The sequence below is a fragment of the Corvus moneduloides genome, chromosome 7, assembly GCF_009650955.1.
Source record: "Corvus moneduloides isolate bCorMon1 chromosome 7, bCorMon1.pri, whole genome shotgun sequence".
NCBI lineage: Eukaryota > Metazoa > Chordata > Aves > Passeriformes > Corvidae > Corvus > Corvus moneduloides.
Window position 1 is genome coordinate 6143399 of NC_045482.1, and position 222119 is coordinate 6365517.

The 222119-nt window shown below is 40.0% G+C and overlaps 1 protein-coding gene and 1 long non-coding RNA gene across 4 annotated transcripts; one reads left to right on the plus strand and one right to left on the minus strand.

The window, feature by feature from the left end:
• Window positions 1-38575: 38575 nt before the first annotated feature.
• On the minus strand, window positions 38576-54255 carry LOC116446828. Its single transcript, XR_004241399.1, has 4 exons — window positions 54005-54255; window positions 53092-53135; window positions 50629-50701; window positions 38576-41711 (listed from the first exon to the last, which is right to left on the minus strand). It is a non-coding gene; the product is annotated as an uncharacterized LOC116446828 (long non-coding RNA).
• Window positions 54256-54303: 48 nt separating this feature from the next.
• ZNF804A (zinc finger protein 804A) lies at window positions 54304-216681 on the plus strand. Of its 3 annotated transcripts, none has more exons than XM_032114795.1 (4): window positions 54304-54470; window positions 176903-177046; window positions 207063-207193; window positions 209538-216681. In XM_032114795.1, exons 1-4 carry the CDS (start codon window positions 54360-54362, stop codon window positions 212824-212826), a joined length of 3675 nt encoding a protein of 1224 aa, XP_031970686.1. In that variant the 5' UTR covers window positions 54304-54359; the 3' UTR covers window positions 212827-216681. The 3 variants fall into 3 exon arrangements, with proteins under 3 accessions (XP_031970686.1, XP_031970687.1, XP_031970685.1); XM_032114794.1 differs by lacking the exon at window positions 54304-54470 and adding an exon at window positions 144906-146131; XM_032114796.1 differs by lacking the exon at window positions 176903-177046.
• The last annotated feature ends 5438 nt before the right edge of the window (window positions 216682-222119 follow it).

Genomic DNA, 222119 nt, shown 5'->3' on the forward strand with positions numbered 1-222119 from the left:
CAGACCAATAATAAAAAATAATTAATGTCAGAGTTATAGCAGGGAATGAGGAATGATCTTGCCTTTATAGAGTTTTATGTACATGTTGATAGAATGTGGGTCTTTATAAATCACTACTTTTGCAAGTTTGCCGTATTTATATATACACATGTATATGTATCTGGTTTTTAAATTGGGTGATCTTATTCCCCCAATAAACATAAAAATCAAAGACTTCTTTGCCATTCTTTCAACATTATTTTTTACATGCAATTTTTCATAGCCCAAACCAAAGTGAAAATGCAGATTTAAACTGTGAATTTAGTACAAATTATGATTTTTTCACATTATTTTTCCATTCTAATTCTGCCCCAGAACACACATCTTTGTACTTGTTAAAGAAGAGCTACAGTTTGAGCCCTAAATAGCCTCAAAAAGGTCCAAAGAACTTAAAAGAACATGTTCTTTACAATTCCAAATTAAAACCTGGACTTCTGTGCACTACCCTGTGAAATGTTCCTCGCAGTTCTCTACAAAAATATCTAAAATGGAGCTACTGAGCATGGAACAATTCTAAAAAAGCTGTTGCAGCCACGTAGAAGCATGAAGAATTAGGTTAATATGGATAGGGACATTAAAAAAGCCATTGGTTAATGTATATTTCTGAGTATTAAAAACTTGGCTAGCTTAGTATAAAAAAGAAGCGTTAGATGAAAAACGTGTTTTAAAATTGCTGTTTTAACAGAGGGTTTTAAATTGCTCTATCTTTAACAAACATCTTTCTCTTTATAGAGATGGCTTCAAAATAACAGCAGAGTGATTGGTTTTGACATCCCGAAGTCAGACAAGTTAAAAGTGCTGCAACTTTCAAACTCTCTGTAACTCAAATGCAACCAAGAGCTTTTAGGGAAAGTTATGCCTTTAAATGCAGGGAATCTGTAATGGGTGGTTAGCATTAGCCAGACTGTAGTGATATAAAAAGATTCCTGTAAAACAATTTGTCATCCCACTTGGAAATACAGTTTAGGGGCAAAAAGAAGATTCTCATTTGTGTCTGGATTGTAGCTACGGAAACTTCATATATTCCCTTTAGAAAGATCAGGAAAGTCCTGCGTCATGTGGGCTTAGGGCAGGTGATCCACTGAACTAATAGGATGGGAATTTTCTCAATCAATCAGTAGGGTAGTTGTGGTCCCAGAAACAAACACCAATATAAGAAATTAAAACCAATTGGATGTAATTACTCTCCTTAAAGAATCATGTATGTAGCTTGTGTTTGAGTGCTCCTGAAAAGAGGACATTTGAAATGGCATGGATGATATTTACAGAACTGCCCAATAAAATTTTAAATTTCCTAGGTAGAAAGTACAGCTTTGGTAAATATATGTCTCTGGATCTTGCCAAGCTGTTTAAAATGGGTTATAGGTTCTTAAACACACACACATTATATATACACATATATGTGTGTATCTATGGAATATGCTTGTGGAAGTGTTTTAGCTTCTGGGTTTAGAGAGATTTGCTGCTAGTGATGGAAATTGTCCTCTTCCTCTTGTTTCTCATCAATTCAAAGAACACTTTCAAGCTGTAGTTATAATTTCCAGATCTGTCTTAATATTCAGGGCAAAACTGGGTCATTTTAATGCCATTGGGTTACAAACATGCCAAGTAAAGTGCTGTATAAGTAGAAAGGGCATATCAAAATGTGGTCTGGAGTAAAATGCATGCAGAGACACTACTTGGTAATCTTGGAGGTCTTTTCCACCCTTATGTTTCTATGTTAATCATCCAGGGCTTTACTCACTCGTTCCAGGTGAGTGCACTATTCTATCTGTCCATGTAGAACTTCTTTCTTCAGTAAATCTACATGACACATAAACTGTATGAAGGTCCTGAGACTTAGTATAACAAAACACAGCAGGTAGGTATGAAAACCTTCTTGGTCATAATGCATATGGATATTTTATTGGTCTATGAATGTCTAAAAATCTTATTTTAAGCCTTCATCTATGTTTTTAAATGTCAAAATTAAGTGCTGATTAAATTGCAATATCTAATGGGTGCCTTGGTTATTTGCAAAGTTCTTTTCAAATAGATTAATTAAAATAACTATATATATATATAATCTAGAAATTGATTTAATTATAAAATTTCATGTCCCTTTTAAAAACAAGCAGTATATGATTTAATGCAATTATTATATCTATTTGCCTGCAAGCATTTCATTTCAAATTAATCTTTAGACCTGATAGCTTTTATTTTCCCTGTTGTTTCAGAAAACCAGAAAGATATGAACTAGTGTATTTTATTGAATTTCTTGTTATTCCATCTGGCTTTCAAGGTCCCTGAAGCACTAATGAAGGTCAAGGAGTTTTAGAGTGAAATGCAATCCCTTCACCTGGAGTACAGGACCTGCTAGTACAATAGTAACAGAAAATATCACTTTCTTTCTAGACAATATTAGATTGCTTCATAGCTCAAGATCAGAACAAGGATGCTGAAAATAGAAATGCCTCTTGGAGTGGGTTCTGGTACTTGAGATTCTAGTGGCTGGTACCTGATGGCTAAAGCTTATTGTTATTTTACTCAGGAGGAACAAAATGATCATAGCAATAGTTAAATGCTGACAGTAAAAATAAAAATAGTTAAATGTCTTTCTGTTGTGGTCCAAGTCTAGCACAGGGAGCTTAAAAGTACCTCTGGTACAATAAAAACCAGATGTAACACGAATTCAAGATGAATATTTATACACGTCCTAACTTTAGACTTGCATAAGCATTCAGTGGGATTGCTCGAGTGCCTGAAGAACAGGAATATGTTTGCTTTAATGACCTGCTGGAGCAAAAAAGCATTGCCATCTCTTTTATAGGATTCATTCTCAGGATTCTGCCCAGTAGGTCAGGTGTTGCAACTGTGCAGTTCAGGTTGTGGTTAGTTCTTCAGTTTCCTGCATCTAGGAAAACAAAGTTTCTGTGGAATACTCAAACCTACACAATTGTCCCTCAGATTTACAGTAATGAATATTAGTTCAATTTCTTTGCAAGAAAGCTTATAGTCATGGATGAGTTAAAGTTCTTTAAAGCAGAAGTTTTTCACTTATTTTTTATTGGACAATGTCGTGAAGACACCCTCAAATTTAGAATGTTGCTCCATCAGGGTTCATAGTTTTCATGTTTATTTACTTCACTACTTCCACTGGCTGCAGTTGTTTCACAGCGCAATAACACTTTCCCGTTGGGGGAGCATATATGTATAAGTAAAGGGGGAATAAAGAAAACTACAATTGAGTCAAAAGATAATTATTTAGAGAAAAGAAAGAATGTAATTACAAGAAGTCTCAGAGGTCTGCCTCATGTTAAGACTCAAATTCTGTAATGGCTAGAGAATAAAATACCTTATTTTGGTGCTTATCTACTCTGTGTTGTGCTTCCCTACACAGTGCCCATCACTAATGACCTTGCATGTGTTTTATAATTGTGATGATCCTTTTAGGTGTGAAGTGAAATCTCCTTCGGGGAGATGGAATGTCTTGCCCATGCTCTGAAATGCATGTTTCTCACAGTAAAGAGAAAGGACTGATAAACTTTGGAGTGAAGTGTCTGAGTCCTCCTTTTCCGACAGCGTACAGAGGCTGGGCGTACTGTGCTTGCTGGCTACGAGCTCATTTCTCTGTGCTTAGCAAAACCTTAACCAAATCTTCAAATTTTGAAGTTGTACAATAGGCAGATGCTATTATACTACTTGAGGAGGAAGTTTTCAGTCTTTGTTTTAAAGGCTGTTCCTGTAGTTCCCCTAAATTACATAGAACTACACAAGAATTAAAAGTGTATTTATATTGCACTGATACTATTCTGTCATGTTCATTTATAAGAAAATATCTAAAAACCAGGAAATAAGGGCTTTGAACAGCATCATTATAAGAAATGCTGTTCTGTTCTTCTTTCTTTGTTGCCTTTCCCTTTGTGGCATTTGCTCTGTACATCCTGGGAACACAATTGTATGATGTCGGAGCACAGATCCATTTCTCTCAGTAATACCCTGTTTCTTGCACTCTCCAGTAATGGATGCCAGGGAAAGATGGAAGCTGGAGGTAAGTAGTGCTGTTCTGTCAGAGGAACCTGGCCTGCAGCACGCCCTGGGCTCAGAGCTTTCCTGCGCTAATGGTGGCTCTTTAAGATTTAATAGTGTTTAATGGGAGGTATATCCCTGACTCTGGTGGATCCTGGTGCTCACAGCTATAAGGATAAGCACCTTCCCAATAGTACAAGCTCCCCCTCCATGTCCTTCCTTCCTTACCTCTGCTTTCCTGTACTCCTGCTTTTTAGAAAGCATTATAGTATTTTAGGAAGTTTCCACATCTTTGGATGTTTATCTTTGGTTCTTCTTACTTTAAGTCATGAAATTACTCCCTGGCACCTCATGTTGATGAAATCTGTTGTCCCAGGGAAGAGGGCCCAGGGGGAAGGCTGTGAAAAATCAAGCCTTTATATCCCCACTGAGTGCTTATAAAAGTGAGTGGATAGGATCTCAGTAGCTTTTATATACTGACCATCTGGTATGCAGCCTTTGCTTTTACCTTCTGAGCTGGAGAGCTGATGGCAAGAAATATAGTTCTGATTTACTATATTTAATTCAGAAAAAGTTATGAAGAAGTTTTCAGAGGGTAAAGCGTTTACAGAAAAGCTACTGCTTCAGAAGTGTGGGTGCTTATCTATACTAATTAGATACAGAGATGGAGGTGTAAATCTGAAGGGATCAGGATTTGTTCCAGTGGTGTATTGCCCATTTCCATACAACCCAGAAATTGCACTTACACATTTCCCTCAGGCAAATTTTCTACCCTGAGCACACTCATATAATGTAATAAACTGTAGATAAACTTCTGTGATACTGGGTTCAAAAGGAAAGAGGAGATATCAGGTCAGATACTGGGAAGAAATTCTTCTCTGTGAGCGTGCTGAGGCCCTGGTACAGGATGCCCAGAGAAGCTGTGGCTGCCCTGTCCGTGGAAGTGTCCAAGGCCAGGTTGGACGGGGCTTGGAACAACCTGGGATAATGGAAGGTGACCCTGCCTATGGCAGGGGGCAGAACAAGATGATCTTTAACACGTCTTCCAACCCAAACCATTCTGTGATTCTAATGAGGTGTAATTTTAATGTCTTGTGTAAAATTAAATATCACCTTTGTTTTAGAAATGCTTACATTTGTATGTTGCCACTTGTATCCTCAAAACTGAAAACACAGAAAAACATTTTTATAAAGATCTTTTTCACACACTAGTGAAAAACCTAAAACTCCAATCCAACTGACTTACCTGAACATAAACTTGCAGGTTTTAATCAGACCAAATTTATATTTTCATCTGCTGAAGAATTTTGAACTTGGATTACTCTATTTTTGCAGAAGGATAATATTGATTTCCCATTACTTTATTCCCTATATTTTTATCAACACAAACACTACTGCTCCTAATGTTTTTGTGGAATTCAGTGAAATGTGCAAGTCTTCTCTATACCGGAGTAAAAAACAATGCAGGGTTCATCCCTGAGCTTAGGGAAAGAAAAATGTTGCTCAGTGCATACACTTCAGTCCTGATCTTAACAATTTTCAGAAGAATCTAGTTCAATTTTTTACTGTTCTTAGTGGTTCTTTAGTAGTGATGGTCTAATTTCAGTATTGTGAGATTTTAGGATTTATTTTTCAAGCAAGCTGGAACTTGCAGCTCCCATTAGACTTATGATAATATTCCCACACTGAAATGCTTCTGTTTCGGACTGGGGGGTGAAGAGGAAGAGGAGGAAGCTGCTCAAAAGGGTTGGTCAAGAACCCCGAGTAACTAGTTAGATGTATTTATATTGATGTGTTTTGGTTAATCCACTCTTTTTCAGATGAGAGGATGAATATCCTGCTGTCCTCAGCCAGCACACTCCGGTAGGGTTGAGTGTCCAATTTACCTAGCTGAGGTGATGAGCAGAACTTGAAGGAACTGACATTGTAAATCTTGAGGATCTGTAATTGCTAATAAAAAGGTAAACCACAATTTTGCCATAGGTAAGTTTTTTATACTTTGTCTCAAAGGATTTTCTGGATGTTGTTTGTTTGTGCTTTTTGTTGTTGTCTGTTTTTTAAGGTTAAGTAGAACTAAAAGACCAGCAAGTTGTGATTTTTATTTTTTTTTCTAAATATACTTTTCCCAAATCAGTATTTAAGTGCCGGGTGCCACATACTCCTTAAGCAGATCTTCTAGAATAGAAACTGTGTGCCATGAAGGACTTTTAACTTTCCAGAAGCTTTTGGAGTGGTCCCTATAGTTGCCCCAAAAAATCCATCCACCTTCCTTCTCCCCAGAAGACAACTATATTTCACTGTTTGGATTATTGGGAAACAACACAGGAAAGCTGTACGCCTTATAAAGAGACAGAGAAGCTGTGCATTAAAAAAATCTCCTCTCTGGATTTTACAGTAGTTCTCAAATAACTTCACACAAGCTGATCTGTAAAATAAAGAAAGAGGAAGAATTGTGCAATGCTTCCAGAGGTCAGCTTTGTTATGCTGGTGTTACCATGCCTTTGGCTGTAGTTTCACTAAAAATGGCCGTTCAGTCTGTCCTTGTTCCTAAAGGAAATGGCAAAGATAAAATGGGTGGGAGGAGAGTCACAGCAGTGTGATACTGGCAATGGAATCAGCTGCCTCTGCTAAAACACAGGACATTTGTGTATTGCTCACCAGGATTAAAGTATCATTTTTTAGTGTTAAAACTCATATCTCATTTTTTAGTGTTAAAACTCATATCTAAATTTATGCATGATAGTAAAAATAAATAAAAAATAAATAATATCCTAAACTACACACAGCATTGTACAAAGCATCTCAATCCCAATAACAGCTTTAAAATGCCCCTATTAATCCCGTAATTGCAAATGGCTTCTATTGGAATTTAGTATAAAAACTATCAAAAAGTTAGTGAAGCAAACAAGCTGGTGAAGTAGTTGGTTCATGGAGAAGGTGCAAGGTAAGGATGGATTCGCTCCAACTCTGCCCCTGAGAATCTCTGCCCAGTAAAGGAGGTTAACAGCTCCCTGTTGTACCTTGGCCCGATGGCATAGTGCTTGTGCAAAACACAGTGTGGGGGATGTGGCTTTTTGATAGTCTGAGTGTGTCTGACTCTACAGCTGTTCCTTGTGGTGATGCTCTATTGGTGTGCAGACTGTAGAGCCACACCCAAGGGAAATTCCCTCCATCCTTCTTGTTGAATGTATGTATTTCAGGAATGCAAGACCTGTGAGACTAAAAAAAAAGAGCAAACAGGAAAGTATCTATTTTGTGGATTAACTGGTAGAAAATACTCCTCAAAGAAAGGTGGAAGTTTTGGGAAATTTCTCTTGTTAATATGGTTTTATTCCACTGGGTGTAATGGTTTTGAGGACATCAGGTTACTCATTTTTTAGGCTTATTGGGCTTTTTTCCCCTCAAATAAAATGAAAATAGCTGATCACTGTGATCTTCAGCCTTGTCTCACAAATCATTGTTCAGGGTGTGGATTCCAGTGGTGAATTCCTGGATTTATTTGGGCAAATGCCATACTTGGCATTGTAGTCACTACTAGAGTAGGGATTTAAGCACTGGGTGCTTCTCAGGTGAGATACCTGTGATAATGTGAATATCTCTGTTGGGTATGGCAGGAAAGGTTTCCTCAATAAGTGGATCTCTGGCAATGTGGTGTAAACTTTAGTCTCTTTGGTGTACTAACAGCAAATAGTAACAGCAGCTTTTAAAACCTTTTAGTAGTTTCCCAAGGAATAAATGAAATGTTTGATTTCTGTGGTTAAATTAAGACTGATAGAGACAGAATTTCTTCATTCCTTCATTATCTTATATGTTTGATATTAAAGCACTTTGTTTGAAAAATCTGTTTTTATTCATGCGTAGATTCAAAAAACTTTGAAACTGAAACATTATTCTCCCTTGGAGAAAATTACTCTTATTGTCATTAGTCTCCTATTGTAAGAATAATAGGGAACATTTTTAGAAAAAGAAAGCAGAGAAAATATACATTCCAGAAAGCACTTTGAAAAAGACCATTGTCTTTTCAGATCAGAGTACTTAATATTACTGTTGTGTTTTCAACACCGGACCCTGAATTTATCACTTTCTGCCTCATCCCAGAGGACCTAGCTTCATTCAGTGAGCAGGACAGATGTTTCTGAGGTTGGCATATCTTTTATTCTTGAAAACTCAGTTTGTGTATGTCTACTTTCTCTAATTATGGATAGAAAGTGAAATTTAATATTTAAACAATTTAATATACAAATGTCAACATTGCTACTTCAAAAAATATTAGGAAATAAGGAGTAAATTAATAGCTGTAGGAGGACCTCCAAGAAGGCTAGAAGTGCCAGCATACACTCTCAGGGTGTCTTGAATTCTTCTCTGCAGTTTGTGCAGGTATTTAAAGTGCAGTGGTATTTAAATTAGCAACATCAAGTTCTCTTTTAAGGAATCAAGTAATGCAATTAACATTATCAACAGATTGCTCTTATATACAGGAAACCATCTTGCTGGGGAAGATGAAACAGGAAAGCCTTATAAATATGATTGCCTGACAAAAGATTTTGGGAATATGAAAACTACAGGCGACATCGAAATGAAAGCCACTTTTGAAATACCAAATCTTAGTTACTGAACAACTGGAAAACAATGGTATGGCCGACTGAAGGTAATCCCCTCTTGATTGAACAATACCCTCTGCTTGCAAGCAGGTCCAAGGGTCAGAGCAGACCCTACTAGCTCAGCAGAAGGGGTCCAAAGAGTAGTTTTTAGAAGTTAAGATGTAACACTCTATGGTAATATAAGAACTCTTATAGGCTGTATGTAAATACTATAGAATTTGTATCTTGTATTAGATTGGTTAGTGACAATTAGAATATTCAGTACAGAAGATGATTTATTGTATTGTAACCAGGACTTCAGACACTCTTCGCACACTCTTACTCTCTCTTACTCTTACTACACTCTCTCTCACTTCTTCACTCTCATTCCTCTCGCTCTCTCTCTCTCTTTACTTACCCGCTTACTCTCTTGCTCTCTTGGGCCTGCTCCGAGCTGAGTCTGGCAGCTCTAAGCAGTGCCCCAATACCCATGCCTTTTGCAATAAACCGCATGTTCCAAGATCAGACTATAGAGATCTCTCGTCACCGTCCGTCTATGCCCAGTCCAGACTGAACCTCAGCTCCCACAGTCTGACGCCCAACGTGATCGAAGGCACGGTTCAGCTTGCTCCATCTGTGGGAGACTTCTCCATGGACGGTAACTAAAAGACCAGTTATAGCCACCTAGAACGTGTCGTGAGCACGGCATACCATTGCTGCGCATCGTAGTAGCTGGAGCTCTATAATTCTGCTGAGGCAGCCCTCGAGCACGGGGATTACCTGGAGCTCTTGGAGGGAATTGCCTGGCAGTCCTCGAGCACAGGCGGCCACTGCTGCGCAGCGGCTCCCTGGAGCTCTTTGAGGAAGTTTGCCGTGGCACCCCTCGAGCACGGACACGCTGCTGAGCAGTGCCGACCGGAGCTCTAAGGAGGGACCCTGCCGCGCGCCCCAAGCACAGGCGAGTAGTGCTCAGCACCGCCCGCACTGGAGCTCTCACTGCAGACCCACCTGCGAGGTCCTGAGCGCGGAAAGCTGTTGCCAAGCGACGCCTAAAACCGGAGCTCTGAGAAAGGACCCAAAAGCAGCGTCCTGAGCGCCGAGTGGAGTGCCTGGCCAGCCCCCCACGACGGACCTCTGACTAAGGACACTGCTCCTGCGACATCATCTAAGTGAGTATCATACTGGTCTAATAATGGGACAAATTCACTCTGCCCATGACAGAGATCTCTATAAGCGACTTAAGAATTTACTTATAAGCTCTGGTTCAAGACAGTTACCTAAACAGGAGCTAAAAAACCTCTTAGAATGGACTCTGATTAATTTCCCAAATGCTGACTGTTCAGCAGTCTACACCAGAGACTTTTGGGACTCAGTGGGAATCAAATTATTTAATGCCATATCACGCTGGGACAAGAGTACCACAGAACTCATCCCGGCTTGTGCAGCGTTAATGGAACTATTCGCCGCGCCCCCCCCACCGCCGCGCAGCTCCGCCCCGCCTCCTCGCCCGCCGCCGCCTCCTCAATCGGCCGTGCCAGAGTCACGGAGCCAGTCCCCCGCGGCCCCACCGCCTCCTCGCCCGCCGCCACCGAGATCGGCTGCGCCACTCCCGAGCTCTGCCGTGCCATCACCGCCCCCGCCGGGCCCCATCCCCGCGCCGCAGCCGCCCCCGCTGGGGTCCCCCGACACTGCGCAGCCATATCCCTCTGCCGCCCAGCAACATCCCTCTGCGCAGCGCAGCCTTGCCTCACAAGCCGCGAGCAGGGAGGGAATGGGGAGCAATGATGCAGCTCCAGTGGCAGGGGAGACGGAGAGCCCCTCTGCCGGAGCTGATGCTTTAAATCCAGCACAAGTAAACCCTGAAAAGCAGCCAGATTTGTTTGCAATGAGCCCCAGAGTCCCGCCAGCGAGCGACGGGAATCTTGCAACCCAGAAAGAGAAAACGAGTTCTGAGAGTTTGTCAGCACTACCTTCTGAATCAAAAAATCCTCCAAAGTGCTCAGATTATTCTCAATTAACAGATTGCCATGAAATAAGACCCCAAATCTATAAAGATGAAAGTCTTAGTCTATTAGCTAAGCCTATGATAGCTAGCCAACAGCCTGACAGTCCTAAAACGTGGGCTCCCATCCCCACTCTCGAAATTAAAAAACTAAAAAGTGCTGTAAGGTACAGTGGCATTTGCTCACCGTATCTTAAACAACTGCTAAAAAATACCCTAAAAGGAGCACATCAAACTTTAAGACGCATTTTAAATCAACAGAAAGGGGGGAAAGCCCAGGCTACACCTTAAAGAAGGTTGAATAAAGCCTTGTATGTTTATAATTTCTTGAACAGCTCTGCAGAAGAGCCTGACCCCCTCATTTTCAGACATTTCTTAAACAACAAAAAAGCAAAATTGAAAGAACACCCTCCAGTTTTTAAGAATTTAGAATCAGGAAAAATAGAAAGACCATATGATCTTATAATGTAGGGAAAGGGATTTGCATGTCTCTCCACAGGTGAAGGAACCAAATGGATTCCAGCAAAAAACGTGAAGCCATACCACACATCAAAGCCTGCCGACGCCTCCACACCAGCCAGTGACCCTGCAAGTGGAAGCCAGGAAGCAAGCACCCAGACCTGAAGTGCACAGAATCACCAGAAGAAAGCGATCTGCCAAAAACAGCCCAAGAAAATAATGGAGTTTTCTCATTTGCGCGCATGCATGTTGCTTTTATTCTTATGTTTTTGTTTTTGCAGTGAAGCTTTACCTGTAAATCAACCAAAGACAAATGTTTGGGTTGTTTTAGCCAAGTCCGCAGGCTCCGACACCATCTGTCTATCTAACAAAAGCCCTGACAAACCTTTCTCAACTTATTGAGTGCCTTTCCCAGAAGGTTTTGGTAATGTTACTTTTGATAAATATTGGCCATATGATAATCATCACATTTCTCCAACTCCCAGCCATAGACACCAAACTTCCATTGATTATCTTTTATTAGCACATGGGCATGGATATGAAGATTTTGAAGGATTATGCTGTATGAACTTATCCGATCATTCTGTTTCCATTCACAAACAGTTACAAAACCTAAGGGACCTAGCTAACCAAATTACAACAGATGACCCGTCTTGGCTAGACAGTTTGTTTGATGGTTGGAGCTTTGCACCTTGGCTAAGGGAACTCTGTAAAATAGGCTTGATTATTCTAGTAGTAATAATTATAGTTTTAGTAGCAGTACCTTGTATACTTCAGTGTGTGCAAAAAATGACAAGTAGGACTGTGTCTAATATCTTAATTGTTCATCAGAACGGGGGAGATGTTGGGGAAGATGAAACAGGAAAGCCTTATAAATATGATTGCCTGACAAAAGATTTTGGGAATATGAAAACTACAGGCGACATCGAAATGAAAGCCACTTTTGAAATACCAAATCTTAGTTACTGAACAACTGGAAAACAATGGTATGGCCGACTGAAGGTAATCCCCTCTTGATGGAACAATACCCTCTGCTTGCAAGCAGGTCCAAGGGTCAGAGCAGACCCTACTAGCTCAGCAGAAGGGGTCCAAAGAGTAGTTTTTAGAAGTTAAGATGTAACACTCTATGGTAATATAAGAACTCTTATAGGCTGTATGTAAATGCTATAGGATTTGTATCTTGTATTAGATTGGTTAGTGACAATTAGAATATTCAGTACAGAAGATGATTTATTGTATTGTAACCAGGACTTCAGACACTCTTCGCACACTCTTACTCTCTCTTACTCTTACTACACTCTCTCTCACTTCTTCACTCTCATTCCTCTCGCTCTCTCTCTCTCTTTACTTACCCGCTTACTCTCTTGCTCTCTTGGGCCTGCTCCGAGCTGAGTCTGGCAGCTCTAAGCAGTGCCCCAATACCCACGCCCTTTGCAATAAACCGCATGTTCCAAGATCAGACTATAGAGATCTCTCGTCACTGTCCGTCTACGCCCAGTCCAGACTGAACCTCAGCTCCCACACCATCTGTAAGAGCATTTTTGCCGCAGTGTATCGGTATTTAAAATGCTATGAAATTTAAGTGTGAGACTTGCACATTATACCTATAAATGACATCTGTCAGTGTCCCTCTGTCTCAGCTCTGTCTCCGCACAGAAGTATGAGTGCATTTAAAAGGACCCAGAAATTCTGAATTTCCTTACCTTTTATTATTTTAGATGAAGAAGATGGTAATTGTGCTTGCAGTTCACACCTTTGCCTATCTTGATTCTTTGAGTGGCATTGAGCGCAAAGAGGGAATATAAGCATCCTACCTTTTCATAAACATGTGAAAGGAAAGAGTAACCTAAAATGGTGTTTTACAAACATAAAAATCTGCAATAACTGCAAATAAAAATTGTATCTCTCACTAAAAATGTCAGAGAAAGGTTACCCTGAAACAGCAACAGCTGATAGGTTGCCATTGGCATTTGATAGCTTAATGAAGGAAAAGGAAACAGAGTAGTTTGAACCACTGGCATCCTCCATTGTATCTTTCTTGCTGAACTTGAGGCAATGAGCAATTTCTAGATCCTCTATTTTGACACCTTTTCATGCTGGGGTGTGTTCTAGGAGAGACAGCCTCTGTTGGAGGCTGTGGTGGTAGGCTGGGCTTTCCTTCTCTCTTGGTAAAGCTCTGCTCTGCTCACCCAAAGGGATGCTGATGGTTGGGTGTAACCCTGCCTTGTGCCTTGCAGACCCACTATGGGAGCTCCTAGGACAATAGTTGGCACTGGAAATACTTTCCTGGCTTGTCACAAGAGTAGCGAAGAGGATAAAGTAGATTTGGGCTCCTTTTAGGCATACTGGATCATTTCAAGTTTGATGGCCTTGGGAAATAATTAACCCAAAGTATCTCTTCACCACATTTAGAACAAGATTCTTGGACACTACTGCAATGATCATTTAGAAAGGAAGCTTCTTTTTTACCTGCTAGGAGTGAGCCAGCCTACTGCAGTCACTGCTTGCCTACTCTAACCCAAGAGCCACTCAAGTGCTCTGTGGGACTGTTCTTCATTTCAGTGGTCATGTTGTGCTGAAATTTAGAAAACTGTTCAAATGAAGTGTCTGCTTTCAAACACTCCCACTGCTGATTGCACCATTTGATATCACCATTACTTTTGGAACCAGAGTTCCAAGCAGGGCTGAGATGTAACCTGCGATGTACAATCGTGTCTAAGCCTGGAGTGCATCAGAGTAAATTCCCATAAAGCATGGGAATTGGGAGCCTAGGTGTGTTAGCATCCCCAGTCTTGTCTTACTGAAGAGTCTTGCCTCTCTACAAATTGCTTTAAAGTTTTTGGAATTGCTGCTGTTATACTTGAGAGGACAGGGCGTTCCTTTCTTAAAAGACCTTAGTTTTCTAAAAGCCTCTGTTTAGTTATAAATATAGTAATAGTAAAGTATTTTTTAAGATAGAAGAAAGATAGTTGAACATTTTCCGCACTTTAGCTGCTTGCTCCCCTCTTCCCTTGCTTTTCCTTGTAGTGAGGCTCATCAGCTTTCTGGCTGTATGGTAGCAGTATATAGATTTAGGGTTTATTCCGTATTTTTTCTCTTTTTTGCTTTTTCTCCAGAGACACCTGGAAAGTACCTGTTAATAGTGTTGGGCTGAACTTTGCTGTCATGGTATTTGCAGTTAGACTCTTGGGGCAAGGGAATGGAGCGGAGTGAGCCACTGCCCAGGGCATGTTCTCTGCAGGCGTGTTTTACAGCTGGCTTAAGTCTTTTGGCAAGAGACTAGAAAAGAATAAGTAAAGAACAACCAGCTACTGCAGCAGTAAATTTTAAGACAAGTTGGCTTAACAGATCTGTCGTGAGTCAAGGCAGTGCAGCAGCACTGGCAGCCGAGTGCCTGTTCTGCAGGACCTGTGTGGTCTGAACAGAAATACAACTCAGAATCTGGATCTATCAAGGTCAGTGGAGCTGGGAAGCAGTGATTTAAGTAGGAGACACTCTTGTGCCTGAACACCAAAGACAGCAGCAAAGCCAAACCTCCTGGGGACAATTGGGTCGGAAAAGCACAGGAGCCAGAAAAGAGCAGTGTCATCATGCCAGGGATGGCTGACCTGTTTCAGGGTCAGCTGCAGTAGTCTGGCAGTGAGACAGAAGAGATGCTGTGTGTGAGTGACGCTGTTGGGAATGCTGTGCAGGCAGCAGGGCCAGCCCAGGGACGGTGCTGATGGAGGGGACGGGGAGCGGGTTCAGGGGCACAGCAGAGGACGAGAAGAGGTGGTGGGAGCACTCCTGTGCACTGAGGGCTGAACTCTGAGCTGTCAGAGCCATTAGGTCACAGAAAACAGGGCAGGCTTTGCGGGTCTGGGGGGCTTATGTGTTTATTTCCTTGTAGTGAAATTAGGAACTGCTCTGAGGGATTTGATCCAGGTAGGCATTGCAACGGTAGCAATGTTCATGGTGATGGATCAGGTGTGGGTTAGATCTGGCAAATCCACTCAGATCCAGTGCAGCTTCTGCCCTCCAGAATCATTGAGACGCTCCTGAAAAGCACCAAAACAAGTGGCAAAACTTCTGAAGTGCTAGACAATCTTAAGGCTCCGAAGTTTTGTAAGAAATCTTGCAAGGATCTTCTTCAGTCTATTCTGCTTCCAGCTGTGCCCACAAATACCCCAAGCTGTCCCTCTCCAGGATATTCTACATCCCATAGCTCCAGTCCCCATCAGAGCTGAAATACAGAAGTATTTGTTTGTGTGCTATAAAAATTCAATGTACACATTCAGCAAACAACACTCACCCAGTTTTTTAAAGACTATAAAATCTGTTTAAAATAATGAAGAAAACTTCTTTTATTTTCCTTTTCCACAGATGACCATTTAGTACAAAATTATTTTTTCAGTATATCAACTGAAACCTGACACATTTTACTCAGTTATTTAAGAGAATACAAATATTTAACTGTTTAACGATGTGTGGCTTTTGTCTTTTAAAACATAACTTCTATTTATAACTTTTTTTAAAAGAAAATTATATGCAGAATTAGTTCTGGACCTCATTTTTTACTTTGAGGAATGTAAAATGACTCCTAATTTTACATTTTAAAATTTGCCAATAGGTTACATATTTTTGATCCAGTTAATTATTTGCTGATAATATATTTTGCAGTAGGATATTAAAGCATAAATGATAAAGGAAAATATCACTGGAACATAATGCAAAATGTTGATGTAAAAAATGGTTATCAAGTTCTATCTTTAATTAAAAAGTTACTTTATTTTCTCATTTCTGGAAGGTTAAAACATTCAATGATCTTTTAACTTCTAATGTGGAAGCTCATCATTGTATTATGGAGTTTAGGAAGGTATTAGAGAGGTCAGCTGATAAAAATAAATGCAGCACATAAATTTTCTTAGGAACGTTTATTATTCTTTTGAGTAAAATGGCTTTTTTTTCTGCTCAAATTTTTCAGACCCAATCCCTTTGGTTTAGGATATAGATTCAAAATCAGTTAGTTGTTTTTTTGGTTTTTTGGTTTTTTTGGCAGGTATACATTGACATTCATTTTGTTATGGTGCACTGCATTTTATTGTGATATATTTTCATCAGATAACCCCTTAAAAGTCCGAGTACAATAGTTACAGTCTTGCCTTTTACAACTTAACTGGTATTTTCAAAACTTCCATATACTGTGTTTTCCTGCAAAGCCAAATGTAAGTCTGATAATCCTCACTTATCTGCACTTCAGTGTTTTGCATGAGAACAACAGTTGATCTTTTATCTCTGCGTTTTCTCATAGGAACTTCAAAAGGAAGTTGATGCAAATATGACAGCAACATGAAAATGCTGCAGAAATCTCTTGTGCTTGCTTAGTGAGATCTGAAAATTTAATGTGTCTAGGTATAGAATTTTTTTCCAGTTCTTGAGATAACATGACACAAGCTGGCACAGAGTTTGATTTTGTGTTTGTGTATACCTGGCAATTGTGGCAGTGGATTTGGTTGCTTTTTGCTTGCTGTTTGGAGGGGGTTTTTTTGTTTGTTGGTTTCTTTTGGTGGCACTGCTATAATTAAAAATCTAATGGAAAGAAGTTGAAGTAATAATAATGAATATTAAATATTTTTTTATTTTCTTGGCAAAGTGGTCTCTGTTTCCGATGATCTGCTCCCCTGGTGGTATTTCCTCTGCCTGAAGCAGGCCCCATGTTATGCATACAGCTGCTGTCAGGGCATTGTCCCTCACTTCCCTGGCAGGAGTGGGAATGTTTCACCAGCCCAGAGCTGCCCTTAAATCCAGAGTTGTGCAGAAAGTTGTCCAGTGTTGGGCACAGAGAAGCTGTTCTCTAGTGAATACTGGTAGTGGATCAATCCTTGGCTTGCCCAGACACAAGGGCTGCTGAGTTACCAGTGGAAAGGTTCTGGATGAGTGCCCTTGCTCCTTCAGGAGTGGGAATACAGCAGCAATAATTCTTGCAGGGCCAAGGTGGGGGGTGGTGCTGAAAGGGGTCAGCATCCCAAAGGCTTCACATTTCTGTGCATAGGCATTAAATAAGGAGTGAACAGGACAAAAAAAAAAGTCTATAAAGAAAGTGATTTATCAGTTTTGAGGAGAGGTGCCCTTGAAAATACTACACTTGGTACATTGCTTGGAGTCTGTTTGTCTTCTAACTGCCTGCTTCTCTTGACTTTTCCTTGAGTTTAGCCAGCTGTTTTTCTTTCTGGCACTAATTTTGGCTGGATGTTCAGATGCCTTAGTAACTTTGCCATTTCAAATATTCGTCCCTGTACCACTTGTGCTTCATCTCATGCTGTGTAAAAAGCTTTCAGGATGGCTTCCTACAGGTGTTGAATAATTTAGCTGAAGAATGAAACTTGCTGAATGCCACAATCAGTTTTAAGTATATAGAAGAGTTGCTGATAAGAATGACCTTTTCAGAGAAGGACTTTTGAGGAAGGTTCTCTTCATCCCTACAGCTCATTAGAGATTTCATTATCCCTTTAAAATTAATAATAAACATTAAGATTATCTTATTGCTGCAGTAATAATAAGGCTTTATAAAGATTGATAATGTTATTAACAACAAGATTAATAAAAGAATGAGCACTTGATCATCAAATAAAGAAGTATTTAAAAATAGTTTGGACACCAGCACAACTAAAGTTGTCCTGAATTCCATTTTCTCGGGATCTGACAACTCAGGTTAATAAAACTGTAGAATATACTGCAGGAAATTCAGCATTTCTCCTTAGGCTCTGTGTTTCAGGAGGTTTATGATACTCTATGGCAAAAGTTCACTGTGAGTTAAAGACACAGTTTCTCTGTTCTAATTATTAAAATATTAATTTTAAGGAGGAGGGGGTAAATAGTCTCTTAAAATACAGTTTATAAAGCATGATGTAGCAATTTTATTATGTTTTGAAAGTTTTAGCCAAATATGACTTGAAACCAACCTTCATTAAAAAAAAAATTAAAATACTTGGGACTACAAATATAAGTTCACAACCTGACATAATTTCTTCTGTTATTTCAGTTTGGAAACAGGGGTGCCACCCACCTGTTTTTAATTGCATATAGTATTTATTCTTCATAAATGTTCCTGATATGTTGCGGGTTTTGTTTTGGGTTTTTTTTAATGTCTGACTCATCCATATTTAGAAAGCAGACTTACAGTTTCTTCAGAGCTGTGCATGACAACAACGCTCATTTTAAAAGCATCTACTTTTAACTCACTTTGGTAAAAAGCTTGCTGCTGTGTGCTTCACTGAGGGAATAAAACAGAAATTAATCTGGAGGAGAAGCTATTCATCGTGAACCTGTCAGCTTCCATAGTATCTTGTGGATTTTAAAGAGGTATTTTGAGCTACATTATAAAACAAATAATACCCTTCTTCTGAAGGAGGGCAAAGAAAAAAATGTTCTTTAAATAGTGCTGTGTTGTCATGAAATATGTGCTTAGTCTCAGACAAATCCACTTACTTTTAATAACACCCATGTTTTTATAATATGCTGCCTTCATAAAATTTCTCTGCAGTTGATGAAGCTCCACTGAGGCCTGTTCTCATGGATGGCATTGTGAGGCCAGATCCAGTTTTACCGAATTTATCTGCCAGATTCCCACAGCATCCATGCAATGTGGTGAAAGGGGCACCTGGAAAATCCCCTGCTACCTTTCTTTGTTGAAAGGTGGGTAGAGCATCATGTAACCAACTCAGCCTTTAAACTGTTGAATGGGTAATTCCCTGTCTGGGCGACAGCTTTTCTGTCAATAGAACAGGGGGGAAAAATGTCAGTGATAGTCTTCCCTGTGGATGCTTTGGATCTAGGGATGAAAATCAGAACTGGAAGTGATAGGCGTGGAGACATCCTTCTGTATGTCAGCCTCCCACAGAGAATATACAAATTCTGGCTTTTGCCAGCATCCATGGAAAGTGAATACCCTTAACTAGAAAGCTGAACATGCTCTCTTTAGTCTGGGGTAGGAGCTTGTGTGGAGACAGCTGGGACAGCGATATCTTACACTGCCACAGCCATGTGGTGGCTTTGGGGAGCACACAGCTTTACCTCTCCCCAAGCTGAGACAGCCACATGGTGGTATTGTGAGGGCATGTAGTGCCAGTGGGGGCAGATCAGCTGGTGTTTAGATTAATGTTAAATTAAAGATGGTGTGAAATCAGTCAACTGACCCTTGAGTCAGGAAAGGGCAAAGGAGAGCAGATGAGTTTGTTGCCTTGCCGGAGGGAAGGAAGTTGCTGTAAATACAGATGTAATTATTGGTATTTAAAATTTTCATTTCTACCCTATTTTTTTTTTCTTAAAGGTTTTATTTTCGTACCTTTGATTTAGGACTGAGTATGAGCAAATAGTAACACCTGGAGACAAGTGCACGTAGGAGCAGCCTTGGCTGAGGGTGCCATTCTAGCAGCTGGATGTGGGTTAAATATTTGCCAGGCCATTTTTATGATGTCTTATCTTCATCTATCAGTATAAAGAATGGATAAATGCCCTTGCTGGCTTCATTCTCCTGGGCCACCTAATTTTATTTTGTGACAGATAGTTATGAGATGAAGAAAGGGAGGTCCTGCTTGTAGCTGTGCTCTTCTCCTGGCAGATGCTCGGAGAGCTCAGGGACAGCATTGCCAGCTGTGCTGGGTGCTGGGAAGAGATCTTTGCTCAAGCACCATAATGCACAAGAAAATCTCATTTGTCAGAGTCATTCTGGGTTATTAACTGGGTAATTAATTAATTGGTATGTGTTGTCTCCTCTCATTTGCAACCAGAGCTTCTTTCAATGAAGAGCTGTGGTGTTAACCCCGTGGCTCGATCAGGCTGTTTGTAACCACTGAAGTAAACTATTAACTGCAGTCAAAACAAAGTCTAAATCTCTGCTGAAGCTACACAAGGCAGTGATATTTCCATGTGCAGTGCATGAGTTACACTGCAGATCTCTGTAGGTAGTTAGGGAGGAAGATGTTAAGAAGTAAGAAGAATGTGGTATTTCTTACAACTTTTAAAAACTTTTAGTGCCTCTTCTATTGGCAATTGTGTGATTAACATGAACACAGTCCTGCAATTCATTTGAAAACTATAACGGTGTCCTGGGTTCAGGAGGGATAGAGTTAATTTTCTTCCTAGTAGCCAATACAGTGTGTGCTTTGGATTTAGGATGAGAACAGTGTTGATAACAAATGGATGTTTTAGTTGTTACTGATCAGTGCTTACACTAAGTCAAGGATTTTTCAGCTTTTCACCCCACCCCACCAGTGCAGAGGCTGGGGGGTACATGAAGCTGGGAGAGGACAGAGCTGAGGAAGCTGACCCCAGCTGACCCAAGGGATATCCCAAACCATGCTGAGTCATGCTGAGCATATAAATTAGTGGGAAAGCTGTCCATGGGCTGCTGCTCAGAGACTGAGCATCAGTAAACTATATAAAATAAAATATAAAATATAAAATATAAAATATAAAATATAAAATAGAAAATAGAAAATAGAAAATAGAAAATATAATATATGCATCATTTTCTTTGCACTGTAGCTGCATAAAAGGTTTATGAAATTGCCTGTGACAGTTCCTTGACAGGAAAAAACAGAGATATTACTATAATAACATTCAAAGGTGATTGCAACAAAAATAAAATAATTCAAACTAGGGCAATATTTGCTCACATGGTGAGTGATTGTTTTTGTTTGCATCACTTGTTTTTCTTGGAATTTTTTGATTTTTTTGCTATTTTTTTCATTGCAATTATGATTATTTTTATTAATAATAATAATTTTATGTAAGTTATCAAGCCGTTTTTAATTCGATCCACAAGTTTTCTTTATTTTGCCTTTCCAAGTCTCTTCCCAGCCCAATGGGGGAAGTGAGTGATTGGCTGTGTGGGGATTTGCTGTCTTGGATTAAACCATGACAAGTGGGAGCATTGGCCAGTGGTCAAGTGTAAAAGGATGGTTGAATCTGCACTGAAATGGATGAGAGCACTCACCTGTGGCTACCAGACATACAGACACTGCTCTTCTTGAACGTTTTCCTCTGAGCTTTGGGCAGTGAATCCTCTCGTGCCAGGGACTGCTCTCGCTCGGTCGTGGAGTCCAGTGGAAGCATTAATGGGATTGGGCCCCTGGTGAAATCTGGCTGGCTCACAGGGGTGAGCTGCCAAGTGCCAGTACAGGTTCGGGGGGCAGGTGGAACAAAGCTAGACTGGGAAAAAGAGGTGGAAAACATGGAAAAAGTCCTTGGTACTCCCAGCTCCAGGAGTACACCTGCTGCCTTTGGCTGCAGTGTCACATGTGGATACCTGTGTATGCCTTGAGAATGCTCAGGTGCGACACTGGCCAGCAGTGCTTGTCTCCATTTGAATCTGGGTGTAAGGACAAACAATTTTCCTTCCAGTCTGGAGCCTGTTGTCACTACTGGGTGCTTGTGCTGGCGTTAAACCCTGATTCTATAACATGGGATGTGGCTCAGAGGGTTTGCACATAAGGCACGTGGCTTGGGAACTAATTCCTACACTGTTGCATCCCTTTCTTGAAATCAAGATGTATCTTTCTTAAGAGAGCTCCAAAGCCTGGATGTGGCTGACCTTCCAGTGACAGCATCTGAGAAGTAAAAGGTTTCTTGGCGTTTCCTTTTGCAGAAACTTCCCCTCCAGCAGTTTCTCTCCTTTCAGCACTCGCTGTGCTGAAGTCCAGTCCCTTTCCACCCTGACCTTCCTTGTGAGCCTGGAGCTACTGCTCTGGAGAGCCCCATGTGCCCGCATGATGGGAAGTTCTTTTTCTCTCTTATCTTAAATGGTCATAAGACCAAACTTCATCTGGTATTAAAGAGGTGATGTCAAATAAATTAAGACTAATATTGAAAGACAGTGGCTTTGTCCATGTGCCTGCTATTTTTATTGCTTCCTTTAGTACAGCAGATGAAGCTAGTAACTAAAGAATCTATTGCTTGTATTTTAGCTCTAAGACTTTGGCTGTAAAATGTCTCATAGAAATTTTACAACACAGTTGAAAAAGGATACAGTTCTCTTAATAAGAATTTTAGAGACAGTTGCATCTCTAATGTGTCTGTCTTTCAACTGCTGCTTAATATCACATAAATCAAGTAGCATTATGAGAGTGACAGTAATATCATGGGAGGGACTATGTGCCCAAGTTGTTAGCATACAGTATTAGAAATAGATTAATTTGATTAAATTTTAATATAAAATAAATTGCATTTGCAATTTATTAAGATTCTCTTTCTGGGCTAATACTCTTCATCTGTAGCATCCTTCGTAACTGATCTTTATGCACAGCTTTATTGAATCAACAACGTGGCCAACTGGAAGAAAAGAAAGGGAAAGATATTAGTAACTGTGTATCTCTGAATATTATTTTCATAGATTTATTTGCTCTTTTTTTTTTCTGCTTCTAATGCCCTTGACCTCCTGAATTCACAGTTTTCACAATATACGCAATCTTTGAATCATCGATGTGAGTAACAGAGCATCACCTTGAGCTAGGAAAATGCAAATCAAGTAAAAAGGCATCAGCTGGTCCCAATCTGGCCATCCTGCGCTACACATTGTCCCACACTTGGGACATGGGGGTTTGTAAAGAAGATGCTTTTTAGAAGCAGCTTTTCAACCAAAACTCCTCAAGTGTGGCAACAACAGCCCCAGTAAAAAGAACTTCCCAAGTGATTCTCATGTGAAGACTTTTAACCTGGAAATGGTAGTCAATAATTTCTAACCTGTGATCCTTTTGACTGAGGTTCCTGCTGTCTTAACAGGAATTTGGTGGAATACAAGTTTTAAGGTAGGCAAAATCCAGGAACTGTCTACTCAGCATGTGGCTAATGCTGAAACAGAGCTGATGTGCCCTGTGGACTTCCTGCTTTTTGCCCTGACAAAAACAGGTTCCTTCATAACTGGTAGGGCCATGTAAATGGATCCTCTGGAAATCCCCCTGCCTACACTGATCAATGCAACGGAAAATTTTACCATCTCAGCAGCATTGAGGTAAGTGGTAAAAGTGAACCAGGCACCACTTCTTTTCCTAGCTGTAATTAGAAAGACTTTGCACTGTGAGGAAGCAGAGTTTATCTGTTACGGGAATTTTCAGGCAGTTGAGACTATTTAAAAAATGTACTTTTGACTTTTAGTTATAGACTGTACAGAGGAAACATTGGTAGGGATAGCTGGATTCAGAAAGTTCCAGTCAGAGCTAAATCTAATTATAAATATTGAAACTCTGTTTCAATACCAGTAAATTACTTTAGCCAGTAAAGCTAAAATCTATCAATACATGTTTCTTGAAAAACAGTCTTTGAAGGTTTGTATCGGTTAATAGCCTCTTCTTTTTATCATCATCATAGTGGTTTTTTTCCAGATGCCCATTTTGTCAACTCCATCATACCCTGTTTATTTTAACTTATCATATCTCAGGTTAAATCTACCACATCAGCTGCAGAGATCACAAACTGTAGTGCCTGAAGCCAGTTGTGAATGCCACTGCAGCAGAGCTGTCACCACTGCTTATACAGACTGGGGGGACGGAAAACTTGCTTGAGATGTGCAGCTCAGACTGTCTAAGTTGTCTTTTTGGCTTTAATCTATTTAATTTTTCACAGTAAAAATATACAGTAGTCATGATCTCGTATTTGAGTAGAAGAAACACGTGAGTGTGTTTTCAGTCCATTAAAGTAAAGGTATGCATGAAGTACAGCAGTTGAATATCAATGTGTAGATCAGACATATTTTTTGTGAACTTTAGGTAACAGTTTATGTTCAAGACAAAAAGAAGCCCGTGGCTGCTTATGTCACCCATCTACACTGAAATGTCATACCTTAAGCATTCTCTTGCAGAGCTTAAAAAAAATACTTAATTGCAAAAGTATAACAGCTACTAAAATTGCCTTCTTGATGTGACTGCAAAAATCCCTGTTTATTTACTACTGGATCATCTATCCATCCAAAACCAGCTTATGCCAGTAAAATTTGATGTGGATACACACTCCTGTTGCTAAGTGCCTTTCAGTTGGGATGGTGGAAGGCAGCAGCTCTGTGAATGCCAGCAACCACATCAATTTTACTTTGCTTAAATTGGAAAACAAGAAAAAAAAGATCTGAGTAACCAAGCAATTCAGAGAAACCTTAATGTTGTCTTCAAATACAGTATTGGTTGATAACTGCATACTTTCCTGGTTTTCTTCAGCATTTTGGTTTGGTTTTCTTTATAGAAATGACCTCCTACAATGAAAGTTGCCCGGCATAAAAATATGAGCCCTGCTTTTATTAGAGTAACACTTGTTTTGGCCTGGTGCTTAACACCTTATTTTAAAAAAAGATAAAACTCTCAAAGAACAACAACAAGAAGAAGAAAAAGGATTCTCCTGGTTTACTTGCAGGAAACAGAACAGCCTGACTTGACAACATGATATCTGACTTCCTTCCTAAAACCAGTGATCAGTGTTTTCAGTACAGCTATAAATGTTTGCTAGTGCTGCCTCAATATCTACTTTTGGCAGTTTACTTTTTACATCTCAGTTTCATTGACTCATGCAAGAAAACAATATCATCTGACAATGTAAAATTATTTTTGGATATTAGCACCTGGTGACAGAATATAAACACAGAGTACTTGGTCCAGTGTTTATCAGAGTAAAGTTCTCCTTAGAATGGAAACCTACAGCTTTTTCTCTTGAGAGAAGAAAACTGTTCTGACATACTAAAGCAATCAGTTGAACAGCCATGTAGAAATTGTCCAGATCATTCTCCTCACCTTCTTCCCAGCTAATTGTAAGTGCTAACATTGTACGTCTCTACACATGAAGCTATCCATGATTTTGATAATTAAAAAGGAAGAAAAAGGCAGCCAAATCACTACTGGATCTGTAATTTTATGCCTAGATTCTTGGATTTAATGTGCTCTGCTTTTTTTTTTCATTCTTCAATTGTAAAAATACCCTCTCCTCCTTTGTCATCTATTTCCATTATTTCATCTGCTTTTTTTTTTCCTGAGGTCAACATTGTCTTCCTATTGATATTTGAAGCAAATTATTTGTCTTATTTTCACAATGTGATTTATCCTATGTCTAACAGGGAAAAAAAATGATTCTTTCTTCGATGTCTGCCTTGCCGAAGTATTCAGCTGAAGAACCTTTCCCCCCTCTTCTTCTATAAACCACCCATCTCAGTGTGACTCTGTGCTTTTGTTATCTCTGCAAGGCATAACTTATGTGGCTTCATTCTACTTCTGGTGACTAATGGTTTCTATTACTAGCTGTTCCTTATTGGTCCCTTATTTCTTTCTTGGCGTAGTTATTCAGTTCTATCTGAAACATCTTTCCCTACCATAAATGACGATCTTTTGAGAAGGTGAGGGATGGGAAAGCAGATACCTCCTTCTTCTTTATCTCTTCCACAGTCTGAATTCCCAAGTCTGGTTGCCTTTTGTTGACTAAGGTAACTAGCTAAAGACCTACTTTGCTTTCAATGTAGCATCCTAAGCCTTAGTTGTCTTGGACAGAACGTGCTGCCTCCTGCCCCAGTCCATGCTGCCACTCTATCCCTCAGCAGCTCAGGTCTGGGAGCCTCATGTCTGGTTTCAGTTGCAGTGCACCAAATCCAATCAGTTGCAGCAGATCTAATTAGTTTGCACAAGATTACTGCATGATGTGGTTATATCTTCTTCCCTGGTCCCAGGCTGATTAGACCACATGTAGATTTTGTTGTCTTGGAGTTCAGGGCACTCTCTGCACTAGTTCTTAATAAACAGAAGTATTTAAGGATTAAGTGCTGCTGTTTAAATTCCTGTCAGTATTTCATTTTTATTGTAAGTCTGTCTAACAAAGACACTCATTACTTCTGCAAATGGAAGCAGCCATGAATTTGTCTGAGGCATCTGTGCAGATCCATCCAGTGCAGCCTGTAACTGTAGCAGAAGCCCAGCCTTGACAGCGAGGCGTGAATGCTTGAATAAGAATAGGAAGTCTGTGGGGAAGGATCAGTAAAATATTGATTTAATTGGTACTGCTAATTTCTTAAACAAGCATGCAAACTTTTTAATGAAAAAGCGTACAGCTTTTCAGACTGCTCTTGGTATAGTCTGAATAAGACCAAGCTACTGGCATTCCCAGCTTTACAATTTATCTGCAGAACACATGAACTAATGGTTTGAAAGCAAACAAGGTGTTGGGTACTACTGAAAAAGAGTGGTCTGATGATGAGCTTTGTAAAATCAAAAAATCTAAAGAATATTCACAAAGTCTATTAATTATAAGTTATGAAGTGTGCTTTCAAGAAATGATTTACTGTATTAGGTGATGCTGTGGTTATTGACAGCCTTGGTAATGCAATTAGGCAGCCAGTGAAACACTGAAACTGAACAATCAAGTGAAGTCACATTAAAAACCAGAATAAACAGCCCACATGGTTTTCACCCATGGTTCATTCTGTGGACTGTGGTAATGCTAAGCAGATATGGGTCATTATTGAAGAGCTGAAGAGAAAATAGTCCACCTTTAAATTTGCAGGTCAGCTCAATTATGACTGTGAAACCAACAGGAACTCTTAAGCCCTGCTTAAGCCAAAAGGGTGACATGAAATCCTAACAGGGATAAAAGTAGGACTGTATAGGAGTTGGTTGACAGGTGTATCTTTGTCCTCCCTCGTTTGGTAGTTTAGATTGTTCACATATTTTTGTTAAACTTAATATTTGACATTAATCAGGTTTCTTGCATTCAAAATTAATATATGATTTTTGAGGGTTGATTGTAATGTGACCCCAGAAAATTTATGTGGGAAGTTAACATAGCTCAGGAGAAATTTATTTTTAAACTTGAATGAATACTCCCTTCCATTTCCCTCCATTCCCTATTAAAATGATTTCTGTCAATTCTTCAGCTGTATTCATGCATTAATCAGAGTATCCAAAGAATTTGTTATTATACAAGACCATGGAGACCATGTGAAAAGTACTCCATAAATTTCACTGTTACATTACACAGATGCACTCTAGCTACTCAGGGGATTTTTTTTGCTAGTGTTCTTGATTTGCCAATGTCTTTATTGGTTATTTTGTGAACAGGAAAAAGGATATTGTCATCTGAAAAATTTCACTCATTTTATTTCTTTACAGTGTACCACATTAGACAAAATGCTTTCCATCTAAAAATGACCAAACATAATTAGAAACTGAGAAAGCTTTATTTTTTTTCCAGGAAATAAAAGCTTGCCATTTTTTAGTGTTATATCTTTAAAAACCATCTGCTCTATCTGCATAGCTGTGTTCTTCAGTTTAGGTACAATTGATGTGTTCTCATTCATTTTTCAAAGTTTGCAAATATCAGGCGGTCTCCTTGAAGTATCTGGCTTAGTGGAGACAGATATTTATCACCTGACATGGCACATGAAAAACCCCATGGAAGTACATTGACTGAGGCTGCTTTGCAAAGTAGCTTGCTGGCTCTTCCATCGAAAGTGCAGGAAGGAGATGTTATCAAGTTTTTCTGTGGAATAACTCATTAATAAAATATGTTTAAAATGGAATGAGCCCTTCAGTGTTTTTGTAAAGGAACAACTGTAACTATTTGGGAAAGGGGTGCGACAGTATTATTGCTTCTAAGGTATCTTACTTGCTAAGGATGTTGACAATTCTAATTTATTTCTGTTCTCTGGAGCATATTCCTTGAGCCAGCAAGACAAGCAGGGGAAGCTCTGGTTTCCTGCAGGATGAATGATTACTTTAAAACATTTTGATTCTTTGTCACTTGTCACCCACATATCACATTCTGCAGATGTATGGGAACAAGCTAGGGAAGAATTAGGCAATCTTTCATCATTTACAAGCAATGTGATGCTACTGTTTGCTGTAAGTGCTGGCAGAGAACTGACAGCTTTGAATTGAAGCACTACCCAGGGAGACCTTAGTGCTCTCTTCACTGTTATTAAAACAGGAATATCAAATGCAGTCCTTGATTTCCTGACCTTGAGGGGCTTGGGGCTTAGCCCAGCAGTGATGGGACAGCAGCTGGTGATCTCCTAGGCTGCTGCAGAAGTGATATTCCAGATGTATAGTGCTGAGGAGGGTCCTAATGTACAGACTGGAGCAGGCTGACACAGCCTGAATGTTCAGAGCATTCACCAGAGTTGTTGGGTATTGCTCGTCTTGGAGTGCAAAATCACCATTTCAACATGAAAAATATGTAAGGAGGTGTTGTCCTTGACTGAGTTATTTAGAAGGGACTGTTGTCTTAGTGGGAGGCCAGACTTTTTCCTTGTTTTCCTTTTTCCTGTTCTGTGACTATTTTTTTCTTAGTCTTAGCTCAAAGGGAAGTTGGGAGATAAAGGCAGCTCTTAAGTATTGAAGAAGTGGGTTTTTTTCCCTTACATATTACTGTAATTTTCTTCTGCTGAAGCCAGAGGAGATTTCTTGGAGTTATTCCCATGCTGAGCACCTTTCCCGTATGTCCTATGCCATCTCTAGCTTCTAAGTAAGAAAAAAAGAAAACAATCTATATTTCTCCTCAGAATGTTTTACTGCCCATTTTCTTTCTTTTAATGTTCCCACTTTAAACCTTTATTGGCTGAGCAGTATGACCTTAGTTTTTCAGTGAATTTAAACTACGTGATCCCATTAGATTTTGTGATGGTAATGTGAATTTTTATTTTACAGTGTAGATAATCTAAATGTTAAAGGTGGTGTGGGTTTTTTTAAAAGTAGGAATGTAAAATGAGTCGAACTGAAGGGTTTTCCTTAAGAAGAAGGTCTGCCTAGGTGCAAACCACATAAATATACAACTGCAAGAGGACTGAAATCTATTATAGAGGATGTCAGAGTGATTAAAGTAATCTTGGAAGTTATTAGCAAAATCATCATTACAAATATATTTTAATTTTAATTTGACCTGTTTAAGTCTTGCATTAAAAAAGGTTACACAATGCAAAAATAGCAAGATGTGTCTGTTTGTATAGTGTGATTATTGCCGTCTGCCTTTAAACTCTCCTTCTTCACCAAAACTATAAGATAAAGAAATAAGGCCATTCAGATGATCACTCAGTGTTTTGTTGTATTTTGTGAAGCACAGAGGATAGACACCCTCTTCTGTTGGTATCAGAAACTGTTGGGTGTTTCTGGTGCAGCAGACCAAGCACTGAAATTAGAGTAGAATTCTGAAAAACATTGCAAATTTTGTCCTTGTGGATAATGTGTAAACTGCTGTCACTGTTAGTGTCAGCTAGTCTGTAACATTGGAATTGTTGCATCCAAGAGTGCTTTTCCCTGTTTCTGTTCACATTTTCCTTTTGAATTCCTGATCATGAAAGGCCTTAGAGACATGCATGAAGTATTCAATTTTGGACACACATCTCCAAGCCATAGGAAAAAAAAGGAAATTATTGAATAAAAAAAGCAGTTGAAGATTTTTACATCAATGCATAGGAAAAAGAATGTGGGCATATGACAGGGAGAGGGGATTAATAATCTCTTGTTTCTGCAACTCTTGTGTACTTTGTTCTCTGTTAAAAATTATTCCTTGTTTGTTAGCAGGGAGAATACCCTCTCACAGACACAATGCCCAAAAATCTGTGGAAGTATCACACTAGGTGCTGTTCTACCAGCAATTTTGGGAGGAGATGGATCATAAAGCATCCTATTTTAAAATATAAGGTACTTAGATTCTCAATGGAGTGCAATATTATAGATAAATGTGAATTTTTCCCTGGCATAAATTTTAATTTCTGAATGTGCTGGGATACTACATAGGAGAGCTTTCATATCTGGAAATGCAATGACATTTAACTCTGCAAGGGGTGGGGGACGTGAACTAACTAGTAAAGGGCACTTAATGTTCAGAGGAATGGGGAATAAATACTTTTGTAGATTTATAGTAACTTTTCTGGGTATTTTTAGTATAAAAATTATTTGGCTGGGTTTTCATCAGGACGGTGAAATTTCATAAAGTTATTGAATAGAACATTTCACAATAAGGAATTACTCTCTTTGTTGACCAATACATTAATATAAAACCATCACAGGGAAGCTGCCCACTGCTGGAACTACTCCCATTATCTCTGTAAAAATGGTGCATAATGTTATTCTCCCTTCATATCAGGATTCAAAACACTGAATAAGCTATGGGAAAAGAATTCAAATATATATATTTTTGTCAGTATAGGAGAAAAGGAGGATACTCAGAAAACATTCTCAGGGAAAGTGATAAGGATGACAGCTATTATTACAAGTGCAATTGAATTTGCATCAGTATAGTTGGATGCTGCATTTTCCCCTCCCCTGACTTTGACAGAAGAAGAAGCTGGGATGTGCTCAGTACTGTACCAAAGATGTCTGGAAAAGCAACAACAGCCAGCAGTGTTACTGCTTATAAAACTGCTCCAGCCGCAGTGGTTTTAACTCTTAGTGGTCTATCCTGAGCATTGAACCGACTTTGTGAAGTGGAAGACACGGAAATACTTCAGTAAAATTGTTATGTTCTCAGTAACAGCACTACAGAGGCAGAGAGACTAAAGGCTTTTGGAAAAAAACCCTGGCTCCCTCAGAAGGGACGGATGCTGCAGAAGGTGCTCTGGCCTGTGAGCTGCTGCTCTGGAGCAGTGGTGGGGCTCAGATTTAGTTACGTTTTCAGAACTCTGCATGGGAGGTCGTGTTGTGCTGGGGCTCTGCTGTGTTTGTGCTCTCTGTCCTTGGTTTATGATGATAATATTGACTAAACTCCAGTGCTTCTCCTCTGCTTCAGCTGCCACTTAGAGAACTCACTCCAAAGTGCCCTGTAGATCTTGACTAGCATCCTCAAATCTGGGAACTGAGGCTGAGAATTGAGTACTTGTCTCTTTTTTATTGCTTTGTGACTGTAAGGATATTCCAAGCCAGGATGAATGTATCCTTATGAAATGCTTCCTAAGATATGGAAATCTCAGGTTCTTTGACGTTGTTTTTCCTTGTGCGAAACGACAGTGAAAGATGCCTGGTGGCCCCAGATGTTGGTGTAGCTCTGTTGATGGCAAACTTTCAGGGACGGGAAGAAGCCAAAATTTTATTTAACTTCTGTGGTAATGGTGCAGGAACCTTGTGTGTCTGTGTTGGCTGGACCTCCTCACCATGTGAAACCACATCAAACAGAAATTTTATTTCTCCAGTTTTACTGTTTTTGAGGAGGAAATAGTCATCTTTTGGGTACAGTTCATGCTGTATGGCTTCTACTGCTTTTTTTCCTTTACCATGTATTTGTTTGTCTCATAGTCAAAATTCATGGAAGGTTGTCCTCGTACAATATGTAAATCTTCCCAAAATTTCAGAGGTAATTCTCATTTTCTAACAAAGTTCTTCAAGGACATAGCTGAACTTAATCTGCTGTTGGCTTGTCATCCTTTAATCATGAAAATAAAAAACTGCTTTCACTGCTGCAAAAATTACCTGTTGTGTATAGAGACATAAGCAAATACCTCAGCACAGAACAAATGCTACAATTTCGGTCATCTTTCCTACTTGCTAAAGTACAAACATTTTTAAAGTAGGTATGTGCATCTATCCCCAGACAATGAATTGACTTAACAATTTTGTTGCTGAAGTATCTCGAGTTTACAGCATGAGATAATTATGTTTGAGTCTCTAGGAAAATGGATTTATAGTAATATGGGAAAATTTGGTTATCAGGCAGAAGATTAGAAGACTTTTGGTAACACAGAAGAAAGTCACTGACTGCTTGGCAATGTCTCGGAGTAGCAAACTGGGAGAAACATAAATACTGGACTAAAAGAAAAATTTTGAAAATGTTTATGAATAATATAGTTTCTGAAATTTCCTGAAATATTCTTGCAAGTGAAGAAGCAGGTTCTGTAATGCATTGAGTTACTCCTGGTTTTATTTTTCCATTTCTGAGTCTATAGGCACAGGCAGGACTCTGTCAGTGGGAATAACAAGAGGGAAAGAGGTGCAAGTAATTTCACATCCTAAGATTGAGGAGGTGCATTGTCTATCCGGTATGCTGGTATCAAGTGAGATTACCCTGCTCCTAGACCATTCCAGAGAGATGGCTGTCTTCTCCAATTTAGAAATCTAATAGAAGGGATTATTTCATAACCTCCGAGTAACCTTTTCCAGAGTATGTCAATGGATGCAAAGGGGTACACAGCACACGTTTTCATCACTGTAAAGGTCTATCTGTTATTTTCTGGTGTTCTCTGAATTAAAAAGTTGCAGGCATTTAGATATTCCCTTTCTCCCTCTTATCTTACATACTTGATGTGTGTCATTGTCTCATATTCCTTGTTGGTGGTAACAAAGTTGCCATGGGAATATTGACTTGAAAAAATTAGCACTTGCCTTTGGTGATAGAATATATGGATGTTAACATTTCTGTGCTTATCTTATGCTATGAAATTTAAATGTCTACAGTAATTAATTCAATTATCAGTTTAAAAATGTGATCACTGCTATTACAGCTCAGCACTGCATTTCTCTGGCTAGGAAATGCTTCAGAGAAGTTAATTGGTTGAATGTTTTACAGTCTGATCACTTAAACTGACATTGGTTAAGTATGGCATCAGTGGAGAAAATTTTGGTATATGCATCTTCAGGTAAAGCATTAAAGTTTTTCTCTGTATCATCTTAATCTGATTGTAGTTTTACCTTAGCCTGAGACTTTACATCTACAGCAACTCCACTTTCATTATAAATTGCTTTCCCCAAAATATTCCATGTCTTTTCATCTTTTTACATTGTACCAGTCCTTGTTTTCTTCCTGGGTTTAATGACAAGCCTCATTTATAGAAGACAGTAATAAAATGGCAGCATCTGTCTTCTCCCAGGCTCGTGGAGCATTTGTGCTGGCAGCGCTCGAGTTGCCACAGAGCAGTCGCTTGTTTGGTCTGCTGAAGGCTGCCCAGACCACCATAGCAATCTGGACTCTTCATTTTCTGTGTCAGACTCATTAAAGGTCTAAGAGAAAAAGAGAAATTAATCACTCTGAAGATGAGAGAGCAAAAAAACCTCGGACCTTAAAAGAGCACAATGATAAACTGTGACATTGTTGCATGGAAAACTCTTGAGAAAGGGACAAAAAAAAGGTAAATATTTAATTCTTGAGTCTGATTGAAATCAGACCTTTTGGAAAACACCATCTCTTCTGAGGAATGGGTGAAATCTAGGGAATGTTCAGGGAACAGAGGCATTTTGTTCTGTTGAACTCTTTCTTAAATCTGGACTGGTGTCTGTGATAGTTCTCTATTTTGTTTTCTGATCCCCAAACTTCACTGAAAGAAAAGATTAATGATTTGTTTAAAACAAGCTGCCTACATTAAAAAAAACCCAATTGTGGACCATATTTGCTGCTGAAGGCTAAAGAAATCTTTCAGACACCTTTGGGAGTAGTTTCCCACTTCAGTCCACAAATACAATTTCTTTCCGCTTGCATGGCTTGCTCTGAAAGCCTGGGCTACAGGATCTCAAGCGGAAAACCTCGGTGGTGTGGACTAGCATTCGGCTGTGATCAGAACTGAGGCTAAATTGCTTTAATTAAAGGCTAGTCCAGACTAAGCTGCCATTAGTATCCATTACTGCAAGATTAAAGTCCGTTTATTAGGTTGTTATTGATGGAATTAAGCTGACTGATCGGGAGCAATTCAGAGCTGAAATGACTGTCATGCAAAGAATGAAACCATTTACTGGTAATACCAGAAAACCTATGGATTGGAATACTAAGATAATTCCACTTTTAGTTAAAGTGGACAGCAAAGATCTATTGCAAAGCTCAAACTTTTAATCTGATGTAGTCTTACAGCCCCTGGGGATGGACAGCTGCTCTTGTAAGGTCAGCTGTGGCCATGGGATGCTCCAGAATCTTACCAGCTCTGCTGGTGCATTGGGGATTGTTTCTGGGTCAGCTGTGGCATGCACTTTTCAAGCCACTGCCTTTGCACCAAAATCATTTCCGTGGTCATAGTGGAGGATGATGTGGAGTCCAGTGAGTTGCTGAAGCAAATGCCAAAACTTTAGAACATAAGTGCCAGCTGGAGCCCTGAGCTGGCTCAGTGAGGGTGTGGGAGATGCTTTTCCTCGGATGGAAGATGCCATAGGACACAAAGGAGATGCCAGGAGAATGAGATCTGGGCTCGGTGCCAGCACCACCCAGGCCAGAAGAACAACTTTAATTGGCCTGTCATATGGTCTGTTCCCTGCTCCTGTTTCCCACTGTGCCATCTGAAGAGACAGAAAATTAGAAACCAGCCTATCCTTTTTTCTTTAATTGTTCTCCCATATTCTTCAGAGGGGCTGCTCCTGGTCTAACTGCAGGTGATCTATAATTAAAATGTCATATTCCACACATTTTTTAAGCCATCTGGCTATGTCTCCAGGACAGAGAAAGGTGGGGCTGGGGGTGGGGAATGAGTGGATATGTTGCCTTGAAGGGCTGTTTTCTGCCTGAGCCTAAATCGGGATGTTTGTTACCTCTGGTGATGCAGGGATGCTGTGTGCTTATAAAGATTTCTGAAAAGCCTTTGCTTTGACTGCACTGTGCTGACTTTGGTCAGCAGGCCTTCTGGTATGCTTTAGAAAGATAAAATGGGAAAAAAAAACCCACCCCAAGAAGTATACTTCCTTTTTACTGTTCACGGTGATTAATGTGAGTGGCTTTTCACAATCCATTTCCAATTAATTTTAGTGAAGAGGGCTCTGCTGGCCTGTATATGAACTAAACTTCATATTAAAAGATTACTGAAGGGATTGCAAGCTAAGGATTGAACACAGGGTTTAAGCTCTAAACTAGCCATCATGTGAGTCACCAAAAACCACAGTTCTTCCTCAGTATGAGTCATCCTAATGACACACTTGGAGCCAGTGGAGCTCAGAGCCTAATCCCCTCTGCCACCAGCCTCAGCCGTGCCTGGAAGAAAACAAGGAGAGATCACAGAGTGTAACATGCTTCCAGCTCCCAGGTGATGTAGCTGGAAGGGAAATAAATGGGTATTTCAGTGCTTTCCACTTCAGGGTTGGGACTGGGTGAACAGCAGTCATGCTGCAATCCACCTCAATCGCCTAAAATCAGAGGCACATATTTTCTTTTTGGGAGAAAGAGAAGAAATATTTTGCTCCTCCTTTTTTCAAGCTCCTTTGAATACCTATAGTACAACTATATCTCATTGTTAGCATGGCAAATAAAACTCTTAACTGCTTATGACTATGCAGTTATTTGCTTTCCTTGCTGTTACAGATTTATTATTATTTTCCCTTTTCCCTGAGCTATAATGTCCTCTCCAAATATAGTTGATGGTGAAGAGCAAGAAAACATTTTTTGAATTGCATTTTGATAATTATATCATAGGAAACCCCATGGATGCTGGGAAGAACAGGAGTTGACAGACAAGCCTTTGCAAGATTAACTGAGAAGCAGAAAGAGGAGGAATGCATTAATCAGCACTGTCTCCTGTAGTTTTTTCTGCTAATGGCCAAGATATGCTATAACTCTAAAACAGCTGATTCATTCTTCCTCTTTTATTCTCAGGATGTGCTAAGAACTGCAGGATGTGATGCCAAGCGCTGGCTGCTGCCTGTCCTGGAGCCGGAGTGGCTGTGGGGAGCTGTTAGGATGGTGCTGACTTTAATCCAGAAAGCAGTGGCAGAAGGGGAAAAGCAGAAAACTTTGGCTTCTGAGGGTGTGTGTGGGCACATGCGGTAGACGAAACCCTTGGGATGGAAAGAATCTGATCTGAGAAGGATTTCTGTTGGTTGGTTGGGGTTTTTTTCTTTAACCTAAGTGTAGCTTGATTTATGATGCTCTCAGGCCCTTAGTCTCTTCTCCCTAGTGCCTTATCCCTGGCAAGTGGTGATGGACACTTCTTCCTTCCTGCATTACCCGTATCACATTTGAGAGTCTTTTATGCAGAGAGATGACTATAGGGTAAAAAAGTGGGAAAACATTATAAGTGGTGTAAAAGTTATATTTGTCCAAGGGAAAATGAATGCTGTTGTTATTTGTTCTGAAGCAGCCGGTACCACTTTGTTTTCAAGATTTGTGGGAGACAGGGGGAGAACAGGTTGTACTTTCATGGCCCTCAGATACAGCTCAATGGGAGAGAAAGCACATTTGCGTCTGCTGGCTGTAGAGGTTTACAGATGATGTGTCATGATCCATTCACTGACTGGAAGGAAAAACTGTCACTTTCAACACAAAATATGGTATATGTGCTTTTGATGCAAATAAAATGCAGAAGCTGTTGGTTATCACTAAAGATTTGAGTTGAGTCTTTAGGTGCTTTGCAGCAGGGCAGCACTTCCACATGATATTAGCCCAGCACTGCATAAACATGGATTTAAGGTATTGGGTTACTGTGGGCATCTGCGTTACTTGAAAGTCTTCTTTGGGCTAAGAAAGAGTGAAAAGATAACACATATTATTGTCTTGTATAACATAGGGTACTTGTGACAGCAGTAGAAATGAGATGTCACAGAGGTTGGGCAACAGTAAGCCTCAGATGTTGGAGAAAACTCTCTGCTGAGAATTTCTTCCCTGATAATTCTGAAGGTGACTCTCTCTTTGTAAAACATGTAAATTTGGACTACTGTAGTGAGAAGAAAGGGAATAGGAAGAGGAAATTGTAACTTCTGGTGTTAGACATTGTATAGTCAAAGCGATCACTATGTAAGCCTTGCTTTGTAGATTATTACTGAATATTATTCTATTGGAAGTCAAAGAGAGGGTGCCTGTATTAGCAAAGAGAGCCGTGATCAGATGGAGAAAATGAAGACAAAAAGCCAGAGAGTAACTATACTGAAATATATAATCCCACAAGTGGAAAAGCATGTTTCACTGAAATTCGCCTGCCCGCCAGTCATGTAGTAGCTTAGCTGCTTTGTGGGCCTGGGCCATCATGAGTTGAAGAGTTTAGGCTCAGCCTGCCAATCTGGCCTCTGTCTTGTTAGGATAGGCAAAAACTGCACATACTGATCCAATTCACCAGCTGATTCCAGAAACGCTATACAGGGATTAACGTATATGGACCTTTATAGCAGCTTTCTGTATTCCAAACCTCTTAAACCATATTTTGGTCTTGCTCAGATTTCCCTGTTTGAGAGAAGGGCTGCAAATCTGTCAGTAATCTGTCCATGTTTCACTAGTTCCTTTTACACTGAAAGGAGGAGGAAGATTTGAGTTGGAAGTTTACAAGTCAGAAATTGGGGCTTGGATTGTTTCTGCAGCTCCTTTATGTGGCATTAATTCTTGTAAAAAAGCGTGTCATCTGACTCCATGTCCTATTTGTAACCTTGGATTATTCATTCTGGATGCACGTGAATTTTTCAGTGAAATTACTGGAAAAGAATGAAGGCAGATATGAAAATGAATTGCCTGCAAAAATTGTATGTAAGGCTTTGGCTTTTACAGCTGCCATTTTTTAAGAGTATTCACCTGGATATGGAACAAAACCAAAAAAGCATTTAACGTCTCCCCACACTTCTTGTTTCTCATCCTTGCCATCAGGTGGCATTTCTCCACTCTAACAATAGATAGTACATTCTCTTCTGTAGTAATTCCATCCAGAGTGTATGAAATTGGTGCAGATACATTTGCCCCTCCAGCTATCTCTGTTCTCCCCCTAAATACCTCTTGCATGAAAGAATTGTGATGCAGACTTAGTGTGCACAAGTGCTAAACTCTTTGCAATGTGTGGACCAGCAAGGGGTGAAAACAGAGATGCTGTGAGATTGGGAAATAGGTTGGTATGTCCAAAGGAAGAGAGAAGGGAATTACATTAATAGGACATAATGGCATTGTTTATTTCGGCTTTAGTGTTGTACAACTTTTTAGGCACGTGGCAAATTGGCTTTGATTTTTAGCTTTCTTTATATGTTGTGTTACTCCAACAGCACCGTGTATTGCAAATGTTGGGAATATGTTTGCTTGTAAATACATTTATAAGTCTTATTGTAATGGCAATTATTGCAATAACACTGAGCTGAATGAAGTGTCGTGTTTAGATGCCCACTGGGATATTGTTCATCCATTCTCCATTAAGTCTAACTGTTTACTATTAGCAAACTTTCTATACTTGAACATCAGGAGATAATCTTGGAGGGGCTTTCTTTGTTTCTAGGTACCATGAAGGAGAACAGTGCAAGTTATCACTGTGGACCACAGAATTCAGAACAGTACCTTCCTCTTTACAGTTGTTCTGCAATTCTAAGTATTGACTGGCCAGCCAGTTTAATTTTAAATGGAAAGTAGCCTTGTGATAACTAAGAAGGCTCTTCATTAAAATAACAAAGTACAGAGAAGTGGTAGCTAGAAACAGCTTATTCAGAGGGACCAGGACCATTTACGAATAGGCAAAAGGCAGCCCTGAGCAAGATGTGAACAATAAACTGTCAGAAAGTGGTGAAAGGAAAAGGAGTGGTGAATGTCACCCATTAAATTTCCTTTCAGATGTTTGTAACCTATTTGCCTTTCCTTTTCCCTTTCATTTAATTTCAATAGTGCACAAAAAAGCACTTTTCTGTCACTCAGACCTATTGTTCCAGAACCTTTGGGGAGGGGGGTTAAGTTGGTACAGCATTAACTTATGTCATTAGGCTGTACCAGCACTCCCAGCCTGGCACTATTTGCCATTAAAACCACATTTTGTCAGCAGTAACTGCTTTTCTTTAAGAATGAGGTTCCTGAGTAGATTCTCCTGCTCTTTGGCAAGGTGACCTAAGGTGTTTTGTGGTCCTGATGATATTGCTGTTTGACTCATTTTGTCAGCTGAATTCAAAGATTTATTTTCTAGGCAGTGTCCCAGCTTGCATGATTCTGTTTTACTCCTACTTGTGAAAATCAATCACAGGGAACATGGCAGAGGAAATTACCAGCATGAGCAGGGAGTTCCTTGAGCAGCAACTTATCCCTGTGCCAGTCAAAAGGTTTTGCTCTTTTCCTGCCTGTGTTTGCAGGGGTCCATGTATTCTTTTGGGTATTTTATACTGTGTGGTATAAAACAAGAGCTCACCCATAAGAGCTTGACTATGCTTTTTATATGCCTCAGATTCTCTTGTCTATAAATTATTAGTATGATAATCATAATAAGATCCTTTATAAGATTATACATTGCAATCCACCAATACATAATGAAAGTATGAATATTTCATGCATTCCCTGGAGGTGAGAGTGCTGCAAAAGTTACAGATATCTATATATCTGTCCTGTATGGATAAAATATATAGGTGTGTATCTATGTTTCTCAGCAGAACAATGAAGACTCCTCTCTTGTGGAAACATGTTGTAGTCCTGATTAACTCCAAGAGCAGGAGGCACCAACAAATGTGCTGCCGTGTGCTTGAGCAAGAGGCTTTTTGTGGGTTGTAGGATGCCAGCACAAACTGTAAGAAATGTTATGTCTTTGTGTGTGGCCTGCAGGAATATCTGAGCTGGAGGGAGATGGAATAGCAGAAGTGGTGCTTTCAAGCATGTCAAGAGCTTGAATGGAGCTTATCTACATCTAAAGGCTCTAGTTAGAGAGAAGCGAGGATGCTGCACACTGTTCCAGAGCCACAAGTCAGTCCCTGTAAGGTCAGTGTTTAGCAGGGCTTGGAGGAATCCTGTAGTAATTAAGCTGAAATCTTTAGTGGAGTTTGCAGCTGTTGCATTACTGTTGGCAGAAAGCTCATTTCTGAAAATACAGCAGAGAGAGTTGTTATTGTTGTGGGCAGCAGGCACGACTGAATCCCTAAATAACTGATGCCTGTGCCTAGCTGTCTTCCTACTGCAGTGTATTTCCTAATCTTTGCTGGTTCATTTTTCTTGCCCAACAGTGACACTGCTTGCTTGCTATTTAAATACTGTTATTGGTCAATGGCTGGTACTGTCTGCAGCTCAAACAAAAACAAATGCTAAGGCTGCTGATTTAATTGCTTTCTGATGTACCACACTCTGTCTGTGAAGCAGGTAGCCTTGTTTGTAGACAACCTCTGGTTTAATCTTGATTTTAAAGCAGTCAGCAAAGCCATCCAGCTCTCCAGTTTCTGATTCTGTTTATTACCAACAGATTTGCATTTATATATCTTGGTTTCACTAAACTGCTTTTTGAGGTTTTAAGGCTTACTCTCCTCAGCTGCTGTAGATCGGTGCTCACTGGCTTCATTAGGGCCCCCCAGTGGCCCGCATTTAAGGATGTGAGTGTCCTTTCCAGTAGTATGGCCTCACCATTTTCATGGATCCCTAAATTGCAATGTTGTTGAAGGCAAAACCAGCAACAGCAAAACTATCCCTAGTGTAATATTCAACATGTTGTGGATCTTTAAAGGAAATGGGGAAAAGAATTGGTTTCTGTTAGACCTTACAGGATAAAATGACCCAAAAAACCAACACCACTCATATCTTCATCAAAACTATGGTGAAACTAAGTTGGCAGAGGGAAAGTAAAGGCTGTAGCCAAATCACTGTAATCTTTCCAGTGGAAAGATATCTTCTGTTGCTGAGTTGTATCTTATGTTTTGGGTGGTGATATAGAATACTTACGGACATCAGTAAATGCTGCATGTTGCTTACATTAGGTTTTAAATATAATTTAAAGCACTTGAGAGAATACATGGCTACCAAATGGAAGAGGACTGTTCACTGATAGGATTTGAAAGTGAATTTAAAATCCATGACAAAAATTAACGTATATGCTCTTTATGCTTTGTTTTCTACACTGGTTGTGAATGCTCTTGTAAAGCTGCGCAAGGACCTCACTATATAAGTTAGGGATTAAATAACTTTCTTATTATTGTTAATCTAATTTCCATTTGAATTTAAGCCCTTTCACCTGCCCATTCCTGGGGGAATTAAATTTATTTACCATAGTTGAACTGTGGCTTGGTTTCTTTAGGTACACAGTAAGCCAATGATCTCTGGAGAATGTGCTTCTATTCTAAGAGGCTTATGAACAGAGGAAAGCATTAAATAATAACGCAGTTTCCAGATATTTATGACTGCAGTGAGATCACCTGACATTTCAGGCTTTATTTTTTTAATCTGAAATTGAATTAATTCCGGGTCTTTGGTGGTTCTTAAAGTATTCCATGCTTTTTAAAATTATCTATTATCTTTTCTCACCTTGTAGCAAAGACACTTATATAGTGCTCCACCAAATAAAAGCTATTAGTAAAGTACCTAAAGTGTATGTGATTTTCTAGAACTGATAAGATTTTGGATAGTAAAGGATTTTACATAACACATACTGGAATTGTTTTTATTGTACCCACATCAGCATAAGTTACCCTTCTTTACATATAAATCTACATCTGCCCCTTCCTGATGTAGTCACTGGTGTTTCTGATGGTCACTGGTTTTTACATGTTTATATGTCAGAAGGCAGCTGAGGAGCTTTTTTGAGATGTTGTGTGCTCATTGTCAGGCTGTGGCAGCCATGGAAGAGCTAGCTAGGGCCCAAGGGCAGCCCAGACATCTGAGTGGTTGATTTTCAGCTGGGCCTTGAGGAGCGGGACAGACCTTGGCTGTGTGATGGAAACGCTTGTGCTGTCCACTGGATGCAACCTGTGGCACTGTCCCAGCACGACTTGTCCCAGGGATGTTGCTTCTCCCACCACCCAGCAAGGGCTGGGAACACAAACACCTCCTGCAGCCTTCCCAGTCGCTTTGCACCACCTCAGGCAACTCTTCACCTGTGAAATGGGGAAAAGTGGTTGTATATAGATCCTGCATATGTAATAATCTGCCTTGTCATGAGATTGCTCCCATGACATTGCACCTTGGTGTGATGCCATAGAACATCTATGTTCTTGCCTCATCAGAGCATCCTTTTGAGCTCATGGTCTGGCCGAAGCTTTATCAGTGTGTTGCAGACAGAGAAGTGCAGGCATTGAGGACAGGAGCTGGAGCAGCTGAAGCAGAGGGTGCTTGAGCTCAGCCAGTTGTCTTTGTGGAGTTTTTTGACCTTGTGTTTGTGATGTGATGGTGACGGGAATCCTACTCCTCATCCTATGAAGGTCTGTGCAGAGCATGTTTGCTCTGAAATGGCTGGAGGGATTGTGAAAACCAGGGGTGCCACCTTGTATGTATCAGCACGTACTGCAGAGACGTGTGGGTGAAGACAGGGCTGTCCTATTCAAGGGCCCAGAATTCCCCCTGCTGTGTAGGGCTGTGCTCCAGGGACCTCTTCCTGAGGCATCAGATGTATAGGTGTGTCATGTAAACATGACTCAGACAAGCAAAAGCTGGGCTTGCTGCTCATTAAGCATCTTTATTACCGTGTGTCTTAGTAGTGATAAAATCCAAGTGCTCTGTACAGGACTGTATGTCAGAACAAGGACTGTATGAAAAAAGAAATGCTTTTTAATTCTGGTCATCTTAAAAGCCAAATAAATAAGGTGATTAAAAAAATGGCTTTTACTGTCTACTCTCAGAAAAAGGGGAAGCAACATATATAATGTACCCCAAAAGAAAGGAAGACTACATATAAAGTTGTTTAGGAATAATTTTCACAAAACCTTTTCTGGAAAGGTTTTTGCAAAACCTTTCCCAGGAAAAAACAAATCACAGCTATATTCATAGCTGGATTTTATTTAGTTCCTCACTATCCCAGCATGACTATAGTTCTGGCTGCTCTTAGTAAAGTTAGGAAATGAGGTAGCTTCAATATTAATATAGTGAGTTACATTTGCAAAGGCAATCAGGAGCTTTACATGGTGTTCCGAGATACCGGAATTCAATTCACAGGATTTGCCAAAGCTCTATTTTTATTTTGTCTTCATCTGATGTTATCAAGGTTGTTCATGTTCCAAAAATGGATGATTTTAGTAATAGTTAGCAGTTGGTAATAGGAGTCAAGAAGACCGAGGCTTTTAACACATTCAGAATGTTTAATTTCCCCTCCATCTGATGATAATAACTTAATATGTAAAAAGAAAATAACACAAAATTATGTGGATTTAAAATGCCTCCCACGCACCTTATGGAATTAAAATACTGTGTGGGCTTGGAACCACGAGTATGTTCACTAAGTATGATCTCCAGAAGCATGTTATATTTGAGAAAAAAAATTAAATGAAAAATTAATCATTGCTGTTTTATCCAAACACTTCATTTTCCTAACATTTTGGTATGCCCATTAGGTAATCATGCCATTTATGTTTAACTAAAATTTTTCCTTAGGGTGGTATCTGTAAAATTTAAATATTTTCTTATTCATTTGGGGCGTTTCTATAACTGGAATATAACATTGCAGTAAGTGTTGAAGCATGTCCAAGGAAAGGTCAGGCTTTGCTGAAATTTTTACTTATCTGAAGCTTTTTCACGCCAAAATGTATTTAAGAATATAGTCAGCTGTGTATTTCTGTAAGGTGTATTTCTGGGTGATTTTGGTTGTGGCATGAGGAGCTGGTTGAAAGTCTGGCTTCCCAGGCAGACTTGGCACAGCACCAAGATGTGCAGTGCTTTGCAGAGTCACAGAACAGCCTGACGCAGGAGACATACTGGAGATAAGTGTGGGAAATCCTATCTGCTTCATCATCCCAATAGATGTGGAGTGGGGAAGAATGAGCCAAACCCTTCTCAGAGATGCTTCTAGGAAGAAGTGTCATAAATATATACTATAAATACTTCCTGTGAGCTTTTTTTTTTTGAGCATAGGGGATGGGACTCAGAAATTGTTAAAACAAGCTAGGATGGCCACAGCCGTAGTCTGTTCAGGGGTACATATGTTAGTGTGTTTTATTAATAATTAGCCTTTTCTAATTTACCTAACAAAAATTCAAGATGGCCATGGAAAACTATTCCTTTTAATGGCACTAGTAGTGCTGTAAAATGAGAGCAGCACATGTTATGGTATAGCATAGCCACAGTAGCAAATAATCCTGTTCTGACTGTTATGACAGGTATTTTAGGTTCTAAGAATTAGATTAAGTTAGAAACATGAGGAGGAGAAAGTGCAAAACCTGCAGAGCAGAAAAAAGATGAAGCTGAGGGAGGGAGCCCTCATTTCCTACAGCCACTTGCCTTAAAATGCTGCCCATTACCCAGCAGAGCAAGTACTCCCAAATCCGGAGAACTGCTTGTCTCTGCCCAGAGGCCCTACATGGATGCTGAACATGCCTGCATTGTTTGTAAATGCTCTTTTTAGTGCCCCTGCTGTAAATATATCACAATATGAAAAGTATAACATTTGTGTTAAAATGTACTCATTTTCTTGATCAAAAGGGCAACATTGCTCACAGTGAATCCTTTGGAAATTTGAGTTTATATGGAAATAACATTGTAGTTAGCAGAGATTAGAAATAGAATAGAATGGGGGGGATTCAGTAAATATCATTTAGGATACAAGAGTCAGTAAGGGGATGCAGAATGACATGGCAAAGATGTATGTACAAAATACAAATACATACAAACCATATTTTTCACGTAGTGGTGGTGGCTTGCAGTATAGAACATTTAGACTGTAGCTAAGAATTAAATTTCAAAGGAATTTAGCAATCATTTTTGTGCTACATATACTTTGACAGGTTTCATTCATAAACTTCATATACTAAGAGCATTTTACAAGGTATTATTACAGAAGCACTAAAAAGATACAGTAACTGTGAGGAGGTTTTTGCCAGAAAACATTCCCTGAAGAAGACAGTCATGCACAGCAAACCAGAAAGATGCTATTTTTAAAAGGATTTGTATATAGAAAGCATCTTCAGGAAGAAGTGATGGAATGTAATCTTCCTTAGGTATATGCCCGTTAAGATATTTTTATCATATACTGCAATCTAGTGCTAGATCATGTAAGAGGGGCTTTGCACATTCCTTTCTCATTTCTGTTAGGAAATTAAATCCTGATAAGGTTCTATATGATGTCTCTTATCACTCTGTAGAGTAGCAATTTAAAGACCAGAAACACATATGGTTTTTCATCTTTATGATCCAATTTTGACCACTGGAGTTTGTTTCCTGCTGCTGTTTTCATGAGGGCAGAAAATGCTTTGTCCAAAATCCACTTACTTCTCTGCTGGTCTTCAGTTTGAGGAATGTTCTGTTAAATCCAAAATACAAGGTTGCAATATTGAGCAAAAATTGGCTTCCTTCTAATAAATTAATACAAATAGTATTTGGGTTTCTTTCGGCTTTCTCATTAGTTCCTCATGTGAAGGGTGAGTAAACTGAAGATGAGAAATTATAATAAAACATACTTTGCAAAATGAAGCATCAGTTACAGTTGAAGAATTGACTGTGCTGGAATTTAAGCAATGAGAAGAGCAAATTGTGGGTGTGAGGAGTCTGTGGTAACTATAGAAAGACAGGATGGGCTTGCCAGCCATGAGAGGAGAGTGCAAGGACAGCCTGGAGTGCCAAGGTCAGCCCACACCAGAGAACCTCCATGAGTGGAAAGCCAGAAAGATGAAGGAGCAACATCATAGAGGTAGACGTGTGCCCTGCATCCTTATATTCAATCTCATTTTGCAGTGGCACTCCCTGAACATTATTTTTATTCTCAAAGTCCCTCCGTGAGACAATTTTGTTACAGCTCCTGATTTTCAACATTTATGGTGTTATTCCAAAACTAATCCATGTTTTGCTTTCTGAAAATAACATGGAGGACATAATGGAGATGAATATCCAATCAAAAAACTTAAATTGCTTTCTTTAAGGGTTGATCTTTAAATATAATCTGCCTACAAGATTACACTCATGGTCATTTGGATACAAATACACTTTTATAAGAGAATTACTTGCTCTGGAAAGTAAGCAGAGGGAATTTAGAGAAGATGTACAAAAATAACTAGGAAGCTCAAGGAATCAATTTATGTTTGAGCATGAAAGTAATGACAATAAAGCTTTACCAGCAGAAGCTATAGAGACTTCAGTGTCTTGCAGTAAAGCATGAGTATTTATGAAAAAGGGAGAGGAAAGCTTGAAGATTATTTTATTTCAGTGTTAGGTCAAATAATTGATGGTAATTTGCAGCTGAAAAAAGGGTAGCAGCAAAGACATTTGAAAGTGGCAAGTTTAGGTGTCATGAGGGGGCAAGGGACCGTCCTGGCAGTGGCTGAGTCTACCAGGCTCAGGCTTAATAAATACAAGGTACAAATTCCAAGATGGGCTTCAAAACAAGTAGGGTGGAGGTATTTTTGTTGGTTTAGGCAATGGGTTGTTTGGTTGGTTGTTGTTTTGTTGGGTTTTTTTTCTTGTTATCAAACTAACTCAAGATCAGCGAGTTTAAACATAATCTTATTTCTTCCAGAGTGGTGAGAATTTGAGTACAGGTATTTTTTTTCTTTCTGCATGTTTTTTTGGTTTGGCTGTTCTTTTACAGTAAATGCATTTTCCTGTAAAGACTGCAGCACATGGGTTCCCAGGGAATAGTTCAGAGTTGTGTTTTGACTTTTAAAACATTTTATACTTTCTTTTCCTCTTAACTTCAGGCTTTTAGAATGCATTAGGGTCACTGGTTCTAGTGGGAATGCTTATGTTAAGGTTAGTTCAAGGGTAATTTAATATATTTAGGAGGTGTCAGTATTGAAATTCTGTAAAAGAAAATATGCATTGTTTTGAGTGTAGGTCAAGATAATAGATATCTTGTATTAAATTTAGGTTTGGATGGAGAAAAGGTAAGGTGCAGTTACAGAAGTATGTCAAGTGACACTGGAATGTACATAGCAATAATGAAAGTAGAAAATTAAGCTCCTATCTAAATATACATTATATATATATATATATATATATGCATGCATACATTGTATCATGATTATGCAAAGAAGGAAGTGGAAGATAGTCTTTTAAGAGAAGGTTTTTGAGGAAGGTTTATCTTTGATGACCCTTCCCATGTAACTATCATGAGGAACTGTTCATCGAAAAGACCATGCGAACATAGCTGTAGAGCAGAAAAATCACGGAACTAGCTTTTTCCACTCTACTAATAAATAAACGATGTCAGACTGCTCATTATTTTAATTAAATTAATGTGTAGTCATTAATAGTTATGATACTTCATCCCTCCCTCTTGTAGACAAGAAAGATTGTTACTTCAGGGCTCACCAATACAAGAGCAAGATAGCTCCAAGGCATCTCAGAAATTGGATGAAGAAACAACTGCTCTTGTTGCTGTTTGGACACAGATTTGTAGCTTACCCATGGCAGTTGTCCTGATATTGCTGTTAATAGCATGCCTTGTCTTCTGATCACACAGGTCTTACAGATAATCAAGGAAATGTACATTTGGTAAAACTTGGGATGATTTATATAGCTTGGGGTAATGAGTAAGTTCTTACTTAATTAAATGAATTATGTAGACATTTTTTAATTGTCCAATTGCCAAACCAGATATACTGGGCTTTGGAAATCCTCCCTATTTTTAGAGCAATACTGACCTTTTTTCTTACCATGATTTTTTTTCAGGCTAGTAATCTATAATGTACTCAAGCTATTTTGATATGGTTATCTTTAACTGAGCACATAACTTAATATTTTGAAAGTTGGATTAAATTCTTTTGATAGCATTTTAACATGCCTATTTATAATTATATTCTTTTGCTACAGCAGACAGATTGCTAAGTCATTAGTTATTAAGGAAAAAGAATTGTTCCAATGAATAAACAGGGCTTTCAGACAGTAAGCTGCTAGTGTCAAACATCACTCAGGAGGGCCAAAATAAGCACTTCAAGACTGTTACTGGACTGCATGTATCTACCACTATTTAAATTGTAATTCATAAAATCTGTGTAGTTTTAAAAGTATGGCAGTGTGTCATATTATATAATATTAGAAATATCCTTCCCTAGCATGTGCTTAATACTGTAGCGTGTTTTGGTACTGTTACAACAAGTGCCCTGTGAAAGTGAACCAGTTAATGCCTGATGTGATTTATGGTGTCTTAAGCTGGGAGGTCGTAACCATAAATATTGTAAAGGGCTTTGATTTTCAGATGATGCCAAACATTCCCATTTTGAAAAATGGATCTCACTGAAATGTGTAAGATTGGGAACGTAAACACAACAATTTTAATTTAGTTTCCATTCTTTTCTGTGACAATTACAGATCACATGAAAAAGGAAGCCATCATAGCATGTCATATATTGAACTCGATGAAATGTATTACAATATGAATCTCTGGAGGGTTTTTTTCTCCAGTGGGTCTCTAATTTATACTTGCTCATTCAGGAATAAATAGTGCTATTTTCTGACCTGTCATCTGTCTCACCTCAACTCTCTTCAGCTTTTACATGGAGAAAATGATGTTGTTCAACTGAATGCTAACGCAGGGAACTGTGTTAAGATTAATTGTACAGTCCAGCCCTCAAAAATTTTAGAAACTGTTCTGTTCATCCTGTCATTACTGTGACACTAGATTTCCAGTGTGGCATATGTATACATAGGGTAGGTATGTGTGTACAGAGGGAGAGACGGAATGATTGAATGAATACATAAATGAGTGAATACTGGTGCTGTTGTGAGTTCTGCTACCAGTTCTCCTGAACTTCTTGATCTCATTACCACCACCCAGTGGAAAAGCTTGGAGCTAATGCCAATTCCTGGTGTGAACTTCAGGACTTCTTGCCATGGAAATACCTACTGCTTCAGTAAATGAGCCCAAGCTCACTGACGTGAACAAAACCATTCCTAACTGACTGTGGAATACTTTTGATCAATTTTTTAGACTCCAGATTTTTAATTCTGGAAAAAAATTGTGTGGACATTGGCAGGGAAAATAATCTGTTTGTAATAAATGACCACAAATCATCCGCTATGCTAGATCATAAAATTTATTATTTTCCTATTTATTTGTGAATTTCATTTTATCAGGTTTTCCCTTTGTGCCTCGTTTATTTTCATTAAAAGCTTTTCACTTCTTAAGCATCTTGGAAGTATTGTATTTTTTAACATAGCAAGTTTTAACTGGATAAAATTAATTTTAAAAATTTAATTCGCAAAAATGAAAACTTGGTGCTCGTTTTGTAGTCATCTCCATCTCCAGAAAAGTACCAGACACAGAATGGCTGCTTGAAATCTCTCTGGATATTGTTTATGATGTCAATGTGTTGTTTGCTTTAATGTAGTGCTAGTTACGTACCTTGCCTGCTGGATTTTAGCGAGCTTTGGCTGGTGGCTTGGTGGAACTGCACCCATTCTGTGGTCTTTCAACTTTTCATTTTTGATTTATGAAAGAGTATTTTTTTAATTGAGTTTTTTTTGTGTTGTCACAAAAACAAGAAAGATTGTTCCTTGCACTGTTGTGCTAGATTGTTAGAAAAGTGAAACTGAAACTGGATTTTCTATAGCAGTCAGTTGGGAAAAGTCATGGAATGGTTTGGGTTGGAAGGGACCTTAAAGACCATTTGAAAAAGACCATCTAAAAAAAAAAACCCACCTAAAGACTCCCCTGCTCATGCAGGTACACCTTCCACTGGAGATGGAATCATTGCCTTTGAGATAAATCCAATTTTTTTCTTATGATTTTTGATAATTTAATTTCATTTATTCTGTTTGGGTTTGACTTGGATGTTTGGTTTGAATGGATATTGGGAAACTATAATTCCATGACAGACTGCTTTGGGGATTCATTTTCCAGTTGCTGGCTCCATTTACTCTTCACATAGAGACATTCTATTTGATAGAGGATTTGCTTCTAAGGCAATGTTTAATATAGCAGAATGCATTGCATCTTCAGTGTTTGAAATGGGCAAGAGTGGCTTTTGCAGAGGGTTCTTTCATCTTGGCTTGGGCCATCAGGTGTTTTCTGGCCTTTGCAAAAATATCCTGCTGTTTAATACTATTACAGTACATCAGTTACTTGTTGGTGTCACCTCATATTCAGTGCATCATTTGCAATTTTATTGTAAATTTTTAATTGTCTGGTTTGGCTTTTTTGCTAGGAAGGGATTAGGGAAGAAAACAAAAAGATGCAGTGTGAACCTGCTGTTAGGGAAATTCTGCAGCATAAATATTAAGAAGGGAAGATACAGAGAATGGTGTATTATATCCAGTAACAACAAAGATTTTTCCAATAGTATCCTAAAGCAGGCAGTGGTAACAGTGGTAACTGGGGAGAGCAGGGGCAGAAAAATGTTTGCATTTCTGAGCACAGACTGTGCTCAGAATGTGGTGCTAGATACAGATGCTACGTGGATACGTGAGAAGAGGGAGGGGGTAATTCTTGCTGGACAAGGTTCTTCCTGAAGCTGTCCTGAATAAGCAGTGTTATGAAATTATGTGCTTTGGAGGACTGAAGGAGCAAAGAAAAGAAAACAGAGTATGTTTTAATAAATCTTTGCTGTACTTTCAAGATTGAGCAGAAATACTAGTTTAAGCCTTCACAGTCCTCTTACTGTGACAAAACTTTGGGGGCTGCAGGCTACAGCCCATTATTTGACTGCATGCTGCAGGGCTTTAAGGCACTACTGCCTTTCCTTAGCTTTGTGATACCAGCACTCCACTCAGCTCAAGTGTTGGAATAGGGAACCCACTCTGATACTCTCCACACATCATGAAGGATGTGCTGGGAACTAGGCTACCAGAGTGTCCCAGTTTCCTCTTTTTCCTGCTGTACCACCCCCACAGCTGATGAATGAATGCAGTTGTAATACAGTGTATAATGTGCATTACCCCATAATGGCCTTTAAAAGGTACACGGGATACTCCTGGTTTTCCTTCCGCTTAATGCAAGGATGATGGACATCTGAAATAGGGAGAAACATCCAACGCTAAGTGAAAAGGGAAAAAAAAAAAAGGACCAATACAAGAACACTGAAGGTGCAGGAGATGGTAAAAAGGTGTGTCTCAGACAGAAGATTACTTACAGGGAGATATTCTTAGGATAAAGTGAATTTTGTTGAATTCAATAAGAATTGCTATGGGAGCTTAATTGAGTTTCTTGAGACTTGAACACAGATATTCCTTTCTATCCTTGATGGATATGTTTTGGGAGAGAGTGAATGATTTCTCAGGATATGTTAGTAACACATACGCTGTGCCATGCTTTAAAAACTGTTAACCAAAAGAGGATTGTTTACACTCTTGAATATTTTGTTCTAGGTTATGCCGGGACTATTTCCTGAATAATGAATATTATTAAATATTTGAATGCAGAATATTGAGTATTCTCACAGGCAGAAAAACAGTAGAATGCACATGAATTAGTTTAATTTGTTCACTGGCTTCTAGTTCAGAAGTGTTCCAGAAAGTCTCTCAAATCCATAGCCTCTTTCTTGAGTTGATATTTGCCATTTTATACAGGAACAATTCCTTGGAGATTTTTCCCAAATAGAAGAATAAGAGAATGAGTAAATAAGCAGCACTGGTTATTATTATATGGCAGAGATTTGAATAAATAGCAATATAAACATCTGAAACCCCAGATACTTACCCAGGAGAACAGGACAGAGATGGAAATATGGAAGACTGATCGTAGGTAGGAGCCATAGGGTTAGGGATTTATGAAATTAGCAACTTATTAAAAATAAAAAATTTGGTAAGGAAGCAGCATCTTGAGCCTGTGTGATCATAATAAACAGAATGAGGCAAGAAAACTTAGGTGAAGGGTTAAGATAACAAAGTATCAGAGATCATCCAGAAAGAAAAAAAAAAGAGACGAACCAGAGTAAGTAGGACTAGAAAATGTATATTTTGCTTGTTAGGTGTTATTTAGTACTACTTGTCCTTTGTTTATTGAGTGCCTTGGAGGAATCAAGTAATCTTTAATTGTTTGTTGGTTTTTTCCCTCCCTTATCAGAGGAGGACAGTGATCTTCATGAGCAGAAGCTACAGCAGCTTTAATGCTGTTGGTCACTCCTGTTTGGTACAAAGCAGGTTGAGCCTTTGAAACTTGAGCTGTGACAATAGATTATTTCTCTGTTACTACAAGAAGATGTTCCCAAGTCCTTGGACTCTTAACAAGAGCATGCAAGCAGTGCCTGCACATCTCTGAAAGGCCTGAGAGCAGCTGTACAACCCTGAAAGGACCCAGGTATGGCTGTAGCAGCTGTGAGCAAACATGTCAGCAATGTGTCTGTGCAAGGATTTCAGAGAAAAAGATTCCAATTCTTTGAGATGGTGGATGTGTGGAGTTTCACTCCCAGGCAGAAGGGTTCTCACGTATCAGTAACGCTCTATTTAGAAGGTGGAAAAAGTAGTTCTAGTCCAAGTTGGAATATAGTTATTCCCAGGAAAGAGTTGCCTCATTTTATTTCTTGCATAATTTTATGTCTTTTCATTGCTCTATCCTACCTAAACTTCTGACATTTTTGAGAGACAACCACACCTGTGATTGTGTCTGAAGTGGGAACCAGGCCTTAAGTGTGCTGTGTTGTTAAATTTATCAGGTATTTATAATATTGACTTGATTTTCACATGGCAACGAACTTGCTGGTTATTTCTAGATGTACACATACATCCTCATAACCAGAAAAATTGTGTTACTGTGTGTGTACATTATCACACTCTTTTTTGGCTGTAACAAGAAGCAGCAAATTCTGATCTCTCACCTGTGTTTCAGCTGTCAAAACTTTCCACTTCTGCCATTTCCGTAATTCCTTCCTAAGTATTGAAAATGCTAAGAATGAGTGACAGCTGTCAAAATTTACTATTCACCGTGTACGAATTGAGGTAATGATAGAAAATGCTTATCTGAAGGAGGCACATCTCAAAAACTGGGGCTTCCTTCACCAAGGATGCAAACACCTGACACAATAATTTCTGCCAGGGAAGTGTTTGTATGTGTCCCCATCCTGAATCTTCTGGTGGCAGCTCATCTATTTTGGAGGACAAGATGATAGGACAGTGGTATTGTGTTGCCAGCAGTAAATGCTGACTAAGAGACATGTTCAGCTGTTACATCATGTTTCTGGGCTTCTTTTCTAAGGTGTTCCCTCTTTTGGCACTGGAATTTCACCCCATCAATCTTGATTTTTACAATCCAGAATAAAGGTAAAGCAGGTTGGAAGATGAGCCAGCTAAGAGTGTTCACACCTCACATGAGAAATCTGCAAATCACAGATATCTTATGGGGGGAAAAAAAACCCCAACAAAACAACAAACCACACTTAAGCATCTTTCTTGTGCACGTCTTACACTGTGACAAATTCTGGTCCTGGAAGCCAGCTCCGATTTGTGTGCTGCAAAAAGAAAGGAACATTTATGCTGGTGAAGGAGCAGGGTATGCTATAGCTACCTCATGCTGATGTACATAATGGTTTTTAGTCCAGTTTGCTGGGGGCTTTGTAGAACTGATCGAGTGCATTATACGGGCGTTGAGGTTGAGGATCGCAGAGGCTGCACCAGAGCCTGCAAGAAGCCATGGTTGTTGTCCATTTCTTTGCAGACGCCCAAGCCCTGCGAGGCCGGGTGGGCAGAGCCGCCTCCGCCGGCGGCCCCGGGCCGGGAGAACCGTGAGTAACCGCGGGGGAGAGGCGGGGGCCCCGGGAAGGGAGGATGCGGCCCCAGCGCTTCCCGACACCGTGACCCAGAAGTTTTGCCAGCCCGCTCCTGATCCTGCAGGTTGCCGGGCGGGATGCGGCGGGGATGGGCTGCGGCGGCCGCAGTCCAGCAAAGGGCAGAATGGAGCTTATCCCGAGCGGGGATGAGAAATGACCGATTTCCCCCAATTACGCCGTCACGGGCCAGAGGAGCCGAGAGCGGCGGGCGGGGGCGGCGACCGATGGAGGCCGGGGAGCGGGGGGCTGCTCCGCCCCGGGCAGGTGGAGGTGCCTGTGAGTTGGGTGTTAGAGAAATATGTAACAAAAAAGAAAAGGGCGCGGAGGAGGGCGCGGAGGCTGCTCGGAGGAGGGGGAGGGCGGGAGCGTTGGGCTGGGGGCGTCGCACCCCGGGCATCTCTCCATGCCCACCCCTCGCCCCCCCAGAATCCCGGAGGAACCACACTCGTCGTCGTCCCCACCCCCGGAAAAAGGAGGGCACACCCCACCTGCAGGGCTCGCTGCGGTTGGGGTGCCGGCTCTGCCCTCTCCCCCCGCCCGTCCCCCTGTACCTGCCGCCGGCCCGTCCGCGGCGGGGGCAGCGGGGCGTGGGGCGGTGGGTGGCGGTGGAGGCGGCGTGTGACAGATGTCCTCCTCTGACAGCGCTCGGTACCAGCCCAGTGGCTCCCTGCCATTGGCTCAGTGCAGCCGACCGGCAAGGCTGCTCGCTATAATAGCACTATGCCTGCCAGCGGCAGCGGCAGCTCGCTCGGCTCCGCCGCGGCCGCCCTGCCGCGCATCCTCCTCCCGCGGCCGCGCCGCGCCTGAGGGGCCGCACCCCCGGCCCCCGCCGGCCCCGGCGCCGCCAGCCCCGGCCCTCCCCGCCCAGCCCCGCCGAGCCCGGCCTGAGGAGGCGGCCCCGGCCCCATGGAGTGCTACTACATTGTCATCAGCTCCGCGCACCTCAGCAACGGGCACTTTCGCAACATCAAGGGAGTTTTCCGCGGCCCCCTCAGCAAGAACGGGAACAAAACTCTGGTAATGGCTTCTTCCCTTGCCTCCCCCTTCTTCCTTCTCCTCCTCCGGCTCACAGCGGCGGCTCTGGGCTGCGGGAGCCGGGGGCCGCCCGCCCCTCCTTTGCCGCCGCGGAGACGAGGTGCCCTCGGCTCCCTCCCGGGGCAGGCGCTGCTGTGTCCCCGCAGAGATGCTGGCGCAGCGGCTGCGGGCGGAGGGGCAGCCCAGGGACCCTTCTGGGCGGGGAGCTGCAGGGCCGGGGCTCCGCAGCCCGGGGGAGGTCGATGAGAGGCGGCCGCCGTTCGGTTGTGCGCGTCCCCCGGCGCGGGGGCTCCCCGGTGACCGCCTGCCCTGTCCTCCCGTGCGGGGACAGCCGCAGGTCCTGCCTGGGGAGGTGCAGGAAGGGACCCGAAACTTGTTTTATGCTTGTCCGAACCATTTGGGTAGAGAGATGCATTTGTTCGAGCACAGCTTGAGAAACGATCCGCGTTTTGGTTTGTTGGCTGCCAAGTTCTTTTTAAAAGCAAAACTCAGGGTTTGACAGGACTTAGTGGGTTTAGGCAATTTGGCTCAGATGGACCGGAAAGTGTGCACAGGCTATCCGGACTGTTTCTGAATTCATCCTCCATACTTAGATGTCTTTACATCTATTGGTTTTCCTTTGGTTTTTCTGACTTGCTTGAACTCACTTCGTGCTGTTACTGAACTTTAATGGAAGAGTGACGACGCAATAGCCTTGGCAATACATGTGCTCTCCTGCCTGCTCAGATAAAAGGGATGTAGGATAACAGCAGGCTGGGTGAGCTGCATCACGTAACATCTCAATCACGGCACAACACAGTGTGGACAGATGTCTGGAGAGGAGGATGGAGCTGAAAGAGGGGCTTAGCCATTTGTTTATCTCTCTCTCCCATCACTGCCTTATTCTGAAATCCCCTTTGGAGGAGATGGAGCAGAACTTACTCACCACATTCTTGTTCCCTCGAATGCACGACCTATATTGATGGGGAATTTACTGAAGTACTTAACATTTGCTGAAGTTGGCAAGCTTGCAATTTCTCCCTAAATAAAGAGATTAAAGCAAGTCTGAGCCAAGTCATAAAAATAGTAACTACTACGAGAGAATCTGAGGCAGATTTTTGGACTGTTTCAAACTGCTTTCATGTTGTAAATCTTTACGATTTTATTTGCTGTGGATTCTGCATATTTTTCTGTTAGGGATTGCGTTCTTGGAATTTTAAAGAAGTATTTGTAGTATCCATGAGATGGCAATATGTGTGTAATATTTCACTGGTACAGTTGTAAACCCAAGACCTACTGCAGAATTATTTGATACCTTTCAAAGAGTGGCATGATACATCACCTTCTTCCTACTAAACAATTTCAGAAAAGCTGCATTTGGCAGGAGTGAGAATACTCTGATGTAACTCTTGGACTGTGTATTATCTTGCAGTTCATAATGGATTGTGCTTCAACAGCATTTTATAATTTTTAAATTTTTTTTCCCTTGGCAAAAAAAGGCAGCCCTGTATTCCCAATATTCCTGATTATTTACTGATAAAATTATTAATGACCAAAATATTTTGGGGAAGACTGGTGCTAACTTCAAATTCAAATGAAAAAGAATTGTGTGGGCTTTGAAGTGGTCATACTCTGGAAACAAAAAGTACTCTGAGAAGAAATTTAACTCAACTCTGCTCTTCAGTGAGGTAGAATAGATGTGAGGGGAGACAAGGCAGTGTTGGCTGTGGCACTGCCATGAGAGCCCTTAGTTTAACAGCTTCCATGTGGGCAGTGAGCACTGACAAAGTTTTTGCTGGGTTGAAAAGGAAGAGCTCTTGATGTTGGCCCCGTGGACAGCAAAATGAAGTCCTTCCTTATGAAGAAATGGTATAGATGCAGGCATCAAGACTTGTGTTTCTGTTTGGGCTATTTTTTAATTTATAGGAGGTAAAGATGCCGTTGGGTTGCGATACAGGACATTCCTAGCTCAGACTAATAGTTCTGAGGTGCTGAAGTACATTTAATTCTGCTTCAGTGGGAAAATCAGATGTTTCATTGTTTCAGAGGATTGTTCACTTTCACTGTAAACAAGCTTTTCAGACTTAGAAGGATGAAAATATTTATTAGTGTAAGCTAGAATAAGTTTTTAGAAATTCCAATAAGAACACAGCCTTTCAGTATGCTCTTGGTGTCTTCCATCATAGAATAAGACTAGGAGAAACAGCAATCTGTAAAGCTAAAAATCAGAAATTTTGAAGCTGCTCTGACTCAGACGTATCTTCCTATTTTTCTGTAAAGCATTCCCTGTCTCTTCATCTGAGCTCCAAGCTTTCTAAAATCACTGCTTCCTTGTGAACCAAGGGAAACCTGAAAACAACCTCTCTTCGTACAGCATAGAACTGCTTCTGTGCAAAACTTGAATTTGTTAAGTTTTGATTCTCCTTTAGAGTTCTGCCACCACACTCTCTCTAGAAATAAAGATGACTGTACGTGTTTCAGTAGAATTTCACAGCAAGTAAAAAAGTGCTGGATTTAGTCAGATGATGAAGTAGTGGTTTCAAGATGATTTTATGTGGTGTATCTTCAAACCTGAGCTGGTTAGGTTTCAGGAGAGAAAGCTCCTTGGACCTTTAGGCTACTGTCCCATTCTGGAGTGACCTGGTTTTCCCCTGAAACTCTTTTTCTTTTTGCCCTGCTCTCCAGGAGAGGACACTGAGAGATTTTTTTCCCTGATTGTTTGTCTCTCTGGGTGATCGTTACATGTTTGTCCTCTGCCTGCATCCTGTTTCACACAGAATTAGTCATTTAAAGCTTTATGAAGTTTTGGTTCAAAACTCCCAGGATGTAGCAGGAAGAAAGAGCTACAAACCTTTGGTCAGCTGGTAGGGAACATGAAGCACAAAGCTTTGTCCTTCTATAAAAACCTTTCGGTGGAGAACATCAGAGAATTACTTTTTGGTAGAAAAGATAGAATGCCAGTGTTTCTATTGCCTTGGCCTTTCTAAGGCACACTTATCTGTAAAGCCTGCTGAGTGCAGGGCTTTGAGATGGGGTTATTTGGTAGGGGGAGAGAAGATACAAAGTAGGAGAAGGGTGGGGAAGGACACAGTTCTATTCCTCAAGAGAAGGCATCAGAAAAACCCGAGCTCAGAGAGAAGTGAAAGGCACAAGAGGGAACAAAGGAAAGGGTGTATGTAGGTAACTGAGAAAACAGGTTACTGTAAAAACTCTCTTAATTAAATAAAATAAGAAAAAAATGCATGTGAATGAACCTTTAGTCAGGTGGTGGTGGGAAATGGAGGAATGTGTATCTGCATGGAGTTTTGGGTATCTGATAGCACAGCTTTGCCCAGTACTATTGTCAGGAAAATAAATCTGAATAATGAATTGATGGGAAATGGGCTCCTGTGGAAGAATAGCCTCCAAACTCTTATTAAAAAGTAACTTCAGAAAATGGAGCAATGTGATTAAAAGCAATTGGTGTTTGGGCTGTTGGATAAGGCTTTATCCTCTCCCACTGCAGTTTCTATTGTCTGAAATCCCCTTCAAATATGCAGTCTGCTAACAACAGCTCATCTGCCACTGGAATGCTCCATGGCAGCTCTTTGGAAGTGTTTGTTTTTTGTTGCTGGAGTACTGTCTAAATGAACCAACTGCTATCTGGTCTTTGTGTGGCAGATGGTTTCTGAACAAGAAACTCAAAACTTACCATGTGGGTCAGTACTATGCAATAATGTTTCAAATTTCTAGTGCACTTTCTGCATTTTCATGCTTTTTTGTGTTTTAATTGATGAATATTGGCCTGACTGCTTGGCCATTTCAAGTCAGAGTTCATACTTAGTGACTACGAAGTTTTCCCAAGGCTGTTCTTTTTAGGTGTAGCATAGCTGTAGCTGTAGTATATAAAAATTTGTATATAAAAACTCTTTGTTTTGCCTATGATCCTGAACTTTTAATGCACTTACTCTGTTGTTTTTTTAGGCCTTATCTTATTGATGCCAAATTACAGTACTCTGTCTTTGTAATTCATCTTCCTTGCTGTGGCTGCTGTCTTGCAGTTTATAATCTCAGCAAGTATTGAAACTTGTATGAAGAAAATAGTTCTCTGGAGAGAGAAATCAGTTATTTGAAGTTGCAACCACAGGTGATTTTTTAAATCCTTAAAATGTCTTTCAGGATGTGAACCCCAAACCATTTTAAGGGCTTTATACTAGTTAATATATACAATTTTTGGTTGGTCAGAAAGAGAACTGATCCTTTGTTTGGTCTTCTGAGTAGCTGGTATGTGGCTGGTGACCGAATATCTGCTATTTCACCTTAAGATATTGCTCTGGTGTAAATGGCTCTGTTTCTTTGAGATTTACAGTGGTGGAGGACTGGACGTGTAGGGCTCCTTCACTTCTTTTAATTGGACAAATACATTTTCTGTGATGGTAATCAGAATGAGCAAGGTGCTGTCACTTGTCTGAGGAGGTCAGGGAAAAGTTTAGACCTCTGCGTGGTATAAATTGCTACTGTAATTCTAATTTCAGGTGTCTTGTTGATACAGATGGAAAGTAGGTAAGATTAGAAATGTCCTGATTGGAGCAAATACACCAAACACAAGAATTTGTTATTGTGGCTGACAGTGACCTCTATGTATGTACATTTATACTTTGGTTAAAAGTGTGTACACAGAGGGTTCCAGGGGTAGAATGGAAACAGTGGTCCCCAGGTCCAAGGAAGGCAGTCACAAATTATTTAGAACTGGAATCAAACTCTGAGCTCTGTGCCATAAGCCTTGTGGAGAAGATGATCTCATGAACTTCAGGTCGCTACCATGTAGCACAGCTTTGTGCCTCCCAGACAGCTTGGTTATGGCTGCAGGGATATTAATTAATTAATAAATTAATTCATTTGTTTAGAACTCCTTTTAGAAGTCCTAGGGCATGCTTCTACTTTTATGAAAACTCCATGGAGTTCATGTACTGTCACACTAATGCCCTCCGAAAGTGCCATCTGTTGCTCAGGCTGTCTGTTGTCTTTAGCCCTTTTACACTTTGTAGAATATCTTTGTATTCCCACATCAACTAAAGTAAATAGGTTGTGGTGGACATAAAAATGTATTTTATGAGAATTTCTGTTACAAATATCCATTCTCTACTACAGGAAGAAAGTATTAAACGAAAACATTTCCTGATGAATTACAGCTGCAGTTGTAATTCTGCATGATCAGGGTAAATGTCCATTGATTTCAACCTATCTAGTACACATATAAAATAAACAATTCTTACCACAGGTTTATTTTAAATACTGGTAAAAAGACATCCTGCAGTTCTGTTTGCCATATTGTATGTTACCAGTAGCTGGAGGGTAACTTTTCAGTTCTATCTTATACATGCAGAATTTAATAGAACTATTGCAATACATTGTTTTTCATTTTTAATGTTGCAGAGTTTGTAGGGTTGACTTGCATTAGTTAAGGGAGAAAAATCACCTGTTACTTTCTTCAGTGGTTGTGTTGTTCCCTGTGGATCTGCTATTATCTTTCTTGACCTAAGTTCGGAACTTGAAAACATTCACGTATTTTCTGTGAGAGAAGCTGAACAGCCCTAACTCATTAAAATATTAAAGTGGAAAAATAAATTGTGCCCAATTTAATTTTAATAATTAATAAACATTACTTAAATCATGATTGAAAACCAGCCACTCAGAAGACAACCGAATGAATGGGTAAATTGTAAGGAACAATAAAATCATAATTGTGTTCTTCTTCTAGAGTCCATTTGTTTGAACTCAGGTGACTTGTTTTATTTGAATGAGGCTGTCTGTAACAGTACAGGTTCAAAGCATTATCAGTAGGCATGTTTTGGTGAGTTAACAGGAAGCTATCATAATTTAAGTGCATTTCCAGCGCAATTCAGAGAGGTCTCAAGCCTTGTGCAGCAAGATACAGCACTCCTATGTCCATCAGACTCTGTGTGAGTCCATCATCTGGTCCAGAAAATAGCAGGAGCTGGAGTCCAACGTGCAGGAGATTTAAACTGGGGCAGCTCCTGCTTCAGAGCTATTACTGAGCAGACTTTTGTACTGTAAAAGCTTATTAAATGCATGGTAAGCTTCAAACATATTGGTATTCTGTTGAATGTAATTAGACTATTACCATGGTTAAATTAGTACACTTGTTTAGTTTTTTCAGATCGAGGCCTTAAAGTGTAAGTCTGAGGAGAGCCTTTGCCTTGAATATCTTCTGATACAAATATCCGTAGCAATCTCTTAGCTCTGAGATACACAACATTAATTTTAACATGTTGCTCACACTTGGAAAACAGTGTTGCTGACGTTGTTTTACCATGTTGCTAACTGGAAAACAGCAGGTTGGCTCCTGTATTTTCAAAACCACAAGTATTTTTGAAGTCTTTAAACTACTTACACCTTTCCAAGGCGCAGGTTGCAATCCTAAGTCTTGCTTTTCCTGTGGGCCCTGGAAAAATTCATGTTTCTTGACCTTCCTATCAGCAGAGAAATCTTTGAGAAAAGGACTTAACTCTGAGTTGTGGATCTAGAGGACACTGAGTAGTGAGTGGCCTCTTAGTTTAGCATGGTGGGGTTTTGTGCAGGACTTGACTAAGTAGCTGCAAGATCTCTGATGCCCCTAACTGGTGGCAACTGCAATATTCCCTTTTTTGAATGGCATTTAGGCACATCAACAGGAACAATTATTCTCGGCAAAAATCAAAGCCATTGAATAGATGCATCTTAAAATGTAGGTAGGGATGAGCTTAAAGAATCCTACAAAATCAATCTGGAGCATTTTCTATTATTTAATATCTTAATGCAGACAGATTCTTTAACACTGCCTGGTGGTGGTGGAAAGTGGGTTGATTTTTTTGTTTGCTCACTTGTGATTCAATTGGAAAATTGTAAACATGGGAGAGGGAATGAGCCTTCCTAATTTGGCTATATCTGGCCAGTCCGTTAAAAACAAATACTAGTCCGACTCTTTTATTTTTCCACACATTTTTGGAGCGAGAACAAATGCTTTCCCCCCAGAATTCTTGAGAGACTGTTATATGATGAGCTGTGACTTACTGTTGTTTAAAAAACCCCAAAGTAAACAAAACAACATTTACTCACAAGGAGGCACAATATTTGTCATGTTTAACCTTGTTTGTTCAATGGAGATAAGAAGCTGTCTGAAGGCATCAGGAACCAGGAGATTTTAACTCATAGTGTAATTAATTTATTTTGTTAAAATATGTTTACAATTCCTTTCCTCTGAGGACTGGCCAAGTCAGGGGTACAGATGGGGCAGACGGTTTTGTTTCTCCCTTGGCAGAGGATGTTTGTTCTGAACCCTCTAAGTTGTGTGCAAGCATGAATTTCTGTGAGAACTATTTTTCTTTTTAATTATTTGGTGGGTAAATTTCCAAATATTTTTAATATGGAATTTTAAATGGTGGTAGTTATACAGATAGTGGTGTAAGAAAGGAAATGCAGACTCTTTATTCACAGCTGTAAGAGCAAATCCAGAAATAATGCCTGGAGAGTGACCTCCATATCTCCCACCTGGCATTGCTTCCCTGATTGCATGTTAAAGAACAGGGTTTTGTTTTAAAATTCTGCAAATGGCTTGGAGGATGTTGAGAATTGTTTTGAGGAACTGAGATATTTTTTTGTTTGCTTGTGTTTAGAAGCTCATCAACATTCTTGGTTTGTACCAATGACTTAGGACTTGTCAGGCTTTGTGTCTGACTGTGGTGATTTGCATTTTTTAAATGATTTTTTTATATGTGTGAAAATGATATTTTTAGAGAGGCTTCTTTCCCCAAATAGCAAGTGATCAGGCTGCCTCCTCTGGGATCCAGCTGAACTCAAATATTCATGTTGCAAGATTTCTCACAGCCAGCATATAGCTTGATTGCCTGCACTGGCCAAATCTTGGTCAGATTGTTTTCTTTCAAACTTAGCACTGCACAGCATCTGTTAGAATTTGCCTCTTTCCTTTATAGAAATGGGTTTCTGGACTAAGAAAAGGTGCTTCCTTTCCTTCTGACTGATAGCATGCTTCCACAACGAATACAAATCAGTGTAGGTGTCTCTGCCCATGGCCGTGAGGTTGGAACTAAATGACCTTTGAGGTCCATTCCAGCCCACACTGTTCCATGATTCTGTGATCTGACACCTGTGAGACTATAACTGGGGAGGGGACGGGGGGGTGCAAAGGCGGTATTTTCTATGTGTAGGTGTCCATAAAGTTTGTGAATTGTTTTTTTTCTTGATAAATACAGCTTGATTTACATGGTAGAATAAAATTGTTTAAATAGTAGCAATTTCTAAGTATTTAATTTCTGCTGCAAGTGTTTTTGACAGGAAACCACAATACCCATTACAGAACATCAGCTACTCCTTCATCAAATGAATTTTGATAAAATGTCTGGAGTTTAAACCTTGGGGCACACTTGGGTCTGTAAAGGATTATGATGCATAGGGGGTCTGGCCAAGCAGTCCATGAAACAACCTGAGCCTCAATTTATAAGGCAAAAGCAAAATGTCTTTTTTTTTTTTTTTTTTTTTTTTTTTTTTTTTTTTTTTTCAAGCTAGTCATTATTTAAATGTGTAATTATTTAGGGAAATTTGCTAAAGACGTGTAATTGTATAGGATGTTTTGTCTTCCTCTGTTGGAAACAGTAGACTTTATCATGAGAGAGTACAGCACAGACAAAGATGTTGTCAAACCTTGCTACCCCCCCAAATCTGCCTGTCCCAGTCTTGGCACTTAGTCCTGAGCCTGTTTATCTGAGTGTTGAATACTCATTTGGGTTGGTTTCTGAATTAAAAAAAAAAGGGCAAAGTAAAGAAGTGGTATAAATGTATTTATACCAGAAGTCTTGGGCTTCTTATATACTTGCAGCATAGTACTCTGTGGCTGTAGTCTCCTATTTTGGTTTTTGGGGTTTTTTTGGAGTTTTTTGTAAGTATTCTATTTTTACAAAATATTATTTATTGTCAGAAAAAAGTTTTTAGGTTTTAGGTTTGCTTAAAAGTGAGACTCTGGAAACTTAATGTAATTGTATAAAGAACATTATGCTCTTTTACATGAGCAGTAAACAACTGTTTCTACAAATAAATCAGGGTTATTAGTAGCCTCTTTTTGAAGCAAAATACCTTTTATGCTGCTAGTTTACAAAACATTCTTAAAATATAGTTAATGCTTCAGAATACTCTGAGGGTAGCAGTGGAATATACTGCTGAATTAATGGGTTTTCTGTCTTCTTTGCATTGATGTTTCTAATAGCAATGCTAATTTTTTTCTGATAGTTTTATGGAAATATTTCATGAGGGAGAAAAATCAAGATAATATTTGCTTGTCCTTCTGCTGTGCAAATGAGCCGGTAAATCATCTGACACCTGTTTGTTTGGCAAATAAGTGAATTTGCATGAACTAGCACATGGAATTAAGGATTAGAAAGAGATGAAAGCAGTTTTAAAGGACTTCTTCCAGAGGTTTGTGGAGTTGTAGCACTAATGGCCTGTTGTATTACTAACGCTGAGCAGAGAGAAAAGCTTCCCACCAACGGGTTGTCAGAAATACTTGACGTTTTCTTTATGAAACACCTCGGAGTGCTCGTGGGTATGAAAGTGTCATGGCAATGTAATTAGAAAAGTCCAGCGAAACCCGGTGGCTGCAGCATTTTGCTAGTAACTCCCTGTGGTGATTGAGTGTGCCCAGAGTGGACCTGCTTTATAAATAATGGAGAGTTAAAGAAGGAAAAGTGGAGCTTTCCAGTGTGCTAGTGTCTGAAAGGAAACTGCAGTGAGCTGTGTGAAGGAAACCAAAACAGCCAAGGTATTTAATACAGAGAAGGTGTGGAGTTGGCAAATGATAACACATTATTAGGGAATAATGTTATGATAGAACTGGAGAAAACCAGGACAAAGGTTTGCCTGTCCTTGTCAGCATATCCATGGGAGCAGCGGCACTATCTGCCTTGTTTGTTCAGGTTCTTGTGTTGGGAAACCAGACAGACTTTGACAATTTTTGGTCAGTTGGGCTTGTCTTGGAGGTGCATGATAGAAGCCAACAAGTTCAAGTTAAGAGATGGGAAATCGTCATCAGATACAAGGGAAAAAAATAATATTGAGGGTGGTCAAGCACTGGAAGGAGGTGCTGGAAGGAGAGGCTGTGGCATCTCCATCCTTGGAGATGCCCAAAAGTTGACTGAGCGGCACTGATTTAATTGTCTGTGCTTTTAAGCAAAGTGTAGGACTAAATGTCCCTCCATCCTCAGTCAAGGTTACAATTTCACGTTTGATCTGTAGGAGAGTAGTTTTTAATTTAATTTTCTGTTGTAAGGTTCCTTGGGGAGCAGGGCATGTCACTGTTGTGCCCCTCTCCCAACCTTTTGGGGCTCCTGGGTGCTTCTGGCTTCCCTCGTACCAGATGACGTCTGGCTAGCAGGAGCAGTGCCTGCACTGACATTCTCTGTGGAGCTCCTGATCTGTCAGATGTCTGAAACACAGGGCTTGTTTCAGCTCTGAGTAACAAATAAATCAAAAGCAACTATGAAATCTACTTAGGATTTCTTTGTAGGGATTCCCGAGCTGAGTCATGCTATTCATAGTCAATGACCCAACTTGTAATTAAGAAAGATGATAGACTCGGAACTTGTCCAAAACTAATTCATATTTAGCTCTCACTCTCCACAAGTCGTATGCATTATCAGCAGTATTTTATTGATTACACTTTTTCGTATTAAAAATTGCTGGAGTATATAATCTTAATTTTGGAAAGGCTTTTAGAAGGTACTCAGGAGCACAACTGATAGAGAAATTAAATTGTTGTCATTATAACAGCTTTATGCAGAGGCAAGGAAAACTCAAGCCAAGCATTTTCTAAAGCATTATATGCTGCAGTCCTTCATTATAGATTGTTTCAAAGAGGGGAAAAATGAGAAACAAACTACCAGCCTTATTGTGTTCAGCCTACAGAGCCCTTGGACTGTGGGATGGGCAGTGTATACTTCCACAGTTTGAGTATTTCCAGGAAATTGGTCAGATATTTTGCATCTTTTCATACAGTGGGTGTGGTGTGCTTATGGGTCTTGATATATTTATATACTTAGTTCACATTATATATTTACATTTTACATGTATTTTTATGTTATCATATATATACAATATTATTAATATGTATTCTGCATATTCAAACCCGTTGTTTAACACAGTGGCGTGGCACCATACTAAATTCTTATAGCTCTTGATTGTTGTACAAGAAACATGATCCTGAAGGAAGGAAGTGCCGAAGTTCTTTATAAGTGGCTGAATCTCTGTTTTCTGTAAGAGGGGCCTTGTTGATTCAAAGAGTTTCCACTTAGTTGACTGGGGCTGAGCAGAGGACTAACCTTGAAGTTCCCATAGAGCAAATCAGTGCCTGTGAGGATTGTGGATGTTCTGCCTCGTCCCCATAAGAGGTAGCAGAAATTTTGAGCTTACCTTAAAGTGCTCTGGTCACTGCAGGCCAGGTAGGTAGTGGCTAATGCTGTGTTGTAGCCATGAGATGAATGTTGGATTTATTTTCAAACCAGTCAGTAGAGTAACTAGAGCCATATATAATCACCTTAAAAAAAATCTGTCAGAAGTTTTATGCATAGCAAATGTGAAAGCTACAATACGGAATAAATTATCAAATGGCTCAAGTTCAGTGTCTCTTTGAAGGCTACGGGGGGGGGAGGGGCTGTAGAGGAAATTGCACTTGTATTTTACACCTGACAAATTGAATTACAGCAACAAATCTGTATAATTACAATTCAGAGACCAGGATTTCTTCTTAGAGTTGGGTAATTAGAATCAGGACTGCACTTGAAGGTTCAAATTGGATTCTTAGAAAGAGTCCCTTACACGAATATGACCTGTACAGAAATCAGTGTTTTCATCTCTTCTATTTTAAGAATTTTGACTCATAATGTAAAGTGACTCATCCATTATTTCCTCATCTTTTCATCAGCAAGACACACAAGAAATTGTTCCTTTGATTGTTTCCCTGTGAATGGGAAATCTTTAAGGTTTCTTCTCTTTTCAGTAGGCATTCATAAATCCAATTAACATTAATGAGTCTCACATGTGTGCGTCGAGAGAGAAAAAAATGAACCTTTTGTCTCCCCAAGTATGTGTTTAACTGCAGAAAATGAAATTAAGAAAAAGCTTTTGGTGAATCACGGGTTACAAAGTCAGTAGCTCCTGTCTCATTTTGCAGTAGCTAACACATTCCCCTGGTTCTCTCTCCCCTGTAAAGGGTCCTTGTAGGAGCTGTAAATGCAGGATGAGCAGTGCTGTGGGTGAAGTGGAGAGCGCTTTTATTACCTCCAGTTCTAAGATTAATTACTAATAGGTCACGTTTTCAATGGAATGGCAGGATTGCAGTAGGGTTAATGTGACTGTGCTTCTGTCTCATGACATAACTCCATGGGAACAGAGTTAGAAAAAGTAAAATATATTAATAGCTCAGTGACCTATAAAGAAGAAATACTTAGTGCCCTTCTTCAGAGGTTCTGTTGCCTCTCTGAAGAACAGGATTGATGTTGCAAGAAGTTAGTGACATTTTGTGTTATTCAGCAACATTTCTTGTTTACTTACGGGCACTCTTAGAGCAGCTACGACTTTCTCAATGACACAGGAGGTCTTGATCAAGCTCAGTGCTGTTAGCAAGTGAATGGGGTCTTAGAAAATTAAATACTGCCTCTAGGAAAGCATCTGCTCCTGTTTCTGGCAAAACAGTCTGAACACGGTATTTTGCTTAATTTAATTCGTTGCCAATTAACACCAACATTTGATTACTGATTTGGGTATTGGGGTTGGGAAAGAAGACTTCAGTTGAGGAAACATTTCCTTGAATTTGGCAGTGCTGAAGTTCGGGGTGGGGTGGGTGGTTCACAGCAGTGTCACAACCCACCAGAAGTCCCACTAAGGTCCCCCTGCAGTCTCCCACCACCCAAACCTGCTGTGTGTCCCCAGAACACCCCTTCAGTCACAGCTCACATGTGAAAAGGCTCCAAAGAACTCAGTACAGTATAAATACACTGAAACCATATGGTCTATCAGAATCATAATATCACTTCAGAGGTTTAGAAATAGCGTGTTTATTAGCTGTAATCACTTCAAAATTTTCATTGAAGTGAATAGCTGTAAGTATTCAATATAGTTGTATTTCCATACATACATACCTTTCTGCAGTTTGGTTTGGAATAAAAGTGACCATCATTCACCTCAAAAGAAGAACAGTGAAAGGCTCTTTGGGTATCCCCTGTGTCCAACAGCCATCCAGTAGGATCATGATTATGCTTTGACAGAACTATAAACTGTGACTGACTCCATATAAGATGATCTAATGTGTACATCTCTATCGGATGCTCTATCCTTTAAAATAACTGTTGCACTTTTCTGCCAGGAAGAATTTTCCTGAAACTATTCTGCAACTGTGCTTCCTTTGTGTTATTTGAAATTAAGCCCATTTTGTCCTGAATAACTGCTGTCTCCCCGATTGCTACATCCTTCAGATATTTGTAAGCTGTAAGGCGATCCTCATTATCTGTGCCTTTTCCAAGCTTGGCATGCTTAGCTGTTTTCCTTTCTTCATGTATCAATTCCTCTAATTTTGATGATGGCGTGGCTTTTATTTGAACTAGCTCCAGCATTTCAACATAAATCTATCAAAATGGCTCCCAGTAGTCCATTTAAAAGGTGAAATTAGAAGAATTCCATGGATGTTGCTAGTGGTTCCTTGATATGTAGATACCTGGGGGTGGATTGTGCAGTCTGCATTTATTGTGGCATGTGCTTATTCTATACATAGTCTCACTAGCATCATTGGGACCACTCACTTCATTCTATTCTTATCACTTCCCTATTCCCTCCTCCACTCCTCAGATTCCTTGCCACAAATGCAGTGTTTGGCTGTGGGCAGAGTTTTTGGTTGTCTGGAGTCTCTACTTGTGCTATGACTTCTCTGTTGCCTTTGATGCATCCATTAGAATTTTCAACTTCTCAAGGAGGTGCTTTGATAAATTCTGGGTTAAAACACTTGTAAGATAGGCTTGTTCATATTTTGTAATAATAATGTGATCCTTGTCAGGAGATGACAGATTTATTTCCTTCTGCACTATTAATTGCTCCAAGTTGTGTATGTGTGTGGATATATTTGTTCTTTCTCTTGTGACAGAAGCGAATTAAACATGAATTACTCCTACACAGAGACGTAAGTTTTATTTCTGACCTCTTTGTCTTTTAATCTTTGTCTTCTTTTCCCCCAGTGTGTTTTTCCCTCTTGTCTGTGGAAAATCTCCCTAGCTTGGTGAGCACTTTGTGTTGTCCTGCTCGGTGCAAACCTCACCTTGGTGGTTCCATTCATTTTGTAGCGGAACTCTTTGACCACCCAGTCCACTTTAGCTGACTCTCCTACTGTGATTTTTGTGGTTAGTGGGATGATCTGAATCCACTGAAGGTTTCTTCTTTGGGGAAAAAAACCCCAACTCATATTTGCTACTTTTATGGCAAATATTTTGAAATACATTCGTTTCGTTGAACTTAGATTTCACTGTTGATTCTTATGCAGTTGTACAGTTTAATTTTCTCAAATTTGCCACCATGACTAGATTGTTGTTCTCATCACTTACCTACTGCAACCATAATTTCTTCATAGACTGAATCTTTAAAATGATAGACATAAATTGAATGAAGTTGAGCTTCACAGCAGACAAATGCTAGTCACCCAAAATGCATTTTTACTTCTAAAAAAATATGAGAGCAGTCAAAATGTGTGGTTATTTAATCTGAAGAAGCATCTTGCTTTTGCAACATCCATTTCCCAGGGATGCTGTAGACTTCCAGGCTGCAGAAATACAAATTATTGTCAACTTTTTCATAACACGATTAGCTCTTACATCTGCCTGTTCTCTTTCACCCTTCATTGCTGCAGGGAAGCACAGGACACAACTTGCTGCGATTTTGTGTTGCTTTGCTTTGGGGTGACCCTGCTGTTTTCTTCTTTCCCCCCTTCTCTGTGCCGGGGGTGAGGTCTCTGTGGGGTGGCATGGCCATGGTGCTTTCACTCCGGCTAAAGTGCCAACCTTGGGCATGAAAGGAAGGAAAGAAAACATCATCAAACTTTAAAAGGCAGTGCTGATGAATTGTTACGCATGCTTGAACACTTTAAAAAATGAAATAAAATCCTGGGGTACCAGGATTGCCTGCTGGGTGATCGTTTTCATGGCAGAGCTCTGTATTTGAGAATTACTTGGAAGAAAATAAACAGATTTAGTGATTTCTTTCCTTGAAGTCACCAAACACTTGTTAAAAAAAAAAAAAGTTAAACTTTCATATTTTATGTTTCTTGCTCCTTTATTTCGCTGTTCCATTTCTTTTACACCCATGATTTGGAGGACTGGGGGCTGCCTATGACTGTGTTACTTGTAATTGAAAAGATGATTTGTTAAATGCAGTTCTGTTATGGTCCCTGTCCTTCTTTATGTCTGTCTGTCCTGGGATTCTGCTTTGCTTTTCTTTTTCACATACCTTTTTCCATATTTTTCCTTTCTTCCTATACCTCCCTAATTCTTTCTTTTTTTTATTTTTTGTGCTTTATGCCATTTTGTATCCCAGATCTTTGCAAGCTACTTTTCAAAACTGGATGCCATTTTAGAAGTAGATTAACTGCCTTTGCTCAGTCTGAAAATGAAAATTCGAGCTTTGAGCTTTTGTTTTGACATTTATGTTGTTTTTGTCAGAAGTAAAGAAGCATTTTTGATTATGTTGTAAGAATAAGGTTTCTAATACAGTCTTATTTCCTTTGCTTGTTAATTTGTTAGACCTGGTAGAGATTTAATGATACCATTGCAGCTGGCATTTAGTTGATTGAAAAAACATGACAATTTTTGTATCTAGGTGTTGCAAATGAGAGAATGGTAAAACTGGTTTATGCCACTCTTATTTTGCTGCTTGTAATACTCCCCATTTGTTCTTATCTTCAGGATGACTTGAACAAGCAGGGTGTGATCACATGACAGTGAAAATACCTCTTCTAGAATTTTCTTGAAATAATGTGGGTTTTTCTTGTTGTGTGTGTGTGTGGTTTTTTTTTTTTTTCTGGACAAGGAGATAATGGCAAAATGGAAGTCTGTTCAAAGACAGTGAAACTGTCCTTCATCCTGATGATGAGCACTTAACCTGATTTGAATTCACTTTCAGGTCTGTAAGATAAAGACCTGAGCTTTTGTTCTAAACACAAAGATGCAAAGAAGTTATGAAGAAGGGATTTTGGAGAAATGCGGGGGGGGGGGGGGGTGGGTGGTGAGGAAGCAGAGTAGGACTTGGCTGGTAACAGATAGTATGGATTGTGTCAATTGGATTGCAAGAAATGCTGAGGTGGGTCCAATGGCTGGTAGTTGGAAGAGGGCAGTGTCTATATTGGAAGAAGGATGGACTCGTCAGAGAAGTCTGTGACTCTCTGGCCATTTCTTGAAAAATCTTAAAGACCTGTGGCAGGATGTAGCTTTGCTGAAGTAAGCTGGGAATTGCTCCTTGTGTTGTACTTGCAAGCTACAAAAAGTCAAAAAATGAAGGAGATACTTTAAAGTGTATACCGAAAATTTAAAATTGATTAAACTTTGTGTTTCCTGGAAGGTACAGAGGAAAAACAAGACTGTGAAACTTTGGACTCTTCCTGTCAAATCTCTTTAAAGCTTTCTTGAACAGTGTCCTTCTGCATTTCCCAGCTTGTCTCCCACAGGGACAGTATTCCAGATGACAGTAACAATCCAGTGCTCTAATGAACATATATGTGTGGTATTCCATACACTGAGTGTATACACACTCAGTTTGTGCTGTCCTGTGTACGTGCATGGAAAATGGTCAGCTGTGAGGAGCCTGGCACTGTGTGTACTCCATTCATCAAGCTGTGTAGAAAAGCTATATGGCTGGAAAGCAGATGCCTTATTCAAAAAAGCCACTTGGTGAGACATTTACTGAGGAGGTAACATCTTTAAAAATATTTAGTGCCACTCGAAAAAGCAACTGTATGAAATATTTAAGAAACAGCTTCTTTGAGGGGAAAATCTAGCAGGTTTTGTGCAGTAATGTTCCTATCTTTTAATGTTGCAATCACTCAACTGATAGGAAGAACATCTCTTCATTATTTAATACTTAGATCCACTTACCACCTATAAATACAGTTTGTACTGAAATATGTAAATTGTTTAAAAGTGTCAGCTATCAGAAGAGGGGCTTCCTTACACTGTATTAAATGTTAGAATGCTAGTTGAATATGTTCAAATTTCTAGGCAGGCAGGGATCATGGGCCTTTCTAGCACTTGAACACAGCACTCCTGACTCTCTTCATGTAACCAAAAAGTGGGGTTTTTGGAAAAATTCCTGCTTACACAGTGCACATTTTGCCTGCTTAAGCTGAATTAAATGCCAATTTTCACTGTTATATTTCATTTTTTTAATGAACGCAATGGATTTTCTGTTTCCTTCAATGTTGCCTACATGTAAATTAAATTAATCCCCTCGTAAATTCATACATGCACTCAATCCTCCAACTTGCAAGCTTTTGTTGTTAGTCTTGCAAACATTTCTTTATCATCGGACATGTTAAATCTTATGTTTTGAGACCAAGACACGTACCAGCCATTCCCATCTCATCCTTCCTGAAGCAAAGTGTCTGTTTCACTCATTTTCAGTGTTTGTAAGAACATACTACAAGTTGTCAGTAAGTGACAGCTTTTAAAATAGAGTCCTGTCTTGCTTTTCCACTAATAAAATGCACCATAAATGAGATTTCTTGTATGGTCTGCTCTAACTGGGCAATGGTGAGTGAGTTGCATGCTTATTTGGATGCTAGTGCTTAATATGTATTTATATATATCTGGCTTTGGATACTTGAGGTGTATCTGACCCATTGAAGAGCCCAAAGATTGCTCCAGTTTCTACCGACGTGGCCTTCCCTGATCCATGCCAGTGAGTGGGAGTCAGAAGAGAGATCCTATTGCCTCCTCCATTAGTTATTGAATGTTTAAGTGAGTTATAGGGCTGTAGGAATGAACCCACTGCCTTGGCTTAGCAGTGTTAGCCTGTGTTATCTGAGCATGCTTTCAGCCTGAGAAGTGATGTGCAGATCGATCCAGCTTTGCTTGATTTCCTTCTCAGCCAGTGGGATGTGAATGGCCTTGCACTGCCTCCAGTTCAGGGCAGGCATGAGGACAGCTGGTGTGTGTAACCTTCTGAGAAGTTGGGGCTGCCCATCTGAGCTGTAGGAGCTGCACTGACGTGGCTTAAATGATGTAGAATTATTTCAAAGAAAGGTTGTAGTTTGGAAGTGAATCACCTTTCCACCTTTAGCACATGGTGTGATTTGCGTTGCAGTGCTGTCACAGGGGAACTGGATGAAATTAAGCTCCTCTCTTTGATTCTACCAAAGTGTAAATTAAGCCACCAGTAAAGGTCCAGACCAAAGGCTGCCCTTTGGATAGCTTTGGAACATATGCATTGGGTCTAGGAAATTGGAATGAATCTAATTTGAAGTCAAGTCCCTGATCTGCTTATGGTACATGTTTATTTACAAGAACTGCATCAAGCTAGAGATTAATCCTCTGGTGCAATTTCTTTATGATGTAGATGTGGCCATATGTCTACATATACTGTAGGCTGAGCTATTTCCAGAATCAGCATTTTACTCTGTAAGACAGAAGTGCAATTAGATATTATGCTTATAATAGTTATACTGTATGTTTCCTTTGCAGTGTATCAGGTGATAAATCAAGATAAAAATAAAACATCTAACGTTTTTTATTATGTGCTTGCATGCAAACATTCCCTTTTGCACAAACACACATAAAGCACACAAAATTTTATTTCCTATGTTGTTGGCAGTGTCTGTTTTAGCAAGTAAGGAGGCACAAGACAAGCAAGACTGCAGAGCAAGAGCAGCAAACCCCCAGTGTGTGTGCAATGATGGGCCTGAGTGTGTTTCCTTCCTGCTGGCTCTGATCTGCTCCAGGGGGCTGAGAGGCCAGCAGCAGGTGTAATGTGCCAGGTGAGTCCTGGAGTACATCTTCCAGTTTCAATTGTGTGCTCCAGGACTTCTCCACGGTGTGAAGCAACACATGGTAAATGAGAACAGTTGGGATGTCCCGAGGCACCTGCTGTAGAAAATAAAGCACTAATGCAGACACATCTGCTCGTGTGCTCACTTCTGCCAAACAGCATTTACTAGGAGCAGGTTTTTTCTTTCAGGTGAGAGATGAAAGTATGGGACAGGTGATGGTATGAAAGCCCGTAATGTTTTTATTAATTTATGTTTGCAGTTGGGTTTGCTTTTTCTCCAGTAGAATATTCATGTGTCCTTTGAAATGAATTGGTCTGCTCATCATTAAAACCGGCGGGGATCTCATTTAAGTAAGTACCCAAGAATTAAGCTTGCAAGAAAATTTCAGGCTCTTCCAAGCATTTGAGAGCAGAATCAGTGTCACGTCTGTCTGTCTGTGTTTCCCTTGGATTGTGTCTTTCTGGCTTCATTTAGGGCTAATTGCATAAGTAGGAAGAACTACACCTTTGCTATCCATCCCCACAGTCTCCAGATCTCCTCTCAGTGATTGCATCTTTAAGTAGTTTATCCTTTCCACTTCACTTTATTGAGCTAAGTTCACAAAACAAACCTTGTGATTTTCACACTGCATATGTTTAATTCCTAATCTCTTTCCATTTAGGATCACATAAACCAGGTCAGAAAAACAAGGCACAATCTTTGGAAATGTTATTTTAAGATAGTTAAACCCTTAATGCTTTTCCATCTGACACTAGGCAGAATTCATTGTAGAAGTTCAGTAATTAAGTCAAATCACATGCTGTGCTTCAGGGCCAGGAGAGGAGCTTGGCACCAACAGAGCAGAGCTGCCCTCTTGCATTTCCTTAGCAGTTGTTCCCACATCACTGCGTCAGAATAACTTTGTGCTTCTATCCAGCCTTCTCTAATCACCTACCTGATCCCAGGCATTTGCAACAGCATGGGGAAAAAATGGACCTAGCTTAAGGACTTAAAAATAAATAAATAAATAAATCCAAGGTGCCTCTGCTCTGTCTCTGGGACAGGAGCTCTGGCAGACAGCTTGGGATGTCTGAAAGGCTTGACTGCTCTCGCTCTGCCTCGTGCTGATGGGACAAGGCCAGGGTATCTCCTGGCTGCAGAGCTCCTCGTGTGGCCAGAATGAGTTACTGCTCCCGATGTACTTGTTTTGGAGAGTCTCCTCCTTGCTTTGCCAGCCTGAGCAGCAAAGGTGTTTCATCAAAGCTGGTGACAAAATGCCTGTTGACTTTTAATGCTCGGGCTTCTTCCTTATTGACTGTTTATGTGGCACTTTTTTTCCCTGATTATGTAAAATATGTGCAAATGCTTGCTTTAGATGATGAAATGCGTACAACATGAACTTCTGGGACATTACTGCTCACCATTGCAAGCAAAATGCTGAGATATGTATAAAAGGCTGCAGTAATTGTTAGAATATTGATGATTTCACGGATTAAGAGACTTATATTTGTGAAATTAAGGAAGACAATGTATCTGTAGACTCCTGACTTTTTGAAAGAAAACCACTAAGTGGCCAAGCATAGTTTGTGTATAAAAGTACTTCACACAGAGTTTAAAAGATAGCATTTTCCTGTGGAAGGAGGTACAGATCACTTGTATATATTTCGAGTTACAAGGTAACAAGGTTGGTAGGGAGGCACTTACCTGTTGTTACTGATGTATAACCTGGGCTGGCAGCTCCCCGTAACAACTGGACATAACAGCCCTAAATGGGGTGACTGTTGCCTGCCTACGCCGGCTCCTTCTGTTCAGCTGGCTTTTTGCCCACCTAGAAATTGCTCAATAAAAACTGAGTGAAATATATGAGCCTGGAGTGATCTTTATAAAATCCCTCCCCAAGTACCTTCCTTATTGTACCTCCAACATTTCCTGTTGTTCATTGGCTCACTAATATTATCTGCGTAGTTAAAGTTAGGGAAAAAATGACAGGCTTTTCTCAGTTATAAAGAAGCTGAATAACCTAATTTTCAAATAGATGTGTAAGATGAAAGAATAATACACAAATTCTGATATGAACTTTAAGTTTAATAGTGGCATAGCTAGAAACAGTCATTTATGAACCAATAATGTTGATGGGGGGCGGGGGGGGGGGGGGAATGTTGAGTTGTGAGAATAAGCAAGACCTGAAATTACAGCTCCTGTGACAGTCTTTTAAAAGAAAAAACAAACCAGACCCAAACAACTCTTAATTCCTTTTGGCTTTAGTAAATATTGTGTGGGTTGTAAATGCACCCTTCTAGTGCAAAGCCATCTGTAATGCTGTATATTTCAGAATATTTTGGTAAAAGTGTCACCACTGTGACTATTTGCTGCCACTTGATATCGCTGTACTGAAAACCTGGGTTTGGTGGCTTTTGTTGTTTGGTTGATTTTTTGTTCGTGTTTTTGTTTCGTTGTTTTTTTCCATTTTCTTTTTCTAGCTTTAGATTTTGATGGAGAAAGGCTCATGACTGGGCTCACTTTTTCCAGGTACCTCTGAGGAAGATTGGTTGGCTCTGACTCAAAGCGAGCATAAGGACAAGAGCAGTTCAGCACAGCTGGGTGCGGGAGTGGGAAGCCAAAGCCTGGAAATAGCCCTTGGCCATGTCCTGGCAGGCGGGAGCGTGAATCTGATGACTCCCAGGCAGGGTGGGAGGGTGCTGCAGCATCTTTGTTGTATGACATTGGAGAAACCTTGAGCTGATCTCATTTTCTTTGCCAAAAAGTGGTTTATTAAAAGCACTTTTGTATTGCAGCTTCTTGTGATTCCAATAGAAAAGTCCTGTGATTGAAATGAAACAACTTTGGTCTGTATCCTGAATACATCTGTTTGATACTGTTTGAAAAAAAGTGGGGGGAGGGGGAAGAAGTGTTAGGGGAGATAATTAGAGAAAAACTAATTAAATGCATTGCTTTGTATTTTTTTATGATCTTACTTTGGAAAAATGTATATTAAATACTTTTCATTACTGCCCTCTTCTCTCCTGCTCTGCTCTATTTCATTTCAAAGATGCAAGTATTTTATGAGAGAAGATTTAAAAATTTTTTTTCAATGCTTTGAGATAATGCTAAATATTCATCTTTTCTACCAGTTGACTGGACTCTAATCTTCTTGAATGCAAATTGTTATTAGGGCATTCAGATATATGAAAGGCCTGAGATGTATTTAAGCAACAGACTCCAGCTTAATTTTATTTGCCTCTTAACCTCTTAAAAATTTCCAGTATTTGTTACATACTGGGAATTTCTTTGAGGGAACAGAAATTCCCAGTACCTGATCAGCATTTCTGGATACATCTCAGCAGCCTGATGCCTGGGGCTCAAGCAGCCAAATGTTTGGCAAAGGAGACAGATCCCTCTTGCTCTGTCCAGTACTTCTTAATACTTGTGTCTTTTTGGTCTCACGGAAAAGCAACAGAGTACACATGCAGGCAGTTCAACGTGGAAAGCAAATGTGGAGAAATTTGCTATTTTCCATGATGATTTAAAAGCTGCAAAGCTGTGATAAAGTCATTATTACCGTTCTTTGCATGTAATGTTTTTTGGCAGAGAAAATGTTCTTGTTCCCTACAAATTGCTCCCAAACTCCTGACACACCTTTAGCCCAGATGCTCATATCTGTAGTCCCACAGGAACACAGGTCTCAGAGTTTTTAAGGGGTTGAGAATAAAAAGGAGTAATAGTAAAAAACTGAAACAACACCACCCCCCCAAAAGAAAAACCCCAAACAACCCAATCCCGCCAAATTCAACAGGATGTTTATATAGGAAACACAGTGAGAAGCACAAGAGCTCATCAGCTCCTTTATTCTTGTTGGGCTGGAGAAGTGGAGAATTTGTCCTTTTCCATGAGAGTGGGACGTGAGTGGATTCTCATCTCAGAGTGAGCCCTGCTCTGCTCTTCTGTGGAGAATTTCTTTTGCTTTGACCAGTTCTGCTCTTTGCAGGTTGCTTGCATGGCCTTGAGTTTTTGCTTGGTTTTGGTTTTCCTTCTCTTTTATTTAATCTGTTTCTGCTTTTAATTCAAAATCTACCCGTGGACTTTAGGGGGTGTAGAATTTATATAAGGTAGTTTAAAATTATAGCACTTTCTTTTTTTTTCCCTTCCTCCAGATCCCTCAGTAATTATAAGAAGGATAGATTATTTTATCTACAGCTTTTCCAGGCACAGTAATTTAGTCAAGAAGGTCACCTCTTTGCATGTATTCAAAAATCTGGTTTTGCAACTTTTAACATTGTATATTCCTGTGGGTATTAGCCTAGTAAGAGAAATATAGGTAAAACTGCAATGATTTTGTGCAGGCCTGCTAAGGATGGAAGAGTTTAATTGTTAACGGTTGTTAAGATAATAACTGTTTTACATTAATATACCTTATTGACAATTTACAAATAAATCAGCCTGGAAGTAAGACCTGAGCAGGCTACATAGCAGGTTTAAAGTAAATATTCCTGGAAATGCACTGTGTGAGCACAGTCCCACTAATCCCTGACACAGAACTTTAAAACAGATGCTGGTGTTTTACATTGCTGTCTTTTATTACTAAATAATGAACACATAGACACAGTGCACCTCATAAGATTTTTTTTGGTGGGCTCTAGAGAATCACTGATGATTCTGGCTGGATTAAATACACAGACTTTTTATTTTTCATGTCTATCTGAATGCAGTTGCTTCGGAGCACAGTTGGGATGAATTCTGGACTGGATGACAGATATTTTCAGTTCAGAAGATAGGTATTAGTCAATTTTCGGCAAATAAACCAAGAACAGAATTTTGCTGTTGGGTGGAGGACGGCACAGTTCTCTTGCTCTAGTTTATGCACACTTCCTTTGAGTTCGCTGCCAAGCGTCGAAACAGGTTTGGATGTAGCACAGATCTCACTCTTCATTGGAATGTGGAAGGATAGCTTTGGGCTGTAGACTTTGTATCGAATCACACACAGCCTGTCTGTGTCAGCATTAAACTACAGCTGCTATTTTCTGTCCTGCCAACAGCACAAATCCAGCATAAAATCCATTTCATCTATGTCTTCATATCTGAGCTAGCCCAGGCTTGAGCTCCAGCAGTGATTTGGTAGCATGCAAGTTTGGCATCCATAAACATGGATGAATGCATCTTGGGCATCCACTTTGGATGGCTGGGATCTGTGGTGCTATCCTTGGCTTAAGAGTGTGCAAGGCAATAAAGTAGAGGGCTGATTTCTGAGAAGCAGAGGAGGAGGGCTGGAAATACAAGCTTTGTCCTTAAAAGGCTCTGGCCTTCATGAATTGTAGCTCACCTTTGTCTGTGCTGTGGCCAACTATCCAATGTGATGAAATCATAGATGGTGGGGTTTTTTCTGGGAGTCGGGAAAGGGTTTTGTGTTAGAGATCCATAATTACATGATTTTATGTTCATATCTTACATGCTTTCAATTTTAATAAATTTTGGAGGCTATATCAGTGAGTTCTTAAGAAGGCTGGGTACTGTCGAACTGTTGGACGAGAGGCAAGTGCAATGGGAAATAATCAGTATGAGCTACTGAGGTAAGATGGGGTGGGTGAGAATGGATTGGGGGAGTTGACAGTGTTAACTGTCATCAGCAAGTTGGGGAATTACAAGAAAACATGCAACCATTCGTGTGTTTTTTCAATCTTTGTTATTGTTGCACTGGAATAGAAGAGGGCCAGTGTATTCTTTAGGGCTCTTGTAAAGGGGAATTAAAAAAGACTATAACAGGTATTTTTACAGAGTGTAGAGATGCCAGGAAAAGAGCCAGCTGTGACCTGGTTGAGGATTAAGCAGAGTTACAGCACCTCAAGGGAGACAGGAGGTAAAGGTCTGGTCATAGGTTTATCCAGAGGGACGCTTTCCCAGGAGAGGGAAGTGCACCTGGGAACACCCTGACAGCTTAGCTGGCTGATACCAGTGTAGTGTACTAATGGGCTCATGCTTTAAATGCCAAGGAATTTAAATTTCACTGTACTTAATTTTTAGTTGCTGTTGATGCCATAATTTGAAGCAGCCTAAACTGGTTATTTTATAGTATAGTTTCATCTATTTGATTTAGATTATTATTTAAAGTTTAATGTATCTGTTTTAGTCTCTCACAGTATAAACCGACATTTAAGAAAGGATGCAGTTCAAGGAGAAGCTTGTAGTTCCTAGTCACTCATGGCTCAAGTATCTGTTCTTACAGCTACTAAATACTGCTTCATCCCTCTGACTGGTGAAGGCATTTTGGACTTTGCATTAGACCTATGTTCTCTTTTCCTCTCCAATGTTTATTTGTTCCTCTAAGCTTTCTACTTTTAATATTTTTTCTTCTATTGTGTAAGTCAGCTTTTTCCAGATCCTGGATTTGTGGGGATGGGCAGACATGTAAAGCTGGCTGTGTATCTGGCTTGACAAACCAAAAAGGAAAAATTACTGAGCAGTTCAGCTGGGAAATAAAAGAAATGTATGTTTGGGCGGTTCTTTTCCAGTTCAGGGGAAATCTGACATGTAACAATATTCAGTAACCACACTATTTCCTATTGCTTCCCATATTGCTTATTTAGAGATTTAAAGGAAAACCCAGAAGAATGAAGGAATATGAGAAAAGTATGAAGCAGGATCATTTTGTTTTTCTCTGTAATCTTGGGTCTGTTAAAACATCCACCACACTGGGGCAGCAGTCAGCAAGCATAGGTTGTCTGAGCTCCTGGTCCTGTCTCCAGCGTGGAATATTTGGCATTCTGGAGGAGACCAGCAATTGATTTTGATTGTCTGTGTGGTTTCTTTTGAGGCACATTCATCTTCTGATCTGGATTAAGTAGCAGTTGCTAACTGCCTGGGTTGGTGTGTATGAAGAGGAAAAAAGATAAAGAAATGTGTTATGAGCTGGTGCTCCTGTGAGCATCTCTGTCTCCAGTGTTCTCATACAGGTTGTGAGAAGCATTTTATGGATATGCACGTGGTAAATTAGACATGTCTACTTATCTGCCAGTGGGAGCTCTATGTTTTAAGTTCTCCTATTTCCTCCTCCTTTGGATTGCTGATGTACAAAAGGTAATTTTCCCACTGTTACCTGTGGTTAGAAGGGAGTTTATGGGTATTACAGGCTAGATTCATTTTCACTCCCCCAAGGTTCATATTGAATGTAAAATCCCTCTCTTGGTGACAGCTGTGAGATTTTGTGCTATTGACTGTTTAGAGTACATGGTAGGAACCTGGAAGATGGTTAATGCACTACAGGCTCCAGAGGCTCCTTCAATTGCTTTTGCTCTTCATCAAGTCCCAAACCTCAATGAGGATGGGCCAGGGTATGAGCAAGAGAGTTTGTGTATATTATTTTGTATTGGTTTTAAACGGTGTTAGCATTCTGATAGCCTAACTGATAAAGTGTTGGTTTTTTTGAGATTAATCAATTATTTTGATCTTTTTAGAACTGATTTTAATGGACTAAAGGAAATTTTGTTTCCAAAAAAAAGAACCAACAATAGAAAATCCAGCTCGTCACAGTGTAGTAGATGCCTTAATACAAGAATGGCTGCTGTAATATTTTTTAAATGAATTAAAATAAATAAGTGCATGAGAAAAGCAAAAGTCTTAGGTGAAGTGTTTTGCAGCATGTGCTTTGTGGCTTAATCATGCCTATCCAGGCTCTTGAGCAGGCTGCTGGGATTTACATGTGAATTGAGGGAGTTCATTATGTACCTATGACTTTCAGGTTTGGATCCTTATATTTTAAAGCAGTCATTATCTCCTGTAGATCTATAGAGTTGATTTAAACTATTGTGTGAAAAATCCCATTAAGGTGATGAGTTTGTTATAATCTGTAATAAATCCTTTTGGAAACATCATGACTGTCCCTGATGTTTTCTCAGCCGATAGATTCTATCATGTAGTGAAAGTAAATTAGTCTGATGAGGGAGGGAAAGTGAGTAAGAATCTGAAAGTCACATGTACAGTTAAACATGCTTGGAGCGTCTAAAATAGGAATACAAGTATCTTTTCAATGATAAAATTCCATCAAGGTTATTAATAACCAGAGGGAAAGTGACTTATTCTTCTTTTTGCTGTTTTGGAAAGGCAGCACTAGATGTGCTCCTGGTTTTAGTCCCTGTGCACATCCTCCTAATGTGGATGGCAGTGTATATTGCTGACCTGAAGTGGTCACATATGGTCCAGGCCCCTCACGTTGACAAGATGGACAATTGAATATCTACATATAAAAAACCCCTGATTTTTGTACATACACATTGTGTATATGGCAAGGAGCCAGTAAAAAATCTGACGGAGAAGAACTGAAGCATCTGGCTACAACATTATTGAGAAAAATGCAGCGCAAACATGGAAAAAAATGTAGTAATGTAGATAAATTAATTAATCTCTGCATGTCTTGGTAAGAGGCCCAACTTACTTGTAATAAATCTTGGAGCTTTTTCAGGGTGGAAGTTCTTTTGAACTGTCAGCTTGTATGTATGTCTGACAAAACCTATAATTATATTGGCATACTGAGTAGGTTCTGGCCTCACGATATTGAGGATGCACAGTGGTTTCACCAGACTGAGGGTGGAATAATGGTTCTATTGAAGTCAATAAAATGTATATAAAGGTTATATATATATATATTTTTTTTTTTTTTTTAATCTAAAAGTATGTAACAGAATTGGCTGCTAGTAGCTGGCTCTGTGTACTAATTTAAATATTATATTATTTTTTAAGTGACTTACAAATCTTGTAATAAGTAGGGATGAGTTATCCATTCCTATTTTAGCTTCCTAAAATAATTACGGGGAGAATGTTTTCTCCAAAAAACCGAGTCCAGTGTTTACACACATTGGCACTGATTATCATTCATCTGTGTGTACTTTATGTGTAGGTAAAATATATGTAGGCCCATATGTATGTGTATGCTTTTTAAATATGTACAGGTCTCCTGCTCAACTTTTAACCTTCAGCTTCATAGTTTAGGTTACGTGTCCCTGAACTATTTGCACAAATGTTTTATAGTTACAGGCCTACCTACATATCAACCTGCGTTGTTCTGCATGTGTCAAACCCTTAAACGCTATGTTTTATTAATGCTGCTTTAAGTGGTCCTCACTGCTTTGAAGCCAGAACTGTCAGCAAACTGCAGGTACATCCCAATGTCCAAAGTGTTTATTCTTTCCACTAAGGCACAGAGTCCTGAAATGGTTTGGGTTGGAAAGGATCATCTTGTTCCACCCACTGCCATGGGTGGGGGCACATTCCACTAGATCAGGTTGCTCAGAGCCTGGTCCAAGGTGGCCTTCAACACTTCCAGGGATGGGGCTTCCGTAAAATAAAATACATATAAAATAAATAAAATGGATTTTTTTTTCCAGTGAGAATAAATCAGACAGAAATATGTCTCTGCCATGAAAAGATTATACAACATTTTAGTCTTTAATTTTCTTCTGCTTTAAGTCTTAAGCAGTGACCTCCAGACTGTGTGATGAGCAATGAACAGGGCATAGAATAGTCATTATACTGTATAATTTTTTTTTCCTTTGAATTTTATATATTGGAAGCAGGGCTATATGTAGAGGGGTGTGGGATTAATGTGTGTTTTCCAGGATGGCAGTGGTTTAAAGGAGGGAGTGGGAGAGAAGAGTGAGGAAAGGCTGAAGAGGTGCATGGATGGTTTAATGTTATTTTTAAAGCTGAGTCGTGAAGGGAAAGTCTGTTGTTTCTGTAATCTGCCAATTAATTGTTTTCATTGTTTTTTTGGAACTTTACCAGCAGTAGGTGGGAAATGCCAAATAATGAAAACATCCTCTTGAAATAATGCTATTTCTAGTGGGGCTCTGGCCAAAGTCTTCTACCCAGCTCCTGTTCCACACCCTCACCTAGTGCTCTGGAACTGGGAAGTCCTTAGAAACTTGTGTTGTGCAGAGAAGCATTCCAAAGTCCAGCTGGTTCTAAGATCGAAGCAAAGGTTGCTATTTAAACCAGTAAAAGAATATTCTTACTGAATGTCCTCCTGTTCATTGCGTTACTGTTAAGTGTCTTAGAAATAGATCCAAAGCTCCAGAAAATTCCTCTGTGTAGTTCCTTCAGGTTTTTTGAGGACTTTGTCAGAGGATCTTTAATGTCTATTTTTGAAATTTGTTGTCTATTACCACTGATGTTTTCATTTAATTTTTTTATTAGTTTTTCCTTTTGACAAGGTAGCAGTTCTGTGCCTGGGACTCTCTAGGCATTTTCATAGCTTGCTTTCTCCAGCATAACTCAGCAGATAGCAGCAACTTTTGATACAGCTAGTTCTTTTTAAAAAATTATTAGGTTTGTGTGTATTAGATTGTATTTTGCCAAACAAAACCTCCAGGATTCTGTGCATGTTGAAGTGATGCTAACTATTGATAATTTGGGAGGGGCTGTCATTCTGCTGCATTGTTATTTTGCAGCTTCTTAAAAAAAAAAATTTCTTAACTATGTTCACAATATATTGCCAAGCATTTTTCCTCCTAATTTTAGGAGGTGATATCTTTCATGTACCCTCTGTCCTTCTCTCTTAGGTTCTCACTTTCTCTCTCACATAGTATTTAATTTATGTAGCCTTCCATTTGCAGTTCTTGGGAATCTCCTAGAGAAAGAAATTGCCAAGATTACCAGAGCAGTAGGCAGCACTTTCCCAAGATTCTTTATTTTTCCCAAATTTGCTCTTGATTATTGCAGCAGTTTCTTAAGTCATCTAACCAAAATTTCCCTGTCCTTTGAGAGGAGGAGGCAAGATATTGGGAGAAAAACTGCTCTGTCCTTGAAGATGCATCTTTGGAAGCCTTTGAAAGATGGAGCTTTACTTTTACTCATCACGCTTTCAATTTATCAATTAAAAACTCCCAAATTGACTTCTGAGGGTTTCAAAACTAATCTCAAAACACTTACCCAAAATTTCCAAGCATCTTCCAGACTGCCCCATGGAAGGGCAGGTGGTTCATCATCACTGCTCTCTAGGAGATTTCTGCCGCTCAATCCTCGTTTGTGTCACTGCTAATTACCAGCAACCCTCACACCCACTCAAGGCTGACTGGTGTGCTGAGGATGCTTCTTACAGCAGTGAGCTGATGGGAGCACCTCTTTAATGGGGGGTTATTTCCTTTGGTGCCATTATGTTTCATTAAAAGACTTCAGATAATCTGAAATGCAGAAATATGCTCCATTAGGTAAATGGTGCGTTTGTGACCTTTGTGTCTCTTGGTTCTCCAGTGTTATTTATTCCAGCTACGTTAATAGGTTTGCAGGCCTTTATGCTCTGAATTGCATTTGAAAATTTTCATGTTAATAAATTTGGCTTGTGTGTGAGGACAAACTTCAGGCATTTAGGTGTTTACTTATTTCCAGGTTTAGATGACTTGTGTGATTGTTATGAGTCTGGCCCATGGCAAAATTACCGTTAATCTTTACGACTTCCGAAATGTTTGGATTCATAAGTGTGAGTTTATGGATTGTCTCTTGATATTTACCTATTAATTTTTAAGGAAGTGCTTCCCTTTTTTACCATCTGTCCATAAAACATAACCGCGCAATGCGAGTTTCAGGCAGCTTGAACATGTCCCTATTTTAAGTTAAATAATAAATGTGATGGTCTATTTACTTGTGTCAATATGGATTTGGTAGGGGGACAGATGGCCCTCCAGGGATGTCTTATGTTGTGTGAGGTTCTCCAGCTCACGGTTTGAGGCTCATCCTAGGCCTTGGCTGCTGAAGACTCTGCCTTGTTCTATGAGTCAGCGACTGGGTGCTGTTCTTGGATCTGATCCAGCTGGGGTGGAATCCCTGGAGAATAAATACTGCTTGGGAGAGCAGAGAGTGCTCAGAGACCTATGAGATGTGACAGCATTCTGCTTAGCTGATAAATTGCAATGTAGCAGGAAGGATGCTACAATGAGTATTGATTTCTTTTGTGCATAGAACTCATTTTGCTCCAGCTTGTGAATTGCCTTCATGAGCTGACAATCCGTTAAAGATCACTTTGTGTGTCTCTTCCTTCATTATTGCTTCTTTTACTGCTTTCTGCTTTACTGCCTTTAAAATACATTGTCAAGGCAAAAATAAAATAGGTACAGGAGAAACTCTAATAGGAGCAAAGCAATTTCGCTCTTGGTAAATTACTTTATTGCAAAAAATATTTTACTAGGGGACAATCTACAAAGACAATTTCAAGGAGCTAAACATACTATATTAAAATTATTTTATAGCAGGGTAACTCACCTAATGATCGCAATTTTGTGTCATGAAATGCACCTTTTATTGTAAGATTTTACTTTTTTTCTAAGACTGAAGACCTAAAATACCAGTTTTATGTGAACATAATTTAGTCTTGTCCATTCTGCATGGCCAGTTGGTGCCTCATATTTTGAGTATCTGCCGATAATACCTTCACAGATTCAATGCCTGTTTTTTTCGTGTCCTGGAGGGTTGTTGCTTTTTTATTCAGAGTAAACAGGGAAGCAGTATGTCCCCCTACATCATTTTTTTGCTATTTCAAGGAGTAAACAGGGAAGCAGTATGTTCCTCTACATTTAATTTTTTTCTGTTTCAAGGAAGTAGACAAGTTTTGTGACACAATTGCATTAATAGTAAAGTCATATTTTTTTTCTCGAAAATGTGATCTTTTCCTTGATCATGTAAACACATTGATTAAGTTTTGTCATTATAGGAAGGGTTGGAATTAAGAATGTCTAGATAAGGCTATCAAATGTAGGACTAGCAAATTAAGAGGACCAGGGCATTGTGCTCCATTATGGAAGAAAGTGTATTATTTTGTCACCAACATAATTTTTCCTTAACTTATAATAATTTCCCACTTGCATTTGTTTTGTATCCTTTTTGGACTGTTTTGTTTGGTATTGGGCAAGTCTTACCCTTGCCCAGGTCTCCTGGTGTTACCAGTGGCTGAGTCTCAGGGATGGATATTGCCTCTCTGCAGAGTGATTTGTGATCTAGTGTGGAGAGCTCCACTGAGAAGCTGGACTCTACATTTTTAGGAAACAGATGTTGCTCTTGAAAACTGCTTTAAAAAAACAGAACTAACATGTCCTGTGGCTATTAAAATTTAGTTAAATGTAGTTAGTCACACAAACAGGGTGGCTTTCACATTGCAGGATTTTTCTGTTTTTCCATTTTTGTCCCCCGGCTTGGACATTTGCATGAAGGTCTGATTCATCTGTCTCCTGCAGCTTCTGGCAGGTCCTGAGTTCTCCTGCCAGGAACCTTGGCCTCAGTTCCTGCCCGGAGTTCTCTGGTAAGCAGTGACCTCATTAATTGCATCTCCTGGCTCTCAGTGCAGCACTGCTCAGTGATTTCTACCCAAGAGTGACTCTGAGTACATTAGGCTGAGTTGGTTTGTGCAAGTGCTTGGCCAGACTCTTGATACCTCCTTCCTTTCCGCCCATCTCTTCTTCCTTGCACTTAGAATTTTAGTGTTGGTTAAATATATGTATTTTCTCATTGCCTCTGGTTAGTGACCTGAGGAGTAATGTTCTAGTCTCTATTTATTTTAAAAGAATAATAGTAATTGAAGCCAATAAACACCATTTGGAAATTTGACTGTTGGTTTGCTTGGAAGACCATGGCAAGGGTACAGAGATAAAATGAATGTCTGCTTTCTTTAAAACACGTGGTGGCATGGGGTGCACTACAGGCCTTCAGCCCCATCTCAAGAGAGGAGAAATAATGAATTAGATAAGGATTTCCAAGGTGAGATTTTCTGGATAGACTTAGATCTGCCTTTCCAGTATGTCATACAGATTAATTTGGGATTATTAATAGATGTACAAGTGAATAAAACTGGTAACCCCTGCCCTCCCTGTACATGCCAAATCAGGAAGGTTTTAGTTTGGCAAATTAGTTCTAGTGCTAATTACAGTTCTATGATTTCCCAACTTTTTTTCCAAGTTTTTTTTTGTAGTAAACCATGCTCTCCAGCTGATAGGATTAAACATTTTAACTACTGGACTATGGAAGTGTCTCTAACTACACTTGCATGGATCCTTTGAAAACATAATATATTTTTTAAAAATATGTAGAAGAGAGCTTGGATGCTGTTTATAAACTCAGCAGCACATTTTTTGTTCTGTATTTACATTGACCTGACTTTATTGTCTGGATTTCAGTTGGTTTTGTTTTTCCTTAGTCACAGCTTTTTGTTCCCTCTGTTTTTTTTAAATTTTACTAATGGGAAGAGCTTTTTGTTTTGGGATTTTTTAGCTTTTGTTTGGTGGTTGTTTTTGGTTGGTTGGTTTTTTCTGATGTTGTTTTTTGGTGTTTTTTTTTTTTTTTTTTTTTTTGCGGGGGCATTTGACTTTTATTGGTGTGTACTACTACAGCATTCACTTTTTTTTATTTGTTTAGGGTCAAATCCTTGGCCATGTACATGGAGCATCAAGAGACACAGAAATAAGAGGTTTGTGACATTTCTGCATCCCATTGAGTGTCAGGGGGGCTGGAGGCACCTGCTCCGTGCTCAGGTCCTGTGTCAGCAGACACCTCATAAATCTATTCTCCTCCCTTCTGGTGGTCACTCAGGCAGTTAGACCGGGAGCTGGGATCGGAGTGGGCTGTAATTTGCTTGCAGTCCTCTCAAGACTCCTGTGCAGGATGGTTATGGAGCATCTGCTCATTCTCTCTTTCGCTGTCTGCATCTTCCCTCAGCCTGAACCCTCTGGTGTTTTCCCCTGACGTGTTGGATGTTGTGGGCCAAACCATGGTCACTTTTTTTTTTTAGCATCATCACTATGAGCTCAGAGCTGTGGAAGTCAGTTTTCACTTCTGTTCTTCTGCTGGTGCGTGTTAAATGTGGTAGTTTGTGCTGTGTAAGTGTGTGTATGTCTTTCGTAACACCTCAGCAATGACTCACTTGGTGTGACTTTGGGGTAAGGGATAATCTCAATGTCCCTATTGTGAGCCAAATGAAGTTAAATCCCTGGTTTTGTGCTAAAGTCATAAAACTGCCATGGGTAGACTGGTTTCTTGGTTTAAAATACGGGGTACCTTGAATTTGATACATCTAGTATACAACTGTTTTAAATAAAAATTAAGAACTGTAAGCTCAACATGTGAGTAAAAATCTCTACAGTAAGTATAATGCCCCCTTTACCTTCCCTCCCTCCCAAAAAAAAGTCTGTAGTGTGGAATGTATGTTGCAAGATGCTCAGAAAAATGTAGCAGTCCAGCTTAGTTTTACCAAAAATATTTGGTAATAAGAAAAGCAGTAGTTGTGTATTTCTTCACAATGAATAAGAGCTTTCTCAAGTGAAAAAGGCAAACTGAACCTTGTGAGGCCTTTCAGTGGGCTCTCACAAGCCATATCCAGAAGTTGATGGAGCAGTGATGGGCAGTATGGAAAAAAAAGTCTCATTTTAATTGAAAAATTATTTTATCTTTGGTACTTACCACTTGTCCCACAGACAATCTCCCTATGCCTTTTCCATTTATATTGATGTGCTGGGTACTAATGTTTCTATTTTTGATTGTGCAGTAGTTTTAATATTCAAAACATTAGTACATTCTCAGTTTAGTTCAGCAGTACTTTGGGTTTTCTCCTAATGCCATCACTGATTGTTAGACCAGTGCCTCAGTCCAAATCAACATATTTTTGTAAAATCTGGTATGGTTTATGATTTAGAAGATTGAACTTGGTAACTCCTCAAACTCTTAGGTTAGTTCTTCTGTATTCACAGTGCATTAGTGTAATAGTTTCTCTGTCTGATAATTAGAAAAAAACTCTTTAGAAGTGTTTTTTTCTAAAAAGTCATTCATCTTCCAATTTCTACTGTTACCAGCTATAAGGTTACAAGGATTATGCAAAGAGAACAAATTACTAATGAAGTATTCGGTGATGTATTTTTTCCTTACAGACATTAAAGCTCCTGTAAGTCTGGGATTGGCCACTTTTGTTTTTAATATCCCTTTGCCTAAGGAAAGTCACTGCTGAAAGATAAAAAGAATAGCTTTAGTACCATGCTTGGATGAAGCAGCTCTGCTTTTGATTTATATTTATTGGAAATCTTTCTGAATGTTAGCTTGTCCTTACAATTCCTAGCAGGCTCTTTTTAAGCTGGGATAGACTTTGATGGCTGAGTGTGCCAGTGAGTTGGACATGCAGAACCACCATGTGTGGTATTTTGTGACACTTGTGAAAGGGTTTTGGAGAAAGATCACCACAGCAGTTTGTTCTGTATGAAACTAAACCCAACACAAAGCAGTGACTTTCTCCAGGCTTAGCTTTATACGCACAGCAGATAAGAAACAATGTGAGCTTGAACTCCACACAATTCCCATCGCGAAACAAAGGTGGGAGGTCTAAAGGAAGCAGAGAAGTCATATAAAATAACCTTTTGAAGGGGAAAAGTACTAATTTCCCTCTAATTTTAATGAAAAGAACATAGCAGATGTTTGCAAGGTGAGGCAGGTAATGTGTGTCATTGTGTGAACCTGGTGCTTGGCCAAGGCACGAGGATGCCAGAGGAAGGCAAATGCCTGAAGTTGTGTATGCTGGGTCCAGCCATGACGACCTCCTTGGTCCCTGTGCTTGGAGAGTGCCCTGTGATGCAGCCTTTCAGCAGATGGTTGAGACAGGATGTTCTCTGGCACCATACAGCTGTGGCCTGACTATTTTAGGGGATATTGACACATTTCAGTAAAATTCCTTTAAATTCCCCTTGTGAAGTTGTGATCTGTTAGATCTGTTTTTGTGAGGTATGCTCTTTGAGATGCATCTAACTGGTTTGAATAAATAAAATCATTAGCACGAAATACACCCATTAATTCAATTTGAATGTGATTTAGTTTGCCTTGAATTCAGGTTTCATTACTAGTAGTAAGCTGATAGCCGTAATTGTTTTATACACCAGTAATTTAAAATACTTAGAAGTATAAGTTTCCTTTAGTGTCATGATACTGAAAAGGAATGCAAGAAATGCATAACTAAGAAAAACTTGAAATAATATGAAAACAATAAAAAGGGCAGAGGAATTTTAGGGAGAAGTTATTATTTAAGTAACTTTCAGTAACACAGGTTTTAAATATTTAACTCTTTGAACCATGGTGTTTGGACTGATTTAACTGTGCAGCACCTAAGTTAATGGAAGTTAATCTTACATGTTTGCAGTATTTATAGCAAAATACTTGCCCTTTGTTCTGAAGTTCTTCCAAGTTTTTTAGGGCTACATAGATAATTAAATCCCTTTTACCCATATGTCAGTTTAGTCTGTAAGGTGATGATTGAAAGTTGGGGATTAAGAAAATATTCAGTGTTACTTGTTCACAATTTCGATACCCTTCTCAACAGAAAAAGCACCTATAGTATTGTAATGCTGATTCCATGGTAAGATGCTACTGAACTTACCAGGTCTTTTAAGCTTTATTACTCAGTCTTTGAACTAAAATGTGTAGTTGGTCATTAAGGCACATGGTCAGGTTTTATTCTGATATCCTGCTGATAGCTGTTTTTAAAGTGACAGATCTGTGTGGGGACTGTGTTGTAATAGCCCAGAATGAAAGAACATGCAAATATTTGAAGAGACCCCTGGGGCTTTTGGCCGCATGAGGCTGCTTCTTTGTACTTCAGTGAGGATGTTTGCTTTGATTTCTGTGGCTTAGTGACTTAACCTGGATGCGAATGCACCTCATTAATTGATCCTTGACCTTGAACAGGGAAGTGGAAAAAAAAAAAAAAAAATTTACCTGTGAACACAATTAGTAACTATCAAACCCTCTGAGTTACTTGCATCTTCAGTTATCTGTGGTGCAAAAATCAAACAAACAAAGCAAAAAAAGATAAACATTTTTATTTATTTATTTTACATATTTTTGTTTTGTTATATATATCCTTGGGAAAGTTAACTGTCTGGCACGCTGATTAGTGGAACAGGACCACAGTTTTTGTCTATTGGCTAAAGGAGCTAGCCCTATCCTATCTGCTGAATATACTAAATATAACAGTGCAGTGATAATATTTGCATAGTAGAGCTATGCATATTGAAAATATATTATGTATGCTGTTAAATAAATGAAAAAGAAATCAGAAAGTTATATAGCTATTTTTGGTAAACCAGAAGATAGCCTTAATCTGAAGTATAACTTCTGTTAGTTTTCACTTTCTGAACATCTATAACAAAAAACCCCTTGTGATTGCACATAAATATATACTGATAAGCATGAAACATTTTTTTTCCCTCTCTAATCATTTTAATTTCAAAGCTTTAAAAAATGATTTATAAATTAAGAATAAATGTGCTAAATTTATCTTAAAAAACAGGACTTGAATTGTAAGCATCTGAAAAGTGATCTTTTTTGAGTGGAAATGAGCTGTGGTATAGACAGCTGTCATTGCTTTTGCTGTAAATTTATTTTCCTAGTGTTGTGGCACTAAATTTACTGTGGAGAATATACTGTCATGGAGGACTTTCTTCTGGACAGCCTGAGTAGAGACCTCCATTTCTGCCACCTGTTCCATACCCCTCCCACCTCCTGGCCCCCCTTTTTGTGGTAAGAGCAAAGGCAAGAGTTGCCATTCACCCTTCTCTGCAAATTCTTTATCCTCATGTGCCACTCACCTGCTCTTCTCCCTCAGGCTCTCCCTCACAGCTGAGCTACTGGGCAGCAGGGCTTCCCTCCCTTGCCCATCCTGCTGTTCCAAGGTGAGCCCTCACCTTTCCCATGGAGATGGAACCAAGGAGTGGGTTGGCCCTGGGTGTCCAGGGGACTAACGCAACCAGGGGCTTGTCAGCACAAGCCCCGGCGTGCCCTCGGGCAGAGGGGACGCAGCGTTGGCCTCCACAGCGTCCTCGCTGGACGGCTCAGTGGAATCAGCGTGAGATGGGTGCGTGCCTGGCTCCTCCTCAGAGGAAGCACGTCGGGCAGCCGATGATCAGGCTGGCGTTAGCCCGGAGGCAAAGAAGGTGGGAGGGGCTTCTGGTGTGAGTTCCAACAGGTTTATTTGCAGGAGGGTCCAGGGACCAGTGAAGCCTCGAGGAGACGCGGGCTAGCCCCCTTTATGGGGGGGTGGAGTAAGGCAGGGAAAGGGAAAACAACCAATGGGGTACAAGCAGAGGGGAGGATACAATTTTTCAGAACAAATGGGGAAAACAGGGAGGCAGGAGTCATAATAGGGAACCAATTAATAACTACAAAAGGGAGAACTTTCTGGAACAGGAGGAGGTAATTTAGGATTGGGAGCCACCCGGGGGAGGTAACCTAGACCTCAGTGAACTCTTCTGGTGACTGACATTTGATGGTTTCAGCCCGAGAGCAGGCTGAGCCACCCCAACATCTCCCCCTTCTTTATTACATTGAAATGAGGGGAAAGGCTTAAGGGATTTCAAAACCAAACACTTAAAAATGGGAAGGGCTAATAAAATTAACAACTCCATAAAGAAACCCCCATACAATGTCCTTGATAACTGAAGGAATCCGGCTACTGGAGCTCCCGGTGTACAGGAGGAGCTGCAACAGCAGGTGGGACAGCAGCATGTAGGATGTCATCACGCAGTCATGGGAGATAACTTTAAGGACAGTGTAACATAAATAAAATTAATACAAATACAATTAACTTAAATAACAATGGCTCCCTTGGACTCCCCCTCTTCCAAAACAAAGGGCCACTTAGGGGAGGGAAACACAATAGAGAAGGTGGGAAAGGGAATGTTTGTCTTTGCAGCCTGGGAGGAGAATTTCTTGTTTATTCAGGAGGTCTTGTTTCTCTTCCTTTTCCAGGCTGTGGCAGCTTCTTTCCTTTGCTTGGCATCTGCAGGTGGTTTCAAAAAGGGTTTGATCCACTTCCCAGGGATCCATTTTGGACCCTCTGGGGTGGAAACACACCCGTAGCCTCTACCCTGGGTGACTAGGGGGTACTACGGGCCACGTATCTGTAAAGTGTCAGGGACCTTTATTAGGACCTCAGGTCTCTCAGTCAGTTTATGTTTAGCAGAGTTTGTGAAGTGTCTCAGGATGGGAGGATCAGGTTCCTCATAGGAACAGTTTAAGAAGTTCAACGTGAACAACGCTTTGGACAGTCTTATGGTGGGGACAGCGATCTCATTGCCACCCTTTTGTTGTCCAAGCAGTCTTTTTAGTGTCTGATGTTTCCTCTCCACGATGGCTTGGCCTGTGGGCGAGTGAGGGATGCCAGTGATGTGATCCACACCCCACTCACTCATGAATCTGTTCAACTCTGCAGAGGTGTACGCAGGGCCATTGTCAGTTTTTAATTTATTTGGTGTCCCCAACACAGCAAAGGCCTGTACCAGGTGGTTGATGACATCTTTGGCCCTCTCCCCACGGTGAGCTGAGGCAAAGGTTGCACCAGAAAAAGTATCCACAGAAACATGAATATATTTCTGGCGGCCAAATTGGGGGAAGTGGGTGACATCTGTTTGCCATACCTCACAACTGCCTAGGCCTCGGGGGTTAACCCCCTGACCTAGTGATGGAAGCTGATGTTTTTGGCAGTTGGGGCACGTCGCCACAATGGCTTTCGCCTGGTCTCTAGTGAGGTGGAACATCCGGACAAGAGCTGGAGCATTTTGATGGAACATTGCATGGCTCAGCTGGGCTTGCTGGAATCTGTTAGGCAGATTTGCTACCTCGATGGGCATAGCTAGGGCATCTGCTCTCCTGTTCCCTTCGGCAATAAATCCTGGCAGGTCAGTGTGTGACCTCACACGCATTACATAAAAGGGTTGCTTTTGGTGGGAGACAATTTGGATTAACTTCGAAAGCAAGTTATAGATTTTTGGATTTGCCACCTCTCTGAGCAATGCTCTTTCTGCTCTGGACACCACTCCTGCTACATATGCGGAATCTGTTACCAAATTAAAAGGTTCGTTGAACCGCTCAAATGCTCTGACCACTGCGGCAAGCTCTGCAACCTGTGGTGATCCTTCGACCACCTGCACATCAGGCTCCCACTTCTGAGTGCAAGGATTCCTCCAAGCGCTGACAGACTTTTGAGATTCCCCAGAACCATCCATAAAGATTGTCAGGGCATTGAGGGGTTCACGACTCTGAATTTCTTTTGGAATTAATTTAAAGGCCGAATTGAACAATTTGTGTTTCGGGTTGTGAGCCGATATTTGTCCCGAATAACTATCAAAGGCAAATTGGAGATGATTGTTGTTTTGAAGGAGATGGTCCAGTGCATTGGTTGTTAGTGGCAGGTAAACACTTGTGAAATCACACCCTGCAAGGGTACAGAGGCGAGACCTAGCCTTTATCACCAACTGAGCCATGAGCTCTTGTGGCATGGTAATACTTTTGGACAGCTGGTGCGAGAGGAAAACCCACTCAATAATCAGAAGGGGATCCCGCTGCACCTTGTCCCACTGGAAAACCAGCCCATGGAGGTACGGCATTTTCCCCAACACTATGAACTGAAAGGGCAGACCTGGGGCATAACGATGGGCTTGGCGAGATGACAGCGCCTCCTGGACTTTGATGAGGGAGTTTCTTGCCTCTTCTGTCAACTGCCTCGGGGATTTGAGATCCTCGTTCCCATGAAGCAGGTTGAACAGAGGGGCAAGGTCCTCAGTTGTCAGTCCCAGGAGCTGCCTCACCCAGTTGATGGATCCGCAGAGTTGATGGAGTTCCTGCAGAGTCTTGGGGTTATCATTGATCTTTAATGGCTGGGGCACCACCATCTGCTCCTCTATTTTTTGTCCTAAATATTTAAAAGGTGAGGCCTTCTGGACCTTTTCGGGATGGATTTCGAATCCATCAGCCTCTAAAGCTCTGATTACTTCCCCCAGAGTCCAGTCCAGGTACTGCTGTGTGGGCGCACACACCGAAACATCATCCATGTAGTGTAGGATCACAGCTCTAGCTGCCTTTTTCCGGACAGGGGACAGAATGTGAGCGACATACCACTGGCAGATGGTGGGCGAGTTTTTCATGCTTTGCGGCAGAACTCGCCACTGGTAGCGCTGCATGGGAGCCTCTCGGTTGAGGGAAGGCACCGAGAAGGCAAACTGGGGTGCATCGTCCGGATGCAGGGGGATATGGAAGAAGCAGTCCTTGATGTCTATGACTGCTAGCTTCCACTGCCTAGGGAGCATAGAGGGTGATGGCATTCCAGGCTGCAGGGGTCCCATGTCCTCAATGACCTCGTTAATTTTCCGCAGGTCATGAAGGAGTCTCCACTTGTCTGTCCCCGGCTTCCGGATCACAAAGACCGGGGAGTTCCAAGCACTGTTGGAAGGCTCAGTGTTCCCCTTCCCCAGCTGTTCCTCCACAAGTGCAGTGAGCGCTCTCAATTGGTGTGTTTTTAAAGGCCACTGATCCACCCAGACCCTTTTATTAGTGAGCCAATTCAATTTCTGGGTGGGGCACTCCGCAGTGGCCCCTACTAAAAATCCCGAGGTTGAGATGGGATCTCAGCCCGGGCTCCCCACTGGGACATGAGATCCCTGCCCCACAATGTAAACCCAGAGTCAATAACAAATGGACGGACTGTTGCAATCCGCCCCTCTGGACCCTCAATCTGGACAAGAGTCCTGCTTCTCTGGGCAGCCACAGATCCTCCCACACCCGTAACAATACCTTCTGCCGGTTGCAACCCCCAATATGACGGCCAGTTGTTGGAGGCGATGACCGTCACGTCTGCCCCCGTGTCCATCATCCCTGCTAGGCTGATGTCCGAGCCCTGGCATGAAATCTTGCAGCTTAGCATCGGCTTGTCCTCCCCTACCACCTCAGCCCAGAAGACACATGGATTGTAGTTTTCTGGTGAACTTCTGGGCATGAGGATGGCCTGGGCGAGAACCTGGCCAGCTGCAAGAAAGAAAGGTGGATGAATACATTGGATGTTAACTGTAAAGAGTCCTCGTGATCCTACTTGGACAATCTCTGGTGTTATTGAGATCTCTGGTGGTGTATGCGTGATGTCTCCTATTATAAACAAGCAGCAGTCTTTCAGTCCTTTGCAGCTCACGAGGACCTGTTGAGGTGTGATGGAGTCCATCGTGGTTGCAGTAGTGGTAGTCACAGTCTTTCTGGTTGCAGCTTCTCTATTTAGGTCGTCACACGGGGCCGCAGATCCGCGCTGGGTCCTCAGTTTCCCGGCTGTACCTCCATGGGAGTGGGCGATGGTACTTGCCCTGGGGAAACAGCTCGGGAACTTTGATTAATTGGGGCTGGAGCTCTGCAGTTCCGGGCCACATGTCCTGGCTTGCCACATCTGTGACAGGTCCAGGTTCTGTTTGTCATCCTCTTGTCCTGAGGTGCTGTTGCCTCAGCGGCACCCACAGCTCCTACCACATTCCCCCTCATTTTTAAATTTGGTTGGCCAATTGGAACTAAGGTTGTGCAGTGCCAAATCATCTGCTTTAACGTTGGTGGAGGATCGAGTGGAAGGGTCATAATCACTCTCTTACAAGGTTCATTTGCATTAGCTTTAGCTATTTGACTGATTATGCTTTCTCTAATTCTTGTATCTTCCACTTGCTTCTCCACCACTAATTTTAATTTGTCAATAAAGTCAATAAATGGTTCATTTTGGAGTTGCCGAATTTCAATAAAATTTAGTAGAGGTGCCGATTTAGGGAGCATCATTAAAAGTGCTTGCTCCGCCACATGCTTTACAGCATTTAAGACTGGCTCTGGGGTGTTTCGGGCCTGGTCTTGTGGCTTGGCAAGCAACCCCTCACCGGTAAGGGGGTCCATGGAAACCCCTGCGTTATTAGGGTCTTGTAACACGATTGGGAGGACCTCTCTTAGTTGCTTTCTCCACCCATCATCCCACAACTCGAATTCGGCTGGAGAAAGCAAGCAAGAAAAAATGCTTTGGAGGTCTGCTGGGATCAACACTGTATTAGTGAGGGTGGCCCGCAGGAGACTCCGGAAATACGGACTCTCTCTCCCAAACTCTTCTGGGCTTTACAAAGTTCTTTGAGCCCAGCAGGGTCAAAGGGTTTCCAGGTGGGGTTGCCGCCAGCTCGATTATAAGTAACCGGAGCGGTGAAGGGACCGGAGGAGGCTCCCGGTTCCGGGTTCAAGATGACGTCTCCCCCAAAATGGAGGAGACCGCATGTGGAAACCGGCAGACGAGGTGTGGGAACCAGAAGGCTCCTCCCGGTAGGCGGGGGCTGAGGACAAAGAGGAGTGGCCATGGGAAGGGTGGGGACTCCCGACGCAGGGGGCGGGACCCGACACGAAGGAGGAGCTCACAGACATCATGTTAGGAGGGGGCGGGGCCAGGACAGGGCGAGGAGGAGGAGGGGCAAGAGGATTTTGGGAAGAAGAAGGAAAAAAGGCGGGCTGTGCCATGCGGACTCCTCCATTTTGGGGGAGTGCAGGAACAGCAGGGAAAGGAGACAAAACAGTGGACGAAGAAAAGCCTTCGCCGTCATTTTCAGGGCAATAAAACTGGGAACCGCTTTTTGGGAGAACAACCGGGGAAGAGGGCATAGGAGAGAGGGTTTGGGTAGAAGCCGAAACAGCTTGGCCAGAACTACTTCATCAGGGCGGCTGAGAGAATCGAGGAGAGTCAGGGAGACGGTGGCAGCCCTGTGCCTCTGGGCATTTTACAACTCCCGGTCTTTTCAGCGATGGGGTAGTGGGATGAGGAATGCGAGGGGGGGGGGAAGGGGGACTTGGGAAGAACTGGGGAGAATTCGGGGCTTTTGTTTAATTTTCCGATTAGCTTTGTGTATATCTCTCAAAGCCCAGACCATGTAGAGAAACCTCTCTCCGGAGGAATCTCCCCTTTGGTTTAATTCTAATATTTTGTCCCCCACAAATTGCCAAAACGTGGCTGACTTCAAATTAGCAGGGGACATCTGGGGAAAATAAAAGAGCAGCCACTTAACAAACCTTTTCAAAAACCCCTTTGATAACTTTAATCCACAATTCTTCAGGGATTCCCCAGCTTGGACATAGACCTCCCGCTGAGGCTGAGAAAGCTTAGCTCCCATCTTAAACCTCAGCCTCTACTTCACCCACCACCGGCAAAAAGGAGAAACTAAAAATAATTTTCCAGGGGCTGGGAATCACAAGAATACTCACAAGAAGACACAGGCTTCCGGTCCTGGAAACAAAAAGGCACGGTGGGGTCCTCTGGATCAGGCTGCTCTCCTGGCAGGAGTTGGCAACCTCCTCTCGGAGCGCGGCTTTTAAAACAGAGCATGCTGCCGCGAGAGGTGTCGGTGGCTCCGAATCGCTGACACTCGCAGCCTCCTGGCAGCGAGGACGATGCAGGAACGCACGTGTGTGTCGTCCCTGTTCAGGGCGCCAACCAAACGCAACCGGGGGCTTGTCAGCACAAGCCCCGGCGTGCCCTCGGGCAGAGGGGACGCAGCGTTGGCCTCCACAGCGTCCTCGCTGGACGGCTCAGTGGAATCAACGTGAGATGGGTGCATGCGCTGGCTCCTCCTCAGAGGAAGCACATCGGGCAGCCGATGATCAGGCTGGCGCTAGCCCGGAAGCAAAGAATGCGGGAGGGGCTTCTGGTGTGAGTTCCAACAGGTTTATTTGCAGGAGGGTCCAGGGACCAGTGAAGCCTCGAGGAGACGCGGGCTAGCCCCCTTTATGGGGGGGTGGAGTAAGGCAGGGAAAGGGAAAACAACCAATGGGGTACAAGCAGAGGGGAGGATACAATTTTTCAGAACAAATGGGGAAAACAGGGAGGCAGGAGTCATAATAGGGAACCAATTAATAACTACAAAAGGGAGAACTTTCTGGCACAGGGGGAGGTAATTTAGGATTGGGAGCCACCCAGGGGGAGGTAACCTAGACCTCAGTGAACTCTTCTGGTGACTGACATTTGATGGTTTCAGCCCGAGAGCAGGCTGAGCCACCCCAACAGGGGACCACTGTAAAAACAGTCAGAACTCCCGGGGATAAGGTTCACAAGTCTTAATAAATCTGTTGGGTTTCTGTGGAGTTGTAGAGCTGATGAAAATTCATGTATCATATTGGACAAAGGTAGGTGTGCCAGTCTCGCTTTTTTGTCATGGACCTTGGAGAAGTTTGAAATGTCACTTTTTCCCCTTTTTCCAAATGATTTTTTTAAAACAGCTTTGATGAGCCTGTTGGGGGTGGGAATTATGTATTTTGATATTTTCAAAATACTAATGTGTTGCAAAACAGCTGGTACAATTCTACGTAGTGAGCTATGCTTTCTTCCCAAGGTGTGTTTCCCTCCTCGGTACTACATAACCCACTTCCAATCTGGACAAACTCATTGCCACTAATATATCCAGACCTGCATGTCCTTTGCATGTAATCCATTGGATGTATCTAATGTATAACTCAGAGGGATGCTGGAGCTGTCTGATGGCATCAACATTTCTCCAGAGAGAGCCACTCACAAAGAAGGACAGGGATAGACAGTTGTGGGAGACAGGAAGGTGCTTCGCCATGTTTTGTTAAATTATTTTAAAATAAAATGCTTTACTTCTTTTAAAATCAAATGCTTTAATTATTTTTGTAGGCATTTCAGGTCAATAGAAAGAAGATAAAATATCATGGTTTGGGTTATCTCATAGATCTTAGAGTGTTCATTTTCTGCCAGAAGACTTGACTGATTGAGAAGTCATCAATGGCTTTGCTATAATCCATATTCTCCTAAGGGAGAATCTGGATTTGAGTCAATTATCCCATAGGTGCATTGCACTGACAGTTTTAGTTTGTATTTAGCCAAATCTTTTGATCTTCTCAGGCTATGGCTTTCAGTGAAGTGATTGTATTGGTAAAAGAATACAAAATTTACTTACCACAGGTGTTTGTATATCCTTGTTCAAGCAGCCCAGATAATTTACTGAAGAACAAAATCCTTGATAGAATATTTTATAGGGTTTAAAGCATCATATCAATAATGAACAGCCTCCCCAACATGTATTTAAGTTCCAATGAAACAACCCAAAAAGTATTAATTATTAAATTATAAAGCTGTGTTTTCACAGTTTTAATCTGTTTGCCTTTGGTTTTAGATAAAGACTCCCTGCTGGTTTGGGGTTGTTCTGTGCTGCTTGAGATAATCATCAAAAAATGGCTAATTCAATACAATGATCAATTCAGTTGCAGATTAGTGTAGCATTTAGCAGTAAAAATAAACTTCCCAAAACTGTACATACCCAAAGAAGTGTTTCATTCTAATACAAATTACGCTGGCTGTTTTACAAATTTGCATGGCTTGTTTGCAGTCTCGTGGTCAAGCTGAGATAATGAGATCTAAACACAGGATTTGGGCTTAGGCACAAATAACGAAGTGTCTCTAAAGGCTTTAGGCTGCCTTACTTTAACGTGTGCAGCTCTTAAATATTGCAACTTCAATTCCTGATAAACGGGATTTTTAAAGTATGAAAAGACCTTATCATGAAAGAAAGAACACTCTGTTTATTGTTCCAGGTAAAGTCTTTTGGAGGTGATTACTCTCTCATGAAAACATTGTGTTCATTACTTTTGTGGCACAGGCATCTGTCACTCAAACAGATGTCACCCCATAAACCTGAAAGTACAACTTTTTTTTCCTATTTTCTGTGGATAAGTGAAGCCTTCAGGTTGATATACTCAGTGACATTTGTTTAAGTGACAGATGTTCACGTCTAGTAGTCCACAATGGGGAGGTGACCTTGTTGTCTTAGTGGGAGTTCTGTGTCAAGTACTGTAATTATTTGTATGCAGAGAATATGAACCTTTATGGAGGATGAAATTCCTAAGGATGTTTTTACACTCCAGCCTGCTGTGTGTGTAATGGAGAGGCTTGAAATTAGACAGTAAGGTTTCAGCATTTGGTTCTAACCTCCCCTAAATAGAACAAGATTAACTCAATGAACTCTGTAGATGTAAAAAAACACAGAACACCAGTGTTGAAGAGAATGAGTGATATAAGAACAGGCCCAAGACTCAAATTTTTGCACTTGTTCCTTTCTCCTGAATGGTCTAAATGTTATGATCAATCCAGTGTGGAGCATTCCTTTGCTGAGGAATGTAAATAGCTGCATGTACAGAGCTGCAGGCAGAAGGCTTTTGGTCTGAAGAAATGGAATCTCCAAACATTTCTGGTCAGTTTTAACTCCTAGTGCCTGGTTCTGTCCTCACCAGGCAGATGTTTAAGCATTGTTTTCACAGAGCATTGTCCAGGAAAGGTGATGGGAGCTTTTTCAGCATGCTGGATTCTGCTTGAATTAGCTTTTGGATGGGTGCATTTACTCAGGGAAAAATAACAGTTCAGATAGTTCTGTCTCCACTGCTGTTGTCTTTGGTAATCATATTACTTTCTGTGCATACATTCTGAATTTAATGTTTGTTATTTGTCATTAAGATATGCTGAGTCTCCAAAATTTCCTCTTTGGACCGGCAATCTCTACCTAGCCTTTCCTCTTGGGGCATGACTCATCCTCATTCAATTTCCCCGTGATTTATTTCTGCCTCCCCTCAGCCTCTTTATTTTCTAGCTGTTTTTAAACCAGTACCCAAAAAGTTCTGTGACAAACAGTTTAGAACATACCTGCCTACGGTCTCAAAACTGCCACCTCAGGCTTCCAACTTGATTTCATGCTTACTAATTTTTCACAGTGGAAGAGACTAAACGTTCACTTCCTTTTCACCTTGTCTATGTCATTTGATAACATGCAAATCCTAAAGAAGATCCCCACATATATTCAGGATTACTGAGGTGGGTTTTTAAGTGAAAATTCAGAGACAGTGCCTTGAACACCTTGATCTTTATATATGAACTTCTTGCAGCTGTTATTCCCAAGAGTCTCTGTGAAGTAGTACAAAAGACTAAACCTTCTGGTTTACGTTTGGCAACGACATTTGGTTTGTTGGCTTTTATTTTAAAAGTGAATTCTTAGTTCCATCAGGAGTTTTACAGATGAGTTGGCAGTGCCGTACTGGGGTCAATATACCTCTGGCATGTTCCTTGTGTACAGCATGGATCTTTGTCTCTTCCTTCCAGGGATTACATTGTGTTAGGGAGAATCCTGGGTTTGGTGATAGGCTGGGTGAGTGACTGCAGCAAGAATTCAGTGACTGCAGGATAGGTACCTAAGCATAAAAGCAAACAGAATTTTTAATTAAAAAAGGTCAACAAACATCTCTGTAGGAATATGCTGGTATTTACTACATGAATGTGTACAAAAATGTGGTAGTCATGACTGCCGTAAGAAGATTACACTTCCAAGAGGTAAAAAATGAAAATCAATGTTTAAGCATCTGTGTTTGGGTCCTCAAATCAGCAGTGGCTTTTTTTTTTGTTTGTTTGTTTGGTGTTTTGCTTATTTATTTGTGGGGCTTTTTTTCTGTGTTTTTGGTTTTTATGCTGCTGGACTTAATATTTCTGTGCTTTAATTTCTCGTCAGCCAACTGGGATTAACAGAACACCTCTGAGGAATGAAGTGAAGGTTAATATATTAGCATTAAGCACTACAGAAAAGCTATTGAGAAAACTAATAACACACTCTTCAACTCTCAATTTGCATTGTGTGCAGTTCCAGGTTTGGTTTGCTTGCCTTTTTGCTGCAGCTCACTTGAAGTCTGGGTTACAAGTCTCAGGCTGTTTGTACATAAAGATTTTGCCTGCAAAAAGTTTTGTTGACTTAACAAGGCAGTTTTCTTAAGCGAAATTTTAGCCAGTTGTTTTTATAAACAATTTATAGGCCCCAACATAGTTTGTGGTGTTGCTTTAATCATGTGGGAGTTGACTGCAGAGTCCAACTGAGCTCTTGTATATGTATTTTTCACACTGATTCTTCTATTTAGCTTATCAAAATTAATTTAGTATAGTGTGTTCTCATAATGTATGTTTTCATTAAGTGCTTGTTTGTAGATTACACTGAGGAGCTTCCTAAACAGACAAACCCCCAAACATCCTTTCTTTGGTGACAAGACTGTGTCTCAGAAATGTTTATTTGCTTGGGGACGCAAAGTTTCTTTTGGTACTCTTGAGGAATTTGCCCCACTCTCCAAGGATAAACCATTAAGAACAATTAAACAACTAAAAGTAAACCCAAGTATCTGTATATTTACTAGGGATGCTTATGAAGTTTTGCCGTGTAAGATTCCTTGCAGTTTTTTAACATTTAATTGAAAGTGAGTGAACCTTTTGTTGTGAGAACCAAAATTATTAAAGCTAGTCTGAAAATGGGCTGCTGGCACAACAGATTTTGAAGATACAGATTTTTGATTGCTCCAGTATTTTCTTAAGGTATGTTTTCAGTGCAATACTTGACAAAAATAAAGCATATGGTGTAGACTCAACACTATTTTTAAACACTTTTTAGTCCAGACTTATTTTGGCGGATCCTTATCCTTTTAGTTAAGAGGCTGCATTTGTCAAGTGTAATATCTTAATGAATTTTCTTCACTATGGGAAAAGTACTCAAATTAGTGACCTGCAAATTTTTATATTAGCAGGGAAATTGGCAATTTTTTCACATCCTTGCATATTTTATGTTAATGCAGGGACCTGATCTGTGTAGAAGGCTGTGTGTACATTTCAACCCAAAGTACTTTCTCAGGGGAGGATTTTTATCTTTTGGCTGGGTATATTCTCATTGCACGAGTCATCAGCCAGGTGCTGAGTTTCCTGACTGTTGTAAATGCATCCTGTTACTTGATTTCTAGTAGGATGGAGAGAGGCAACCTCCGTCCTTCTGCACAACTTCACAGAGAAAGAAAACCTAATTGACAAGTCCTGAAAATCTCTGATATGGTTCTGCTACTCAAGTTTCTCTACTTTTCTAGACAGCCTGACCCCCTTATTTTCCATCTCTTGTTTCTTTTCCTTTACAGAGGTACAATGTCTGCATTTTCAGAGCATTCTTTACCCTAATTTCCAATCTGTGCATTCACTGTTCCCTGTCTTGTTTTGATATAATGCTGCCTCTAACATTTTTGTGTTAGAAACATCTCTATAGCAACTAAGGGAAGTATCAAAAAGTATCAGAAAGTATCAGAAAGCCTTTACGTAAACAGCCCTTCTGGACTTGATGCTGTTCCATGTTTGGTTATCCTTTTTGTGTTTCTGCACTTTTTCTGGATTTGACACTTTTAAGTAAGGGGATTCTTCTTGGTACTAATATGTCAGGTATTTGAAAGCTGTTTTTTATGGCAGACAACTGTGCAGAGCCCAAAGAATTTTGAGAGCTTGTCAACTTCTGTGGATGTTAAATATCAAGATGTAAATGCTGATAAGAATGATGGTAAGACAGCTCACAGAAAGAAGATTGCATACTGTGTTGTCTAGAGGTTTGATTCTGGTAGGCTTTTAATGATATGTATATGATTGAACATTTGCATACTTTAGTTTCTTGTACTTCACATATGGAATTCTGGTTTAGCTATAGGCTTTTTTATATGTAGGAATAAAAGTAGAAAGTACAGTGTAGATAATCCACCAAAAAGACATGTCTAAGTTTCCCTGAGTATTTTTTATCTGTCCGTGATCTGCAAGGGTCAAATCCCTGAGCTGTCTGTGTCAGCCCCTGGCCAGAGCTGTGTGGCCCTGTGGGGAGGGGAAGGATATTATTGCTGGCATTCAAGTAGCAAACCTTCAAAATAACCATCCTCAGCAACAGTGTGACCAGCAGAACAAGGGCAGTGATTGTCCCCTTGTACTTGGCACTTCTGAGGCTGCATCCCATATCCCATGTTCAGGTCTGGGCTCCTCAATGGGAGAAAGACACTGAGGTGCTGGAGTGTGTCCAGGGAAGGGAATGGAGCTGGGAAAGGGTCTGGAGCACCAGGAGTGGCTGAGAGAGCTGGGGGGGGGGGGCGGGGCTCAGCATGGGGAAAAGGAGGCTGGGGGACCTTCTTGCTTTCTGTAACTCCCTGACAGGAGGGTGGAGCCAGGTGGGTGCTGGTCTCTTTTCCCAGGCAAAAGTGACAGGATGAGAGGAAATGGGCTCAGGCTGTGCCTGGAGAGGTTTGATTTTAGGAAAAACTTCTCCAAAAGGATTGTCAAACAGTGGAACAGGCTGCTCAAGGAAATGGCGGAGCCACCATCCCTGGAGGGCTTTAAAAGACACAAAGCTGTGGCACTTGGGGACATGGGTTAGTGATGGACTTGGCAGAGTGAGGTTACTGATTGGACACGATAGTCTTAGACGTCTTTTCCAACCTAAATAACTCTATGATATTTTCTGAAAATGGTTCTCTTTTCCATCAAATATTTGTATTTGGATTATTTTCAAATGGTACTTAGAATCTTTTGGGAAGATGCCATTTGTTCACTCTTGCAATTTTTAATTTTTCCCATTTTCTCTTAAAACAGCATGACTTTTCTAATCTGACTCCCCTCCCCCAGCTGTGACAAATTATTTTTCATCAGCCCTGTGGGGCTTTTGGCAGACCTTTTCTGCAGTCAGTGTGTCCGAAAGGATTGCTGCAACATCTGTCATGGGATTGCACAGCTCATGGCATACACGAGTACTTATCTCTCAGGGCATTATTTTTTCACTTTGAATGACAATACAGATTTTTGTGATGATTTTAAGATGTGTTTGAGCCTTTAACAGCATCACAAAGCAATGCCAAGGTGACTGTTTTACCACTCACCCTGACAAAACAGATTGCAAACATTTCCCAAGTTACTGCTTCAAGCTGCTGCCAGAGCAGTGTCTCTGGTGGGTGCTGTGCTGCAGCAATGCTATTGGTGTGGAATGATTACAAATATGGTAACATAATACAGTATAAATTGATATATAATGTAATATGGAAACTCGGGGTACAAAAACGTACCCCTCATCCCACTCTGTAGTGTGCTGCCTTCAGGATGAAGAATGATGCAGGGTCTCAAAAAGGGGTACACCCTAGACATCCCACCTTTCCTGTATGCATCCTGTCCTTCTGCTCACTGTGCTCACTCAGTTATGAGGGAGCTCCTCAAGCTTCTCCCCCAAAAAAGTCTTGCCATTTTTACTGTGACTTCACATCTGTAGCGGGTTGAGTTCGAAACCAGGCAGAAACACCAATTAAATGTAGTGGTTTTGATTCAAAATATCCATTATTTACTTATTTTTCTTCTGTGAGATAAGAATTAGGAGAAAAGCAAAGCAGGCACAAACCTTAAACAGTTGCAGTACAATGAAAGAGCTTTATTACTAACAGAATTAAAAGTAAAGAGAAAACAACAAAACAAAATTAAAGTAAATTCCCCCCCCCCCCCCCTTTCCAGCACTTCTCTCCTTTTATCCAGCTCACACAAGGGATAACAGAACATGGGATGTTAGTCAGTGTTGCAGTTCTTGAAAAGTCTTTTCTCTTATGCTTAAGGAAGAAAAGGTTTTCCTTCAGTTGCACGTGGTTCCCAAACTGCCACCAACAGCACACCCGCCCGGAAACAAACAGTCTGCTGTGTGTAGAACATCTCTCCCATGAAGAATTTCACAGTTCTTTCATACTACAAAACATGGGCCATCACATGGGGTTATTCATCTTTTTAAGAATAAGTTATTTTGGCCTGCACACAGAGGCTTTTCTTCGCCACAAGTCTCTAACAGCCTCTCACTACTTCTATATAGCCTGGCATAGGCATTCTTCATAATCTTCACAGGCACACGAGGATACTCCATCCCCCCATGTTCTTTCATTGGATTAAAGAGACAAACAGTTTGTGGTATTACGGTTTCTTACCACGGCATGCAAGAAGGTTTCTTTTAAGCTGCGCGCCAGAATTGCGGCACCGCCCTCTTCTCTCCCGTCGCCATTTCCAGCTCCGTCCCACGTGACTCACTTCTCTTTCTTTGACTCTGAAACCGCCATGTTGAAGGGTGTTCTTGTTCGGGCTTGACGGTGGGGAAAGCCTCGCTCCCTCTGTGCTGCTGGCTGCACGGTGTCCTCTTCAGTTCAGCACGAAGTGTGCTGGCTGCAGACAGGAGGCTCCGCCGGCTCCCGCTGGCTCCGCCGGCTCCGCATGGAGAGGAGAGGGACCCGCCTGTCCCCAGAAGCTGCGCTGGATGGGTTTAGCTGTGAGCAGTCCATGGCTGGTTTGAGCTGCCTGCGGCTCTGGGACAGTCCCCCCCAGCGACCCAGGGTCCGTGCCGTGGTGCTGAGAAAGGGGGAAAGGGGCAGTGGCCCCGGCCCGGCCCAGCGGGGCCGGGAGGCTCGGAGCCCCCCCCCCCCCTTCCAGCAGGCGAGCTCCGACCAAAAAGGGGAAGTCCCGCCTTTCTGTGCGGTTTAAATATGTAAATTGTGAGAAGCGTAATTGGTCTTAAAGACTGTCCATCAACTCAGGGTCAACCCAACACATTCCACCCCTCGCTTCTTAAAATTTACATATCCAAAAGTTACTTAAAATAGCAAAACCAGAGCTAAAAGAAAACAAATTACATAAACCTCCACCCCTAGAATTTTTACCACTACTACAAAGCAAATTTCTTCTATTATTCTACTTAATGTTATAACTTTCTACTTGCTCTGCTTATTATTTTCTCCTAATTAATCTTCATCTCACAGCGCTCATTAATTGCCCGCATTCTCCACCATTGATGTAGCGGGTTGAGTTCGAAACCAGGCAGAAACACCAATTAAATGTAGTGGTTTTGATTCAAAATATCCATTATTTACTTATTTTTCTTCTGTGAGATAAGAATTAGGAGAAAAGCAAAGCAGGCACAAACCTTAAACAGTTGCAGTACAATGAAAGAGCTTTATTACTAACAGAATTAAAAGTAAAGAGAAAACAACAAAACAAAATTAAAGTAAATTCCCCCCCCCCCCCCCTTTCCAGCACTTCTCTCCTTTTATCCAGCTCACACAAGGGATAACAGAACATGGGATGTTAGTCAGTGTTGCAGTTCTTGAAAAGTCTTTTCTCTTATGCTTAAGGAAGAAAAGGTTTTCCTTCAGTTGCACGTGGTTCCCAAACTGCCACCAACAGCACACCCGCCCGGAAACAAACAGTCTGCTGTGTGTAGAACATCTCTCCCATGAAGAATTTCACAGTTCTTTCATACTACAAAACATGGGCCATCACATGGGGTTATTCATCTTTTTAAGAATAAGTTATTTTGGCCTGCACACAGAGGCTTTTCTTCGCCACAAGTCTCTAACAGCCTCTCACTACTTCTATATAGCCTGGCATAGGCATTCTTCATAATCTTCACAGGCACACGAGGATACTCCATCCCCCCATGTTCTTTCATTGGATTAAAGAGACAAACAGTTTGTGGTATTACGGTTTCTTACCACGGCATGCAAGAAGGTTTCTTTTAAGCTGCGCGCCAGAATTGCGGCACCGCCCTCTTCTCTCCCGTCGCCATTTCCAGCTCCGTCCCACGTGACTCACTTCTCTTTCTTTGACTCTGAAACCGCCATGTTGAAGGGTGTTCTTGTTCGGGCTTGACGGTGGGGAAAGCCTCGCTCCCTCTGTGCTGCTGGCTGCACGGTGTCCTCTTCAGTTCAGCACGAAGTGTGCTGGCTGCAGACAGGAGGCTCCGCCGGCTCCCGCTGGCTCCGCCGGCTCCGCATGGAGAGGAGAGGGACCCGCCTGTCCCCAGAAGCTGCGCTGGATGGGTTTAGCTGTGAGCAGTCCATGGCTGGTTTGAGCTGCCTGCGGCTCTGGGACAGTCCCCCCCAGCGACCCAGGGTCCGTGCCGTGGTGCTGAGAAAGGGGGAAAGGGGCAGTGGCCCCGGCCCGGCCCAGCGGGGCCGGGAGGCTCGGAGCCCCCCCCCCCTTCCAGCAGGCGAGCTCCGACCAAAAAGGGGAAGTCCCGCCTTTCTGTGCGGTTTAAATATGTAAATTGTGAGAAGCGTAATTGGTCTTAAAGACTGTCCATCAACTCAGGGTCAACCCAACACAACATCCCTTTTTTCTGAATGCTTTTGGAACAGCTCTAGTTTGACAGCCTGTGGATACAATATTGCTGCTAGGAAGAATTTTCTTGCTTCTTTCTAAGCCGTGGGTTACTTTTATCTCTAACGACGAAGAGATTAGCAGAAGGTCTGTAAACTATGAACATCTGTGACCTTGTAGAACTATGTTTATGGTACAGTAGAAAAATATTTTGACTATGGATGTTTAGGATTTCTAGCCAATCCACCCAGGGGGTGGCTGATCCTTTGTCCAATTAGACTACGAAGAAAAAAGTCTGTAAGAGTTTGTAAAATAATTAAATAAATCAATCTTGCTGCACAGTTCCTGCCTGCTGGATCTTCTCTCCTCTCCTCCCTACAGCTGGGATACAGTAATAAAAGCCTTTTTGAGGTAACTACCTAGTAGTGTCCAGCAAGTGCTGGATGTTGTGGATTAGATGGAACATTTACAACCCACCCTCCAGTATTTTGCCAAGTGGTGTCAGAGCCCAGTGGGTTTCTGCCACACGGGTGGGTGCCAGCTCATCTCTAAAGGGGATGGACACTGCATATGGAAAGGGGACACGGAGCTTTAGGGAGACAGCCCTGAGTGAGTGCACGTAGCTAAAACCTCTTCACCATCATCCTCTGTACACAGGCTCAAATTATCCTGCTTTGCTGCTAAATCCCATTCGGTTAAAAACCTCAGTGTGGGAATGGTGAAAGTAGATTAGGATAATTATTAACCATGAGTCCTCTGTCCGCCTTGCTTCTTCATCTGGAAGAAATTATCCCCTGCTTAAGTTCAAGTGTGTTAATTGCTCTGCAGCATAACAAGCCCTTAATCTTCAGGCTTCTAAAGAAGTGTCCTCTTGTGTCTTCAGATTTTCATCATCTTTAGGCTGCTTTGTCTGCTTTGCGTTGCTTAAAAAAAGAATGAATTTAAACTCTTGCCAATCTTTCATATTAAAGCGTCAGAAAAAATTCATTATAGGTTTTTTGTAGGTGACTTGTGAAATAAATATTTACTGAGGGCTGTTCCATTTTAGTGCAGTGCGGGTGCTATGTTGAAATTCAGTCTTTGGATATGGGAATATTGCAGTTCTTTCCATAGATACTTTAATGAGGCACCAACATTTCCTCTCTAAAATACTTTTTCTGACCTGTCCATCTCCCATTTGTTTTGCAGCATGTGCACATAGATTTCTATATTATTTAATATTTATATAGGTAATCTTCTAAAATTCAAGTTACCTACTGCAGGCTGTCATGCCAGATAGCACTTAGAAAAAAATGCATTACGCTCCAGTAATCATTGGGATGTGTTCTTAATCTGCTAGATTAGGAGAACAGATTGTGACCATTGACTTTATGTAGCCCTTGGGCCCAACCATCTAACACAGCCAGCATGCCCAGGGGTGGGTCTGGTGTGAAATGCTGTAGTGTAAAAGCTGGTGTTGTTAGTGTCCTCCTCTGAGTGCTGCACTGTGCCTTGGCAGTGTCTTCTTGGGACACCACCAGGAATTTGGCTTGTCCAGTGTGTTAACTTGCATTTGGTGCGAAAGCTGGAATTCAACACCAGTTTAGTTTAACAACATGGCATCAAATTATCTGTGCATTTGCTGCTTGTTTTGTCAAGTGTGTTAGTGTTCTTAAAAAATAAGTGCATCATGTTTTAATGTGCCTTTTTTTAGCAGTAAGTACAGAAATTACATTTAAAGAGAATATTTCTGTAAACAGAATGTCTTGGTTTGGGACAAATTTGGAGAGAAACGTCCAAAATGAATGTCCCTCTGTTAGAAGGCAAATTTCAGCAGCCCCTCCCCCACCAGGTTTGGGAAGAAAATTCTTTGGAGGAAAGTGAAAAAAACCTATTCATTTAACAAGCAGAGTGCATGCAGGCACGGAAAAAAAAGAATTAATAATGTTAAATAATAAAACCTCTTGCTGTGAAGAAAATCTGGGTAGTTTCAGCGTTCTTTGTAGGTGATGGCTCTGCTCTCTCTCTGGAGCTGGGGTGCGGCTTGGGCTCCCCCAGGCCAGGGTGTAAGGCCACGGGTGTGAGGGGTGTAACAAGTAAATGTTTTTTTGTGGGTGTCTGGCGCTTAGCCAGCATCAAACCGTAACACAGACATAATTCCTGAAACTCACAGTCAATTAAATGTTCCAAGCTTATTGTTTGTAAGATGTCGAGCCCAATTTCTCGTGGTGCATTGAATTAGAAATGTCTAGTAGTGTTTATGCCTGGGAAGAGCTCAGTCTGCTGGGACACGCTCAGCCAACCTACCGACGTGTTTCCAGGCAGGGCTGTAAACACTGCAGTGTTTTACTGCTGCTTGCCAGGGTGTGAGGACCATGCTGGGGCTAGGCAGGCTGTTAGTCTGCATCTCTCACATCCCTGCGTTTGACTCTATTAGAACCTGTCTTACGATTTTTTTAACGATTCAGTAGTTAAATAACAAAATATATCATTTGTGATGGGGAGGGATTAAAGGAGTTAATGGCCGTGTTTGCTTTCTGAGGCATGTGTGCCTTCCATCGAAATAAATTAGTCTCTCAGGCTTCTGAGGAGAGTATTAGACCTAACATCTTAATATATTCTAAAGCTGTGTGTCTGAGAGAAGTGAATTAAAGGATTTTAAATTTCTAATTACTTGAGATGTAATTAATTTGCTCCTTTTTCTTAAATAAAGTTAGATGAGAAAGTGTGGTTTAAAAAGGCAGAGAGAATGTGAGGAGGAATAACTGTTACCCTGTGAGAACTGCTGCAAAGCACCAAATTAATTTTATTTTGTGCATGAGAGATAGTCATAGCAGGACTTTACAGATACCAAGTTGGTGCTTCATTTCTGTTTGAGAAACATTTTTTCCTTTTGCTGTGGTGAGATGTGTAACATCCTGAGGACCAGCACCTAGGCCTTGCACAGGATACCTGGAAAGCTCCATCCCAGGTGCAAGCCAGCTGCTGCCTGAGCCCCCTGTGCCTGCAGGGAGGTGAAACTCTGAAGCGGAAATAACTCCTGACAATGCAACTAACACCAGAAAGAATTATTCTGAGTTGCCCTCTCTGTAAGGTTATAGCTCGTGACATCTGACTGGGGTTTTGTGGCAGCCCTCAAGATTTATCAGCGCTACCTGATCTCCCTTTTATATCCTGCAGTAAATTTAAGGAATTCACAGCTTCTGACTTCTGTCTGCATTGCTGGACCAAATGTTAATTTTACTGAATTTCTCAGAGACGCATTTAACTACGCACAGTTCGATGAGGAATCCACCCAACAATCACTTCTGCTTTGACCAATTAAGAGCACTCTAAAACTAACAAATATAAATTTTGTAAGAAGAGATGCTGCATTGCCTTTAGATATTCTCAGAGCACTGTCAGTATTATCTTTGGATTGCAGAGGAGCTCAGTGCTGAGTAAGGGCTGGAAACCCTTAGTTGCTGCACTCTACTGCCGCAGTAGTAATTGAAGATCTGTCTGCTAGAATTCTACCACATCTGAGTGCTTTGTTTTTGAAAAAATGAAGGTGAATGAAACTGGATTATGGGGACTGGGCAAATTTTGCAGCAGTAGCTTGACATAAACACAAAGCCTAGTCATAAAGTCTTTTACCTTGGAACATTAAAAGAATGTGCTCAAATTAGAGTGAATGCCTTGCTTCCACATTTTTGTGCCAAGAGTATTAACTATGCCCAGGCAGCCAGAAAGTGGAGGTTAGCAGAATCAGATTTGCAGCACAGCCTTTACTATCATCCGGAAGTACAAAAGCCTCTTTCTTCTCATGGCTCTGGATGCTCAGGAAAATCCACGCTGATCACAGAGGAGATCCTCTCACAAACCCAAGTCCTTTTCATCAGCATCCTCATACACGGGTAGCCACATCTGCTGGGTGGGATAGTGGTTTTCAGCTCTAAGACAAATAAACCCTGAGTATTGACAGCACCTTCCAGGCCAGTGACACCTGCAGTGACCTCAGACCTCTGCGTGTCAGGCTCAGACTTTCAGCGTGTGAGCGTTCTGCTGGAGGGCGCTCGTGCAGAACCACTCCTTCCCAGCCCTTGCTCAGACACAACAGTGAGGCAGTATTGCAATCAGTCATTCTTCCATCAGTTCTTCAGCAGTATGTTTTATGCTTTACTGGAATTAAGGGCCAAGATGCTGATTGAATTCTTCCTTGCTCTTTTTGTGTTCTCTTTAGTGCTCTTTTACAAATAAGAGTTTTTTCCCCTCCCTCTTGCCACTTTTACATACCCTGTACAGGGCATCTTCAGAGAATTAGCTGCTGATACCAATCAGCATGTGAGAGATGCATGTGAAATGTGATGCTTTATTGGGTGTCTTTTGGTTTGATTTTTTCTGTGGCTTTCATTTTTTTAAAATCTCATGGGATGGCAAAAACCTCATCTTAACACCAGGGTAAAGTCCTTGTAAAGGTTCAGTTGCCATCCTAAAATGCAAAATGATTAAAGTTATCCACTGAAAGAAATCTAATATATTTATGTTTTGAAGTGGACAAAGTAACTTACTTTCACTTTGTTTGCAAGAACAATTTTAAACAGCTCTCAGAACCTTTTCTGCTGTGGCTTTCCATAAGGTTTCCTCTGTCCAAAGCATTACCAGGAAAAAATGCATTTTGAGAAAAAAAATGAAAAGTGTTGGGGAAATTAAATAGTAGTTTACGACAGAAACTAAATAATAGTTTGCAACCACCTTTTATCCTATTAGCTATTTGTTGGTTTTCAGTTGGCTTACCTGGTATTCTGCTGGATTCACGTATACAGAGCCTATAGATCAGGAATGACAGGGTGCTTCTTGCTCCAGACTCATTCTTTGGGAAATAATTTATCCAAAAGAAAGTGTTGTGCTATATTGAAATGAAGATTTCTAGCTGGTGTTCTGTACTATAATATTTATTTTCTCCCCAGTGTGTTCAGCTCTCATTTCTTGCTAAAAACTTTTGTCCTTTCAAAAATCTTTGTTCTTACTTGTGTTTGTGCTGCTCTCCACAGCTACTGGGAAACAAGCTATTTGGAAACTTGCAAGTCACTGGAATAAAGTAAGGTTAATCTCTGGTGTTTTTCAATAGCTCAATGTCAGTGACAGTGTTTATAACCTGCTCCCAGGAAAAGAGCTAAAGCTTTAAAGAAGTGAGGATGAAAGTATAACATACCAAACAAATAAATGTTGCATAAGGGTAGGGTTTTTTTAGCTCTTTGCAATGCTACGTCTGCAGTCTCAGCTCACTCCAGCAAAATGGCAAAAGGGAAAATGTGCATTTAACTACCTTCCTGCCACCACAAATCTATATTTAGAAGCATTTCCTTACACAGTATGAAGTGGTGAAGTGATTGTCAGAGCTGTTTAGGTCAATATGTCCTCTGCTGGGATGAATAATGATTCCTCCTGAGAGGAATTGTGCTAGCAGGCTGAGAACCTAGCCAGAAGATCCTGGTGCTTCTGGTCATAGAAAGTATTAACTTATATTTTGGAATAAGGAGTCACTTTGTCTAAAAGAACTGGAATTGGGTAGGTTTTTCCATAGCCTGGTGCTGCAGTGCTGTTCAGTTTTACAGTGTGGCTGGGAGCTGTGGCAGTGGTTTGCCTCTTACAGAGGAGAATGGAGGCACCAAGATTAAATCCCAGGGAAAAGGTGATCAGCAGCGGGAACAGCACTGCAGACACTGGGCTTGTGCTGCATGCTCCTCTGTTTTTCACCTGAGGGGGGCCTGGCACCTCCAATGTCACAGATAGGCAGTGAGGCTCCTCAGAGCAGGATCTCGATGAGCCAGAGGAGTGCTTAACTGATTCCTTACGAAGCACAGACACCTGGAGCTTTAGGGTCAGATCCCCTCCAGGAGAAAGAGCAAAGATGATCCAAAGCCTCTCATGTCCTGCTGCATCATGTGAGCAAAGAGGGCTGGGGTTTGTGACACCTGAGACGTGACTGCATACCAAAATACCTCCTGGCATGAGTCTTCTTGGTGAGAAGGGCAGAGGGGAGTTGAATTTGTTACTTCTCAAATACTTTTGGGATAATAGAGAAAAGAAGTTGTGCAAAGCTACCACGTCTAAATAATGGTTGAATAAGTGTGCCTGGAGAGCAAACCTGAGGCACCTGGGAAGCATTATCGATGGAAGCTGGGAAGTGGTTTTTAACACTTGCTTGTGGTTGGTTGTGCTTCCCATTTGGTCCCATTCTTTGTGCAGAGTCAGCATTAGTTTCTCAGAGCAGTAATAGAAACTAAAGCTAAATGACACATTGTAGAAAAAAACCCTAGTTACTGCCAAATTGGCCCTTGAGAGCCAAATAATCCACATATTTGTAACCTGGGCCATAGCAAAAACCCAGATGTAGGCATTGGTACTTGTCACTGTGTCATGTTGGCCTCCTTGTACATGCAGATATATGTATTAAATGTCTCCCAGCCTGTGTGTAGTTTTTACTAGCTAGCTATAAGTTAATAAAACTCCCCCACACTAAACAGTTATTTTCTCAAATACTTGAACACTTGGTGTATGATGGACTAATTAAGATGAAGAATTAGGAATCTCACTTGTGAGAAAGGTAAAATTGCTTTGTCTTTTGTGATTCAGAAATAGAAGTGAAATCAGAAAACCCCAGTTCAGGGCTGTCATGTGATTTGCCAGGGTGGAGGGGCAGATGTAAGTGAAATTAAGGAGAACTGTGTAAAAGGGCTGAAAAAGGGAGATTACGCAAAGACTGCAGAGCCTGCCATGGCAGGAAGCAGTTGAATTCTGTAAAGGACCCAAGAAATGTTAAAAAAACTCTGGGGCAGTGCAGAAATGCTGTAAGACCTTGAGTCTGTTATTTCTCAGGGAACTATTCCAAGTGATCCAGTGCAGCCAAGGAGAGGCTGCTAACCATGCACTTGACCTTGCAAATCCGAGAGAGAGCCAATTGCTAAGTGCCTGAAGTAACCAGAAGGGAAGGAGGCTTGATGGAGGGATGACTCCTCCAAGAGTCAGTGTACATCACGTCCTGAAGTGAAAGTGTTGATGATCCACGCTGATGCCGCCCTTTGAGGTAACTTCAGAGCACTCAACACTGAGCCTGTATGGATGAGGTGTGACGAGCTGGTTTGACGTGCCACAGGAGGGCCTTTTCATTTTTTTCCTTTAAAACCTGCTCAAATCCTGAATTCTGGTACTCTTCAAGTAAAGCCTCAGGTGTCAGAATCTGCCCTGCAGATTCTGCATAGTCAGACACTCCATTAATTCATTTCCTGAAGGGTGTGTTCATAGCACATTGTAGAAGGAGTTAAGAGTATAACCAATACCTGTGCAAAACATAGCTCTGTATTCTGAATGTTCTTGGTAGTTTTACTTTATTTTGGAAAGACACTGGCTGTGGTTGAATATATAAAATTACTGAATTGCACTGGCAGTCTTCTGATGAATTATTAGTGGGAAATGAAAAATCTACCATTGGTATCGTTTTGTGTAATTTTGTATTTTATTGGTAACCTTATTAACATTCTGAGAGTTGCTCAAAGACCTATATCCAAATTTTTTATCCTCTTTAGAAAAAGGGCAGTGAATTCCTTTGTGCTCAGTGAAGTAGGGACATCTGCAAATTATAGCTCTGGTACATAATTGCATGTTTTGAGTAGCGCACTGAATGCAAGTAGAAATACAAACTGTGTATAGTGATAAATATATCCTCCAAGTCGTGCAATAAGTGGACTTTTGTTATTGCCTTCTTAATTGCAAATAGTGTAATTGAACTATTTCTTCTGTTCAAGCTTTTCAGTTCTCTTTGTAGCGTGAAGTGAAGTTTGAGGGCAGAAAAAACCTAGCATTGGGATGATTGCATAAATGATTCAGACCTAACTTTTCTTACATCTGGTTCAGTCAAGTGCAACAGAGATTACCAAATTTATTGCTCATATGTTAAAATTAAGGCTTACCCAAATTCGGCATACTAAGTACTTACTTCCTTCTCGTTTGAAATGCTAAACACTTCATGATGTGATAGGCAACTTTCACCAATAAGGCAAGAGTAAGTCTTTCCTTGTTGAGAGTTTCCTGTCTATAAGGATGGGCTGGTCTGGTACCCCTTGCTTTGGACTCAGCTGTCCATGGCTTTGCTCTGTGATTGTATCCTATGGAATGAATCTCTGTCTTTACTGAGGTCAGTTGTCACAAGCACCAAAACTGACAATCAAACAGGATGTGTGACTTGTCTTGGGTGTCGTGAAAAGATTAAGTAGAGTAATTTTTATTTATATTAATATATATATAGAGAGAGAGAGACACACACACCGGATATTAATAAAATATGTGAATTCTGCAAAGAAAGCATTACTTAAAAGATAAAATTCTTGTGTGTTTTGATTATTGTTACTCAACTACAAGGATTTATGGAAATAAAGGAGCATTTTTCTCTTTTCCACTTTAGGTTCTGTAGAACAGCATTCAGCTTTAGTCTTTCTGCAGGACAATGCCAGACATGATTTTTAGTTTCAGATGACTGCACTTCTTTTTCCCAGAAACAGTTACTACCAAGGTGTTTCTTGCTCATCTACATCCTTCAAAACCGAAATCACAAGTATTATTGCAACACCTGCTTTTAGGGATTGCAGTGTTTCATGAGCCTGGGTGTTCTCTGTTGCAATTTCTACTGTGGAACAAATTTCAGTAGAATGTTAACATAGATGTTTGTATTGATAAATTTATATCACTCCATAGTGCTAAAATACCTGTGGAAAATTCTTAAATTAGAAATAAAATGAATTGTAAGATATTTGATAGCTGAAAGTGCAGTTAAAACTATTCAGATTTTAGTGCTTCTGTAATGCTGTCTGCATATACACAGCACACCTAAGGATGCTGCATATTGGTTTTTGCATGGAGAACTGTGAGAATATGGGGGTGGTGCACTTGTTTGTAAGGACTTGGCAATATTAAAAAGCAAGCTTTTCTTTTTAACTCACCTATTTTGAACTCAGAACACAAGGGGTTTGAAACTTGGCTTTCCTTGAATTATTTATGATGTGGAACTGCTAGACAGTGTGCTTTAAAAGTAAGTGATAAGCCAGAACAAAAATGGCTGTGGTATCACCTTGTCGGCACATCTGCATTTCTAAAGATTAGGCAGAATTTGATAACAGGCTAAAGATCATTTCACTCTTTGAGAATTCCTTCTCTTCATCTACATTGCATTTCTGGAGCTGGTATCCATGGCAATTCACAAGGATGATTTAGGAGCTGGGCTTGAAAAGGTCTATGAGAGCTCTTATTCTAACATACTTAACAACATTACTTTGTGAGTTCATTTATTGATGTAAACTGTTGTCAGCAGTGTATTTCAAATTTCCCTCCTCCATTGCTCACAGAATTTTTAGTGCTGTGGGTTTTGGTTCCATTTCTGTGACAAGTCTGAAATCCAAATGCATCTGGTTACACCTGAATGTTTTTACAGCTCAGAACAAAACAGGAATGGGATTTAGGTGAGCTGTACTGGCTAAAGATGGTGATTTAAGCTCTTAGTGATCTTTTAGTTATGGAGAATCAGTTTATAAATTTTGATAAATGTCAGATTTACTCATAACAATATTTAAATTCTGAGCATCTTCAAAGTCGTGTACTAAATCTTGTCTGAGAAGGGGAACGAATCACACAGGACAAATACTTCCTAATGGTATTTGAATTTCAGGTATCTGAGGAGCTAAGAGCCATCAGTGTGAGCCGAATCCAGGGATTATGATTTACTAAGCCATTATTTCCCCAAGACCATCTTTTCTTAAGAAAGGATTTATTTGTCTTTTGCATGAAAGTGTTATGAGCTTCTGTGCTGTTCTACCACGTTTCTGAGACATTCCTTTTGCCCAGCTCAGTGATATTTTGGTTTGATCAATAGGTCTGTGTTGCTGTGAAGTGATATTTATTCTCTATTTGAGTTTTCGTTTGGTACAGGATATATAAGTAGTTTCTCTCTTTCCATGATTGTTCTTTCAGCCATGGGTTTATTCCTTCATCTCCCCTTTCTTGAATTTCAAGCTCCCTTGGAAGCTCGTCTTATGATTTAGCAGCCTGAGGGAAATAAATGTCTGGACTGAGCTTGTTAACTTCGTTACTTGATATGAAATGTACTTTAAAAAAAAAATCGTAATTATTATATTTGGTACTTCTAATGTACAATAAATATTTAAGTTGGAATTATTTTAAGCTATTGGCAGAGTTGTATTATGGTTTACACTTGATCAGCAAACTTAATACTGAAATTCTTAGACACAATACAGGGAAGAGTGTTTCAGGAATGCAGTAGGTCATAGTACTTTGACTTTTGTAATCCTTAGAAATTGTGTTGGTGCACATGGAATTTGCTCCAGATGGATTGTATACCTTAGGATATTTTTTATATATTGTGAAATAAATTTTCTTGAGGAACTTAGTTGCAAGCCCAGCAAACTCATTCAGTTTCATCAAATCTAGGTAGACAAGGATTTGCCTTCTAACCAAAGAATTCAATACTCTATCATTTTTTCTCTCATCTTTTCTGCTTACATTCTTTGTCTTCTCTGTTTTCATAGTCTGTCACAGTCTGTTGCACTCACTTAACATCCACACATCATAGACTGTAAATCACAACTGAGTTTTCCCCTCAGAGAAGCTGATGGATGATATTTTGATTATAGTTCCTTAACTGTTGGTTAAAAATAGATGGATTCTTTCTGGAATTTCCAGCTGTGGTACTGTTTTTTTAAAAAAAAAAAACAACCAAAAAAATGGTTTCTTTTGGAAGCTGATCGGTTCTGGAAGTGAATCACAGGATGGCTGAGGTTGGCAGGGACTTTGTTCAATCCTCCCTTGGCCTGCTGGCTGTCATACAGCCCAGGGTACTGGCAGCCACCTTGGCCATGAAGACAAGCTTGGTGACCACCAGATCCCTTTGGCAAGTCATAAGGATTTTCCCACTGCCTCTAGCTAGACCTTATGTTAGAGCACACCCAGTACTCTGCTCACTGTAGCCAACAGAAAGCAGGAACAGCCCTTATATACTTGAATGGAGGAGAGCAAAAGTTTAGGAAATAAGGGTGCATCATACCAGAACCTCTGGGGAGTGACACAGCTTGCAGAGATCTTGGATTTCTCTGGAGTCAGCTGACATGAGCATTGCTTGCTCAGCTTCTAAGCAAAGATGCTTTAGGAGTTGCACTGTTTAGCAAAGGTGAGAGAAGAAAGAGAGATGCAAAGAAGATTGGATTTGTGGAGATCGTTCCTGGTGTGGTTAGATGCGGTGGGCCAGTAAGTAATCTAAATGCATACTGTATGATACTTAGCATGGCTTGGTGACATTTGCTTTTTCTATTCAATTATTCAAGTGGCATTGCTTGTGTGGGTTAGCAAGCCATTAACCTCCCCAACTGCTGAAAGCAAGTTGGTTTTTGTTTAAGTGTATTGAGCTATAAAATATTTTGTAGACATAATTGATTAATCTAAATATTTAGTTGGCTCTATTTTGGTATGTTTTGGTGTGTTTTGACAGTTAAGCTTTACATGTATTTTTTCAGTACTGTGCTATAAAAGAAATCTTACTTTCATGAATAAATACTTCATTGATTTCCAAGTCATGCAGATTTTCTTGGCTTCTGAAAATGAAGCATTTTTCTTTATTGCATTTTCATTGATTCTTTTAATATCTTTATAGTTACTTATTTTTTTTCTAATACATCACATAGTACAAAGCACTTCCAACTTTAAAAGTAGCCTTGTGTTCCCTGGAAGTGCTTCCTTATGTAAATCTGTGCTAAATATTTAGGCTGAAAAAACCCGTAACTGGCCCCTTGCCTGAAAAATGATGAAAACTTTAAGGAAAACTACACAGAAAATGTAAAGATGCTTTTCTTGACTATTTAAAAAATAGTTTTGATATGCTTCTGTGTTTGAAGAGCACCTGTATCAGCTGCAGCATCTCCAGTTGCTTTCAGGAAGAGCTTTTGACCTAAGTGTGCTGCATTTCTGTCCAGTAAGTCTGCACTGGGGCTCCCAGCCAGAGTGGCCAAGACCCTTCACTTTGGTGACATGATGAGGCCACACCAGTCCCACAGAGCTCCCCGAGCATCTTTCTTTTCCAAGTCCTGAGTCACAGTTCAGTCGCCCAGGACCCCTGAATACTACTGTAGCTTTATACTGCAGACACCTGCTGCCCCAGCAGCAAAAAACCACTCAATTTATTCAAGGGCCTCTCCTCCTTAGGTCTTGCTGTCTTATGGGTAGGACTCTTGCGGAAGAATCCTGCAACATGTGGGGTTCCTGAGCTTGTCTGGTACTGCAGGGTTAAAACTTCATGGATTTTTGTCTTGGTATCAGTAAAAGTCCGAGTAAAAAGTTTTGGAGACTTTCTCTTCTGTAGCAAAAATTCTTTTTCACCACTAGCCAGGCTTTACATATTTGTGCAGTCAGTTTAGCTCTGATTTCAGGTGGAGGCTTTATTCCTGTTAACCTATAATTTGCTTAAAATAATCCCTAATGCTATCCAAATGTGCGATTTTATTTAGGATTAATTAAAACATGATTAGAAGCTGATAGCTATGCTGAGAAAATTTGTATTTGTCACTTGTGGACTCAACAGAATAGTAAATCCATGTTTTTGCCACTTAGTATTACTATTACTCTATTGACAATTTAGACATTGTGAAACCATCCAAAACTGCTCTACTAGAATGACTTACTAAAAACATGTTATCTGATTCAATAGCTCATTACTCCAAGCAAAGCAGCTGGTGTGGCACAGAGCTAAAAAAGAAACCCAAACCAATGAAAGATTAATTTGTTGGGCAGAGTTGGTTGTTTTATTACAAGAGATCTTTGGCAGGAAGGAAAGTATAGCTTTTAGTTTTGGTTAATCAGAATGGTAATAAGCTTGTTGCAGTGGTTTGTCCACTGCTTTGGTGAGTAAATGTAGAAGATCTCTGGCCTCTGAAGGAATTGGAAAGCTTACAAGGGTCTTAGAAAACAGATGTTGATTTGGGCTTTAATATGTTCAGCCTGTGCCTTCCCCAGCTGTTGCAGCCCTGTTGGAGATTGAGAATAACCATAGCCCTGTCCTTAGGAACTGTTATGGTAGTGATGGAATTTCCCAGCCTGGTGTTAATGTGATAAACAGGGATTTGCCTGGGACTAGAGTTGCACATAGCCAGTGTAATCCCTGCAGAATGAATCAGAATGTGCCCAGTAAATGAGGAAGATTGTGCAGGTGCTGAAGATTATAAAGCAGTATCAAAATACCGGAAAAGATGGGATGGTTATTTGGATTATGCTGGCTGCCTTGAGGTTATTGGAGTCTGCACTAAGGGTGGCTTTGTGGATTAATTTCTCCACATCTTATAAGCAATATGAGTAACTTTGACATCTAAGTACCATAGTGCTTTAATGTGCTGGAGGTCGCACAGGTTCTGTTGTTCCACAGATTCAGACACCGAAGCTGTGATGTCTTCCAAAAGTATGTCATAGAATTGTGGAATGGTTTGGATTGAAAGGGACCTTAAAACTCATCTCGTTCCAATTCCCCTGCCATGGGCAGGGACACCTTCCACTATCCTAGGTTGCTCCAAACCCTGTCCAACCTGGTCTTGGACACTTCCAGGGATGGGGCAGCCACAGCTTCTCTGGGCAACCTGTGCCAGGACCTCACCATCCTCTCAGGGAAGAATTTCTTCCTAACACCTGATCTTAACCAGCTCTCTGTCAGTGTCAAGCCATTCCCCCTTGTCCTGCCACTACATGCCTGTGTCAAAAATCTCTCTCCAGCTCTCTTGTAGTTCCTTTAGGCACTGGGAGGCTGCAGTATGGTCACACTGGAGCCTTCTCTTCTCCAGCTGAACGACCTTGATTTTCTCAGCCTTTCCTTATAGCAGAGGTTCTCCATCCCTCTGAAAACCCTTGTGGCCTCCTCTGGGCTGGCTCCAACAGGTCCATGTCCTTCCTGTGCTGGGATCCCAGAGCTGGATGCAGCACTGCAGGTGGGGCCTCACCAGAGCATAGCAGAGGGGCAGAATCACCTCCCACAACCTGCTGGTCACTCTGGATGCAGCCCAGGACACGATTATTTGGGTCACTCCCTGTGGCCTAACTAAATTTCTCTGTGGACTAGAAGACTGTGAAGGAGTAGGTCTCATTTATGGAATATAGTGGTGGCTACTGTAGAATCTACAAGTTTGTTCTGTAAACCCATGCACGTCCCTGTGAACAGCTCAGAGATTTTTAGGAGGAGTCCATCCACATAACTCACGAAGACTTAGTATGATGCCAGTGTAATAGTAGCAGTAGTGACAGAAACATGTGCATTCACAATGGGCATTTTTAGTAAACTAAATCCATTCATCCACGGAGCCTTCTGGGAAGCATATCTGTGACCTGAGGACTGTGCTCTGTATATGCTTCACATTTATGATGTGGGTTTGTTTTGGGGTTTTTTGCTTGGCTGTTTTGTTTTGAATGTTTGTTTGTCTTCCAGAAATAACTAATTTATCCTACGTCTTCTTCTTTTGGAAGTATTTTTCCTGAAACTTTCTGTATTATTAATAATATGCTTCTGGTTTCTTTTCCCTAAATTCACTGTCTTGAAAGGCAGATATTTGTTAAAGCTAGTAATTGTCTGAATGTAAATAGGAAAATAAGAAATCATTAATCTTAGCAAAACATTTACATGTGTGGGCAATACCTCTGATTAGAGTATTTTGAAGTAAGTTTTCATTATGTTCTCCCTATAAAGATAGCTGTGTACATACAATCCCTCCTGGCTTCATGTTATGGGAAGGGCCTTGACCGCCAGTATTGAATGGCTGCTGCTCTTCCTTTGTAATCCTTTACAATTTTCTCATGGGCTGTGTGAGCTGAACAGTTAGAAGGTGCTTTTACAGAAAGGATAACCTGTTGTCATGAAGAATCTAATTTAAAACTATTAAGTAGATGTGAATGTTGTCCATGAAAATAACAATTAGACTGGAATCCTGCCAGCATCCCTCTCACAGGGTCTGAACCAGACACTTTTGATGGAAGAAACATACAGAAGCAAAAAATCATTTTATCCCGTTCTTCAAAAGTCTATTAGTGCTTTAGTGGGCTATCTGATAGTGCTTTTCTATAAGGAGAAATAAAATTACTACTCTTTGGAGTTGTTCAACATCATGGTTTTTGATGGGAAATAGGGGAGGTTAAAATACCATTCGTAGGCTGCACAGATATCTATGTTTGTACACACTCGTGTCCTTTCAAATTGTTTCTGTCTGCCTCTAAAAAAACTGTCATGTACTGTATTTGTCTTGCAGAAATGAAATTTTCTCCAGCGTCCAACATAATGAAAAATTTGATTAAATATCTTAAGATGGATTTTTCTTTCAAATTTTTTGCTATCATTTTCAATTATAATGACTTGTAACATCAGGCAGAGACATCACCTTCATTGTTTGTCTCTCTTTTTCCCCTCCTTTTCACTTCCATGTCTCTCCCCTCTATTCTGCTTCCATTTCTGTTGTGGTATGATAAACATATCCATGCTCATTATTGGAGCTTTGAAATGAGCAAGTGAGTATAAATTTCCCTTTGGCTGAGATTTTGGGTTGATTAGCTTAGTCATAAAGGAAGAAGGCCAAATTGCCCTCTACATTTCCTGGATGTCTGATGGGAGTGCAGTCATTATAGCATCATAATTACACAGCAGAAGGACATATTTTGTGCTTTCTATAGGAACCTGCATTGACAGAATCAAGGCTGTGCTCTTCTTGTCTTGTTTATGCCCATATCACTCACATTTTCTCAAAAACAACAACAACAACAACAAAAATAAATCACAAGGCTTCAAGATTCTGCAGTATCAAAATTCCCTCTGTAAATCCAGTCTGCTGGTTACTGCATTCCTGCCTCTCATGTACTCATACGAGCTCCACTCCTGACTTTTTCTCAGGGCAAATTTGGCAACTTAAAATTTCGGTGCTGAGCTTTAATATATCCGTTCTTCAGCTTTCATTGAACACTGATTGCTGCGCTTCTGCTCCCGGTGGGATTATGTCTGACTGTTTGGGAGTATCAGCTGCTGTTTTACATTTCCTTGCAGCTTATACCTTGGGCTATGCTGTTGTCTACAGATGTTAGCCCTTGGACATGTTAGATTAAAAACATCAAGTGAAAAATCTGAGGAGCTCAGGATTTAATGCTGATAATTCAGGAATCAGTAGGGTGGTGAGGATAGCTGTGTTACTGCAGCTGCAGGTTCCTGAGGCTGATAAAGTACACACACTGTTTTTTCCTTGGGACTATATAGCTTTGCAAAACCTTGCTAATGGATTAGATTTGAAACCTGGACTGGGGGAATCCAGGATGTTAACAAGTCTCCCGATTTTGTATTTAACCCATGCTCTTGCTTGGGCTAATTTAGAGGTTCATAGAATTGTGGAATGGTTTGGATTGGAAGGGACCTCAAAGATAATCTTGTTCCACCCCCTGCCATGGGCAGGGATACCTTCCACTATCCCAGGTTGCTCCAAACCCTGTCCAACCTGGCCTTGGACACTTCCAGGGATGGGGCAGCCACAGCTTCTCTGGGCAACCTGTGCCAGGGCCTCACCACTCTCATAGGGAAGAATTTCTTCCTCACATCTAATCTAAACCTACTCTCTTTCAGTTTGAAGCCATTCCCCCTTGTCCTGCCACTACTTGCCCTTGTAAAAAGTCCCCCTCCAGCTTTCTTGTAGGTCATCTTTAGGTTTTGGAAGACTGATGTTTAATTTTTTTTTTAAGTATTTTTCATTTCTGCATGCTAGTACATAAAGGAAACTGTAAGGCTCTTCCCACCTTCCTTTCAACATTCCAGAAAACCCTGTAATCCTCCTGAAGCTTTGAGGATTTCATCAGGCAAATTGAATGGGTGCTACTTTTCAAATATCTGCTGGTATGTATTTGCAAACCTGTGTGTCTACAGATGTACACTGTCACACTGTGACGTTGGTGTTTTTTCTCTGTAAATATGTCTGCATTCATACGTAGTGGGACGGTGTGGGCATGAATGTATGTGTGTCTGTTTATGTACACATGTGCATCTCTATTTCTGAAATTAATAGAAAGTCAGGATTCCCTTCTAAAAAAATAATGTTCATCTGAAAGTTTTATAATTTGCCAAAAGATATGGAAGCTCAGATGCTAATTGCCTCAAAAAGTTAATGATTTGCGTTTGTGGACCCTCTACTTTCAGACCCTTTGAAATTATTGCAGTCTAAGGGAAATGAACGGTGTTTTTAGAAGCTTATGTGTGTAAAAAGCATTCTAAAAAGTTACATTAAGTACATTATTATGCTTTTAAAATATGATTTGTGCTTCTTTTAGAAATTTTTATTTCATCCCTTAACTTCAAGAAGCATTTTCTTCAGACTCAGCAGTTGGTAACATTTAATTTTGTGTCATTTTATGTCTTTAGAGATGTGTTGACATTTCTGCTTTTCAGAATAGCATTTTTACTTCCTGTCGTCAGCCTGTGTGTTATAAAGCGCCATATTAACCTTTCTAGCACATTTAGGTGTTACACAAAAGACACTTTTTATGGAATACTCTGCTACTCATTAAATAAGTAGTGTATATTGTATGAAAAAATTGTCAGAACACTAAAATTCAATCAAGACAACCATGGCTGTATGTATTAATAGTTTCAGCGTACAGTGCATAATTTAAAGAAACTTTGGTTTGCCTTCAGGGAAAACCCCAAAAACCAGTCACTGAACTGCAGACAGCATTTGCTGCCCTTGACTTCTCATGGTTTTGTAAAGGTTTTGGTGCTGGGTTGAAAGAGCCAGCAAACACCTAAAGGAAGTGATGGGAGAGAATAAAAAAGTTCACATGTAAGACTTCTCACCAAACACTTAATCATGACAGATGGCTCTGATGGGTGAGTAGTCAGCAACAGGAAGGGAATAGGTTTAACTGAGGCCAACGCTTGTCCTAAAATGTCAGTAGCTGTGTGTTGGATTTGGTAACCACAGAATATTCATTTGTCATATGGCTTCATGTATTTTTATAGCTATTTAAAAGTACCAGAAAGTGTCAAAGTATATTTAATCTGTGCTTACTCCAAACATATTACATCATGTGAGTACAGACTTTGCTATGAGGAATAGTTCCAGCTTTATGGGAGCATGTGACCAAGTGATGAAAGGTACCTGGAGCTGGTGTATCTGCTTGGAGCTTTAAAGGCTGAAGCGTTTAAGTGTTGAAATCCTAGGTCAGGTCCCAAAGCAGTAGCGTTGTAGCAGTTTTGTGCTGCTTTCAGCTGCAGATTCTTTGAGCAGAGGTGGTAAGTTCAGATGCTGAGGCACTGTGAGCAGGCTCCACTGCTCCAGGTTTCAGAGCAGATTTGGCTGGCAGCAGGTCAGATGGAAATTGCTGATGGAAATTCAGAGGAGATTTACCCTGTTGTTGTCTTTCACTCTTTATATGAGGTCTTTTAAAGTTCCTGCATTTTTAATTTGTGGCAGCCAGTTGAGAATACTAATGACACTATTTGATGGTGATCAGTGACTTTTTCACATGTCCTTCTAATCATAACCTTAAAGTGATTCATAAACTCCAAACACTACACTGGCTTTAAGTTCACCAGGCAGTTAATGTTCTAACACATCTGGAGAATAAAAATCCGGCAATCAACCTTTTATTCCTATAATTATATGATGAAAACAAACTTAGTGACAAGAGGAAGAGAGACTAGTAGAGGGACAGTGTTTGTTAGGCCAGAAAAATAGTTAGCAGGATTTATTCTAAACTGAAAGCATAGCTGAGAAATATTTGGGAAACAGTATGCAAAGTAGATGAATATGAGATATGTGATTTTTATAATGGATGTTCACAAGTTTTGACAAGCTAATGGTTCTAACTCTGGTTCTTTATTCATGTTATACTGAGGTAAGTTCAATCTTAAGGTGAATCCAGGCTGGATGGAGCTCTGAGCAGCCTGGTCTAGTAAAAGCCATCCCTCCCTGTGGCAGGGGGGTTGGAACTGGATGATCTTTAAGATCCTTTCCAACCCAAACCATTCTATGATTCTATGATAATCTAATTCTTACATTGAAACTACAAGCCTACATTTTAATTTCTGCTTAAGTAAGCAGAACTAGAACTTTCTGTCCAAATTCCAGTGGTTATGGTCAGGAAGAAGCCTGACATAATGCACAGCATTTATGTTTATTGACATAAAATCCTATCCTTTGTGTCACCTCATGGTCAGAATGATCCTATTAAACAAGCTGGTTTCAGTCCAAGAAAGTAACTTATTCTGAGTGTTTGCACCCCAACTATTTCTGTTTCTAATCAGTGAAGGTCACAGGCCCCTAATTCTTTCTTTGTCCTGTTCTTGATGCTGTTACATAGCTCAGAGGCATTTCTCTGGTCCTGTTTTCTGTGGGATATAATGTATCTTTTCTGAAGACACATCAACAATCACATTCAGCAATTGAGGAGAGATTTTGCCAGGATGTCACAGGTGTAGAACAGGATGCTGGAGAAAGCAGATCACTGAGAAACTCTGAATATAAAAACTCTACGGCATACAGGAATGGGCTCTGGATTTTGTAATAATAGGTGTGACTACAGGCTGCACACTAAGCTTTATTTTCAGTTCCCAGGTGGTTCTGAAAGCAAATGTCAGAGCCTTATTAAATGAGTTAACATTATTGTTAGGCAGAAAAAGTCAAGTGGATTTTTTTGTTTGTTAGGGGTGTTTTAAAGAATACTTTTTTTGCCATGTGATTTTGCTTCCCAGTCTGGACAGGTTGGCTTCCTTGTGGAATTTTTGTCCTCATTCTGTCTCAGTCTTCGTCCTGGTTGCAAGGGGAAAATGCAGTAATAGGTGTCATGGTTTTGGTGCGATGCAGTTTAAGAGAACCTGCTCTGGAGACTGCTCTGCAGAGTCTGTTAAATGACCCAACTATCTTGTGCACACACTTCATGGTATTGTATCTGAATCAAAATTTTGAATCTGGAGAGCATCTGTTTTGTTCTGAGATTAGCTTATTTTTAGAAAATATTGAGCAGTACCAAGATAATTGTGAATGGTCTCTGGACGCTAGTGATGTTGGGGTGGCTAACACTGCAATGGTACATCCCTCCCCACACATCCTGGCTGGTTTATGGAACAGGCTCTGCTTAGCTGGATGCAACCCCCCAAATGCCGTGAATCCTCTTTCTACTGAGCATGTGGCTGACAGCAGGAAAATAGGGGGGTTTGTTTGGTTTTTAAGAAATGAGGAATGAGAATGAGAGAGCTTTGTGATTTTGTTACAATGAGTTTGTGAAAAAAGCTTCATTTTTCAAGAAACGTACAAATACCAGTGGCTGCAAACAGAAATGGTGGTTGAGAAACAACAACGTGTGAAGGCACTGTAATAAGAATACAGCCTGGGAAAAATAATTTTGCAGTAAAATACTATTGTCTCTTTTGTATATCCATGCACTCACTGCATTAGTGAATTGCTGACCCTCAGAATTCCTGATTGAGACAAAGTCGGTGTTGGACACAGGACATTTGTCAGTGGAGAGAAAGGATGAGATATATTAATCCATATTCATGAATATGAATATTCATAGCATTGAATTTTGTCATTTGTAAGATAGAAGTGTCTTAAATATAACTGTAGCATAGCTTTCATTGCTGAATGATGGATTTCATAGATTTGAATGGCTTGTACTGGATATGGTTGACAAGTCGGGTCTTTTTTGATTCATCAGTAAATACTGAGAAATTAAAAATATGCAATTTTCCTCCTAGAACATCAAATTGTATTGATGTTTCAGATACTAGTAAAAGCCACTTTAAGGCAGTGAAACAGCAGTCAGATTGTTGCTTTCAAACATCTGAGATACCTAGTGCTCCATGCTGTTGTAAATCCCTGATTTTTAGCTGAAAAAGAGGTTTCATAGCTCTTTTCATCTACCTTTCAATGAGTGAAAGCTTGTATTTTTTCATTTGTGTGTATGACCACATAGCACTTAAGAACAATGAAGCCCTTTTGTTGGATGTGGAGGATAAAAATACAGTGAAAACTGGAAAATGTGATTGCATTTCAAAATGCTAAAAGCAGTGAAAACGGAAATCATCATATTCATTCAATCTGAAGTTATTCCAAACGATGGAAATCATGCCAATTCAAACACCATTGTTATTTAACTTCAGTTATAAATAGAAATATTTATATATTATTTCAATAAGAGGAAAAAAAATCCCATTTTTAATGAAGAATTGTAATAAACATTGTTTCCACTTTATCTTGGAGTTGCGTAAAAAGGATTGTGGAGAAGTTTCTCCTCTTTATTTTTCTCTCTCCCTTTTAGATTTGTTCTTTCTTGTCTCCCTCAGCAGCTCCATGGTTTTTTGTTTCCTTGTAAATATTAGAGCCTAACTGAAACCTAACTTACTGTAAAACAAACCCAAGGTTCCTAATAATTAAATTACTTCAGATTCAATGAATTTAATACAAAATTTACCCAACTTACTGTAAAAACGTTGTGTCTTACAAAATTTGTTTGAGGATCACTTAATGTTTTTGGTTTATGAATGCTGTAAGGCAGAAGGAAGGAAGCAAATCTTGTAAAAGATGATGCAGGTGTTCTGCCTTTATTTTCTTCCGTGATTTTAGCCTATAGCCTAGAGGAGTTTAATGTGTCTGGAGCCTTTTGTCTCCTGGCAGAGGTGTTGGTGGATAACAGGATGTGCTAAACAAGACCAGAACAGCTGAGGAGGAATTGAAGTGCCCAGAGTTTAGATCTGATAAAGGATGTAATAGGCCTATCGTAAAGTTAAACTTACTTTGCATTTGTCTTTAACAAGCACTGTTTCTCTGTGTTTAATTGGATAAGTTAATGACTTAGACCTCCTGGTATTTAGGGTATAGAGATAATAGTTTATAACCATTAATTTCTTAACTCCTCCCTAGTGTCAAGCAAATAATCTTTAAAGGCAGCCTGTTTATCAAATTTGGTGATAGAAACTTGGAATATAAACCTCAAAATTCGAGCCCTGTAAACTAATTTATTTATGTAACCTGGGAGGAGTGTTTTTAAGGGAGAAAGCATAAAGAATGCCATGTCATTTGGATAAGGAAGTCTAGGTAAGTGATCATGCCTTAAGGACATGGGGAATAATGTTAACACAGTGGTTTAGGTCCTCTGGAAGAGCTGCCCTCCTTCCTTCCTGTGCTGGCTGGGCTGTCTTGCAGCAATTTGTGTCTGAATTAAATCCTTAGGCAACTCCTTTAAGTTTCTTATCTGGCTGATGAGTAGCAAACACAGGAAAACAAATCCTTTGCTGTACAGATACTGTGAATAACAGGCTGTGTTGTCAAATGTGCCAAATGGGTTTAAATACATGCTGAACTGGACTGATTTAATGCGCAAAGGTGGTCTCTGTGTCCAGCTAACCCCAGCACTTCTACATCAGCATCTTCCAGAGGAGCTGGTAACCAGTTCAGATTAGGAAGAAGCCTATGTTACTAATAGCCCAGGGAAATCAACAGCTACATAGGCTGTTTGCCCTACAAACCTGTAATAATAATGATCTACTGTTTTGATATAAACATTCCTTCATATCTGTGCTTATCATTCCAGTGAGTGTCTATCGGGGTGTCTTTTGGAGATCCCTGCCTTCCTGACAGCCCACACATGGCAAATTTAACAGTGGGTTTAAGCTTGGTTTTGTTTGTTTTTCATACTTACCTGTGTATAGTTATTTACGTGCCTAGGATCAGGCAGCTCCATCCACAGAGTGCTTTTGCCTGGTCTGAGCATCCTCTGTATCAAGTGGAAATTGTATGAGAAATTTGTAGCTTTTAAAATGTTTAATTCACTAAGAAAATCATTAAGCGCCCTAAATTCTCCACTCAGAATCAGTTAAATAAAATGATGCTATGAGTTGTCCTGTCATTTTCCACATTCAGAAATGGAATAATATATTATACTTTTATGTGCCAGAGTCTTTTACTGTAAGACATATAAGATAGTCAGGAAAATATATTGAAAGACTGAAAATAGTATTTCAATCAAAGACTATGAAATTTTCATTTGCTTTTTTTTTGTCAGAAACAGAATCGTCTGGTAATAGTTTGATCCTTCCCTTGGATTTTTCTCAGTATCAGGCTAGAAATTGGTGTTGCATCTTATTTTCTCTTCCTGTAGTTTAGTACTGTGTAATAAATGTTTTTGTGTAGTTCACTTTATTCATACACAAGTCCAGTGTGTGGATTCTGTCCTTTTGCTCTGTGAGGTCTGGCACTGCTGTTCTGAGGGGCTTCACTGGAGAGCATAACCATCTCCTCTTGTGCTGTTTTTTCTACTTGTCTGCTTGTTCTAAATGGGTTATTTTTTCTAAATCACTTCTTGATCACTTTCCCTAAACGTAATCTACATCCCCCTGTAGTAACTTGACACCATAGAATGTGCTGAGCTGGAAGGGAGCCACCAAGGATCATGAGAGTCCAACTCCTGGCCCTGTGCAGGACACCCCAACAATCACACCCTGTGCCTGAGAGCTTTTTCCAAACAGTTCTGGAACTCTTGTCAGGCTGGGCCTGTGACTACTTTTACCATGTTTTTAGCCCTATCTTACACCTTACTTTATATGGAGTTGAAATGGGTTTATTTTTTAAAGTAGCATGTTTGACCTGAAAAGCCTGACTTTGGTGCCTAGAAAAATGTTGGGGAAAATGTTTTGTTTTCAAAGATTTTGGGAGATCTGTTTTTTCTTTATATTGAACTGAGTAGACCCTCAGAATAATCTTCTGTCTCTCACCTCCCAACAACAACAAAAGAATGTATCCTCAATGTTTTCTGGCCCCTCGAGGTACCTGCTCGGTAATACCCTTCCTGCAGTGCTGGACTGCAAGGCCTGCACATCTCTGAGCTCAGCTGCCAAAGTAGAGCCATATGTCTTCAACTGCAAAAATTGAAGCTGAAATAAAGAATTAGATTGTCTCAGACAAGAGTGCAATCAGTGGTGAGAAACTGGGACTATAACTTTCTTAACATAGCTCTAGTGATTTATCTTGGAAGGGAGGTGGATTTAAGAGAACATGCTGACATGCAGTATTGGTGTTTTAGCATCAGGCGTGGGTTGATCCTCACTTTACAGTTTTCCAACTTTTCTGTGAGTTGGTCTGTCCCACCACGTCTGTCTTCTTCCTCCCAAGCACTATTGTGAACCTCTTTGTGACCATCTCTTGTGAGAACGCCTCAGATGTACTAGAAGTAGTGTCATAAACTTAATGATGCTGTAAAAGTCTTTTATAGAAGGATTTCTTCAGACTGCATATTATTGACAATTCCTGCAATTTAATACATACCGTGTAGAAACTTGTTCTTAAGATGCTCAGACTGTTCAAAATCAAAAATAGACCTTAGGGAAGAAGGTATCGAGGGAGATAGGACAACCTGTCAGCAGCCTCTGGGTTAACATATCTGGTGGGAAGTTCTAATTTACCATCAAAGTGGCAGCGACTCACTTGGTATGAAGTGCCAAGGAGACAGATGGCAATGTTGAAATATTCTCTGTTGTGCCTATCATCAGGTCTAGTAAAAAGAGAACTCAGGAGCAACAACATGTTGTAGTAGAGTAAATAATACTTGCTACCGCTTTTTTATAGGGAGTGAAGTTGTTTGTTGGAAGCTGCTGATGTAAAGCTGAGCTGAATTCTTTAATATGGACAGAGAAGAAATATTAGGTACAAAGACAGGTTTATATTAATGTCGTACTACCTTGGAGCAGATAAATTAAAATTTCATTCCTGTAGAAAAATATTAACTTTAATGTTCAAGTTCAGTGGAAACAAGGAGGGAAGTAAGCCCCAGCATGCTATTGGGGATAACTCTGCTTTGGGATTGAGTGCCTGCCTCTCTGTCTTTGCTTTTTGTCCCAGATTCATGTCTGGCTGATGCTCTGTTTCTACTGTTATATTGGACTTTAAAGGCAGCAGGCCCTGGTTTATCATAAGAGGCTCTATAGAAGTAACATGGACACGTGTCAAGTGTTAATTGGTCTATCACCCTTATCTCGGTGGGAAGATGAGGTTTTGCTTAAGAGGAAATAATTGCTTAAGTTGTTCCCTTGGAAGAGGGACCTAAAAATCAGGATTGAGTACTGTGCTGTCCCTTCTGCCTTGGTCCATGTATCTGGGCATGTCCCTTTGAACCTCTCTTTCTTAGTATGTGGAATAGCGATGCAATGGTACCAGGAATGACAGCATCAACTGCAGTCATTTTTTCACTGCTCTAATGCACTTGGATATTTGTAGGTGGCATCAAGTTCCTAAAAGCTGCTATTTGGAGAACATGGACACTCTTCTACTTCTCTAGATCTTTTTCTAGCTGCTCTGTAACAGCTTTCTGCTCAGAGTCTTAAAGGCTGACTTCTAATACAGAAGGAAGCAGAAAAGTAGGAATTAACTTGTAGTTTTATGTAAGTATTGCTTATTTCTTTCTTATTGTTGCAAGTTGTCTTGAAAAAAGGGACTTTCAATCTTCGCAGGACCAGCTCCTCTCTGGGCAGACAGGCAAAACAAGAAGAATATAAGGGGCCTGTAATGATATCATGAGCTTTAAAAGACACAAATTTTAAATAATCATATATATTAATGTTGGTGTTTCTGGTGGCAAGCTGATTTGTTCTCTGCATTTCTTTGTCTGTATTCCAGTCAGGGCAGTGATTTCAGCTGGACTTTTGAAATCTGAAGGAAAGGGCCATGTTATACCCAGAGACTGGCTTCTCCTTTCTGTCTTAATTTCTTCCTGTGCAAAGATACTGAGAGCTGCTATTTAGTTTCAACTTAAGTGTTATTATATTCCAAGTATAGGTCTTAACGTATGACATATTGTATGACATATTTTCTCTTCTTCCAAAAAAGTATTTTTGTCTGTAGTCTTGGTCTGTCACACATTTCAATAAAAATTTGATCTTGTCTTAGGTTTTGGGAGAGAGCAGGGTTTTGGGAGGGAGCAGGAAACAGTCCATGAATGTATGCTTGGCCCTTAGGAGGGATCTTTGGTTACACCTCCATCTTCAGCAGACATTATGGGTTGGTATATAAGGACTGTAGAGAATCTGACCTGTAACATACTGTGCAAATTAATTTTAATCCTTCCTTATGGCTTCTTTTAGAGTTAAGATCCACAGGTTGCCTTGTAGGCAGTAGCAGGGGAAAAGCTCCCTTTCCCTGTAAATGTGAAATGTAAAATGCTCACTGAAAATGAAATAATAGTTTATTGTGTTCCTGGCAAAACACATGCAGTCCCTGAACATTTCGATATTCTCTCCCATCCCAAACATAAAGAAATGCACTGGAGTGCATATAGGATGGGTTAGGTTGCTTGAAAGAAGGGGAAAACAAAAGTAAGAGCAACTGGCAGACTTCAATTATACTTGAATAGCAAGGATTTATGATTTGTTTCCTTTAAAATGAGCAGATATATTAGTAATTCCTATCCCAATGACATGTATTCTTTGTTGATGATACAAGGTAGATGTAGTGCAGCTAAATGCTTTCCTATTTAGTTTAGTATGTTTTCTATAACCAGACAAGTAGGACAGAGATGTTCTGCATTATAACAAGAACATCATTAAAATGACAGATGACCATAAAATTAAATCTTGCTTTCCCATGGGGTATTTTTGAATGTTAAGTTAAAGCATCTGCAACTGATTATTTTGTCCTTATTAAGCTCAAACTGTCCAGAACTTTGAGTTTTTAAATGCAAGTTCATCTCTTATATTGTGTATTTGTGATGAAGTAATTGAATAAAAAGATTCAATATATTTTTAATAACATAGACTTATCTCACTGATTGATTGTGATTAGAGTCTGGGTTGAGATCTTCCTATGCATGTATTCTTGTAATGTACTGGTCTGGCTGGCAGTCTCATGAGTTCAGTTTACATGGAAGTATGTTACCACCTACTTTTTCATTTATAAGCCTAAGAGCAGCAGATATAGACGTACATGAGAATGTATTTGGCCATTACATGTGGGACAGGAGCAAATATTGGGAGATAAAGAGGAAGAGACTGGTCTGACACTGGACCCTTATGAATTTTCTGTAACCTTGCGAGTCTTAGATTTGCCAAGTATGTCTAAACTGTGTGAACTTAGCAGCTCCCAAGATGGTGTATTGCCTGAACTACAGAAGCATGTGTAAATGGAAATTTAGAAGGCTTGCTTTCAGATTAGTATTGCGCATGGTAACTAGTTTCCAAACAAGAGCTTATCTTGAAAGCCACGTTTTATAAATAACAATAGCTGTATTGCCTCATCATGTCTCACATTATTGGACATACAGCAGGCACCCAAATGTACCTGGTTTTGTGAAGCAGACCATGGGCAGGCTTCATTCTAGATCCATAACTGGTGACCTCCAGATTTCTGTGTTCCTTGATTTTAACTAGTGCTTACTGACTCTAATTTGAACCTAGAAGAGCCTGAAGCAAAGTATTAAACCCAAAATTTATTCAAAAGTCATGGGCATTGTATGACTGCTTCTTCATATCTGCATGTATGGAAACCTGAGTTTTCACTAATGCTAAAATTTTGTAACAGACCTGCATTTAGAAAACAGCTGGCTTTTTTTTCCTCCTAACAGCCAATTGCTTATAACAATAACATAAGTCAGTAGTAATGTCCTTGATCATTTAATTTCTCTTTACCATTCTAAATGATACTCATCTAATGTGAAAACAAATCTGAAGATGGGTTTTCCACCTGAGAGGCTGTGTTTTGTGAGAAAAATGTGATACAGGGTTTTATTTTACACTGCTACTAAATTTTAATAATACCTTTTCCTCTGTGTACTGCTCTGTGTGTATAACATATGCGTCTAGGAAGAAGAAGGCAAAAGTAATGGACCTAGGGAAACTGTAGGTCCAGGGAGACATTCACTGCTCTAGTATTAACAGGTTATTAAACTATTTCAGTTGACTAGGTAGGACTTGCAGTTAAAATAGTTCAGGTTAATCATATTTTTTCGTCTGAGTTAAGTATCAAATAAATTTTCTTCAAAAGTGGCTACAGAGGCAAAAAAAGGGTGAACAAAAAACCCCAGAAAACCCCTAGAGTGATAGTATAAAATAGGCAGTGCTTTCTGACCTGGCCTGCTGACCATTTGCTCCTTTATTTACTACAGCTTATTTCTTACTTAAAAAAAAAAAAGATCTAAAACAGATCAGCAAATAGTCCTGCGAACTCAGATAAACTGTACATCCGAAGGCTACAATTTTCCTATTCTACAGCCTTCTTAAAGAGATTGTACCTGCAAAACCCACAGCTATATGCAATCAATTGATTGCTAAAAGTTATTATCCCCCTAGGATGCTTTCCTTTTCATATGCGCTAGAACATTAAATTTAAAAATTAGGCCTGCTGTGAAACTAACAACAGTCTTCAACTGAAAAATGTCAATCCACTTCAAACAATTTCAAGAAGATTCTATTTTGCCCTTCACTTAACAAAAAAAAAAAAAAAAAAAAAAAAGTCTGAAGGGGCTGTGTAGCACATCCTCACTGGAGGCCAAATCCTGCCTGACTGTAGGTCAGCATGGCCTTGCCCCTGTGCTGTTTTGCTGCAGTGTCTGAGAGCAGGCTGGGAGGTGACAGTGGGATGTTCACCAGCTCCTCTTGAGAAGGTGACAGGAGCTCAAGGACTTTGTGAAGAGCACTCCCCACAGAGCATCTTCCTTTCCTCATCCTGCCTGACAATTTACATCTTTGCTGAGACTGAGCTGCTGGATTTTTTCAGACCTTCTGCCAGCCAGCACAGGAACAAAACCCATGTGCTGTGTGTGAGAAAACCCTTAGTAACTCTTACAGGTTGGGGATGTCATCACCTGTGCTCAGTGCTCTGGAAACTTGGTGTCTCAATCTAGAAATATTCAGGCTACCTTAGAGGTACAGCTCTCCAAGAGGGTGAAAAAACAAAGACAGAAAACCTGATCAGGAATACTGCTGAGCTGAAGGATTTGTATTGGAACAGTATAATTGAAAAGGTAGTTTCATTATGGGAAATACAGTTGCTAATTAATGAGGGATATTTGTGTGGGTCAGTGGAAAATTGAAAGGTGGTGCTTCAGATTTTGCTCCACCCTCTCCCAAGTTAGCAGAGGTGCAATAGATAGTAAAAGAAATCTCATGCTGAAAGTTTTTAAACTTTGTATTTTGCAAAATGATGCCTTAGGATTTTAGCTTTTATATTTTTCATATCCTGTGTATATCCTTTAGTGTGTAATTCTAACTCCATATGGACTGTTAACTACCGTTCTCCCATTTTGGTCAGACAAAACAATTCCTCTCTAGGCCTGAAACTCAAGGACACCTTACTGTCTCAGGCCCCAAGATATGAGCTGGGGGGGGGGGGGCAAACTTGGGGTAAGTGACTTCGTTACCTGAAGCTGTAATTGGAGGATTAAGCCCTGATATGCTAATGGACCAAACTTATAAAAGTATGAAAACCCATGACCCTGTTGTCCCTTTTGGGTGTAGCCCCTGGGGGCTCTGACTGCTCTCATGTACCTGAAGGCCCTTCAACAAATATAACCACTTTTTATTCTCTTAATTTTGTCCAGCTTCTGTTTTTAGGTAGCCCCTAAAAGCATCAAAACCTACTTTTACATGGTATATTCTTCTCCTTGCAATGTTGTGCCAGTTCTGATTTTGTCCCCTTTCATATTCACAGTCATTTCATGAATTGGTCTCATCCGCTGCTTAGTTTCAATTGCAGTTGCCGTTTTGGTGTCCCGCTAAGAGTTTCCAAATTGCTGTATCAGCTCTCAAAATAGTGGACAATCACTAGTCTGATTGAAAAAGGAATTGGAGCATTATTCACCATATTATTTAGGAAAAGACGAGCTACAGAACATGTGTTGAGGCAAATCCAACTCTGTCTCCTGCAGACGCCACAGAGCTGCATTTTGTAAGACTGTAATAGGTTGTTTATGCTCATTAACTTCAATATTTTATGCCATTCAGAATAAATCCAAAACCATTTGAGTTCAAAGTGGAACTGAGATGATAACTATTATTATAATCTATAAATCTTTGAATCAGATTTTCCTTACATTTGGAAGTGCAACTTGGTTCTGTTTGCTTCTCAGTAATACATAAAATTAGACAAAATTAACTCACAAACATGTCTAAAAAAAAAAATGTCATGTTACAGGCAGTGGGTTGGATTTATCTCAATTAGCTTCAGCCGTCTACAAACTGAGGAAGATTTCAGCTCCATTTCATGTGCTCTCAATGGAGAATGCAGCCCTCCCATTTTAGCCATCTCCATTAAAAAGGGATCAATTCAGACCACTGGCACCTTCTAATTTTTCATTAACTGCAGAGGAAGGCTCCGAAATGTGAAGGATAAGAAACCTGTTTGGGTTTGGCTGAAAACCCTCCTGGAGAAACTTTCTAATCAGACAGCATTAACCTAGAGGAATATAAAAGTTTTCAGTAACCGTGAAGTCAAATGTGTTTGCAAAAGCAACTTTGCCAAATAGAAAACTGGTTTAGAAAATAACACACATGCATGATTCAAAGCAACAACTTGATATTTGCGGGCTGTCAGGCTCTAGCAGGAAAGGAGGAAGCTGGCTTCATTGGAAATGGTCTTCTCTACAAGGTTTGTCATCTTTCCTGGTGACTGCCACTCCTAATTTCCACATTGAACTGTACTCAATCAGACCATATAGCAAGTACATGGAAGTGTAATAGCTAAATCCTGTTAGAGTTTTTGCATGGGAGCAGTGAAGGAGGAGAGGTTTAAATACCAGCACTCTGGAAAAGAAAGATGTGAGGCAAAGTTCACTATGAATATGGAAGGAACAGCTTGATTGAAAATCATTTTTCAAAATAAATAATTGCAAAAATTAAGTATATTTGGGAATCATAACAATAATTTTCTTTTTTAGAGTGAGCCAGTAAAATTTTGCTGACAATTTGATACTTTGGATCTTTTTTTATTTGATGCTAAGCTTATGATAGATGGTGTGTGGTGTAGTGCAGTTCTGTGAATGCTGAAGCAAATGTTAACCCATTTTCATACTGGTTTCTTACTTTGAATGATCAGTCTCAGCTTGGCATTTAACTCAAATTCAGATTTTATAAATTTATTATTGATAGTAGTTGGTTCCAAAAGTCCAAATAAATGAGAAATTGTTGTGGTTTTTCAACCAGCATTGAAATTTTTCAGCTGTATTTGTCAAGTTTATGAAGGCTCATGTCTCTCTGGATTGAAGAAAGAATTGTGTGTGTCTTAGGAGCTCAATTATTGTCATGTATTTCTTTTTGAGTCCCAGGTGATGCACACTATATTTGTATGAGAAAAGAAGGAAAGCTCTTCAGGTTTGCTGCAGCTCATCATTTTGAGTGAGAGTTTTTTCTGATGATGCATGAAAGACATTTGTCATGTGCTGTTATTCATTGCTCATGGGTAATAACAACAGTACTTTGTATATGTGTAACTGTTTTGATTTAAACTTTCTCAAGTGCATTATATAATGGAAAAATACAAAAAAACCTGTCAAGACAGCACAATGTTCAGTCTCTAGCCATGGCCACATGCAGTTGCTGAAGTCTAACCTTAATCCATTGCAGTTCAGTTGCTGCCCGGGCCAGCTCATGACAATTTTGAAACCTTTTTCTCTTACAGTAATTTTTCTAATCTGCTCCCCAGCATTTTTAGCATCCACAGCATCCTGTAGCAGTAAGTAGATTCAGGGTTTAATTACACCCTCGGTGAACTCCCTCTCTTTTTTTTTTCCATCCTAAACTGGTCTAGTGTTAATGTCATTAACTGGTGAGTGGTTCCTGTCTTAGAACAATGAGTAACTGCTCCCCACCATTCATCCTCTCCACATCATTCATGTTTTTAAAACAGTTGCTCCCTGATTATAATTGAAATGGCTACAGCACAGATATATGGGATTTACTGTATCTTAAAGCCTTGTTCCATTTCCTTAATATATATAATAATACACATTTCTATCCAGGAAAACCCTTAAGGCTGGCTTTTCTTTATTTCAGCAGAGTAGTTTTCATTCTACCTCTGCTGAGTAAGGTACTGTTTACATGAGTACAAGTGGCAGGTAAAGTGGAAAGGAACAAGGTATACATGTGGCTTTTATGCTTGTACAGACCTTCTCAGGAGCTGGGAATAAAGAGCTACAAATAATTTACAGTTGAAAAGGCAAAAATAAGAACATTTGTAATAAATAATAATTTTTAGGTGATGTTCCTTTTATGTCAAAACAGCAGAATTTAAGGTATCTGCAACATGTATTGAGTCCAGAACAGAAAGAAATCCTTCAAATACATCTGTATAGCCCAGAGGCCACATAGACTGTTTGTGCAATTAAATAATGATTGGATTTCATAGCCTGTTTATTTACAGGGGATAAACAAGTACATTTATGCAACGTCTGTTATGAAAATCTTGCCTGTTTATGAATTAGTGTTGATTGGTTGTTTTTGGTTTTTGGTTGGTTTTGGTTTTTTTTTTCACTTGGTGTATGTAGGATCTGCCATCCAGAGTTAGGGTGATTTTCTTTCTTTTATGCTGTTTTAAAAAACAGTTTCTCAAACTGTAAAGTAAGTCTTGTGTTATGCAAAGAAATGACTATTGAAAAGCAAAGTGCACCCTTAGGTAGCATTCAAAAAAGCAATATAATAAGAAAAAGCATTTTTGCAACGCCTTGAAGGCCAAGTCTCTCTATATGTTAATAATAAATGCCCCAATTTCCCAGGCATACTATTTTTATAATATAGTTTTCCTGCCTTAGGTTTTATCTGAATAAATTATGCTCGCTATATGCTAAAATTGGAATAGTTTGGTAACAGCATGATTGGATATGTGATAATTTACAGCGTGTCATAGCTTTTCTCTGAAGCATGAGAATTGGTTTATCTGTGGTTGTCTGTGGCCTAATGGGATTAGCATTGTTTTTCTAAGTGTGAGCGCTTGTAATCTTCATACAACCTGGACTTTTGTGGTGTCAAAATGCTTATCCAGGGCTTTGGAATACCTGGAGAAAGCTTGAAGGGGCTACGCTGATAACAAGAGAGAGGAGTAGTGTTCTTATGCTAATGTCCCAATAAATTTTTCCTACTGCACACCAGAATTCATGTATTAATATCAAAATAGAATCATTCTCGGGCAGGCATTATTCTTTTTGCTTGCAGGGAAAATTTGGAATTCGCGGCATAAAGCCACCTATGGCACTATAGCACAGACTTTTTTTGCAAGTCACCAGGAGCAGATTTGAATTCACTTAATGCAGGCTGCCTTTGGAGCTGGTTTTGCATTCCCTTTTTCCTGGTCCTTTAATCCAGCTGAGTGTGGGTGATGTTTCCTGCCCTGCCTTAGCATACTGTGTTTAGCTGGTTTTGTATGAAAAAGCCAAAAAAGTGTTAGTTGTTGCTTTCATGGTATTTTCGTAACTTCTACTGTACCATGATTTAGCATGATTTTTAAAAAAATACTGAAGTCCTGTGTGGCTCTTTCACAGTTCTTAATGAAGCTGTGGAAAATTACAAAAAAGATCAAAGTAAGTCTTGTAACAAGGAAAACAAGAAAGGTGTAAAGGACTTTCATGTTTTAAAAATGCCATGAGATGGAATCTGTCTGGCAGTATCAGAAATAATGCAGGCAACATGAAATGGTACAATTGGTGAGAAGTACAAAATCATAGCAGGAATCGCTAATGTGATAAACAGTATTGAGTAGTGACCTGTTTTTAGCCGTGTGTTTATGATATTTGTCCTCCTAATCTATCTTGCCTGGTTTGTCATATTCAAAATGGATAACTGAGCCTTTCCTGAACTTCTGTCTTCCCCAGGCTCTCAATGTACTAAGGTTGTTCTGTCTTTATCCTACCATAGTGACAATCATTCACTTCAGAAAATTCACTGCAGAACTGGAAAAAGGGCAAAGGAAAGTAGCACCCAACTGACTTTTTGTCTTGTGGGTGAAGAAATATTCTTGACATGAACTGTTGCACAGAACAGTATTGTAAAATATGGGATTTGAGATGTGATGTTGGGCCAGTCTCTGGTGGAAGTTTACTGCATAAGAGGAGTTGGTCTTTTAGAAAGGAAAATTTAGCCAAGGGAGCAGTGAAAAGAACACATTCAAAGGGAGAAAGAGCATTAATTTAGCACAAAATCAAGGTCCTGGAAAACAACATTAATCAATACATCAAAGAAGATGAAAAGAAGGAATGCTTTGTCTTTGTGCAAATGTTAAGTGCCTGCAATAAATAAAAGTAATGAAATCCCTAATTTATAATACATTTGATCAGGTTGCTAATAATCTAGCCTAATGGGAAAATTCAAATGATTGAAAGGCTGAAAACATATTTAAATAGCACTGGGAGGGAAGAAGAGAAGTGGTGGCTTAAATATGTGGTATCTTTATGAAGTAACTCTCTGGAATGATTCACAGCTCCACTATCTAATCGGTAATGTGTAAAATGCGGATCTAACTCACCATGTGCAGAAGGCCACCAGTAGAGAGCTACAGGCCAGTTCCTCCTGTAATGTGTAGGAAGAAAAATCACTGTTATGGGAGACTTCAATTACAGTGTTACTGGAATCACACTGCCTTCTAACAGTATTGTTTTTATTTCTTTTAAAAAAAGATATATATATATATATATGATGTACATAAATGTAAATGATTTATCTCCTTCTATGAAATCAGATTTTGAGAGAATTCTGTGTTAGGCCTCATTTTCACAGATGAAGACAAAATTAGTGGTGGTTTAAGTACCAAAGGGAGTAATTAACCAAAGTACAAAAGAACTTGAGTTAGCTGAATTCTAAGCTGCTAGAATGAGTTTAGAAGATCTATGTGTGTGTGTGATGTGCATAGATATGTCTGTGTGCTCAGGGCACTGAAGGGGCCAGCTTTGAGAATAATTGGGACACTGCTGTTCAAAAAGAGAACTCACTGAAAGCAAGGAATAAAAACAATAAACTAAAAACAAAAAGCCAAGGGTTAGTTGATTTTAATAAGTATGAATCAGAATCTAGAAATTGTAGACATCTACTGAGGAATGTGTGTGTGTAAACATACACATACACACATACATGTATCTATAATACACATGTATATGCATTATCTACGTAAAATATATTGTATATGTATATAAATACACCCTAAATAAATCAGTGGTGAGGTAGGATCAATATTGTAAACTACTCTCTTTTCATTTGTACTAGACTTTTATATAGAAAAATAATATATAAATATATATAAATAAAACTAATTAATTGTAACTTTAAAGTATGATTACTTAATTAGTTATGAAAATGGAAAGTGTTTGAATGATGCCATAGGAATGAAAAATAGAAGAGTTTAAAAAGATAATTCTGGGTAAGTATTGATGTTCTGTATTTGGAAAAGGCAGCAGAAGAGCATGACAAGGTCTCATTAAAATTGTAACTAAGGATTCTTAATAATGGATAATAATGCTGGGCATTTTGCAGTCAACAAGTTTGAACTGAGAGTTTCTGAGAGTTATAAAAAATCTGTTTGAATAATTCTCTGAGTCATTGCTGTTGATTTTTTTTTTTGTAGAGTGTTGGGGAAGTTCCAGATGATGAGAAGAAATCCAATGTTGTGCCAATAAAAGGCTAAATGGGAAGACCCAGATAATTATGTCAGCCTGACATTGGTCTCCGGGAAAATAATGGAATGGTTTCTAAAGGACTCAATTAATAAAGAATTAAACAAGGGAAATATAGTTATTACTAATCAGCATGGGTTTATAGAAAACAGACCATGTCAGATTAGCTTGGTGTCATTTTTATGGTATTACAAATTTGGCTGATGTAATGAAGTTCTGTAGGGCACTGACTGGGTACAAAGTATTGATGAAACCTATGTGCTTATTTAGCAGTGCAGAAGCAAAATGGGTAAATTCAGAGCTGTATGGTTAACAGCATAGGAATTGGTTTTTTGCTGCTTACAGTGAAGAACAATGTACCTTGAAAACAGACATGGGTCTATTTTCTGTTGAGCCAGAGCCTGTACTTCGCACACAGCTCTATCTCCCTGGAGCATGATGTATCCCACTATTCTTCTAAAAGTAATGAGCACAATCAATTACTGGTAAAAGCCATCTGGATCCAATGGCGAACTGTGAGCAGTGTGTTTGGATGCTGTCTGATAGAAAGATTGCAGGTAGACAGAAGGGTGAGAAGCATAGGTGAAGACTGAAGGAGTATAAGGATGGTACGTGACAACAGAAACATCTTTTGATTTTCTTCTCATTTTATGTTTCTCTTTGGTTGACCAGCTGGGTCCTTTTGTTGATTTGTTTGAGGCTGCCAGTTAATGGGTAGAGCACCCAGCACGGTCAAGTACTACGTGGTACTTCCTAGAAATGGGAACTGTGATGAAGTAATTCTCTTATTGCAACCTCTACTGTCAGAAAAAAACTACACAAAGGCTAAAAGAGAACAATTTGTAGTTAGCATGTATGAAGACAAAATTTAACAACTGTTTTTACTGAGTTCTACTACAATTTTTTCAATCTCTTCTTATATAAATCATTGGCTTTGCTTCCCAAGAGTTGATTCATTAAAAGTGGATCAGAGTTATTTTCTTTTATATTGGTTGGTTGTTAGAGCTTCCTGGAAACATTAATTTCTGTTCTTATGAGAATTCAGATCTTGAAGATAGAGCAGAGAATAGAAGGAAACCTTCCAGATTTCTATCAGCCATGATTGATGAAGAGTTGCTGAGCAAAGCTGCAAGAAATTTCCATACATTCGTCTTGCCCACAAGTTTTATGGGAAGTCCAACTGTATTCCTGGAGAACTTTCATAGGAGTGAGGTGAGGCTCTCCATTAGACAAATCGCCTAAAGACCACTTTAGACAGCTCATTTCTCATCGTGATGTCAATTGGGTTTTATTAATGCTTCATGCAGAAGTGGAGAACATAGGAATTTTTGAAGTTGGGTCAGCTCTTAATGAGCTGTAAATAGGGCTTATCTAAATACACTGTAGTTGCTTGAATAATTAATTTTGAATAATTGACTTCATGTTTCTTTTAGATTATTTTTTCTTTTTGCATTTATAATCTATTGACATGCAAATTGTTAAGTCTAAGTAAATAAACATTACATGGTAGAATTCATCCAGGGGAAATAATTTATCCTGAAGTCAGTATTTTATCCTCAGACAATATTCTGTGGGCATATACATTCATAAAAATGCCATGCATGGAAAAGATCTGGATATCCCTGTGGAGATTCGTGATGCTTAAAACATTTTTTATAACTTCATGAATTTCTTTCAGAACAAATGAGCAAAAGAAATACAAAAAGGTGATATACTTCTATTGAAAACATGGTAATTTTCTAGTTGAGATGAACAGAAGTACATTAGATTTTAGATTTCTGCAAATTTTAACATTAGGTACTGCAGGAATTACTGCGAAAACTCCAGTGCCAACTTTAATGTGTAGCTTGATACTATTGCTCATTTATGTAGATGTATTAATTACAGTTTTAGTCCTGATTTCTCTAAAAGGCTTTTGCTAACAGGTTTTGAATCCATTTTTAAAAAGTGTGCAAGGTGAGAAAAGTCTGAAAGTAATTTTGGATGTGAAAAGGCTTTTGTGTCATTTTTTATTAAAGGCAGGAGGTACAGAGGAGTCTGTTCCCTTGTGCATAAATAATGAGGGCTCCTACTCTCCCCCTGAGTTACAGCAATTAGGGCTTTTGTAAAATTGTTCAGATGCAGCAGTGAATGAACAGTCATTGAAACTGAAGGACATGACAACCAAAACTGAGAGAAGAGCTTGAAGTCATGGGTAATTCAGTATGACAGAATACCAGAATACCACTGAGGCCAAGGGCATGATTAAAGAAAAATAAGTGTCTCTGCCTTTAGATCTGCAATTACAGGAGATGAAATATGAAAATGGAAGGGAGTAAACGCCCTCCTCCCCCCATTCTTTAAATAAATTTAAAACCAAAAAATGTAGATAGGAGGAATAAGAAATTTTCTTAGAAAATGGTTATTTTTCTAGCATCTTTAATGAAATGGTTTTAATGACCTGGAAAAGATCTTCTAGTATTGGTGACAAGATATTAAATGAGAGGTATCGTTGGTCTGTCCTGATGTGTTTGTTCTTCTCTCCCTTAATTTATTTGGAAGATAAGTAGAGGATTTTCAAAAAATTTATAAAACACATAGAATTTGCAATTACAACCAAGAAAAATTTGCATTTAACTTTGCAGTTTATGTTAATAAACTTGTCAATGCCAATGTAGATTATTGACTTTTAAAATAGCTAAAATATGTGTGCAGCTTTTAGAGTGCTACTAAAACCTTGGTCATGCAAAAAAAATCTGCATCTCCAAATAAATAAAGTTTAAAAATTCCAAGTTTTATGTAACTGTAGTATGAGGTCATCTGGTAGTGGTTAATCTGGTCAAACTCAGGTGCAATCCTAAATGTAATACATATTTTTCTGGATTTCACATATGGAAAATTTGGCAGCCCAATATGGAGACAATTTTACAAGACAGTGGGACCAAAATTGGGTATAGTTTTTCTGAAAATTGTTTCCAAAAATAAATATATCAGAGGTGTGGGGATGTTCATGCAAAGACAGGCATCAGCTTTTGTCAAAACAATGTAATGTTCTAAGTTGATTTAGTGATGGTTATAATCAGCAGTAAATTATAATCATGCTAAATGATCAGGTTTAGTATGTGTAAGTGCAACATAGAGCAGAAGATATTGCAGGTGTTTGTAAAGTGAATAAAGTACTCTGATAGATTAAAAATGCAGTGCTCAAAGTTTGAAGTGTAATTTTTTTCTCTCTCTTTTATTTTAGTATATTTTTAATAGCTGTCTGGATTTTTTTTTAAAAAAAGACAAACCTGGCATTATAATTTGGGGATCTGTTTCAGTAGAGTGTAGTGATTATGTGTGTGTGTGTCTGGAAACTGTGGGAATAAAGGATCCTACTGTTTTAGAAATCAAAATACAGAATTATGCTCTTAATGGTGGAGACACGGCAGAGAGGAGTTAGAAGCATTGCTGAAGGCAATTATCTAGAGACTTGCTAAACTCACTGCACTGTTCATATTAAATATACTAATTCCCCAGGCACTAACTCAGCTCAGGGAAGTTTCCTAGGCTTTTCTATATTAATACTGTTAAGAGGAAAGGCAGGGAAGCCAGGTTCGTTTGGGAGGCTAATTGGAACAGAATGAAGAGAGTGGAAAAAATAGCTTCATTTTCTGTTTGTAGAGGATTGAAGACCTTTGTTCTTTCAACTTCTGTGTGAGAGAAGGGAGAGAACTTTCCAAAAACACGAGAACCCCAGTTCTGAATACAGGGTTTTGCATTGTGGTGACTGGGTATACAATGAATGGCCAGTGGTCCTTATCCCAAGAATCCTTATCCCAAGGATCCTTTTGCTGAGCAGGGATTAGCATGCTGTCTCCTCTTCCTTTCGGACATTGGCATCCTCCCTTTTGTCGTTCTCCTGCTCCCAGTTGTTGCACTTCTGCATTTCCTTTTTGATTGCCTATTTGTATTTGCCTGTCTTTTTTTATTTCACTGTGCCCGAGCATTTGGAAACTACACGGGTATTTGCCATCTTAGTATCTCTCATTTTATTGCTGCGTGGATTGCTTTGGTTTTGGCCGGTCTGGTTTTTTCCCCCTCTACTCTCACACATCTGGAGGAAAGAAAGGGCTTCCCAGAGAGTTTCTGGGAGTTTTGCTAAGAGTTTTCTACCCTATAAATGGATGAAACAGGGTCTGCCTGAGCACTGTTAATTTTCTTCTGGTCCCAGCTGTGGTCTGTAGCTTTTACAGTAGAGACTCTGCAGTGCCCAGCTCAAATGCATATGCACAAAGCAAACCACCAGAGCAGTGCTGCTTTACTGAAGGATCTTTTGTCTTGTGAGAAAACTGCAGTTTCAAAGACTTGATGAAGTACAAGGCTGCATTTGTTCTGTGGATAGTCTTTTCCTCCTCCAGAGTGCTGAAACACTGAAAGCATACTTGTTGGTCTAGGCCTACCTTGTCTGCAAGTGTCTCATGTAAAATAGCTCAAATATGACTATGTATAAAAATACACATTATATGTGAGCCTGTTAAAACCTTTAAGAAAAGTGACATATGAATAATGATATATTTTCTCTCTACTGTTACCTGGCATTTAGATTTATTTGGCTGATGCTACTTGCCTTTATCCATGTTGTCCTAGTGCCTAGGAGCCAAACAGGTTTGATTTGTGCTGGCACAAACAGTGTATGAAGAGTAGGTGGAGTGGATCACTGCAGTCAGTAAGAGAAAGGGAACATCAGCCTTAACTCCTTACCAGTGCTAGAAACTTTGGGATTTTTTTTTTTTTCTAAAATGAAAAGGTAGCTTGTTGAACCTCAAACACAGTTTTTCTGAAAGCAGAAAATGTTATTCTCAAACTTCAGAACTTAAATCCATTTATTAATGTTGACTCTGAATAATACTCTGGTTTAGCTAGTTTCAGTTGCCTACTTTCTGGGGTCTGCAAGTAACACTAAAACCAAGCAATAAGTATGGGTGTCGTTCAGTGAAATGTAATGCTGGACAGCAGTTGGACATTGAAAAACTCCTTTATGTTTGTTATGAAGATATTGAGGTTTTGTTAAAAGAAAGCATCTAATGAAAACGTGTTACAGGCTAGAAGGTCGGATTTGGTAAAAAAAGGGTTTTTTTCTGCAAAGCATAAACACAGTGTAATTTAGGATTCATAAAATCCTTGGAATTTTACTTCAAAGTACAGTTAAGCCCTTGATGCAACTCTCACCTTAGAAGTCAGAATCCGGAATTGTCATTTAGATTCAGTATCTGTATTTAAAATTGCCTAATATGGTTAGTTGCTTGGCATGGCATTATAATTGAGGTATTTAATAAACTGTTTAAGTACTATTCTTTTTATCCATACAGTTTCTTTGTGAGGCTGAGTTTTAAGGCCTGAAGTCTTAACAAATTAATCAGCTTTCCACAGCAAAGCAAACACAATTTTCTCCCTTGCATATTTTAAGTAATCCAGGCTTGGGGGCAGGGCCCAGTCTTTGGGGATGGTGGCTTCTTTTAATTCCTCCATAATTCTAAATCCTCAAAATTAGAGATGAGGAGCAGAACAAGAAACATTGCAATGCACAGTGTTTTCCTCCCTCCTTTATTATTCTGTGAAAAGGTAGTGCAAACAAGAGGCTTTCTGCTGCGATGCTCTGGAGTTGTGCATTGGGGTACAGTTTGGAGATTTATCACTGCGCAGGTGAAAATAAATTCCTGTGAAAAGTATGTAACCTTTGCTTCTCATTGACTGTTTTTGTATAGATAATTTCTTTAGCTCTGTTGTCCCCAAGCATCTGAAGCTCAAGCTTCTGTGAGTCAGAGACATTTCCCTGCGCCACACTCAGATAAGCATGGTTGTATGCATGGAAGAAATTAACTGGTGAATCTATTACTTGTAATATTTTCTTTCCTCTGTGTGGTAATTTCTTTTACTGAGACAGAGACATTTTTGATAAGACAGTGGCAACCAGATATGCTGAATGTGTTTGTCCATAGCTGCAAGAAGATGAACTGCATGAAACCAGCTAAGCAAGGCAAAAAATATTTCTTTTGTAACTTTTTGAAATAATACTTATATACCTGCACCCTAGAGTATTTTAAATTGCGTTGTTATTAGATTTCTTTCTGGACAAAGACCGCTCATACTGATGCCTTTTCCTGGTCTTAAAATCAAGAATCAAACATGGTTAGAAGGGAAAAGAGGTTTTACCTTGGTATTTATTTTAAGGATCCTTAGGTGCACCACATCCAGTTCGAATGCACCTCCATGCACACTGCAAAATGCACACCCCCAAAAGATCTGGTATAACATTATAGGTTTTACTAATTAGCATATCTATCAAAGATTCCCCACTGAGAGGCTTGAATGAGCCCCCCTCCCCAAGGAGCCTTCCCCTGGATGGTTCTATCTTGGTTTACAGAATGTGTTCTGGAGGGGACCTTGGGGTCTGGGGCACACTGATTCCTAGCTATGAAGCTTCTAAAATGTTTAGTCTCTCAGCTTGACAAACAAGTCCAAGAATGTAGGCAAAAAGCACTAAGAATACAGAAGTTATAAAAGGTATAAAAGGGGTATAAAAGAAAAGGCAAAAAAATCATCATGGCATCAATATATGCCCTGGGGATCTGATCTTGCAAGCAGGTAAATGGTGGTATCCCCATGAGCGATCTCAGTAAGATGGGTGCCCAGCAGTGCAGGGATCAGTCCCTGGGATCCTTAGCAGCTGGATGCCGATCTACACTTCAGCTATAGCCACAATCTCTTGCTATTAAATAGAACTGTGTGAGTCTGAATAGGTTGCAATTAATTCATAGTGCTGGAGCCTGATCACCAAGATGAAATTCAGCCATCCTAATTGTTTCTGAGCTCTAATTTATACTCTGTATGCCTGTAACATTTTACTTTGATTGCAAGGCTTTGCATCTTCTTTGCACTGCCAAAAATTGCCTTTCACCATGTGCTTTGAGTGTTCCACTAGATATCTCCTCTGCTTTGGTTTTGAGAATTGGAGTGAAAGGCAACTTCATCCTTCATCTGTAGCAGACTTATGATTAGATTTTAATGCAGTGTCAGGTGTCTTTTGAACATCAGCAGATCCATCAGTGTGCTCCTGGTTGAGGACAGAAATAAAGGTCTTCAGTTTTCAGTTGGAGAGTTGTGCCTTTAAATACCTCTTGTTCAGTCTGGAATAGGGGTGACCTAATTGCAGCCTCCCATTATCTGAAGGGGCTGCGAGAAACAGAGAGAGAGGGACTATTTACAAGAGCATGTAGAGGTAGGACAAGAGGGAATGGATTCAAACTGAAAGAAGGCAGGGTTAGATGGGATATTGGGAAGAATTTCTCCCCTGTGAGGGCACTGAGGCCCTGGCACAGGTTGCCCAGAGAAGCTGTGGCTGCCCCATCCCTGGAAGTGTCCAAGGCCAGGTTGGATGGGGCTCGGAGCAACCTGGGCTAGTGAAAGATGTCCCAGCCCATGGCAGGGGGGTGGAAGCAAAATTGTCTTTGAGCCCCTTCCAGCCCAGGCCATTCTATGATTCTGTGATTCTACTTCTCTTATGTTTGAAATGAAAAGATTTTATATATTGAACTTTCTATGAGACAAACAGTAGAATCTCAGCTGTTTCTGAGATTACAGGATACATAATTGTCTCCTATTAATTTCCATTAACAAAGACAGAAACGTTGCTCTCTTGACTGAACTGCCATTCACACTTGTCCTCCAAGCCCCAGTTCTTTCTGAAACATGCAGGCTCTTTTTTATATAAATCTGTACTTTCGTAGTACCTCTGCAGTATTATTTGTGGGGTTGAAGGAGGGTGTTCACAGCATTTGAAAGAACTGGGAAAGCAGTTAGATTAATTTGTAGTTGCTATTGTTGAAGTGGATATAGATTGGATTTAGCATTTCAATGCTCTGTAGTTTTTCCCTGTGGCACTTAAACAGTAGGTGAGAAATCAATGTCAAGTGTTCTGCTGAATTACTTACACAAACAGAAAATGGCATTTGAGCTGATAACTTTAGCCTGGATCTGGTTGAGCAAGAAACAGTTAAAAATTGCCATTGAGCCAAAAAATGGGAATCTGAAGTGTGGATACCTGACCCGAATGCTCTGAAACACAGAGGGAATAGATGGAAAGGGTATTGTTCCATGCAACTGGGATGAGCACCTGCCTTCTGCCTGAGGAACAGGGAGTGGGCCTGAGAGGGAAGTTTGTGTCAGTCAGTCAAGTCTTTGCAGAGCAGCATCTTTGAGCAATCCAAGCATTGCATAACTCGTATTTTAAACATAGAGTAATGTGCTTTTACAAGTAAATACTACTGCAAATTTTTTAAATTAATTTAGCTGCCAAGATTTGCAGTTCTGAGTTAAAAACATGGATGTGAGTTTATACTTGAGATTTTAGCAGTTAGAAATATGCTGTTGGAGGTGGTTATTATTGCATTCATAAGCCAAGATAAATATTATATAAAACAAAAGACAGAAGATCTTGGGAAGGATCACCTGCAAATTTTTGCTGTATATGGGCATTAATATATTTATTGCAAAATGGAAGTGGATATTGTATTCAAGCAAAATTTTAACATGACATATTAAGCATTTTCCCCAGGTAAGACCAGGCATTTACTAGTCAGAGGCTTTACCAGTCTCGGGAAAAAATCATCTATGCTCAGCTGGCTGTTGAAAGAAAATAACCCCAGTTGCAAGGGGTATCAGGACATGGTTCTACAATTCTTATTTTGAGACAAGTGTTGTCTTCTAGATTTTTTTTGTGTTGTTAGGTCAAGAAGAGTTGTTGTGGGTTGCCAGAAATATTTTTAACAGACTTCCGAAGTGAAAATTAAATACATGGGTGGACTAAGCTGTCTATAAATAGAAAATCTAATGTATTCAGTGCTCTAAAATATTTTGTCTGGCTGGCAGCTACTGCTCCAGAAATGTGTGGGTGTTCTGTAGGTCCTTCACGTTACAGACACTCAAGAGAATCAAAAATACTGCCTCATCTCAGGCTTGCTAAGGCAACTGAATCCTGTTATGTGTTAAAAAAATAGCAAGTTTTTCCTCAAGGCAGAGAACCATCTAAGTGTTTTCATTAGCTGTTCATTACACACAATTTAAAGGCAATAATTAATGCCTGACCATAAGTATTACACCTGATTATTTCCGATACAGCAATAAAATGCCAATAAGGGTGTTTGAAAATGTAAAACATGTTTGATAAAGCAGACTGTTTAAACTGGAGGTCTGTTTCATCATATGCAACTAGCAAATGCTACTTTTTGTAGACTGCTGTTTTCCCAATGTACTTTGAATGAATATGAGTTTTACTGATTTCTCAGAGTATATGCTGCATATAAAGCAGCCTTGGTTAATCATCATTAGAACATGAATATGGCATTAAAGTACTTTCTAAGTACTTCTTATAGCTTTTCTGCATCTTCCAGAAAACTTGTGGTGTTAGCAGAGGTGTAATTATTTCAAGATCAGATGCAGAAAAACAAGGGTAAATATTCTGTAGTTAAAGACCTTAAAATGTTTTTCATAAGGTGCTTCTTGTACATTACTGAGAATTGCTCAGATACATTTTTAAGTTCTTTAAGGATGATGAAATCAGGGTGATGGAAAAATGCTTTCTCTATGTATCATTTGTATTCCTTCTGAATTTGCTACATTATTTATGATGCAGTCTTGATATTATGGTGATCTTATATGTGAGGAAGTCTGACGTTGTAAATTCAATGAAGATTTACCTGCCTTGAAAAATAGATGAGTAAATGAGTATTCTTAGTCATAAATGTATTATATATAATCATAGCAAACCAGACATTTCATGAAATGGTGTTCAGTGATTCTGAAGTACTCCCTTTGACTTGACTTGAGCAAAAAAATTTACATGTGTCTCACCTTGACAGTGTGGGCTTTAAGAACTCTTAAAACCTTGTACAGAGGCAGGAATATGTCAAAGATGGATATGTAGTGTTTTTTTAGTGATTCTCTGGTTTTCATGTGCATTCTTAAAATGGGAAATTTATTATACCCATTCTCATCTAAAAGGCAGCAGTGAAACACACTGTGAACTTTGCTGCAGGTGGTGGAAATGTGCTAAACACCAACTCTCTGTATACCGCATTTCCAATTAAAGTTATTTTCAGTACACATACAGAACTTGGAGAACCAGTGTCAAAACACAAGGATGGATCAAAATGCCTTAAACTTGGGAAAAGTGCTGTATAAAATATCAAAAGGAGAAATAATACATCAAATGTGTCTCTGAGGGCTGTGGCAATACACAGCATCTGACATGAGATCGGTATTTCTCCCAAGTATCCTAGACAGCTAAGCGCCATTTCATATCTCTCCTGTCACGTTACCTTTTTCCTGACCAAGAAACAGGTCACATTGCGTGTGAGTGATTCCAGTTTCACTCTCTGGGCTGCTGAGCACTGACGCTTTCACACTGTAAAGCACTCAAGAATATTTTGCTTCATGGTCTTGTGAGGGCAAAGGGATATGGTAATTCTTTCTGTGGTGTGGGTCTTGGCTGTTGTCAATGGAAGCAAACTCTGACGCTCTGCAAGTGCTTTTTGAAATGCTTATTGGTATTATAGTGATGAAATATTATAACACTGATGGTATGAACATGTATTAATGTTCATATTTTCACAAAGGTTATAACTGCCTTTGATTTGAATGCCTTTGGTAATGTTAGTTCATTCCTTTTGACGAAGGTAGTACCAGGAGCCTTTGTAGAAGAGTCAACTTTTGGTACCTACCAGGGAGCCTGTATTTAGTACATTTTCAATGTTTATAGTGGGAGGAAAAAAGAAGCGGGGGGGGGGAAGTTAAAAGTAAGAAGCACTAACAAGAAATTATTCCTAATCATATTGCTATTCCTGAGGCATAACAGAAGAATTCTGGAAAAATCAAATTGCAGGATGCAAACCTCGGGTGTCAGCTTGTCACTATGTTACATTTAAAGTGGTTATTAAAATCATTATGCTATCAACCTGTGAAGTTTGGGCACACCAAATATAGCAACCTGCTTAATTGCTCGGTAGTTTGCAGTGAGTGAAAGAAAAGCAGAAAGGAAGGTGGGAGTGGAGAGAACGGTGTGTTTTCAAGGTACCCTAAAAGGCCACTTTTCCTGTGGAGTAAATTATGCATTTGTTGTTCAATAAGACTTTAGTCTTTGAATATAAAATATTTTATTAGAAATGCAGCTGCCTGCCTGTCTACATAGCTTAGAAATGGTTTTATTGAGATCTTCCAACAATGCAGCACAACACATATTGACATGACTTGGTAGCTCTAATCATGTTATCAACGCTGCTCTTCTCTTGGGAAATGAGATTAAAATGAACTGATATTGCCAAAACCAGTGTCTAGAATACGTATGGTCAGGTGTCAAAGTCTAATTTCCCATGGGAGTAAAGCTGGAGAAACTGAGCTGAACTTACTTCAGGTTTATATTTGTATAAGGAGCAACTGGATTCTTGATTATCATACTAGAGACTTGGCTGTGAAAGGCTGAAGTGTGTTTCTAGGATAAAACAGTAAATGACAACATTGCTGCAGTAACTACATAAAGCTGGCAATGCAAATGTAAATTTGGGGATGGGAAAAAAAAGATAAAAACCCCAAATTTTCAGCCAATTAGTTTTGAAGAGCACATTGACTCCAAATTGTGTGTTGTCTCCATAAAAGTGAAAAATGAGGCAAGAAAAGTAATTTCTCCAAATACCATAAAGTGTATTTACTTTATTTCTTTTTATTGTTTGTCTCCATTTCTTTAAAACTGGGATTTTTTTTTCCCTTGTCCTGCACCAGGCATAACATAAGGCTGATGATGGAGAACCTACCGAGGCTCAGTTGAGATGTGGTAACTTCACCACACAGCAGCTGATGGCACTGCATTCAATGAACCTGCACAAATACTGACTTTTCAAGGTGCCATTCAGATTCTGTTTTGGTTAAGAACTGGAGGGCAGTCAGTCTTTCTTGCTTACATGTTATGTTTCTAGATTTAAAAAGTTGCAGAAAATTTAGCTGCAAACACTGAAATAATTTATTGAGCATATTTCTGCAGTCTGTGAATGTAATCCATTGCAAATTCTCCTATGCACAAAAAATTGAGGAAAGAAAATATAAACCTGATCTCCTTTTTCTCAAATCTAATTTAAGGAGCATTGAGAAATGTGACTGGAGGTTAGCGTTCACAATTTTTTTTAGTTCTGACTGGCAATTCTTGCCGTGTCACAATATGATTCATTATGAGAAGTGCATACTCTTTGGTAAAACATACGAGTTGAAGAACATGTGCATCATATCCTCTTCTGAGGATAATTTCTTGAAGAGAATGTAGTTTTCCTCTGTTGGAAGTGTCTGCATGTGCTCCCTCCTTCCATCTGGTCGTGGAAGTTGCTGGCAATGGTGCTGTGGATACATCTGCAGATGTGAAGTGTTTGTTTGAAGAATGGAAGCTGATATTGCATTAATTAGCACAGCTATTACCAATGTCATTAGAGTTACACGTGCACTGGGAAATTCAGGCACGCTGTCTGGTAGGGAAGTATGTGGTATCACCGCTATTGTTTCATGTCTCCCTTCTTGCCAGTAGGTTGGTCTGGGACGAGAATACAATTAGGGATCCTATAGAGTATGAAATATCTACTTCCTTCTTTCTGTTCCTTGTTTTTTGTTCGGTTATTTTTAAAAATTGAGATATTATTCTTTTCACTAAAGGCATTATTTTTTCCTGTAAGACTTTCTAGTAGAGTTGTAATTATTAGTTGTACATTTCTTACAAGGAAATTTGATGTACTAACACATAGAAGAGTTTTGCTCTCCTATGAATTAATTATTTAATTTTGGGTTGTCTCTATTTAGAACTAGTTAGCACATACGTATAGAAGTTATTAATATGCTCACTCATCCAAAATAATTTTTCTGGATACTCTCCCTACTGTGATATGCCACCATAATTAATTCAAGCACATGTTCAGAAGACTCATGTTCTTATTTGAAGCTAATAAGATACTTGTAACATAAACATAAACTTTTTTCACCTGGAAATTCTGTCCTTTGTTGGCATCTCACTCTTGAAGGCAAACTGTCCTTTTCTGTGTGTTTGTTCAGTCCTGATCCCAGTGGATGGACCTTACTGGCATTCCGTTGTTACATCAATATAGATGTAAAATATTGTCATTACGGAAGTGACTGAAGTAGCAGACTTTTCTTATAAAATCTCAAAGTCAGCCCACAATGAATTTTAGCATTTGCCTTATGACATCCATTTAAGAAAACTGATTTGCAGCTTCTCTGAGTAGCTGTCAGAGATAAAACTTTCCCTTTATCTCTCAGCTGATACGAAGCTCCAGTCTAATACAAAAATCATGTGAAGATTATAATTATACAGAAGCAAATAACTGAAAAAATTGCCCTTCTTCTTTCGAAGGAAGGAAAAAAAAAATCCAGGTTTTGAAAAACTGGTCTAGTGGAAGAGGTGTCTGTGCCGGGGATTGGAATGAGTTGATCTTTAAGGTCCCTTCCAACCCAAACCATTTTCTCATTCTAACTTGTGCCATGTTTATGTTGTTTTAATTAGTTTCAAGCTTCATTTATATTAGTTGTTCAGATTGTACCTATAAAATCACATAAACTGTTAGAGCCGGCAGGGTTACCTTTTTGTTTCTGTGAAATAAACGCGGAGTAGAAGGGCATGGCTGAACTGAGCAGGGGTGGAAGTTGCTTGGGAAACAATAGGCAGTGCTGCAGAGGCAATAAAAGACAGGGCTTTGTTGGTATGGCATGTTTGATTATATGAATTTATAAATTTATTGAGAAAAAGTTCAAATTCACTTTCAAGTCAATGGTTCAGAAAAGAGTGGCCAGTGTGTTGGTGGGTGGGTGCCTGAGGGCTCTCTATCTCTGGGTTCCTCAGTGCCTTCTGAAGGCTCTTTTGTAGGAATCCAATTATATGTTGAGGCCTGTTTACTTGCAGTGCCATGCTGATTCTCACCCAAATGTATTGAATGTAGCATCTTCTGCACTATTCTTTGCCTTTACTCCTTGTGGTGGTGCTTCTTAAAGGTGCTGGGAAAGGGAGAAAGAAAAGGGACAACAAATTATCTGTTTCCTTTTGCCAGTTATTTTATCTTCTCAAGTTTGGCTTTATCAGCTGTAATTTGATAGTCATGAAGTATCTAAAAACCAGTTTGCTTTGGAGTAATAAATGTTCTTACAGTAAACTATTCCTTTAGATTGAGCTTTCAAGGTGCTCGCTCAGCCTCTCTTGAGCTTTGGTTACAAATACAAGTACTGAATAAGCGTCTAAGGTGAGCAGTAGTTTCTGAAGAGCAAGTGTGGCTGTCTGAGGCAAATAGCCCAAGCTAATTATGTGCATCAGTCTCCTCCAATGCACTTGACCCTGACACATTTTGGAGCAGGCAGATCCTCCTTATTTCATCACTGCCATAGTTAAAGACAGTGGCCTGTTGTCTTGTTTCTTGCTCAGGTCAAACATGTCAATGGAGTGGGACATCAGCATGGTCAGATCTAAATTGCTTGCTGCACCAATTTCTAGCTGTATTGTAGTTTATTATCAAATCTGGTTTCCTTGCAGGTGTAAAAGACGTGGTGTCGGGGGAGCAGAGAGGAAAAAACATGGTGAGGAGTTAAGTTTTCAGCCAGTTGATTACTGATCTGAATTTCCAGACCAGGGAGAGCTGTGTAGGCATGGATTGCAAAACTCTGCCATTTATTGACTGAATTCACTGGTTTAGAATAGAGTTATTTTAACCAGTTTTGTGTAAGAAATGTTGATGCAGTAATACAGACATTCAGTACTTCTATGGAAACACAAAATGTCTTTTCAGAAATATTTCAGAAAAATATCAGCATTTCAAGACAGTCACATCTTTTAAAATAGACTGTTGAGCAGGTTCCATGAGCTCCTGTGGGAGCTCTCCACACAGAAATCTGCTGAACAGTATCAGTTGTTCCTTTTGTCTGACTATAGACTGGTGCTATATTTGTATATAATGTTAAAGCTCCCAAAACTGCAGCTTTTGTCCCAAATACATAATATCACATTTTAAACAATAAAAGGGACTGCATATTGAGTCTTAAGGTTGCCTTCAGAAAGTTAAACTCTCATAAGTCTTAGCTTGCTTACAGTTTTTGTGATCATCAAGTTGCAGGAGGGTATTATTGACCAAAAGGCTGTTCGTGTGTTTGGGTGGGGCAGTCTTGCAGAAATTAAATGTTTTGTTCCAGATACTTCCTTCATATTTAGACAAAGAAATGAGCAAGAAATTGTACCTGAAAATGGGGATATCATCTCTAGTTCCCTGAAACTGAGCTTTCACATCTTCACTAACTAACTTTAAGGTCTCAGCTTTCCCTGAAAGATCTTGTTCTAACAGGTTAGATTATATAATTCAGAAAAAATTTGCTTCCTAACATAAAAGCTATGCAAACTCCTAAACAGAATTTCATACATACAGAGCTGAGAGGAAAATGCAAACATTTTAAGTTTGGTAATTCAACACATCCTGTTGATGGAGAGTTTAGAGGGATTTTTTTTACTTTGATGTATTACTGATTTTATCAGTCTCAGTCAAATCTGTGAATTATATGCTAAAGAAAGTTAGTATCTGTAGTTCATCAGCACTTTTCTTTCCCTAACTCAGTCTGTTCTCTTCTCTTGAGAAGGTTTTCTCTGCCATTCAAAAGGGACTGAATCTGTGCTCTGCCAAACAACTGGAATAGGTGGCAGCTGAGAGAAGAGCCCTTAGTTCTCCCCTGTTACCTGGATATAAATGGCAAGGAAAAATCAGCTTCAATGGGCTTTAGAAACATGTGTGAAATGAGGGAAGAAAGATTTCCAGGAGACCTCCTTTATTAGTTTGGTTTGTGTTTCAGAAAAGCTGCCTGAGAGCCCACCCCTGTACAGGCCCTGGGAAGGCAGCTCGTTTTTGTGCTCTAATTAGTGGAAAGGTAAATGCTGTTTTCCAGGTAGGTCTTGGCAACTACTCAGCCTTTCATTCACACTTGTTTTCTGTTGTCATTCTCAAAGAGAGCTGCAGCATGCTTGGGGCTCTTTTAGAATCTTGACAGAAAAAGTAACTGATGTCTCAAGCATGGCAATCCTCCGAGTCTCCTACCCTGTTGTAGGAAAAGGTTTTTTCCAACCTCTAACTTAAATAGCTGAATCAAATGGCAGGGATCTGTTGGGAGCCATTGCTTCAGCATGAATACAGGAGGCTTGATTACTGTTATACCAAGTGCCCTTGAATATGTGCAGGTTCAAACCATTTTCTTACAGTTTGTATTTACACATTTTAAATTAGGAAATCTGTTCATCCTGAATATATCACTTATAATCAACTGTTGCTAATAAATGTAATTCAATATTATAAACCTGGAGTAAGTCGAATCTGAAGTGCAGTCTTTAAAATGATGCTAAGCTACATCTGTTGAAAATCTGTAAAATTGCTTTTCCATGATGGATGCAGGCATGGATGATTTCTTTTTAAAATAAAGATAAAATTAAAGTTGTTATTTGTATTCAATCTGCTGTTTTCATACTAAAGCCCATGAAAAGACCACACAGTAATCAACTGGTGTTGTCAGCTATTGCGTAAGTGTAGCTTTTGCAGTACATCGTTAGTTTGATTCAGGTCAGGTGGGCTGAAATGAAACCATCTGAAGCAAGTCTCATTTTGTGTGGCATTTAACAAGTATGAGATGATAATTGCTGTCACTGAAGCATGACTGCTTTTGTAATGAATACTTTCTGCTAGCGGTCAGAGTACGTAGCTCTGTGTGTGTAATGCAACATGCTTTAATCTTAAAATAATTAGTAAATTTGCAATTGAATTTATTGTTCAATGAAGTTGTATTTCACAGAGGTTCTGGCCTCTACAGTCAAATGATCAATGTTTGCTTTTAATTATATAGCACTGGAGAGATCCTGTACACCTTTTCCTGTGATGGCGTTGTGCTTCCAAATAGTTATGTGGATAATCAAATCTGGAGAGCACGGGTTTAAATTGGTTAGTGAAGTTAAGTGCTAGCCCAGCACATCACGTTTTCTCCCCCATGCTGTTCAATCAAATCCATGTTATCTGATTTTACAGTGGCTTTAACGTGGCCCTCTTGTATTTAGGTGGGATTGTTTGACTTCTTCGCCTTTCCATTGATCTTGCCCACGGATGATACTGGTGTCACCTTTCTGCTCGTGTGAAGTCAATACCTTCAGCAGTAGATTAAGAGCTACTCTCCTCTGGCTGGAAAAAATAAGTACAACAGCATGGCTTTGCCTTCTGGTGCTCCTATGCCAACAGCAGAACTGGTGGGATGCTCGATAATGGGCTGCAGGAAAGTTGTCAGGTCTCTTATGACATTAATAAATGCCAACATGTATGCCATGATCCTCTGTTCAAAAATTCTTCCCCCCAAACCCAACATAGTGTTGAAACTAAAAAAAAAGCTAAACTAAAATGCAAAACTAGAAGTACAAATGTGTATCTACATATATAAAATCTTGTATATGTGTGTCACTTTTGGAGAAGGAGCAAGACTTAAAAGTCTGAAATTTTGTCATCATTATATAACCAGAGATTCTTTTTGAAACATCATTTGAATGTTCCAGAGATAGGAACCCAAACCAAAACATAATAATAAATCATAATAAATATTATTGTAATCAAAATAATAAAAAACCTGCAACAGAACCTTCTCAATATAAGAAAATCTTTGAAGTGAGGAAGGAACTGCCATGTTTTGTGGGACAGAAGTGTTATGTCTTTTTTCAAGAACATTCCTGCTTGTCCTTCTGACGTGGTCAGCTGCCCGAAGTAAAGACTGAAACAACTAATATTAGTGCCAGAGAGCTCTGAGATTATGCAAGCAGACATTTAAATATTAAGAATTTGCATTTTTACCTGCATACTGTTGAACGTTTTGTCTACTACTTCTCTTTGTGACTCTATTACTTGCTATTTAAAAATGCTTTATTTCACAATTATTAGTATGAAATAAAGAATACTATGATTAGAATCAGGTAGGCAGGGGAAAAATATTTGTTAGTGGAAAAAGTAAAAGCTTCATCCTAGTAAATATCTTACCAATTTGAGAGAAAATGGTGTACGGAAAGCTTTTTAAAAGGTCAGTGAATTTCTATGAAATTATTCTATTCTCATTGCCTTTAAAATTAAGTGTGCAAGGTGAACATTAAAAACTGTATGTTCAGTGGCTGAATTGCCATTTGAAGCAGAAGTCAAACACTTGGGCCCCAGAAAGAGAAAGCAGAGGAAACTTTTGCTTCTTCCTACCACTTTTTCAGGAGCTGTTTTTCACAGCAGTAATTTCATATACACCTCCCTTGGGAAGGTATTTCCAAAAAGGAAGCAGTCTCTACGTCGGGAATGTATATATACCAGCAACATAATCTTTAAAGGTGAGCCTCCTATAGTAGTACTTGATAGCTCCTAAAAGAAGCCAGCCAGGAAAAATACATTACTCATCAGTGTCCTTCTGTGGCACAGGGCTTTGCCTGCTTTACACCAGGTAGGAATCCCACCTTCCTTTCCTGTCAGAAAGGCATTGGTCACCCAGTGGCCTGGGGGTCGCCTGGAAGTGGTTGGTTGGCTGGAGCTGGTTTTGGGGAGCATCCCTGGTTGTGGGATGACATGCTGGGCTTGCTCTTCATTTCAGCCGCTCCTGTAGGTTTGTATTTCCATGCAGAGAGATGCTGGATTGAGTTGGCCAAAGAAAGATTTTCTTTTAATAAAGAAAAAAATCAATACTTCAGCAGCTTTCTTGAAAACATTGAACAGAATTATTTTAAAAATACAAAGTGATGACTACCAGCACAGCTTCTCTGTTTGCATCAGTTGCTCACTTGTGATTACTGAGCTGGAAAGCCCAATTTTAAGGTGGTGGGGACACAGTTGTGAAAAAATGTTTGAAAAACCTCACAAATTCAGGATGCAGAAAAAATTATTATAATCAACAGCTTTCTCAAGGAAAGACTCCAAATAAAAGCAGGATACTGCTGAGCATTGATTCTTTTCTATGTGTTTTCAGCCTTCTTTTTGAGAACACAAATTGTCATTCACTGTCTGCTAAAATCTGTATTTTTCTATTATTGTTAATGTGTTTTTTAAAAGACAAGATTGCTAATAGCTGCAGCACCTATTAAATTTTCATATCAACATTAAAGGGATGACTAATTTTTTTTTATTTTAACCTGGTTTAGATTAGAATGACCTTTTCTTTTCTTTGTATTAAACTCCCTTCCTTGAAAAATTATTGTTTTTCTCCAGGTTGCATGTATTGATTATTAGTGCTGGTATTTATTAATGATAGAAATACAGTAGGTAAGAAAACCATTTTTAAAGCTTGATCTAAAACCTTCTGGCATTTTTATTTCACTGTCTTTTGATAATCACCCTTATAAGCCTGTAAATATAAGGAACTGTACTTTCTAAAGAGCTGTAAGAAAATCAAATGGGCCCAACTGGTATTATTCTGGTTTTCAAACTTTGGCTAACCCACCTCAAAAATATTGTTGCTGATACAGGAGTGCAGTCAGTCATTTTGTTGTGGCTTTGGACAGTCTCTATATTAAAATGCAACTTTGATCACAACAGTATCTGCACAAACCCCTGCCAAGAACCAGCTTTGTTCCGATTTTTGTTGCTAAAATTACAATTTCTCTTCAGGAAAGTAATTCTTTCATTTCCCTTTTCCTATTTTTTTTTTAATGTTACATAAGAAAGAGTCAAGCAGCCAAATATTAGAAAGATTAGAAAGAAGCAATTTGGCTTAGAAAGAGCTATATAGATTGTGGAGGGTGACAGAAGCTGTCAGTATTGATTTTCTGCCACTTTCCTGTCTGACCTTTTGGATTGCAGCGGGCGCTCTTAAGAGGATTTAGCTTGTACCAAATTAAAGATATCACAGAACAATTGCTGACTCATATTATGGAAGCTGGCCGAGCTCTGCTGCCATCAGTGCAGGGCCATGGTCATTACTTGATTTAATGTGCTCTTGTAGATCAAGTTGTTTATGAAAACAAGGTTGATGATGATAAATGAAGTTGCCATCTACTTTGTTTTCACACACGTGTATGTGTGTATTTAAACATATAATTCTAAACTTCTGCTTGTGAAATTTGTCATGCAAAGTGATCACAATATACCCCAAAAAATAGTAAAGGATAAATAGGATAAAACAATGGAAATAATAATAAAAGGATAAAAAGGATAAAACAATGCTTTAAATATACATCTATAAAAGCTTCATTTGCATTGTTGAGGATGAACTTGGAACAAAAACCCTAAGTGCTTTTGTCTTCATTTAATACATCCTGGCAGCAGCTCGACACAGAACTTCAACGTGAGCATCCTCTGCTAAGTACCTTTCCACCCTGTTTGGAGGAAATAAATGGTTTGTCTGGAGTAGTTCAAATACATTAATCTCATTTAATCTTCATAAAGTATTTTACCATATGATGGAATTCAGTTTGTGGAAATAGTTTCTTTTTCACTGGATGCCCAGAATACGTATAATAAATATGGAAAAATAATAAAAAGGTGAATTCCTTGTAATTGTTAGCACAGTTTTAAGAAGCAACATGTTAGTATGCAGTTTTTTGCTTGCTAAACCTGTGCTAGATTAATGTATTTTAAAATGGCACAGGAATATTGATCTGGAAGAGCTCTCTGTGCACTCTGAGTGTTGGTGCAGTTGCTGCCATGCCCTGTGTGTGTGCATGTTAATGCACATGTATACATGAAATGTCAAGCCCATGTCAGCCTAAACTAGCAGGGAAGCAAAGAACTCAAGAGTTTATGTATATTTCAATAGTGTAGGGTCTAATGGAAAAGAAAAACAGGCTACACTGTGAGGATACTACTCATTAATATTGTAGGATCCACACTTGAATCTCAAGCCCAGAGGAAGTCAGCCTGTGCTGCACTTGCTTGGCTGTGCTCTGCTTTGCTGAAGAAGTCTAAGATCCAAAGACCTTTAAGCTTTTGGAATACATATAGTTTTGTCCACTCACTGCTACTTAGCATCGCTTTTTTGAGTAGGCTGTGCTAAGCTCTGTATCCAGACTGTCAGATTGTTTCTTTTATAAACAGCCATATTGTGTTGATATAAAATTTTGTTGGTTTACTACTAACTGTTGCTAAGCTGGAGTCGTGTTCATGTGACTCCTGTATTAGCCTTATTGCAGATACTCTTGCTTTGTAACAAAAACTATTATCAGGTTCAGAAATGCTAATTTTGCATACATTCCAGTGATTAGTCCTACTGGGAAGCCTGTTGCGCATCCACGAGTTTCCATGGTGTGGGGTGTTCATCTGCTGTTTGTTTCTTCAAGCCAACTGGAGTTCATTTCAACTAAAAAGAGACAACTTTTGGCTGGGGAGATGTGGCTTAGGGACAAGAAAAAACTGAATAATGCAAGGATATGAAGTATTTGTGTGCAAGAAATTGTTTTCTATTACCAAATGCCTTGAGCTCACCACTAATGCTGGCATCTCCTCAGTATACATTTGTTTCTAATGTGTTGAGCCATTCTTTCTCCCTTCCAGTCATTTTTTCTGGTTCTGTCAGAGGATCCTTGAGGCTCGAGGTCATACTGCTGTAACTGCTGAGCAGTTCACACCATTTAGCAACTTCTTTGTGGAGAGTGAAAAATAAAAATTTTTGGATCTGTAGTTTTATGGAAACCTAAAAGTTCAGGGTTTTTTTCCTACAGAGCACATGATATTAGGAGGCTTTGATTTTAGTTTTGATCATTGCATTTATTTCTCTTGGACCTTATGCTTTTGTTATTGGCTTTGTTTTCCCCTGTAAAAAGGTTGGTCACTCTTGGCCATCTCTTTCAGTTGTTCCATCTCATACAACCTCCCTCCTGTTTGCTCTGGCATGGTGGTGATGGAGCTTAACTGGATGTATGAATTGATTCAGATTTTAAGTAAACTTTTTTTTTCCCCCTTGCAGAAGTATTTTTAACCTAGATCAGGTTGCTGGTTTATTTAGATAAATGTGTGCTCCTGCAAACAAGTGTGGAGGAGTAGCCAGGCACAGAGAAGAGGCCTCACTATTGAGGAGGAGGTACCTGTAAAGTACCACTTCAACTTCTGGGGACTCTGAAACTGTCTTGTATACTCTGTTCAGAGTCCCTAAAGCAAAAGGAACCCATAGGCACTTCTCTAATAGAAATTGTCAGTAAGGTACATGGAATATTTGGAGTTTCAAACTGGACCTGATAGATTTTGCAATGTCCCTGTTTCTGGGAAAAGCCGACATGAGTGGATTAGCTCTGCTCACAGAGGGTTTGTGGTTTAGCGTCTCCTTCTCTGATAGCTGGCCTGAGCCCTGCAGTGTGTGACAGATTGGCAGAAATAGTCCCTCAGATTTCACTCAGATCTCAGGCTCTAGTCCAGTCCTGAGCTTTTGTCAGTGTATATTCAAAATGTATTTAAAACCCAATTTCGCTCGCTGACAGCATGACAAGATGTCATTCCCTGCGTTTTTGCTCAACTTCAGGGACTTCTGATAGTGTTCAGTGCAGAAAAACAGGACAGGAAATGGAACAGTGTGACTAAGGGTGAGTCTAAATGTATCACTTATGCTAAGGTGTGAGCTTAAGTGTGATATTTCTGAGGCAGCTTTGACTATTTTGTGGATGCGGCTCATTTTCCCTGCCTCTCTCAGAATGTAGTTAATGATCATGGGCAGTGCTGGATGAGGGAGTTTATGATCACGGGCACTGCTTCATCTCCATGTGTTCGTCTCGCAGTGAGAGGTGCCACGCAAGATGTGCTGCTGGCATCAGAGCCATTCCAAGCACAGCCACAGTCCTGGTGCTTTTTCAGGAGTCTCCTTGGAAATGTCATTGGTGGTAGTGGCCAGTCACTTCTAGGTATTTTCCATCAGCTTGTGTATGGATGCTGGATATCAGGCACTTCAGTTTGGCTATCCTCATGGCAGGATTGGCTGTTATTGAATGCTTGCCTGGGTAGATAGACAGCAAATAGATCAATAAAAATGCTTTCTCATGCCTTTTCTGTTTCTCACACTGTCAATTTCAGAAGTGTTTGCCCAACCATGTATCTTGACACATGGCTGTACCATAGTCCTTCATTTACTCCTAATTTTCTAAGACAAAAGTGAAAAGTATCAAGTCAACCAAAATTTTTTTCTTCTCCCCTGTGGCCAGAGGTGGAATGAACTTCTGGCTTTTAGGCATGTATGAGCCTTAGGTTGTATTTTCTCTTAAGCGTTCATTGCCTTTCCCTTTTGCTGAAATTATTGACTATCAACTATCCAGCCTTATGGCCTAAAATCTTCAAAACTAAAGTATTAGCATTCACATAATTATTGTCATGAGTTGCATCTATTCAAATAACTTCTTATACAGGTGAGGGTCACAGCAATGATAAATGCTTCATTTGCCATTTGTTCCTCATACAAAGAGTAAGACAAACTCATTAAAAGTCATCGGGAAAAGATATTTGCCGTGGGTTGCTGGCTACTGTATTTATCATATAGGCAGATGCTTCAGCAGCAGCTGCACTTACTCCAATGTCCTTTCTTTTCTTTTTTTTTTTTTTTCAACCTGAGGTCATTCAGACATTTGCAATATTTTTTATTATGTTTTCAGAGAGAAGGAAGAGCAGGCTCATCTCATCTCAAAGATGCTGTTCTGGGTTTAAGACTGCTACAAAGTCTCTCCTAATTTAGCTAGCATAGATCTGCCAGGGTAAATCAGGATCCCTACAGGGCTCTTCTCATTGTTTGGCAGCTTAAAAAACAATCTAAGAAATGAAAGAACAGGATCTTCAAAATCTCTTTGTGTATTTGCAAAGCACTGTTCTTACAGTCTCATTGCTCTTTGCCTTGTTAATGTTGCTGCCTTTTCATTTACACCAAGCGTCCTCATCATGCTCGAATACTGATTGTGAATAGGATTTTGAATCAACTCAAGAGTAGAATAAATCTTTAGAAGGATTTTTTTCAAGGACTGTTCTCTGTGGCAAATTTAAACTTAATCCCATTTCCCATTCGGGCAAACTTTTTCCCTGGGCTTCTGAGTAAAAAGATTTATTTGCATTATTTAACGATGCCGAAAGGAGTGAAGCTTTTTTTTTTCCCTTTTTTTTTTTTCTTTCAGATGAAGTGTTCTTCTGACTGTGATAACACTGAGGATTAATTTTAGGTAAATAAATATTTACTGCATCATATTGCATCATAATGCAAACCTTAAGATCATACATATTCATAATTAGACAACTGAAGGAGCTCAGGAGAGTAATTCCTAGTGGGTTTTGAGGATTGATGCTGTGGTTGAGGGGCTTTTTTAACTGGAAGTTCCAACCCTGTAGCACGTGTTCTGTTTAATAACCAGATGTCTGTGGAGGACATGGTTCTTTCCAGTGGGATAAACCCATACAGACCATTAGCTACCTGTCGGAGTAGATTGTCCTGGTTTGCAGCTGGAATTGTTTCCTGTCCACATCCAGGACGTGTTGGGCAGATGCACAAAGCTTCCCAGGAGTGTTTCAGACCTGGCCTGGTTCTGAGGTCTCTGTCTCAGTGGCTGGGCAGGTAAGTGCTTGTGGCACATAACTTCAGAGCACATAACGTGGGGCCAGTTGTGATGGATCCCCTAAGCTATAAAAAGACAGTAAATTTGCATGAAAAGACTTAATAGTCTGGAAAGCCATAGTAAAATGGAACCACTAAATAAAAGGCTCTGTAAAGAAAAACCACTGAGCCTGCTGTGGGGATTTCCAGGAGCGCTGAATTCAGTGGGGCACCACATGCTCCTCCGTAGCTCCCAGCTAACACACTGGCTCTGAAAACATCATTGATTGAGTTTAAAATATGACTTGAAACTTCCTCAATACAACAAATGTAATGCTTGCATTTTTGAGACGTGGTTTTATATTTAAACAACTATGTATCAGGTTTTTTAAAAGTAGAACAGATTGCAGTTTTAACCAGTCACGGAGAAGTTGTGTTCTTCAAGAGAATAAAATGAGATAGAAACATCTTTATTTCAATTCATGTATTATATTAATTTTGTCTTTCTTTTAAAAAAAAATCTTAAAACAATATAAGCAAAAGCAGAAAGGAGAAAGTACAAGAAAAACTGTTTTGAAAGCTTAGTAAGAAAAAAATCACTACAGACGATCATGCTAAAAATCTTGTGGAAAAGAAAATTATTGTAGTCAAGCATGACAAGCCAGAGCTAGGAAAGCTGAACGCAATAATCACCAAGAACTCTCATCCTGAACATATAAGTATGCAAAATTTCATATGTAAGTTGTATCCTAGATCAATCACCTGCTCCAAATTAAATATATTTAATACAGGGTCCAATTTTCTGTTTCCCTGATGCCCTGGCCAGCTTTACTGGCAATTTTTCCTGGACCAAAAACTAACTTCACCAACTCATTAAAGCTTGAAGAGCTCTAGAGCAACTTTTTAATACAAATTAATAGCAACCAGTCAGTTGGCAGTCAGTTAACCTGTAGTAAAATAAACAACTTGCCCTCACTCTGTCCTTTGCCCTTCCTCAGGTCCTGAAACACTTACGAAAAACATGGTCATAACCCTTGGATTGAGGGCTGCCAGGCACGAACACTGACATCTGTTCCAGCACTCAGTTTTTGTGCTCCAGAGGGGCTTTCCGTCCATCTCCGGGACTGCAAGTTCTGCAGGGTTCAAAGGCACTTCATTTAGTTCAGTGTGTCAGTGGAAGAATCAAATAGAGGAACTTGATTTTCCAAAAGAGTCTAATATGACACTCACCTGTCAATAGAATTATATTAAGTAGCTATGAAAACCTTGAGACATCTATGTGCCTCCTATAAGGAAATTAAAAGCTAAATGTTTTAAACCTCTGGATGTTTTAAAATCAAGATTCTGCTCTAATTAAAGTAAGTGACTGGACTATTTAACATAGAGGAGTAAAGGAGATTAATACCAGGCTACTTCTTCCCTTGCTTATCATTAAGCAGTGACGAACATTCAGTGAAGATATTTTCTAGAGCTAAACCGCCTTTCCTTTCTACACGAAAGCCTCCTTCAGTTCCACTCTGTCAAAAGATTAGTGGTAGAGATGTGGTTGATAAATTTTTCTTCGCTATGACTAGACCTGTGTTTTTCCATAAGCGCTGATGAAGATCTCCTTCTTAATACAAACTCCCAAGCAAAAATGTGTGGCCAGCACTCTCACCTTATAAGTGTCTGCTCTGCCTGAAAGTAGGTTTTATAAAGCACTAGAATAAATAAATAATTCTACAGGCCTGTGCCCAACAGTTAGTTTTAATGGCAGAAAAAAACAATCAAGTGATTTTATGAGTCCCAGTTAAAAGTAATTATGCAGTATAAGTGCTTTAAGTAAGTAAATGAGACAGACAAATCTGATAACAAATTGCTGCCACGTCGTAAGCTTCCTTTGCAGTTAATTCAGTCTCACTATTGCAGGACACTGTTCTGCATTGCTTTGCTCTCCTCCGAGTCCAGCTTTGGCCCTGTTCTCATCTGTCTCACTCTATTTAGTGCAGGGGGTGTGGGATTCAGCTGCTTGCATTAGTAGGTATATGGCTAGCAAATGTGGTGTTGCAAAATTAAGATGACTTTAGGAAGCAAACAGCACTAATGGGAATAAATTTTGCTATTTCATTCTAATTTCACTGTGTTATTTATCCTAACGCTAGGGTGTTTACCCAAACATGAAGTACTGTCTGTGTGTTTATCGGGAAGCTGAGAAACCAGTTTTATAATAATTTGCACGTCTTCAATAGCATTTTCAAGTATGCATTTTCAGCAGAATACTGATTAGCTCTCTTGTATGTAATAAGTGTTTTGGTTGGCACTGGGTGTCTGCAGGTAATCTTGAAGAGAAAATAAAGGTAGTGTGGGGTTTTTTCAGCCTCCAATGTTCAATTAATATAGGATACCACTCCTTCCTTGGGCCCGTCCTCATCCAGTGCAGTGAAACAGTGAGGTCACTGCTGGAAACACATTTGCCCAAACGGAGAATGTCAGAAGGGATCAAGGAAATAGTATGTGGTGTTTGTGGCCTTGTGAACTGTAGTTCGCTATTACCTCTCACAGCTAATGGGAAACTTTCAGGCAAGGTAATCAAAAAGACCTGACAATTTTCTTGGTAATTATTTTCCCAGTCAGTCATCAGTCTCCTTACTACAAAACTGAAACTCCCTCTGCACTGCTTGGAAATGAATTTGTTAGGATCAATGAGTAATTTGATCTATGTATCTAATCACCTTTTTCCTTTGGTCTCCCCACCTTGATAAGGACAGGAACCTTATAAATAATTAGATTTGTTACTAGACTGTATTAATATTATTAATGTATTCTATTTTTTATTTATTCCTTCAAGTACATCAGTGGATGATGTATAGCCTGCTTACATGAGGAAAAAAACTGCTATGCAAAGATATTTTAAAAAATTCTATATACCAAGTAATACCAAGATTGATAGCAGAGGAGATGTTAGTAAGTTGTACATTTTATTTCACAAAATCTGCTTCTTTGTCCTGCCTTTATAATACCAAGTAAATATACCGGAAATTAAGGAATCCGTTGTTAATTGTGCCCATGGATGTCACAGTTAATTGACTACAGGGAAGTGTGCTTTTAAGCTGTAGCTGATTTTTTTTTTTTTTTTTTTGGTAATGACATATTTTTAGGATTTTTTTGCATATAAATATAGCTAATGCAGAGTTTTGCCAAATCAAGAGTATTAATTTGATTTTTTTGGAAATGTTTAAAATACAATTTTGCTTTTTTGTTTTAGTTATTGTGACAGGAAAAAATGCTTTGAATATTTTTTGTGAAACAAGGTTACACTGGAACATCTGTCAGGTCTAATGGGCTCTAATCCAGAGGATCAGACCAGAGCAGCCTAATCCTCTCTGGGATGACTATACCAGCAAATTATCCTGAAGAAGGGGTTTATTTCTGTAATACGTTTTGCTTTGCAGTGACTGCAGGCCTGACCCTTTTAAGTCTACAGTAAATGCAGAATAGCTTACTGCAATAAAAGGAGCTCACATTTATTGTAAAGTAAGAATATTCACACTAGTAATCACCATGGAATAGAAAATGTATTATAATTTCACATTCTTCCTTTTTTTTTTGGCTAGCTGACCTTTCAGCACATAGTAGAAGTATGAGCCTGAAGTACACTCCATAAAAATATCCCCTAGGCTGAGGCATCCAGTGAACTCTCCAAAGTTACCTGTGAAAAGAGTTCAGCACTCATGAACCTTTCCTTCTTTCTCTCTCTCTCCTGTAATGGGAGCACAAAGTCCAGTCTGGTTTGTGACAGGCCCTCTGTGAATAAAGCCTGCTCTTAATCCAATTTATGAGATGTTTGCAGTAGCATTTGCACAGGCTTAAGGCTTTGGAGGATGGAGAAGATGGATTTGGAGAAATAAAGCCAGCTGATGGGATCACTTATTAGAGATCTTTCATATAAATTATGAAAAATAGCTACAGTGAATTATAGCTGTAGGCTTTCAGATAATAAGCCTTTCAGGAAAAAAAAATGAAACTAAGTGACACTCAGTTCTGAGTTTCATTACCAGGCTGAATCCTAATTCAAAGTTCTTTTAGAACTTCCAGGATGGTTTGCAAATCTTGATGAAAATGAAACTAAGTTTGATCATATTTAACCAGTTTAAGTGAGTTTTTGGCTGCTACTTTACTCCAGGAATACTCCTCTCCAGTGAGTTTCCAGATTATTTCTGTCTGCAATCCATTGCCCGCTGCTCTCAAGGTCCAGGGACTGTAATTTTTTACTGTCAGTTTTTGGGCAGTTATCCCTCATCAAAATGGACAGCGCTAGGGAAAGCCTCCTCTGCCAAGGCAGCACTCTTTGCAAAATCGATAGTAACAGCCTAGCAGGCAGAGAACCAGCAGCCTCTGTTCTCCTGTTTCCAGTCTGTTCATCCTTGAAATCAGACTTTCCTCACTCCCAGTGCCAACCAGCAGCAGGAACAGTTGACTCAGTCACAGCCCAGCCCAGGGGATCCCACGGCCACAGAGAATCTCCTGAACATCCTCCATTAAGGGTGTTCTTAAGGGGTTTTTTGTGTCTGTGCATGTGAAATACAATAAGCTGAAGCGTTGAGGTTTGTCTTGAGCTTCTGCCGCCCCTGGAGGAATGGGAAATTTTTAAATTTGAATGAAGTTTAGTAGCTGGATAGAAACATCTGCCAGCCGAATATTATACAGCAGCAAAGGATATGGGTGATACAGGAGTTGCATAGAAGTGTTGGTTTAGTGCTGTATCATGATTTTAAAAAAACATTCAAAAAGGGAGAGGGTAGAAAACAGAGACTATGAATGGATTTGTGCATGGCACTGTGGTGTAGCTTGTTCTCAGATCTTCTTTTGGAGGCTATGGAAAGAATAAGCAGAAGTAATGAGTGGCCTCGGTGTAAGGAATGCTTGAACAAACCAGAACTATGTCATGCAGGAAGCAATACCTGAAGGAAGGTACATATACTTATCAATGACCCAGTCCAAGGGAATAAAAGGGAAATGTTTATGACCTTTTCCGATATGCAACAACTGAAACCAGCAGCATGCAGGTGCAAAGCAAAGGGAACGGGGCTTAGTTAAGAGTCAGTTTCCTAAGTTGTACAGATCAAAATCTTGCCCAGGTTTAAAAGGCTGAAGTGTACCAATACAGCCATTCATATGTTCCCAAGGTCAAATACTTCTGGTTCTTGTCATTTAAAAGTCCCTTCTCCATGCATGATTGAGCTCCATTATTCTATTCCATCCCATCTACTTGCATTTAATTTAGATGTGTTGCCATTCTTTACTTACCTTTGAAATTTTGATGAACTATTGTAATGTAAATTTAACCCTCTCCCCCAAAAAACCCCAGCTGAAGGAGTTTAGTGATAGAAACCCCAAGATCCTGAAGAGATTTTATTACTTTGAAGTAAAGTTTTTCATGGGCTTCCAGTGCCCCTGCCTCATTAATATGCATTGGCATGCCAAATGTAATTGCATTCAGGTTAGGTTTTGCTGTGAAGAAAGTATATTGTTTCAAAAATGGTGCTTTATGTCAAGGACACCACCAGTGAAATTACAGAACTTTATTCAAGGTATTACACAACATTAGTAAGTCTTGCAAAAGTTTGGTTGAGGGTTAATCAACAGCATGGTGTAAGATCTTTATGAAAAATTACTATTCAATTCACTGTTCTTGTCTTAGGATCCATCACGTTGACTTTCATATATATATATATATGATGTTTCGTAGTATTTCAGAGTTCTGATAATTCCCCCAAATCCCAAATTCAGATTTTTCTTTTTTGTGTTTTAATAAAGCCAAATTAGGTGTCATCCCTTTGTAGACGACAAGAATTACTTTCAAACTGTTTCAAGGGAGTGTATTTCCTTAGGGTCTCCATGCTATTTCCACTGCTTTCCATACACAGCATCCTGGTAACACTTGAAGTGGTTTAAAACCTGTAGTTTTTACTAGTTGGTACCAAGAGCTAAGTGCAGAGTTTCCAGGTGAAATTTCCATGGTGCATAAATGTATTTCCAAGTGTAAAGTAGTGTTATTTCTTGAAATAAAATGCTAACTCACTTTGGGTTTAAATGGAACAGATTTTATGAAACATAATTGTAGGGAGGTGTTAGGAATGTGTGAATTTGTCATGTGTCAGCCAATATTCAAAACAGCACTCTGAAGTGACTTGTGCAATTCTATTAATGGACAGAATTTTGGTGAGGGAGTACTTCAGTTTGGGTATGAATCAACAGTGTTTGCTAGCAGTCCAATCATGCTGAATTATAGTTAAAGTACTACTTTAAATAATAAGTACTTTCTGGATATAATTTTAATTTTATGACTACTATTCCTCTCTCTTTTAAATAAACACCATTGTTATGAAAATATTCTAATCTGATAAACATAAATTTTCCATTTTAAAGTCCCCAAAATATATTGGAAGTATATGAGTTGTTAGCTGTGAAAACTGCAAGCAAATACAGACTTTTTCCCCAAATTAACTCAGTTTTGATTACAATATCATCTTTTATCTTAATCTACCTGAACCAAAGAACTCACAGTGAAGAAACTTTGAGAAACAAATCTGAGGGGTTTGTTTTGTTAAACAATATTTGACATGTTTGGGATGTTGTCCTGAGATTCTATCCTGGACAGATTTGTCAAAAGCAGGAACCATTGCACTGAGGGTATACATGTTCAGTGTTTAACTGGTATTACACTAATCTGGCATGACAGACCATTTCTATGCTGTTTCACAACAGGCCATGTTACCATCAATGTGTTTAGGGAATTAATAAATCTTGTATGTAATTTTCTCATAAATGATAAGCAGAGTTGGATGTGATGCTTTGGCTAATGTATGGTAAACAGAGATTTGTCCTAATATGGGATGACAAACACAAAGTGATGAAGTTAGTAATTACATCTCAGCTGTGAAAGTGATCCTCGTATTTCACGTGTACAGGCATTCAAGAAGGACCTAGTATTTCTTTAATTTTCTTTTTTTTTTTAGTAAGCAGACTTTCTTGTAAAAGCCTTGTAGCTAAACTATTGCCATTTGTATTCTCCTGCTTATTGTGCTTCGGTATACTACCAAGGAGTGAGGCTTGGATCAAAATTAACTCAAAAATAGCCTTCAGCATGATAAATATTTGTATTTAAATAGAACCCAGGGAAATCCTTCTAGCCTCTGACAGAGCCCCGAAGGGGAGCTGGCAACTGTATAGCAAACTGAAGTGTGCAAATCTTCAGCCTCGCAGCAGATCCAGTAAATATGTGCAGTGTAACACAGCAAATATGGGAAGGCTTTTAGTTACAGAGGTGTGTAAACGTTTACAAATATGATTAACTGCAGAGCACAAAATCCATTCGCAGCATCAAAGGCAAAACTAAAATTACTTTTTCCCACCCCCCTCCAGGATTATGCTGAAAAGAAAAACACGATAGCAAAAGCTCTGGAAGATCTTAAAGCCAACTTCTACTGTGAACTCTGTGACAAGCAGTACTATAAACACCAGGAGTTTGACAATCACATTAACTCTTATGATCATGCTCACAAACAGGTAAGAGAAATCTGCTCCCTACTTCAACTATTCAGATAATATAATGAAATAAGATGACCTTTAGGGTGGGCTTGGAAATCACAGTTGAGTTGTCCTCAATTTCAGATTCTGGAAAGCAAAATACACTGTCTTCTTGGAAACAAATCTTATTGTGGAGATTTTACAGTCAAAAATTCTGAGGTGGGAAGAAAGAGACATTTGAACAGTTTAGTTGAGAAGAGGAACAGGGAATGATGAATGATAATTAATAATATGATAAAAATTGTAAATGTATAATTTCCTTCTTCCCAGTTTAATTTGTCATGTAAATGCTGTGGTATACCTCAGATGTGACTTGCAACATTTGTTGCAACAGATGTGCGTAAGAAACTTGGCATGCTTTTTGGTAAACTTTCGTTTAGTGCAGACACAGTTCTGAAACAGCCTATGACTACTTAAATTAGTGCAGGTACAGTTCTGAAATGAGCTACAATTTTATTTAAATGCAGAAAAAAAGTGTTTTAATGAAAGGTTTCGAAGTGTTAACTTTAAAGCATCAATATTTATGTTTTTATCACCACATTATATCACTTTGCCTCCAAGTTGTGAGTCTTACTTTGGTGACATAAAAGCAGTGCTTCCACAGAATGAGAGAGGCAAGGCATCCCAGGGCAGCATCCTGATCTGCAGAGGGGTTACATCTATATAATTCAGAGGGAAAGACAATGCATCTTGACTCCCCGAAGAGATATGTAATGATAGTGTAAAGATATGTAATAACTGTACAGAAAATTCCTACTTAGGCCACTTACCTGGTAATTATTCTGTACCTTTTTTTTTTTTAATCTGGTGAAATCATATGGCTGTGTATCTGGATTGATTGCTTTTCATTCTAATTGAATCTCCCTTCTTCCTGTTATTCTTCCTTATCTATTCTGAACATAGATAAGCTATTACATCTTTTGTATCTGTATTATATAGAATAATGATTGGCTTTTCTTTTCTTTAGCACTAGTCCCTGAAACATTCTTTCTCTCTCACTGGTATTTTTATTTAGCCTGTAATTTACACTGTCAGTGTGAGTGTTAGATTTGGTTTGGACTGTGAAGCTGTGGACCTCGGCAGCAACAGCAATCTGTGAGAAGCTGGAGAGAAAGATACATAGATAAGAAACTAGCAGGTAGCTTCATTGCATTCTGTAGCTGCTTACTATGAGTTTTAGTTAAAGTACAGCTGGAACTTGATTATTCAGATGTTATGTTCACACAGCAGCACGCCATTGATGGATGGCAGGAGAAAAGAACTGATGGGCAGAGTCTTCCCTACTTGACCTCACTTAGGATTTATATTTATTAATTTGTAAGTGCTGTGAAGCACTTTGAAATAATGAGAACCTGAAGGCTGCAGTCCTTGTTCCTCTCTTCAGTATTGATGAAAAATTGATTTTGAAGCTGAGGCCAGGTGTGAGACTGAACAGGAACTTTTTTCCACTGTTTCACATGCTAATTCTTGTTTTCTCATGGCTTTGGACAGGAGAGGGTGGGCACTGCACCAGCCTCTGATGGAGCATGGCAGATCCTGCCTCTCCGTCTTTTTTGCAGGGGGCCTGTGTGTCTATGTTTGCATGTGGCTCTGTGGATGTGTTTGGTGAAAGACAGGAAGCCATCCTCTTCCTCTGTTGGACCTTCACGAGTCTAATCTCTCTGCTAAGAAATCAGAAAAAAAATTAAAGTTTTCAAATAGAAAAAAAGGCATGGATGCTTGTTTGGCCAAAGTAAAAATTTCACTGTTATTACTGGCAAATACAACTATTGATTCCTGAGATAAAATGTTGAGTTTAATTCTTCTGGAATATTTCTTTGTTGTGGCTTCTATTCGTGTTATGAAGAAAAACCCTTCCTCTTCCCATATTTGGGTGTAAAAGGTGGCAGGCAGCATATGCTGCAGCACAGGCTTGCTCTGATTTGCTCTGTTTTCAAGAGCCTCATACCAAATGCTTTTTCTTGGGTAGTTTTAATAAGCTTGCTGGAGACATATGCAGGTGCTACTGTTGAATGCTCTGGTTTTGTCCTGGGACTTCCTACCTCAATGGCAGAAGTTTTCCAGCAGTTCAGTAGAGGGGGGAGGAACTTGTAATCTCTCTTTGGGTTTTGCTTCATATTTTTTCTTTTTTTTCCTTCTATCACACCTTTCTACAATAATGGACAGGTGAGGGGAAGTACTTAGTACAAAGAGTTTCCCAATACCCAAGGACAGTTGTAAGCTGTGCAGCCAGTTTGGTTTCAGTGATCCCAGCACCCGAGAGTGATCTCTGGATGATCAAATGGATGAAAGCTCTGACTAAAGCTGAGTTCGTCCCAGCTTTTCTGAAAAGCCATATTTAATCCTAATTGTGCAGTCTGTTATCACACCATCTAAGCCATGGGAGGGTTTGGCAGAGAAAATGTTCCTAACAGCTCCTGTACCTCAATTCCATTGTAAAAGATTTTCTTTCCATCCGTTCAAATGTTGCTAGCAAAGAAAATTTACAGGATTTAAACCAGAAGATTTATTATGTGTGTTTCCTCCATTGGCTGGGAGGCCCTGTGCTGCCAGGTGTTGGTTGTGTTTTGATTTGTTGTGTCTTAACAGCTTCTGAACACCCACTTTGAGATAGTATGAGTACCTTCTGAGCAGTCCAGAGAGAAAGAGCAGGACTAGGGTACCCACATTTTATTTCCTAGGACCTGAAGGAGTTCAGTGTCTCAAGAGTCCCGCTGCTTCTGTTAGTGTTTTCCTGTTCTTAGCTTTTACAATATTGTTTGGAGAGCATATCTATAGCCTTTATGAAATACTCCAGGAAAAGCAACTTGCAAGCAGTCAGTAGTAACAGAGAAAAATGGACTCTCTGCTTTGCTTTGAAAGTTTAGACAAAGAAAAAAAATACCAAACAAAATAAAATGCTGGTGTCTTTAAAAGCAGCAATGTCTTGAGCTCACTACAGAGAGATGAGTAACTAAGGCAGAACTGCTATTATTTACTATAGTAATGAGAGAATTGCTATTTGATAATGATGGCCTAAACCCACAGAATGTGGGATCTGAGACCCATGCCAGGGCTTTAAAAACATCTGTATGACTCTATGCAGCAATTCCTCCATCTCTGGAAGGAGCTCTGTGAAGTGCTGAAAACCCCCGCCTGAGCTCCTCGAGACACTGCGCGTTTGATAAATGTGGCTGAGCATTAAGTCCGAACCTCTGAGTGACCTTCGTGTCGTAGCTGCTTGGGCTTGGTGAGTTGTGCTGTCCTGGTGAAGAAATCTGGACCACACAGTGCGGTCCCCTGCACCAGTCATTCCTCCAGAGACTTTGGTCACTACAGGGACAAAGAGGGTTTGAAGGTCTCCATCCCAGAACTTCTGATTATTCACCTAATACCATGGCAGCACACTCGAGATTGGTGTTCTTTCCCCTCCCAGGAGGACTCTTCCAAATACCAAACAACAACAATAACAGCGAAAGCTGTGATGAAAAATAAATAGCCCTAATGTATTTGCATTTACAGATGAAAATATAATCAATTAAGTGAATTTTTCCCCACAAAATCTGAGGTCATTTCTCAAACTGTTTCTTCTGGATGAAAATGATCTCTGTGCTCTACAAATATATTTAAAATTGTACGCATAATAATGCACAAATTATGCAGAAAGACTAAATTAGTAGTTGTCCCCTTTCCTGATTCCAGACACAGATTTCTCCTGCCTACATTTTTCTCCTCTCCTTGTATGTTTTTCTTTGCATTTTTTGACATCAGTGCCAAATAAGCTCGAGATACTCTCTATTCACATTAGAGAATACCAATCTCTAGTCAGTCAAAAATCCAAACTTAAGTAAGTTTCATGTGTTTGAATAAATATTTCATGGAATATGGGTGGAGAACAAGAAATTTGTAAGTGGGAAGGTGTGATTAGGCATAACAATAATATAACCCCCAACCTTTCACAAAATCTGTACCTCCTATGAGTTATGAGGCATGTAAGGTATAAATTAAAAAGAGCAATATAGCACATTTGGGATGCCAGTATTCCCAGCAAAGATAATTGGATGTTAGCAGTTGTTTGAGTTTGCAGTTTAAAAACAAAGCAATGAATCCTTGTAGTCATCATTACATCTCTTTTTAAAAGCTCTCATTGCAGTGTTACTCCCTCTGAAAAAGAAAAACCCCATCTCTTCTACTTGGTTGGCACCTGCAGAGGGTGCACTGCAGTGCATCTGCAGCTTCTGGCACAGTGAAGAGTTGGTGTGTGTTTGCAGGGTATGGCACAAGTACTGGGAGAGTTATAAAGTGAAAGAAATGAACTCTTTACTGAGACCCAGCAGTATTTTTTGCTGTATTTTTTCAGACCTGCTTTTTGCTATGGGAATGGGACTGAGCCAGAGGCAACATGTTGTATACGATCTTTGAAATGTAGAAATAGTGATTCTCAAAAAAATCCTGTTGTCTTCTCGAGCAGTATGTCCAGAGCTTTGGTGTAGTACAGGATAAAAACTGAAGAGTTCAAGAATTTTCTGAAGATTTACTTCATGAACAACAACAAAAAAAAGTGATGCATCGTGTGTCAGATTTCGGGCATGTTCACTAATAAAAGATTTCATAAATAACTCTGCTGCTCTTTAATCAGGAAAGTGCCTGTATGGTTGGTTGCCTTGGAGCCAAGCCCATGGTGCCTCGTATGACTGAGGAGTGGCTGCATTTTTGCAGGGACAGTGAGGAAGGGCAGCAGGATGCAGGTGCAATGCCAGCTGCTCCACCCTCCTGGGGAGAGCGTGGCCCTGGCAAATGCCGTTGGATGGAGCTTCTGGGACACAGGGATGCACTTGCAGTGTCATTTTTTTTCATTCCTTGCAAGTGAAAATAATTATTTGCAATATGTTTCAGTATTTCTTTTTATATTTTTTTTTCTTTTCTTTAGGCTAAGTGACATTATTTTTAATATAAGCTAGTCAGGATTCTTGCAGCTGAATTTTCTGGAAGGAAGAAATTTTATATTCCTTCTCTTACTTTATCATGTTTCTCATGTTAGAGAGCCACATCTCAGTTGTCCTTGTGGGCAGGCAGTCTTAACTATGCAAGCATAGATGAGATTTAAACATTTGTGTTTGAATCAGTCTTGTGTAGTCCTTTCGTACTGCTATTGCTTTCCCAGAAGGTAACTTGGCATGTCCTCCTATATTTCTTTTTTTCCCTCTGGAAAACATACTCATCTTTGTAGCCTTTTTAAATATTAAGGGAACACAAACAAATGTTCAGCTGTGCATTCATACACATATATGTTTTTGTAATGCACATACAACCATGAAATGAGCCCCTCCTCTCCCAAATACACACTGCTCTATCACTGTATTTCAGGTTGGTTTGTTTTTTTCCCATTAAGATTGCATTATTTAATGATCTTTTGTGGTCGGATTGGTGGTTCTTTGGGGTTGGTTTTTTTCTTTGTTTGTTTTTTTGGTTTTTTTTTTTTTTTTAGTGAAAAGCTTCCTTTTAAGTTTTAAGCACTTGTGCCAGCATTAACGTTAATAAGGGTCAGCACCAGGTCTGTTAATTATATCTCAGCACTGCTGGGAGCACTGGAGCTGAGCCCTGTGATAGACTTGATGTTTCCTTTTTTAACTCCTTTAAATAATAAAAACAAACAAAAAGCCTTTTGCTGTTACTGCGAAGAGAAAGGCAGAAGTGCCAACACAACAGGAGCCCACAGAGCCCTGAAGGAGGGAGGCAGACTGAGGCTCTCACTCCTGTGGGCTGTGGGGGTGTGTCCAGAGCACGACGCCAAGGGGACCCTGTTTTGGGAGGGCGGGCTGCCGAGCTGAGGGTCACCCCTGCCACCACGTGTGCGGGGCTTGGGGTCAGATTTGGTGTGGACAGAGTGAAGTGCCCGGAGAAAATCAGCAGGAACTGGAAGGCTTCAGGAAAAGAGGAGGTGCAGTCCCATTGTGTTGGGGCACAAAACCACTGGGAAAGTGTTTGGCTGGTCTGTTAGAAATGTGTCTGCAGTGCAAAGCTGCGAGTGGGAGTCTTTATTCCACTTTACACAATGTATTCTAAAATTAAATAGATAAGTTCTATTCTTTATGAATATTTCAGTATATTTAGGGAGAAACTTCACACACTGTTTGCTGGATGAAAGAAAAAATTTATTTGTTTTCCTTCCAGTTTTTTATTTTACCTATAAAATTTAATCCCAGCAATTGGCTTCTTGATGGGTATCAGTGTAACAGAGTATTTAGGCACTATTTAGCTCAAAACTTGTACTGATGGGTTAGTTGAGGTTATTTTTGAGTAAAGTATTAATCCTGCAAAATCGAATTTTGTTGCCAATGAGTGTTCTGTTTTCTCATTGCCAAAAAAACCCCCAGACATATCACTATGTCCCTGCCTTAGTAATTACAAGAGAAAAGATACTGTGTGACTTTTTCTGTTTTCATGTTTGGGAAATTCAATTCTGTAATTATGTTTGATTAACTAATTGACTTATTTTTTTTTCCGAAGAAGTGTTTTTAGAGCAAACACAATTACAATAGAGGAGTAGATACCCCATCTGTCCCACTAATAGCCTGCAAACAGAATATTAACCCCATGTACTGACACCACTGATTCCATGAGGAGTCTGTTCTTTACTGCAGGAGGAGCCTTACCCAGCTGCAACCCTTCCTCAGATAAGAAACTTAGTATTTAACCTCAGTTCTTTATTTTTTTCTGGTTTTGAATTATTGCAGCCTTCTCATTTCTGTCCTTTTCAATATCCAGATCAGCCTGATAACCCGATAAATCACTAACATTAAATTTCAGTGAAAAAAAAGACAGTTTTTTTCAACTACACATTGCTTATTTATTACTATTTTCCAAATCTAGATTGAGCAAGTTATTTCAGTGAGGGGAAAAAAATCACAGCACCAATGCAAAGAGGGAAGGAGAGAGAGAGGGAGGGAGGGAGAGAGGGAGGAGTAAGGGACATGAAGAAACATTGTTTGCTCCATACATCCCCCATATTCCTTTCCCTGTCATGCATTTATACTGCTGTGTGGTTCATCCTTTTACTTAAAACTCTATTCATATATTTCAGTTCAACTTGGTCTTTTTAAATCAGTTAATGGAAATTTCTGCATGCAAGTTAGCAGAACTTGGGGCTAATTTTAAACTTTGTTTTACCATATCAGGATCTATCAGGTTCTGCTGTTTGGCCAACATTATTGCAAAAGAAATTACTTTTTCTGTTCATCAGTAAGATAAGAATGGACACAATAATTAGGACTCGAAGACAGGAAAAAATACAGTTTTTTAGTCCATGATTCCTGAGGCATCATGCATATTGTAATGCATCCTTTGACATGCATTGTTTTGATGGGGAGAAATGATTAAAATCTTCTACAAACATGGAGATCAGATGATGGTTTACCTATCACTCACTTTGTTGTATCCGGCAATAGACTAGCTAAGCAATTACCTACAAGAAAAATACTACTTTTTATTTTCCTTTATGCTGTAACTGAGTCAATCTTCCATAGTTAATTTAAATATCATTATGGCTGCAAAATTCAAACCAATCAGCAGAATACCTTTTCTACAGTTTTCAGAAATGAAATTTTAGATGCAGTTCCACTGCTGTCCTGAAAGTAATCAAGCAGATTATAGATTAACTGTAAGTAATGAATATTATGAAAAGCATTTTGTTACTCCATGGTTTTGAGCTGTCAGTGATCAAAAAGAGAGTGAAGGAAAAACTAATACATTCCTAGTAGTATATTAAATTCTGACTCCTCAAGGTGAATAATTTCTTACAAGATGATCTAATTTTCTAAAACAATTAAGTGGTGTATGTGAGTGGCTAGTACTCAATGCCTGACCCTGCAAAAGCCACCTTGTAGTTTCCTATTTGCTACCAAAAAAAGAGTTTCAGGATATTTTTTTGCCCTCTAGAAGCTCTGATAGTGTACTCCTTCATGCCCTGCACTTTGTGCATGCTGGTTTCCATTTGAGAGTTCATTCTTCTTTGGCAAGAACTGAGCAACCTTTTCAGTACAGACCACAGTCATTCTTAGGGTAATTATTGCAGTCTTTGCTGATCCTTGCAAAATCAACCCTCCATTCAGTTTAAAAAAAGATTGTTCTTTTTTTAGTGGTAGCTCTGACCTGTTGACGAAACTTAGTTCTGCAATCAGTGCTGCCTTTTGTGAGGAGATGTGACAAGGCAAACAAACTACATGGAAGTGAGAGTGTTTTTCCCACAAGCCATGGCCCTGCTCATCCTGCAGCTGGGGCAGGACAGCAGGACCTCTTGGGGCCAGGGGTGAACTCTTCGTGGTCCACTGCAGGAAAGGCTGCATGCCTTGGGCAGGCACAAGCACTGGGGTTTTATTAGGCACAGTAATGCTGCTCTAGCAACAGTAATTGCTTTTGTTCTGGATATTTTAATTGCAGCTTACATAGAAATGTCTTCGAGTTCCTAAACCGCTCGAGGATTGTTCAATGGAGGCTAAAATATGAACTCAGGTTCTTCTTCTCTTTTTCCCCATGCAGTCAGTGCAGTCTTGGCTGCAGAGCCTCTGCTGGCTGGCTATTGTTTCAGTTTGGACTTTTAATTAGTGCTACAACTACAGCTCTGCAGGAAGGCTCTGAGTGGCTACTGAATTTAAGCTTTTCCCACCCTCACACTACAAAAGAATGAAATAAGAAAGGCCTAGATAAGGTGAGCATTTGAAGGGACAGATGAGGTGGGCAGGAATGTGTCTGTTCTGTCCTCTGTTGGCAGACCAGCAGTAGCCTTAGTTTGAGAACATTTCAAGAGTCAGTGAAAAGGAAAGTTAGAAATGTGCCGCTGCCTTGTCCTGTTTGTATTTTGGATTGGCTGAGGCTTTTCCTTCATCTCAAGGATACCATACACTTATTCCAGTCATACCTCCTGGTTCTCACTGTGTTTTCACCCACTCTTGTTCTTGACAAACATCCTTGTGACAAACCTGAATGATTATGTAAAGGACTTCTCAGTTTTTTCCGAAGTCCCCATGTGTGGCAGAGGAGTAGTGGTTCAGCATCACACAATTGAAAGTGTGGATGTCTTTTGTTTGAATGATTTTTTAAAATATTTTTTTAAAGGCATTCAATCGCAGAAGACCATATAAATACAAGCACTGTACAAGACTGCCTTCCTCCTGCAGAAATCCTTCTCTTTCCTTGAGAAATCCTTCTCCTTCCAACGCATGTTGTATCTTTTGTTAAATTAGAACTGGCAAGAGACCCATGGTATATACTGTAATATAAATTATAAATTATATTAATTCAAGTTCATTCATGATTCATGTAACTACTTTTAAATGCCTGGCTTCTCTTAGTATTAGCACTTACTGCTGTTGTCTTGGTGTGCACTCTTGATACACATAATGATAACAAGGGAGGACACAAGTAAGCCCTGAACCTGTACCTCACCTTCCTTTTTCCAGCACGAAAATTCAACAAAATTGAAAAAAATTACTTCATAAAAAAACCTCAAACTTTTTTAATGCTGATTTTTAAAACTTTAAACTACTTTTTTTTTTTTTTAATTTTTTTATAGCTGTTAAGTGCTTGCTTGCACTGGCATCTGTATGCCACATCTGGTACAGGATCTCATTGTGTTACATGATTTATAACTACAGAGAGACATATCTGCTTCTTACAAATTGCTTGTAATGGGAGCTGGAAACAAAGCAAGAGACTGCCAGTGATGGGATGGCAGAGAAGGGTTACAGCAGTACCGGAGGTTAGGGATCATTATTGCAGGCTTTCTTAACACTCACAAGAGGGACAAATTAGAAAAAAATAAAGTAAGTGAATGAAGCATTAAAATGGTGCTTATCAAAGTCACCCTTAGCTGTTGTCAGTGTCTTTGCTAAGCAAGCCTTATGCTATCAGAAGTGGTTCTCTTTCTTCTGTTTTGTGAGACAGAGCCTGCTGCCACCTCTCCTTCTCTCTCATCTCTCTTTACAGTCCCACTTCTCAGCCCCAGCAGGAGACTTTTCTTCTATGCCATTTCAAGACTCATTTCTTGCTTAATGAATCCTTCTTTTTCCCTTTGTTTGGATGAGAGTACAACACATGCTGCTGATGCAGTTTACTTCATTTTCTTCCCTCCTTTCTGCCCACAGTTTTGCATTTCTAAGGAATACCCAATTAGTACACTTTCCTTTGCATCGGCCTAATGTAAAGGGTTGGTTAATAACTATGGATTGTATAATGAGAAATACATTAAACACATCATCTAAGATAAATTTTATAGTCTAGCTGTGAGCTTTATGTGCTCACTGAATAAGAACACGTTTGAGTCCTGTCTCACATCTGCTTTGCCTGCAAGGCTGGCACCTCGTCACTGAGCACTTGGTGTTTGCATGGCACAGTGGGAGCTCTAGTCTGAGTTACTGCTTTGTGACCAACACGTTCAAGTGGCCAGACCCCAGATAACTGAGTTCAGCTCAGATCTCAAAGAGCAAAAAAAGGTTTCTGAGGGGAGGTGAAATCACAGGGGGATTAACAGCTAAAAGAAGTACTCTACAGGGAATATTTACAATGAGATTTTTTGTGCTCAGGTGATTAGAAGTAGGTTAGACCAGAAGCAGATGTCCTTCCATCCCATGCCAAACTTCCTGCACGGCATATGTTATACCTGAGGGTATTTTAGGATCCTTTTTCTTTTTTCCCAAACTAAAAAAAAATCAGAGTGAGGAGCAGTGAATGTCCAAGCAAAGCTTTCATTACAGCTGAGCAATAGGATTAGTAATGTGGGAGCTGGGCAGCCTTAAAATGGCTTAAGATGACGATGTGGGGGTTTATTTTACTTAAATAATGCTAGATAATGTCTAAAATGATAGCTAGTCTTTTCCAAACGACTCTGTGGGTGGCAGATTTTCTTCCCAAGCACTATTCGAGTATCTTGCGTTGGCCCTGCACACCTGCCTGGCTGTGAACAAAAGGAAGCCAGAGTAGCTAATGACTCATCACTCTGGCTCCACTAACAGGAAGATCAACAATGCAAAAGTAGTGTTGTATCATTTTTCTTAAGCAATAGAGGTAAGACAAGACTGTGTATTAAAAAAGTGCTGGATCTGGAAGCTTCTCGTTGCCTCAGCATAAGACAAGTATAAAAATCCGTGTTTGTGTCCCAGTTGGAGAGCAGCTTCACTGGCTGCTCATTGAGTGCTGGAGATCCCCTGCTTCCCAGGAGCTTCTGTGCCTTCCCAGATGGATATGCACAGAGACGATGGGCTCCTTTGCAAATGCCGCCAGCTGCCATCTGACCTGGAGATACTTGAACTGCTATTTATTGTTAAGAAGGCAACTGAGAATAACAAGATTCAAGCAGTGTCCCTCTTTTCTTGGTCCACTGCAGAGGGTGACCAATTTTGCAGGTGAAACAAACCCACTTCTTGTTCTGATTTTTAAATTTTTTATATGTTTTTTAGTTTTTTTAAGTGGAAGTAAAGAAAAGCAATTTCCGAGCTCAGTTGACTTCTGGGGTGAGCCTCACACAAGTGAGTGAATGGCTGTGCGTGCTGTGCCAGGTGTGGATTTGATGGGAGTTGGAGTGAGGGGAACAGGGGCAGCCGGTCAGGCCAGGGAGGGAGCGCTGCCCTGCCTGCCCTTGCGTTTGTGGAGGGGGAGCTCACCTTCCCATGGGACGAGGCTGCAGGCCTGCGACACCCGCCCTGGGTAGGTGCCTGTCACTCCCTGGGCTGGGATTTTGTGTAGCTGGAGCATGTAAGGAAGTGGGATGGCATGCCCTCCTGAGCTCTTCATGCTCTCACGTGTGCAGTTCAGGAAAATAATAAATAAATAAATAAACCCCACTCATAATAAAAATCTTAAAATATTAGTCACTTCTGGGAGCACTGATGATTTCTGTGGAGTAAACTGCCTGGTGTACTGCTAAGGAAAATATTTTCTTGCACATTTGTAACTGCTGTCATTGACAGTAAAACTGCTTGAAATATAAAATAATGGTAGTGTTGCCTACCGTTACAGGAACTGTAAGAGGTTTTGACCTTTAGTAGGCTTTAATGGGTGCTCTACAGAGGTACCAACACTTCCATTTATTAACTTGTAATTGTCCAAAATAAATCCTGCTTTCTCCCCATCTAGTAGATTGAAGCCTAGGGTATGTTAATTGTGCTGGCTCTTCTCCAGGCCTGACACCTTGACAGCTCTTGTCAGCTTTCAAAAGGTATTCCCCTATGAAAACTATACTAGTAATTCTCCGATAATGGCCTTGCCACTCATCTCTTCTATGTTTTTTAATTCTGACATCAAAGTTTGCACTTAGCGCTGACCCCCTGACAGGGAGAGCATTTTCTAATGACGAGCAGTAGGTCAGTGCTCCCTGTTTTGGAGGAATTCAACAAAAATTAAATCCAGCACTTCGGTTACCAAGTGTACACCTGGGATTCTTGCTTTACTAAGGCTCAGGTATTTGCTCTTCATTAAAGAAATTAGGTTGTACAGTAAACTGATTTATTAGCTGTACTACCCAGTGCTCTAATCTCATCAAATCCCACACTGTGCAGGACTAGAGCATCTCATAATTTCTAAAAAAAGGCCACTAATTAACATTTATGTGCTCCAGGACATGGTGGGGCTGAGACTGGTGGCACATTTTCCTTGGAGTTGGCACTGGAGCGATATAATTGTGCTGCTGCAGTTGCTGCCTAAGAGATATAAACCCAAGACCTTGACCACCACAGTAATTGCAGTTCCCAGGCTGCTTACTGAGGAGCGAGGGTCATAGCTCCAGCCGTGCACTGGCCAAAATCCAGGCAGGTACTTAGATTACCTTACATTAATCCCCCCTGCAGCTTCAGCTGGTGACAGCGGCTTTTTCTCTTCCCATCCTCTCTGTTTGGTGTAATTGGTGTGCACTGTCAGAGAGCTGCCACTGTCTGAGCCCAGAGAGGTTGTGTTCCATTGATGGTACAGTGTACTCCTCAACTTCCAGTGCCTGGAAAAGAATAAAACCCCCCACTGTAACACTGTATAATTGATTGTTATTGGAATTACAGGTTTTGGGTAAGGAAAAATACTACTGTCTGTATTTGAGTCCTTGAGCCACCAGAAATCACTGGTTTCTACTTTTGGGTTACATATCAGCAGATGAACAGCATTAATCAGATCACACTGAAGAGAACAAAAGTTAAGGGTAATGCTTTTCTTTCCACTTGCTAAAAGTGCAGCAGCAGAGTATTATTTGGGACAGTCTGATGTGTTTTGATGTAGGGTTTTGTTCTTTTCTTCTGATGACTTCTCTAACATGCTCCAGAATCGAAATTGTTCTCCCTGTGACCTGGAAAATGGTGAAGTTACAATAATGTGGGCATCACACAGTAACTGGGAGAGGCCAATAAACTGTTACTCTTCAGTATCTTGACTGTGTTAAGATGGTGTAATTAATGCTTTCATTATGTTCAGGATCCTCAAGAGTGAAAGGCAAAACTATGAAAATCAGTAGTAATTAGAGTTTACTTTTCATATTCCCGTTGAGCTGAGCCTGCAAAACCATGCTGCCAGCTCTGGCTTCCCAAATTGCCAGGACCAGAAACAACAGTTCTTAGAAAATATGACTGTCACCCCAGGTTCTCCCATTACCTTTAGGATTAAGAGTGAGAACGTGAAAGACTTTTCCATCATAAACCAAATTCAGAGGGCCATTATGACAGATCAGAAATAGCTGAGGAGTTGCACAAAAAGGGATGGATCAACTATTTTAAATGTGAATGGATATAAAAAGTAACAGGACTGAGTCTTTCCTGAATGTTACATCCTATTGGCCCTTTGCTGCTGAAAGGTAGAGTTATTAGGCTCTTCTGTCATGTGTCACTGGCTGGAGAATTCTTCCAGGGTGGAGGTGGGAGAGGTGCTGGCACTAAGCAGGAATCTGGACACAGATTGCAGATGTGCTGTGCACAGGGCACCAGCTGGTGTCTTGAGGGTCAGCAGGAATTTCAAAGAGGATGATTTATTGTTAGTGATACTGCCCCAGGCAGAAGCGAGAGTTCCCAGCATCGAAGTGATGCATCCTCCTTGTAGGCAAATGAGATTTGTTCCACAACATCTGTTAAAAGAAGAAAGCAAGTCACAGCTCTGCTAATGCATCTGCTTGTAAAGGTGTGAGGCTGCTACCTGTGATTGGATCAGACTCATGATTGCCTGGTGGAAAGCACTAGCTCCGGTTTCAGGAGTGAGAGCTACTGGGGACTTTCACTGCTTAAATGTGCATGAGTTTGATGAATAGACTCACCTCGTGCTTTTGTCAGGTGCAGCTGAGTGTATGTGATGTCTCAGGGAAGGCTCTGAATTTCTGGTGGGGAGCCAAAGATCCAAATTTAGGTTTTCAGGGAATTTGTTCTCGTACTTCACCATCTTTACTGATTGAATGAAAGCTTGAAGATTTAACACTGCAAAATACTGATATTTTAATGCAAGAGGTACTTTAAATTATGCAAAATGACTTAAGCAGTCCTTATATTTTGTGTGGATATAAAAGATGGTTTTTCTTCACAAAGGAATTTTTCACCCAGTGTCTGATTACCCTTCTTAAATTTTAGAGGGCAAAAAAAGTGCTGAAACCTTAGTGTAAAATGTAGGTTCGGGGCATAGCTCCATTCAATTTATACAGTAAATGACGTGATGTGAGTGGGGGGGTTGGAAAGAGCATCGCGTCCGTCCCGATCGCGTCCTTGTTGGAGCAGCTCCGGGGGGTGCTGTGCAAACGCACTCGGACACACTGTGACACACCATAGCTGGTGGATACTCACAGCCACTCGCACACACACAGAGCCTGGCAGCTTCTACAGCATTGCCGGGTACAAAGAGGCGGGAGGGGTCCTTTGTATGAAGTTCCAAGGGGTTATTGGGGTCCCTGCCCAAAGGGATCCAGGAACAAAGAACACAGAACACTGAGGGGTCCAGGGGTTTATCTGGAGCGGCACCAGGGGCGGGCAGAACATCGGGGACCTATCATCTGGGGGCCAAGGGATGGAGAGGACGTGGGGTGACAGGACAGTGACCAGTGGGAAAGGCAAGGGGTGGAACAAGGGAACCAGGAGCCAGTGGGTTATCAAGGAGAGGAGAACTATCTAGAATATGGACTTAAAAGGGGTAAAAGAGGGTGGTCTTAGACCTCTGAGCCTGCCCACCAGTGGACCTCCACTGTTTTGGGGCTCTGTGGCTCCTCAGTCACTCCTGCGGTGGACTCAACCACTGCAACAAGTAAAGTGCTATACATTAATAAGATTTCATGAGAACAGAAGACTCTATAGAGCTTTAACCAACTTATTAAAACTAAGTAGTTATTACTTTAGTTCTACCTTCAGTGATCTTCTAGCAAGTTATTTCCTTTAATACAAATTTGGGCAGTGGGATCAAGAATGAGCTTTAGTTGTCTGCCAGCAGCTCACCTGGGGACCTGCTTCCTGAAAATCTGGAAAGCTCCTACCCAAGTCCAAGTACAGGTTTTGCTGCACAAACCAGGCTCTGGGGCTGCCTTTGCAGAATACTGAAATAGGAAATGGCCCTGAAAGAAGTCCTGTGTTTGTCCGCCACTTCATCTGAAGAAATACTTTGAGTGATGAAACCGAACTGCTCTCCTGCCTTGTGCTGGGAGTGATCTATGACTTCGCTGATGTCTGTGCCTCTGTTGAGACAGGACAATATAAAATGGGCCATGGGGGTTGCAGCCCATTCTAAGCAGTCTCAAATTGGAAATGAGATGCAGCATCAGTACTGTGTGAGGTTTTTCATGGCAGCTGCTTCCCACTGACTCTGTTTTCAGTCAGAGTTTGAAGCACAGGCTGTTTTGTTTGGCAACTTGGGCAGTACAATAAATCTGAGTGAGGTACAGAAATGGTGAATGGGTCTCCTGCTTTTCTTTGTTTGAAGCCTGTTTGTTCACGCCTTCCTTGAATTACTGACTTTCTCACCCCACCTCGTACTTTGCATGCGTGTGCTGAGGTTTTGTTCACTCTGGTAAGGATGGTCAGTCTTGCAGCTTAAATTCTGCTGATTGTGCTTTTTACTGTAACTGGAAGACATTTTAATGTGTGTGTATTTGTGCTAGAGGTAAGTCTATAAGTTTTGTTCAGGAGCTGTCTAAGCTTTGGAACTTGATGAATTTCCTAAGCCTTTTTGAGTCTCTCTGTGACTATGTAGTTGCATCCTGCACATGCAGGCAAGAAACAGTTTTGGGGGATGACATTTTGATGAATGGATTCAAGACTTTCATAAAGGATGAGTCACTTTGATGGCATTGAGAGAGAATTCCAACAATAAATTCAAAATTTGTGGAGAGAGAAAAGGGCTGCTTTTGTAAATCTTTCCTAAGCATAATCTGTGGCAATTTTGCAAAAAGGAGAGGATGTGGAAGGGAAAAACAAGTGTCTCCCAGGGAGTTTTTTTCCTATCCCAGCCCAGAGGCACTGCAGCATTTTGGTAAGAAATTTGTAGCAGGAATGTAGGAAGCTTAAGGCAGAAATAACAATTTGAGCCCAGCCTACTTTAAGGGATATTGTGAAGACTGAGAGCAGGTATCTGAAACATCTATGTTTGCATGGGAGATAACTGTGGAGAAAACAGCCAAGCTTTTGGTAGGATAGAAGGCAATGTCATGATTTGCCTCTGTATTTCCATAGCTATTCACAGGAAAAGAAGTACATAAAGAAATTTAAACACAAATTTGTAGAAAGGTTTTTGTCTGTTCTTTGTAAAAAATGCCCATAAGACTTTCTAGAAAGAAAAAGATTTGTGTAGTTGACAAAAATAAAAAGACAACTACTTTGGTGAATCAACCAGGAAAATAGGGTGATCACTCACAGGGTTCTCCTGCCAAATTAAAGACCAACAAAGGCACCTGTTTTAATTCAATAGTGTAAATCTTGTGCAAAAGCAGAGACTCTGGTCTGTAAATACTTATTAATTGTGGAGTGCTGTAACAGTGCTTGTGTGGTGCTTGAGGATGGTAAGAGGTTTGTTTGCAGGGCTGGCAGTTTTGAGAATAAGATTATTTTTTTTCTTTCTTTGTCTTTGTAGGAAGAGCAGGCAAGGGTTTCACAGCTCTCATTGATGGTTCTTAGTTGCTGAGCACTTTGTTTCTTTGAGTTTGATGTAGGGAAAGAGAGGGAGGCACTTTTTAAACTTTTGTAAACATACACTTACATTGACCTTGAGATGATAAAGCTTCTGCTCTTATTTTCCATCTTCTGTGGCAATGCTTTATCCAGAAATACCTTCACATGGAGTATAGACATTTTAAATCTGTCTTCTGTTGAGATATACAGAAGGTCCACCAATTAATTGCCCCTGTTATTTATGTGCCAGATAGATGGCTTTTTATGGGCAATTTTTTCTTCTTTTCAGCAAACCTTGAGCTTATGACAGTTCAGATTTCAGAGTTCAGTGCTGCAGGTAGTGGTCTGTGCTGTCTTCCTTGTGCAAGGCTCACCTGTAAATCAGAACCTGTATCACAAGAGTGGATGTATTTCTATCCTTGCTGTCGTTATTGTGAAGAAAAGGTACAAAAGAATCATGTCAGTTTTCCTTAGGTATTGCTTTCTGCCTTTAAGAATGTGGACTGAGATTTGGGTACATTTCCATTCATTAATGAGCTTTACGTTATTAGTTAATTATTGTTTTTCTTAATTTCCTGGTGATTCTTAATCAAGGGCAAATTATCTCCTGATAGGTTCATATCTGACTGAGGTAAAGAAATGTTGCAATGAATTCCTCCTGGGTTCTATTGAAAGAGAAAGCTGGACCTGCTGTACCCATCATCAGCTCCGTTATGTGTTCCTCAAGGCTGGGGTACCCTGCCAAACACCTTCTGCACTTATGGGGGTGAAAGAAACACACCCACCGTGCAAAGCCAGGAATTCGTTAGTTTAGCTTGAACAAAAGTCTAACAGCCTACTGAAAGAATTATTATCAGGCCAATTATGATCATACAGGCACTTACAGTCCAGATTATCTAATTATAAGAGCTCATTCTTGATAATGATACAAATATAATAAGGTTTCTAGTGCCTGATCCTTTTCTGGTGTTAATGGTCCTCCTGAAGAAGAAAAACGAGTTGTTGTTAGCAATATGAGTTCTTCATGTGGGGGAGTATGATGCTGGTATCCTCTTTGCCAGGAAGAAGGTGAAGTTAATGTTGATGGTTTCTTCCTCCTCTTCCAGGTCTTATTTGGGGACATTTTTATGTATTTACTAGCACAAATCCACTTAGTTGCTCTTTATCCAGCACTTCATGATAATGTAGTCAAATTTGATATATATAATAATTTATATATAATAATTTTTACATATGTTGGAGGCTTTTTGACAGAATCCCAGAATGAGTCAGGTTGGAAGGGACCACAGTGGGTCATCTGGTCCAACCTCCCTGCTCAACCCAGCCCATATGGCACAGGTCTGGAATATCTACAGTGAGGGAGATTCCACAGCCTCTCTGGGCAATCTGCTCAGTGCTTGGTCGCTGCACAGGAAAGAATTTCTTCCTCATGTTCAGGTGGAACTCTCTGTGCATCAGTTTCTGCCTTCTCCTCTTATCCTGCTGCTGGGCACCACAGAGCAGAGCCTGGTCCATGTTCTCACACATCCCTGCAGACACTGACGGACATGGATGAAGTTCCTCCTTGTCTCCTCTCATTGCTGAACAGCCTCAGCCCCCTCAGCCTTTCCTCAAGAGAGATGCTCCAGTCCCCTTAATCATCTTTGTCACCCTCCGCTGGACCTGCTCCAGGAGCTCCATGTCTCTCTTGTCTGAGGATCTCAGAACTGGACAGAGCACTCCACATGTGGCCTCACAAGGGCTTCATTTTCCTCTTATCCCTGAATGCACTTTTATCCATATTTTGAAGTTGCATTCCTCTAGCAAGCAGTAATGTAGCATTAGTGAGTTGTTTATAGCTCTGGGACCCTGCTGCCATTCCGTTCCTTCCACCTTCAAGGCCCCTGATGTGAACTTGTGCTTGTCCTTTTGGGAGGCTCTGTCACAGTGTGTTACAGTCCTTGTTTCCCACAGCAGCCTCCAAGCTGTGGTTTACTGATAATTAAAGGAACACTTTATTAGCATAGCATGGTGATACACACATCCCTGCTCTGCAGTTCCTAACATTTCCCTCTGCAGAAGCAGTGAGGCAGTAGAAGATACACATAAATACAGACTTGCTGGCCCAGCATCTTTTTTTCTTCACGATAACATCAGTGGTGTTTTTCCATGATGACTTTGCAACACACTTCATCTGCATCATTGAAACTGAAAACATGTATCAAATCACGGTATTAATTGATCATACCTTGCAAGATGCAGCCTTTATATTTAAGATTTTTTCTGTAGTCTGGTGTTTTTCTCCAAGGACTCTGTGTGTATAGTATTACATGTTGGCTTAAGGATAACTGAGATTTTGTCTGTACCCCTTTGCTGTGGCTGAGATGTGTCAAAATTTGCATAGGCTCACTCTTGTCTCAGTTTTCATTGGTCAAATTTATGTTCTTTGAGGAAGCTTGTCATGGTCCTGGGATAATGCTGGCAAGGACCAGATCCTGCTGATAAGAAGCAATTTGTGAGGAGAGGCTTCGAATGGCTCAGTGATTCAATATAAAACTGATATGAGAAACGGATTGTGATTTAGCTCTGACATAAAGAACTAAAATAAAGAGCTCACTTTGGGGGAATTCATGTATCTCCTTCAGCCCATCAGTTATTAGTGTATCCTTCAAGGGTTATGGGAAATAACCTTTAGAGGACCTAACTGTAAATATTAATTCCTCAGTTTTGGCCATTGTGCACATTGTAGAGATTAGAAAGATTTAAGAATTGGTAGGTTCATTTCAGTCTCTGTGGCAGACTTTCCTAAAATGTCAGTGACTGAAGAGGCTGAAACTAGAAAACATAGACTAAAAATGTCTCCTATCAATTTTTAATTTGCTTGTAGAAAGGGTATTTTGTCCTCCTGCAGTCAGGATGGAGTAAGAATCAGAATAGCAGGAGGATCCTACGGAGAACTTCAGTGCTGGAGACACAGTGATCACAGTGAAAAGCTGATAAATGTCAATGGACACTGGTAGGCGTTGGAGGGCACCAGAGTGAAGAGTTGTTGGATGGAGTCTCAAAGAACTCAGAGGTGCCAAGTACATTATTCATGCAGAAAAAAGCAAAGTGGTCTCCAAAAGGAGCAAAAAGCAGCTTTAACAGCTGAGCCATCCAATCTTGTGTGTTGATGGGAGTATCCATTTTGTCACCTAATCACCTCCCACTGCAGAGCCATTCTAAAGGGAAATCCAATTTTCCCTTTCCAAAGGGGTGTAGAGGTGACCTTCTCTCTGAGAGGTCTTCTTGGTGAAGAAGTGGTTGCTCCTGTGAAATGGTTTATGAAATATGAATGCTGATCAGACAGGGATTTTTCCATTAGCTTTGAGCTCTCTGTATAGAAGAAATGTTTTGGAGTTGTCAGTATTTATGCATAGAAAATTGTAACTGGCCAGAAAATAAAGCACAAATCAACATTTCTCATTCAGTGACTGGTGCCCACCTGAAAATACTGGGAAGCAGTGTCTCCTTGAATTAATATTTTGGTTGCAGCAAAGTCAAATTGGAAAATACTGGATACGCAATGCTCAGAAAGATTATTCTGGATGCATAGACTTCGCTACTGGAGTGAAAGGAATAGTGGTGGATAATGCTGTGGGACCAGGGGATGGCACCTGATGTCTGAAATGATCCATGCTGGCTTGCCCCTCCAGAGCCGGGAGCTGTGGCTGCTGAGGGCACCCCACACTTACGACCACCTGGCTCTTCCCAGAGGGATGGAGATGAGCCCTTTTCTCTAACAGTGCTGGAATTACCATGTCTTGTCAGGATTTACAATGTTGCATGTGGTTTTGGTGGTTTTTTTTATTAGAATCCTAAATGGTGCAGGAAGGGGTGTGAAGGTGAAGTGATCCTTAAAGAAGTGATGTTTACCAATCTTGTCTTTAATCTTTGTGACCAAGGAAGCTTTCTTAAGTGTTGCTGAAAGTTCTCATGGTGAATTTGAAACCTCTTCTCCCCCTGAACTCAGCAGAAGTTTCCCCATTGACTTCGAGAGAAGTATAATCAGGCCTAGAATTATTAAAATAAATACCTTTAAACTAGAGACTCTGTAACCGTTTTCCAGATGTAGAAGTCTGTGTCAGCTTCATGTTCTTTTCATTATCTGGTAAAATTATTTTGATAGGTGAGATGCTAATTCTGTGTTTCTATGTTGTTTTCTTTGTGTGTCCTTAATATTTACGGAATATTCAGGTGATTTTTGCTGAAGATAACAAAAAATACCCCGCAGCTTGCAATAAGCCGAGGCTGTTATTACACACGTGGTTAGTAGCTATCACAGTGAAATATTCAGTGTGCAACGCTCAGCAATTCTGCAGGCTTAAAACAATGTTTTTGCACAATGGCAACACTGCAGCCATTAAGTCAACTTTAGAAAACATAGTTATCTTAAAACAAAAGCAAAAGAAGTGTTAATTTATGCTTCATAACCTGTTATTTGTCAAAATCCTGGAGTCTTGTTCAGCTGTAAGCCACAGTGCTATCTGCACCCTGCAGCAGGGGATACTGGAGAGGAGCAGAAATGCACAGGCACCAGAAGGGTGTCAAATCAAGTGAGTCTTCTTGTGCTGGGAAGAGCATTAATCACCCCATAATGAAGTACGTGTTTGTTTCTGACAGATAATTTGAGAAAGAAAAGAATAAGAGCTAAGAAATTTCTTTTTCCTTCTATTGCTCCCGTGTACATCTTTTGCAGTTACATAATCAAGAGTAATGAGTGAGATATTCATCAAGGATAACTAGCTTGCATGTATCTTACAGATGCAAGTGTGCAAAATATTTGATGTTCTGATTTTCCTCATGATTCTGAAACAGTAACATTTTCATTAGGTTTTGCTTTTCATTTTAAGCTCAAGAGTAATTTATTTTTTCCCCATAAACTTAGGTGGAAAAATATAACTTGAGACACTCAGCAAGATGCTTCAACACAAGTATGTCATCTCAAAAACTAATTATGTTTCATGAAAATCAATTTCAGTCTTTATATTACAAAATTAGAAAAGACCAGTATGAATTTTCAGTTGTATAACATAATACATATATTTTATATATATTGGTAGGTCCTAAATGTAAAAGTTGTCTCAACAGTTCTCTTTTAGCAGACTACACAACAAACTGTACTACTGTGTATTGTACAAGTGTGGTCATGAGCCAGTTAGAGTTGTTTGAGAAAATTTGCATCACATCAATTCACTTAAAGTTAGCGAAAAGTTTTCTGAATCATGAAGAATCTCATCTTCTCATCACCTGCCTCCCATCAGTCCCATGATGGGCGGGTAAGGCAATACAAACCTTCCTTTCCTCTTAATTCATCTCCACTTTCTTCCCAGTCTGGGTTGATGCTCATGGCAGTGCTCGGAAAAGAGCAGTTTCACATCTACTGAATCAACCTTTTCAGGAATATTATGGGCTCCAAGGACTTGCTATTTTTAAATCCTGCATATAACTATGCATGTGTTAGATTTCTTCTAATATTAAAACACCATCAGGAGGGAATGGCTGCAATCTGTGGTAGAAACAGGAGGGGAAAAGGATTATTCACAGCCTGTATGTTACTTGTTGTCATCTGGAGGGCTTAATATCTCATCATTTACTATGTGGTTCTGTTGCGAAGTTGTGGAGCTCTTGGTATTTAAGAAAAGGTTTAAATTTTGCAGCTCAAGGTGAGATGCAAACAGCCACAGGCAGAGGCAGGCAGAAGTAGCTCATAACTTGGAACAAACTGGAAGTTTTTGCTAAGCCAGCAATAGATTCATGTTATTTATTAAAGGCCTCTTAAAAGTGAAGTGAGTGGCCATTGTGGTTCATATGCTGATAATGTGAGGAGGTAACTCCTGCCCAAGACAGAAATCCTACAAACCATGTTTGGAAGGAGTTGCTGCTTTCTCGCTCGCTGAGACAAGATCAGGTAAATGGGTCTTGTCGCATTCAATTCTTGAATTTCTGCAGGGCTGGAGATGCCCCAGCTCCTCCTGGTGACACGTCCTGGTGCCACACCACCCTGACAGGAAGCTTTCCCTGGCTCTCATCAGCAACTCCCCATGGAGTGGTTGTGGGCTGCTGTTAAAAATACCCTCTGTTCCTCTTCTCTTTCAGGAACCTATCATAGCAATTAATTCCACAGTGGCAGGATGAAAAAGAAGAAAAAAAAATCTATTAATTTCTTCCTTAGCTTACTTCTTTGTGAGGTTGAATTACTAATTTCATTGAGAAATGGCAGCATTTCTCCTTTCTATGGAAATAACTTGCCTTGTGTAACTTCTGCTGGGAAGGCCTGTAGCACTAACAGGGTAAATTCTTTGGGTATTACAGTATCTTTTTCTTGGAGCTTTAATTTTTTCCTCTAATCTTTACAAGAGGAGATTTTTTTTTTTTTTAGTAATAATAATAATAATATGAAAGATATTGCCATGAAAAGTATGTAAAATTGCAGAGCACAAGACAAGAGATGCTGCCCTGTTGTGCTGGGTGAAGGAGTTTCCAGCTGCAGAACAGTGAAATATATAAATGCTCTCACAAACCACTGAAGACAGAAGGAAAATATGTGCATTTTACATCTTAGTAAGCAATGTTTTCTGCTTTAAATGGCATATTTCATTCCCCATTTGAGCATTTACAGGTGTTACATGAGCTGTGATCTAGTCAGTTATTATTTATAATTGATTAAGCTTGATCCTCTTTGTGAAAGAGTCTAATCTGGTTCAGTGTGACGAGTGTTTATCTGATGAGTTCTTGTCACTCTGTTGGTTGCCCTGTAATTCACATAAAGCAGCAATATCCCATCTCAGTTAACAGGGAGTTATCGACAGCAGTCCTGCAGCATTCAGAGACAGGGGAATATGCACAGCTTCTAGAATCATCATTGGCAGCAAAGAAACACTTATATTAATACTCATTACATATCATAGAGATTTTTTTTAAAAACAAGTGGAATACAAGCTAAAAAAAATGGCTTTATTAAAAACATGTTTTGTATCATGTACAAATTTAGAGGGAAGAGATGTTTAATTTATTTTAAATAAACCCAAATGCCAATTTTGTCCCGCTTCCACCACAGTGCTGAACTATCAACCCATGTTGCCCATGTTTAGGTAATTAGGAAATTTTTGAAAGGCAAAAGGAGCTGCAGTGGACTTCCAGCTCCTTTCAGGGTACAAATGGAGTTATAGGAAGGACAGGACCTAGGGAAGCTCCTGCTGGACTTGGGATCCACATGCAGGACTGAATATCCTGTGTCTTCATGATCCCAGCCTGTTGCTGGCTGGGCAGGTGGAGAGGGAGTGGGCTTGGCCTTTTATTTGGATGAGTTATTTTTAAAAGCTAAACCCACATAAATTAATGATTTAGTGACTACTGGGAATACAGTCATTTTTCCTAATAAAATAAAAAAGACAATAAAGCATCAAGATTTGATGTCATGGCTGTTAAATTCTGAAATTTTATACTTCCATTGATCAGAAAATGAATTTATGGCCTATGTATTTTCAGCATTGTAAAAGTCCATGTAATTTAGTTGTTAATCTAAGGTCAAAAGCGAATTAGCATAATAACATCTGAACTGCACTGCCCTAAAATCCCCTGATAGACATCTCTCTGACTCCTGCTATTATAAAAACTGTTCCCATTGGTTCTTGACCCTATTAAAGTTATTCCTAGATAAGCTTTTGTCTTGGTTTGAAAGATAGGTGTCTGCTAAGGAAGGCAGAAGCCTCCCTGAGAATGGCAGATACAACCCCGTTCCATCCGAGTTATTATAATTTTGAAATCAAGGGGCTTTTAGGCAAAGATGTGGAAAATAGGAATAACAGTTCTTTACTATTATTTATCTATATGTGTATAACCAGTCAAACAAACAACAATAACTATGGCAGTAACAGCAAACAATCACAAACCCAGTCCCAGCCTTCTCGGCTGTCGGGCCCTTTCCCCTCGGGTGCAGTTCCGCTCGCAGCCGGCAGGGGCGCTGGCGGCTCCCGGTGAGCAGGGCAGGTGCGATGGTTCCCCCGCGGCTGCAGGGGGCGCTCCGGAGCGAGCTCAGGGAGCACGCGGCTCTGGTGGCCTGGGATCCCGGGAAGGGATGGAACAAAGGCTTCACAAACCCCCTGGGGAGCCGATCCCGGTGTCCGGCCGGACCCTTGGGAACAGCAGGCTGGAACGGCAGGGACGATCACAAATCCCGGATGGCAGACGAGGTGTATCCAAACGGAGAACCCCCGGAGGCCTGGGCAGGCAGGCCGAGCAGGGCTACAACGTAGCGAAGGCTCGAAGCAGCAGCGGGGCAGGGCAGCCACAGCCCGGCCCCCAATGGGGCAGGGAAGGTGGGCTGGGGATCCTGGGGTCTTTCTCCGCAGAAGGAAAAAAAACAGCCGAGGAAAAAACAGCTTCCCTCTCTGGCGTTTGGGGACTGAACTGCCCACACACCCAGGTGAAACAAAAGAGTATCCAGGTGCACCCCACCCCCAGTGGGTAGCTCTTTGTTTTCCTTAAATACCCAGCAATTTGTCCTCCTAGCAACAGTATGGGGGAAAATTCCTTTAACAGAAAAAAACTAGGAGAACTCCTAAAACCCCAACAGCTCTGCAAGGCTAGTTTATGAGAGCCTGCTTGAATAAGTAGTCCTTAGATGATGCCTTTGTGCTGGTGGGATGACTGTTTTTCCTGTGAGATATTTACACCACAGAGAGAGCCTGTATCAATCCTGATGCTTGTTATGATTTCCTCTTTGGTTTCATAAACTTTGTTAAAGTCTCACTGCTTTTCAGAGTCAGTTCTGACAATGTTAAGTTATACGTTCAAAGGTATAAAATTATTTCAGGCTGGGTATTTCCACCTCTCATTTTATCACCTTAGTGTCATAGTATTCACGTACATTGTGTTTCACCATTCAGCCTTTACGTGCTTTTGCTGTCCTGGGTATGTTTATTAAATAAGGCCTTCTTCTGTGTATTGCAACAAGTGTTTAACTCTTGAGTTTAAAAAAAAAAAAGCCAACACCCACTTTTCAGGGTGGCAAAGGGCTTGCAATAATGATGTAAGAAGTACATGTAATGTCCTAATGTGTCTTTAGTTTTGAGAGGATTTGATCCAGAGGGGGACTTCAGGCATCTGGCTCTGGCAGCAGGATCTTGTGGGCTTGTGGTTTCTCTATTATAAAATGCAGGGGAGAATTGGGAAACTCAGATTTAGGAAACTCAGATTTAGAAAACCTTTTGAAAAGCAGCATGCTGAACTGAACTGTCTAGTGTGGTAAATGAGGAAGACAAGGGTGAAGTGAAGAGGCCAGAAATGGGGTCCTTTTGGAAATCCACTTAGGATGTACCGGGTGTGCACTAAGACTCCTGGCTGAATTTTTTAGAAATAGGTGGAATATTTCTGCTTCAGGCCCCGTGTCACAGTTAGATTTATTAAAATAATCCTGCTTCTGCCCCAGGGAAAGCAGCCCAGTTGCAGGATCCCATTACAAGGCTGGAGAATCAGGGTCAGGCTTCTCATCCCTTCAGGCTGGGCACAGTCATTTGCAAACCGATGGTGCCCATACTCTGCACCTCCAACGTGGCAATACAGTGTATCAGGATAATGATGAAGGCATTTAGATCTCTTGGAGAAATGTCATTTAATTATTCATTGTGAACTGTTGGTTGAACTCTGATGGCTGGGTCACACACGTTTTGAGCTTCTTTGTAAGCAGAAGAAAATACAGGAGGGAATCCAATACAGTATCCCTGCCTGCTAATTATTTGCTTACCGATCCATGGACAAAAACAAACATAACAGGCATTAAAACAGCTACTGAAGTTAGCATTAGCGAACAGCTCTGCCACATGAAAAGGCAGAAAGATGATAAGAAGAAGATGTTTTTTAGGAACAAGTCACACTTTTCTATTGCTGCTATTTACTTTGAACAACTTTAGGGGGGGTCCTTCTGATGCTAAGAATGCATGGACTAATGGTATGATTGGGTAATATCTCATTTTCATTTGCATAACTCAAGTGAAACCAACAATTTGCAACTAAGGGCAGCATAAATGTAGTGCCAGCAATCCCAAGCGTGACTAAGTGCAGTAAGGGAATGCCGGTGATGATATTTCATCACATGGCAAAAAAAACAAAGTAGAAAATAACTACAGTATCAGAAAAATAAAAACTGGAGGGGACAGTCACTCATTTAGGTGATCTTTGATTTAAAGGAAATAGCATTTGTTTGAAACAGCAGGTGCATATCTTGTTTAGAACTAGGAGGAATTCCACTTAGACATGCATTTGCACAATAAAGACCTCAGGAGTTGCCAAGGTATAATCTTTGCAGATTGTTAAGCACTCCATGAAAAAGACTGAGATACCAATTGTGAGAAGAAAAAACCCATTGTGTAAGTTATTTATTTTCTGCTATGACCAGTTTTCTGTACAGGAAAGAGAGGGTGTGTCTACCAGGAGGTCTGACAGAAGGGGAGCTCTGCGACCAGGAGCTCTCCCATAGAGAAGAGCAGGCAATGGCTGTGTGCAAAAAACTTGTGCCACACCTACTTGTATGGCTATCCAAGGAGAACAATTTAATTACTTAAAAATTGAGAACAAGTGTGGAGTTCTTTTAACTTGCAGCAGTAAGACTAAAGGGTTCAAATTCTGGTCAGACTCAAAGCACTAATTATAATCATCCCAGTAATTGCAGAAAAGTACTGCAGCTGGGAGGTGATTACGGTTTTGTATACACCTCAGCTGCTCCTTTTTAACCATGTGAGACAGCACGCTATTATCTTCCTTTTGTTCCCTTACTTATCACTTACCTCTTTCCTTAGCACTGGAGGGGGAAAAAAATCCTGAAAAAATATTAGCTCTGCAAAATGCAATGAAATCCTTTCTTTAAGGGCCAAGGGCTGGAGGTGGGGAGGGGAAGGAGCAAACTTCATCCCTTCTCTTGTGTTTTGAGCACTCAGAAGTTGCCTATGAAACTAAATACTTCAGGGTTCATGAGTGGCTGGTAGGAAGCAGGGTCAGTATCATGCTATCTTTAGGAAAACAGGAGTGCACAGGGGTAAGATATGTTCAACAAAGATGCTTCACATTTCAAGCACTCTTTTCTGGGAAAAAAGATATCATACCTCTAGTTCTGAGTGTGCTTATAGCCTTATACTGTATTAGCACAATAAAGCAAATTTTTATAAGTAGAAAATGTTGATATTTAGAAAATATAAATGGTGGAAGAAGTGATTACATTTCAGATTATTTTTCTCTATCTATCAAGGATATCCAGGCATTTGAAAAAGAATGCAAAACTTGAAAATAGAGCATGGTACTCACTCATTTTTCTGCAAGTTTTTCTCTGCATGTTTCTCTGTATTTATTTCTTGGCATTGAATGGACTGCCCGAGTAGTGTTACCATCACCCAAAATGGCAAAGACTAATTCAGTGTGTGACTGAATTTTAGAATATCTCAAGCTGGGTTGGACTCATAAGGATCATGGAGTCCAACTGCCTGCCCCTTGCAGAACCACCTAAAACTAAGCCATGTGTCACCAAGAGCCAGATGGTCCCTCAGCTGTTGGCAGGTTTGGTGCTCTGGCCACTTCCCTGTGGAGCCTGAGTGACTGACCACCCTCTCAGGGAAGAAGGGGGTGACAATATGTGTGAGGTATTTTTCTGTGAATAGGGGAAAGGAAAATTCACAAAAGACGTGAAATAAAAGAATTGAGAAGGAGCAGGAGGACTCTGCTGACAATGTTTTGCAAACTCCGTTCTGTGTATCTATTATGTGTGCCTCCAGTGGTAACAAAAGATCTGAATACCCCTCAAACAATTTGAAGTTAGAGTTTTTGCTTTTACAAATCACTGTGGCCCCTGTTCATGGCCAGTCATTAGCTGTGGACACTAAAAGGGGGTGGCAAATTACTGGGTTCTTCCCAGAATTGTGAGATTATGGTTTTGTAAGATGATGTCATCAGACTGTGAGCCATAATCAGGGACACACTGAGGACCATGGGGGTTTGGGACTGGAATACATTTTGCTGACATGAAGAACTAGTGAGGTCCCTGCATATTGTCCCTCTGTGATATACAGAAAATATTCCCTTTTTATTTGGAGACTCAGAGCTGAGCACTTTCATTTCCCTCCAAAGAAGTAGTCTGGGGATAAAATCAAATGCGATCTTGGATTGCACCTCAGTATCTGCTTGACTGCTGTGTCAGACACCGGTGAGAGCAGAAAACACAGGCTCCTTCAAAGGGACAATCTCCCCATTTCAAAAGACAGGATTTCTCTGTCTGTTACATCCCCTGGAGATCCCTGCTGGGTCAGGCCCTTTTAACTTCTCTAATAATGACTGGGGTGGCAGGACAGGAGCTCTCAGGAGCTTTGCAGGTGTTGGCATGCTGATAACATGGCAGGGCAGGTCCAGAGGGACCTTGGTAAGCTGGAGAGGAGAACTGACAGGGACCTTCCGCAGAGCAGCAGTGACAAATGCCATGCCCAGCATCTCGGGCAGAAAAATTCCAGATTTAATATAATAGGGGTGGTCAGAAGGCTTTTGAGAGGCTTTGCAGAAAAATACCTGGAGTGGTCTCATTTTTTATTGATATCTCAAAAAGCATTTATGCTGTGGGGAATGTTTTGGGGAGGAGTCATGACCAAAATTCTGGGTGAACTTTGCGTCATCCTACTGAGGCTAGTCTACATCATCACAAAAGCTACAGTAAAATTTGCTAGGTTGTCTATAGCCTGGCTAACCTATCTCTAGCACCACTAGGTATTTTGGTTATTCCCTTGAAATCCTTAAATTTGTTGAATGGTTAGGTTCAGAATAGTTTGTGCTGTGAGCACTTAGCAGAAAGCAACTGTCATTATAAATGTCTCTCATCCCAGGGGTTTTTATGTGCATTATGTCGCTGTTTCTTGCAGAGACTGAAGGAACTGAAACAGAGGGAGTTTGCTCGAAATGTAGCATCTAAGTCACGGAAAGATGAAAGAAAACAGGAGAAAGCCCTTCAACGTTTACACAAGCTAGCTGAGCTAAGGAAAGAGAGAACGTGGTAAGTCCATAGCTGCTCAAACAGAAAAAATAAGCCCTCCGCTGTTAGCTGGTGCTGTGGGACGCAGAAGACCCTTGGCTGTAGCCACACACACGTTTCTAGGGCATTTTGGAAGCATTCTGTGCACAGTATTTGATTCACACTGTGTGCAGGAATGAATGTTAAGCATTGCTTTTTCAGCTGAGCTAAAATGACACATTTTTTTAGTTTAAAAAAAGATGTGTTTCATATATATTTCATAAAACCAGGCACTTTGGTTGAAAGCTGAGTGAACTAGGTCATGCATTTGCAGGCTGACACTACTTCATTGATGAGGTGAGGAACACAGTCTGTCTCTCTAGGATGTAACAGATCTCTGCGATTTAGTTTTCAAAATGCTCGCCTGGGAAAACATCCAGAAACCTAGCTTTAAATCTCAATAGCTGGATTTTTTTTTATTAAAAGGTAAGTGCTCATTTTCCCCTGCTCAGCAGAGTGTTTACCTCCCTCTGCAAAAGTGACTCCTTGCAACTCATACATTTTAGTATTGTGTCTAGGCAAGCTGTTGAAATTAATATTGAGCTTGCTAGTTGTGACTGAATTATCAAAATATGACACAGTTCTGACACTGATAAGCCACTGAAAATATATGTACTTGTCACAGTGTAATCTCTGAAGAAAAAAAAGAGAGAAAAAATGTAGATGCTCAAGTGCAAATGTTTTCTCTTTTTTCAGCCTTCGCCTCCCCAGATGAACTAACAGAGAAGTCCAGCCAAGCTGCAGCTCTTGTTCAGAAATAGTCTCTTTGTCCCTAGTTTGGGTGGTGGGCAGCATGCTGAAGCAAAGTCTGAATGATCAGGTGCATGGGACATGAATGTTGCAGGGTCTGTTTGATGGGAGCAACACGACACCTAATTTTTTATAACTCATGTGGAGACTCTCTCCTCCATGAGTGTTTTAACTGTCCATATTTTATACTTGAGTATATTAGATATCATTCCCCCTAAACATGCTCCAAAATCTGAATTTTGCATATTTCCTGAGAAAGAAGAAAGAGGAACTTACTGTTTCCCTTTTTCCATGCTAGTGAAGCACAGATTTTGCAAGCTTTTGTTGTTTCTGGATTGTTTGGGGTTTTTTAAAATATCCTTCTGCTAGTTCGTGAAGGAAAATTTCTATCTGAGCTTAATTTATCTATTTCATAATTGTCATTTACTACCACTTTGCATCCTTAGAGGTGTGATATAGACAGACACAGGATTTTTTTAAACTGGCACTTTGTAGGCTTGTTTTGTTGAAGTCACCATTTTATTCTGTGGAAGAAAGGATTTGTGTGGGGGTTTAATATGTATTTCAAAATTGTAAAAAACTGGGCAAAGCAGGAATTCTCATGAGGAATTCCTTTCTCATAAAACCTCTACCTTAATTTCTAGATCTGATAGGGTAAAGTCATTATTTTTGGCGCTTCTTGGGTTCCTAAGTGACCCTTGCAAGTTCTACCAATGGCTCATCAGCGAGTATTGCTCTGCACTGTAGCACAGAGTGATTTGGCTAAAACAAGCAAACAAATGGTTTTAACATAGGCCCATTACTCCTAGTGCTGAGCAGTTTCTGTGGCTCCTGGAAAATTGGCAGCTTAAACACTTTTTGCTCTTCTCCTTGCTTCCTACTAAGTCAAATAGAACAGATGGGAAGAGGACATGAAACGAAGAACAGAAGTAGACAGTGATAAATTTTTTCTCAAGAGGGATGAATCACTTACTTTACTTCTGTCAGCTGAAATGCTCTCCCCAGTTTTATTTTTCCATGAAAGAAATTGCTGAGATGGCGATGGTTTGGTTTGTGCACACAAATAGGATGGGGGCTGCTGGGCAATTGCCTGTGGGCAGAGCAGCAGTCACTGGAATGATGACTAAGGGAGAAGTGCTCTATGAAGCACTCTGTTTTAATATATTTTGTAACATGAAGGAATGTAAAACTGCTATCTGTAGTAATAGTGTTGTAACCGTGGTGGTCTGCTGGGCGGAGAAGCAAGATTTCTGTGGAGACAGTCTCTTTGGCCAGCCAGCCTGTCTACAGAAACTTAACTACTTTGTAGGAATGTTAGTCCTTCAGCTGATGACTTCACATGAACGAGCCAGGGGCATAATATTTACTCTTTTTTTTTTAGTACTGGATAACTGATCTTTATCATAAAAGATGGCATTTTTTCATAGTCTAAATGAACATATCCACAGAGTCTTCCTCTTTCCTTAAAAAACTCCCTTAAGTACCAATGTAATTACCAATTCTAATTACCCATGTACCAATTTCTGTCAGCAATCCTCTGAAAGGTATTGACTCAAAGTTTTATTTTCCTTCCTAGTGCTCCTGGAAGTGGCCCTATGTTCAAATCCACTACAGTGACTGTGCAAGATGATTGCAATGATACCCCCAAAAGTGCCGCCATAGATTCTACCAAAAGCCAGAATTTCAGCTGTACATTAATGCACGATGCCCAGAATTGCAAAGACGTTGCTTCTGTTGTTTCTTCCTCTCCTGGAGATGCAGGTAGTCCTCAATCCGACACTAATAAATGTGGAGATCAGGTTCAAGGAGCTCAAGGACACAGAGTTGGGTTCTCCTTTGCTTTTCCTAAGAAAGCAGCAGTCAAACTGGAGTCTTCAGCTGCCGTTTTCTATGAGTTTAATGACGAAACCTCCATGGAGCATGGATTTAGCAGAAGGAGTAGGTTTGTTCCAGAAACATGTAACCTTCAGTCTCCTTCAGCAGCCGAAATAGTTGTATGCCCTGAGGAGAAACACAACTGTTTTCACCCACTGGTGGAAAAATGCACAGACACAGCAGAAGCTCCTGAATCTCAGGAGTCAAAAGAGCCATCTAGTGAGGAAAGCGGGGTGCTGGAGAGTCCCGCTGTAACTCCTGCCATGTCCCACTCAAAGCATCTGGTGTCCTTGGACACGGATAGCCACAGTGTGGATGTAAGTGCAGCCGACTTGGGGCACCAAACACTGCCCCTGGCTGCAGACAGTGCTCAGGTCCTGCCCCTGGATGGCAGTGGGCATGAGCTGCAGGCTAGCAGAGCTCCTGTGCAGGAACTTGTGGAGGATTGTTCTTCTCTGCAGGATGTTGCGGAGGAGAACTATAATGACGGGAACAGTGATCCATCTGCAAATGAAACTGAAATAAAAAACCTGGGGGCAGATGCAGTAGTTCCAGCACCATCTGAAGAAGGTAGTGGAGCCCCAAAAAGCAAACCGGACGTGTACAAGAGACCCTGTCAACCCTTCGTTCCTGTTCTTAGCAAATACGGATCAAATATTCTTCAGTGGCCATCAGAAATGTTAATTTACACAAGTACAGACCCATCAATTTCGTATAGCTGTAATCCTTTATATTTTGATTTTAAGTCATCAAGAGCAAGTGACAGCCAAGAAAAGCCCAAGCATCAACCAAACATACCTCATTTGCACCATAAAACTGAATCTCACCATGTCTTAGTCTCGGATTTTACAAATAAACCTACTTCAGAGTGTGGTGGTTATGAAGTAGAAGTGAAGAAAAATGTGTGCAACTATACAATACCCCTATTAAGTGATGTTTCCCTCTTCAGAAATTGTGACCTTGCAAAAAATCAAAACAAAGTGTCCTTGGATGAGTCGTTCACGATTAGAAAAACAGAAAAGTATCACATATCTCAAAACCCCTTACAACAAAACACTGTGATAGATGAGAAATACAACAAAGTCTGGATCAAAGAAGGCCATGAAAAATGGCTTCACAGAGGCAGAAAAAGTAAAAGGAGAAGAAAATTATGTCATTGTCATTATCATCACTGTGGGGACACAACAGTACCGGAAATGGAGATGTCTCCAGTAACCGAAAAAGAAGTTACTTATAGAGATGAAAATAAATATCAGCACCTCCAAAGTAATTCAGAGAAGTGCAGACATGATGCAGGGAATATCTGGTTAACTGCGAGTGAGGTACTGCAGTCACATCGAAAATTTGGCATTGAAAATGGTCCTAAGAGAGTCATGTCTGCATCAGATCACATACACTGGGACAGAGGCTGGTGTGACTTTTGGAGTGCAAAAAATAGTGGCCAACACCATGGTTGTAAAGGACCACACAGAAAGAGCAAAGCAAGCTCCCGAAGGCAGGCAAAGCAGCTGACTACAAGTTCCAGGAGGCACAGCCTAAGGCACTCTAAAACGTGCTGTAGCTGGAAAGGCAGGAGGTCAAGCTATAACCCAGAGCATAAATGTTTAGGACAATGCAGTGAGGAGAAGGGGCTGAGCCAAAACCAGCCCATAAAGAGAGGTTACAGTGTTCTGACAGAAGAGCCTGAGAAACCCCACCGCAAGCGGAGGCAGCACACCTACTCTTCTTCCTCGGATGAAAGTTCATGTGGACAGACATTATCAGCAGAGGAATGTCTAAGGCAAGTACATGCTTTAGGTACATATCACAAGGCAAAAGGGAAACACAGGAGAAGGAAAACTAGAATCCATCATGTTTTCCTTGACAGGAATGCAAAAAGTGAGACCTCTGAACCTTCCGAAGAAAATTCTGCAAATTCTACATTAAATATTTTGGGGGACCTATTGACTCAAGACTATCTAGAGGAAACTAATGCAGATCCCAAAGATGATGATGCAAAAGATAGGGATGAAACGATGGAGCTGGAGGAAAGCAAGGCGCCTCTAGAAACTGCTGGCCCACAGGTGTTGGAAGATGATAAACTGATGGCGTGCGCAGTGATGGAGAGCGCACCGGCCATGCTTCCTGATGTCATCACAAGTTCTGCTGCTTCTGCTCCTGACCACACTGCTCCAGCAGCTGCTGCCAAGCAGGATCTTCCCCAAGAGGCAAAGAAAAAAGAAAATGTCAACAGTCGTGAAAATCAAGCTCGTTACAAAATTCCCGTCCCCAACAGACACTTGGAACATGCTCCTCCTAAATCCTATCTTTGCCATTATGAATTGGCCGAGTCTCTACCGCATGAGAAAATGGGTGAGGTAGCCGGTGAATGGGTGCAGTGTAATCCTGGCATATTTAGCAGCCCCCCGCCCTTGCCATTCAAAGAAGCACAAGTAAACAGTCACACCTTTCTAACTACCGAGCAGTTAATAGCCCCCTTCCCCCTGCCCGATCAGACGCTGATATTCCCTCCTGATAACCACGAGAAGTTCAAAGAGCTCCCATCGGAGGCGTATCAGCAGATCGTGCCGCAGAACGTGCTGTCCAGCAAAGTGAAGTTCGCGTTCGCCCCGCCGGCGATGCAGCCCCCGGGCTCGCCGCTGCCGCCCTTGCCGCTGCAGCCGCCGCTGTGCTCTACCTCGGTGACCACCATCCACCACACCATCCTGCAGCAGCACGCTGCCGCCGGCGCGCTCAAGGTTCTCCAGCCCCACCAGCAGTTCCTCTCGCAGGTCCCGGCTCTTTCCAGAGCGCCTTTACCTCATCTGCCGGTAGGACCGCGGCTCTGCCCGGGCGGCCACGCAGCCTTTGTCGCCCCGCCGCACCTGCCGCTGCTGCCGCCCTCGGTCCTGCACCCCGTCCCGCTGGCCTTTCCCCCGCTGCCGCACACCGTCTTCCCGTCCCTGCTGGCCCCGCACCCGGCTGTCATCCCCCTGCAGCCGCTCTTTTAGGACAGGAGTGGAGGAAGGAGCGTTCAGCTAAACCGTCCTGCTGTTTATACAGTTCCCTCAAGCTTTGCAAAGTGGTTCTGTGAACTAAACTGGTTAAAATTTCTCATTCCGTGGGAAGCATTTACTGTACGTATAATGATGCAACAAACATTCATGGCAAGTTCAGACCTATACTGTTACTAAAGCACTGAATAGTCTGATACTAATTACGAACTATATATATGTGAAAATCATGTCTTAGAATATGTATAATGTATATAAAATATATTTATAGTTCTATAACTTATGTTGTAAAGTATTCACTTTTTGGTTTTTTATCTTTGTGTATTTGCACCTATTTAATGTTTAGACAAAGCTGATGCACTATGTTTTGTACTATGTTCTCTGAAACTGTAAATCTAGTGACAAATATCTCTTGCAATAAATTTTTGTTAACTACTTAAGTATATCAAAAATCTTTCATTATAAGCCTCATGGATGTTGTTCTTCCATGTTGTTCTGCAGCTGAATAGCATCCTCTGCCCCTGCTATGTTAGGATAACCAGGTTTCCTACATGTCAGTGATTTATTAGGGAGGCTCAGAGGCCAATACCTTGAGTGCAGCTGTCTCACCAAGCCAGAGAGAAAGGGTAATAGATGTGTTTGTGTTAGCGGCTTGATGTCACCGTGACAAATTTTGCCTACTTGTACTATGTGCACAAACTGCTGACTGGTGGAGCTGATCCCTTTTATACTAAACCACAGAAAGACAATGTAACAAATATAATGCTGGTGATGGAAGGGGAAGAAAGGATAATATTGACAGCAGTTTGGCTTCGAGGGAATATTGCTTGTAGCAGAAGGGTAGAGCCTTGGTTCCCCTGAGCAGTTTCTCTGATGGTCCACAAATCTGTTGGAGGGAGCTCCTTGCTGCTGGGCAGCGTGTGAAGGCAGCAAGAACACAGGAGGATGAGGGGGAGGTCAGGAAATCCACCAGAGTTTGATACGAATTCTTACCTCTTCACCCCACTACTTCCTCCAGCATTTCGCTAAAGAAGTAGAATAACAACAGAATAGAGATGAATTAATAATATACTGCCATTGTTTCTAACTGTATTTCAGAGACTTCTCCCTACCTCTGCAGCCTTTTTATTGCTGTCAAGGTTCTTTTTCAAGCTTTAGTGAGGTGAAATCTCGTTTGCTTTAGTATAAGGTGTATCAGACCCATGCCTGCGATAGTCCAGAATAAAAGCAGAAGTCATTCTGAGATAGAACCATCCCTTTGGGTTAAAATGAAGTGTTATGTGAGTGAAGCCACAGATTTGCAGCATGAAGGTTAGTGCTATAAGTAGGCCCTCCATAATAAAAGGTAGGTGATAGCTCTCTCAATTAATTACTTCTTTTCACCTTTTTATATACTATAATAAAATCATATGAAGTTGAACTGAAAGAATAGTGAATTTTAAGTATTATTAATATACATTGCATATTAATAGCTACATGCGTTAACCATTTGCAAAGTAATGCTATATCCTACAACAAATATATCTGGATCTTATTTTCTGCATTGATAGCATTAGAACTTACCTGTATCAATATTGCAAGTTTTAGTATAATATTACATTAAAACTATGGCAAACAACATCTTGCCACTCTAATTATAGAGTCACCTGCTCAAGGGATGTGAGCTTTCCATGTTTTGCAGTTGCAAAGGGCTAAACTATGTTAATAAGCAAAAAGCTGATGAGAAAGAGCAGGTGAGCAGCCAGGTTCTGGAGAGTGCCCGGATCCCCTGCCTGAGGCTGCAGCAGGGCGTGGGATGTTGCTGAGCACCCACCCCTGTAATGCCAGAAGGAAGGTATATTTTCTCTAGTTCTAACTTCAGGTGGATGCCCACTTCTATTTATGTGGTACCTAAAAAATACAGGAATAAGTGACTTCATACTCCTTTGTTTCAAGAGTATGCCTGTGTAAGGTGTTTGTCTCTACTACATCCTGTCGCTGAGCACAGGAATCTCCGTTGGAAGCGGGAGGGTTGTCCTGGGTGACTTGGGTCCCTTGGGTGACATGTACTGGCTTCTGCACTTCTGCCGTCCTCAGTGGGAGGCAGCACAGACAGTGCCCTGGGTTGCACTGTCCCATCAAAGACAAAATCCATCTCATCATAGAGAAGTACATTAAGAAAAAAAGAAAAAGAATCCACGTAGGACAAATATGGTTGCACGTTCTGGCAGGAGATTAAAAATCCCCAATTTAAAATTTTCAGTTGCAATGTTCATTGGAAACTCCCGTCTATGAACTTGGAAGTCCACATTTTTTCACCAAAATGTTCCAGCAACTTTGAATTCTACTTTTTCCTTACAATTTAAATTATTTTTTCTATATTAAGTTGTTAAACAGTTTTAAGACATTGCACAATTCTTTATTATCTACTGTAATTGCTGTTCAATAGTGTATAAACTATTTAAAATAAAAGACTAATAACCATAAAATGTAATAATTTTCTAATATGGTATTGCCTTTAATGCTAGAACTGTTTGTATATGTGACTTCATATGTAAAAGCAAAAGCAGTATAAAAATAAACCACAAGTTAAGTTTCAAATTGAACACACTAAATTAAATTACCTACTGAAATATTCTTTTGAGTTTCTGTTTTATTATTAAATACATAACTTCTAGTAAGTTATATAAGGGTAGTTCTGCTTTTGTATGTTTTATCTGGTATTTTAGATTAAATGTATATTTTTTATTCCATAAATTGGTAGTGTAATTTATAAACAAAAACTATTGAAAGTGCTAAATAATTGAATTTTTATAATTCTAAATAAATTCTACCCAATTCCTTAAATCTAAGTAATTTACTTCTGAATTTAAAAATTTGCACAAATCTAGTGTGTCTATGCTCCTGGCCACTTTGCCAAATTTAGAATTTATTGGGGTTTCTTCCTAGTGCAAGCAGTAAAAGCGTTGCTCCCAAAGGGCAAGAATTAGACCTTCAGATCTAACCCTAAGTGAGGTTAGAGATTTTGTGAAGTGATTTCCCAGACCAGCTCTGCAGAGAAGTACCTGAAAAGTTATGCTGTTCCATTGAGATGAGAAGAATATCTTTATTTTGGTCCTTAGGAAGTTGCAGCCTGCCCAGACTGGCCTTCTTGGGGATGTTCCATTTCTCAGGTAACGTGAGCTATAAAATAATGGTCCAGAGGAGCTCTTGGGCATTGAGGAACGTAACTGTCTCACGTTGTGAGGGACAGTTTGGAGTAACTGGGCTTTTGTCTTGTGTCTCTTGTGTCTGTAAGTACACAGCAATTTTAAAATGCTACCAATACATGCAAAGAATCAGATTGTTCATTCGGTTTCGTTCACAAGCTAGAAGCTACTCAAGCTGTTTATTGCTGGGGAGAAATGACCAGATTTCAGGTTCTGCAGGAGTAAGCAATGAGTTGTGGCTCACGGAGAAAGTGCCGGTCACAGACATTGGTAAAAGAAACACTTTGTGTGGAGGATTATTGTATGAGAATGTTTTTACCTTTCAGTTTAATCAAACAACAATGAAATGGTTATGAAGCAATGTCTTCTTTACCTGCAATGTTAACTTTTCATTAGCTGGTCAACTTTTGGCACTTGTAAAAGAGTCCTTTGGGTACGATATTGAAATGAAGCTTTAAAAGGCTATTGGAACATCCACTTCTCTTTATTCTTGTACATGATGATGTGCTACTAATACAACAGATCAAATGGCTATAATTTTTCTGACAAGTTTATTTTGTGTAACTCTGCTTTTCCTTCAAATTACATGTTTTCTGTTATGATAATATTAACTTGATATGCTGCAGTTAAAATACAGCTTTAAATATATTTGTTCAGATACTTCCTTGGTGTAGATTAATGTACTGCTTCTGGCTTTGGCTTGTAACCACCGAAAATCACAATGCCAAGGGTTTTGTTAACTCCCCCAGATTAAGGCAATACGTTATGACCACATGAATGTATTTTGAAGACAGTTCCTTGTTTGTAAGGTGGTAAATTTTAATCTGATGGGTATTTTGCTGCGGTGCTCAGAGTCTACGTGTTCTGAACTCCATACATTCATTTTCTGCTCTCCAATTACTGTACATTGCCGAAAGGCTTGTGTATGTGTAGCAGTGCACACATTTATGCAATATGCCTACCAGTTGTAAAATATTACAGTGCTATATTAACTCTCTTTATTGAAAGTAAAGACATTTTTACTGTATAAAGATCATGAGATATTTTTAAATTAACATGACTGACTATCTAAATGTGTATGTTATTTCATAGATCACTTTGATTTAGTATTTGCAGCAGGCATGGTTTTGTACATTACGTCCTCCCTTCTCCTCTTCAGGAACATTCTAAAGTTTTCTCTTTTTCTCTGTGACTAAGATTATCAGAGTTTATTGGAATTTGCCTATTTATGAAATGAACCAGGCTATTTTATTACTTTCATCTGCAATAATTAGTGTACCAACTTTATGAATTCTAAGACATCTTATTTTTGCTTCAAGCTTCTGTTTTATTTTATGGGTATTATAAAAGGTTGGGAGAATTTCTACCCTGAGTCTAAATTCTGACCTGTTAGTGAATTTCTGAAACCAATGGACTCTAAGGAAGCTTTGCCATTAGTGTTACAGAGGATTTATTTTGACCTGTAGCATTAGGCCTCTTTATTTATTAAAACTGCCTAATACTTGCTGCTTTCAGTTGAATAATAATTTCATAAGGTATGATGAAGGGCACAATCCAGTAAAGGACAATGAATCAATTTTTAATCAGTCTTCTACCTCCTTTGTTGTCAAGTTTTTTATATAATTAATGACCATAAAGTTAAATCTTTAAAATTTCTGTTCTGGATCATCAGTGGTTTGAAACACATACATGCACCTTCTAGACTAATACCAAAGAGAAAAACTGTTCATTGGAATATTGGATTTTCTATCTGTTCAGGCTCACTTAGAAATTTTAGTAAGTGGGACTACATTAATACAATATGCAGGTAAAATAATGTATCAGGAGTCTTTGTTTTTGCTGAGATAAAATCAAAATGTGCAAATCCATGTAGAAAAAAACATAAATAAGCTTCAAATGTGAACCCATGATGAATACGGTATTGTTTATGAGAATTAAAGATGATTACTCTTAAATCAGAAGTGGTGTTTGTTTGCTATGAATAAGACTTTAAAAGGGAATTTTTTTTCTTCAAAAGAACCAGCAAACAGGAAAATACTTTTGAAAATACTTGGTTTTAGATCAGCTGGGTAGGACCTGTGTACCTTTCTCATGGGTGAGAAGGAGCAAGTATTGGACATTCAAAATCCTACATGTCATAAGGAAAAATCTTACACTTCCAGTGCACTCTTATCTCGATTTAATCCAGTGAAACCTGCAGGAAGAATTAGGAGATTCATTTAAATGAATATATTTGGACTACTGTGAATACAAAGAAAGTGAAGCCCAGCTCAGGTCCAAATTTTTTCTTGCAATGTGACTCAGATTTAACAGCCTACGTAATTTGACCCCCAACCTTCTTGCATGTCACAGACTCTTCTATAAATGGCTTTTATGTCACTGGAGTGCTGGCAAGAATGACAGTGAAATCCAATCTCTCCTCTTGTGTCAATAATGCCTGCTGAAGCCATCACTGTAGGAGATGCTGAAAGGAGGAAAACTGAATTGGACAGTGCCTAAATCATGCTTTTTACTTGTGGAATTGTAAGTGGAAATGGGAGCTTACTTGCATTTTACTGTTTCTACATCTCCAGCTGTGCATGTGTGTGTGTACACATGTACCAGGTTACTGGTTTAGGATTATTTTTTTCTAGGTGTAGTTAAGTAGTGGTAAGAATATCTTGTTTGAAATGTACATAGCAGAAGGGAAGAAATTGTTGAAAGGAGGAATAATGACACAGAATAATAAGGAGAAAAAGTGGTTGTAATATAATGAGCCCATCTTTTCCTCTCGAGGGTAGAGGGAAGTTGCATGAAGTTATTTTACCTGCTTTTTATTTGGTGGCTCTGTTTTGTATCTTTTTACCACCGAAATTAACAGCTCTGTTTGCCTCAGCTGGTCTGTCAATCCATCAGTGTCAAAGAAAAAAAGTCAGGTTTGCAGGAGAAAATCTGCTTACAATTTGCTCTTAATACAGTCCCTTTTCTCCCTGGAGAAATTATTCATAGAATGAACCTTCAGTGTGCAAAATAAGCCCGTTGCTCTCCCTGCCACTGCCTACAGCTGCATGTTTGCTCACCTTTTGTTAACTTGTCGTTCTCCAGGAGCAGAAGAAATTAGAAGGAAGCTGCTTTTTTCCACTTCCACCAGCTGAAGAAGACTCAGGTCTCCAACTGGGTTTCCTCAGCTCTGTTGGATGTTGGTGCAGTTGCCTGCCCATGACAGAGGTCAGTCAGGCCTCTGTTCTTGAAGCCATAAGAGGAAACACAGTCTGGGATGTGGGGTATTTTGTGGCTTATTTTCCACAAAGTGATGTGGGCCACTGAATATGTTATTGGTTAATAAAAAAAGGCGGAACGCTATTAAGGTTGTAAAAAGCAGATTAAATAGAAGCTAAGTGTTGGGGTGAGAATACTGAATGTCGATCACAAAAGGTTTCAGGAGGGAATTGTCAAAGGTAAGAAATTGATAATTAAGAAAAAGAACAGTAGTAATAATATTTTACATATGATGTAAAATACCTTACATAGGCAACATCTGTGCAAAAAAAAGCAGTCTTGAGTCACCAGTCAAGTACTGGGAGCTGAATTTTGGGCAGCAGGTTGTTGAGGGAAGCAGAGTTGTATGGAATGTAGAACAGTATGCACAAGGGGAGAAGGAATTGCTACTCTGAAGAATGTCTTGAAGGACAATAGAAAGTGGTTTTAGGGGAAAGCATACAGATACTTTTGGAGGGAAAAGGAAGGTAGGGGTGAGGGAGATTGGACCTGCCAATGTTCATGGAGCTGGATGGTGACACAAAGAGGTACAAATGAGGCAGGGTGGCAGGGGAGGCACTGCTGCAAGAGTTTTTAAAGACAGTTTTCATAAACTCTACTCAAGCCTGCAGAAAGTAGTGCTAATTAATCTCTAGAACCCCCCGCCTCCTTTTATTCAATTATCCTTGGGGGGTACTTCTACATTTAACCCCAGGACGGCAAGTGCTGGGGTTTCCTGACGCAGCATTGTGCAGCATTAGTATGCGCTGTGGGATGTACGAGTCCTGCAGTAGCTCAGGGACTAATTACCTGGAAAGGTTGAAGGCGCAAACACCTATTAAGAGTATTTTTTACAGAGAGCAAAGTTGCAGGGAAACATGAATAGAGGCCAGAGCAGCTGCATGTGTGAGAGGTTTTGCTTGAGGCTTAAGTGTTTCAGGCTCTGTGTGCTGCTGTGTCACAGTGTGATATGAGGTATCAAAGCCACTTCTCCCCATCGTTTTTCATTATCATGCAGGGTTATGAGACTTAGCGGGGCTGAGAGATGCGATTCGACACATCATGAGCAGATGCGTCAGCAGGAGCAGCTAAATGTGACACAATTTTCCTCAAATGCTGCAGTTACCAAAATATCCCTCTTTGTAAGATGTTTTTAAATAAAACTACACGCCTTTTGATGGCAGCAGTGCTGAGACCCCTTTCCAGGGAGCGTGGATGTTTGAGGAGCTGTCAGCTGGTATACAACCTCACCTTGCAATGGGGAGGAACAGTGCAGGGCTAAGCAGATATTGCCAGCTGGAGAATTTTGTTCTGAAGCACTTTTATAATTCTAGAAACAAGAAAGCAAAACCCTGGTGGTCATCAGGGATTCCCTGTCTGTGACCATTCAGCAAAGAGTTGTCTGAAATTCAGTGGCCTTGTAGGGGGAGAAAACTCCATAGAATAACTGGCAAGCTTTTTTTTCAGCTTTTAAATCCATAATGCATGTATGTACATGTTGTTAATAATTCATAATAATGGAGAGCTCTTGCCCAAGAGCACATTCCCCTATCACAGAAAATAAATTGTTTAATGATGTCTAGGATAGAAATCAGAGGCTGGCTCTAAATCCAGCTATTACAGAACAGTACTAGACATGCAGTGCACACTTCCATAAACAAATTCATTACAGTTTAATAACAGTGGAAACAAAAAATGTAAGGTAATTTAAATAATGTGCAAAATAGAGCCGTATTTTATCATAAAGCCATAATGCCAAGTACTCACATTCTCAGGAATTCTTGATAGCCTTCAGGGCTGGCCTTAGTGCAGATAAGCAGTAAGGTGGAATTTTAATGTTATCATCATGGCCTAAATTTATAGGGAGGCAAAATGCAGTTTTGTGGTGGTAGTTGTCCAAGCCTGGGTGTTAGATGGAAAAGAGTCTGGGAATGCTCAGTTTGGTGCTGGGTTACTCAGTAGGTTTAGGTGGTGTGATGCAGAGTAGTGGCTTCTGGGATTTGAGAGCAGAGGACAGGATCTGCAGAGCCTCGCTGCCATTAAGGAAAAGCAGGATTTGGAGATGCCAGTGGTGCATTGCAGGGGTGTGAAGAAAAGTGAGGCGGGGAAACGAGACCTTACAGGCTCAAACTTCTGTAGTCTTGCAGAGAAATTTTACAAATTGTCTGCACCCTTTGATTGTTGGCTAATTTAAGCACCTTATTTTCATGTGTGTTAAAATAAAATAAAAGATGGAATTTATTTCTTGCTTAGAAATGTGTAATAACAGAAGACTCAGTAGTGACTGACTTTGTTTTTCTAATTTCAGCAATCGAAATATTCCTTATGATGGTGAGAGCTCACTCTGCTGGGTAGTGCCCTGTCCTGCTGGGGTTCTCCCTGGGAATGCTCCTCTGGAGTGAATTGCTCCTGGCCATCAGAAACAAACATACCAGGTGACCCAAAATGCTCATGTTTTATGTGTGTTCCATTTTCCCTGCAGTTTCATGGATCTACAATGCATGAGGACCATTTCAGTTAGGTGTTGTGTCAGACTGGGTATTTGTCATGGTGATTCTGTTATAAATATTTGTGTTCACTCTGTGATAGTTCAGCTTCAAATAATTTTTTGCTTGTCCTATTAAATGGTTGCTCTGTTTCACAGAAGTGTCACATGCATCTTATCCTGGAGCTGAATTACATCCCCTAGGTGATGTGTAACTCTCTTATGCTCTGATAACAACAACATCATCCTGAGTGAGGGGCCCTTTCCTGATCAATGTTCTAGTAAAATAGTAATAAGTTGGTACTGGTTTAACTTGAATTCTGCATATCCTCAACTGCAACATCTGTATCTGGTTGAGCTGAACATGTATTTGTAGCCAG

Excerpts from the sequence above, each read along its gene's own strand:
- ZNF804A (XM_032114794.1), top strand. The coding sequence starts at position 146,018 with ATGATTGATGAAGAGTTGCTGAGCAAAGCTGCAAGAAATTTCCATACA. Across the intron at positions 177,047-207,062 it reads ATGATCATGCTCACAAACAG|AGACTGAAGGAACTGAAACA; the intron begins GTAAGAGAAATC and ends TGTTTCTTGCAG. Across the intron at positions 207,194-209,537 it reads CTAAGGAAAGAGAGAACGTG|TGCTCCTGGAAGTGGCCCTA; the intron begins GTAAGTCCATAG and ends TTTCCTTCCTAG.